Source organism: Schistocerca gregaria, chromosome 2 (assembly GCF_023897955.1).
Source record: "Schistocerca gregaria isolate iqSchGreg1 chromosome 2, iqSchGreg1.2, whole genome shotgun sequence".
Taxonomy (NCBI): Eukaryota; Metazoa; Arthropoda; class Insecta; order Orthoptera; family Acrididae; genus Schistocerca; species Schistocerca gregaria.
This window is the reverse complement of record NC_064921.1, coordinates 619126230-619414587: the sequence shown is the minus strand read 5'-3', so window position 1 is coordinate 619414587 and position 288358 is coordinate 619126230. Positions and strand designations below refer to the sequence as shown.

Sequence of the window (288358 nt, the reverse complement as noted above, 5' to 3'; positions counted from 1 at the left end):
GATATGCCTTTTCTAGGTACGACTAAATGCATTAGAAGTAAAATACTTTCTGTTGAATATGCAGGCTGCATGTTGTGCAGGAAATAATAATAACTGTAAGTTCTAATTACACACAAACGCATGTATTACGGTACTAACCAATTTTTTGACCTGCCTACACTTCTCTGGCACTTTACTGTATAGTAATTCTTGTAATGGCTTATTCAATTCCTTTTTTATTGTCTTTTTTCTCCGACATCACTCTTTCTGCGTGTTTACATTTTGTACATCTTTTCACTGTCTCAAGCAGATAGATTTTTGAACGTTGCTCTCTTATCGTTTGCAACTTTTGATTCCTGCTACACTTTACTGCACGAGCAGCTATTGATTAATAAAATTTTGTCGCAATTTCTTATTAATTTAGATGGATATCCATAAAATTTAGATAATTTTCTGAGTAGCATGACATAAGAAAAATGTAATTATTATTACTTTTTAAAGAGACAATAAACATAATATTTGGAGAGTGCACTACAGACTGCCTCAAGTACGTACTTACGTGTTATGTAACATTTGTGCATAAGGAAACCTTGACTCATTTAAAACGTCAGCAAGAACATCACAGTAACTTCCTTAACTGCTGCTACATTCATTAAAATACTTTATTGCTAATATTTTCCAATACTTCAGGAATTTTATCGGATTGAACTCATTAAAAAAAAACTACGAAAGCAAACAAAATGAACACACAGGGCTCACTAACTCAAAGAAAAAATAGCACAAAACGGTGTTAAACAAGAATAGTACACAAAATTATGAAATAACAGAATGTAAACAAATTTTGTGTAGCACAGTGTCGGCACACATAAATACAGTAGCAGAATTATCGACCGTCAATTTTGTACTGAAATGACTCTCAAAATTTGATAACTACAGATGTATACACAGTTTGGAATGTTGAGTATCAACACTCAGCGAGCTAGCGCCATGTAGAGGAAAATTTTAAAAGGTAAAAAAAAAAAAAAGACTAAACAGCATACCAACAAATAGGCGCAGTGGTAATACTAAGATCAACAAGGAGTCATGAAAGTTAGCCTGTCAATCAAAAGGTTCACCTATTACAGCTTTAAGGTAGCTGAAAACATGTAAATGATATTTTGAAGACTGAAAAGTAAATGCCTGCACAAGACGTTCATTGTTAAATGTTACAGCAAATTCAGTGTCAATACAGCAAAATACGGTGACGTTAAAAACTGAACTGAACAAGATATAAAAAGTGCAAAATAATATTAGTAAAGCGGTTCTTTTAGACTAATATATCAAACGTTTGATCAACATTTATTTCAAAATTAAAATACACATTTACGAGTGCCGTGGTAGTAAGTCTATCTTGTCTCGTAGCTTTTCTCAAATACGCCTTTAATCTCCTTAAAGTGCAGTAGTTCCTCCCCGTTGTAGCTGTTGTGACAGGTGTTACTTGCGATATTCTTAAAAGCTCATACATGTTCCGAAACATCTCTTTCTTATTTCTGTTTAATGTTTCCATGACAGATAATTCAATATTTGTAAATTCACTCATTCTTCTTTTCCTTAACAAACATTCACCATGTAATTGTTCAGTGCAAATGAAAGCACAGTTCTCAAGAAAGTCATCCTCACAAAACTTATCGAAACCATTGAGGTTTCCCGAGACATACGAAACAGGAAAAGGAAGACAGAATAGCTTCGTGGATTAAAAACCTACTAGTAATTTGCATTAAAAACCTGCTAGTAATTTCTTCAATAATACAACCCACAAAATTGGCAGCAGATACAAATTTGATAATATGCCTCAGGATCAGTAACATCCACACTGGAACGAACGACTTGTCCTTTATTTTCCCTGGGACTAATTACTGGAAGCTTACGTTTCTCACATATTATTTTTACTTTAGAAAAAGTTTCTTAAAATGACCGTTTGCATTTTTTCTTACTTCCAGCAGTTGCTCTTCGAGCATCTGAGAATGCTTTGCTGCAACTGACAAATCCAGATCGTCTGTTCGCAGGTATCTGCTTAACAATAAGGAGATAAAAATCCATAAATTTAGCAGTCCTAAAGGAATCAGTTAATCCATTGGCACCAGTCGACGCGTCATGGTGAGTCCAATGATTAATTTCCTGCAACACTCACAGGCAGTATAAAGAAACTCGATACAAGACGTTATGCAGCCACGCTTCTCTATCCTTCTTGTGAGGCATAATATCTTTAAATGTAATTTTTTTACTCTTGGCAAAATTCTTTGATAAGTCAGTGAACTTTCATTAGCGGATCAAGAAGAATAATTTTTCATATAACTGCGTTTTCTTTTTCAGTGTGGTGGCCAAGTAACTCTAGACAAGTTATTTAACATTCCACTGTCCATCCGCAAAAAGTTGATATAATCATCAAGTTCTGAGTGTAACAACTCCATTAACATATTTTCGTATGTGTATTTCTCTCTCATTTTAAACAGTACCCTGGCCAAGGGTCTTGTTTCGTTCTACTTTAAACGCAGTGCCAGAGTCAATGCTAGAAACGCTTTATCTGCATTTATAACCATTCCAACTAGTTCCAAAATACAACGTAATTAATAAAATATTCCGGGCTATTATGCCGTGGTCTAAGGAATTTCACTTCAAAACCCGACGTTTCGCCCTCATCTGCGGAGGACATTTTCAAGGGGGATCGTAGCTTTTTTGTTGACTGTCCGATTCACACACACTGGCTCGCTACTGACTACAGCAAAATTCCGCTTCCACGAAATGGTGTGACGTCACGTATTTTGAATACGCGAACGCAAATGGCCATTGTCGACTGCTGTCGTCCGCTTTTGCTCTTATTCCATGGTGGAAGACTGCTACACATCTTCTTCAGTACTGAAATCCAAATTTCATTCAGTTTCACGCCCTACTCCTACCTATTAAAATTCCCGGGGTGTTTCACAATCTCTATGGCCTCTCTGTATAGCCTTTCGTGGTATCCGCTTGTGGCTGCCTGTACTTGAGTCCGGTCAAAATGAATGTAGTGTCTTCCTGGCTGTAAAGCATGTTCCGCAACAGCTGATCTGTCAGATTCCCCTCTTCTGCAATTGCCCCTGTGCTCTTCGAGTCTTTTTTTTTCTTTTTGAAGTACCTACGTACACTTCCCCACAACTACACGGAATCCTATAAATTTCAGCTTTTTCCAGCGGTTGGCTAACGCACTTGGCAGATTTTAGTGTGGGTGTGTACATTACCGTGATGTTCCGCTTCCTCAAGATTTTTCTTATGCGGTCGGTCACGTCCTTCATGTATCGCAGGAAAACGTTCGATTTCACCGGCGCATGAGCATCGCTACGATGCTCATTTCTACGTGATGGTCTTAACGCTCTTCTCACTTTAGCGAACCAAGAACCATTCTTGAGTAATGCGTTGGTAAGATTTTTTAATTCTCTCCGGTTCACAAATTTTTCTTGCTCTATCCGCCAACGTTTTTATAACGGCTCGCTTTCGTTGTGGGTAGTGGTTCGAATCCCGGTGTAGGTACCGGTCTGTGTGCGCGAGTTTCCGGTAAACCGTGAGTGCCAAGCTAGCATTTTCTGTCTTGAAAACTAGCACATCAAAAGAAAATTTAATTTTCCGCCTGCCTCTTCCTCCGTGGTAAACTGAATCTTCGGATTGATTCCGTTCTGAGGTTTGTCAAAACGGTCCTGTTCCTCTCTGCCATGCCGCCACAAAACAAACTTATCATCCACGTAGCGGAAGCAAATATTCGGTTTCTTGTTCGCAGTATCCCATGCCTCCTGCTCGAATTTTTCCGTAAAGAAGCTCCCTATAATCGGGCTTAAGGGGCTCCCCATAGCGACACCATTCGACTGTTGATTAAACCCTTCGTTCGCTTTGAAATACGTATAAATGGTTTTGAGGTAATATTGAAACGTCCCCTTTGAAATATTATACATAACTGTGCTTAAACTGACACACATTATTTTTAGCGCAACGCAAACTGACTTTCAAAAATCCCTACAAAAGAATGGCCCTGACTAACATTAACCTATACCTTTCACAAATCACTTCCGTCACCAAAAATTTTCGTTACTCGAACTACTGTAATACACCGAGCGCCACTACTGCCAGCTAAATAAAAGATTCAAACTACTGAAGACACTAACTACTGATAGGCATAGTTAGCAAATGAAAGATTTTGATAGAGAACAAACAATATGTTTACCTTAATAGTGTTCAAAAGTCATAATATATATAGCAGTTCATGACATTCAGTCTTAAAAATTTCAAAACTCCGCCATTTCTCTCCCCACACCCACCACTGCTGGCAGCTCACCTCCAACTGCGCAATGCTACGCGCTGTTAACATCCAGCTGCCCAACGCTACAATGGCGAGTATTACAACAATGTCAACCAGCCACAGACTGCACACAGCACAGCCAGTGATCTTCATACAGAGCGCTATGTGGCGTTACCAATAAAAAAACCTAAACAGCCTACTTACAATATTTAAACAGTTCTGCAACACCAGGAGGAAAAATATGATTCAGGTGTTGCAACATTTCATTGAGTGAAACCATAGTGAATAGCGACACCACATCAAAACTGACTAATATGTCCTCCGGCTGTACCACTACGTCATTTAATTTACTGATAAAATGTGCCGAATACTTGATATTAAGAATCCGATCGGCCCACATACGGTCATAATAATGTCAAGAACTTAGCAGTCGAATAGGTGGACGAACCAATTGCATCCACTATCGCCTTAGAGGAACAAGTTCTTTGTGCACCTTCAGCAACCCATAAAGTCTTGGTGCGAGCGCAACTGAATTGAACAGACTTTTCTGAATGCTCTGTTCGACAGAGTATTCCTATATGAACCGCGTAACAGTTCTAAGAACTTTATCAGTGTGGTCTTTACTTAGTTTCCTATATGTTCGCGGATCTAATAAGTCTTTAATCTTACTATGGTAGTCGGCCACATTCGAAACAACCGTTGCATTTCCCTTTTCAGCGGGGAGAATGATAACACTATCGACGATAGTGACAAGGGAACCCCTTCGTTTTGCTGATGACATTGTTCACTTTGCCTCTTGTACAGAGAAACTTCGACAATTAATGTAATAACTTTATAATGTAAGTTTGAAAGTAGGGCTCATAAACAATAATACTATTAAAATAATGTGCATGTGAAAGATAAACAGAAAAGTGGTACAAATTAACAACGAATCGGAGACGCGGTGTAGCCGCGTGGTCTGAAGCGTCTTGTCACGATCCGCGCGGCTCCCCGCATCGGAGGTTCGAGTCCTACCTCGGGCATGGGTGTCTGTGTTGTCCTTAACGTAAGTTAGTTTAAGTTAGATTAAGTAGTGCGTAAGCGTAGGGACCGATGACCTCAGCAGTTTGGTCCCATTACCTTACCACAAATTTCAAAAAAAAAAAAAAAACCGATCTCAGAACCAGTTGATAAGTTTTTGTGTTTGGGACAACTGATGACAATGATTGAATGTGGGATATAAATAAAAAGAAGAGTAAAAATTATCTGGAGAGCTGTTCATAAACTAAATAAAATTTGCAATACGAAGCTTCAAATTTGTCTGAGGTATGGATTTTTAAACCAAAACACATACAAAAATAGCGATTAGCAGAGAGAGATGCGAGTTGAGAATTTCCAGAAAAGGCGGGAAAACAAACAAGTAAATCTGGGGACGGACTCCACTAAAAGACATAGCTAAAACTCTTAAGAAAATTAAATGGACGTGTACAGGACATGAGCAAGGCGAATAGATGGAACATGAAGCGCAGAAGTTTCTTGCTGGAGGCCAGAAACACAAGAAAAGACTGGGACAGTGACGTAACGGAAGCTTCAAAGATGGCGTTAGATTGATATACATCGCCCAAGACGTTGATAAATGGAGAAATCTGGAGGATGTCTTGATCCACCAGTGAGTGTCAAGTGGCTCATGATGACGATGATGATGACACTCCTGCTGCTTTTGATAATGACGATGATGATGACGATATCACCATCGTGTTTCAGCGTTTCTTCTGTGGAAATTCCTGCCACGAATCGCCACTATTGTGCTATATTATATTGCATTCGTAAGCTCGGAATAAGCCATGTACTCGTAGCTACAGTTTTTCATTGTGTAACTTCTCTTATCTCTAGTGTGATTTAGCACGCGACTCCATTTTTTACCAATAGTACCAACAGCAAGCAAACAGCCATAATTTGTTATAGCAGGCAGGAAGAAATTTCGACGTTACGCCTTACACCTGAGTGTCTGTCTCAGGGTACGTAGGAGAAACTGACGTCACTGAAAGGGCAGTTGGGGAATGCAGTAAATACGGAGCAGTCGGCATCAGTTATGTTGGCTGTGGCTGTCTAGACACGTAAGCACGAGTACACACACACACACACACACACACACACACATCATGTCCCGGCTGCTTCCTCTTTCTGTCCCGCTTTAAGACGGTGGACTATGTCACACTCGTTATCTGGGTTACTTACGCAATTGTCTCCTCATGCCAACTTCTTTACAAACAGAATGTTACCTGGATACTGTGAAGGTCTTATACTCTGTTCATCTGACTTGGAAAAGCGTAGATCTTATAGAAGTAAATGAGTAAATATATTTTATACAACGGCAACGAAGCGGTGGTGACAGTTTGCTGTGCAGCGTTGTTACTTCGGAGACATGCCACGTGATGGTCAGACATAATGTTTTAACTATCACCTCGAAAAAAAATTTCAAGCGGCGACCAGCAAAGTTAGTGGTGATGTTGGCCCTCCTCTACACTTTCACCATTCAATGTGACGCATTTTTCCCAACTATGGATGACGAGATGGAGATCTTGGTTTTAGAACTCTGTATCTTAGCTATTCAGCAAATGTTAAACCACGAAAATAAGCTCGTCGTCTTTATGTAAATGCCTGTCGCGCAATGGTTTCTTCATCCGAGGAAAGAGGAAGAATTCACTGGCTAATAACAATTTAGTGTTGCTCAAGGGGAAACTACGGCCGTAATTTTTCCCGAGGGCATGCAGCTTTACTGTATGGTTAAATGACGATGGCGTCCTCTTGGGTAAAATATTCCGGAGATAAAATAGTCCCCCATTCGGATCTCCGGGCGGGGACTACTCAAGAGGACGTCGTTATCAGAAGAAAGAAAACTGGCGTTCTACGGATCGGAGCGTGGAATGTCAGATCCCTTAATCGGGCAGGTAGGTTAGAAAATTTGAAAAGGGAAATGGATAGGTTAGATATAGTGGGAATTAGTGACGTTCGGTGGCAGGAGGAACAAGACCTTTGGTCAGGTGATGAATACACTAAGCATATTCAGAAGGATGTAGGTTGCAGTAAGTACTGGGAGATGAAGAAGTTTGCACAGGACAGAGTAGCATGGAGAGCTGCATCAAACCAGTCTCAGGACTGAAGACCACAACAACGACAACAATGACCTGATGCAAGGCTTTCAATTGGACACCACTGCGGCTACTTTTGGATCCTTAACATACCGCAGAAGTACTACTGGAGAACAGGGATCTAAAGTTTAACATTGCATCAAAACTATTTATCGTTTCTGGCGAATAACTGTGATCCAATGCTGGACAAGGAGTCTCACGTGTTCCGCGACGCGCTGTTGCCTAATACAGCAGTCGCTGTCCGCAGGATGTCTTCCCGACTTTTCGGACCTGCTATCGTTCAACTTTTCCATAGCACTGACACAGCAGCTACAGGAACTTGAGTCTGAGCTAAGTGCTAGCAGCTAGCTGCTAATCATGTGGGTACGAAACGAGGGTTGCCATACATTCAACTATCTAGTTCCCACTATAAAGTATCCACCGTAGGTGGCTGAAAAAAAGTACGGGCCCAAGTATACAACGTACACTAAATTCATTTGCAATAAGAGAATACAATCTCGCTTCTCGGAAACAAGTCAAGCAATTATTCGGCTTCCTTTGACTGATAGAGTTCTTGAATATCCCCCTGACAGGTATCGTGCCAAATTCCATTCCAATGGCGCATTAGATAGTCAAAATCCTGTGCTGGCGACCCTGCTGTCCAAGGTAGGGTTTGGCATGCACGAATGCAAGCTGTAGAAACTCTCGCCGTATTCGGGCAGGCGTTATCTTGCTGAAATATAAGCTCAGGATAGCTTGCCACGAAGGGCAACAAAACGGGGCATAGAATATCGTCAACGTACCGCTGAGTTGTAAGGGTTGCATGGACGAGAACCAAAGACGTCCTGCTATGAAAAGAAATTACACCTCAAACCATGTGTCTTGGTTGTCAGGCCTTACTGCAGGCTACAATGAGGTTGGTATCCCACCGCTGTCTGAGGCGACTCCAGACACGTCTTCGGCCTGTAATCCCACTGGCTGGAGCAGAATTGTCTACATTGACGAATCCTGCTTCGAACTGAGCCCCGTGACCAGTGAAGACTTGTCTGGAGACGCTCCTGACAGTGATGAGATACTAACCTGTGGCCCGCCATATGGCCTGACAACTACGAGTGATGTTCTGGCGTGCCATTTATTTACACGGCAGGACCCCTTTGGTTGTCATCCGCTGCACCTTTACAGCACAGCGTTCGTCGACGATGTTCTAGGCACCGTTTCGTTGCCCTTCATGGCAAGCCTTCCTGGGCTTGCATTTCAGAAAGGTAATGTCCGCCCGCATATGGCGAAATTCTCTACTGCTTGTCTTTGTGCTAGCGAAATCATACCTTGGCTTATACGGTCACCAGGCCGCTCCACAGTTGAGAACGTTTGAAGCATCGGCAGGGCCCTCCAACGAGCTGCTAGCACGCCAATTGGAGTGAATTTGGCACGACATCTGTCAGGTGGACATTGAACAGCTCTGTCAATTAATGCCAAGCCGAATAACTGCTTGCAGAAGGGCCAGAGGTGGACAAACACGTTTTTGACTTTCACAGTTTCTGAAACTCTTTCTTTTGAATAAATGTTCCAGTTTTTTTCTGAAATTGTAATCAAATTGTTTGTCTGTACATGTACATCACATATACCGATTGCAGTTCAATTCGGATAATTCCTACTCCATGTGTCGCTTTTCTTTTCTATAGTGTTCTTGTAAATAGACAAGGAGTTCATAGCTTCTTAAGTAATAGAACCCAGTACGTCGTCCTCGATGGTGAGTGTTCATCGGAGGTGAGGGTATCATCTGGAGTGCCCCAGGGAAGTGTGGTAGGCCAGCTGTTGTTTTCTATCTACATAAATGATCTTTTGGATAGAGTGGATAGCAATGTGCGGCTGTTTGCTGATGACGCTGTGGTGTTCGCGAAGGTGTCGTCGTTGAGTAACTGTAGGAGGATACAAGATGACTTGGACAGGATTTTTGATTGGTGTAAAGAATGGCAGCTAACTCAAAATATAGATAAATGTAAATTAATGCAGATGAATAGGAAAAAGAATCCCAGATTTGTTTGAATACTCCATTAGTAGTCTAGCGCTTGACGCAGTCACGTCGATTAAATATTTGGGCGTAACATTGCAGAGCGATATGAAGTGGGACAAGCATGTAATGGCAGTTGTGGGGAAGGCGGACAGTCGTCTTCGGTTCATTGGTAGAATTTTGGGAAGATCAGGTTCATCTGTAAAGGAGACCGCTTATAAAACACTAATACAACCTATTCTTTAGTACTGCTCGAGCGTTTGGGATCCCTATCAGGCCGGATTGAGGGATGACATAGAAGCAATTCGGAGGCGGGTTGCTAGATTTGTTGGTGGTAGGTTTGATCATCACGCGAATGTTACGGAAATGCTTCAGGAACTCGGATGGGAGACTCTGGAGGAAAGGAGCCGTTCTTTTCGTGAATCGCTACTGAAGAAATTTAGAGAACCAGCATTTGAGGCTGACTGCACTACAATTTTACTGCCGCCAACTTACATTTCGCGGAAAGACCACAAAGATAAGATAAGAGAGATTAGGGCTCGTACAGAGGCAAATAGGCAGTCATTTTTCCCTCTTTCTGTTTGGGAGTGGAACAGGGAGAGAAGATGCTGGATGTGGTACGAGGTACCCTCCGCCACGCACCGTATGGTGGATTGCGGAGTATGTATGTAGATGTAGATGTAAATGTAGTTCTGAACTGAAACTAATCACTAAATAGTTACGGCTGCCGAAGGACGATGATAAGGCAGAATTAAGATAAATACGATCGAATGCAGAATGCCTCTAGAATGAAATCAAACCCACTTAGAAAATGTTACTAACTAGTAATTATTCAAAGCACCATGCTGGAGGAATGCGTAAGTCCCTACCGGAGAGTCCCAAGCTAAGTTGCTGTTAATTTCGACCCATTTGAAGTCCCCAAGGACAGTCTGATATTAAGGTCCCAGTATGACTAAAAGACAGTCAAGTTCAATGTATCGCAAACGAAATCAAAGTCCAGAATTCATACTATTTGCACAAACACTAACACGAAGATTGGCATCGTCGTTGGGACGGCTTAAAGTGAGTTTTGGAATGAAGAAATGCACAAGCATTCGACACATAGCTCAGGAAGCTATGAACTGCTTGCTGAGGGCCCATGAGCCGGCCTAAGTACATCCATTGGCGCCAGAATAGAGTCAATCTTGATACTTGGTACGTGGTTCGCGTAGGAGAGAGGTTCCTGGGGCCAGCGATCTCTGCTGGCGCTTCGGTCGCCATCTGGTAGCCATATGTAACATGGCAGCCCTCAAGTGACGTCAGTAAGGAAGCGGGCTGTCTGCACAACTTGTAAGTTATGTGGGTGGGCGTAAACCCACGATACTGCAGACTACTCTTCAAGGGCACCCAGCTACTCACTTCCCATACATGTGGATCATCGTAAATACGTGTCCTTTTTATGATATTTGGTAGTGGGAGAGATTACGAAAAAAAAACTCTTGTACGAAACGTTTAGAAAATTCTAAATCTACACTTACACACAGAAAACAACTCTTTATTTCTGATTAATATGGTTTTAGTAACAACCAGCTTTATATTTAACTTGTGCGTGCATTATTACGTGGAAGCAGCAGTGTTGAATCACTATGTGTTATTTCACGAATCAGTCAGCCACTCTACTCGCATGCACATGGCAGGCTTCTCATGCTGCCTCGCGCTCCTAGCATCGGTTAAATGCCGCCAGGAGCCTATGTTAACTTCATCCCTCATATAATGGGAGTGAGTATCACAGCATTTGGAATCTAAATAAAGAGTATGCTTCGCTGTACTGCGTGCCAATCACTGCCATGTGGTTTCAGTTAACGAATACCTCAAGCAGCAGCTGCTGCGTGATGCTAACTCACCAGAGTGCCGCCATCTTGATTCTTCAGAGTGCAAAAAGAGGCTTGATAGCTGCAACCGATCAGTCTTGTGTGTTAGTGGAAAGAGTCAAGCGAGGTGGCGCAGTGGTTAGCACACTGGACTCGCAATCGGGAGGACGACGGTTCAATCCCGTCTCCGGCCATCCTGATTTAGGTTTTCCGTGATTTCCCTAAATCGCTTCAGACAAATGCCGGGATGGTTCCTTTGAAAGGGCACGGCCGATTTCCTTCCCCATCCTTCCTTCACCCGAGCTTGCGCTCCGTCTCTAACGACCTCGTTGTCGACGGGACGTTAAATACTAATCTCCTCCTCCTCCAGTCAACATAGATCCCTCCAAAATGCTAAACTTTCCTCAGATATTAGGGAGCAAGTGAGGAATGTTTTTGTGAGAGATTATTACAGGAGAACCTGGATAATCTTGTTACTGAAATTTAACCTACTACCCCTAGTGCATGGACATTCAAAACCTAAAATTACTGCCTTCTCCGTGTGAAACATATAGCAAAGAATAAATTTGTAATCAAGTAAATATGTGTCACAAGCATTAATGATCTACTCTCGCTATTTAAGCTCTAACTCTCCTTCCTAGAAATTATTGAACTAGTTCTGACATGACACAAAATTTGTACTTACCTTGTTCCTTTTATTGCCTGTTAATCAGAGAGCGAATAACCATGTAAAATGAAGGCTGTCTCTGGTATCAAATACACTCAGTTAACTAATGACGGAGTGTATCCATAACAACTTTTCTTTGTGAAAAAAGGTAAACTATTTTCCGCTTGAGTCGCCACAACATTATCGCTCAAGTCCCCTTCCCTCCCACTGTCACCCAACACAAGGGGGCGCCACACAGTGCCACAGTGCGTCTCCTATAAATGCATTTGCGAGACGAACGTTCTCAGTGACTCGTTTCTTTCGTTTCCAGTTTGTTTAATATCATTTTTGATACGTGTATACTTCTGACAACTATATTGAAGGAAAAAATCGCAACACCAAGATGGAGTTGTGCGACATAAATGAAAGTTGGTAAGTGTGTTTACACATCTGAAAGATGATGTCTATTCATATTTCGTGCCAGTCGCATAAGAGGTTACAAATCGGGTGAACCGTGACGAAATGTCACGTTGGTTCTGTGCGTTTCCTCCTCGTCTGTAGGGCGTTTCTTTTGAAATTCGCGCTTCGCGCTCTGTTGTTTCCAGTGGGCGTCGTGGCGTTGCTGCGGCCGGCTGCCCGCCGTGTTTGCGCAACACCGGCTCAAGGGAAGGCCTCACCGCTTGCTGGTGACGTCACGTCAGCTAGGCACGGCTAACGCCAGGTCTGTTTCAGGCATACTCATAATGGTGGTGTCTCCCTCCCTGACAGAGGAATATGTGAAACTATTGGCGGTAGTTGACCAACACACATTGTTCTGAGAGATTTCTGCAATCAATTAATTGTGCAATTCATTACACTTCTTAATAAAACTTGTTTTAAGGATTGACATACAAAAACAACTTCATGGTCCAGCAGCAACAGAACTCGTACTTCTTTACCTTACTTGTAAAGTTACGTTTGTACTGGGTTGCTTTTACAAGAAACAGTGAACATATTGGTGCTCTTCTTTAGGTATCTCGGTTGACTATGGGGTGAAGAGCACTGAATGTTAAGGAAATATCTTGCGATTGTACACGTTGGGGGGAGGGGGTGGGGGACAGAAGAAGAGGCAAAAGCGAGATACTTGTTTTATCAAATAAAATTTTTTTATCCTATAAAGTTTCTCCTTTCAGTTACAAGACGAGAATATTTATCTTTTCTAATGTGCATGTTTAAAAAAGTTTAAGCTCGGCAGTATTTTCGATATATGAAGCTATTTTGTTTCCTGTTTAGAATTCCTTTCGTTGAAAACGACTGTAATTTAATGACTGGCAACAGTGGGACATTACACATGTAAATTAGTTCACATTTCCAGTGACAATGTCAAACGAAAATAAATAAAAGACACGAGTTCATTGTAAGGGGGTTGGGGTAAGTTTCGATAGCAAAATGGATGACGTAAATATAGTTACTTGAATGTAAAATTTCCAAAGCTTGCAATGGGGCAAAGCGTCATCTCATATTTATCTACGTTTGTTTCGACAGGATCCAGTAACACAGAACTATGATCTTCATTTGTAGCTTTACGATAGTAAGAAAATCTTTCATCTAAATAATTCAAAACAATACCAAACATTTTGTCCAAAAATTAGAGATTTATAGTGATAAGCACGCCCAGGCGTTTCTGCCTGCAACAGACCTGGCGTTCGCCGTGCCTAGCTGACGTGACGTCACCATCAAGCGCCGAGGCCTTCCTTTGAGTCGGTGTTGGTTTGCGAGAGACCGTCGGTCTGGAGGAGGAACTCTGATTGCGGACGTCTGGGAGCGTACAGGAGGCCACGCCGTTTTGATGACGTTTGGCGTGGCTCGTGTCAGGTGTGATGCATCGTTAAGGCCGTGATAGCAGCCAGTGTTACTGTCTTGCTCACACATGGATCAAAGGGTATGAGGCCTGGTTGTCCATTGAAACTCCTATCCTACGGAGGTCGTCGGACTTAAAGTAAGACGTTTTGACCATTATTTTGCGTTATTTGCAAGCAACTGAGCATTGCGGAGTCTACAGTAATTCGGCGAAGATTATTTGTTTCGTCGGTGTGTAAGGGACTGCTCGTGTTCTGCGTGTGCTTTTTGCGAGCGTAAACTTGACTCTCCACCTTTGTCTGTTGCTTTTGAGCGCATCGTCAAGTACTGGATCCAAGTAGTGACTTTCAATTAATTAGCTGGATCCTTCCTTTTCCTCGTCACGACGCGTGTTAAATGGTAAAGAAGAATTGTAGGCCTTAACTTGCTACCTCATTTGAGTGGCTTCAGTAACAGAAACTAACCTGTTAACAAATATTATCTGAAATGTGCCAATGATTTATGTTGCGCTAGTTGATTCTGGGGTAAGAACGGATGTATTGGCACGTCTGCCGTGTAAGGGAGTCCTGCTAGTTTTGATTACCTACTGAACAGGGTCCTTCCTCGACGCTTGTCTTTAAATACGCCGCAACCTGGTTAGTGTATCTTGTGGCTATTTTAAATTAATCACTGCTCAATAGCCCAACGCCGTTTGTCTGCCGTCAGAAGCCGTGTATGTGGTTCAAAATGGTTCAAATGGCTCTGAGCACTATACGACTTAACTTCTGAGGTCATTAGTCGCCTAGAACTTAGAAAGGACATCACACTCATCCATGTTCGAGACAGGATTCGAACCTGCGACCGTAGCGGTCGCGCGGTTCCAGATTGTAGCGCCTAGAACCGCACGGCCACTCCGGCCGGCCGTGTATGTGTTATTTATTCCGTTATTCTAGTCAATCTACAGTATAAGCATGCTATTCTTAATCTGTTACTCTAGGTAGCTAAAATTGCTATTTGTGGGGTGCTACATGGAGTGCGGCTCCTTCGAATATAGATTTGTCAATTTCCAATTTATTGTTTTTCCACCACTTTTTAAGATGTTGTGGACTTTCCTGTTATTCATTTTAATGTTTCAGGCAACGTGTAAACTTGCTAATTATTTTCTCTTTACATGGAGTGTGCCTGCCTTGATGTTATAAGTGACTGTTTCATAACCAGTTATTTAACGCGCCTACGCGCACAGTTATATTTATGGGAGAACTTAAAGTGTATTCCCATGTTGAACAACAAATAAAGTGCAGAAAACTGAAACAGATGTTTATTATTGTTCTAGTGCTATTATCTGTCAAGTGTAACACGCGACATTTTCTTGGTCTGTTATCAGGTGTTACAATAAATGCAAATTGCAGTGAATTGATGCGCTATTTCAGTTGTTCCCGAGATTTCCTATCTCCGCATTGGTTAATCTAAACTCATAATATTTAATTGTTTAAATATTGCAGGCAGGTGCATGTTCCCCATCAGATATGCTTTAAATACACGCTGTAACGGTTGTGAGGGTTAGTTACCTTTGAGATTGGACAGGGTGGGTTGATGTTAGTCAAGAATGTCTTTAAGGCGACAGTGGCGCCATTATCAACATCCTACTGAGTCTGAACGAGGAGGTCGTGTGACAGGGCTACGAGAAGCTGGACGTTCCTTCTGCTGTAATGCAGAAAAACTAGGCAGGAATGTGGCCACCTGCACAAGCTTGCTGCAGCGGTGCTCACGAGAATGTATGGTCGCAGGAAGATCAGGCTTCAGACGGCCGTGCGGCACTACTGAGAAAGAAGACCACCGCGTTCTGCCTATGGCTCTGGCGCATTGTACGATGCGTGGCTCTGGCGCATTGTACTTCATCTGCAGCAGCAATCTGAGCAACAGTTGGCACCGTAGTGCACAACGAACTGTTACAAATGGGTTACTTCAAGGACGGCTGCGAGCCACAAGCCTCGTAATGTGCATTCCATTGACCCAAAACCACCGCGTTCTACGATTTCACTGGTGTGAAGCGAGAGCTCCTTGGAGGGCAGGGTGAAGGCCTGTTATGTTTTCTGATGAAGCTGATTCTGCCTCGGTGCCAGCGATGGCCGCGTGTTTGTAAGAAGGTCAGTTGTGGGCAACCTGTCACACACACACACACACACACACACACACACACACACACACAGTGCTGACAGTGCTGGGCACACTGGACCTACACCTGGAGTTATGGTCAGGGGTGCGATTTCGTATGACTGCACCCTTTGTACGTCAGTATGGTGATTCGACATGTTGTGCTGCCATTCATGAACAAATTTGCAGGTTTTTTTTTCCAACAGTATAACTCTCATCCACACATACCGCTGTTGTCACCCAGCATGCTCTACAGAATGTCCACATTTTGGCTCGGCCTGCTCAGTCAAAAGACCTGTCTCCAAACGAGCACATATAGGACATCATCGGATGTCCAGTGTCATCCGTAACCAGCATTAACCATCCCTGTATTGACGAACCTGGTGCAACAGGCATGGAACTCCATCCCAAAAACTAACATCCAGCTCTTACATACCGCAATACATGCACGCTCACATGTTGCATTCAGCATTCCGGCAGTTACACCAGTTGCTAATGTATCAGCATTTCATGTTTACAACGTCTTATCTCGCACTTGCATACTAGGCAACAAATGAACACCCGAAATTTCATTACTCTACATTAAATATTTATTGTTGTTGCTATTTATTGCGTCAGCGTATTTTCCACTAAACAGAACTCTTTTGATGTCGGCCGGCCGTTGTGGCCGAGCGGTTCTGGGCGCTTCAGTCCTACATTCCTACATTCTCCTACGCTGTTTTCAAATTCACCTCCCTCCTTACCGAGCGAGGTGGCACACTGGACTCGCATTCGGGAGGACGACAGTTCAAACCTGCGTCCGGCCATCCTGATTTAGGTTTTGCGTGATTTTCCTACATCGCTTCAGGCAAATTCCGCGATGGTTCCTTTGAAAGGGGACGGCCGACTTCCTTCCCCATCCTTCCCTAATTCGATGAGACCGATGACATCGCTGTTTGATCCCTTCCCCCGAATCAACCACCGCCACCTGTCCTTCCCCCCTCCTTTCCCAATCGTTGTCTTGACAGAGCACTGGTAATTACATTTTCCTTTCCTCTTATGCGTCTAATGGTGCAATCAAATTGTTGAAGTAATGCCTGCCAGTTACTTCATTGTCATATAGTTTACATTCTTGCAGATAAGTCTAATCATTGTGATGCGAATGAACTATAATTTTGTGACCCAAAAAATAATTTATCAGTTTCTTGAATGCCCTATGGACAGATAACACTTCCTTTCCTTTAACAATATGACGCGTTTGGTCTGTGTAACGTGCGACATCCGCGGGTTACGTGCTCACTGATCGCTCTGTGGATATCCTTCTGCTAGACAGATATTTAAGGCACCGTCAGACCGTCAGCAGGCAGCTTAGGCTCATGCTGCAGACTTACACTGATTGCTCAGCACCACATCCATCTACATCTACATCTACATCCGTACTCCGCAAGCCACCTGACGGTGTGTGGCGGAGGGTACCCTGAGTACCTCTATCGGTTCTCCCTTCTATTCCAGTCTCGTATTGTACGTGGAAAGAAGGATTGTCGGTATGCTTCTGTGTGGGCTCTAATCTCTCTGATTTTATCCTCATGGTCTCTTCGCGAGATATACGTAGGAGGTAGCAATATACTGCTTGACTCTTCGGTGAAGGTATGTTCTCGAAACGTTAACAAAAGCCCGTACCGAGCTACTGAGCGTCTCTCCTGCAGAGTCTTCCACTGGAGTTTATCTATCACCTCCGTAACGCTTTCGCAATTACTAAATGATCCTGTAACGAAGCGCGCTGCTCTCCGTTGGATCTTCTCTATCTCTTCTATCAACCCTACCTGGTGCGGATCCCACACTGCTGAGCAGTATTCAAGCATTGGGCGAACAAGCGTACTGTAACCTACTTCCTTTGTTGTCGGATTGCATTTCCTTAGGATTCTTCCAATGAATCTCAGTCTGGCATCTGCTTTACCGACGATCAACTTTATATGATCATTCCATTTTAAATCACTCCCAATGCGTACTCCCAGATAATTTATGGAATTAACTGCTTCCAGTTGCTGACCTGCTATTTTGTAGCTAAATGATAAGGGACCTATCTTTCTATGTAGTCGCATCACATTACACTTCGCTACATTGAGATTCAATTGCCATTCCGTTGGAGCCCTCGCCGAGCTCAGGCTACCCTCGCCCATATGCTCCGTCCCACTGAGTCCAGCCTGTGGATCTACACCAAGCCGTGACGCCACTCCAGCAGCGACGAGGGAAGATCACTCCACAGCAACCACACCGAGCAGCCAGCTGTCAGATTTGGCACCTTCGCCTCCTCCGACACTGGCTTTCCACGGACTCGCTGTCCTTGCACAGGTATTCTTCTGATGAACTTGATTGTCAACTTGTGCCAAGTGGTGGCCGTAACGTCGAACTTTGACTAAGTCATATTCAATTCAGATCAGGGCGATTTTTAGTTTGCGTCTATCAGAATTCATACATGTGTTCGGGATATCCTGTTACGAACTTCTAAGTCTTTTAGAGGGATGTGAGTACATCAATATTTTGAATAGGAAACCACACCTGGAACAGAGCGGTAAAGTTATAGGCTCCAATGCTTGTTAAGTACACTACTGGCCATTAAAATTGCTACACCACGAAGATGACGTGTTGCAGACGCGAAATTTAACCGACAGGAAGACGATGCTGTGATATGTAAATGATTAGCTTTTCAGAGCATTCACACAAGGTTGGCGCCGGTGGCGACACCTACAACGTGCTAACATGAGGAAAGTTTCCAACCGATTTCTCATACACAAACAGTAGTTGACCGGCGTTGCCTGGTGAAACTTCGTTTCCGACTTTGATAAAGGTCGGATTGTAGCCTATCGCGATTGCGGTTTATCGTATCGCGACATTGCTGCTCGCGCTGGTCGGGATCCAATTATTGTTAGCAGAATATGGAATCGGTGGGTTCAGGAGGGTAATACGGAACGCCGTGCTGGATCCCAGCGGCCTCGTATCGCTAACAGTCGAGATGACAGGCATCTTATCCGCATCGCTGTAACGGATCGTGTAGCCGCGTCTCGATCCCTGAGTCAACAGATGCGGGCGTTTGCAAGTCAACAACCATCTGCACGAACAGTTCGACGACGTTTGCAGCAGCATGGACTATCAGCTCGGAAACCATGCCTGCGATTACCCTTGACGCTGGATCACAGACAGGAGCGCCTGCGATGGTGTACTCAACGACGAACCTGGATGCACGAATGGCAATACGTCATTTTTTCGGATGAATCCAGGTTCTGTTTACAGCATCATGATGGTCGCATCCGTGTTTGGCGACATCGCGTTGAACGCACATTGGAAGCGTGTATTCGCCATCGCCACACTAGCGTATCACCCGGCGTGAAGGTATGCGGTGCCATTGCTTACACGTCTCGGTCACCTCTTGTTCGCATTGACGACTCTTTGAACAGTGGACGTTACATTTCAGATGTGTTACGACCCGTGGCTCTACCCTTCATTCGATCCCTGCGAAATCCTACATTTCAGCAGGATAATGCACGACCGCATGTTGCAGGACCTGTATGGACCTTTCTGGATACAGAAAAAGTTCGACTGCTGCCCTGGCCAGCACATACTCCAGATCTTTCACCAACTGAAAACGTCTGGTCAACGGTGGCTGAGCAACTGGCTCGTCACAATACGCCAGTCACTACTCTTGATGAACTGTGGTATCGTGTTAAAGCAGCATGGGCAGCTGTACCTGTACACGCCATTCAAGCTCTGTTTGACTCAATGCCCAGGCGTATCAAGGCCGTTATTACGGCCAGAGGTGGTTGTTGTGGGTACTGATTTCTCAGAATCTATGTAACCAAATTGTGTAAAAATGTAATCACATGTCAGATCTTGCATAATATATTTGTCCAATGAATACCCGTTTATCATCTCCATTTCTTCTTGGTCTAAAAGTTTTAATGGCCAGTAGTGTATATATATATATATATATATATACAGTGCGACTACAAGGATGATGGAGACGTATAAATGTATCAATTTGAAGTAAGGGTCCCTGGTTCGGAAACGAACGAGTCGAAAGTTACAAGAGAAAATCATTATGTTACCTCTGACAGTGGAATACATTTATCGGTACTGTTGTTGCTAAGAATAAGTTTTATACAACTTTCAGAGGTGGTGGTGTCTGGTAAACATGGGCTCTAAAATGCATACCTGATGAGCTATAAGCACTTGTTCGTATTCGTTAATGTGACACTCATCTAGTCTATTGAACTAGGGTTCGTAGCTCTTAAGGAATACATTTTAGAGCCCATGTTTACACGGCATTTTTTTCTTGTTTTGGTCCACACCACCACCTCTGAATGTGCTACCCTCCTAGCAACAACAGTATTGGTACTACATGTATCCCACTGCCAGAGATATCATAACGTTTTTCGCTCGTAGCTTTTGACTCGTTCGTTTTCAAACTAGGGACCCTTACCTCAAATTGATGCATTTATCCGAATCCATTATCCTTGAAAGTTTGTAACATCATCACAGACTCATCAGTTATTGCGTACGTGTTGTCATTACTGGTGCTGTTGAAGAACTTTATCTTCGGATCTTGATAATTGATAAATGTAACTTTGCTTGATTCCAGAGCAGGTAATCTTCTTCGGCATTTTGAAATATAGCTCCATAAGAATATGTTCAGTCGTTGTTGCAACGCCTAGAAACTTACTTGTGAGGAGCACATTGTTTCATAGCTTCCATCAGTTGGCATCTGAATGACGGGACGTTTGGCACCTCCTGGAATATTTAGTACAGACTTTCTATTCATTATAGAATTTTTGTTAGTTTCCAGAAACTATTGCCTGTGATTCTACTAAGTTGCAGATATAACATTGTTGAGTGCAACGGGAAACCATGTGGCATTACATTCGCTATTTAACATGACTTTGTGGGGCTTCAGACAGTTCCCGCGAAATCATACTGTTTCCCTGTCGCGGAGGTGATTTTGACCTTGTCCTTCATTCAAGGCGGATGCGAACCTTTGCAGAAAATGGTGGAAGTAGAGTCGCCGGTTTTTTTTTTTTTTAGTCTTTTTGTAAAGTTCATATGAGGCTTGTAATGATACTTGAATTACGTAACCATTAGGTCACCTCAACTTAACCTCTCGATACCAGCAATAATCTACCTTGTTTCTGTAAAGTAGTTGTCATATTTCTGAGACAACATTCAGATTTGATTTCATTAATGTAGAAGTACTTTGATACATCGATATGTTTATGTTGCAATGATGTTATTCTTATGTGTGTTCTTTCTTTTGTCACTATGATTTTTGACGCACTTGTAACTCTTGATTCTTGGGCGCGTAAGCGGTTATTAGTTAGAGAGTCGGACCTTGAAAAAGTCAAGTCTTGTACGTCATGTTGGAAAGACGCATATTATAGTTAGCTTATAAAATGTTTGGTATCATCACCACCTAGATTTTCGACGATTGAGCCATGATTTTACAACGAGACCAGCGTGGGAAACACGAAAAGATGACTGCGTAGTTTATTCATTATATCATGAAATGACTTTATTAACTGTGCTCTAATGACACCTGCAATATAATAACTTTGTTGTTGCCCGAAAATACAGTATTTAGCAGCCTGAGCAACACCATAATCATTATTAAATTTTGACCTTTGTTGTGGTAGGGTTGTTAGAAACTGTAGGACTGAATCGTTCCAACATCCTAACACATGGATTCAGGCGCCAATTCTCGGCATAAAATAAATAAGGCCACAATTAACTGCCGACATCAGTCCCTAATTTCCATGAAGACACAGCAGCATTTAGCATTTGTTTAGAAAACAGGGAATAAAAGTAGAAAAGTTTGTAATTTAAAGGTGGAAAATATGTCTGCTCCAAGAGATGAGACATTCTCGAACTGTATGGACTTGGACACAGGCCAACATGCAGTCATAGTGTTCCAAATTCTGCTGTCTATATCGCATGACTGCACAGTAACCTGTCAAACTGGGAAGACAATCACAATCCTCGGTTCAGTCCTAAGTTAGCCCCAAATAATTTCAGTTTTATTTCGGGAGGTTTGATTGCTGAACGTGGTCTCACTTTAACCAAATAATCCAGAAAAGTATTCTATCAAAACACATTTTGTCCAGCTTTTACTGGCCAACACAAAAAAAGTAGTTGGCATGAAAATAACGCCATAGATCCGTTTAACTTATCAGATGTGAAGTTTTATCACAGATAAATAATCGTTTTTCAGAGTTTATTTTCTCCATTATTCAATAGTATCTTTGATATCAATTTTTGTTAATATCCAACAGGGTTTTTACAATAAGTCAAATTTATTTTGTGTTTAAGATTTTTAGTAATATTTGTCAATTTTTCGTCATTAATATATGAATGAAAATATATTTAGTGAATAGTTTGTTGCATCATTTCCCAGCTCAGTGGACGTTGGATTTGGTCACATGAAGATGTCTTTTCTAATTGTTAAATCAAAAAAGTGGTATCCATATTAATTTGTAAAAAGATCTACATTGGATGTTGTAAATAAATATGCTACCCTTTTAAGAGTCAATCCTTTGAGATGCAATAAAAGATGAGTATACCCTGTCAAATTTTATTTTTACGACACGCGAAATTCTCACTCACCGAATGTATTGTATAAAAATGGCCATTTTAAAATCTTCTTCCCTGTTTCATAAGTTTCTAAAGTCACCCACGCTTCCACCTCTCCTCATAATCTATACTTTACAATAATACTGGACGTAACAGGACGACAATGGACTTTACGGTAACTGTAGTCCAAAGATTTCACAGCATAGCACACTTGTTTCCTTGAGACAAGATTTCACGTTCCAGCCCATTGATTATATCCATTGGGACACAGTTCTTGGGGAAAGTAAAAATCATTTGTGCATTCATCGTGCCATATTTAGCATCAATGGCGATTACTTCTTGGAAAAACTGACAAAGACGGACTATAGATCCAATACACTGATTAACACACACATGGTCCTGATTGTCTCTTGTCTGTTGTAACTTTTTTCACTTACCAATTTTCTTACCCTGCTGGTGGTGTTTACTTTTGACACGAATACACTATGTGATCAAAAGTGTCCGGACATCTGGCTGAAAATTACTTACTAGTTCGTGGCGCCCCCCATCAGTAATGCTGGAATTCAATATGGTGTTGGCCCTTCATGACAGCTTCCATTCTCGCAGGCATACGTTTAATCAGGTGCTGGAAGGTTTCTTGGGGAATGGCAGTCCATTCTTCATAGAGTGCTGCACTAAGGAGACTTATCGATGTCGGTCACTGAGGCCTGGCACGAAATCGGCGTACCAAAACATCCCAATGGTTTTCTATAGGATTCAGGTCAGGACTCTGTGCAGGCAAGTGCATTACAGGGATGTTATTGTCGTGCAACCAATCCGCCGTGCATTATGAACAGGTGCTCGATCGTGTTGAAAGATACAATCGCCATCACCGAATTCCTCTTCGACAATGGGAAGCAAGAAGGTGCTTAAAACATCAATGTAGGCCTGTGCTTTGATAGTGCCACGCAAAACAACAGAGGGTGCAAGCACTCTCCATGAAAAATACGACCACACCATAACACCACCGCCTCCGAATTTTTCTGTTGGCACTACACACGCTGGCAGATGACATTTACCGGTCATTCGCCATACCCACACCGTGCCATCGGATCGCCACTTTGTGTACCGTGATTCGTCACTCCACACAATGTTTTTCCACTGTTCAATCGTCCAATGTTTACGCTCCTTACACTAAGCGAGGCGTCGTTTGACATTTACCGGCGTGATGTGTGGCTTGTATGCAGCCGCTCGACCGTGAACTCCTAGTTTTCTCACCTCCCGCCTAACATCGTAGTACTTGCAGTGGATCCTGATGCAGTCTGGAATTCCTGCGTGATGGTCTGGATAGATGTCTGCCTATTACACATCCATCCTCTTCAATTACCGGCGGTCTCTGTCAGTCCGCCTGCAGGCTTTTGTGCTGTACGTGACCCTTCAAGTTTCTACTTCACTATCACATCGGAAACAGTCGACCTAGCCGACCGGTGTGGCCGAACGGCTCTAGGCGCTTCTGTCTGGAACCGCGCAACCCCTACGGTCGCAGGTTCGATCCTGCGTCGGGCATGGATGTGTGTGATGTCCTTAGGTTAGTTAGGTTTAAGTAGTTCTAAGTTCTAGGGGACTGATGGCCTCAGCTGTTAAGTCCCAGAGTGCTCAGAGCCATTTGAACGATTTGAACAGTCGACCTAGGGATGTTTAGAAGTATGTAAATTTCGCGTACAGACGTATGACACAAGTGACACTCAGTCACCTGAGCACGTTCGAAGTCCGTGCGTTCCGCGGGGCGCCCCATTCTGCTCTCTCACGATGTCTAATGATTACTGAGGCCGCTGGTATGGAGTACCTGGCAGTAGGTGGCAGCACAATGATCATAACATGAAAAACGTACGTTTTTGAGGGTGTCCGGATACTTTTGGTCACATACTGTAGCTCTTCGCCGCCCTCTCTTTGTCTCCGATCGTATCCCACAGGGCTAACAGCATACCTTTCGGCCTCCATCTGAAGTTAAGGGTAGCAGTACTATCACTTGTTCAGTCGAATAAATAATTTACCATCCCTGTCATTTATCTCTGTGAAACAACGAATCTGACGAGCGAATCTGAAGGCTCAGTTGAGGATATGACCGGCTACGCTCAGCCCTAAATAAATGAGGTTCAACATCATGTTGACACAAACGCTTACCATCAAATAAATATTCAACTTCTGGTCGAAAAACTGTTATTTTGCGGAGGAAAGGACCACTTTCACCCAGAGGACATACCTATGACTGTGAAAGACTACCGGAAAATACTATAAGAAATTTGTCGATCAGTTAAAAACGAAAGACAAGGAAGACATTTATGCAAAATTCCTTAACTACATACCGATATCTCACACACGGACAGTTAGATTCTGCAGAGGGGGAAGTTGTGTGAAATACAGCGTACATACTGGATTACACACAAAGTGACTCTAATTTTCTTCCCATATACTGTAGAAGAAACATGAGTAGATGTCTGCCGAAGAGTTTGACGTCAAGAGGTAGAAATAAAATGACTGCGTAAAAAGGCAGAATATTCTTCAATTTTGTAGGGAAAAAAGATTATATCCAGGTCAAAAACTGCGTGGAAACAGCCGATGGCCATATATGAAAGTAATTGGTTCTTAACATGCACGGGATGATTCAGTGATGCATAAATATTTTCTGTGCTGCTGTCTTCACAATCCCCAAATAATTTGTTTTCAGGCTTCTTTAAGATATAATCAGTTATCTCTAGTTCATGTGAAGGTTGCCGTAGTTGCTTACAAGCTCTTTAGTTCTATGTAGTAAGTGACAAGACAATGAATGCTGACTTTTCCTTAGAGGCGACGTGGAGCAGTTGTCGTGTTATCACCTGCCTAAAACAATGCCGGCTTGACTCGCAACATTTTACAGCTTATCGGGCGCATGAGACTTCTTGTAATTACCAGTGGAAACTACACTAAACTCGCCCGAACAGCTCTCCGAAGGACTAACGGTACGGACCGCGGTCCGCAGCTCGTGGTCGTGCAGTAGCATCCTCGCTTCCCACGCCCGGGTACCCGGGTTCGATTCCCGGTGGGGTCAGGGATTTTCTCTGCCTCGTGATGACTGGGTGTTGTGTGATGTCCTTAGGTTAGTTAGATTTAAGCAGTTCTAAGTTCTAGGGGACTGATGACCATAGGTGTTAAGTCACATAGTGCTCAGAGCCATTTTTTGGTACGGACCGGCCGCGGTGCCACTCTCAGCCGATAGACGTCACTCGATGCGGATGTGGTGGGGCATGTGGTCAGCACACCTCTCTCCCAGCCGTTGTCAACTTTTGTGATCGGAGCCACTACTCCTCAGTCAGGTAGTTCCTCTATTATAGTTCAATTCTTTTATCTTGACGGTTCCCGCATCCCCGCCCAGACGCGGGAGATTGCTGCGTTGCCAGTTCTACGCGACAAGAGAAGCAGCGCCATAGTACAGTTCGCAAACTTAACGTTTAGGGGGAGCGCGCATTAACCCTTTCCCTGCTACAGAGACTTGCTCCCCGCATTCCGCGATGTGCGCGATTTTGTCATTTTTGCACTACTCGCATGTACAGACACATGGTGTTTCGACTGCTTTGACACACTGTATCATTCGATTTCACAAGAACTATTTGGCCCAAAAATTTGATTTTTACACATCTTCTTGACTGAAACCTTCGCCCCCCCCCCCCCCCCCATAAATGACTTACGTTTGTTTCGATGTTCAACGCAGTTATCGTGCGGCATTAGATGTAGTAAGCCATTGCACGAACTTTTGGAGAGTTTGCAGTGGTAAAAGTCCATAGCGTATACTTTCCTTATGGTCGATTTTAGTTGCCACTAGAAATTTCAAAAAATTACATTCAAACGAATAAAATTCGTGAAGTAAGACATTTTGATATTGTTTTTAAATAATAAGCACTGATCAAGGTTTGAACTCACAACCTTTCAGTTAGCAGCCATACACTTTAACCATTACGCGAACACAGCTCGTCGTTCAATATATCTCCCAGAGGACTTGAAAACATCACTCAAAATACCGACAGACACTGTTGGTATGATTATGAATTACTTACGTTTCGTGGAAGTACAATAGGAAATAAACAATTACCGCTGATCTTTATTGCGAAAAAGTGGTTAGTGAGAATGATACAAGAATCTTTTCTTGCTATCGCCTGAATTAGGAGGCTTATTGCTTGTTTGGTTTAATTAATTAATAGAATATGAAGCAATTGGTATGAAGAATGCTTTTTCCAAAATTTCTGTAAAAGAAAGTGTGCTATCAAGACATTACTTTTGTTCAATTACTTTATTTGTGACTGAACGTTTCTAAAACTGAAGACACTCGTCCGTGCTCAGCTCTGCAGACGAGATCTGGCAACATCGTTCTCTGTTCATTGGCTGATTGTGTTTTGTGACGTCAGCTGCGCAGAACGAACCTAAACTCGGCTGCCGTCATAAATGACGCGCAATTTAGCCTCACAAGGGCTGAGAGCACCTTGCTTGCCAACAGCGCTCGATAGTCCGGATCAGTCACCCATCCGAGTGCTAGCCAAGTCAGACAGTGCTTAACTTAGGTGATCTGACGGGAACCGATGTTACCTCTGCGACAAGGTCTTTGGCAGTTACCACTGAACTCTCACATTTATGCACGTGGCTTCATCTGCTGGATAACTTGGGACAAAACATTGCAAAAGGATGATTAACTGGACCGATTCTCGATATAAATCGCCACATCATAATATCATCACCGATGTTTGAAGTGTTAAGGCGGCTAAATTTCTAACTGTCTTTTTTCAAAACGCTTCTCAACAAAGTTACATAACGTTCAACTTCCTATAAGTTGATAACCATCCGTTTTGACTGTGAAATAATATAGTCAAGATAAATCACTTATGATGAACTATAATGCTAAGATAAATTAATTATTTTAACATGCTCAAGAAAAGACACTACGTTCGATCACATCGCGAAGATGAGAAAGGTCAGATTTATAGACACACATTGAAACATAATTATTCTGAGACGAATCAGAAGTCTGTATGTATACTGAAAATGAGTACTCGCTTTGCTGTGAGTACTCGTGTTGAGTGACACAGTAGAAATCCTCGACCATTTTCGTCAACCAATCATCGCTGATCAATAATATTGCAACTCAGGCAAATCACCGGTTATACGGAGTCCCAGGTCATCTGCTTGCACTGTGAGAACCTCATCCGATTGTCACAGGTGAGTTTCGCACACTGATGACGAATCATTTCTGTTTAAGCCGTTGCTGCACACCTAATTGAACCCAGAGACATGGACTGCAGAAATGCAAATGATACAACACTGCTACGAAGTCATTGTGTTCTTTGGAAATACACTCACCTATTCTACAAAATCTTCGAAACAATTACATGAAACATGGTCTATGTACTGCTGTACTCTACTATACCATGACACTAGATGGAAGCAAATTAAAATTTGATCCGCATATCGAAAGACTGTTAAAAAAAATTAACGAAGCTATCTTTCCAGTTATAAGTATCTTCAATTGTGTTGATCTCAAAACAAAAATTGTAGCATATGACACATAATTCATCTACAACTACATTTACATCTACATGACTACTTTGGAGTTCACGCTTAAGTGCCACCTTCAGACTATTTTCCTACCGTTCCACTCTCTAACAAGGCATTGGAAAAAGGAACAATTAAATCTATCCGTACGACCTCTGGCTTCTCTAATTTATTACACGATCGTTTCTCCCTATCTAGGTTGACGACAGAAATATATTTCCACATTCAGAGGAGAAGTTGATGATTGAAGTTTCATGAAAAAATCTCAGTGCAACGTAAAACGCCTTTGTTTTAAACATAACCATCCCAACTCGCTCATCATATACGTGACACTCTCCGTTATTTCGCGGTAATATAAAACGTGCTGCCCTCCTTAGAATTTTTTTGATGTCCTCCGTCAATCTTCTCTGGAAAACATTCTATGCAGTGCAGCAACACTCAAGCAGAGGACGAACAAGCTTAGAGCTGGCAGTATCTCAGCAGACGTGTCTCAGCTTTAACTGTTCTGTCAATAAAACGCAGTGTTTGATTTGCCTTCCCTACAAAAATATCTATGTCATAGTTCAAATTTAAGTTTTTCATAGCTGTAATTCCCTGGTATTTAGTCGATTAGGCAGCCTTTACATTTGTGTGACTTAATGTGTAACCAGAATTTAATGAATTGCTTCGCATGTAGAAAGTAATATCCACGCCTATATTTTATTCAATCGATTAGGCAGCCTTTACATTTGTGTGACTTAGTGTGTAACCGGAATTTAATGAATTGCTTCGCATGTAGAAAGTAATATCCACGCCTATATTTTATTCAAAATAATATTCACGACAACATTGGATGTGGAATATGACTGAACTTTAATCCTATTCTCGTAATACTAATAAAAAGGACTTCATCGCTAGTAAAATAATAAATAATTATCGTCAAAAACATAATTTAATATTTTGTAAAAAATTTTATGTCAGACAATACCCATGTAAAAAGTTAATGAAAAGCTTAATCTTTTGTTATCTATGATTTTGTAGAAAAATCCTTCTATTTCTTGTTCCAACTATTGTACTCATAGGATGTGACTGATATCTCGTAACAAAGAGGTCTGTAAATAACTACTAAAATATTATGTTGCTTACTGATATTTGAAAATAGAGTTTAAGTGTTACTGAAATGAATATTCTTTGTTTGGAGTTTTATTTCATTGTAATTCTCGTCCTATATAAACGTTAAGTTTCCTGTTCAGCTACCAAAGACCGCAGGCAGTTCATTGGTAAATGGTTAATATTAATGTGTCTTGTAACATTGAGAAATATTTTCAAATGTTAATGCATATAGTGAAGGTGAGAAAAGCTTTAATATATGTTATTTATTACGATTAAAACACAGCCTGAAGCATAATCGATAAGTTATTGTTTTATGTTAGCCGCATCTTAGTGAAATATTGCAGCGGCAGTTTTAAATTGATTTTCTGTGTAGACTTAAATGTTGTTGACTATAATTGCAATAATAATTGTGTACTAGTAGCCGACGACCCACTCTGCGGTAATAAATTCCAGTTACACCGTAAATACATCGAACTTCTGTGAATGCAAACAGCATCTTATGTGATATAAATTCTTATCTGCTGATGTATTAAACTTGGTAATTTTGTAACAACTTTTATGAATTTTTTTGACAGGAAAATACACTAGTGTTGTGTACGTGTGGTATTGTGTGACAAAACTGTTAATTTTGCTTAAAGAAAAGTGTTGCCACCTCGAAATGATAGTAGCGTTAATTATGATAAGCGATCTGCAACTAGCGAAGAGTCTTTAAAATAACAGCACTGAAATTACTAAAAATCACTAATCTTGTTTAGTTCAGATTACTTATCATACATCTGGCTTGTTTGTTGGTTAGAAATGATTACTTTTGTAAATGAACTTAGTGACATTTACACTGCTTGACCGACAACATTGCTACACGTTCCCAGGTGGAGATTTCACTAACAAAATAACGTCCATTAGCCGGGAAAAAGTGATTAAATAAAACCTCATGTTACATTAATAATAAGTAAAGAATTTTATTGTAATCTTGCTGAACTTGTACGATACAACACACGCACAATTACACTATACGTCACACTGACGCTAAGCAACCCGGGTCCACAAAACACAACATTTATGTAATATTGCATTTGTTGTAATTGTTTACAGGTGTAGTGTAGCATAACAAAATATTAATACACATGGTATTCTCATGTGTTAACCCGACAAGAGAAGAGATTACTGCGTATAATGCAATTATTGGCATCTGGAGTGTTGCAAGCAGTAGCTAAGGATGACTTAGCTGTACTGTCTGCTGACAACCGGAATAAAGGTAAGAACAGAAGTTCAAATTCCTGGCTGATTCACACATGAAGTTAGCATTAGTTGCGTGTGTCCAGTTAAAAATAGCAACAGTTCAGTTAAAGTGACAGTAGCCTTAAATTCTCATTGCTTCAGTACTCCGGCTGCGGATGTAATATTTTCAAATACAATTTTTCTGGTAGATATTTTGCGTATATATTTCACCCATTTAGTTATTGTTGATTGTATATGTGTTAGTTGTAAGATATTTTGTGGGATTTGTTGTTACTGTTGGTGATATATTTTTGTCTAATATTTAGTGTTGAACACGGTTAGACCGAAGAAACATGTAAAGTCGAATGAGCATACTGATGGAGAAATGGCACCAGACCCTCAAATAGATCAACCTTTGCACGCTTCAGTGCAAGTCCATGCTAATGTAAATATAGATGATAACGATTCATTACCTGATATTCCGAGTGAAAATGAAACTGAGTTGTCTACACACACGGACATTCCTGCAGTTAAATCTTTAAAAGTAAATGATAATATTTCTGCCAGGCAAAGGGCAGAAATGAGCACTTCTCAAGCTATGCTACTAGCGGATGGTAAATTGCTAGCATTATAATTTGAAAAGTTCAGTATCATGGAACAGGAAAAGGAAAAGCATAGGCAAGAAAAACTATAAAATAACAACAACGCGACTTCAGGGAGCTGGAGCGTGATAGGAAATTCATGGAACAAATAAGCAATATATTTATCCAACGAGATAAGGAAACTGTCCAGAGAATTAATCGGGTGTTCGTCGACCGCGATACTGCAATTACAACCCATTTCAACATAAAAAATCACTGCAATAAAGACTAGTATTAAACCGTTGGCAAAGATACCAACTCAAGTCAATAATCTTCAAACCGAAGTAGATAAGTTAGAAACGCATTTCAAAGCTTTGACTATTATTGTGGAGTTAATACAGAATGATATACACAAAGAAGTACAGAAACAAGTCCGAAAGAAGTAGCCAAGGCACAGAACATTGAGAATCACGATCTTGAAACAATGTCAGCACACAGAAATGAGGAAGCTGGCACTGTCAGGCAAAAGAACATTGAAATTTTACCGACAAATTCTATTGCGGTACTCAATCTTGATTACCCCAGAAATTTATTTCACCAAGAAACCCGAATTATGAAGCAGACTATCCTTGCAATAAAGGCAGTACACCGCCTGCTAATGACAACAAATTAGCTTTGAGCACTATGAGACTTAACATCTGAGGTCATCAGTCCCCTAGAACTTAGAACTACTTAAACCTAACTAACCTAAGGACATCACACACATCCATGCCATGGGCAGGATTCGAACCTGCGACCGTAGCAGTCTCGCGGTGCCGGACTGAAGCGCCTAGAACCGCACGGCCACCGTGACCGGCTAATGACAACAACCCCATGCATTTAAGAACATTAATGCATGAAAAGAGCATGATTATACTCCGCCAATTCCAAGTATTCAACGAGGAGAGTGAAAAGAATATTCATCCCGTAGTTTTTATTAGAAACTTTAGAAGTGTTCTTCCAAAGTCTTGGACGGAAGAACAGAAAATCCAGTTTGTGGTGTCACACACACATTTCCGGTGACACATCGCTCTGGGCGTTGAACGCAGCGGAAACATGGAAAACATTTAACGACTCAATAACGACTTAGGTAGATTGTATATAATGCATCGATGTATAACCCGAAGACAGGGTCTTCGAGAAAATACTTTGAAAAATATATTAATATGACAAGGTACTGGGATGAACCAGTCACCACACGAGACCTGTTACGAGTACTGAAGGCTATATTGCCAATAAATATTAGAGAGAAACTGTTTAACGTCACAGATAATAATCTTAAGGAATTTTTATCTGTGGTAGACTCGTGAGATTTAGTCCAAGAAGCCAGAAAGAATTCTGAGCAACAAATAGTTTCAACTGTTCTAACGGTAAAGGTTCCTGGAATGCAAGCATTACATAGGGGTGAAGGCAGTCCCAAGAAAACAAAAACAAAACTCATGGCAATAGTAAAAATCATTACAACCAAAAATCTGATCACCTCAGTAATAATAAAAACCAGCATTTCAATGGTAATCAAAGGCTATATAGTAATGAAAACGCCAACAATCAGTGGCGGATTTACATATAGGTCCACTAGGCACGGGTCTGGGGGCGGCACCTTTAGAGGGGGAGGGGGGGGGGGAGGGCAGTATTTTTTGCTCGGTACTCATTTTAACCTTTTACGTTTTAAAATAACTGCGCTTACAAACGACAAATTTTTTTAATATTGTTAAACAACTTGCTAGTTTAAATAAGCCTTAAGAACGAAATTCCACAATACAAGCTTGGAAATATACATAGTTTACTTGATGACTGAATGGAAATTTAACATTGTGCTTCTGTCTGGTATCATCTTCATGACTGTTCAAAATATTTTGAAGTAAGCTGTCAGGACGGCAATCTCCAATACAGCGTTTGAAACGTTATTATTACGAAAATGTTGTCGCCCTCTACTTAACCCTACTATATTTTCCCGGTAAAAATACCGGGATTCCTGGAAATCTGTGATAAACTAATCAGCAGTTTCTTAAATACTGTAACATGTGTGGGCCTCAGTGTATAAACCGACTCTACTTGAATTTCTTGTAGAAACTACACGGAAGTATCAAGTCAACCCTCCATTACTGTAATTAATGTGAAAGCTCTGTGGTCTTCCATATGTGAGCTTTGAATTAATGACACCTGTTTAACAAAACATGTTGATACTGGAAATGTTTTACATTTTTAAACTCGTGTTTGTAGGAGAAGAATATAAGCAGAATATCTAATAATGTGGGAAATACACTTCACAACAGCTTAAATATTTTACTTACTTATTTAGTTAGTTACTTTTTTGGCGAAAAAGAAGAATAAACCAACTTTCATTTGTCTCATGTATTGTGCTGCAGCCTGTACGATATCGAAGTTACCACTCTGTACAATCGAATAGTACGTGGCATCGCAAACTTCATATTAAAATTCTTAACTAAGCTTTTTTTTCTTCGAGGACAGGTTAAATTTATTTTATGTTGGAACAAAATACAGATTTGCATATATTCATTACAGCAATGTTCACACAAATGACAACACACCACATGAACTGCCAACAAGACTACTTAAACTTTGTAGTCTGTCTTCTCTGCCCACAGAAACCGCTAAAATGTTATAAGAATCAGTGGGATAAGAGTCGATCCAGCACACCTCACTGCAAGAAATGGCAAATATTATTTGTTTTTTTAAATTAGAAAGACAGTGTCAAGAATATTCAGAACATATCTGCGTCCCAGCTAAAATGCCGACGACCCGGGAAATGGACGCCAAAAAAGGGACTGATCCGTTTTCTTTACGACACGTGTCCTCCTGCTGTTCTCTGACAACAGAGAAACAGGTGACAATGAAATTAAAGTATTGTGCATTGTTGTTCTTTCGTAGCACAGTTAGGTCGAATAATCCGAGTTGGTCAGTTCATCGCTCGGTGTTTATAGGAAAAATCTTTGTGCTCGTGTGCCGTGTTTAAAGTAAAAAGCTTTGTGCTCATGTGCGATGCAGTACGATTGGAACTGGATACAGTCTTCCTTTCTTCCTTTTCTTTTACAATTTTTTCTTTTGTTTTGACTGTTGGTTGACAATTTTGTAGGTGCCTTAACATGAATAACAGTGAAAAAAGCAAACGTGCAAAATTAAGCGTGGCGGCATTTCGGAAAATATTGAAGGAAAGGCGAGAACGAGAAGCCAATGTTCTAAAAATGCTTGGCAGAGTAGATAAAGTTTTCGCAAAAAAATGTTGCTGGTTCGACTTCAAGTAGTACCGATGATATTTCTGGCACTGCAGCTGTTGTAAAAGAAGTAAATACGGATGAAACAAAAGTTAAAAAGGAACAAAAGCAAATTGTTCCCGATTTCGGGATTCACGAAAAACTAAGTGTCGAGTCAGACATTACAAAAATAAATAACGTCGTTAGTGATGATCCTGCAGAATGGTGTGTCAATGAATCACAAATCAACATTCTCTTACAACGTGGCATTAATCAAAATTATAACGGTGATTTTTCTAATTGAAAAAGATCAATAGGTGATAAAACCAGATATTTGAACAAAAATGTATTTTACTGTAAACCATTAAATGTTAATCAACTTTGCGTGGTTTTCTGGTATACTCCTGTATCACCGGTGCTGTTTTTTGTGCACCATGTAAATTGTTCGGAGGTAAGGCTGCAATTGCTAGTAATGGTACTGCAAATTGAAAAATATTTATAATATTATATCTTATCATGAGAATTCACTTAAACACAAAAATTCTGAGTTATCACTCTTAACAAGAAAAAAAGTCTCTTGGAACAATAGATAACCAATTCGAGTCATATGTTGAGATAGAAAAAATGTACTGGCGCACTGTGTTGAAAAGGGTGTTTGCAGTTGTGAAGAAACTAATAAGTCGTAGCCTTCCCCTACGTGGACACGTTGAAATATTCCATTCATTACATAATGGTCAGTTTATGATGTCTTTTGAACTTATAGCCGAACTTGATCCTTTTCTCGCAGAGCACATTGAACGATATGGAAAGCCTGGGCAGGGAGATACAAGTTATCTTTCTTCAGCAATCTGTGGTGAAATAAGAGAGCTTCTTTCTGAACGAATAAAAGGAATTATAAGTGAAATAAAACAGGTCAATTTTTCCTCTATAGTAGTAGATTCTACTGCGGCCATTTCGCATATTGATCAATTATTGATTATATTAAGATATGTGAACGAGAATGTCGACCCTTTTGAACATTTCCTACCTTTTTTACCAAACCCGAGACGCACTAAAAGTCCGGTCTAAAAATTCCACTGATGTTACTGACTGTAGAGACCGGTGATATGACAACGCAAGCAATATGTCAGGCTCCTACGCAGGTTTGCAGGCACATATTTAAGAACGAAATCCGAAAGCGCATTATGTGCCGCCTTGTGCAGCACATTCTTTGAATTTTGTCGGCACTAGTGCTGCAAGCTGTTGTCGGGAAGCATGTTCATTTTTCAGCGTAGTGCAAAACCTTTATAATTTTTTCTCTGCTTCTACACTGCGCTGGGATAAACTTCTTTCTTTCATGAAACCAGAAAGCAAAACGGTAAAAAGTTTATCAAAAACATGTTGGTCAGCAACAGAGGAATCGTGTGTAAGTCTAAACTGGGAGAACGTTATTAATGCCCTCACACATATTGGCAATAATACGTTTGAAAAACAACTTGTGCTAAATGAGGCTTCACCTTTATTGAATCAACACAGCACACCTAGAAACAATATTTATGATGACAGTTTGGAAGGGCAGACTTCAGAGATTTAATAGTGTAAATATTGATACTAAAATAGTGCATAAATTATATGAACCACTTGTAGGATTTATTGCATCTATTTGTGGCATGATCGACTATTATGAAACTAAATCCATGGAGATTTTTACTGATATAGACTATGAATGGACCTATAAAAGATCACGAAAACGCAAAGTTCATGATGACGAAGAAACGGACTCTGAAGTCTTTGTGACTGGAATGGAAAATTTTAAAGTCGAAAGATTTCTCCCAGTACTCGACAACTTGCATGCCGAATTAGTCACGAGGAAGGGAAGCTATAGAACACTGTTGGACTCCTTCACAGTTTTCAGTAACCTTGAGAACAATTCATCTGACGATATTGCTGGACGTGCAGCAAAACGCCAAGCGTCATATGACACAGATTTAGAGCCTTCCTGCCCTAGTGAATGTGTACATTTTGCGGAACTTTTGAAATCTTCTGAGATTAGTGCTATACCAGTCGAAATGAGTATTTTTTGACGAAAATAGAGGTTATAGTCCGTGTTTCCGAATGTTGACATTTCTCTTAGAATATTTTTATGTATGACACTTACAAACTGTTCAGAGTAACGCTCGTTTTCGGCTCTTAAAAGACTGAAATCGTACCTACGTTCTGCGTTATCTGAGGAGACATTGAACGCCCTCCCCATTCTTCACACCGACGCCGACCTCCTAACTGATAACAGTCTGAACTATGAAGATAACAGTCTGAACTATGAAGATGTGGTCAACGAGTTTACTGCCCTCAAAGCCAGATGCAAACTTTGCTGACTGGTGAGTTTGTTTATTTATTGATATTAGTTTTAAAAATTTAAGATTGTAAAGTGACTTTTATTATAGCTTAGAGCACATTTATTGCATATACAGACGACGTATTACCTGTTAATTTTACAATTGTCGATGGCAGAACGCGGAAGTGAACCTCGTTTACGTCCAGACGTGACCGATGCACCCAACAATACTAAACAATAGAAATGTCTGCATGTCTACGAGAAAAACGTACAGAAGTGATATTAAATGTGTTCTATCCCGGAAACCATTCGGAATAGGGCATACGTCCATATGAAGTTTTTTGTTCAGAACCGGCCGGAGTGGCCGAACGGTTCTAGGTGCTACAGTCTGGAACCGCGAGACCGCTACGGTCGCAGGTTGGAATCCTGCCTCGGGCATGGATGTGTATGATGTCCTTAGGTTAGTTAGGTTTAAGTAGTTCTAAGTTCTAGGGGACTGATGACCTCAGCAGTTAAGTCCCATAGTGCTCAGAGCCATTTGAACCATTTTGTTCAGAATCACTAATACTATCACCCCACAAAGCATGTACCTTTCCTCCCCACTCACCCTGTATATATAACACACATCAAAGAAAGTTTTGCATCATCCCAGTTCCCAGAACTCATGAAGATAGATGCTGACTGTGAATTTTGAATCACAGACACAGTCCCTTTGACTGTTCAGAGATGTCATAAAACCCGCCCAAAGATGTAAACAACCAAGCATTAACAGCACCTAAACGAAGGGGTTCCGACAGCTAATCAGTTCCAGTCATTCTTGCAGGAAGGAGGTACACGGCCCGCGTTGTCTGTAGTTCAACCATGCCTAGAGGTCAACACAGCGGATCGATCGCTTCCGCATTGTTACTTTGTGCCAGGAAGGACTCTCGACAAGGGAGCGTTCAAGTGTCTTGGAGTGAACCAAAACGATGTTGTTCGGACATGGAGGAGATACAGAGAGAAAGGAACTGTCGATGACATGCCTCACTCAGGCCGCCCAAGGGCTAATGCTGTGGATGACCGCTACCTACGGATTATGGCTTGGAGGAACCCTGACTGCAACGCCACCTTGTTGAATAACGGTTATTGTACAGCCTCAGGACGTTGTGATACGACTCAAACTGTGCGAAATAGGCTGCATGATGATCAACTTCACTCCCGACGTCCATGGCGGGGTCCATCTTTGGAACTACGACACCATGCAGCGCGGTACAGATGGGCCCAACAACATGCCGAATTGACAGCTCACGATTGGCATCACGTTCTCTTCACCGATGAGTGTCGCATATGCCTTCAACCAGACAATCATCGGAGACGTGTTTAGAGGCAACCCGGTGAAGCTGAACGCCTTATGCACACTGTCCAGCGAGTGCAGCAAGGTAGAGGTTTCCTGCTGTTTTGGGGTGGTATTATGTGGGGCCGACGTACGCCGCTGGTAGTCATGGAAGGCGCCGTAACGGCTGTACGATACGTGAATGCCATCCTCCAACCGATAGTGCAACCATATCGGCAGCATATTGACGAGGCATTCGTCTTCATGGACGACAATTCGCGGCCCCACGTGCACATCTTGTGAATGACTTCCTTCAGGATAACGACATGGCTCGACTAGAGTGTCCAGCATGTTCTCCAGACATGAACCCTATCGAACATGCTTGGGATAGATTGAAAAGGGCTGTTTATGGACGACGTGACCCACCAACCACTCTGAGGGGTCTATGCCGAATCGCCGTTGAGGTGTGTGACAATCTGGACCAACAGTGCCTTGATGAACTTGTGGATAGTATGCCACTACGAATACAGGCATGTATCAATGCAGGAGGACTTGTTGCTGGGTATTAGAGGTATTGGTGTGTACGGCAATCTGGACCACCACGTCTGAAGGTCTGGCTGTATGGTGTCACAATATGCAATTTGTGGTTTTATGAGCAATGAAAAGGGCGGAAATGATGTATATGTTGATCTCGGTTCCAATTTTCTGTACAGCGTGCGAAACTCTCGGAACCGAGGTGAAGCAAAACTTCTTCAGATGTATGTTTACACACTCATGCTCATAAATTAAGGATAATGGTGATACATGGTGAAACAACGCTCTGGTGGACGCTTTGCGGGTTTAAATCACCTCGGCGTATGACCATGCGGTGCATTTGACTTGCGGTCGTCGCACGGTGGCGCTGGCAGCAGTCCACATACGCAGAGGTGTGTTGGTGCATGTCAGAGTATTATGGAAACGATACCAGCTGACAGGAAACGTGTCCAGGCGCTACAGTACGAGACGCCCACAGTGTACAACACCACAAGAAGACCGATACCTCACCATCAGTGCCTGCAGACAGCCACAGAGTACTGAGTGAGCCTTGCTCGGTGCCTTACTGCAGCTACTGTAACAGTTGCCTCCAGACACACAGTCTACACACGACTTAACATACATGGTTTATTCGCCTGCAAGGTGCATTCCACTGACTCCTGGTCACAGGAGAGCCTGCAAAGCCTGGTGTCAAGAACACAGTACATTGGAACAGTGTCCCATGTTATATTCATAGACGAATCCAGGCATAATCTGAACAGCCGTGGTTTGATGGTGTGGGGTAGAATTATGGTTGGTGCACGTACACCCCTGCATGTATTTGACAGAGGAACTCTAACAGGTCAGGTGTATCGGGACGTCATTTTGCACCTGAATGCGCCTTTTCACGGGTGCAGTGGGTCCCACCTTCCTCCTGATGGCCCCACCGAGTTGCCGTCGTGGAGGAGTAACTTGAAACTGAAGATAGCAGGCGAATGGAGTGGCCTGCCTGTTTTCCAAACCTAAACCCCACCGAGCACGTCTGGGATGCTCTCGGTCGACGTATCGCTGCACGTCTTCAACCCCTACGACACTTCAAGAGCACCGATAGGGAATGGTGCAATAATGGGAGGCTATACCCCAGCACCTGCTCGACCACCTGATCCAGAGGATGCCAACCCATTGTGCGGCCTGTTTACATGTGCATGGTGATCATATCCCATATTGATGTCGGGGTGCATGCGCAGGTGGCGTTTTGTAGCACATGTGTTTCGGGACGGTTTTCTCAACTTATCACCGATACCGTTGACTAACAGATCTGTGTCGTGTGTGTTCCCTGTGTGCCTATGCTATTAGCGCCAGTTTTATGTAGTGCCACGTTGTGTGGCACCACACTCAGCAATTATCCTTAATTTATGAGCATGAGTGTAGATACTGTGTTTATTCGTGTACGAGGGCAAATGAGTCATGAATGTTTCTATGAACGTCACCTATCTAAACGCACACATGTGACGGATGATAGTTGCGTATTAATTCTCGTGTTTGTCTGTATCCGCATTCACTCTGGAGCATTTTCTTTTTTGTGTGCCGTTTTGGGTGCGTTTTCCTTACGCGGTTATCTTTGCCGTTGCCCTCTTGACCTTTCCTCTTGTTAGGTGAATCAAACATAGATATCTGTCCCATAATTTGGTAATAATTCTAACAAGAATACAAATGAATGAGTATAAATGAACATAAAGGAAATGTATGCCATCAAATTTAGAAATGTACTGGTATCTACACAGTTCAATGGTGATTCTATGGTCAGAACAACGTAGAGGATTCCAACAGTCATCTTATGATATTTTTTGACAGTATATGATCTTTGTTATCGTGTTATTACAATATGAAACAATGTGAACATGAACAAAAATCATTACTTTGTAAAGCGTCATTTGTATAGAAGATTGTCTATTGTGTGCTTTATGAAATACTAGCAGCAATCAGAACAGTGAAGCGCGTTTCACAAGAACTGTGAAAGTCTAGTGGACGCGTGAAAAACTGTGTTTTCTTTTAAGGAAAATGGCCGGCCACAGTGGCCGAGCGGTTCTAGACACTTCAGTCCGGAACCGCGCGACTGCTACGGTCGCAGGTTAGAATCCTGCCTCGGGCATGGATGTGTGTAATGTCCTTAGGTTAGCTAGGTTTAAGTAGTTCTAAGTTCTAGGGGACTCATGCCTCAGATGTTAAGTCCCATAGTGCTCAGAGCCATTTGAACCATTAAAGGAAAGTGATAAACAGAGATTATAGCTGTGATCAGTGAATATATGAACGTTTGTAGAGTGTAAATGTTGGCAGCAACGACATGGAAGTTGAGAAACTGTTGACGGTATAAAAACTGATATAAAATTCCAGACCTCAAGTAAAGCTGTTACGAGTCATCTTCGCGTGCCAAATGTTATAAAACAATTGACTGTATTGCCAGCCGCGCGGCAACAGTGTAATGGAACGCTGGTTCCGCAGCGCCTCGCGGAAATGTTTGCATACCGCAGGAGATAAACAGAGCACAGAGTACCTGTGCATAGCTAATTAAAGTTGACAATGAATCACTAAAATCAAATGAACAATGTTAAGACGCAGAACATCGTCCGAAAATAAACAGTATGAATCCGTCTGAATGAAAGAGAATTTGAAACTTACATTTCTTCCACAGGATGAATTTCATAGTTACCTTGTAACTGACACCCCTTGTCGACATTTTATGTACCCATCTTGCACGAGATGGACGTGGAACGAAGAGAGCAAGGTCTGTTGCAGTAATACTTCCAGACAGCAACAGTGGACTACATGAACTATACTTGTGTTCAAAATGTTTTCTGTTATAGCCACGTCAAGCCTGACACATAAGAGTAGGCAACTATATTCTCTTAAGGCTCCTTGGACGGTTTTATTCCCCGGACCCAGTGAACCCAGATGGGGCGGGGGAACAAGTTAATCCGGAAAGTCTCCGCCGCATTTTCCAAGATTTTATAGTTACTGAACTCATTTACACAATCACATCAACATTAATTGTGTCATGAGTTACTCAATATTATATCTGAACATTTCATAATGATAACAGTGTGTTAATGAAGTGAAAGTGAACAATAAGCAACATGGATATGTTGGCCTGAAAAAAAATGTACAATACATAAACTAGTTCCTTTTTTTCTCAGCCCAAGGGGCAAAGTAATATCCACAATATACATATATTCACGATAGCATTGTATGCGGAATGTGACTGAACTTTAATCATATTCCCGTAACATTAATAAAAAGGATTTCATTGTAGTGAAAAAATAAAATTATTGCCAACGACATAATTTAATTTTTTTAAAACTTGTATGTCTGACAATGCCCCTGTAAAAAGATAATGAAAATCTTAATCTTTCGTTATCTATGATTTTGTAGAAAATTTCTTCTTCTTCTTGTTCGAACTATTGCACTCACAGGATGTGATTGATGTCTCATAACATGTGGCTCTGAGCATTGTGCGACTTAACTTCTGAGGTCATCAGTCGCCTAGAACTTAGAACTAATTAAACCTAACTAACCTGAGGACATCACACACATCCACGCCCGAGGCAGGATTCGAACCTGTAACTTAGCGATCGCCCGGTTCCAGACTGTAGCGCCTAGAACCGCACGGTGAATCCGGCCGGCGCTGTCTCGTAACAAAGAGGTCTGTAAAAAACTGTACTAAAATATTGTTATGTTGCTAATCGTCATTCGAAAATAGAGTTTATGTGTTATTGAAATGAATCTTCTTTGTTTGGAGTTGGGAGTGTTATGGGACCATTGCTTTTCACAGTATATATAAATGACCTAGTAGATAGTTTCGGAACTTCCATGCGGCTTTTCGCGGATGATGCTGTAGTATACAGAGAAGTTGCAGCATTAGAAAATTGTAGCGAAATGCAGGAAGATCTGCAGCGGATAGGCACTTGGTGCAGGGAGTGGCAACTGACCCGTAATATAGACAAATGTAATGTATTGCGAATACACAGGAAGAAGGATCCTTTATTGTATGATTATATGATAGTGGAACAAACACTGATAGCAGTTACTTCTGTAAAATATCTGGGAGTATGCGTGCGGAACGATTTGAAGTGGAATAATCATATAAAATTAATTGTTGGTAAGGCGGGTACCAGGTTGAGATTCATTGGGAGAGTCCTTAGAAAATGTAGTCCATCAACAAAGGAGGTGGCTTACAAAACACTCATTCGACCTATACTTGACTATTGCACATCAGTGTGGGATCCCTACCAGATCGGGTTGACGGAGGAGATAGAGAAGATCCAAAGAAGAGCGGCGCGTTTGGTCACAGGGAAATTTAGTAACCGTGATAGCGTTACGGAGATGTTTAACAAACTCAAGTGGCAGACTCTGCAAGAGAGGCGCTCTGCATCGCGGTGTAGCTTGCTCGCCAGGTTTCGAGAGGGTGCGTTTCTGGATGAGGTATCGAGTATATTGCTTCCCCCTACTTATACCTCTCGAGGAGATCACGAATCTAAAATTAGAGAGATAGAGCGCGCACGGAGGCTTTCAGACAGTCGTTCTTCCCGCGAATCATACGCGACTGCAACAGGAAAAGGAGGTAATGACAGTGGCACGTAAAGTGCCCTCCGCCACACACCGTTGGGTGGTTTGTGGAGTATAAAGGTAGATGTAGATGTAGATGTAGATGTAATTGTAATGGTTATAATTTCAATAATAATTGTGTACTAGTGGCCGAGGACCCAGTCTGAAGTAATGAATTCCACTTAGACCGTGAATATATCGAACTGCTGTGAATGCAAACAGCATCTTATGTGATATAAATTCTTATCTGTTGATGTATTAAGCTTGTTAATTTTGTAACAACTTTTACAAAAATTTTTGACAGAGTGTGTGACAAACCTGTCCAGTTTGCTTAAAGAAAAGTGTTGCCACTCGAGATAACAGTAGCGTCTTTTAAATAACAGCACTGAAATTAATAACAATCATTAACATTGTTTAGTTTAGTTTTGTTTGTTGGTTATAAATGATTTCTTTTGTGAATGAACTTATTACATTTACACTGTCTGACCAACAACGTTCACAGGCGGAGATTTCATTAACTAAATAACGTTCGTTAGCCGGAAAAAGCAATCATTAAATAAAACCTCATGTTACATTAATAATAAGTAATTAGTTTTATTGTAATCTTGCTGAACTTGTCCAACACAACACATGCACAATTACACCGCACATTACAATGACCTCAAACTTTTCCTTATTCAGAGACAATTGCTACTTTTCGCACCATACAGATATCGTGTTTAAGTCATTTAGCAATTGGTTTTGATCTTCTGATGACTTTACTAGACGCTAAATGACAGCATCATCTGTAAACAATCTACGAGGACCGCTCAGACTGTCTCATAAGGGGATTATAACGGAATTTTTTTTTTTACATTTTCAGATTTTTATCTCGTTATAAAATTTGCAATTTTCCGAATAAAATAAACTCACATGGGAAGTATTTTATTTTTTAAAATATAATCTACACCGGTTAAAATTATATAAATTTTTACATGCATTGCTTGAAGATCTAATAAAATCGTTAATTTTTTATATAGAAGGATGTAGATTGCTGCTTTATAAAGGTTAGATTACGTGTTTTTATTGATAGCACTGTCAAAAACATTATCGCATCGCTTCATAGCACAAACACGTTGTATGTCGAAGAGTTAACGTTTTTTCCGAGAAAGGCTGACAGACAAAATGGTTGATGAACTACAGCAGTATTATGGGAAGGCCATTAGAAATAATACTTAGTTGTTGAAAATGAAGCAGGCAGTATGGGCTACCTTCTTTCACAGACTGTCAACTGATGAAAAAAGAGTACACCACCTTTGCCCTCCTGGACCTGATTCATGGTGCAATTACCGCAATGCCCAGTACCAGTGCTATTTTTCTGGGGGAACGCTGGGGGATGCGTACCCCTAAACTTTTTCGTTGACAAAGTAATTTTTTATCATGTTGAGGACTTGGAAGGGAGCCAAAGATTTATTTCACGAAAGTAATTTTTTTTATTTCATTTTTTCGTGTTGGTAATTGCAATACGAACGATTCCAGTGCAGTTTTTGGTAGGAAAAGCGATGTCATTGACTGTTTCAGGCATTTCGAAGCTGCGGCAACTGTTCTCGACAACTGAATCATTGGCAGCCAGTTCAACAAGCATGTAGTGCCCTCGCCCGCTAATAACGCTGAGCAGACATCTTGCTCCTAATAGCAAGAGTAAAGTAAGAAGGCGTGAAGACTACAGCAGCCATGAATTATAGTCAGTTTGGAAACTGTCGTAATGCTATTAATGTAAGTTTTATAGTTAAATAAATTTTCAGCTTTATAAAAATTTGGGTCAGCACAGAATACCACCTATCATCTATGTCATTGTGGGAGCCAAACAAGGTTACAAAAGATTTTTGTAGTGTTATTTCTATTGTTGTTGATGATAGGTGTAGATGGTTTTTGCTGTATAGTCTTTTAGTGGTGTTTTATAGGTTAAAATATGTGTTCGGTAATATTTCCTTGTATTGTTTTGTATGTCGGAGCGTTTATTGGACTCACCTCGTCATGTTGATGACGTCATGGCTAAAAGCAGACGGGTGCTATCCCATGTTTCAGTTATAAATAAGTTTCGCTGCATTATATCCAATGTCGGAGTATCCTCAAACTTTTTTTTTAGAAAAAAAGCATTGCCCAGTACTCAAACAGTTCATACAGCCGTAAACATTCCATCGTAGCAGCTGTCATGGATATCATAAAACCTATTTACAGAGACCTGGCAAATCCTGAATTACTGAAGAAGTGTATGCATGGTCAGACTCAAAATCCCAATGAGTCGTTGTATAATCTTATATGGACTCGCTTACCAAAAAATGTATTTGTTGGAATGAAGACACTTGTGTGTGTGTGTGGCGGGGGGGGGGTCAGTGATGCTTTTAATTACGACAACATTCGTTTGGGTGAAAATTCTATAGCATAAGGGGATTAATCCTGGAGCAAAATGCATCAGGGAACTTGAACAGATGGACAAGGTTCCCATTGATAAAGCAGAGTATGCAGCACAGTTGGCTACTAAGGAGTCCAGAGAGAAGAAAACACTTGGAAAAAGATCAAGAGGATGATATGCACTATGGTGCAGGGCGCTTCTGAGTGACTAAAAATAAAGAAAATTGAGCATATATTAAGTGAGTTACGGTCTTCTGAAACTTTAGAAGCCGTTCCTGAAAATGTACATTTTCTGTTGCATTTTTCCTTAAATCTCAGAAACCACTTCGAGTAGAGTATTCAAATTATCAGGGAGTAATAACATACAGTCTACTGAACTAAAAGAAGAAAATAATGTTATGAATAATTAAAATTATTTAGGATAACGTACAAAGAAGTACACATAACTTTAACTTTATAATTTAAAAAATTTATTTCCGAAAGCAGTGGCTGAAATGCAAATATTCTAGTTCAGTAGACTCAGAACATACAGTTTAATGTCCTATCAAAGTTTCATATAAATGGCTACAGTGGTTTCTGAAATACAGGGAAGCCTAGTCACTATATTTAACATTGTCGAGATAGGGCGTTCCAACTTCCCTTAAATCGTTTATGTTGATGAGGAATAGTAGAAGTCTATAACACTTTCTTAGGGAACACCGGATATCACTTTTGTTTTACTCGATAGTTTTGCCGCGCAGGGTAGCCGAGCTGTCTGAGGCGTCTTGTCACGGCCCGCGCGGATTCTCCCGTCGGAGGTTCGAGTCCTCCCTGGGGCACAGGTTTGTGTGTCGTCCTTAGCGTAAGTTAGTTTAAATTAGATCAAGTAGTGTGTAAGCTTAGGGACCGATGACCTCGGCAGTTTGCTCACATAACACCTTAACAAAAATTTCCAATTTTTTTAGATATATTACTGTCGATTACTACGTACAGTGATCTTCCTGACAGTAAATCACGAATCAACTCGGGTCCATTCGCAAAACGGAGGGGCCAATAGGCGACACGTCTGCTTGACGTCAGGATAGCAGTTGGGTACCTGTGAAGCGTCTCTGACGCTAGTAAAACATTGTCGGAGTTTAATTATTTATTAACCATGTTTACAGCCGGCTTGTTCAATCACCAGCCTGGTAGCCGATGCATCAGTTAGCTGCGTGTTGGATTCCCACTTATGGCTGCCGAGTCAGCTTCTCGTCTGTACGCCCAGGCGGAGAGTGATTGACCTCGCGCCACGGCGCGACTATGGTCCAGTGTTGAACAGGAACGTGGACCTTACGAGACCCTGCTGCCGGTTTCCATGCTAAGTTCGGTGCTGTCCGCACTCCACGATTTTTTTTGTTATGGTTTTAGGGCGCAAAACTGCTACGGTCATTAAGTCGTTGTTGTAAGAGAGTCAGCTTTTCCGTCAGAAATGGCAGGCGGCGAACACTATGAAGTTCATTAGGCGAAGACCGTTATCTCAGGTGCATCCTCGGCTGGTTCATATACAGCTCTGGAGTACCTACGACATAGATTCGCTACGGTACAATATCTAATCATGGAATCGTGTGCTATTACTGTGAACGCCATCGATTCCCATGATCAACTCTTCGGGAGCTGGAGAGCTCAGTGCTTAAATGGAGCTAAATTCTAAAGGTGGCAGAGGTAGCATACAGGGAGCGAAAGGCTATTTGCAATTTGTACAGAAACCAGACGGCAGTTATAAGAGTTGAGGGGCATGAAAGGGAAGCAGTGGTTGAGAAGGGGATGGGACAGGGTTGTAGCCTCTCCCCGATGTTATTCAATCTGTATATTGAGCAAGCAGTAAAGGAAACAAATTCGGAGTGGGTATTAAAATCCATGGAGAAGAAATAAAAACTTTGAGGTTCGCCGATGACATTGTAATTCTGTCATAGACAACAAAGGACTTGGAAGAGCAGCTGAACGGAATGGACAGTGTCTTGAAAGGAGGATATAAGATGGACATCAACGAAAGTAAAACAAGGATAATGGAATGTAGTCGAATTAAGTCGGGTGATGCTGAGGAAATTAAATTAGGAAATAACACACTTAAATCAGTAAAGGAGCCACCAACTGAAGATCATAAAGTACAGTGAGGGACCATCCGTGCGGAACTGCTTCCGCATTACAGGGCTGATCGTGACAATTTTTTGTCAAACGTTGTCAGGGGTGACAAAACATGGGTTCAACACTTCAAACCGGAAACAAAACGGCAGTCCATGGGGTGGTGGTATACCACCTCCGCTGAAAAGAAAAACCTCGAAGCCTAACGCTCAGCTGGTAAAGTCATGGTGATGGTCTTCTTGGACTCTCAAGGTTTTACTCTGTTTGATCTACTCCCTCGTGGTGCAACTGTCAATTCTGAAATGTACTGCGCTACTCACAGGAAACTCAAGAAACGACTTCAGATTGTTGGTCTCCACAAAACTGCAAACGAATTTCTCTTGCTCCATGGCAATGCAAGGCCTCACAAAAATCTGCGCACCTGAGGAAAGCTGCAGAACTTCATCAGACTTTCTTCCTCACCACCTGTGCCCCGGCCTTGCACCTTCCGACTTCCATCTGTTAGGCCCAATGAAGGGTGCACTCCACGGGAAGCTGTACGTGAATCATGGGGAGGTTATTGAGGCAACAAGACGTTGGCTCTCCAACGTCGACTAGTGGAGGGGTAACATGTTGGCGTAGAGGCTCTCCTAGTAAGGTGGCGTAAAACGTTAAAAAAAACCATACTGAATGAAATGTTCTCGGGCTTCCAGCCACGTCAAGTGTCTGAAATGCCACGAGCTTTCGATCAGCTACAAGTGTAATGACTGCTGATGGAGTGCTGGTCCGCCCATATATCCTCCAGCTGCTGGCTGTGACGTTACTGGTGTTCACGGTATCGCCGTTTATGGGTATACATTGATACTGCATACTGTGAGAGAGGTCACAGTTCGTAGTAATCCATAAGAGTACGAATGGGTGGATATCTCTTCTGAACAGCACGTTGCAAGGCATCCCAAATATGCTCAATAATTTTCGTTTCTGGGGAGTTCCGTGACCAGCGGAAGTATTTAAACTCAGGAGAGTGTTCCTGGGTCCACTCTGTATCAATTCTGGACGTGTGGTGTGTCGCACGGCCCTGCTGGAATTTCCCAAAAGTTTCAACGGTTCAAATGGCTCTAAGCACTATGGGACTTAGCATCTGAGGTCATCAGTCCCCTAGACTTAGAACTAATTAAACCTAACTAACCAAAGGAAATCACACACATCCATGCCAGAGGCAGGATTCGAGACTGCAACCGGAGCAGTCATGCGGTTCCGGACTGAAGTGCCTAGAACTGCTGGCCTACAACGACCGGCTGGAATTTCCCAAGTCTGTTGGAATGCACAATGGACATGAATGGATGCAGGTGATCAGATAGGATGCTTACATACGTGTCACTTGTCATACATAACTGGGGTCCCATATCACTCCAAGTGCACACGCCTCGCACCATTACAAAGCCTCCACCAGTTTGAACCGTCTCCTGCTAACATGCAGGTTCCATGGATTCATGAGGTTGTCTTCATACCCGTACACATCCTACTTTTACACACTAATGTTCCAAGACATTCTTTAGCCACTTCTAGTACTGTGTCCCTGTACCTTGTCCATTCCTTTTCCAATGACTGTAATTGACTACATTCAACTAACTTGTACCTTTCTGAGATCGCTGTTATGTACTTGTGCCTGATTTCCTTATCCTGAAGTTTCTCCACTCTTATCCTCCTACATATAGACCTGACCTCCTGCACTTTCAGCCTCACAATCCTGTCTATGGCTGATAAGATGTACATGTACCCGTTTGTATCTGAGAGTGGCCCCACCATGCCCTTGTGGACATGTTGGAAATGGCCTTTCAGGATGGGAAATTTCCCAAAGGGCAGTTGGGTGCGACGTCCTGTCATTTGCATTAGATGCAGGCTCTAGTCCACACAGCACAGTTCCGTTTAATGTTAGTCCCGCTTGTGAGTCAAGGTGAAACAGTGAGGCAGTGAGTCATGAGAGGTAGTCGGCTACCATGTTTTCTGCTCCCTGTACATAGTGGACATCCGTAGTATATTGTGAAATCAAGTCCATGAGGCAGAATCGTCAAGGGGAGGTATTGGCTGGTGGGTTATTAATAGCATCAGCAAGAGAGCGATAGTCTGTGTAGATAGTAAGAGACCAGCCATCTGTGTCATCTCGGAAGTACCAAACCACTTCATATATCGTCAAAAGCTCATGGTTGAATGATGACCACATTTTATAGGAGTCGGTAAGTTTCCACAAAAAAAAACTTTAGAGGTGGGTTGCACCAGGTACTTCCTGTTGAAACACCGCCCCAGTAGCCCAGTTGCTGGCATCAGCCATTATAACCATATGGGCGTCTGGCGATGGGAGTGCTAGGGTAGTGGTCTGAACGAGCTCGATTTTGATGTTCTCGAAAGGAATCCAAGTGAGCTTACATTTTCCTGGCACGTTCTTGCCACAGAGTGACTCTGTGAGTAGCAGAAGTGTTTCTGTGGCATGAGGGACGTGTTCTCAGTAAAAATTAAATATTCCTAAAAATGGCACAACTCTTGATAGCCCACCAGGAGTGGTAGGTTATGGATTTGGTCTATCTTTTCTGGTGTGAGTTGGATGACCAAAGTGTCGACACGGTGGTCTACAAATGTAACACATTTTTGCCAGAGTAGGCATTTGTCCTCGTTGACCACAACACAATGCTTTGTTAGTTTGTCGAATACTGCTTGGAGGTGTTTCTCATGAACTTGAGCTGTTGGTGACAAGATAATTACATCATCCAAGTAACAATAGCAAAAGGGCATGGTAAAAAACAAGCCTTCAGTAAACTGTTCTTTAGCCCGAAGGGCATAAAAAGAAATTTAGATGGGCCAAATGGTGTGATTATTGCCGTCTTTGGGATGTCCTCTGTGTCCATTGGGATCTGCAAATAAGCTCTTTTGCAGTCGATCACGCAAAAGATGGTTGCACCAGCCATTTCCTGGGAGAAGTCCTGAATATTGGGCACGCGTAACTGTCAATGATGGTGCATATGTTCAAATGTCTGTAGCCCCACACAGGCGCCACATTTTATCTTTTTCAATTCTCACAGTAACCGTGAAGCCCATGCACTGTCTGATGGCCTGATAGTGCCCTCACGTAACAGTTCCTTGGTCGCCACCTTGGCCACCTACAGTTTGTGAGGGGCAAAGCGGTGGGGCCAGTGTTGAACCAGTGGACCAGGTGCAGTATTAATTCTGTGTACAGTACCATCGCATATGATGTTAATCTTTTTATGGGGCTGATGTGGAGTAGCACATAAGGCACACGATCCACTCATGCAGGTGATATCAGTGTTTACACTCGCTCGTGTGAACAATATAATTGGTTTTTTGTGGCCCGCTCGCGGGGGCGTTGTCACCAGACGTAAGATGCACTGGACTCACTTGTGGATCTGGAGGGCTGGTGGCGTCTCGGGTAGGCAGCTGTCATTGCTGCTGCAACAACAGGTGTAGCTACATGAGCTTGTGCCATGAGCTTGGAGCAGTGGTTGCTTGTGTGCGTTAGCTGCTCCTGAGCTGGCATTTGTGCGGTGGAGGTTTGTTATGCAGTAGTCGCAGTTTTAAGCTCCTCAAACAATGCCTGGCACTTTAGCGTGAGGTCCAATACTGTTTCAGAGGTGTGAGGAGGAGACCGCGGAGTCTCGAACGTTACTCCACTGATCAGCATGCACCTGTCGTGATGTAGTAGTAAGGCCCTATCCAGGTCCAGCAGAAGGTAGTAATGCCTCAAAAATCTGCAGCTAACACTGGCTCTATGGTGTCAGCCATGAAAAACGTCCACGGGTGAGGTATGTGGTTGTCCAGTTGAACTGCGATAGAGGCCGTGCCATCACAGTAATCACTGAATCATTAGTGGTGCGTAGTTCTATAGCGGATTGTATACATTTTCCAGGTGCCAGCTGAGTTGGCAGTGTGCTAAAGTCGGCAGTGTGGCTGAGTATGCACAGTGTCCTGCAGTGGTAGAGGCGGCAGCTGGTGATGCAATGCAGTAGTTGCATAGGTGTGTCAGTAATGTGAGTGTCATGATCGATTATCACAGGACATGACTAGAAGACATGACGTGGGTGTCACAGCTGGTGTGTAGGTGTCATGGAGGATGGTGTCGTAGTAGGGAACTGAGGAATCTGGCCCGGTGGACAGGTCCAGGTTGGTGGCAATCGAGGTGGAAGGTGAATCCATACAGGTCATCCAATGCAGCAGCTGTTGTAGGTACTCCTTGTGTTCCCACGGCATGGTGCGTGGGTCATAGTTGTGGTCAGGCTCACGATGTTGATATGCTGTGCTCATTAAGTGTGAAAATCCTGCACAGGTGCAGGTACACACAGTGTGCCTGCTTGTTGAGTGATGTCACATGGCAGGTGTGATTGGGAGCGTGGCATGGCTGATGTTGGTGTGACGTCATCATGATGACATGATGTGTAGTGATGCTGCTGTAACAAGTTTGAAGTCACCAGGGGGCGTACAGTATCACGCGGAATGTAAAGTTCAGGTGTAAGCCGTGGAAAGATAGGACAGATTTGTCCACAATAACCCATAAATATTCCCGTAAATATTGGTTCTCTGCAGTGGAAGGCGATCATGTACGATGGCGATTGTTTGTCAACAACTGCTGTACTCTGGAGGGTGTCCGTAATTTGGTAGGTACGTTGCACATGGAATGTCAATACACGCTGAGTCATTAGAATGAAAATGAATGTGGTGCAGTACATTAACACTGTCTCTGATTCGTATATTAGTAGCACTGGTTAGGTGGAAGATGGAGATGGTGGAAGGCAACCATTGTTCACCGTCTATAGTCACTGTTGATATCGCACAGTTAATTAAGGGAGGGGCAGGCTCCGTCTCAGATTCGCCACTGATAACATGGTACTTGATTTGTAATTTGGTATATACATCCGTTTGGCTAGAGGTACCGGTGCCCTGGTTTGGCAGTTGTTGAAACAATGGGAACATTATCGAACATACGAGAACCAAAGCTGCACTCGTTATGTCGTCTGGGGATCGGTGAGAACACCAGACAGATACACAAATAACTCGTATGTAGTGGTTGCATGCAATGAAGCACCGTCGTGGGACGTGTTCTTCTTGGTGTTAAGTTTGTATCCCACAGTGATCGTTGACCTGCCAGCACGAATGTAACTTGGTATTCCAAAGCGCAGTTGAAAAGAAAATAACGGGGTCACCACTGTAGGTAGTGGGGAGCAGGCATGGTAATTATGCACAATGATCAGTGGCCTGCCGGCACGACTATAGCTCAGTATTTCGCCACGCGGTTGAAAAGAAAATAACGGGGTCACCACTGTTGGTAGTGGGGAGCAAGAGCAGTGATTACGACGATAAATGATCACTTGCTCTCCAATCACTTCTTATGAATACTTTTATTCTTGCAGTGTATAAGCAATGCGTTTAGCATGGCCAGATCCTTCAGAGAACTGATCTAGCAAAGATACAGATGTTCTTGATATGATAGTGCAGTGATATTATTGGGGGGTAGAGCCAGTGGTTCTACATCCCCACAGTTCCATGTGGTTATAAATAAAGTATAGCTTATTAACAGAATCTTCCGTCGGTTCTTGGTAGAACAACATTATAATAATAAATGAAAAGCACCAGTTTGCTTATGTTCTGCAATATATTGTACAACAAAAGCAAACTGGTGCATTTCATTTATTATTTAAAGTATAGCTACTCATGTAATTATTATATGTTAGTGAAACTAGGTCCATATGCTAATGAGTTAATGGAGAATCGACTCACAAATTAGTTCCACTTGTTGCCACCAGCTTCCTATCTTGCATTGTACTGCGCATTGTTTGTATTACATCCATGTTGTCATTTGACAAGCAGTAACTTGACTGAACAGTATGGCTGTTGAAAGAGAGACCGTGAGACTGTGCATAGTTGGTGATATGTTTTATGTGAACAACAGCAATTACACTCCTGGAGATTGAAATACGAACACCGTGAATTCATTGTCCCAGGAAGGGGAAACTTTATTCACACATTCCTGGGGTCAGATACATCACATGATCACACTGACAGAACCACAGGCACATAGACACAGGCAACAGAGCATGCACAATTTCGGCACTAGTACAGTGTATATCCACCTTTCGCAGCAATGCAGGCTGCTATTCTCCCATGGAGACGATCGTAGAGATGTTGGATGTAGTCCTGTGGAACGGCTTGCACATGCCATTTCCACCTGGCGCCTCAGTTGGACCAGCGTTCGTGCTGGACGTGCAGACCGCGTGAGACGATGCTTCATCCAGTCCCAAACATGCTCAATGGGGGACAGATGCGGAGATCTTGCTGGCCAGGGTAGTTGACTTACACCTTCTAGAGCACGTTGGGTGGTACGGGATACATGCGGACGTGCATTGTCCTGTTGGAACAGCAAGTTCCCTCGCCGGTCTAGGAATGGTAGAACGATGGGTTCGATGACGGTTTGGATGTACCGTGCACTATTCAGTGTCCCATCGACGATCACCAGAGGTGTACGGCCAGTGTAGGAGATCGCTCCCCACACCATGATGACGGGTGTTGGCCCTGTGTGCCTCGGTCGTATGCAGTCCTGATTGTGGCGCTCACCTGCACGGCGCCAAACACGCATACGATCATCATCATTGGCACCAAGGCAGAAGCTACTCTCATCGCTGAAGACGACACGTCTCCATTCGTCCCTCCATTCACGCCTGTCGCGACACCACTGGAGACGGGCTGCACGATGTTGGGGCGTGAGCGGAAGACGGCCTAACGGTGTGCGGGACCGTAGCCCAGCTTCATGGAGACGGTTGCGAATGGTCCTCGCCGATACCCCAGGAGCAACAGTGTCCCTAATTTGCTGGGAAGTGGCGGTGCGGTCCCCTACGGCACTGCGTAGGATCCTACAGTCTTGGCGTGCATCCGTGCGTCGCTGCGGTCCGGTCCCAGGTCGACGGGCACGTGAACCTTTCGCCGACCACTGGCGACAACATCGATGTACTGTGGAGACCTCACGCCCCACGTGTTGAGCAATTCGGCGGTACGTCCACCCGGCCTCCCGCATGCCCACTATACGCCCTCGCACAAAGTCCGTCAACTGCACATACGGTTCACGTCCACGCTGTCGTGGCATGCTACCAGTGTTAAAGACTGCGATGGAGCTCCGTATGCCACGGCAAACTGGCTGACACTGACGGCGGCGGTGCACAAATGCTGCGCAGCTAGCGCCATTCGACGGCCAACACCGCGGTTCCTGGTGTGTCCGCTGTGCCGTGCGTGTGATCATTGCTTGTACAGCCCTCTCGCAGTGTCCGGGGCAAGTATGGTGGGTCTGACACCCCGGTGTCAATGTGTTCTTTTTTCCATTTCCATTAAGAATGTACTGCCAACTCGAAAATCAGAGGTGAGACTCGATGTCATTATATGGTTTAAATAAGATGATAATGAAATTCAAAAACGTACGTGAGCTATGTGTGGCACCTAGAAGAGGAAGGCATCCTACCCCAGTAAAAGTTATTGTCGAGGTTGCTGTTCCTGTATCAGACCGTGCAGAATGTGCTTCAGGTACTTCTAATGCTCATGCGATGTCATGAGAATTGTCCAGCCCATGGTCAACAGTATAGAACGGTTTGTGGTCTATTTTACGCTGGTACCCACACAAGATCTAGATGGTGCAGCAACTGAAACCTCATTATTCACACAATGTTCCTCTGAATTTGCTTTTAGGTTTCTGGCGCAGACTGAAGCTGATGGCATGTGGCAGGGGAATATTCTGTAGAATTTTGAGGCACATTTTACGTTACAGGGTGCAGTTAATACGCAGAAATCGGGTTCTGTTGTACCACATGTTGTGTATGAAGAGCCATTGCACTAGCCATATGTGAATGCGTGGTGAGAATTGCCAAGCACGGTTACTAGAGGACCATCCTTCTTTCAAGAGAATTCACCCAGAGGGCCTGTCCGGTGTACCATGACGTCTGCACATTATCAGTATCTCGTCGTGCAGCACGTGATTCCTGCATTGGAAGAACACAACTGTGTCGAAACCACCTGCTTTGGAACCACTTAATGCAAGATGGCTACACCTCATGCAGCTCGCCCCGTGAAAGATCTGTTAATGCAACCTCCCACAAACATGTTATCTCATAGCTTTTACAGATGCATATCCTGCAAGATCACCTGATATGAATCAGTGTGACTTTTGGCTCTGGTGACATCTAAAAGAACACGTCCACCAATTACACATTCGGTCTCTACCTCATTTGAGGCCCAGTGTACAAGTATACAGTGTTCACATTCCACAGGAACTGTTGCAAGCAACTGTTGCTCACATCATTTTATTGATGCAGCATCTTGTTGACTTTTCCAGTGCTCATACTCAACAAATTATGTAAGCACCAGTTAATAATGAAGTCAAATTTATGACTTTCTCTCTTCTTTGACCTTTTATATACACATATGGAAACATTTATAAACGCATTCATGACGCCAGATTAGGACCTGGTGGCCAAAACTGGAACTAATTTTTTCTAGCACGAATCAGTTCCCCTTTAACACATTAGAATATCCATCAAGTTATGTTCCCATACAATAATTACAGCCCACACTGGACCTCTGTGAGTAGCTGCACTTCAGTTATAACCATACAGCATGACAGACCACACTGTTCGTCCAGTTCAGCTGTAATGGTATTTCACAGTAAGTTTTTTTTTTACTTGTATTTTGGAACCAGAAGAGTGAGAAAGCAGCTGCCCCAATTCTCGGCCCAAATTACTCTCTAAAAATTGTACCATTTGAACATATTCGTGCTCTTACCACAGAGAACAATCTAAATTCTTTTATCCAGTCTCTCTCTGTAGTGAAGCCTTCATACTCAGCATATCTCTCCCACTGTGGCTGTCTATAAATGTTTCTCTCCCACAGTCTCCTCTTTCTCCCAGTGGCACTGTCACCTGACTGCCTCTCCCACCATCGCTGCCTTCATCCATTTCTTTTGCCCTTCCTTACCACTTCCTTGTCTGCCACTTTCACTGTCTCACCATACCACCGCTACTGTTTTTATCCCATTCGTTTTCTCCCTCATTGCCACTGTCTCTTTCTTTCTTGCTTGCTTACAGTCTGCTATATTTCTTAACAATCACCATTGTCTCCTCACCACATACATTTTTGGGGACGATTTGCCTCGGAGCTTCGATCCCATAAGCTGTGAAACTTTAACACATGGGTATATATGATGGCGTTGTGGACAACTTTTTCCATGTTAAAGTTGTCTGGTCTCGGAGGGCCCAACCACCTCCCACCCCCCCCCCCCCACCCCACGCCCCAAAGGCTATGTAAGGTCACCACTAATATCTCTTTTTCATTTTCACTGTCTCCTCTCTCTTTTGTCCCTACTGCTGCTACCTCCACCTACCTCTATTTCTTTTTTACTGCGACTGCTGTGATCGAACATCACTATCTCATCTCTCTTTGGCTTCCACTGCTATTGCCTTCATCTAACCCTCCTTCTCTTTCACTGCCCCTTCCTTTCCCCCATCATCACTTCTTCTCTCTCTTTCTCTCCCACTGGCTCTGTCCCCTCTCTCTTCCACCATCACTGTCTCTCTGCGCAAAAAGCGTGAATGTGTCCACATATAAAATTTTTTGAAGAGGATTGAAGCAGCTGGTCCACCCTTTTCTGTCAAAGTTTTTTTTTCAGAAGAGTATATTCGTCTTTTTTGTTCTCTGGCACGAGCATTTTTCATTTGGTCCCCTTCTTTTCCCTGTTACAGCTGCATGTTCTGCTTATATAAAACGCATTCTGTTGGTCAGTAAAGTTTTGACAGTTTATTTAGTATACTTCGACATGTTTACATACTTTGAAACATATAAACATCAAATAGGTTGCATAATATAAGGTTAAAACAAAATCGTCTGCCATGCAAGTAGGTCACTTTACACTAATTTACATAAAAATGAACCGTTGAGCCTATTTTCGGAAACTGTTTTCCTAAAATAATTTTTTAAACTCCTTACGCTGGAAAATGTTCTTTCTGGAGCAGCTGTTGAAACTGGTACTGTTACCAAAATCTGAAGCAGTACGTAAATGTTTGGATACAACTTTGAATCACACAGATCTAAGTACTCCAAAGCATATTTTTGACGAACTCTCTTTGAAGTCATCTGTGCATTCCAGATGTCAAATTCTGCTTTTATTACTGATGTGCTTTTCTCCGGAAGAAGTGACGAATACATTGATATCGCCTCATCAATGTCAGTGATTTTACCGAAATTTTCTGGCAATAGACCATAAAGAGCACATATTAATTTGCGATGCTTTGTGAATATTTCAGTTAACTGTTGAATTGCGTGCTTAAGGAATGGAATAAATAAATTCACTCTGTAATATGTAAATACATCCACCGCAGGCGTATTAGAGAGGTTCAACTACTTCCCAGTAAGACGTGGAGCCTGCAGCGAAGCACCATTTTCCTCTGACATTACCCTTGCTTCTACAAAAACTTTTGTAAATTCATCTTCAGCATTGACTCTCAACAACTGCAAGGTGTTAAGAACATTGTCAACATGATGAAATGTTGCAATAAGGTCTACATTGGTTCCCTGCAGCTGTTTTGATATCGATAGTGTGAAACTCATCACTTTTTGAAGGACCACTAAACACATCACAATATTTGAGGAACGTAGTGTGTTTTATCAGTTGGACTGCTGGTCTTGATGTGTCCTTGTTATGGCTAGACTGCAGTTTTTCGAGGGCGGTGACAACTGCTGGACAAATTTCCGTGAAACGGATGACTGCTTCGTGCTTGTGGACTCATCGTGTTTCACATAGTGCAAGCAAGTTTTTTTGGTGTCCAGTTGGCAACAGTTCGCGAATTTCGTCTGAGACGGTACCCAGGCGCCTTTTAAAATTTGTTCCTTTAGACAATCATCCAGTTGTGAACTTTGATTTGAACATAAACCTATGTCTAATGTAGCAAAACCATTCGAAACAGATGAGACATCACGTGTGCAAAAGTACCTCCGCGTTTGTAGCTCTTTCTGATAATGAGGCCTCAGCAATCATTACGTCTTCACTGTCTCCACTCGTCACATTATGACTGGAGGGCTCGATAGTTGAAGATGCGTCTTTAAATGTACCAGCTTGTGAACACCATTTTTTCCCATATTCCAAGCCCTTAGATTTATTTATATTCTCAGCTTTTCTTTTTTTTGCCTCCAATTTTACGATACAGATGACCCTATTAAATAACACTAAAATAAAAAAAATTAGCAAATATGCAACTGGTTATTATTAATTTTCTTCGGCTGGGGCCGCCGTTGTGGCCGAGCGGTTCTAGGCGCTTCAATCCGGAAGCGCGCTGCTACTACGGTCACAGGTTCAAATCCTGCCTCGGGCATGGATGTGTGTGATGTCCTGAGGTTAGTTAGGTTTCAGTGGTTCGAAGTCTAGGGGACTGATGACCTCAGATGTTAAGTCCCATAGTGTTTGAAGCCATTTTTTTATTCAGCTGGTGTGCTGATTTAACTTTAGTTAACCACACTCACTAAATGACGGGCAACAGCTACTAGGACAAGAAAATTAACGTTCTGCCATCAAAAGATCTGTGGATTTCTGAAAACTAAATCATTCAAATAGGCCTCGGATATGCATAATCCGAGCTTTGCCCGATTTCTGAGTAGAGCTTCACCCTTGATGAAAAGAAAACCACCGAAGTTTCAGAGATTTCTCTGGTTCTTCTGAAATTCTTTGGAACTTAAGCATTTAATCTAAAACGTTAAGGTTACCCAATCTGTCGTGTATAAAGTTCTGTGTCGATTGGGAAAGAATACTTTAAAATTTGATTGCATTTTGCAGTGCAGAAAAGCTTCATTAGAAAACACTCGTTTCGTCGCCACAATACGTGCAATATCTGAGATTGGCCAATTTGACGAAAAAATGTCGAGTAGAAAAGTTGGGGAGCATCTAAATATATTGCCAAAATGTCATAGAAAATGTCGAAAACGTAGTTCGTTTGTAAATATCGCAAGTTACCAATTTTATGTAAGTGACAGTTAATTACTGACTTTCCATTTAGGGCCTATTGACTTTTTGTAGTATTCATTCTTGTTGTTTCATTTATTTAGCAATACACTCATTCTCTGGATTTTTGCTCCGCTGTCGAAAACGTGTTCTTTTTACCGGGTCTTACTTTTTAAACTGCCTTGGGGGCTCAATTCACACAGTTCTATTCCACCGATGCCACAATGGCAGTAGAATGGAAACAGACACAATATGAACTCCGGCATGTAGTAACACGATACGCAACACTTGATTTTCACACAAGCCCTGCCAAAACAAGCAATTTTACCAAATGAATGCAGCGTTTGTGAACAGTGCAATGAACATTGTAAAAGATATTATGCAGAAAACAACAAGAAAAGATGAATGTTAATAATAAAACTAGGACTACAACAATGTGACTCAGTTTTGTATTGGCACACTGTATTTCCTGGCAGTGGAGGAGGCAACAGTTATCAGCTGAACATTGTTTACTTACAACAATACGAGAGAAGGACAGTTGTTACTCACCAAATAGCGGAGATGCTGAGCTGCGATAGGCACAATAAAAAGATTCACATAAACATAGCTTTCGGCCATTAAGGCCTTTGTCATCAGAGGGAGTCAGCACAACGTCTGAAAGTTTTATGTGTAGTGGAGGACTAAAATGAGAACGTATGGTAAACATGTTGGATTTGGAAACTATCGCTGTTGTTGTTGATAAATGCAGGAATCTTATTAAAAGGATCATTATGCAAAAACGGGTACAGACAATGGGAAATAAGTCCTACACTTATCGATCGTTCGAAAAACGTATCACAGGATTGCATGAAAAACGAAATGTAGATTCCGATTAAAAAGAAATCGGGTTCGTGACGTTACAAAGACATTTCAAAATCAATAATGGAATTGGTGACAAAACGGAATAATGACTGGAGAACTCAAGTAAAATTTGAGGTAAGTCACAGTGAAGATGATCTTTTTTGCGTAATAAAATTTTAACGCCAGAAATGAACAGCTGAACAAACAGTAAAATCACCGAATATGAACAAAAAAGTTCTGAGAACAAATAACGGAAGGATATCTGAGATTACAACGTATATATCTTCATAGGATCCTTATAACAGAGGATCCTTATAATAACAGTTAGGGAAGTTGGACCAGCTACTGAGGCATTAAAGCGGTGTTTTTTCGCTTAATGCCCATGAATGGAACGTACGGGGAGGAGGTGATAGGGTACTTTATATCAGTGTCTCACTTACCATGTCGTACCTTGCGTTAGCACAATTATGCAAATGTAAATGAAGAAAGAAAACGTTTAAAGAAAAACAGATTATGATATTGCACACACTAGTCGTTTCTCTTCTACGTACTTCTTACCTACTTCTTACCTAAAATAAACATTTAAAAAACATTCTCACCGCGTCAGTAACAATTTCTGCAGTTTGTGGGAAGCGGGATTTATTTAATTTACTTATTATTATTGGCCCTGTAGATCATATAATTTGTTTACAGCAAAACACATCATGATGTAGGGCAAGTCAATTTGAAAGTTATGTTGAGACGGTGTATGGTGTGAGATGACTAATGGTACATAACTCACATGGCAGAATACATAGAGGATATATAAACAAAGTATAAAAAAGGTGATGTGTGATGAGAGATGACAGTGGTGGTATGTACCCAGAGTACATATAAGAGATACAGACAGAAATGAATCACATACAATAATTAAATTATACTACGTTGTAGAAATACCTAAAAGTGAAGAAACTGCTCATTACAAGTAATTAAAATTTTGTGATACATACTTCACACAGCAAAATACGTATATGAGGTATAGACAGAATGTAAATAAGATACAATGATTAAATTATCTTACTAAGGAGAGATAACTATATGTGAATAAACAGATTATTCAGAGTAATTAAAATTTTGTTTCAAGAAATTCATGTACAGAATAGAAACAATGATTTAGTACTAATTCCTTTAATTTAGTTCTCATCATTTTTGGGTTTTTGCTTGTTTTTATGTCTGTTGGTAGGTGGTTGTACATTTTAATGCTCATACACTTAACCCATTCCTATATAATTTTATGTTGTGAGCTATAATTTGTAATTGGGTTTTGTTTCTGGTGTCATGTGTGGTGGTTTACATTTCTGTGTAGGGATTCCAGGTGCTATACTGTAAAACAAGCTCTTCCATTATATAGTGGCATGGCAGTGAGAGGATTTTTAACTGTTGAAACAGTGGTTTACAGTGTTCAGTTTTTTTTACGTTTCATTATTCTTACCACTTGTTTTTGTAACTTAAAAATTATGAGAGAATCAGAGCTATTTCCCCAGAAGATTAGACCATACCTCAAGACAGACTCCAACAGGGCATGGTACAGCTTCAAGGTATGTACACTGGTTGTGTCTTTTAATGACCTTAATAGATAACAGGTTTTATTAAGCTTTTGTGACAGTGCCTCAATATGTGGTTTCCAGTTTAGAGTGTTATTGTTGGTAAGTTCAAGAAAATTGGTGTCTTGCCTGCTTTTTATGTCATCTTTGCCAATAACTATAACTGCCTTTTAGTGGGTAAGATTTTGTCTAGTGTGGAAGTTCATAATTACAGTTTTTTGAGTATTTACGAGTAATCTGTTTGCTTCAAACCAAGATTGCAAATGACAAGTAGTTTCAATGACTCTTGCAATGTGTCACCTCTACTGGTTATCAGGATATTTGTGTCATTGGCATACAGAAAGGAGCTGGCATTTGGTATGTGACTGGGAGGTCATTTATGAACAATACGAAAAGAACAGGGCCAAGAACAGAGCTCTGAGGGATGCCATTTGTTGTATGTAGTGTATCCATTTGTTGTATGTAGTGTATCTGACCTGCAGTGCCTGGGAGTCTTTGACTATCTTATTTCTACATATTGCTTTCTTTCACTGAGGTAGCTACAGCACCAATTGTGGGCTACACCTCTATTCTCATACTTCTGGAGTTTCATAAGAAGCAGCTTGTGCCGACCATGTCAAATGCCTTGGACTGATCAAGAAATATACCAACAGTGGGTTGCTTAAGGTCAACAAAAAGCGAGCACTTTTCTAGAAACGCATACAAGGCATGTGTGGTGGACATATTTTTCCGAAATCCATATTGGGATGATGTCATTATATTGTTAGAATTTAAAAATATTTCTAATCTAATTGGCATACAGTATTCAAATATTTTTGAGATGGCAAATAGTATAGCAATTGGCCTATAGTTTTCTATGTCCGTTTTCTCTTCCTTCTTGTAGAGATGTATAATTTTAGCAAGTTTTAGCTAGTTTGGAAATGTTCACTCTAGAAATGAGGTATTTGTGATATTTGACAGGAGTCCACTGATGTAATTTGAACACTTGTGAAGTAAGAAGCAGGGTATCATATCATGCAGTGTAGAATAAATCTTTTTAATTCTTTTTTTAAAATAATATCTACAATTTCAGATGGTGTTGTAGGAGATAGGAGAAAAGAGTATAGTTTTTGAGAAGAGTGTGTACAGTGTTTGGAGAGTTAGGCAGGAGTTTTTTGGGAAGAGAGTGTTCAGTATTTGAAGAGTTGGTTAGGAGATTTCTGGAAATTTCTGAAAAATAACTGTTGAATTTATTGACAATTTTATATGCATTTGCAGTCTTTTGTCATTCTATATTTAGTGTGGTTTTATCTCCTATCCTTAACTTTCTACCAGTCTGTTCATTTACTATACCCCAGATGGTCTTACATTTGTTGGAAGAGCACCTAATTGTTTCATCATTATGAGCTTTTTTAGCCCATTTGATAACACACCTGTATGTGGTTTTGTAATTTTTGTAGTATATCGTGAACTCTTTGGATTTGCCACTGTCCAGGTAGGCAAGTCTGTGCAGCAGCCTCATCCTTTCTGACGAAGTTTTAATACATTTTGTTTTCTCTGGGAAATGGCAATTAAAGTAATATTCAAAACTCTGCAGAAATTGTCATATTTTACATTTGTAGTCAGGGAAGTAAATACAGTTTGCCACTCTTCATTCTTTAAGCTAAGTACAAAGTTATTTAGGTTATTGTCACTATAACTCCTATACTTAATAACTGTTTTTCCTGTTGGGAGTACATTGAGTGGTGGATTAAAATGTATTGTTAGTGCACTGTGGTCTGAAAAACCAACACCTATAATTTTTACAGTGCAATCAATGTTAGTAGCAACCTGATCAAGACAGCTGTTTAATCTCGTTGGACATATAACTTTACTATTTATGTTGAATGACACCATTAAATTTACAGATTGTGACTTTTGAGCAGATTCTTCAAGGAAATAAATGTTGAGATTACCACATATTATTATATTGTTTGAGTTATTGTGACATGGTTTTTCTAGCAGTAGTGAAAAGTTTCTGAGGGAAACAGGAAAGCTGCAACTAGGTGATTTATATACACACATCATACACACCTGTAGATTGGCAAGTACTACCCCAGCTATTTCAATGTCTTTGTCTAAGCAATACACTTCACTGGGATAGAAAGGTTCACAGCTAATGCTATTTCTTATGTAGAGACAAGTTCCACCACCTTTGTAATTTTTCTTAGAATAGTGGTGAACTAATCTAAAGTTTTGAACATACTGATAAGGTAATTCGGACTCTTTTATCCAGTGTTCACTAATATACAGTAAGTGCTTGTCTGACAAAACATTAGTATCACTTGTAAGAATTTCAAGTTCACATACTTTATTTCTCAATCCTTGTACATTGTGACAGTGTATGTTAAGGTTGTCACATTCTTCTATTTGAGGAAGATTTATGTCTGCTGTGTCCTCTTGCGAAAGAGGTGACTTGACCATAAAAAATCTTCATCATTAGCTGACACTTTTTTTTTATTTTTCTTGACAATCTTCTCGGAGAGGCCGATGGTAAGCTGCTATCGTGTGAATGAATGACTTCTCACTGTACCCAGCTTCGGAACTGTGACAACCAGGCTGGCCCTGATGCAGGGACTGCACTACCTGGAATTTCCAGGGATCCAGGCAAGCCACATTCCTTTGAGGCTCATTCCAGCCATCGGTGGCAATATTGTCAACAACACTGGCTCTTCCCTGCCGTATTCTCCTCGCACACTACGTCGCACTAGCTTAGCCCCAGTTTGAAATTGCAGCAGCTTTGAAATAAAGATTACATTACAATCGATTATAAGGTCAATTCTCCCGCTTTTTTAGCTCCGACAATTTTTTGAAGAGGGGAGGGGGGAGTCTGAACCTCCAACACCCCCCCCCCCCCTCCCCACTAGGCTACGTCCATGTATATGAGCAATTACCAGACCAGAACGAAGGACACTTTCAGGTTATATTAAAATATCATGCCAATATAGACACTGAATTAAAAATCAGCATTAGACAGTCATGGAAAAAGAAATTCTACACGATTCCTGCCACACACAATGGAATTATTGAATCATGTAATGCGATAATTCTTGAGAAATGTGTTGCTGTGCTCTTCAGTCTGAAGAGTGATTTGATGCAGCTCTCCATGCTACTCTATCCTGTGCACACATCTTAATCTCTGGATAACAACTGAAACATACGTCTTTCTGATTCTGCTTACAGCATTTATTTCTTGGTCTCCCTGTGTGATTTAACCCCCCTCCCGCTCTTTATTTTCCTCCAATACAAACTGGTGATCCCTTGGTGTCTCAAAAAGTGTACTTAATCAACCAGTTCCTTCTTTTAGTCAAGCTGTGCCACAAATTTCTTGTATCCACAGTTCTATTCAGTACCTACTCATTAGTGACGTGATCTTCTCATCTAGGCTTCAGCATTCTTCTGAGCCCCTCATTTCAAAAGCTTCTATTCTCTTCTTATTTAAATTGTTTATCATCAGTGTTTCACTTCCATACATGATGACACTATAGACAAATAACTCCAGAGGACATTTCCTAATACTTAAGTCCATATCTGTCTCTTCTTCAAAAATGCTGTGCTTGCCATTGCTGGATTACATTTTATATCCTCTTTACTTTGGCCATGATCCGTTATTTTCCTGCCTAAACAGCAAAACCTGTCTACCACTTTAGGTGTCTTGTTTCCTAAGCTATTTCCCTCAGCATCACCTGATTTTAATTCAGCTACAGTCCACTACCCTTGTTTTGCTTTTGTTGGTGTTCATCTGACATCCACCTTTCAAGATGCTGTCCAGTCTGTGTAACTGTTCTTCTAAGTCTTTTGCTGTATTTGACAGAATTGCAATGCTATTGGCAAATCTCAATTTTTTAATTTCTCCTCCCTGAGCTTAAATTCCTACTCCAAATTTCTCTTTGGTATCCTTTACTGCTTGCTCGATGAACAGATTGAATAACATCTGGGATACGTTATAACTATGTCTCACTCCCTTCTCAACCATTGCTGGTTTCTGTACAAGTTGTAGACAGCCTTCTGCTCCCTATATTTTACTCCTTCTACCTTCAGTATTCCAGTCAACAGTGTCAAACCTTTCTCAAGTCTACAAATGCTATGAACGTAGGTTTGCCTTTCCTTAACCTGTCCTCTAAGATAACTCACAGGGTCAGTATTGCCTTGCTTGTTCCTACATCTCTCCAGAATCCGAACTGATCCACCCCAAGATCTGATCCTGCCAGTTTCTCCATTCATCTGTACAGAATTCATGTTAATATTTTGCAACCATGACTTACTAAATTGTTAGTTCAGTAATTTTCATACCTCCCAGCAACTGTTTTCTTAGGAATTGTTATTATCACATTCTTATTGTAGTCTCATCTTGCACTCCAGATGGATGTTATGTCATGACTGGCTCTTCCAAAGCTATCAGTAATTCTGACAGGATGTTGTCTACTCCTGGGGCCATGTTTTGATTCAGGTCTTCCAGTGCTCAGTCAAGTTTTTCACATGGTATCATATTACCCAACTGATCTTCATCTACATTCTCCTCCGTTTCTATAATATTGCCTTCAAGTTCATTTCCCTTGTATAGAACCTCTATATACTCCTTCTACCTCTCAGTTTTCCCTTCTTCACTTAGGACTGGTTTTCCATCTGAGCTCTTGACATTCATAAAGCTGCTTCTCCTTTCTCCAAAGGCTTCTTTAATTTTCCTATAGGTGTACCTCTCTTTCCCCAAGTGAAATGTGCTTCTAAATCCTTCCATTTGTCATCTAACCATTCCCATTTAGTCAGTGTGCACTTCCTGCCAATCTCAATTTGTGAATGTTTGTATTCCATTTTGGCTTCTTTCTTATATTTTCTCCTTTTATCATTTAAACTCAGTATTTCCTGTGTTATGCATCAAATTCTACTAGGCCTTGTCTGTTTACCTATTTTTTTCTCTGCTGCCTTCACTATTCATCTCTCAATGCTACCCATTGATATTCTACTGTATTCCTTTCCCTTGTTGTAGTCAACTGTTGCTTAATACTCCATCTGAAACCTTCCTGTATCTCCAGGTCTCTTCCACATGTACAACCTTCTTTTATGATTCTTAAATCAAGTGTTAGTGATGATTTAACAATTCTCTATGCAGAATTCTACTGGGTGCCTTCCTCTTTCATTTATTTTTTCTAGTCCACATTCACCTACTATTTTTCTTTCTCTTCCTTTCCTACTATTGGATTCCAGTCCCATCATAATTAAATTCTCATCTTCTCTAATTACCTGAATTATTTCTTTTATCTTATCACACATGTCTTCAATGTCTTCTTTACCTGCAGTGCTAGTTGGTGTATAAACCTGTGCTACTGTGGAACATATGGGCTTCTTGTCTATCTTGACCATCTTAATGTGTCCAGTACGCTGTTCCTATTAGCTCACTTACATTCCTGTTTTCTTATTCATTATTAAATCTACTGCTGCATTATCCCTATTTGACTTTGTATTTATAACCCAGTAGTCATCTGACCAAAAGTCCACTTCCTCCTACTACCAAACTTCACTAATTCCACCTATATCTAACTTCAACCTATCAATGTGCCTTTTTAAAGTTTCTAACCTACATACACAATTAAAAGATCCAACTTTCCACACTCTAATTCAGAAGAATGCCAATACTGTTTTTCCTGGTGATGACATTCTCATGAGTAGTCCCTGCCTGGAGATGTGAATGAGTGACTATTTCACCTTTTGAATATTTTATCTAAGAGTAAGCTATCATCATTTAACCATACGGTAGAACTGCTTGCCGTTGGAAAAAATTACAGCTGTAGTTTCCCCTTGCTTTCAGTAGTTCACAGTTCTAGTGTAGCAAGGTCGCTTGGTAGATATTACAAGACCAGATCAGACAATCATCCAGACTGTTTCTCCTGAAGCTACTGAAAGGGCTGCTGCTCTTATTCAGGAACCACACATTTACCAGGCCTCACAACAGATACCCCTCCATTGTGGTTGCACCTAAGGTACGGATGCCTGTATTGCAGACGCACGCAAGCCACTCCACTGACAGTTGGGTCCATGTTTGATGGGCAAACATATAGAAAAAGTAAATAAATATGTTTGCTGTATTATTTAGGAGACTTCCAAAATCAGTAGGATAGAGGAGGCTGCTATGTGTTTGGTATGTTAACTTGGAATCACAGTTGCTGAGGGAAAATATCCTACAATTCATTCTCTTAGCAGATTTATCTGGAATAGATTTCTGTTTGAAAATCTGTAAGAAGTTGGTATAGATACTTGGTTTGTAAGAGGACAAGGTTATGATGGAGCTCCATCAATGTCAGGGAAACTGCAAGGAATACAAGCTGTAGTCAGAGCAGCCTGCACTCTACATCCACTATTCAGCTCACTTTCTTAATGCCGCAGTATCTGCACCTGCTGAAATTCATGCAATTAGAAACTTGTTATGGACTATTAGAACAGCTCATAACCTTCTTAGGTACTTGGAAAGGAAAGGTATCCTTTCAGATTGCATTAACAATTATGATGGATCACCAAGTGCAAAACTCTGACAAAGCTTTGCAACATGGTAGATTGAAAGATTTGATGCTGTCACTGATTTCTTGGAGCTTAGCACTGGCAGTTATATTGGGTTCACCTAAAGATTCCTCTCATACAGCCACAGAGGTAAACTCTTTAGGGTCTAAAGTGTCCAATTATTCTGCAATGTGAATTTGTCATCTACCCCTCAGTAATAGAGTAAGAGCTTAGGTGTTTTCATTTGGTTGTACTTTAAACAGAATTCTCCAGAAAGCAACTCTGTGTTTGAGAGGAGCAGTAAAAGTAGCTGAAGACACTGGAGAGCAATTGAAAGTTCTGAGGTCTGATGCTACAAAAACTTTTAGGACTGTTTCTGAGAGAATAACTGAAATTTGTCAACAGTTAGACATCTCAGTCTTAGTTCACCAGGTGGTTAAGATCCAAAGGGACAGACCAAAGTACTTCACATTTGATCCTGAATAGTACTGCTGAATGGTGATCTTTATACCATTTTAACTTTTTTTATACCAGAGTTAAAGTTTCTAGAATGTAAGAAGGTGCTGTTTGTATTTTCTTCATTGTTCCCAGTTTCAGCCAGTGAAGTACTCTTAAGTAGTGAACAATGAGAAGAATTCAAGGCCTTCACTGAATTTTACATTGAAGATATGAAATGTGGAGTTTAAGGTATTCAGTTCTTCCTGAATTACATTTACAGAGGAAAAAAACTGTGAAAGAAGATTCTAGACTTTCATCTGCCGTGGTAGCACTGCAATTATGCGACAAAGGCATGTATCCAAAGACCAAAAATCTTCTGAAGATATTAGCCACATTGTCTGTAACTATAGCCACTATAAAGAGGTCATTCTCCACTTCAAAGAGAGTCAAGACATATCTGCAAAATTCAACAGGACAGGCAAGTTTTGAAGTTTGATGCCTCACATTACATCATACAACAATTATTATATTGACAGTTATTAATATTTACAAGTTATACAAATAAATAATGTGTGTGGCTGTATTAGTCCAATTACAATGCAAACTGTATTTATCATTCCAGAGATGAGTGAATGGAGTAGTCCTCTTGTCCATTCATTGTTCAGTCTCTATTATACAATTGGTAGTGATAGACAACCATGCCAAGAGAAAGAAGAAACTGGGTACTGGTACCATTATGTCATTATAGGAAACGTGCTTATTATTTTCTGGTACTTTTATTTTACTTTTGATTATTTTTAGTCTTGATGTATTTATCTATTCATCTGTAGAGCTATACACTTGCTATGGATGTCATCAATGTTTCATATAGTGTTTCTTATATTTGGGCTTAAAAATTTATAGGATAAACACTTTTCAGAAACACTAATCCTCAGCTTAACTAATGATTAGCCCCTGGTAGCATGTTTTGTAAAGTGCTTCGTTTCCAAATCAATGCTGAGAAATAAAGCATTTGAAGTGGACTGTCACATAGCATGCAGTTTATAGGTGCTAAATACTAACATTTAACTTAGTGACTTCCATCTACTCAATATGTGTCACAATTTTTCTACTACACTCTTTCATTTCCATTAATTCACACAAGAACTTTCAGTAACTATAACTTGTGTTCCATTTGTAAACATTGAAACAGTTTATGACAGTTTAGCTGCTGATTTTTGGGATACTGGTCTAAAATGAACATCTTGTACTTGAAAAGTGCTGAACCCTCCCCCCCCCCCCCCCCCACCCCCCACCCAGAAGAAAACATTCTCTATTCCCCCGTCATTAAACCTAACTTAGCCACATATGTACATAAGCATAAAGAAAGAAAATCTTAGAGAAGTTTTTGTTCATTTCAGTTACCATTTCCAATCCACAATCATTTGTGTTTGTATTTGTATTTTTTATTTGTTCTAGTAAACCTTACATGTACAGTACAGTACATCAGGTATTGCACAGGCCAATGCAAATATATCTTCATGTTTACATGATGCTTTCTTTGTATTAATGAATAATTTTTTTCATCTCTGGCTTTTAATTAAACCATTTTAACTACAAATTACAGCTGAAGATATGACTAAACAAATATTAATGATTACAGTCTTTACATGTTACAAGTAGTTAGCCACATGTAGATAATATTTTTGTAAGTAATAAAGAATGTGTCATATGGATTAACATTCTTAGGCTCTCAAATATTTTGAAAGAACTCTTCCAGATTGTAGAAACAATAGATTAATAGATATTCTTTTAATACTGCCTAATTTTTGTAGATCTTTCATTACTTTAATCTCTTTTGGCAATGTAAATAATTTTACTGCAGTATATGTCATTTTTGGCACAAACTTGTTTTTATTTGAAGCATTGGAAAGACAGTTTTCTATTTTGTGTTGTGATTATGAAGATTTTCATTTTTAGGAGAATATTCGAATTTGTTACTGCATATTTCTTAATAATCTTTGCACTTTCATAGAGGTAAATACACGAGAAGAAGAATCCCCGTTCTTTTAAATAATGTTCTTAGGGTTTGTTAGTTTTTATTCTAGCCATGATTCTCACTATTTTATTTTGTATCATGTAGAGCTTTAGGCAGGATAGTGAGTCACTCCAGAAAGTGACCCCACACTTTAAAATTGAATGTTTATTAACATAGTAAACAATCATTAGACAGTCCTTATGACAACAGTTTTCAGGCACTCAGTCAATAACATATGGTACTTAGTCTCTTAAATATACTACAAAGCTGACTGTCCCATCTAAGGTTGTTTTGGAGCCAGAGTCCTAGGAATTTTGTATTACCTACACTTGCAAAATCTGAATCTGATTTCTGAATTTCTATATCCTTTTCTTTTCACTGTTTCTCTTGACATTGTGAAAATGTAATGCTGCTGTTTGGTTTTCATTAATTATTACTTTGGTTGGCTGTACCAGTTTACAACACTAGTTAATGTCTCAGGTAGTGTTGTCTGTAACATTTCTGCTTTCTTCCCACTGACTAAAATGTTTGTGTCATCTGCAAACTGGATAGTACTATGATATTGTTTCACTAATGTTATGTCATTTATATATTGGGTGAGTCAGGAGAAATGTCACAGAATTTGTGAGGTGATTCTTCATGTGAAAATAAACTGAAAAAGTCCTATGACCATGTGTCTGATTTTCAGTCATTGCAGAACTGAAGCGGATTGAAGATTGCACACATACAGGGATGGGTATGAAGACAATTGTAAATATTACTTATTGAATTGCCATGTAGGTGCTGTGGTGGACAAAATAATGGGGGATAGATGACTGATCCATCCTACAAGAGGTGTGGCAGTTCTGTGATAAATGGCAGCAATGTGACAACGCACTGAGGCAACAGCAGCAGGTGTACCCCCTGTGCAGTCATAGCCTGAATCAGTAAGCAGTCATGAGGCTGTGTGTGTTGTGCTTGAGAGTTGCTTAATTAAGCAAGTCCACTGTGTACATTAATACCAACATGCCACATACAATCACCCATGCAAATTATGGGGACATGTTATTTATTTATGGGTATTGTAATAGCAGTGCCCATGCAGCTGTGACAGAATAACAGAGACATTTCCCTGACTGACAAACGTCCCATGCCAAAATATTACCCAGGGTTTTCAAACATTATGTGAATCTGGAACATTACCCAGTATACATGTAACATCAGAACGCGGTGCCATCCAGTCAGATGAGGGAAGAGACGACATTATTGCAATAGTACAACAGTACCACAACCAGTAACTGGTGAACTAGCCATCAGCTTGATATTCCGCACACACAAGTGTAGCATGCATGACGTCCCATGGGCTTGTACCTATTCCATGTACAGATCGTGCATCATCTGCATCCAAGTGACACAGTACGAAAACAACTTTGTGGGTGAATCGCTGTGCACAGAGACATTGTGCAATACTGTAGTACACTTTATTTACTGATGAGGCTACATTTACACACCGGGGTATCATGAACACCCACGATTGTCACAGATGGGCAATGAAGAACTCAAGTGACACAAAACAAGATTCCAAGTTAGGTTACCAGTGTACATCTGCCTGTGTTCCTACCAAAGTGCATGACAGCCTCAGCATATGCACATTTCCTGATAGAAGACCTACCTGCACTTCTGGAAGATGTGACATTAGAGCAGTGATGGGAAATGTACCTGCAATATGATGAATCACCAGTTCACTGTGCAGGATTGGTATCCCAGTATCTGAATAACACATTTCCTCAATGGTGGGTTGACCATGGCTGACCCATTAACTGGCTTGTCAGATCCTCAACCTAATCCCACTATGGGGCTGGTTAAAGGAGGATGTATACACTATGAAGGGGGATACACATGAAGAACTTGTCGCCAGCATCACTAATGCTGTTGCTTGCATTGAAGCTTACCAAGCTTATTGTTCAAAGTGCAACACAACACACCCTCCAATATGTTGACAAGTGTATGAAGATGGATTGGAGGACTTTTTGAACACCTTTTGTAGGAACAATCAGTTATCTGTCCCAGCATTATTCTGTCCACCACAGCGCCTACACAGCATTTCTGTAAGTAACATTCACGCTTGTCCTCATATCCCTTCATAGCTGTGTGTAGTCTTCAACCCGCTGCACTTCCATAACAATCGAAAATTGGACACATGTTCGTAGGACTTCTTTGGTTTATTTTCACATGTAAAAACACCTCACAAATCATGCGACATTGCTCCTGAATCACTCTGTATATCAAAAATAGGATGGGACTCAGCAGGCAACTGAGCCCTGTGGTACATCACACTTAATCTTTATAATCTGAATAGTGTCTGGTTGATTTATTATCTTCCTGAAATTGTATTCCTATCACTTGCTTGCTGCCAATAAGATACCATCTAAGCCAGTTGTCAGGTGCACCATGATACCAATACCGTCAAGCTACTGCACCAAAAGGATACAGTCTATGATGCCAAAGGCCTTAGACAGATACAGGAATATGCCAGTTTCTTTTTCCCTACTATCACATTTTTTTAGCACAAATAACTTCAATATTGCTCTTTCTGTTGATCATCCTTTCCTGTAACTATGTTGGCTTGTGAATATTGTTGTTGTTGTGGTCTTCAGTCCTGAGACTGGTTTGATGAAGCTCTCCATGCTACTCTATCCTGTGCAAGCTTCTTCATCTCCCAGTATGTACTGCAACCTACATCCTTTTGAATCTGCTTAGTGTATTCATCTCTTGGCCTCCCTCTACAATTTTTACCTTCCACGCTGCCCTCCAGTTCTAAATTGGTGACCTCTTGATGCCTCAGAACATGTCCTACCAATCGATCCCTCCTTCTAGTCAAGTTGTGCCACAAATGCCTCTTCTCCCCAATCCTATTCAATACCTCCTCATTAGTTACGTGATCTACCCACCTAATCTTCAACATTATTCTGTAGCACCACATTTCGAAAGCTTCTATTCTCTTCTTGTCCAAACTATTTATCGTCCATGTTTCACTTCCATACATGGCTACACTCCATACAAATACTTTCAGAAACGACTTCCTGACACTTAAATCTATATTAGATGTTAACAAATTTCTCTTCTTCAGAAACGCTTTCCTTGCAATTGCCAGTCTACATTTTATATCCTCTCTACTTCGACCATCATCAGTTATTTTGCTCCCCAAATAGCAAAACTCGTTTACTACTTTAAGTGTCTCATTTCCTAATCTAATTCTCTCAGCATCACCTGACTTAATTCGACTACATTCCATTATCCTCGTTTTGCTTCTGTTGATGTTCATCTTATAGCCTCCTTTCAAAACACTATCCATTCCGTTCAACTGCTCTTCCAAGTCCTTTGCTGTCTCTGACAGAATTACAATGTCATCGGCAAACCTCAAAGTTTTTATTACTTCTCCATGGATTTTAATACCTACTCCAAATTTTTCTTTTGTTTCCTTTACTGCTTGCTCAATATAAAGATTGAATAACATGTGGGATAGGCTACAACCCTGTCTCACTCCCTTCCCAACCACTCTTATAACTGCCATCTGGTTTCTGTATAAATTGTAAATAGCCTTTTGCTCCCTGTATTTTACCCCTGCCACCTTCAGTATTTGAAAGAGGGCATTCCAGTCAACATTGTCAAACGCTTTCTCTAAGTCTACAAATGCTAGAAACGTAGGTTTGCCTTTCCTTAATCTAGCTTCTAAGGTAAGTCGTAGGGTCAGTATTGCTCCAATATTTCTACGGAATCCAAACTGATCTTCCCCAAGGTCAGCTTCAACTAGTTTTTCCATTTGTCTGTAAAGAATTCGTGTTAATATTTTGCAGCTGTGGCTTATTAAACTGATTGTTCGGTAATTTTCACATTTGTCAACACCTGCTTTCTTTGGGATTGGAATTATTATATTCTTCTTGAAGTCTGAGGGTATTTCGCCTGTCTCATACATCTTGCTCACCAGATGGTAGAGTTTCGTCAGGACTGGCTCTCCCAAGGCCGTCAGTAGTTCTAATGGAATGTTGTCTACTTCTGGGGCCTTGTTTCGACTCAGATCTTTCAGTGCTCTGTCAAACTCTTCATGCAGTATCATATCTCCCATTTCATCTTCACCTACATCCTCTTCCATTTCCATAATATTGTCCTCAAGTATATCGCCCTTGTATAGACCCTCTATATACTCCTTCCACCTTTCTGCTTTCCCTTCTTTGCTTAGAACTGGGTTTCCATCTGAGCTCTTGATATTCATACAAGTGGTTCTCTTTTATCCAAAGGTCTCTTTAATTATCCTGTAGGCAGTATCTATCTTACACCTAGTGAGATAAGCCTCTACAACCTTACATTTGTCCTCTAGCCATCCCTGCTTAGCCATTTTGCACTTCCTGTCAATCTCATTTTTGAGATGTTTCTATTCCTTTTTGCCTGTTTCATTTACTGCATTTTTATATTTTCTCCTTTCATCAATTAAATTCAATATTTCTTCTGTTACCCAAGGAGTTCTACTAGCCCTTGTCTTTTTACGTACTTGATCCTCTGCTGCCTTCACTACTTCATCCCTCAAAGCTACCCATTCTTCTTCTGCTGTATTTCTTTCCCCCATTCCTGTCAATTGTTCCGTTATGCTCTCCCTTAAACTCTGTATAAGCTCTGATTTAGTCAGTTTGACCAGGTCCCATCTCCTTAAATTCGCACCTTTATTATGTTACGCTTTTCTAGAAAATCTAGCAACTTCCAGAACATTTTTTTCTGGTATTTTCGAAAATACCGGCGGCAAAGCAACAGGTTTATAACTAGCTATGTATTCCTTGTTACCTTTTTTGAATAGTGGCTTGAGTTTCACTGCCTTTCAGCAGAATAGAAAGATTCTCGTTGTGAATGAACAGTTGAAGTGGTGGGCTAATGATACTGCAACGAAGAAACCTGTTGCTTACTCACAAAATCCACACCTACTGAAATTTAACTCTTAACTTACTAATTGCTAGTCCAATTTATTTAGGGTTGGTTGGGGGAAGTAATAGGGAGCTGGAATTTTTATTTAGCTTTTCTGATGATATGGTAAAATTTTTATTGGAAGATTTATAACACAAGAGTAATTGTTCACTAACATTTTAAAAGTATCTATTAAAAGCACTGGCTACTTCTTCAGAATTTGTAATTTGCTTGCCATTTTGGTCTTGCTGGAGGTTTACACCTTTTCAATGGGGAGGGGACTCATTTGCTGTTTGACTATCTTCCACATGGCTCAAATTTTGTCCCTGGTCATTATTATATGGTGATCATTTGCCATCTTGTAGCTTATTTTATGACTTTGGGAAGCACTTTCTTATAATTCTTCAAATATACCAGCAATTTTTCAGTAACATTTTGTGTTCTTGAACTTCTATTAAGTATACCTTCTCAGCAAAAGATATTTTAATGTCTGTTGTCAACCAAGAAACATTTCTTTTACTAGTTTTGAATTTTTTGTTTTTAAATGGAAAATAAATCTTGAAATAATGTGGGACTATTTCGATGTACATGTAAGATGTTTTACTTGTACCATGACAGTTGTCTGTGTCATTCCATGTTTCTTTTTTCAGTAAGTGTCTGAGATGTTCTAAGTTTAGTCTGCTAAAATTTCTACCTGTTCTTGTTATCTGTAGTTCAGTATTGCCAGTAGTTTCCATTGAGAATTCAGTAGATTCTGCATAATGATCTCTGAAACCCATTTTCATAGTTCCAGTTTTGTATAAGTATTTAGCTGTATTTATTGGAACTTGATCTTTAGTACTGCTAGATAATTGGTGATTCCAGTAGAGTGGGTGATTGAATAGTGTGTATGTTCTAAGTTTTAATAAGGCCTCAAGGTTTGATCTGTCTTTTGATTCTTGTTGAAATCTATGTTAAAGTCATCACATGTGGTAGTTGTTTTACTAAATACGTTTGCACTGTTAAGAGCTTTCTCAAGATTTTCAAGGAAGGGAGATATGTTTCCATCTGAGCTTCTGTACATACAAATAACAATTATATTTAAATTAGGCAGTTCTCTAGCATAAATTTTGCAGTCTTGCTAGTTCCCTAGCCAATCAATGAACTGCAAGCAACAATGTTTGATGTCTTCTCCAACATCTGTGCATGTTCTTCCATACATAGAGGTTTTTCTACAAGTGATAACATATTTTCTGTTAACCACTGTTCACCAACACATATTTCTTTTAATTCATTTAATAACAATATTTCCAACTCACTAGCTTTATTTGATATGGATAGCACATTTTGGAGAAGAGGCATAAATTTGGATAATGGCTTGTTTACTTGGTTGCTTAGGCCTACCTTGTTTTTAAAAGCTGTACATGACATATCATTTATTTTACTGTTGTGTTTTTCTTTCAAAGGCAATGTTTTACATGATGAATTTAACATTTCTCTATAATCAGTTGCTGTAAAAAACCTTGTGGTTCTTTTCTGTTGCATGTGGGGTGAATTGATGTGTAATGACATGGGGTTTCAGCTGTGAGTTTTGAAGCTGTAACTTGGGGTACTGCAACTACACTTGATGGAGATCCTCTTCTTGTTGCTTTAGATTTGTCTGGAATCATTGGAGTATTTGATTCTTCAATTGAAACCAATGATTCCATTGCTTCTGCTATTGCTGGATGCTGCATGAAGCCTGGATGATTTCGATTTAATGGTTTCAAATTATACTGCACAGTGCTGCTTTGCCCTTCATGCATCTATGTGTTCTATGGATAGTGAAGTCATCCGCTTTTTGGCTCACTGCATAAATATATGTTGTTGTAGTCTACAGTCCAAACACAGGTTTGAAACAGCTCTCCATGCTTCTGTATCCTGTGCAAACCTCTTCATCTCTGGATCTGCAACCTGCATCCTTCTGATTCTGCTAGCTGTATTCATTTCTTGGTCTCCCTCTGCTACTTACCCTTCGCCCCTCTCCCCCCTCTCATTCCCCTCCAACACTAAACTGGTGATCCCTTGGTGTCTCATAATGTGTCCTACGAACCAGTCCCTACTTTTAGTCAAGTTCTGCCATAAATTTCTTGTATCCACAATCCTTTCAAGTACCTTCTCCTTAATGGTGTGATCTACTCACCGAAGCTTCTGCATTCTTCTGTAGCACCAAGTTTCAAAGGCTTTTATTCTCTTCTTATTTAAATCGTTTATCATCCATGTTTCCCTTCTGTACATGGTGACTTTACAGACAAATAACTCCAGAAAAGACTTCCTAACACCTAAGCTCTATATCCGATGTTAACAAATGTCTCTTCTTCAGGAATATTTTGCTTTTTATTGTTAGTCTACATTTTATATCCTCTCTACTTTGGCCATAATCAATTATTTTCCTGCCTAAATAGCAAAATTTATCTACCATTCAGTTCCTAAGCTAATGCCTCAGCATCACCTGATATAATTCAACTATATTTCACTGATGTTGGTTTGCTTCTCTTGATGTTCATCTGACATCCACCTTTCAAGATATTGTCCATTCTGTTCAACTGCTCTTCCAAGTCCTTTGCTGTCTCTGACAGAATTGCAGTGTCACTGGTAAATCTAAAAATTTTTATTTCTTCTCCGTGAACATTAATTCCTAGACCAATTTTTCTTTGGTTTCCTTTACTACTTGCTCAATGTACAGATTAAATAACATCTGGGATAGGCTACAAATATGTCTCACACTCCCTTCTCAAACATTGCTTCCCTTTCATGCCCCTTGACTCGTGTAGCTAATGTCTGGTTTCTGTACAAGTTGTAAATAGCCTGTCGCTCCCTGCACTTTATCCCTGCTACCTTCAGAATTTCAAACAAAGTATTCCAGTCAACACTGTCAAAAGCTTTCTCTAAGTCTACAAATGCTATGAACATACACTCCTGGAAATTGAAATAAGAACACCGTGAATTCATTGTCCCAGGAAGGGGAAACTTTATTGACACATTCCTGGGGTCAGATACATCACATGATCACACTGACAGAACCACAGGCACATAGACACAGGCAACAGAGCATGCACAATGTCGGCACTAGTACAGTGTATATCCACCTTTCGCAGCAATGCAGGCTGCTATTCTCCCATGGAGACGATCGTAGAGATGCTGGATGTAGTCCTGTGCAACGGCTTGCCATGCCATTTCCACCTGGCGCCTCAGTTGGACCAGCGTTCGTGCTGGACGTGCAGACCGCGTGAGACGACGCTTCATCCAGTCCCAAACATGCTCAATGGGGGACAGATCCAGAGATCTTGCTGGCCAGGGTAGTTGACTTACACCTTCTAGAGCACGTTGGGTGGCACGGGATACATGCGGACGTGCATTGTCCTGTTGGAACAGCAAGTTCCCTTGCCGGTCTAGGAACGGTAGAACGATGGGTTCGATGACGGTTTGGATGTGCCGTGCACTATTCAGTGTCCCCTCGACGATCACCAGAGGTGTACGGCCAGTGTAGGAGATCGCTCCCCACACCATGATGCCGGGTGTTGGCGCTGTGTGCCTCGGTCATATGCAGTCCTGATTGTGGCGCTCACCTGCACGGCGCCAAACACGCATACGACCATCATTGGCACCAAGGCAGAAGCGACTCTCATCGCTGAAGACGACACGTCTCCATTCGTCCCTCCATTCACGCCTGTCGCGACACCACTGGAGGCGGGCTGCACGATGTTGGGGCGTGAGCGGAAGATGGCCTAACGGTGTGCGGGACCATAGCCCAGCTTCATGGAGACGGTTGTGAATGGTCCTCGCCGATACCCCAGGAGCAACAGTGTCCCTAATTTGCTGGGAAGTGGTGGTGCGGTCCTCTGCGGCACTGCGTAGGATCCTACAGTCTTGGCGTGCATCCGTGCGTCGCTGCAGTCCGGTCCCAGGTTGACGGGCACGTGCACCTTCCTCCGACCACTGGCGACAACATCGATGTACTGTGGAGACCTCACGCCCCACGTGTTGAGCAATTCGGCGGTACGTCCACCCGGCCTCCCACATGCCCACTATATGCCCTCGCTCAAAGTCCGTCTGCTGCACATACGGTTTACGTCCACGCTGTCGCGGCATGCTACCAGTGTTAAAGACTGCGATGGATCTCCGTATGCCATGGCAAACTGGCTGACACTGACGGCGGCGGTGCACAAATGCTGCGCAGCTAGCGCCATTCGACGGCCAACACCGGGGTCCCTATTGTGTCCGCTGTGCCGTGCGTGTGATCATTGCTTGTACAGCCCTCTCGCAGTGTCCGGAGCAAGTATGGTGGGTCTGACACAGCGGTGTCAATGTGTTCTTTTTTCCATTTCCAGGAGTGTAGTTCGCCTTACCTTAACCTATCCTCTAAGATAACTCATAGAGTCAGCACTGCCTTGCATCTTCCTACATTTCTCCAGAATCGAAACCGATCTACCCCAAGGTTTGCTTCAGCCAGTTTCTTCATTATTCTGTATAGATTTCATGTTAATATTTTGCGATCGTAACGTATTAAAATGCTAGTTCGCCAATTTTCATACTTGCAACCAACTGTTTTCTGTGGATTGGAATTATTATATTCTTGCTGAAGTCTGGGGATTTTTTACCTGTCTTATACACATTGCACACCAGATGGAACAGTTTTATCACTGTTGGTTCTCCCAAGGCTACCATTAGCTCTGACAGAATGTTGTCTACTCCTCGGGCCTTGTTTCAACTTAGGTCTTTCGGTGCTTTGTCAAATTCTTCTTGCAGTATTATATCTCTTATCTCACTTTCATCTACATCCTTCTCCAATTCTATAATGTTGCCTTCAAGTTCATCTCCCCCTTGTATAGATCCTCTATATACTCCTTCTGCCTTTCAGCTTTCCTTTCTTTGCTTATCTCTTTCTATCTGATTTCTTGATATTCATAAAGCTGCTTCTCTTTTCTCCAAAGACCTCTTTAATTTTCCTGTAGATGGGTTCTACCTTTCCACTGGCAACGTACCTTTCTGAGTCCTTACATCTGTCCTCTAGCCATTACTGTTTTGTCATTGTACACTACCTGCCAATCTCATTTTGCGGACATTTGTATTCCCTTTTGGCTTCTTTCTATGCTGCATTTTTATATTTTGTCCTGTCATCAATTAAATTCAGTATTCACTGTGTTATATAAGGATTTCTGTTAGGACTTGCCTTTTTACTATTTGATTCTCTGCTGCCTTCATTGTTTCATCTTCCAAAGCTACCCACTCATCTTCTATTGTATTCCTTCCCCCTGCTGTAGTCAATCATTGCCTAATGCACCCTCTGAAACTCTCAACAACCTCTGGTTCTTTCAGCTTATCCAGGCTCCAGCTCCTTAATTTAAAAGCTGATTCTGAAATCTCTTTCTTACCATTACAAAGAGGTGACAAAAGTCATTGGATAGTGTTATACACATATACAAATGGCAGTAGTATCGAGTACACAAGGTATAAAATGACAGTGCATTGGCTGAGCTCTCATTTGTACTTAGGTGATTCATATAATGGCTGCACAATGGAAATTAACAGACTTTGAATGTAGAACGATAGTTGGTGCTAGACGAAAGATACATTCCATTTCGGAAATCGTTGGGGAATTCAATATTCCAAGACCCACAGTGTCAAGATGCAACAAGAGTATCAGATTTCAGGCATTACCACTCACCACGAATATTGGAGTGGCTGACAACCTTCACTGAAAGAGCCGTCGAATTGTCAGTGCTAACAGACAAGCATCACTGCGTGAAATAACCACAGAAATCAAAGTGGGACATGAGTCAAACGTATCCATTAGGACAATGCGCCGAAATTTGTCTTTAATGGGCTATAGTAGCAGATGACCAATGCAAGTGCCTTTGCTGATGGTATGACATCACCTACATCACCTCCCCTAGGCTTGTGACCCTATCAGTTGGACCCTATGCGACTGAAAAACCATGGCCTGGTCAGAAGAGTACCAATTTCAGTTGGTAAGAGCTGATGGTAGGGTCTGAGTGTAGTGCAGACCCCATGAAGCCATCGACACAAGTTTTCAACAAGGCACTGTGCAAGCTGGTGGTGACCCCAAAATAGTTTGTGTTTTCTTGGAATGGACTGGATCCTCTGCACATGCTGAACCTATCACTGACTGGAGATCGTTATGTCTGGCTACTTGGAGAACATCTACATCCATTCATGGACTTCATGTTCCCAAACAACATTGGAATTTTTATGGATGACAATGCACCGTGTCATTGGGCTACAATTGTTTGTGATTGATTTGAAAAACAATCTGTACATCTGAGCGAGTGATTTAACACCCAGATGATCCCAACATGAATCTCACTGAACATTTATGGGACGTAATCGAGAGGTCAGTTTGAGCGCAAAATCCCACACTGGCAACACTTTCGCCATTATGGACGGCTATAGAGGCAGCATGCCCTAATATTTATGCAGGCGACTTACAACAACTTGTTGAGCCCATGCCATGTCGAGTTGCTCCACTACGCTAGGCAAAAGGAGGTCAGACACAAGATTAGGAGGTTTCTCATGGCTCTTGTAAGCCCAGTGTATACAAGCGATATTCAACATTTCGGTATTTCCAAATATTTTCCACGAGTACAATGATTCTTAAACCAAGTGCCAGCGATGATTAGATTATGCTCTATGCAAAATTCAGCTTCCTCTTTCATTTCTTTCTCCCAGTCGATATTCACCAATAATTGTTCATTCTCTTCCTTTTCCTAGTATAGTATGGCAGTAATTTACCCCATCATAATTAAACTTTCATCTCCCGTAACTATCTGCCTAATTTCGTTTATCTCAGCATTCTGTCTGTTTTCTCAAAAATATTAGAAAGGCTTTTCAATAAGAGGTTAACAGGCTTCTTAGAGGTAAATGGCATTCTGTCAGAATCTCAACATGGATTTAGAGCAAACTGCTCAACCGATTCTGCAGTTCACTCCTTTCTATTAGAGGCACTGATAGCATTAGACAACAAAAAACTTACCATGGGCATATTTTTAGATTTGTCATAGGCATTTGACGCCATAAATCATGACAAATATTACACAAGCTAGAAAATCTTGGCATTGGGAGGAACAGCTAACAACTGGCTCAGCTTAAGAACAGGGTACAATATGTAGAAATAGATCAAGAAAGGGACAATGTCATTAGGAAATATAATTCCAAGCTACTGACTGTTAAATATGGAGAGCCACAAGGATCAGTAATGCGTCCTGTTCTTTTCTTACTCTATGTAAATGACATAAACATAAGCAATGACAGCAGTAAAATATTTCAATTTGCTGATGATACAAGTGTTCTAATTTCAGGAAACTCAGAAGAAACTCTTGTAAAAAACATAAAAGAAGCCACTGACAGGCTAACATGTTACTTTGATGACAATGACTTAATAATAAACACTGAAAAAACTGTAGCTATGGATATACACACAGCACAAACAAAAAATCTGATATCACCCAATCTAGAGCTATATGGACAGACAATTGCCAAAACAGCCTGTACCAAATTTCTTGGACTTCAACTACAAGACAACTTGAAATGGAAAGCACATATTGAACAAATGAACAAAAAATTAAGTACTTCTCGTTTTGTGCTACGTACATTAAAACAATTTACCACCTACAACACCCTTCAGTGTGTATATTATGCAGTGGCACACACTCACCTGTGGTATGGGATTATGTTCTGAGGAAATTCTGGAGATGCCATCAAAACATTCAAAATAAAAAAATAAAAAATTATAAGACTAATGGAAGGGGTAGATAATCGCAAATCATGTAACCCATTGTTTCAAAAAAGGATTATCCTGCCGCTTCCTTGCATATATATATACTTGAAAATATAATGTATTTAAAGCAAAGCTTACATAAAAAAAGACCACTCATCACTCTACATCACACAATACACAGCTACGATACAAGACAAAAATTTGATGTACATGTTCAAAGTGCCAACACAAAGTTATTTCAAAACAGCCTTATCCCTCCTAGTATCAAACTATACAATGCCTTACCAGATACCATTAAACAAATACAAAACATTGGTCACTTCAAATCTAAACCGATGTCGTACTTGGTTGATCACTGCTTTTACACAGTAAATGAATACCTACAAAACTAAATTTGTGTGTGTTTACCCAATGTAGTCTCGTTAAAAAGAACATTTGTATTTTATCTCTCTGTATATAGTGTAACAACATTTATTTAAGTATTCATCATTAATTGATATATTAATGTGTGTTATTATGTACAAAGGTATATTATATATAAAACTGTTAATATTAACAAAAAATCCAAATATTTCTTGCACATTGTGCAGCTGTAGATGAAAATGGATCAATAAATCAAAATCAAATCAATCTCTTCATCAACTGCGGAGCTTCGGCATGTAAACTTGTACCACCTGCTTGGTGTCGTCTTTGTGTCTACCTTGGCTACGACAGTTCGTTCACTACTGTGTGCTCTTCATAGAACCTATTTTTTCAATAAATGTTACACTGCTGAAAAGCTTGCACATTTTCCTCAGCTTTCGGTCAGTTGCTTCTCGTTTACACGTGATGTTTTCATGAGGTGAAGTCTCATAGGTACGTTTATTACAAACACTTTCACGTCCATACCCTTTTCCAATGCTTCCCGCAGAGATCGTAAAGCAAACTTTGCCCCGTTTTTGTAGACATCGTTCACTCCAGCTAAAATAATCAAGAATTACAACTTCCTTGATTAATGCATGTGTTAATGTATTGATAACTTCTTGGAGTGGAGCACTTGGTTTCACAAATCCAACAACACTTTGATTTATTACTTTTAATTCATAATCTTTGCAAGTCCTTTTCCATGACTATAAGAAAGCAAGTAAATAATGCCATCACATCGTTTTACACGTTGACAATTATTGTTTGTTGTTTTCGGTTTTGAATCTCGCAGTTGCATATTTGCATCAATTAATTATTTCTGGTATCACACTGAATTTCTTCGTGCACACTATATTAGGTTCATTTAATAAGTTTCTTGGATAATATGATACTTTGCTTTTCACTTTGTTTGGAATCTCGAAATGACTGTGAGCCAAATTTGATTTGTTTGCATGGTTTTGGTCGTTATTTTAAACTTTTCGACTGCTAGAGCTATAATTGTTTTTGCGCTCGCGTTTTGGTTTACTTACAATTCTTTACGCCACATTTTGTCAGATGGCTTTATGCCATAATTTGCTGCTTTCAATTTTTGCACATAGTTCTGAATGTAGTTTCTTTCCACAGTTTTCCACTTGTCTGCGGAGGACGTCTTGCTTCATCAGCGACCCACCTTTTCCCAACTGAAGTTAATATTTTCACATGGAATGAATTCGTTCAGAAATCTTTACGTATATAGTTAAAGTACTCATATTACAAGTAGATAGACATCCACAAAGCTGAGAATTTTTTCCAATAACCCTCTCTGTGGTTTTCCAGTTGGTCAGTAAGCTATGCTGGGCAGCTTTAAACTTGGCACACAGATTTACTCTCTAAGACGCGTTCTAAGTACAGAATTATTTGAACATTATCAGCAGTGTCTATGTCGTCATTTCAGAAGGGACTGAGAGCTTTTCAACCAAGAATTCAGAATTACTGTGAGCGATTTGGTTTTTGTATATTATCACACGTAGTAAATAAAGCCGTCACCAGTCCAGAAATTGGTTTGAGCACCACAATGCTTTTCTAGTAGTGGTCTTGTTGAGATGGTACGCCGTTGCCTGCCTGACTTAACGAAGTCAGTTACAGGGAGAATTAGAAGAGTGGATTTCGAACCACGGCGTAGCTCGGTATTTTTAACACCAAAAAACATTGCCATAAATGAATAAGTGATACGTAACTGATTTAAAAAAAATCAGGAATCGAAACCGTGTACTTACAACTACAAGTGGACACCGTACCTCTGCGCCATAATGTAATAATGTATGTTAAGGCCGTATAACTTGAAGGTAAATAATTGTGATTATTTATTGAATCATATTACATACATTATCATTTTTCAATGCGATGGTAGACTACACTTTACTTAGTAATTCTTCACAATAATTTCCCAAAGGCAGTTTGACTTGTTCATATTTAGAACTGTCTGCGCAAATGGGGTGTGTTTACCACATCTCTGTCATATTTTATTTTCCCGAAAGTATTAAGTGGTACATTAGTATACATCGTTTGACTCCGAAATGTATACCTTACACTTCTCAGAAGTTGCCAGCAGTGTGGAGATGCATCGAATAAGATGGCAACTGCGTAGAAACACTTCCACAGACGCTACATGTGTGCCCTCTGACGGTTGGACGACAAACACTTCCAAGTAGTTTCAATTATCACCACTGTGTGGCGCTGCTATGCAGCACACGATCAAATTTTTAGATAAAAACGTTATTCTATGTAACCGGTGGCGAAAATGCTATATATCAATGAATAAACGAGTACAAAATTCTTTAATATGGTAGATAAATGCCATGTGGCCTATAACTAAAGGCAGTTACATGATGAAATACAGTATGAACTTGGTTATATGTATGTTATTGGTAGTCGATATAAACTGAAACGTCCATCCTTCTGCATGAATCGACGAATAGAAAATTCTTCTTCTTCTTCTTCTCAATTTTTGAATGTGCTCGAGTTCACTCGAGCCCATATGTCGAATACAAATGTGGTGTCTATTAAGCTTGTGATAGCTGAATGATTCTTAACTTTGAGAGCGTACAGTAGTATCCCGGTCAAATACTATGCTTGAGGTGCACGGGATTATAAATTGAGTCATGCCCATGTTATCCTAGGATCATCGAAGCGACTCTTACTATGTAAATTGCAATAGGAGACGGCATGTCTGTGCCTTTCAAAGTCATAAGGCCCTCTGCACACGGAGCAACTCAAAATCAACTCGGTGATGACGTGAATTGGTAACGGGTCGGCAGTGAATTACTTCCTGTGTAGTTAATTAAGCCTCAGCGGATGGCGCGACTGCAGTCATTCGCCTGCAACGCGTTGCCAACCAGTTTCCAGCGACTCTGCGCCCGTGCTGCCAAGAAATTTGCGTTGCGTCGTGTCTTCGAATACAGCTGTGTACTGGTTTGATTTAGGGATGGAAGAACAGGTTGTGAACAGCAGCTTTGAACATAATGGTCGAAAAACACCCTATTTTATAAACCACAAGCTCCCAGGCTTCTCCAGTGGTGATATGACAGAGAAAGTAGGTTGTGAAGTAGGAAAAATTGCGTGTGTAGTGTACTGTACATCTATTGTTTAAAATAAAACTGCAGTATGCCATTCGAAGAAAATGTTCAAAAAGTTCTAAATCATACCAACAGTATAACTGTGATCCTAGGTGAGTGCAATAGCCTCACATGTGCGCCGAAAAACTTGATGGCTCCTGTACATGGTATACGCGCATTGGCGTCCCAACTATTTCTTTAGGGGGGTGGGGGCAAATAAACCCATTTACTGATTTCGTCTTTCAGCTAAACCGTTAAGAATACAACCATACTGGTAGTATGGGAAGGTGTGTTAGGTGACCAGTGCTATGTTGTTCTACAGAGAGAAACAACTCATTAATACTAATATGGACCCAATTTTATAGGTCCTGGTCTTGAAAATAATTCTTTGCTTTAATTTTTAAATAGATATCATTTATTTGGGTAGACATCCATTCTACTTTGTTTTGACAACATTTACGAAAAGGAATTCATATTTACTGTAGACTGCAATACTAATAGGCCATACACAGAGCTTTTGTTATTATTACTGTTTTACAAACATCTTAATGGAAAAAGAAAAACAATTTGTTTGAAAAAGAAGGAATTTATTTTCATTTTATTTAGACTAGAAAAATTTACGTACAATTTCAAATGCTGTTTTACTTTCGACAGTTTGGGAAACAAGTTATTTCACGACATCCATAAGATTAATTTTTCCAATCCTGTCTTGATGAACATGCAAAATTGGATGGGGTAGTCTCGACTGTGTCATTGTTGATCTGCGATAAGTTTTAAGTCGTCTCAAGACGCTGAATGACCTCTCAGTGGATGCTGACGATGCTGGAACTGCCAGAATCAGAACGATGAGGCTAATAACTTACTGAAAGAGTTCTTTAAACCTACCAGGTTCAGCAATAAGTTTTTTTTTCCAATAGAGGATACATTACATGGTTGCATACCAGTCGTAATGGTTTATAGCATTTCGAGCTATGCATGAAGCCCGTCCAGGTTAAAGTCTTTTGTATGTACTACAAGCAATTCTTCCAAACATCGTGTAGATAGAGGCTGTGTTTGGTAGGATACAGTATCTCTTCAAGGTGGGATAGTTGCGTTATATCCTCTTGGTTGAACCTTCGATCAGTCTTATTCAGAATGAAATCAAACAAATCTTTGCTAAATTTTCAATCATGAGCCGATTCTTTGGGAACAGACAGTGTTTTTGTGTGTTGCAATTTTACTGGTAATTTTCTTGGCCTTTAGATATCTGGGTCTTTCATATTTCGTTTTTTAGAACAATCTTTGGATTTCTCTTACAGAATATCAAATGATTTCGTAGTTTTAAAATTTGAAATAGCTACTTTTAGAATCTCTACAGAATGTTTCACTCTGTCTGCATTACAATTTGGATTCTGTAGGGAACTAGCAAGTTCCTCACACAGTCTAAACACTTCAGTTGCTACTGTTATTTAAAAAATAGTCTCAAACTTCCCGAGCCGCTTCGCAGAGGCCTCACAGGAGTGACCTTCATCGTATTTAACTGAGCACGGTACATTCAATATTTCGGTCACCATTTTCTGGACCCGTTTTTGTAGATTCTATAATTATATTTGAGATGCCTTTTATAGATACCGGTACATTGCACAATGGATCACAGCTTCTTGAAACTTCCTACAGTACCAGAGCTAAACACCGATTGCTGCAGTGGATGTAACAACTCTTTTGCTGGTCTTGAAGAAGGATTTCCTTCACATCTTTGTTCCACCAGACATAGCTGCACCATCGAAACAGAGGACTCATAGAAATTCGATTTCTAGTGACTGTCTTGGAAGGATGTCTTTAGTAGTTACCACAATTTGCGCTTGGAGTCCGGCGGACTATATAAAACCCAGAAAAATTCTTTTATTTCGAGGGTCTCAGGGTCAACACAACGTACACAAAGAGTGAACTACTACTGGCCAGCCACATCTGTCGTTAAATCTGCCTCAATTCCGTAAAATGAGGAATTTTTTATTTGCTGCAAAATTTTTCGCTGGATCACGTGAGCCATAATTTCCAGTACTTGGTTTTGTATTGCTAATGCCAACTGTGTCACAGTGTTTCAGCCATAATCTTCAATTCTGGCACGTCATTCTTTCTCTCACCAAGGAGTGTCATGAGGTTCCCAGAGATCGTTTCATGATCTCTCACTGCGTTTCCTGCTCGATCCAGGAACTGAACGAACTGATAATTACTAGTAAAGCGGTTCTAGCTTTCTCCTGATCGGTCAGCAGATGTCGCGCGACTTGGGCAATCACAGGTGTGCTTCTTCCAAGTTACTGAATAACTGCGAGAGACTCTCTATGGAAAAGACTCTTCTCATGTATCTTGAACTTTGCTGTAGCTTTTTTTCCAGTAATAGAAACCTTCTTTAAGAAAACCTGTCTGTAGTCTTCTGTTGTTCACTAACTGGATAGACCAAATGCAGTCATAGCAGAAAACACTGCCACTCTTTTCTACGTAATGTAGCCACGGATAAGCCACAAACAATTCCTATTTACACGACCTTCCATTCCTTCGTGGAAACTTATGTTTCTCTGCTGGGTGAAATATTCTTTCAAAACCAGATATCTTGAAGTAGAGCCCCATTGTATTTTCATGTGAGAATGGTATGCCTGCATGCTTTGGCAGTTCTATGCCACAACTTTTATGTCCATCTCCTCTACCTGAAATCGTTAAGTATAAAAACGTGCAACACGACATATTTCGCACACATCAAATTAACATGAAAATAGCTTTCAACAAAGTACACACATCAAAAAAGTTTTGCATCACCTCGGTTCCGAGATTCTGGAACCTGTACAGAAAACTAGAACAGAAGTCAACAAAGATATCAAAAATGGTTCAAATGGCTCTGAGCATTATGGGACTTAACTTCTGAGGTCATCAGTCCCTTAAAACTTAGAATACTTAAACCTAACTAACCCAAGGACATCACACACTGCATGGGGGCTTAATTAAATATAATGCAAATAATGTTAATTTTTGTTGAGCAGGTGCACACAGCAACAATTAACATTATCTCAGTAGAAGCAGTTCCATTAGTGGCACCCAGCAATGTTGAGCAGGTGCAGACAGCAACAAGTGACATCATTTAGGTAGAAGCAGTTCCATCAGTGGCACCCAGCAATGTTGAACAGGTGCAGACAGCAACAAGTGACATCATTTCAGTAGAAGCAGTTCCATCAGTGGCACCCAGCAATGTTGAACAGGTGCAGACAGCAACAAGTGACATCATTTAGGTAGAAGCAGTTCCATCAGTGGCACCCAGCAATGTTGAACAGGTGCAGACAGTAACAAGTGACATCATTTCAGTAGAAGCAGTTCCATCAGTGGCACCCAGCAATGTTGAGCAGGTGCAGACACCAACTAGTGACATCATTCCAGTAGAAGCAGTCCATCAGTGGCACCCAGCAATGTTGAACAGGTGCAGACACCAAGTGACATCATTTCAGTAGAAGCAGTCCATCAGTGGCACCAAGCAATATTGAACAGGTGCAGACACCAACAAGTGACATCTTTTCAGAAGAAGCAGTTCCATCAGTGGCACCCAGTAATGTTGAGCAGGTGTAGGTAACATTCCATAATACTCACTATCACTAATTAGACAGTTCATTAGAGTTCATCAGCAGTAATTAAACATTTCCAAGTGGCACCCATCAATGTTGAACAAGTGCAGGTAACAGTCCATAACACTCACTATTACTAATTAGACAGTTCATCAAAGTTCATCAGCAGTAATTAAACATTTCCAAGTGGCACCCATCATGTTGAACAGGTGCAAGCACGAACAACAGTTTGAATGCACACACAATTGCTTTTACAAAATCATTATCAATGCTCTTACACTAAACATACAAACTATAGCAAACACACAAATGATATCAGTTAATTGTCATATTAACTATTACAAAAACACAAATGTCAGTAAACCTATCATATTTATGGGTGTCAGTGCAAGCCACAATAAACAAGTAAAATAATATTTAGGAGATAGGTCGGTACCAATTATTTGGGATTAGGAATGGAAAACACACAAAACACTCACTCATCTCTCATCCACGTATTAAGTACTACTGTGTAATTGAATAGTGTTAACTGTGTAAATGCAATTCTGTCAAAATTTGATGCTCAGTATGTGTATCAAGTAGTAGTGGTACAGTGTATAACAGTCAATAATAGTTAGTCAACGTCATAGTCATCATGTCAAGACCAATGTTTGCCAAGCCAACTTTTTCTGAACAACTGTCAGTGTGCCTTGATATGCAAATACTTCCTTTCTCAAAAAATACTGCTTATTGATGTAACAAAGTGTGTGTGTGTAGACAATCTTCTAGTGTTCTAGTCTGCCATCTTCATCCTCCTTGTTCCATATAAACTAACAAAAAAAAAAAAAAAAAGCTCCTCACTTACTTTACCTCTTTATCCACAAAAACTGCATTAATCATCAGCATCACATAATCTTAATACTTCAATAATACCTCTTCAATACGTCGATACATATAAATCTTATCACCAATATCATTTACCTTACTTCTTATCCACCAAAACTCTAATGATCATCAACATCACACAATCTCAATACCTCAATAATACCTCTTCAATACGTCAATACATATAAACTTTATCAACAATATTATTTCACTTCTGTAACAACTCTTTCCTCTAGTCAGTCTTCTCGAACAAGTACAGATAAAATCCTAATGCAAACTTAAATTCACCCCATACAATCCGAAGACCCAATGTCCACACACAACCTCTGTGTAATCCATCTGACCCAAATCTTCTACTCATTATAAATTACAAAATACATTTTGGTTACCTTATCCATCATTAAATAAAAGAAATGCATACATGACCTCTAACAGCCTTTAGTTTGAATAACTTTCAGTAAGTGAGGACGAGTACAGAGTGTGAGCGATCGTAATATTTCACAGTGTGTGCACCACTTCAAGGATCAGAGCAAAACTGAAGCAAACATGTGGAGTATTTATTGTGTCAAGTGTCACTTGCTATTTCAATTGCTCACGAAGAATGCAGTGTAATAACTGTCAATGGTCTAAACCTAGCGTTGGTACGTCATGTCGTTAGCTTCCTTCCTATTAGCATAAATTTATACAACTTCCATAAAACCTCCAGCTCATGTGACTTCAATGAAGTTTCTTGTACCAATGTTGTTCGTAGAATTATAGCAGTTCATTTTCTTATCTTAAAATATCAGGCACTGAGAGTAAGCAAAACATGCAATAGCGAGTAAATGTACCAGTAAAGAACAGAATGTTAACAAGTGGATGTAGCACAATACCTATAACGAGGCTTTGCCAAGCGAACAATTTATAATTAATACCATAGTGTGGCCTAAACTCCATGTTCGTACACTGTACATCAGCATTTCTATATACCAAATTAAAGAATAGTTAAGACAACAAAACAGAAATGTGTAAATATGCAATCCAGACGCAAAGCAGCAAATATATATCTTACATAATAAACAGGTCATTAGCATCATATCAGCATAAGCAAATAAATGTTCATATGTAATCTTAATAAGTAAACATGAAGGCGCAAGCAGATGAATCACAAAGCATAACTTACATACATAACCATATCAGCACAACTAATCAAGTGACAATTATAATTTAAATAAACAAGCACAGCAGGCACATAATAAAAAAAAATGAGATCAGTGGAAAAGCAGTGCAGCCAAGCGATGCATAATATACATAATTAACAGTCCTGTTCATTAATCAATCATGTCAAAATCAGTTAACACAAAGTATAAATCACGTAATCGCGAGCAGTAAATTACGTCTAAAGTACGTACCTAAGTGGAAATATGTTTCCTGAAAAATAATTTCAATTAATAGTTACCTTTTTAGTTTATTACTTTCTTCTTCTAAATGACATTCTTCCTGAAATTTTCTCGATCGCAAGTCCTCTTAACATCGGACACACACAAAATTTACCTGAAGTTCTTAAATATTTTATACATCCGTATCCTGAAAAATACTGAACGTTAATCACATAATTCATCAAGTCACTATAGCTTTATACGGAATTTATTCGGAGAAATTAGACTGTGTATTTGTTTACGGCTGTCAGTGCATTCACACTGAGCGCTCGACCAGCTGTATGTACGCGTGAAGGAGGAAGTAATTGTTTGCGGTCAACGACTGCCTTGTGCGGCGCGCAGACTTGACTTGCTTTGAGTATGTGCCGCCGCCGCAACACGGCGCGGTATCCTTGTGCTCTCCGTGTGTTTACGTATAACTGTTAGTTTCTCGAAAGTATGTCATTCCACAAAAAATTTAACGTTCGATATATGATGTATTCCGTTAGAGCGCCGTGATTTAAGAGTTTCTACTTAGACAGTGTTATCATGAATAATTTTGCGAACCCTATCTGGACCGTTATAAAGCAGAAAAAATTTGCGACACAGGCCTTTTCCTTTGTGAGACAAACGATGAGACTTAATTAACACCTTTTGACCAACTGACAAGGTTTTTAAACGACCAGGACGTTTAGCTGATTTCTCTTTTCTAGCAGCCGCAGATGCAATATTTTGTAGAGCCAGGTTGACAACTTCAGAATGCCGTAGTTTCCGTGTAGGCGGAAAAAGAAAGATTTCATCAAATGCGATTTGTCGGTGCTTTCTTTTGCCTTTTTCATCGATCGCGTAATCATTTACAAAACTCGTCACTATACGAAAATTACACACAATATGACACTTTATCACCAACAATACCATTCACACGAAATGCTTCCCGACAAACACGATTAACGAACAATTTAAATGTTCATAATTGCTCAAAATTGTCAAACCCGTATGTAAGACATCAAAAATTAAATTCTGCAAAGATACCATTAGAAGAAAGACAAGACAACTACAAATGTTCATTACCAAATCTACATATGCAATATAGACTACAGTTACTAAACTACAAATTACCACAACAGTACTACTGTTTGTTACTTTTACTATCAAAAGAATTCCAAGGGACGATCCGAAGCAGCGGTCGCCACGTGCATTGGGGCTTAATTAAATATAATGCAAATAATGTTAATTTTTTTGAGTCGCTGTTTGTCCGGTTACGCAGTCTCGTAACCGGTTGGCCCTGAATAATATTAGTACGCAATCTGACTGCCTAGACTAACAACAAAGAATGAAAGCAAATTTCCGTTAACACAATTTATTAATTAAGTCCCCAGCAACTATAAAAGCTACGAAACAACAAGTACAAATGTAACTGTTCTGTGTGTGGATGTGTGATTCAACGTACACATTTGGTACGGTTCATCCTCAATACGACAAGATGCTTTAAACGACATTTACAATGAAGTAATTAAAAAAAAAAACCAGAAATACTATGATTGCACATAGAAACCAGAATTACAGTCAAATACAAGAACACGAGCCAGATGCTTGTTGACTGAACCTGTGACCAAGAGGCATTGTTGTTTAGGACGTCTAAAATAAAAAATTTTCTTTACCTTCATATATATTGACGAAAAATACACTTTGATCATTAGAACATCCCCAATCGAATAACATATGGTGTCTTGCCCAACAGAACAACTAGTACTCTATCGACGTCTCAACAAGCACAGATCACGCCTACCTCAGAACTACCACTGCCATCCACACTTCTCAGCGGCAACTGCCAGGGGAGGCGGCTGAATAATACTCTTTGGCGCAATCTCTGGCGCTGTGACTCAGTGTAGCCACCTTTCAACACATCCATGCCCGAGGCAGGATTCGAACCTGCGACCGTAGTGGTCGCGCGGTTCCAGACTGTAGCGCTTAGAACTCTCGGCCAGGACGGCCGGCAACATAGATATCATTTCCGCCCTTTGTATTGCTCATGAAAACCACACATTGCATGTTGTACCACCATACAGCGAGACCTTTAGATGTGGTGGATCAGATTGCTGTATACACCGGTACCTCTAATACCCAGTAGCACGTCCTCTTGCATTGATGCATGCCTGGATTCGTCGTGCCATACTATCCACAAGTTCATGAAGGCACTGTTGGTCCAGATTGTCCCACTCCTCAATGGCGATTCGGCGTAGATCCCTCACAGTGGTTGGTGGGTCATATTGTCCATAAACAGCCCTTTTCAATCTATCCCAGGCGTTTTCGATAGGGTTCTCATGTCTGGAGAAAATGCTGGTCACTCTGGTCGAGCTATGTCGTTATCTTGATGGAAGTCATCCACAAGATGTGCACGATGGCGGGAGAATTGTCGTTCATGAAAACGAATGCCTCGCCAATATGCTGCCGATATGTTTGCACTATCGGTTGGAGGATGGCATTCACGTATCGAACAGCCGTTATGGCGCCTTCCATGACTACCAGCGCTGTACGTCGGCCCCACATAATGCCATCCCAAAACAGCAGGGAACCTCCACCTTGCTGCAATGACAGTGTGTCTAAGGCGTTCAGCCTGACCGACCGGTTGCCTCCAAACACGTCTCCGACGAATATCTGAATGAAGACATATGCAACATTCATCGGTGAAGAGAACGTGATTCCAGTCCTGAGCGGTACATTCGCAATGTTATTGGGCCCATCTGTACTGCACTGCATGGTGTCGTGGTTGCAAAGATGGACCTCGCCATGGACGTCGGGATTGAAGTTGCACATCATGCAGCATATTGTGCACAGTTTGAGTCGTAACACGACGTCGTGTGGCTGCAAGAAAAGCATTATACAACATGGTGGCGTTGCTGTCAGGGTTCCTCCAGGCCATATCTAGTAGGTAGCGGTCATCTACTGCAGTAGTGGCCCTTGGGCGGCCTGAGCGAGGCATGTCATCAACAGTTCCTGTCTCTCTATATCTCCTCCATGTCCGAACAACATCGCTTTGGTTAACTATGAGGCACCTGGACACTTCCCTTGTTGAGAGCTCTTTCTAGCACAAAGTAACAATGCGGGCGCGATCGAATCGCGGTATTGACCGTCTAGGCATGGTTGAACTACAGACAGCACGTGCCGTGTACCTCCTTCCGGGTGGAACGACTGGAACTGATCGGCTGTCGGACCCCCTCCGTCTAATAGGCGCTGCTCATGCATGTTGTTTACATCTCTGGGCGGGTTTTGTGACATCTCTGAACAGTCAAAGGGACTGTAACTGTGATACAATATCCACAGTCAACATCTATCTTCAGGAGTTCTGGGAACCGGAGTGACGCAAAACTTTTTTTGATACGTGTATGTTAATGGTGAGCACATAGTATAATAGCACAAGCATAGGATGAAACGCTCATAGTTGACCATAAAATATTTAGCTTTGCCAGTATCAATGTTTGTGCTTCCTCGTAAATATCTTCGACTAGTATTACTACTAGCAGACTGAGACTGGCCACTGTCCTGGGTAACACTAATACAGACAATCTGAGATTTTTTATTGCTACTATCACATCAAAAAATTTCCTTGATATATTTTTGTGACTTTTGCAGTACCACACCTAAAATAATAATAATCGTAAATAATTATCAGTCATGACCCATGGATCGATTTATACATAAAAAGGAAAGGAAAAGTTAGATACTGAAATTTAAAAATGACGCTGTAATTCACTAATTGTATATGATGCAAGTAAGAGGAATCGCTGTAAAAATTATTGAACATCTATAAAGTGAATTACAAAGTAGGGTGCATATCAGAGCATAAACCAATATTGCAGTTCTATGGAAGAACATTAACAGCAGACATAACAAACGAACTTGTACAATTCGTACCAAATCGATTGCGACTGATTATTTATTAGAAGGAAACTCACATGGTACATAAAATATTTTCAGCTGTATAGATAATATGTATTACCGTATTTGTTCAATGATGAATTGCTTGTAAAATGCTATGTTTTTGTGTTTATTTAACATTCAGCTTTCAGTTGTTAAATCAATTTAAGTAAACTGAACAATGTTTGTACCGTTACATGTAATCTTCGTGATGAAACTGGTATGAATTTAGAGAACTCAGATCTCGTTTTCTGTGTACAAATGCTTTTCCTAGTGGCTGAATAACGGGAAAGAATGAAGCTGCAGTCGCAGTATATTAAAACTTCTTGCCGTAAGCGACTGTATATTTTTACTTGCTGCTGTCTTTGCGACAAGTTTTAATGTAAACATTGACTTGCATTAGAGCGCCGTACTTTTTCCTTCATAAGCTAACGAATGGCATTAATATACTACCTCGTTAGGATAGATAAAAACATCTCAGTATTTGTTGTACATATCTCTTTGCGTACTAGTGACTTATCACGCTGCACTCTGCATGGCGTGCAGAAACTTACTATGTGCGGCGTATCACGAACATATAGAATCCACTTACTCGTCAGTGGAAAGATAGTTTTCCAACCACGATAAAAAATTACTTCGGTACGTCAGCTTCAATGGGGACGCTGCAAATAAAGTGCACAAAATGTGAAATAGCCAGTGAGATCAGTCTTTACTGCAAATTCTTCAAATTACGTTCAATGAATTATGGTACTTCATTTACAAACATCGTGAAAACTATGACTATATCAAAAAGGCAGCCACTTCACTGACAAGCACGAGTGTTCGGCTACAATATATCAAATTTTTACTGAAATCGCATGAGAAACGTTGCATAGCGGAAAGAAAAACTCCACGCGAATCCAAAAACAGTATTTTCTTTTGCGTGCAAATAGTAAAACGTTTTCCGAACAAACTAATTTCAGAAAAGGATGTCGCCTTGTCTCATTTATGTAAGACAATGATCCATTTGAGTGAAAATTCGGTTTCCACTTCGCTTCTTTTGTAATGCAGGGCGAGAAAGAGTTTTCTACAAACAGTCCGCAACAATAACACCGCGCCTATTCTGTATATCAGGGATAACAAATTGCGATAATGAGTCTGGATAATAAATCAGTACGTAGCCTACTTGACTTCAGAATAAAATTATCTATAATGATTTTGCAAACTAACGGCCTTTATCAAAAAAATGGTTCAAATGGCTCTGAGCACAATGGGACTTAATATCTGTGGTCATCAGTCCCCTAGAACTTAGACCTAACTAACCTAAGGACATCACACACATCCATGCCCGAGGCAGGATTCGAACCTGCGACCGTAGCAGTCATGCGGTTCCGGACTGAGCTCCTAGAACCGGACGGCTACCGCGGCAGGCGGCCTTTATTATGAAAGACATTATCTAAGCAATAACTGCCACGAATAATTGCGTGCATTGCTTAGGTACTATCGGAGGGTCGACTATGAGAAATGTGGCCCCTAAACAAAGCAGCGTGTGTCAAATCATGAATGTAGTACGTTGTCCTAGAGAGACAAATACGGGTTATTTATAACTAGTCAAACAAAATAAAATTTTCATACTGGCACATGAATGTAGCGCGCGTCATGAACTATGAACTTCATAATAACTTGCTGCATAGTAATGTTTCGGAATATACGACTCATTTTTCTGATCCTGCAACAGCAGTGGCTTTCTCTTGCTGTGGAATAAAAGAATGATCTGCGTACACTGTCATGATGCCTAATTTAAAGGACACGCTGCAATGAGTAATGGAGGCATTTCCTCACAATACTACACCTAGCTCAAACGCATGTTCCAAATACTAGTTTTCTTGAAAACTACAAGAATTATTTCGTCTTTGTTCTCGATACCATGTTATATGTACGTAGTTTGCGCCTTTGTGTTCGAGTTTTAACTTGTATTGTTACAGAGTGATTGTCAACATCTTTGTTGATTGAACCTCCACTTGCTTTGTTGTAGTGGCAGGAAAAGCTAATTCACCTACCGTTGTTAATTATTTCTTCGCTTTTTCCGGCTTGAATCCTTGGGCCTGACCTGTTTACCACTGATGTGGATACTTAAACAAGTTCTGAGTATTCCAGTGTAGATCAAGGCACTGTTTTGTCGCTTTTCTATTACGATTTGGTGCCTCCTTTAACTCAAAAGCATTCCAAATGTATATGAAATAATTGACATCTTTTAGAAAATAGTTTCGGATATGCCATCGCTCCTTCCCCTCCCCACTTCCCATAAAAGTCTCACTGAGAAGTGCGAGAGTATAATTACATTTACGGTCTACAATGAACTATCAAGAACAATCAATACTGGACTAGGAGATTCAGTACACGTAACTGACAAAAAATGGTTCAAATGGCTCTGAGCACTATGGGACTCAACTGCTGTGGTCATTAGTCCCCTAGAACTTAGAACTCCTTAAACCTAACTAACCTAAGGACATCACACACATCCACGCCCGAGGCAGGATTCGAACCTGCGACCGTAGAAGTCGCACGGTTCCGGACTGCGCACCTAGAACCGCGAGACCATCGCGGCCGGCCCTAACAAACATAAAATATTTAGATACCTTTCACCACAGCGGTTCTCTCGTATCACCTCGAAACTGCGTAACACTGGAAAAAAATTTCTGGCTACATTGTACAAGTTTCACGTTCGTTACCAGATCAACAATGCATATCGATGTAGCTATGGCGTGAGGGCATGGCGGTCGTGAAGGGAAGGAAAAGGGAGGAGTGTTAGAATACTGTCTATCCTCAAATTTAGGTTATCACTTTCTTTTTAGTTTCTTAAATCTTGGATTGTTCGTAGAGTGCAGACTACTGTTTGGGGATTGTTGGCCGGTGTTTGTCATTTTCGATAGGACCGCACGTGGCTTGTTTCTGAACAGTGTACTATTGCGAAGGTGCAGAGGATAAGTGTTAAATAACGTAAAACGACAGCAAAACCAATTTTTTAAAGTCGAGATTTCTGCCTTAAGTCTGACGCTCTTCCCCAAATCCGGCGCACTGGGCACTCTGTACTTCTATAAGATGTAGCCGGGCCTGAGGACCCGATCAATCTTAACTGCTGCTCGAAAGTGCTATGCAGAATTTGTTGCATATGCATACAGAGACTGGTAGACTGTTACCCATCAGGAGTCACAGGCTGAAAAGTGCGACGAAAAGAGAGGACAGAACGTAGTATGTGTTATAATTTGCTTCAGTCAAAAGCAAAAATAGCTCCCAACAAAAAATACTGGTCCCATATTTCTTGACGACAGCATAGTTTATGCACTAACTCTGCCTGTAGATCACATTTGCGCTGGGTGGAAGGGGGGGGGATGCGACTGCCCCTCCTGCCCCCCCCCCCTCCCTTTCGCCTGTTGATACGTACGCCGTTATGCGCAGCGGTCCTACGAACGAAAATACAGCCACTGAATCTAAAAATACGCCATGTACGAAATGTGCAGCTGATACTGAACATCTAAAGGAAGCTACCGCAAATATGCAATCAGCAATTCAGTCTCTAAAGAGTGCTGCAACGAAACTTCGCAAGGAAAATACCGAACTGCTAAGTTATCTCTTACCCGCACCTCAAGCAAAACAAAAACTACGAAAACTCTAAATAGAGGAAAAGAAGCAGAAGGACGGGTTCGGGTGCCAAAATAACACAGCGACGGACTCACGTGTGTATTATGAAGTGTCTTGATCGAAGCAACAACGTAAATATAGGTGAACATTATTTTTTATAAAAAATCGATGGACCATATCACAAGTACAGTACAAATGGAAACAGGAATTCAAGGAAAGATATTCATTCGGGCTGACAGTCATGAACGAAAAACAGCAGAAATGCAGCAGCTTTAGTTAAGTCAAGTGACCAAGTGAACACAGGACTACGAAACACTTTATATTTGATGGAGCAAATAATGTCTACCAAAGCGACTCCAAAGAAGCAATCAGATCTGTTAGAAGCGCACTAAATAATTTTTTAAAATGTAAATGTAGTGTTGTCAAGCATATCATTAAGGAAAGATATGTTCGAGAGAACAAGGAAATTGAAGTCATGAACAGAAATCTGAAAAAAATTGCCAAAGCCTTCCCAAATACATTGCTTTTGGAACTTGATGGTATAGAAAGAATGCATTATGTCACACATGGTAAGAATGTGAATAATGTGGGGAGACAATATGTTTGTAAACAAATAAAAACTTGCCTGTAAATTAACTGTGAATAAATATTACAAATGGAAGGAGAAGGCCGAACAAAGCACTCTGTGTACAGAAATGAAGGAAACATCCACATCAACTTGTCTAATTCAAGTCTTGAACGTTCAAGACAAATTATGTGCAGCACTCCAACAGAATCAAAAACCAGCAGAATAACAAATGCAGTACAGCCCATGACTGCCAGGACAAATACATACACGTCTGGAAGCAAGAACAATAAATCGAGAAAACACTCCACTAATCTAAGTTGTTGTAAGAATAACGAAGAAATAAAATCATTGCAACCTATAGTAGCAACCAACACACTGAAGAATGGAAAAAATGAGCTTAAGACCAAAATGATCGTTGAGAATGAACCAAGATTTTTTCTACCCTAGAGTAGGAAAAGTTGCAGTATAGTACTTTCAACACCTGCGCAGACAACAAACCCCTTTACGACCAACTCGACAAAATAAATTGTAATTGTAACTAAATCTAGGCTTCCGCCAAATTCTTTTCAAGTTATGAATATAAATACACAGTGTCTAAGGAATAAATACCTTGAACTAGAAGTTACCTTAGAAGAATTTAACACTGAGTGGTTGTATTTCTCAGAAAAAGGTGTGTGGGATATCAGTCTTTCAGAAGACTTTTACTAATGGTGAAATGCCAAAAATGGCGGTGCTTGGAGTATAATTCAAAAGGGAATTTCTATTGAAACGTTAAGTGTAGGAAAGAATTCTGAAACAGATGCTGTTGAGTTGTATGACAAGCAGAGAAAAATGATAGTAATGACTGTGTACAAGTCACCATGTTGGGTTTTGAGAAATTTATTTCCGAACTAGATACAATGTTAAACATTGGCTACAATAAAAAACTACTGCACTTCTTTGTGGGAATTGTAACATAAATCTTCTGTGCAATAACACAGTTAAAGATCATTTTTTGAATATTTTACACCCCCTCCCACAGGGGGCCAACAGCTCTTTTGCGTGTATGTGTGTGGCATGCTTGTAGCCCCTAGCTGCTGCAGCCTTTCTTCTCTCCTGGCTGCATTCCCTTCCCCATATTCATTCCTTCCCATCCTAGCTCCTCCCCCTCCTGCCCCCCCCTATTCTCCCTCCGCTATTCCTTTTCAGCCTTGTACTTTGCGTTTCCACTCTCCTTTTTTTCTCCTTTTGGTTTGACCTCTCTTTCTAAATTCTGTATCTGTAGTGTGAGCCATTTGGGGAAGAAGTCGTTCCCTAATATCACTGGTGTGGGTTCCTGCCCCCCCTCTCTTTCCCCCTATTTCTTCCCCACCATAGGCCCCCCTGTCCCCACTAGGTCACCAGCACATGTAGCCAGTCTGTGTGGTAGGGAAATTATCTATCCATTTGTCTCAGCTCCCTGACAACACAGGGATCACACTTCTGCTACCTGATCTTTCACTGCCTTGTGTATGCCTAGGAGTGGATGCTCGCTTTCTAGGGGACATTAGAACTCCAGGCAATGACCATCATGTCAGGCAGCCATTGCCACAGCTGGGTGGCACCCACAATGCGCCTCTGACAACTTAGGGATCACAGTTCTGGTGCCTGAGCTTTCACTACCGTGTGTATACCTGAGAGTGATTGTTCATTTTTGAGGGGCATTGGAACTTCTGGCAATGACCGTCGTGTCAGACAGACATTGCCATAGGTGTGTGGCACCCACAAATGAGCCCCTGATTGGAGTGGGTGGTACCAGGGTGGACAAACTGCACATGAAGTGTGCTAAGCTCCATATTTCTGACCACTCATCCAGAGCCATCTCTTCAGACAGGAATGAGTCTCTCGCACTGCTCCTATTTTTGCTTCCTCAGCTTTCCCCTCCCTGGCCACCCTGTGGGAGGTGGGCCAGGTCCACTGGCTTTGGGCAAAACTCTTTCCCTATTACTTGGTTTGTTCCAGGACAGACAGGGAGACTTTCGCCACTGCCAAAAGGCTCCTTTTTATAGAACATAATGAAGACTAGTTTGGCGAAGTCAGCTCAGTAAGACACAATCTGGTTCCCTACTGATCAAAACCTCTCCTGCCAGCCATTTGGCTTCTCTTTGTACATGCGACCACTTAGGAGACATACCGGTAACCATTACTCTTCACAAGTCCTTAAATATGTCCCAGGGCATCATTTTCCACAGGGACCACCTTCTTCAGTCTGATGAGGAACTCAAGACTAATCTGGCATGGTGCTGCAATCATTTCATCCAGCATGTCCATAGAGGCCCTAAGGACAATTTCTTTGATACTGGTGCTTTCATTCAGGCTTTATGGGGATACCCTTCTGGAAAAAGTCAAAGTTATGGTTTACTGTTGTGACGTGAAGCCATGTATCCCATCTCCCATGCGCTATTTTTAGTGTCTCTGTTTTGGTTACATGTCTTCGGGATATGAGGTGAATCCTACTTGGGGTGAGTGCAGCCGCCCTCTCCATGTGGGGAGTTCTTGCTCCCCACTACTCAAGTGCATGAACTGTTCTGATCCACATTCTCCCCACTCACCAGATTGCCCAATCTACAGAAAGGAAAGGAAGATTCAGGAATTCAAAACTCTCGACTGTCGGCCCTACTCTGAGGCCTAACAGAAATTCGACTATCTTCACCTTGTTTCTTTAACGTCTACCCTTGCTTTGGTTGCTTCCTTTCCTCCTTGATCTTTCTCCTCATCTCCATCCTGTTCCCCTTCCCTTTCTTCCTTCCTGGTGGTTCCAGCTCCCTCCCATTATGAGACCACTCCTTCTCCTCTGCAATAGAGAAAACCCTCTTCTCTGTCGCCCACCATGGATGGGGCTGCCTCTAGGAATCATCACCTCCACATCACTAGGACAAGAAGCCTGCTACTTCAAGACGGACATGGGACCCACGCTCTGTGGGCCTTAAGGCCAATCGTTCTCTTTTGGATCCTGATATTGCTGTGGCTTGCTCTCTTACTGACTGCATCTCCTCTCACCTGCCAAAGGAGAAGAAGATGCATAAGTTTCGGTATGAAGCTGCCCGACATCCCAGGGGATGATGTACCCTTCCTCTCGATCAGAATCTAATCTTTCAGCAGTCATGAATGTCACTCCTTCCTTACTGATGACAGACTGACTCAGTACAATGACCGATTCGGACCATTTGATGTCCATCTGACCTCTTCTACTACTTTGCTCCAATGGAGCTTTAATGGTTGCTATCACCACATTCCACAGTTACCATCTCTTCTTTCTCTCTAAGCTGTAATTTGTGTTGTAGTTCAGGAATCTCATACTGCAGAAACTCATTTGCTGACCCTCCATGGTTTCCGTCCTTCTACTGGACCTGGGTTGGCCCTTTCCAAACCTCTGGTGATGTCTGTATGCTTATCCCCATGGACATTGTGAGTTCCTGGGTTCCTCTTTATACCACACTGGAAGCGGTGGCCATTCAGGTACACCTTCTCCTTGGGGATTTTGATGCCCATAACACTCTGTGAGGTGGCACTGCGACCACTGACTGGGGCAGGACTGTTGAGGACCTGCTGGTAGGGCTTGATCACTGCCTCCTCAATACTGGAGGCCCCACACATTTTAGTGTGGCTCACAGCACTTTCTTAGCTATCGATCTTTCCATCTGTAGCCCTGGATTCCTCCCCTCCATCCTTTCAGTAGCTGCTTCAGCGATTCCTTCTTCCTCTGGTTCTACCTAATGGGAAACTGACCCATGGTGGACCCCCAAAATTGCTGTGGTTATTAAAGACTGCCATCATGCCCTCCAATACTACAGGAGGCATACATCTCCTGACAACCTCCTGATCTAAAAACAGCTTTGTGCCCGGGTTCAGTATATTCTTAAAAATCAGAAATGGAGGACCATATATACCCTCTTTGCAGGTATGGGCAAAGATCAAGTACGTTTTTGACCACCATCCTCCTACAGGTGTCCTCAGAATTTCCTTGAATGATGTAAGCCTCACCATCCCAGACTCTGTCGCTGAGCATTTTGCCCAGCATTTCATGTAGGCTTCAGCATCGGTCCAGTATCCAGTCCCATTCTGTCTATCTGGAACGACTCCCTTTATATTTCGTTCCCCTTCACCTGGAGCCTTATAATGCAGCATTTAGCAAGTGGAAATCCGCTGGTAAACTTACTCTCTGCCCTGACACAACTCTTGGAGCGGACTGGGTGCACAAACAAACGATTCAGCATTTACCAATGGCTAGCCAACGTTACTTACTTGCCCTTTGTAACCATCTCTGGAGCGAGGGGGAATCCCCTTCCCAGTGGCAAGAAAGAGTAGTTATTCCATGTATGGTGAGTCAAAGGCTGTATTGGATGCTTGAACTCCAAAATCTTTTGGCTTTGACCCAGGGTGGTTTTCGCCAAGGCCACACTACTGCAGACAATTTAGTCCACATGGAGTCTGCTGTTTGAATGGCTTTTGGCCAATGCCAACATCTTTTTGCAGTCTCCTTCGATCTGCATAAAGCTTATGATACCACATGGTGCCATCTTATGTGTGTATGAGCTCTGCAGCCTGTTGCAGATTTTTATCTGGAACTTTCTTTCGGGTTTTATTTTTGAGGCACATTTTGGTACCCCACATAGCACTTCCCATCTGCAGGAGAATGGGATATTGCAGGGTTCTGTTTTGAGTGCGCTCTCTTTTCGGTGGCTTTCAATGGTCTGGTGGTGGCTGGGGAGCCTACAGTGTCCTCCTCTTTGTATGTTTATGATTTTGCATTTATTTTTGTTCATCCATGTTGGCGTTGCTGAGCATAGACTGCAGTGAGCAATACTCATAACACAATCTTGGGCTCTTGCTCATGGCTTCCAGTTTTTGGCTGACAAGAAATGCATTGACGTCGCTCTAGAGTCCATCCTCATCCAGATCTGTACCTTAATGGCTAATCCCACAATGTGGTGGACTCTCATCGTTTTTTGGGACTGGTCTCTGATGCCCATTTGACATGGCTTACCCATCTTCATCAACTAAAGCGGACATTAAGGTCACACCTCAGTGGTCTTTGATGCCTCAGCAACACCAGGTGGGTTATAGAACACCCTACATTGGTATAGCTCTACACATAATTGGTGCAGTCACATATAGATTATGGGAGTCTTGAATACACCTCAGCATCACCTTCATGTTACACATGCTGGGCCTGATACACTATTTGTGGGGTAAAACTGGCAACTGGTGCCTTTCAAACTAGCCCTGTGATCTGCCTCCTGACGGAGGCATGGCTTTCACTCTTGTGGGTTCTGCACCAATAACAGTTGACTGTTTATGCGTTATGCATGTGCTGCTCCTTGGAGCAACCAAACTACCATCTCCTCTTTCCAGATATGGAGATCTACCTCTCACAACGGCAGCCAAGGTCTGGGGTTACAATCACCTTCAGCATCTGGTCCTTTTTTTCTGAACTCCCATTTTCCCCTCTACCTCATCTTCTCTGGGCCTCCTCACATATGTCTCAATGGTGCATCCCCTGTCCATAGCTCTGTTTTGACCTATCACAAGCTCTGAAAGACTCTGCTCATCCTGAGGCCCTCTGCCACCAATTCTTCTCCATTCTTGACATGTTTTGAGGTTCAGAAGTCGTCTGTACTGATGGCTCAATGGTTGCCGGTCGTGTCGGTTTTGTTTACATTCATGCAGGATGTAATGAACTCCACTCCTTGCCGGATGGCAGCAGTGTTTTCACTGCAGAGTTAGTAACCACCTCTCATGCTCTTTAGCGTATCCATTCCTGCACCAGTGAATCCTTCCTCATCTCCAACAACTCTGTGAGCAGTTTACAAGCTCTTGACCAGTGTTACTCTCGCCACCTCTTGGTCCGGTGACCCAGGATTCCCCTTTCGTTCTTGAACAATGTGGATGCTTGCTCTCCAGTCAAAATTATGAAAAGGATATATTGCTACGCGCCATATAGACTCTGTGAGCAGTTTACAAGCTCTTGACCAGTGTTACTCTCGCCACCTCTTGGTCCGGTGACCCAGGATTCCTCTTTCGTTCTTGAACAATGTGGATGCTTGCTCTCCAGTCAAAATTATGAATAGGATATATTGCTACCCGCCATATAGACAACATGTTGAGTTGCAGACAAGCACAACAATCTTTATGTTATGGCTGTCTGTAACTAAATACCCATATATCATCTACATGGTGAGTAGCAATCTATCCTTTTCATTATATATAAATTGAAACAGGCAATGGATGACAAATATACTGTATAAGATTTACACATTGTTCACAACACAGACATTACTCTCTTCTACTATTACACGATGAAGCCCTGTGGACTGCGTGCTGCTCAAGTGTCCTCCTCCATCTTCTGTGCAGCCCTGCCATATATCCACATCTATCACTGACTGATACAGCTCTTCATGGAAGCCATCCCTCTATCTTTTCCTTAGCCTTCCCAAGAGTCTCCTACCAGTGGTGATGAGCTTTCATAGTCATGTCATCTTCCATGTGAGCCACATGTCCAACCCACTTCAGTAGCTTGCATCTGAAGATTCCTACTTATATTGACATCATGGTGAAGTTCATCTAGCTCTTAGTTGAGTTTGATCCTCCATTCATTTGTGTTTTGAGTCCAATATCAGACAAACATCTCCTGCAGCACTATTTTCTCAAGTCTTGCTTTCAGATACTCTGTGTCTTATAGCCATATAATACCACAGTGTGGATTGTGGTTTAATTTTAGCCAAATCTTGAAGGACTTCTGGACCAAAGCAGTTGTTTAAGGTTTTAGGAGGATTGGTTTCCGTCCTGGATCCTGGTGTTGATCTCTACTTCATCTGATAAGTTCTCTGTGAAAGATGCTCCCAGGTATTTAAATTTGTGGACTTTCTCATACAACCAGTGGCTGTAGTTGTCCAGTATGTTAACCACGTTGACAAGTCATAATGAGATAATTCATCTTGGTTAGCACAAATTTGCTGGTGGCCATCTCCAGGGCCTTGGTCTTATGTTTCAGTTCCTCTTCAGAGCTGCTCATTAGGCAGATATCATTGGCATAGGCTAGACATACTAGATTCTTACTTTCAACGTGGGTTCCTTCAAAGTTATCTTTAAAAGCCTAACATGTGATCTTCTCAAGGCCAAAACTGAGCAGGGTAGGAGATAAACCATCTCCTTGCCTGAGACCCACCACAATTTAAAAGTCAGCTATTACTGAGTTTTCCATCTTCATCTTACTGTGTGTTTCTCTCTGGCCAACCATTACCAGGTTGAGGAGTTTCTGTGCCATCCCAAACTCTTAACAATTGAACAGGCTCTTGTGGTGTATGCAGCCATAGGCCTTCTGAAATTCATCAAACAAAATGTGTACTTCCTTACCATGTTCTCTCATTTTGCAGAGATATGGTAGAGAAGTAAATGTGATCTATTGTTGACCACCCTGGCCTAAACCTCCCTGGTATTAATGAATTACTAAGGGTTGAATTCTATGAATGAGGTAGCTGAACAGGATCTCATAGCAAACATTAAGCAGTACGATTCCTCAATAGGTGTCAAACTGAAATGTGACTCAGTAGTTGTCACATTTCAGTTTGACACCTTTCTTATGGATTGGACAAATCAAACTCTTTTTCCATTCTGTTGGTAGTATTCTTTGGTCCACATTGTTTGTATGAGCTGGATGATCTTTCTGGAAGTTTCTCACTTCCTCCTTGAATCATCTCAGCCTGTATTCTATCTTCATGTGCACTCTTATTCTTCTTAAGCCCTATTATGTCAACAAATTTGGCTGAGGGGCAACCTGGGTCAGCTGTGGTTACAGACTGAAAATCAAACCATATTTTGGGTTCATCACAGATGAGAAGTTGGTCAAAATACTCCTTCCATCTTTCAGTGGTTTCACTATTATTGGTCAGGATTTTACCATCAAAATCTTTGACAAAAGACTGTCTGACATGGTACCCTTTGGAGATTTACCCAGTCCTGTTTCCTCTAAAATCTACTTCCACATCAATGATAAAGTCCTCAACATACTTTCTCTTTGCTCTCCACAGCATTGCTTCAGTAGCTCTGTGAACTTCCTCAAATCATGCTTTACCTGCACCAGATCAGTCTCCTCCTAATTCATGGCTTCCTGTCTCTTTTAAAAGCATCTAGCCATTCCTTTCCAAACCATATCTTTTTGCCTACTGGCTCTCCTTGATCATTTCCTTTGGTGTGTTAGTGAGCTCCGGATGTCTCTCCATGTTTGTTCAGTGTCTTCACTCTCGTCCTGTTTACTGAGTGTCTCAAAATGGTTGTTGAAATGAAGCTGATATTTGATCTCTATTGCTTCCACTTTTAGCCTTTTCACATCATATCTGACAGCCTTCTGTAGCTTATCACAAGGCTCTGACCAGAAAGTGGTCACCTCAATACTATGCATCACCTTAATATCTTACATTCATCTTCAGGCTCTCATATTGATAACAATGTGTTTGACCTACCTAGTTTATTGACCTCTCAACTGATGACACCCAGATTCCCTTATTTATGTCCTTACACAAGAAGTTTGAGCTGGAGATAAAATAGATCCGTTGATTTCGTGAAGATAATGAGCCTCACACCATTACCTTACTTAGCCCATGTAGGCTCTCTCTTCCTATTTTACCTTGGAATAGTTGTTCTATTCCAATTTTAGCATTCGTTTTACTAATGATAATCCTCAAGTGTCCATTTGGGATAGTATCCATCACTACTATAGGCTGCACATAGAACTCATCTTTCACTTCAGGTGCACTTTCTTCTGTGGGAGCATGACAGCCCAGAAAAGTCATTAAGACAGAGATTCTTTGGATGACAGAGACTGACTTTGAAATAGTTGTGGCCAAGACCTTGCTCACACAAAAACCAGTTTCTAGGTGTCCTAATTCAGAGGTTCCATAAATGACTGTATAAGCTTCAACACTGAAGCTGCCAGAATCTTTCCCATCAGATTTCTTTGATAACACTGTTTGCAGCTTCTGCCTTGTATGAACTCCTCACATTCCATGTTCAAAATCATATACCATTTCTTTGTCACTGTAGTCATCAGCTTTTTCCGTTAGTGTTCTGAGATTTATTTGTGGTTTAGAAACCATTTTATCATTTATTTTTAATGAAGTAAAGGTGCTGGCCTCTAGTCCAACCTGTGTTACTCTCACAGCTTGCAGTGTTGTTGGCTTTTCTGTATAGCTTTCTCTTCGTTAGCTCAAAAGGCATAGTTGAGAATAATTTGCCAGCCCTCCATCACAATCTTCTCACTGATCCTGTTTCCCACTGGGTTGATTACTCAACCTTGCACTATGTTACTTGACTAAGCAGGGAACACCTTATGCAGGTTTGTATTTGGAGTTGGAGTGGTTTGTATTTGGAGTTGGAGTGGAGAGGCTATGAAGATCCCATTCAATTCATTGCATTACTAATGCTGTTATTCTGCATCAACCCATCAAACTCCCATTTTTCCAGGTCTCCCACTGGTCTGGAGACCACCCCTGGTTGATTCCAAGGGCCTCACAGACAGGTATTAGAGTAAAAAAATAAAACCTTGAGGAAAATCATTAAATAACTATGAAGCACTAACTCTCTTAGGTAATATTGAGTTTCTGGCAAAGTATGAAAATCATATGATCACTCTGGAGTTATAACCACTTGAACATTCAAGGTATACTTCCTCACAATTAAAATTGAAGTAATGATGCCCATCACCAGTAAAAATTGAGGGAACGTTTCACTTGTACTTACAAACTTCACTTCTTGTAATATATAAAAGAAGTTAAGCAGCTTATAGTAAATTACTTAAGTCATTCCTCTGAGCACAACTTTTGGACTGCTCTGCTCACTAATTTACCATTTTTGTGCTCACACAGCTGAAACTCTGCACAAGTAAGATGAAATTAGTAATAAAGTCACTACATGAGAAAAGTAACTGTGGCTTAATTTGATAAATCAAGTACTAAATAACTGTTGTTTATCTGCCAATGCAAGCTATGGCGAAACTATTGTTTATAAAGAATAACAATTACCTACATGCTTAGGAATAAGGGCCTGTTTTTATCAATATCCCAAATGAAGGCACTGCAATTCTGGACTGGCTGAAGTTAGTAGAAGTTGGTCGACTTTAGGTCATGAGTGTTCCATGTCTGGCTGCTACAAGCATTGTCTAACAACACAGTACCTGTTTGTACCATACGCATCTACAGTAATTTATTCAAGTTACGAGGGGAGGGGGCTGAGACCAAAATTGCCATTTTTTATATGAATGAGTTAGTCATTTTGGAGACATGTCGCTACAGTTGGCCACATAATGCTTCGAGGGTCACTCCAAAAGAAATGCACACTATTTTTTTTTTTTAATTCACCTTTTATTGTACATCTTTGAAAGTTTTACAGTGTGTAGATACATCCTTTGTGAACAATATTTTCATTTCTCCACATAATTTTCATCCCTCTCAACTGCCTTATGCCATCTTGGAATCAGCGCCTGTATACCTGCATGATAAAATTCTGAACAAACCTGCTGGAGCCACTGTTTGGCAGCATGCACAAGGGAGTATCATCTTCAAACCTTGTTCCACAAAGGAGTCTTTCAGTTTCCCAAAGAGATGAGCACATGGAGCCAGGTCAGGACGGTAAGGCGGGTGTTTCAGTGTTGTCCATCCAAGTTTTGTGATTGTTTCCATGGTTTTTTGACTGACACGTGGCCGCGCACTGTCGTGCAACAGCAAAACATCCTGCTAGTGGCGATGTAGTCGAATATTACTCAGTCGAGCTTGACGTTTCTTCATTGTCATCGCATATGCATAAGAATTTATGCTAGTTCCATTTGGCATGATGTCCACAAGCAAGAGTCCTTCGAAATCGAAAAACAGCGCTGCCATAACTTTTCCAGCAGAAGGTGTGGTTTTGAATTTTTTTTCTTGGGTGAATTTGCATGATGCCACTCTATGACTGCCTCTTCGTATCTGGTGAACAATGATGGTGCCGTGTTTCATCACCTGTCACAATTCTTCCAAGAACTTCATCTCCACCATTCTCGTACTGTTCCAAAAGTTCGCTGCATACCGTTTTTCTTGTTCTTTGTGAGCCACTGTCAACATCCTGGGAAGCCACTTGGCACAAATCTTTTTAATGCCAACACTTTCAGTATTCTGTAAACACTTCCTTCCCCTATCCCAACAAAGCGTGACAATTTGTTCACTGTGATACATCTGTCAGCAGTCACCAATTCGTTAACTCTCTGCACATTGCCTGGAGCGTGTGCAGTATGAGGCCTGCCGCTGCAAGGACAATCCTCAATATTGCCGTGCCCACTTTCATCACATAACCTGCTTGCCCACCACCTAATTGTACTGCAATCGATAGCAGCATCTCCATACACCTTTTTCAACCTCTTGTGGATGTTTCCTACTGTCTCATTTTCACAGCACAGGAATTCTATGACAGCATGTTGATTTTGACGAATGTCAGGTGTAGCAGCCATCTTGAAGACATGCTGTGACAGCACCATTCACGTGAACAGGTTGAACTAAGTTTGAAAACAAGCAAGAAGAATGCATCTACACACTGTAAAACTTTCACACATGCAGAATGAAAACTTTATTTTTACAAAAATAGTGTGCATTTCTTTTGGAGTGACCCCCGTAAAATCATTTAGAGAGGTGTTAGAGCAGTTCTAGAACTGTATGGGAATTCTGTAATTAATAAAAACTTTACTCTCCAGTTTCAAGGGAGTGGGCAAGTGGATCTCATTGTGTATGCCTGTGCAGTATACCATAATCATTATAAAGTGGTTGTTGTATTGCGCTGTGCCAAACAAATACACAAGTAGTGCCAGCAGACCACGACGAAGGTCCAGCTTGTTTCCCACTGCACCGCCACTCTCCCCTTGGCTCTCAATGTGTTGGGCTTCAGTAGGTGGAGCTCACTTCCTCTGTTCACTGCACCTTGCTGAAAATTCCACCTAGATATCGTAAACTAACTATATTTGCCATCTGGCCTGCAGAAATCTTACATCCCAGAACCTAAATAAAAAGGTAATTTAAATAGTGAGAGTTAAAAATAATTAGCACACTGGACTCACATTCACTAGGACAACAGTTCAAACCTGTACCCAGCCATCCTCATTTAGATTTTCCATGATTTTCCTAAATCGATTACGGCAAATGCCAGGATGGTTCCTTTGGAAGGACATGGACATCGTCCTTCTCCACCCTTCCTTTATCCGAGCTTGTGCCCCATGTCTAATGACCTCGTTGACAATGAGATGTTAAACACTGGTCTCCTCTCCTTCCTCTTGGACCCTATGAAGGAAGTAAAGTTTGTATGCAAACAACAATAAAACAATTTCCTTCAGTACAGATTGTGTAGACTTCTGACTAGCATTAGCTTAAAAAATGCAATTGCTGAAGAGATTATAAAAACCATCTGGTCACTCAAATGCTGTACTTACAGCTGGATGTTAAAATCTTTACTGACTTGATAGGACTATCCTCTATCCACATTTGTAAACAGTCAGTGACACAAGTCACATTTCTTAACAGACTTCAATATCTGTCTACAAAATTCGAGATATGAAAATCACTTCAAATTACAAACCCATTTTATTTTTTCAGTCTTTTCAAAGCATTTTAAGAAAGTGGCTTACAGTAGACCACTGAGTTATATTTCAAAAGGTTGCTTGCTCACTATCAGTTTCACATTTGTATAGTGTTCCCTATTCAGAAAGCAATTTATGATCTCACCTATAAAATCCTGGCAGGGTACACAATAAAAACTAATCACTTGCTATTGTCTGTCATCCTGCCCAAGACTTTTACTGTATCACAAAATTCTACAAGGTAATCTAAAATGTTGCAGAATTAATGGCATCCCCACTACATGGATGAGTTTTACAAGCATAACAGAAAACAAATGGTTATTCTGACAACCACATACACTAAACTCAAAACGGGGGAACATAAAATCTGGAGTTTCACAAGGTTCAATATTGTGTCTGCTCCTGCATTACACATATGGTCTTCCAGTGATTAAAGGACTGTTCAAAAACTCCAGTATATCGAAATGATACAGGCATTTTAATCTAGGGTCCAAACTCAACCACACAAGGTAAAAGCCACATGATAGCTCAAGAGACATGCAAATCGTTCACAGCAGACAGTTAGGTCTTTAGTTCAACACGACCTGTAATATGCAATGTTAAAGAATAAAATATTATGACTAGTATTGGAAATATATGCTATAATTGTTCATAAAGGTATACCTTTCTCATTCCATTGTATTACACTTAAAATGTACTTCTTCCTCCATCCCACATACCCCTTTTTGCACACAGTATACGGTATTACCCACATAATGCAATGAAGGTGTAAAAATTATAAGGGCGTAATGCATTGCCATATTTTGGTTGTACTTGTACTATGCACACCATGATGTATAGATATGAAAAAGGTGAAGTTATTTATTTGTGCAAGATAAAAGAACCTGAATTGAAGGTACAGATAATGGAGCTTTGTGTTATGAATAATGGCATATTTTGAGTATAGAAAGATCAAAATTTTAAGTTATTTCGAATATTTGCACACATTAATGTCTTACAACATATTATTCTGAAGCCAGTTATCACTAATAAAGTTAGTTAGTTACTTATTAGTTAGTTCCATGGATCATTTTCACAATAAATCATAATGATGTGGAAATCAAACAATGGAAAATCCAGGATGGAATGTAATAATATTATGAGAAGGAAACTTGATACTCACACAGAGACACGCACAAACAGAACTCACACACACTGCAGTCTCAGGCAACTGAAACCACTGTGGCTGAAAGTTATTGTGAGAGTCTTTTGTTGTGCCTATCTGCAACTCAGCATCTCCGCTATACTGTGATAAGCAACTTACCTTCTCATAATATTGTTACATAATGATGTGGAATAATTCATTTCAGTTAACAGAAAACCAGTGTTTCATATCTACTGCACTACATAAGATATCTTTTCAGAAGATTGGAACTAATCTTGTGTAATTTCTGTCACACTAAAGGGAATGAAATATTATCTGCTGAGATTTACCAGTAAAACAAAAAATTTGGAGCTTCAGTGTGAGTGAATAAATTGCAAAGGGTATCTTGGTAACAATAATACTTCAATGTATAAATATCAAGACAAATTTTCAAAATATGCTAGCAGTGAGCGCAATAATTGGAGTATGTTGCTGGTATGAAGTGCGCAGACACCAAGCCTGCAATTCAAATAATATCTTTCTCGTGAAACAATGTTTGCATAGGCTTAATGGCATTTTGAGACATACAGGAGTTTTTCTGTACAATAAATTACCTGGCAATCTAAAGGTAATTCAGAATTGATTTAGGGGCAAACTAAAATGGCTATTCCAGTAAAACTTTTTCAATACTGTTAAAGATTTACAGAAACCCAAATAGCCTAATTAACACAGTGCAGTCCGTAACTTATTGGAAAGGGTTACTAGTAACTAGATAATGTATATTTACATTTTTATATTTTGTGTGAATGCCCACCAGTGTATGAAACTGTGTAGTTATTAGCAAGTCATGCATATAGCTACCACTAGCTATTCCATGTATGTAATATAGTTTTTTACGATCTGCATCAGCATCTGGAAACACAAAATTGATTTAAGGGACAAGTAAATAAGTTTTCCTATAATACTGCAAAAGAAGAAACAAAGCCTCTTATTGCAAGTCAGTTTTCTGAACAGAGTGGAGTTAGTGGAAGGGGCATGGTAACATATTCATGGCCCTGGAGTCACTAGCCAGTGCCCTTAGGGTGTGCAGTGATAACGAGCAAAACTATGTTTTATTGTATAAGTAACCTGGATCAAATTGCATGTAGAGCAAAAGAACATTGTACAATAAGGCCCAACCAAATGAGCCAGTTATCAGGACAGTTCTTCATCATATGGCCACAGCCAGCCACCTGTTGTATCCTCATAAAATCATATATATATATATATATATATATATATATATATATTGTGTGTGTGTGTGTGTGTGTGTGTGTGAGAGAGAGAGAGAGAGAGAGAGAGTGATTTAGAAATGATCCCTGGGTAAATCAATAAGTCGGCAATCAATTCATACATTGAGTAGTGAAACTGCAGACACTTTCCCCATTCAGCTACCATAAGGCTAACGCCAATTAAACTGACTAGTTCATAAAAAAAGCTGATGAATTATGACATGAGCTTGGCTGCACAAATAAGTGACAATAAAAAAGTTTACGTTTTAAGGTGCTACTGCAGCATATGTGCAATGTAACACAACTTTTATGCAGGTATATGAGCACTGACATGTAGCCATGGGATTAGTGCAGCATTTGTGTCTTTCTAATGTGCATGTGGTAAATACAGAAATGTGAACTATGGCAAGATTATTACCAAATGCGTCCAAAAAGGACCAATGTGCTGTTATTCTTTTCTTGGCTGCCAAAGGACAGCCACCAGTAGACATCCATCAGAGAATGAACCATGTGTACGAGTCAGCATCTCTTTCAGAAACCACTAAGGTGCACCAAGTTCCATCCTGGTCACAATTTGACACACAGGGGGAGGGATTTACTGGTTATTGGGATCTTCAATCTTAGGCGCATTATGGAGCCCCTTAGGTAGATATCATTCATGGCGGGAAAGAAAGCCAATGTGCACTCGGTATGTCTGCTGGGGGGCCTCATCCAATATGAGGAGGCAGCCTTGCCTGTAGCTATTGAGTGTGCAGGACGTAGCCGTGTGCAAGTTGTGGCTCACATCAGCACCAACAAAGCCTGTCATATGGGTCCTGGGGTGATCCTCAGTTCGTGCAAGCAGCTGGCAGAGGAGGTGAAGACTTCTGGCCTTGTGCATGAGCATTATTCCCAGACCTGATCAGGGTCCTTCGGTTTGGAGCCAAGTGGAGGGACTCAACCAAGAGCTTCGTCAACTCTGTGATGGTCTTGTCTGCAGATTTCTAGACCTGTGGTATCATGTGGGGATTTGTAGGACTCCTGTTGATAGATGAGGGGTGAACTATACAAAGGAAGCAGCTGCTCAGGTAGCAGAGTATGTATGGAGTGCACATGAGGGTTTTTTAGGCTAGGCAGTAGTTTGAGATGCTATAATGAACAATCCCCAGTCAATTTTCACAGCAAGGGAAGTCAAACAGCTATCAGAATAAAGACACTTTGACTGTCACAATTTTATCAGTAAACTGTTGTATTCACATTAAAGTTCCCGAATATACTGCCCTCCAGGAATGTTCACTCCTCGAATTATTTTTGGGACTGAGAGCTGGCTGAAATCATATGTGGAAAGCTCTGAGGTATTTAGTGAGTCATGAAACATATATCAGAAAGACAGATTACAGCCCATAGGAGGAGGAGTGTTTATTGCAGTTGACAAAGATATTGTCTCTATTGAGGTCAAGTCTGACAGTGAAGTCATTTAGTTGTGTATAAGAAGTGTAGGTGAAACTAAGTTAATTGTTGGATGTTTTTATTATCCATCCGATTCCACTGTGACAGTTCTAGAGTCTTTCAAAGAAAGTCTACAGTCAACAGTGCATAAATACCCAGATTATGCAGTAGTGGTTGGAGGTGACTTTAACTTGCTGAGTATAGACTGGGATGTCCATGGGTTCATTGCAGGGGGTGCAGACAGACAGTCATGCGAAATATTTTTGAAAATTGTCTGGCATACAGGAATAAGTGAAAGATTTGAAAACAAATAAATCACCAGGTCAGGATGGAATCCCAGTTCGATTTTACAAAGAGTAGTCTATGGTATTTGCCCCTTACCTAGCTTGCATTTATCATGAATCTCTCGTCCAGCACAAAGTCCCAAGGGACTGGAAAGAAGTGCAGGCGACTCCAGTATATAAGAAAGGTAAAAGAACGGACCCACAAAATTCACACCAATATCCTTAATTTCTGTTTGCTGCTGAATCCATGAACACATTCACAGTTCAAATATATTAAACTTTCTTGAAATCAATAGCGTATGTCCAAGAATCGGTATGGTTTTAGGAAGCATCGCTCGGGCAAAACTCAGCTTGCCCTTTTCTCACACAATATACTGAGAACCATGGATGAAGGGCAACAAGGAAATTCCATATTTCTAGATTTCCAGAAAGCATTTGACATGGTGCCCCATTGCAGGCTGTTAATGAAGGTATGAGAATATGGAACAAGTTCACAGATATGTGAGTGGCTCAAAGACTTCTTACTTAATAGAACCCAGTATGTTGTCCTCAACGGCGAGTGTTCTTCGGAGATGAGGGTTTTGTCAACAGTGCCCCAGGGAAGTGTGATAGGACCGCTGTTGCTTTCTATATACATAAATGATTTGGTGGATAGGGAGGGCAGCAATCTGCACTTTTTGCTGATGATGCTGTGGTGTATGGTAAGTTGTTGAAGTTGAGTGACTGTAGGAAGATGCAAGACAACGTGGACAAAATTTCCAGTTGGTGTGATGAATGGCAGCTGGCCTTAAATGTGGAAAAATGTAAGTTAATACAGATAAGTAGGAAGAACAAAGCTGTAATGAATACAATATTACTAGTGTTCTGCTTGGCACAGTCAAGTCATTTAAATATTTGGGTGTAATGTTGCAAAGCAATATAAGGTGGTAAAAGCATGTGAAAACTGTAGTAGGGAAAGCAAATGGTCGACTTTGATTTATTGGGAGAATTTTAGGAAAGATTGGTTCACCTGTAAAGGAAACTGCATATAGGACGCTGTTGCAACCTATTCTTGAGTACTGCTTGAGCATTTGGGATCCATATCAGGTCAGGCTGAAGGAAGACATTGAAGCAATTCAGCAGCCGGCTGCTAGATTTGTTACTGGTTGATTTGAACAACACATAAGTGTTACAGAGATGGTTTGGAAACTCAAATGGGAATCCCTGGAGGGAAGGCAACATTCTTTACAAGAAACACTATAGAGAAAATTTGGAAAACTGGCATTTGATGCTGACTGCCAAATGATTCTACCTCTACCAACATATATCGTGCATAAGGGCCACGAAGATGAGATACAAGAAACTTGTCCTCATACAGACGCATGCACCCAGTTGTTTTTCCCTCACTCTATTTGCGAGTGGAACAGGAGGGGAAATGACAAGTAGTGGTACAGGGTACCCTCCACCACACACCATACTGTGGCCAGCAGAGTATCTCTGTTGATGTAGAAGATGCCGGTCAATCTGGGAGGCCAGTCTAGAACAACTCAAGTGGGAGAAACTCTAGCAGCCACCCTGTAGTCCTGATCCCTTCTCATATCACACTCTCAGTCCCTTAAAAAAGGATTTTAGTGTTGATGATTCCTGTTGGGTAAGGATGTGCAGCAGGCATTCATAGACCTCTTCATGCAAAAGGACATGGTGTTTTACCAAGTAAATTCATTGGTTACAAGCAAAAAGTTGTGCTGGAACAAGAGTTGAATCCAGATTTTCCATTTTGCTGGACCAGGACACAAACACCTTAACCACTTGCTTAAAGTGAGTACTGGTCTGGTACCAATTTTCACTTGTTGCCATGCAATTCATTTCAGTGACCAATTGCAGCTGATACTAGAATTTATTTCATTTTATCATGTCTACAAACAGCTGAGAGATCACGACAGCTGTCTGTTCTTCTGGACATGTTCACAATAGACATCTCACTTAGAACTTTTGAGAGTGGACTAAGAAGAATTGTCTTAACATTATAAATGCAGCATCCCTTAAATAGGTACACTTCAGTAGCTTTAGATGAATTAACCTTCCACATCTCCATAGCTGAGATCACTAACACACACTTGTTTGCTGGTGCTGCAGCAAATTCTGCCAATGTAAAATGTTTCATTGCCCAGTATTTGGCTAGTGAATGGAGGTGAGGTGATGGCATGAAATTCCTTGTTAATACAAATTTTCCAGTATCCCAGACTCTACAGTGTCTCACAGCATAAGGACGTGTGGTCCTGCCAGCAATGATCTGTTTGTTGGTTGGAGATGTTAAGCTCACCAATTTCATTAATGTCATTCAAGAGTAGTAGTCTAAGTGCTGAAAGCAGCTTTCAAATTCTTCCGTCTGCCATCACCATCACCATAACACTACACTACACTCACCAATACATCATAGTCACCTGCATAGGGAGGTTACATGTAACACATAAACTGCTCGCGATATGTCAACTAGAAAGGTTACTACGAGCCATAAGCTACACAAGTAAGAAAGTAAATAAGTTTTGTCCAGTAATTTCTATTTCACAGACATTTCTTTTACCAATTAGGATTTGGTGATACACATTGTTGTTGTTGTGGTCTTCAGTCCTGAGACTGGTTTGATGCAGCTCTCCATGCTACTCTATCCTGTGCAAACTTCTTCAACTCCCAGTACGTACTGCAGCCTACATCCTTCTGAATCTGCTTAGTGTATTCATCTCTTGGTCTCCCTCTACGATTTTTACCCTCCATGCTGCCCTCCAATACTAAATTGGTGATCCATCGATGTCTCAGAACATGTCCTACCAACCAATCCCTTCCTCTAGTCAAGTTGTGCCACAAGCTCCTCTTCTCCCCAATTCTGTTCAATATCTCCTCATTAGATATGTCATCTACCCATCTAATCTTCAGCATTCTTCTGTAGCACCACATTTCGAAAGCTTCTATTCTCTTCTTGTCTAAACAAATTTACTGTCCACATTTCACTTCCATACACAGCTACACTCCATAGAAATACTTTCAGAAACGACTTCCTGACATTTAAATCTATACTCGATTTTAATAAATTTTTCTTCTTCAGAAACGCTTTCCTTGCCATTGCCAGCCTACATTTTATATCCTCTCTACTTCAACCATCATCAGTTATTTTGCTCCCCAAATAGCAAAACTCCTTTACTACTTTAAGTGTCTCATTTCCTAATCTAATTCCCTCGGCATCACCCGACTTAATTCAACTGCAATCCATTATCCTCATTTTCCTTTTGTTGTTGTTCATCTTTTACCCTCCTATCAAGACACTGTCCATTCCGTTCAACTGCTCTTTCAAGCCCTTTGCTGTCTCTGACAGAATTACAATGTCATCGGTGAACCTCAAGGTTTTTATTCCTTCTCCATGGATTTTAATACCTACTCCGAACTTTTCTTTTGTTTCCTTTACTGCTTGCTAAATATACAAATTGAATAACATCGGGGATAGGCTACAACCCTGTCTCACTCCTTTCCCAACCACTGCTTCCCTTTCATGCCCCTCGACTCTTATAACTGCCATCTGGTTTCTGTACAAATTGTAAATAGCCCTTGCTCCCTGTATTTTACCCCTGCCACCTTTAGAATTTGAAAGAGAGTATTCCAATCAACATTGTCAAAAGCTTTCTCCAAGTCTACAAATGCTACAAATGTAGGTTTGCCTTTCCTTAATCTTTTTTCTAAGATAAGTCGTAGGGTTAGTATTGCCTCACGCGTTCCAACATTTCTACGGAATCCAAACTGATCTTCCCCAAGGTCGGCTTCTATCAGTTTTTCCATTCGTCTGTAAAGAATTCGCGTTAGCTAATAAGCAATAATATACAGGGTGTAACAAAAAACTGCTGAATTTTTCAAGGGACTACAAGGGAGTCTTGAGGAACAAATTAAAGGCAGGAAATCATGTCTGGAAATGGCACTACAAACCGTTACGGTTGCAGAGGCCAATGCCTCCCTGTAGACCATCACTTGCAACGAACACAAGTATTTAGCAGTCTCTACAATGCTGTGACAGAACTGGTCACGACACATTTAGTGCCACGTAATGTCTTAAACACTATATTGATCATTGTGAGAATATCTGATTATGGTCCATCAGTATACAAACTTGGGTGCACTGCTGATAGACTGGTCTAGTTGTGGGCACTGGCATCTTTGCTTCAGCAACAGGTAGTCCCATAAGACATTTCCCCACATAGGTTTCACCCTCAACTTGTTCCTCGTGATATCCACAACCCCTCTACGTTTTTACGGTACTTTTTGGTGGCACCCTGTATATTTCATAGTCTTCTTAGGCTCTTTGCTGATGGTCAGTTTGTATGAGATTCATAAAGTGGTCAGATACCTAAAAATTCTGTGTATACATAACTGGGACCAATTAGTTCAAAACAGAAAAAAAATATTGAACGTCATAAACTGAAAAAGACTGCAACACAAGAGTTTTTTTGACCATGTTCTATGAGGTTCAAATGGCTCTGAGCACTATGGGACTCAACTGCTGAGGTCATAAGCCCCCTAGAAGTTAGAACTACCTAAACCTAACTAACCTAAGGACAACACACACATCCATGCCCGAGGCAGGATTCGAACCTGTGACCGTAGCGGTCACGCGGTTCCAGACTGTAGCGCCAGAACCGCTCGGCCACCAGCGGCCGGCCCATGTTCTATGAGGATTGTGGTTGAGAATTCAATTTCACCAACCATTTGAAATGTGTAGGTTCTAACAGATCTTAATAGCAACACTGGTAACTCAAAGTTCTACATTCGTTTTTCTACTTGTTTCTGTGTAGCTATGAAATAACATCTTTAACTAAAATATTGGACAGAAATGAATATTGTACTTTGCTGTAATTAGAGTTTTATTTATAATAATGGATGCATACACACTATTAAGTTTTTTTACAGCATACGAACTGCACGACATCCCTTATAAGAGTGTTTCTGCCGTCTGATTTTAATACTTGTTTCTGTTGTTTAAGACATATATTTTGTTTTCGTCTATTTGAAGTGTTTGTTGTCATTGTATTAGGATGACAAACCCATTATCATTGTGAGATGACCCCGCATGAATAAATATATAGATCATTGAAACATTGTTTCTGAAAAGAATTATGTAGTGCTCAAAATCTGTCCCAGTTATAATGAATCTTATTGGCTAATGGTGACAGTATGAGAAAATTAACTGCTTCTATTTACCATCTGGGAACTAACTAGTTATTTGTTGCCAATAAATGCGAGAATATGACACCAGGGACCTTCAATAGTGGTTGAATATTCATTAGACTTCGCGACTTTGAGCTATGTGTAACAGTTCACAACCCAAAAGCTGGTTTGAAAACTGCAGTTTTTTTTTATCGGCGTGAGTATTCAGTTACTTCCCAACAGTGACGTATAGCAAATTACCGCAAGTTCGGATGAAGACATTTTTAATAATAATGGACTACAGAACAGACAAGACTACTCGTACAAACAAATTAAGTTTACAGTCTAGACAAATTGGTCCAAACATCATATGCCTCGGAGAGACAGCTACAGTTCTTGATTCGATTGCTGATAGTCGATCCAGTTCTGTTGGAGGTGGGATACAATTTCTCATTGCTTTCCTCCTAGCTCCACACTGTCTTACCTATTGAGTTAGAGAGTGACCTATAGCTTAATATCGGCTCCAAATCATTGTGTAACTTTAAAAGTTTCATACATGCAAGTTATTGCCAGAGGTGAAGAGCGTCATTGAAAATCCTAGACATTAGGATTTGAAGTGTGGCACAAACCAACTAAACTATAGACACATCTGCTGCTAACAATATGAAAAAAATATTGTACTCATCACGTGGAAATTTCCTAAGCTAAATAGATACTCTTTCTTGTAAAGTTTTCATCTTTTCAGTACACATTATTGAAGACTGAGCCTGAAATGTGTATAAGAAACTACAGAAAAAGAATTTAAATTGACAAACCAGATTTTTAACCCCAATGTCTCCCTAACACAAGTTCACTGTAAATATCTCATCTGTTAACTAACATTTTTTCAGCAAATTTTTCCTTCTGAGGTGTGTAGCAATAATGTTACGTATAGTTTTCCAAAATGAAAAAGTCTGGTGTGCAGCTCGGTTGCACGTAATAGGGTTTTGACGAAAAACCTTAACTAATATATTATGTGAATATGTAATTTAATTATCACTCTCTTTTATACAATGGGTACGGAGACTAATGTAATGGTTACAGACCACATAAATTACTAACTTTATCTCATGTAATAAGTGTACATCACACTGTATCAAATTCGTTTCCTTTTCGTCACTCCTGTAGCACTCATGCTGACGCAGTACTGCACTTTTTGGCTTTTACGAGTCTTTTTGAAACGAGTTTTCCTCTGACTTGAGTGTTTTATCATTATGAGCATATTTAAGAGTCATATGAGACGAAACCTTTCATTATTTGGTAAATTTACAGTTAATACCGATTTTCACTTATATTTTGACCAATATTTTCATTGTGTCCATTTGAGTATGCGTAGTGCTCCATAAACACTTTAAAATTACACCCAAATAAATATCCTACCTAAATGTGTTTCCAAGCTATACTAATTTTCATAACTTTACACAAAGCTTATTTATTCTTTTTTCACCCTTTCATCACTTTTGTAGTGATGGATGTCAGGGTATAAATAGATGTATTACAAAGTATTTTGTACTTACATAAAAAACTTAGATATACACAATTTTTCAAGTATTTCTGAAGTTGTAGAATTTACACCATATAAATAAAATTACCAGGGTGTATACGACCCAGGACAACCTGGAGATCTGGGAAAAACCTGAGAATTTTTTCATCCGGGAGAAAACAGGGAAAAGCCCGGGAATTTTTTAGAATTCTGGGAATTTTTCATAGTTTTAGTTTTCAGTTAATTTTTTGTAATTTTGACTGCTAAGAACCAATACTCTAACAAAGGATATTACTGTATCCCGCTACTGCAGAATAATGCTTCAACAATAAAACATAAACCAGAGAAAGACGAAAATAAATTGCAAAGGAAATGCGCCAGATACAACGACACACAGTGCTCGTCAAGCGTCTGCCAACAGCAAAATGTGTCCAAGGCGTTAGGAATACTATGCAATGCTTCATAACAACAAATTGCCTCCGATGAGAGTGAAGTCACAACTGTTTACATTAGATTCGTTGTAGCAGTTATGAGCGGGCTCATGCGCGTGTGCAGTTGAGTTTTGCTTGAGCAATAGATTCTCCCGCTTCTGGCTACAGGAATGTGCCTATTGGCCATGCAAGTAGTTGCAGCAAGCAGCTACATGCTGCCGGCAAAAGGGGGCGCCAAATTCATATTCTTGAGGGAAAAAAAACTTGTTTCAAAAAGCGCCTAACATCCAACACACATTTGTCTATCGATTATTCATATGATTTTGAAACGCATCCCTGTTGGTTTTTTGAGCATTTTTGAACACATTTTAAGTTGATTTCTGAATGAATCATAAGTTGATTTTTAAAAGCGTGCTTAGTGTACATGATGTCTCTGTCAGGAGAATCCTCATCGCATCTAGAAATAAACTTTCTGCAGACAAAAGGGGACAGGGCTATACGAGCTGAGCAGAGCTTTATGAGCTGAACAGATGAATGCCAATCGCTGTCTGATTATGTGGTTGATTGGTTTTGTGAATTATCAGCATTGTTATAATTACTATCGAAATCCATAGATTCAAACTACCAGAATGGAAATAAACGACTGACAGGAATAACAGGTGAGAAAGATTACGTACTGTCTTCTTAGTGCATCCAAGAAAATGAAATTTTGACAGAAAAATTTTGCCCAGGTCGCTACACTAGTAAGGACCAGTTGTACAGTCCCCAGCTAGCAGCTGGGAAGTAACACGCAAAGCGTGTTGTACGAACACGTAATAACGCATAACTGGAAAACAATAGCGGTATAACTAAACCTGTGATTCTGCCAGGGTTAGTGAAGTTAATCGGCGAACAAATTTTGAGAATTGCAGGAACAGCTGCAGAATTGGTGATGACACAATTGTTTGTTAGAATGAGGAAGGAGAAGAAATTGGGACATCACTCAAATTATGGAAGAATAAGATGATTCCAAATTTATATAAAGTTTATGATTCCAAATTTATATAAAGTTTCTTAAGACTACTTTTCGATCTCATGCCTGAGAAGCTGGTGCATATGAATGAAATGTGTAACTATTTCCTAACATAAAGCTGTTTGCTTGTAGCGGGCCTAATAGGCATTTGATATTGGCACTTCATGAATTATATTCTGTCGTGTTACAAAAATGGCCATTTGTGCCAAAAAAAGTCTCGTTTATTTGGTGTGTCTTACAAAATTACTCCAATATTTTGTTTTATCTACCAGACAGTGACAAAACAGACGTAATCAGATCGAGAAACCACACCAGTCTCGGTTATTATTTATGTTAACAGCTTTTTCACTATTAGATAATGACATTTCGATTTTTCATGTAGTGAAACGTTTGACGAACTTTGATGAGGTAATAGATTCTTTCGCAGAATGGAAAGCATGCCATGTAAAGCTGTAGCAAGATTAGAGGGAAAAAATTGTAAGAGCTAAGGATTGAAGAAATATGTACTGCCTTGCTTGTCTCTTGTCTTTACTGGTTTTATGTATCCTATATTTAATTTTATGTCACACAGAAGTTATTAGCTAATAAGCAATAAAGGGAGCAGATTTTCTGAAGAGTTCTTGTTCTTCGGTTACAAATAATCCCATCCAATATTAATTGCGAGATTCTTTTTTAAAGGGGCAGGCTGAAAGACCGGCCGACTGTGAGCAGGAGAGGCACCACAGGACATTTCAATTTCCACTGCCCTGAATATAATTTGATGCAATCCATTACAAAATATACACGTTTCGATTCCACAGAGCGAAATACAGTGACATATGATAGAAGAATGCTTTATGAAGAGGTGTGGCACTGCACTTTGCCACACTTAATACCAAATAACATGTCTTACGTTTCTTCGAACACTTTTCAGAAATATGTGCATTACAAGATGAACATATTTTTGAAAATTCGATTTCTTTTTAGTGTTGAGCAGGTTCTCAAATATCGTAGATACGAGACTGATGCGCAGAGTAGTCTGATGTGAAGTATAGTGGATAGTCTCCAAGGGCTCTGTGTTTACATTTAGCGCTTTTGCTGTTTCTCCTTCGTTTACTCCCACATCAAATGAAAACAAAACACATATCTGTGGCTGGGAGCTATAAAGTGAATTAAAATACATTCACATAATTACAGATGGCTAACATATGTCATTAGTTTCAGATTTTATTTCCACATTTTTGTTTGTCAAGCATTAAACGCCTTGCAGAATAATGAAGTCATTTTTGTCTGTTTGCTAAAGAAGTTTGACTTTTTTTAACCTTTTCCACAAAGGCAGTCAATGTATTTGAAATGAAATGTATTTGAAACGAAATGTTTATTTCCATAGTACTGGCTAGTTTCAACTGTTTGCTGCATTTCAAGTGCACGTTTTCATCTTCTAGCAGGTATGGCATTATAATAATAATAAAGAATCAAACATGATATAATACAGTACAGGTATTCCAAGAAAATTAACATCCCGAAAACCAATACGGACATACGAATGTGCACTTTAAGTATGAACTTTAAATGTGCACATTTTAGTATGATTCACGAAATTCCAATGGTCTTGGAGTATCCTCTGGTGTCTTGTTTCTTTTAAGACATAATGTATGATCTTTAAATGTTTTACACATACATACATATGGGCTTCCTGCATCATGGTAGCTGCACAAGTACGGTGTCGTCTGTTATCTGCACTCTCTGGCAACTGCTGAAACAAACCTATTTCTAACAGGTCTCAGGAAAATATTGCGAATGGTGGTTTGAAAAGCGTTATTTTCAAATTAAATATCCTTTTACATAAGTTGAACTATGTGCTAAATTGTACCACGAATTCCTTAACTCACACAGCATTTGACTCTCATTTTAAAATCAGCTCTTTGATGACAAGCCATTTAGAAGAACTTTGAATCCTGAAGATCAGACATTTGTCGTTATTAAAAATTTTCCTAGCACATTTGTGTGATATATCTTACAGTGTAACACGTACAAAATAGATCAACATTATATGCGAAATCTTAACGTCTCTTGCAGCTTATTACCTTTGAGACCAATATTATATGTGAAAGCTTTGCTTTTCTTGTAGCAACACTATGTGTATTAATTCAGACTATTAACTTTTCCTTTGTGTGTTCGTGCTACATAACAGTGATGTTGCTGTTGGCTGACTACATCACGTGTCCTACGCTCTGTGTATCCGCTGTCATCGGCTGGCGAGATCACATGACATGAGCTGTGACTGGCTTACAGAACCGCATCGCAATCTCGATTTCAATGATTCGGAAAGTAACATGCAGTGTTTGGTGGAATTCCATTGTGTACTTTCGTAATACGAAAATGCACAATGTATATGTTGCTGCACATAAAAGATATTTCCGAAACGTGTCTTTTTCTCTGAGTTTCGTTTTCTTAAGTGCCAGGAATTTCTACGCCCATGTGTAAAACATTAACCGTTCAAAGGATTGACAAGGGAAAATATACAGTCACTTAACATGGAAAAAGCGTGTTTTCACCCAGGAGAAAGTGTATTTTTAACCGGGAGAAACCCTGGAATTTTTTTTTCCTTGTCTGCATATCTACCCTGAATTACTCGTACACATACACAAAGTAGTAACAGAGACAATAAAGAAAATATATACAGCTGTGCAAGAACATAAATACAGTTGCGCATACATACACTGACTGGCACTACATCATTACATAATTTTATATGGAATTTTTATAATAAGCTCTTATTCAAGCATTGCATCTAAGAATTCCCTTACACAGTAGCAATAGGCTGAGATTAACCAACATCTTTGTTTTTGTTTAAAAATATACAGTACTTTCAAATTCCTAATATTACATGGCAGTTTCTTACAAAATATGCATCCAGAATTTGAGGATCTTTGTCACTTAAGCATATTTGTACACATGTGGTAGTTATCTTTACACATATTGCTGTAATCTCTATATTTTTGCTCAGCATAACTGTGTAGTTGCTTTTTAAAAATACAATTGTTCCAAAATCTTAAACATGCTGCAAAACAGCAACTGTATAAATCTGGATAGGTTGAAAAATCAGCTAACCAGCTGCAAAACAAAGGCCTACTAGCCCTTCACCATAGTTTTTCAGAAGTAGTGTCCTTATTACATTGTAAGGTGTCAGGCAAATCCAACACCTTACATGAAAACCCTGACACAATAAGCTAATCTACTAGTATGTCACATAGCTCCGAATAAATTGTGACATTAAATTTACCAAAGTAGTATGAGTGACGAGTGAGCAAATGGAATACCACAGACTAACACAAGAATGCCTAAATGCATGTCGTACCTTCCCACCGTGAGGCAGACACAGTTCCGAGGGGAGAAACGAGGACAGAAGCCGAGAGCAGACCCGTGTTAAGCTAGAAGGCCCTGTGATAAGGAAGGGGCTGGGCACCCACGCCGCGAGCCTACCTGTACGACTACACAACCCGCACGTTTTAGTGTGAGACTGTTTTGTGTCTCAGGTACGTCAAGGACAACCCCCAGCCCATGTTAAAAGCTAGAGCCCTCCAGAAAAGCAGTATAGATACGATAACACAAAAAGGGCCACTACCACCCACAAGTTTTAGCGTGAGACTTTTTCGTGTGTCTGTTACATTAGGACAATCCTTCAGCAAATGTTAAAAGATAGAGCCCTCGAGAAGAACAGTATAGATCTCACGATAACGCTAAAAGGACCACACCAGCTGCAGGTTTTAGCGTGAGACTTTTTAGCGTCTCTGTTACGTTGCAAACTTTAAAAAACATTGCCCCACGACGAAAAGTATAACGTTTCTCATTGGATGGACAGAATTTTTGTAGGCGGAGCTTAAGGTTAACATTGAGACCCTGATTGGTCAGATGAAAACATAGCCAGATAGTTTTTTTTTAACTAACTTCGGTAAATTGTAGCAAGGAGAAGTTAAGACGGTGTTGGTTCCGAGACGGCGAGCTGGATGGCTGCTGCGCTGGCCGCTGCCACCCTGACGCTGCTTAAACACCGACAAGGTAATGAACGCACGCGATGCCGCATTTTTGAGCGCATAAGGCTTCACTCAGAACTGCAGAAGACTCATCTGTTACACCCCTTCTTTGCGTAATACTAGTGTCGATCGTTAATGGTGTTCACATTTGCCACTTGAAGTAAAGATCTGAAACGCGATGATTTTTCTATTTTATAGTTATTGAGAAGCCACATCAGCCACTGTAATTTACGACAGGTTAAATAAGTAATTAAAGATAATTGAGGATCACTGGAGACCATTTTGATAGTTTGCTCTTTTGTGAAACTTAATTTAAACCTAGATTATAGATGTGATATGGCATAGGTCATCCTTCGATCGATTGTAGAACTTGGAAACCCATTTAGGGAATATTCGTTCACATTTTTGTTGAACGCAGTTGGTTTTTACCATCCTGTATTAAAACATTTCCTTTTATCAATAGTGCAATTTATAAAAGATGTTTTGTGAGTAGAATAAAATTTCCAATGGTAAACTTAACTGCTTTTTTCGACGTTATTTTACCAGCTAACTAATAATAGGAAAGCCTTGAACCCTTTCCACTAAATTTAGTTAGTATTAAGATTCTTTTACAGGGAGTGCAGTGGAGCTGACACTGAGATCATTTAGTATTTGGTTATATCATCGCTAGTCTCATTGAACTCTTCTGAATTCTACATGTCATGTGTGGTCTGGCGTCTCCTTACCAGCAACAGGTCCCAGGTTCAAACTAGTTAATTCCCTAAAACACACACTCAGAGCGTTGTTGCGCAAAAGTGGTAGGGAGATACGATATAGTACAAACAGACACCACCATGAATGTTTAGAACATCAGATGATAATACAATACATTAGATGAAGCAGAACAGCTCTTGTCATAAATAAATTGAATTCTGGCAAGCCATGGCTTTAGATAAGTATGTATCATACTTCAGAATTAATACTCATTAATAAATGTGCACAGGTAGAGGCGCATGTCAACATAAAATTGTAATAGGCGTCACAGGGTAAAATATTTGTATAAGTTACATGTACCTTCATGAATCCATGGAGCCTGCATGTCAGCAAGGGACTATTCAACCTGGTGGAGGCTCTGTAATGATGTAGGGCATGTGCAGTTGGTGTGATATGGGGCCCCTGATATGTATAGATAGACTCTGACAGGTGACATGCACAGATGCATCCTGTCTGATCACTGGCATCCATTCATGTCCATTGTGTATTCCAACGGACTTTGGCAATTGCAGCAGGACAATGCGACACCTCACACGTCCGGAATTGCTATAGAATGACTCCAGGAACACTATTCTGAGCTTAAACACGTCAACTGGCCACCAAACTCTCCAGACATGAACATTATTAAGCATATCTGGGATGCCTTGCAAAGTGCTGTTCAGAAGAGACCTCCACCCCCTCGTACTCTTCGGGATTTATGAACAGACCTACAGGATTCATGGTGTCAGTTCCCTCCAGCATTACTTCAGACATTAGTTGAGTCCGTGCCACATTGTATTTCAGCACCTCTGTGTGCTCATGGGAGCCCTTCACGACATTAGGCAGGTATACCAGTTTCTTCGGCTCCTCAGTGTATATGAACATAGCATGACATGAAACTAACCAGTATCAACCGAAGAAACTAGCTACAGTGAACTTTTGAAATCCTTTATTCCCCAAGTGTGATAACAAGATCATCTGCTTTGGCTATCATATTTTCTTGTATCCTCATGAAAGTTGTTTTACTTCCATTTATAAAGAGGTTACCCCTCCCAAAATATTTGTATGCCCTACTCATGTCTTCTCAAGATCCTTTACGTATTTACTGGTGACTACTACAGATTGGCATACATAATCACTGTGTCACTTACAAATTCTGCCATATTATTTACATATAGAATAAATAGTAATGGCCCCAATACCAAACCTTATGGAGTACCATGGTGTACTTCTTTGAATATTGAATACACTTCCAATCTGTTACGATTTTTGTATTTGATTTCTACACACTGTTGCCTATTTTCAATAAATCTCTTCATAACATTGTTTTGTCTGCCTTTCATGCTGTAGTGCTTTAAATTTTCTAACAGAAGTCTGTGACATACAATCAAAAGTTTTTGACAGACTAAGTAATGTACTGCAAACATGTTCATCTTGTTTCCAATGCCATGGCAAATTCGTAAGGATCATACCCATTCATCTACACTGGTACGATGTAACAGGCAAAACAAAAACTGGGTGGCAAACATGGAAGTCATGATGTGATTCTTGAGTTTCTCCCGACGTATTTGATAATCAAGATATCCACGGGTGTACTGCCGGTTTACAGTGTCCAACAGGCAAAATATTTTGGCGATCATACATGTCACCATCATCAGGTGAACTGACAGACTGAGCTACTGTAAACGTGTCGGCACGGAGATCCGTACGCTATGGCTGCTCAGACGGAACTGGGTTCGGTCGCGGAGGCGATTTAAATACCCTCCGCCTGCGGCGCGCTCCCTCCGCTGTCCGCGCCCCGCGCCACGGTCGCGCGGTGGAACAGATTGCGTCAACGTGCTCTCCGCCCAACCACTACAGCAAAACCTGTGGAGGTGGATGAAATCACGAGAGAGGAGGTAGGAACTGCGTTTATTCCATATACAGGCGCACTCTCTGGGAAAATCACCTGCTTTTTGAAGAAACACAGGGTCGGAACTGTGTTTTGTCCTCTGAATAAAACTCGTGCTCTGGTGGGGAGCGCCAAAGGTGACCTCAATTTAAGGAAGGCCGTGTCAATCTGGCAAGTCATATATTGGTCAGACGATGCATACCGTCGAGGATCGATGACGTGAACTCCAGAGGCACACTCGACTGATGTATCCGAGCAAGTCGGCGGTCGCTGAACTTTGTTTGTCGGAAAATCACGCTATGGAGTATGAACGCACGAGGATTCTGGTACAGACGTCGAGATACTAGGACAGCGTTGTTAGAGGCCATCGAAATTCGCACCAATGACGACCTCATAAACCGTGACTGTGGCTATAATCTTAGCAAGACTTGGGAACCAGCGATTGGGTTAATCGAGAGTAAATCGAGCAAACGTATAGTTGTGACGACCACGGCGGACAGAGCCATCACTCCGACGTCATCTCAGAAGCCGTCACAATCTGTTCCACTTCGAGACCGTGGCGCGGGGCGCGAACAGCGGAGGGAGCGTGCCGCGGGCGGAGGGTATTTAAATCGGCCGCCACCGCGACCGAATCCAGTTCCCTCTGAGTAGCCATAGAGTACGGATCTCCGTGTCGGCACATTCACAGGAGCTCAGTCCGTCAGTTCACCTGATGATGGCGACATGTATGATCGCCAAAATATTGTGCCCGTTGGACACTGTAGACTGGCAGTATACCTGTGGATAATTTGATTATAGAAGTCATGATCTATTTGTTGTGGACTCAACTATTATTTATACATTTATCTTATAATTATTAACGTACATCCACACAATGCCTTTTTTCTATTCAATTTTGTGAATACTCTTACATTTCCAATAGTGCAACTACAGAGTTTCCTCGAAATATAGACCACACATAAAGCCCCTATTTCCACCTACAAAACTGCTTGGACCCTCTAGCCTATCATTATCAGCTTCTTCTCCCTAGCATGCTAAAATAAAAGGAGATGCAATCATATCGAACATAAACTCTCGTTAATTAAGGCATTTCACATACAAATCGAAAATAACAGTGTAAATATTTATACATGTTATTTAGAAATAAACTACTGCCACTATACCATAAGTATGAACATCTGAAGTTAGGTGCGGGTTACAGGTGTCAAGAATTACAGAAAAGTGTATCTGAAAACTGTGGTTGGACACTCATGCTATGGCGCTTTAATGACGTAACTGAGTAGCCTGACATCAGTACAAAGGAAATGATGGGGTAACTTAGTTGTAGCCCTCAACAAACAATGGTTCTAGAGACTGAAATAAAATACACTGATGATGCAAAAAATATAAAAATTGAAAAGACAACCTCCATTCTTGTGGACTCAAACATGTATAGAATTCCTGAATTTGACAAGTCCAAGGATGTTAATCTAAATATCATCTGCTAATATTAAAGTTACATACATAACTTTTTTTTTATAAAGCGAAGTACAAATGATACATTGAACATTAATTAACCTTCACATACCGCCTAGGAACTTCTCTTAAGTATTTCTGTTTTAGGAATAATCACTGAAATGCTTTGTTTTGAAATGTGAAATACAAACGTTCAAACTGGTATATACAGTAAGTCTCCCTAACGAAATCTTATTGCCAGCCTTATTACTGCAGTTTTTTCAAGAAGAAAATCTAAAATACAGCAGTGGTCTCTTTCTGAAATTTGCGAACAAAACATTGACATCACTTTTTATTTCTCATTTCTCTGTTATTTAGATACTGTCTTACCCACAGTGACCATTTTGTTTTCTTTCTTTGTCTCCTTTTCAACACAATAACTGCAGCACAAACTCCTATGCAAAGACACAATGAGCCAGCATGTGAACAAGATAACACCCATGTTTACATGCATTCTTACCATTAATTTATGCGCATGTGCTTTAGCAATACAGGATTTGTTTGTAAAGTCGTGAGAGTGGCTGCTGAGCAGCGCTCCAGTCGTGAGCAGCATGCTCCCCAGTGGAGAGCTAAGGTTGTAAGCAAAGTACTGGGTGTCAGTCGCATCTAAGCTCAGATCGATGGTCTGAGAGCTGTTTTTGAATTTTTGTCTCTAGAGGAAACGTGAAAAAAAATACTTTCAGCTGGACAAAACAGCTTCCGACAGACTTGCCTTGGTCAAGGAGCCTTACAAAGGCAACGCCCTGCAAAGGCTTAGATTTTTTTGTGGTTCACTGAGTTTAAGAAAGGACAGGGTACTGTCGAAGACATGAAGCGATCTGGACGCCCATCAGGGAGACGTTTGTAAGAAAATATGGCCAAAGTGAAAAACCCCTTGGACTCTGGCCGTCGTTTGAGTGTAAAACTAATCGCTGCAGGCCTCAAGATGTTCAAAACAATGGTTCACATAATTATTTTTAATAAAATTTAAACATGTGGAAGGTTTGTGTGAAATTGGTGCCAAAAATGTTGAGTGATGAACAGAAACAACAACGATCTGATGTTTCCTGTGAGACGCTCGAGCAGTTGGAATGTGAACTGGATTTAGTAGACAACATAAAAACAGGCGACAAGTGACGGGTGTTGCTGTAAGACCCTGAAACGGAGCGCCATAGATCGGGGTGACACACCTCGTACGTACCACGCTCCAAGAAAGCGAAAATGTATAAAAACCAAGGTAAAGATAATGTTCGTTGTCTTCTTTTACAAGTATGTTATGGTCCACAATAAATTTAAACGTCCAGGATGAACAGGCAACGCCGTTTTCTAGAGAAAAGTCCTTGTATACTTACAGAGAGACGACCAACGTAAATGGCTGGAGACTGCTGATCACTGGAAGATCCACCACAACAACATTTCAGCTCGAGCCTTCATTGTGATTGCCTACGTGCCCTGGACAGGGGTTGCAACCTCGTTGCAGCCACCATACAGCCCTGATATGGACACAACAAACTTGTTTCTGTTCCCAAAGTTCAAGAGAAACCTGAAAAATTCCTGTTTCGACGACGTTCCCCTCACGCAACGGGATGTCACAGTGACTCTGAAATATCTTATGACAGGTGACTTCTAGGAAGCATTTGCAGCATGGGAATCATGCTGTCAGCAGCGCACCGGCGTCTATTGAGACTGTTTTGAGAAATTTTAGCAGTATCTACCAATCAGATCAATAAATTATTTTTCCCAGACCCAGTGTCACTCGTACACACAAATCCTGTATAAATCTAATGGTATTTTGTCACACAAGTTAATCCAGTGAGTGAAAAGACATTTTCACATGAAATATACTTACTTTAAGTGTACATACTATACAGTCTCGCTCGCTTTCATTCAATACTCACCACTGGAGACATAGCAATACTATATGTATTGCACACACTCAATTTTCACCAATAGTTAGCGCCTATAGGCGTAATATATTCAATTGGGATTCCGATGCAAATTCTAAAGTGTTACATACCACCAGTGATTGTCTCTTATCCAATACTTCAACACACTAGTATCGCTATTCGTTAAGCACTCGACACGAAATAACGATTAATTTTTAACTACACTGTTGCAGTAGGTTTGTTACCTGATTTTTCCACTGTTCCACGCTGTTGAGAAAGGATAGCATAACCAACATTGGACTTCACGTAACCAGAATAATCACAAGTGGGAATGCTGTGAAGATGGCCTACTATCGATGAAGTACTGTGCTCAAATAAACACAAATTGTGACCATTTAGTCTTCAGTTGTTGCAAGATGGGCAACATCAGGTGAAATATTAACCACAGATGTTCAAACGCCTGTTGAGAGTGTGAAGACACAGAATGAACTGCACAGATGTAACATGTTAGTGAAAAGTTGTGTGTTACTTATAGTAAAAGTGTATTACACTGAATTAATTAACATTTTTCACATGCCAAAGACTTTCTTGGACTCTGTGTAAACAATTTTCGAGACAGTGGCGATAGGAGATATACCACAGTATTCAAGTTCACTACATTTAGAGTCACTAACAGCAATTCCGAAGAAAAAGTACATACTTTGCAAGAGATCTATGGTTTTTGCAAAACATTTTAAAGGAGAGGATATTAATAAAAATACATCTCAAGATTTTCAAGTAATGAGCAACAATACCCAAGAACACAATCAAAATTATGTGAAGATGTGATTAGAAGAATTTTCCCCAGTTTACCGCATTATTTAATAAAATCAACAATAATATTCAGTCTGGCAATGACCCTAATGAAAGCATTAAGATATTAATTAAATCAACTGTGGGTTCTTGATGAAACATTTTAAATTAACTAAACAAACACTGTTTTCTGCCTTGTTTCACAGTTTTATTATTAATGTTACTACATCAGCTAGGTTTCGGGTCATAAGACCATTTTCAAGTGCTTTAGTGATTCCCAAAGATGATAATGCACAGATAAACATGATGATAAGGCAAAGATAGTCGTCTCAACTTCTCAAGATATCGATCCCCTAGGGTTTATTTGCAGAATGCTCTTACAGGCATATTCAGAGAAGAAGCTGGAGCACTCGTTTACTATGTGCTTAGCCTTATCATTCTCACTACCTGTTGGATCTGTCTGTAGTCTTTGTAGCTGCACAGACTGGAAAAGATCTTCTACTTCTTTGATGTAATCTGTTTTGTTTAACAGCACTTCAGCACCTCCTTTATCTGCCCTAGTCACAATCACATTACTGTTTTCAACTCTCTTTTTCATTTCCTTCGTGACTAAGAACTTGTTACTCTTCCAACATTATGCTTGTTGTTATTTCTATGCCTACTTGATTTCTTCTACACACTCCACTTTCGTTACTATATCTTTCTGTAGGGCAAGTTCCAAACAGGGAGATCAATCTGCACCAGGCTTGGAAAACATCATAGAAGCTGGAGATTGAAGAAGACTGATTCAGACTTTGTGAAACATTGTCTGAACTATAACCACAAATAAATAATAGATGCACAGGTCTTACACACAGAGGAACTGGGGCTAAACTCAACCAATTAGAATTTTTAGAAATGAAATGACAGATGTGTACATCCCCAAACCTAATATTAAAAGACCAAACCCAATTCAATTTTTCACCCCTTTTTGATGAGATCACAACTGTGGGATAGAAGCAAAACTTTGGGCCACAGCCCATCAGTAGATAAGAAGTTCTGAGCTAATGCAAAACTTTTCTCCTGTCATGTTAGTGTAATTGCTGAATCGTGTAATTCCATATGTAACGTGTTAAAAATGGTTATTGGAGTAATTTTACATAAAGCTATGGATCAATAGCTTAAGAAGTTGAGATGACTACCTTTGCCTTGCCATCATGTTTTTCTGTGCCTTAACATCTTTGGGAATCAGTAACGTACTTGAAAATGGGCTTATAACCTGAAACCTAGGTGATGCAGTAACATTAATAATAAAATTCTGAAACAAGCCAAAAAACACTGTTTGTTTAGATAAAGCATACAGATGAATGGGCCAGATCTTCATAAGATGGCAGTAGCTATTATGAAACGGATGGTTCAAATTGTGTCTCTCTCAAAGGAAGCAAAGGGTAAGGTATGCAATAGGAAAGAGTCCTGTATTATTCTATTGGGCGTCATTCAACAGTGAACTAATTACAAGTGGTGTCCCACAATGTTCCGTCTTAGGCACTTATTTTTTCTTGTGTATGTCAGTTACTTTACATTAGCAATATTACTAGATGCGAAGTTTGTTTCTTTCACACACGTTGTAGCCATTGCACCCTAATTAGGAAATCAGGTATTGTCTTAGAAAAACTGATCCATTAAATTTTGATGGTACTTAGCCAATTTTTTGTCACTAAACATAAAAATACACAGTTCAGACTCTCCTCTGTATATCGATAAAGTGTGATGACAAGCAGGAAGAATATGTTGACAGTGTTAATACGTTCATCAGGCAGAAGCATACTACAGAACTGCTCAAGCGCCTAAGCGAATCGTTATTTGCAATCTGAGTGTTCAGAAATATGTGATATAAAAATAAAAAGCTATCATAGATCACTTACTTTCACTCCATGAAGTCATATGGGATCATGTTTTGGGTTAACTCATCAAGCCAAACTCAAGTTCTCCGAGTCCAAAAATGTGCAATTCAAATTTTTTGTGGTGTATGAAATGAAGAAAGTCCTGAAGAGGCCTGTTCATGGAACTGGGTATACTATCTACTGCTCCCCAATGTATTTCTACTTCAATGAAAGTTGTGATAAATAATATATCTCTTTTTTGAAACCACCATATCAGTTCATGAAATCAATACAATAAATAAGAATAATCTTTAAAGTCACTCCCTCTGTGCAGAAAGGTTGTCAGTTACTCAGGAATACACAAAAATTGTTAAAATGTCTCTGAGCACTATGGGACTTACGTTCTGAGGCCATCAGTCCCTTAGAACTACTTAAACCTAACTAACCTAAGGACATCACACACATCCATGCCTGAGGCAGGACTCGAGCCTGCGACCGTAGCGGTCGCGAAGTTCCAGACTGTAGTGCCTAGAACCACTTGGCCACTGTGGCCAGCAGGAATACACATTGCCAATAACTTGCCAGCACCATAAAAAGTTTAACTACCAATATAGTTCAGTTTAAGAAGTGCCGGAAGAAATTATTGGTGGACATCTCCTACTCCACTGACAAATTTCTTACCAGAACTGGCTGATGAGCCTATATTATTAATAATAAGCATATGATTATGCCAGGGCTATGTTTGAACTTGCATGCCACATCCAATAACAGTAAGTAAGTGGTACAGTATCAAAGTATGGATGATGATACTGGTTTCACTAGTGAGACCTTTTAAGTTCTGAAAGTCTTTTAGATTTTCCTCTCATTGCAAACTGATAACAGTTGATATATGAATTCGACAGTACATGGGTTTTGATGACCATCAATACTTATATTGATGTGAAAACTGTTATTGAGTCACATAGTTTGTCAGTAGCAAAAAGCACAATGGCGTCATCTTTGTGGGCATAAACAGTAGCTGGAAGATGCCTATTGCAAATTTTTTAATTGCGCGATTGAATGGAGCCCAAAGCGCAAACATATAGAAGAAATGTTTTGCGTTCGCTGAGTTTGTAGGTGTCAAAGTTGCATCATTGATATTTAATGGTGCCGCTTCATATTTCATGGGAACTTCACTCTTCACTAGGTTCTTGTATTGTACCATCTACTTTATGCACCGCCTTCAGTGTTTCTGGTAAACCCAATTCTGAGTCACTTATGTTGGATCACATGTACTTCAGTTGGTACCAGAAAGTTTAGGCGCAAAAAATTAATTGATAGCAATGATACACAATATCAAATTGTTACAATTGTGCTGCACAGGCTTCAGGATAATGATGGTTTCCATGCAGCTAAAAAAGAGTGGGTAAGCGACGTTAACCGGTTTAAAAATAAAATGAAAGTGTCAATTGCCACAAGGCTTCTTAGTGATTCAGTACCTGATGCTCCAGAGGAAGCATCTTATCTAGGGATATCGACTTTTGTTAGTTGTGGAGCTACTGTCAAATTTATAAGATTGCTGTATCACCTTTTTGATTCAAGAACTTGAAGCATCGATAAATGTGTTTGGAAGAAGCCAGTCGGTAACTTGCAATGACACAAGTACGTCACACATTGTAGGAATTTGTAGTGTTTCGAGAATTTCCGCGTAAATTCTTGAAGCACTCTGCCTTCTACGGTCTCAAACACACGAGATTTTAAATATAAGTGTGAGAGAGCCTATTTATTGCGCATCACCTGTCTGTGTGCGCAGGTTTGAAGTTTATTGTGAGACGACCGTATAAGCGGAGTTCGAAAGACACCGACAAGTGTTTGACGGTCGCGCCATTGAAGCCATAGTGAAAGAACAAGGAGTGTATATGTATTCTGTGCTGTTTTATAACTTGACTATTGTAGTGGAATAAAACAGTTGAAATATTGTTAATTAATGCTTGTCTTGGAATTGGAGAGGACGACATGTATTCAGATTCATGATGAGAATAGACTAATTTTTTAAGCCAACTTTCTCTTATGTGTTAGTGAACTTTGTTTCTAACCTTTGGATACACGACGAGACTTACTTGGCAGTGTTTCTTCACGTGGAGAATGAGATTTGTAAAAGTGTTACGTTTAAATATGCATTGTTAAGTGAAGCAAAACAAACTGTGTACCTCGGCTTATTTTTATCAGTAGAAAGAGTCTTCAGAGATTCATGTTCCTAGCAAATATATTTCGGACAAGAAGAAAAAATGGATGTTGCAGCAGCAAGCTAACCCTCAAGGAAAGTCGGCTGACAGTATCAAGTAAGTCATTTCGTTAAGGAAGTGGGAGTTTACATACACTCCTGGAAATGGAAAAAAGAACACATTGACACCGGTGTGTCAGACCCACCATACTTGCTCCGGACACTGCGAGAGGGCTGTACAAGCAATGATCACACACACGGCACAGCGGACACACCAGGAACCGCGGTGTTGGCCGTCGAATGGCGCTAGCTGTGCAGCATTTGTGCACCGCCGCCGTCAGTGTCAGCCAGTTTGCCGTGGCATACGGAGCTCCATCGCAGTCTTTAACACTGGTAGCATGCCGCGACAGCGTGGACGTGAACCGTATGTGCAGTTGACGGACTTTGAGCGAGGGCGTATAGTGGGCATGCGGGAGGCTGGGTGGACGTACCGCCGAATTGCTCAACACGTGGGGCGTGAGGTCTCCACAGTACATCGATGTTGTCGCCAGTGGTCGGCGGAAGGTGCACGTGCCCGTCGACCTGGGACCGGACCGCAGCGACGCACGGATGCACGCCAAGACCGTAGGATCCTACGCAGTGCCGTAGGGGACCGCATCGCCACTTCCCAGCAAATTAGGGACACTGTTACTCCTGGAGTATCGGCGAGGACCATTCGCAACCGTCTCCATGAAGCTGGGCTACGGTCCCGCACACCGTTAGGCCGTCTTCCGCTCACGCCCCAACATCATGCAGCCCGCCTCCAGTGGTGTCGCGACAGGCGTGAATGGAGGGACGAATGGAGACGTGTCGTCTTCAGCGATGAGAGTCGCTTCTGCCTTGGTGCCAATGATGGTCGTATGCGTGTTTGGCGCCGTGCAGGACTGCATACGACCGAGGCACACAGGGCCAACACCTGGCATCATGGTGTGGGGAGCGATCTCCTACACTGGCCGTACACCTCTGGTGATCGTCGAGGGGACACTGAATAGTGCACGGTACATCCAAACCGTCATCGAACCCATCGTTCTACCATTCCTAGACCGGCAAGGGAACTTGCTGTTCCAACAAGACAATGCACGTCCGCATGTATCCCGTGCCACCCAACATGCTCTAGAAGGTGTAAGTCAACTACCCTGGCCAGCAAGATCTCCGGATCTGTCCCCCATTGAGCATGTTTGGGACTGGATGAAGCGTCGTCTCACGCAGTCTGCACGTCCAGCACGAACGCTGGTCCAACTGAGGCGCCAGGTGGAAATGGCATGGCAAGCCGTTCCACAGGACTACATCCAGCATCTCTACGATCGTCTCCATGGGAGAATAGCAGCCTGTATTGCTGCGAAAGGTGGATATACACTGTACTAGTGCCGACATTGTGCATGCTCTTTTGCCTGTGTCTATGTGCCTGTGGTTCTGTCAGTGTGATCATGTGATGTATCTGACCCCAGGAATGTGTCAATAAAGTTTCCCCTTCCTGGGACAATGAATTCACGGTGTTCTTATTTCAATTTCCAGGAGTGTACATACTTCACCACTTTAAGTCGTCCAAAATTGTCCCATTTCATCTTGTAGAAGTTATTTTGATATTCGCTTTCCTGACTTAAAAAATACTATGAGTAGCAGGACTGTTGAAAAAACCTGTATAAAGCAAGCAGTGAGATGATATAGCACTGAGGGTGTATACGCCATCTAACAGCTCACAGTAAAGTAAGGCAGATGGCTGTTAAGGTGCTGCCACCAGCCTGTGAAGCGCTTAACAACTGTGTTTTAAATGTATAGCTGTTAATAATGTTTTCTTGTATTAATCTCTACATATTTTTAAGTAGATTTTAGTTTTAAAAGTATTATGAACATTTGTAATTAAAGCTGTGACGAGTCATGACTTTAGGCTTAAGTTAAAATCTAAAGGGAGTTCTCTGCGGAAGAATAAGGTGGGAGAAGTGTTGTGACAAAACGTTCCTGAACAGTCTTGTTTATGAGATAGAATTGTTGTGAAGTAGTGTGTGGTGTGATGCCCACATACTGTATTGTGTGGTGATTAAATAGAGCACAGTCATTGTTAAATGGCCTCAGATGGGTGGGAAATTATTGCTACACATAATTCTACAGTGGTAAGGAGCTACTTACCACTATCAGAAGTGGGATGAGCGCCAGTGGGAAGTCATTGTTTACTGTGAAGGAGGTAGACATTATGTTGTAGCGTTTCCCAATGTACTGACCAAATATCAAAATGGAAATTACAAAGTGGAAGCCACTGTGTAAAAGCTACTAAACCATCCATCATTAGCAAAATCTTGTCAGAGGCTACAATACGTTACTCAACACCACAAAGAGATTGAAGTATTTATTTGGTATGGTGAAGTTTAGTATATGCTATCTTTCATAGTAATGGACATATTGTAAAAGTTATGCTTTGCCGTTTTCTTGTGCAAGTTAAGTAATACAAGTTTTTAAAAGTAACAAGCTTTATCACAGTGTTGTTATTTAAGCAGATATTTAGTGTGTCCTTTTCACATACTGTGATATTTAATCAGCGACATTTTCAGATCATAAGCTGAAGTGCTTAAAATCATCATTGTCATAGTAAGCAAAGCATCAGACACGGTTCAAAGCACCAGCTAATTTCTCACATTGACCATCATAATAAAAGCTACTGCAGAAGAAAACAACAAAAGGTACTGCACATATTTTTAATACTACAAAAAGATTATTACTGTGGTGTTCAGAACATACTATTTTGCTGATTCAGCTAACGCTTGGTTTAAGAATCATGAAACAAGGTTGTATACATGGAAGAACCTTGGAGATACTAAAAGGTATCAGATAGACATTTAGGAACAAGGTTTTAAATTGTAAGACATTTCCAGGGGGCAGATGTGGACTCTGACCACAATCTATTGGTTATGACCTGTAAATTAAAACTGAAGAAACTGCAAAAAGGTGGGAATTTAAGGAGATGGGACCTGGATAAACTGAAAGAACCAGAGGTTGTACAGAGTTTCAGGGAGAGCATAAGGGAACAATTGTCAGGAATGGGGGGAAAGAAATACAGAAGAAGAAGAATGGATAGCTTTGAGGGATGAAGTAGTGAAGGCAGCAGAGGATCAAGTAGGTAAGAAGACGAGGGCTAGTAGAAATTCTTGGGTAACAGAAGAAATATTGAATTTAATTGATGAAAGTATAAAATATAAAAATGCAGTAAATGAAGCAGGCAAAAAGGAATACAAACGTCTCAAAAATGAGATCGACAGGAAGTGCAAAATGGCTAAGAAAGGATGGCTAGAGGACAAATGTAAGGATATAGAGGCTTATCTCACTAGGGGTAAAATAGATACTGTGTACAGGAAAATTAAAGAGACCTTTGGAGAAAAGAGAACCACTTGTATGAATATCAATAGCTCAGATGGAAACCCAGTTCTAAGCAAAGAAGGGAAAGCAGAAAGGTGGAAGGAGTATATATAGGATCTATACAAAGGCGATGAACTTGAGGACAATATTATGGAAATGGAAGAGGATGTAGATGAAGATGAATTGGGAGATATGATACTGCATCATGAGTTTGACAGAGCACTGAAAGATTTGAGTCGAAACAAGGCCCTGGGAGTAGACAACATTCCATTAGAACTACTGACAGCCTTGGGAGAGCCAGTCCTGACGAAACTCTACCATCTGGTGAGCAAGATGTATGAGACAGGCGAAATGCCCTCGGACTTCAAGAAGAATATAATAATTCCAATCCCAAAGAAAGCAGGTGTTGACAAATGTGAAAATTACCGAACAATCAGTTTAATAAGCCACAGCTGCAAAATATTAACATGAATTCTTTACAGACGAATGGAAAAATTAGTAGAAGCTGACCTTGGGGAAGTTCAGTTTGGATTCCATAGAAATATTGGAGCACGTGAGGCAATACTGACCCTACGACTTATCTTAGAAGCTAGATTAAGGAAAGGCAAACCTACGTTTCTAGCATTTGTAGACTTAGATAAAGCGTTTGACAATGTTGACTGGAATACTCTCTTTCAAATTCTAAAGGTGGCAGAGGTAAAATACAGGGAGCGAAAGGCTATTTACAATTTGTACAGAAACCAGGTGGCAGTTATAAGAGTCGAGGGACATGAAAGGGAAGCAGTGGTTAGGAAGGGAGTAAGACAGGGTTGTAGCCTCTCCCCAATGTTATTCCATCTGTATATTGAGCAAGCAGTAAAGGAAACAAAAGAGAAATTCGGAGTAGGTATTAAAATCCATGGAGAAGAAATAAAACCTTTGAGGTTCGCCGATGACGTTGTAATTCTGTCAGAGACAGCAAAGGACTTGGAAGAGCAGTTGGATGGAATGGACAATGTCTTGAAACGAGGATATAAGATGAACATCAACAAAAGCAAAACGAGGATAATGGAATGTAGTTAAAGTAAGTCGGGTGATGCTGAGGGAATTAGATTAGGAAATGAGACACTTAAAGCAGTAAAGGAGTTTTGCTATTTGGGGAGCAAAATAACTGAATATGGTCGAAGTAGAGAGGATATAAAATGTAGACTGGCAATGGGAAGGAAAGCGTTTCTGAAGAAGAGAAATTTGTTAACATCGAGTATAGATTTAAGTGTCAGGAAGTCATTTCTGAAAGTATTTGTATGGAGTGTGGCCATGTATGGAAGTGAAACACAATAAATTGTTTAGACAAGGAGAGAATAGAAGTTTTCGAAATGTGGTGATACAGAAGAATTTTGAAGATTAAATGGGTAGATTATGTAACCAATGAGGAAGTATTGAATAGGATTGGTGAGAAGAGAAGTTTGTGGCACAACTAGACCAGAAGAATGGGTCGGTTGGTAGGACATGTTCTGAGGCATCAAGGAATCACCAATTTAGTATTGGTGGGCAGCGTGGAGGGTAAAAATCGTAGAGGGAGGCCAAGAGATGAATACACTAAGCAGATTCAGAAGGATGTAGGTTGCAGTAGGTACTGGGAGACGAAGAAGCTTGCACAGGATAGAGTAGCATGGAGAGCTGCATCAAACCAGTTTCAGGACTGTAGACCACAACAACAAAAAAATGGTATGTGTCAAACTAAATTGATGTTTCTACAAAAGTGCAGGAATGTGTTATTACGTTCCGTTGAAGTACTATCAGTTAAAAAATTCTTCACATAAAGAAGTAAAATATTAAAATGTCATTGTAGATACTGAAGTTTGATCACATGAGCAGCGAAAATGTAGTAAGTGATAAAATTTTTACATTCCATCATTTTGTGAGGGCTGCCAGCGAAAAGTTTCGTAAGAGTTTGAAGTTACGTATGAAGTTTGTTGGAAGTCGTTAACTGTTATCATTTTCGAGTAATGGAGGACCAAATGTGGAATATTTGAAGGCCATCAGCTTCAAGACAAATACTTTGTTTCTAATTGTAATACTTATGATTTTGAACTTAACTTACTCGTAATGAGCCAGCCATTGTTGCCAAGCGCTTGTAGGTGCTTCAGTTTGGAACCTCGCGACTGCTATGGTTGCTGGTTCGAAACCTTCTTCGGGCATGGATCTGTGTGATGTCCTTAGGTTAGTTAGGTTTAAATAGTTCTAAGTTCTAGGTGCTGATGGCCTCAGATGTTAAGTCCCATAGTGCTCAGAGCCATTTGAACCATTTTTTTACTCTTAATGAACAGGCTATGATAGCCTGTTAAATTTTTAAACTCCTCAATAATTATGCAAAATATTGAAAATTATTTTTTGTTGCCCCTGAAAGCCATTATACAGAGTGAATCACGAAGAGATGCAAATATTTTAATATGTTATTCTACAAGAAAAACTAAAGAAAAAATTAATATAAACGTAGGTCCGCAAATATTTAGTTATGGAGTTATGGCTAATAATAGATTTTGCCAGAAATTTAGCAATTTTGCTAATATGAAGTCATTGCAAAACTGTACGAGGTTAAAGTACGATTTCCATTTATTTTGTTGTTATTGATTTGGTGAATCTAATAAAACATGTCTCAGGCGTGTATCTGCAGTAATTTTCCAGAACATCAAGAGAAACAAAGACGTAATTTCGTAAAAATTTTAATTTATCAACTACTTGGCACAATTTTTTTTTTAGTTCCAGACAGCTGCTCAAAGGTTTTAATGGAAGTTGCAGAGAATTTATTGTTGGAAAAATGATGGTAATAAAATTAACTGAAACTGTATGAATCTTTTAGATAATCTGCTTTCATTAATACCATAGCACGAGAATTCATGTTAAAGCAGAGAAAAACAAAGCTCAGTGTTAAGGAAGTTGTACAGTGTACATAAAGCTTCACAATAAGTTCACATTAAATATTCAAAAATGTCTCCACCGAGTTCAATGCATTTAGCTGCATGTGTATGAACAGATTCCGTTGCTCCCTTCAGTTTCACGGGGTTGTTCTTAATTTCGTCTATTGCATTCATAATGCGAGCACAAGCATTGATTTTGTCTTTCATCCATCCCCACGAACAAAAATCCATTGGCGATAAAATGGGCGATCTGTGTGGCCACAGACGTGTAGCACCACGACCAATCCATTTCTGGGGAAATTTTCATTTAAATATCTAGTAACGGCGTTGGTGAAATGTGGATGCGCGCCGTCGTGTTCAAATACATTTGCAATCGCGTAGCAAGTGGTATATCTTCGGGCAAGCGGGGCATTTCTTCTTTAAGGAATTATATGTCTCGCTAGTTAGACGTCCTGGGAAAATCAATGATCCAATAAAGTGTGTATTGATAATAAACTTTGCTTCTCAGGATGTTGTGGAAAACTACTGCAAATACACTTCTGGGACATCTTTTATTACATTCACCAGACCATTAACAACAAAATAAATGGAAATCATGCTTTACTTTAACCTCGTACAGTTTTGCGATGACTTCATATGAGCGAAGTTGCTAAATTTCAAGCAAAATCTTTTATTAGCCGTTACTCCTTAACTAAGCATTTGCGGACCTCTGTTTCTATTTACTTTTTTCTTTAGTTTTACTTGTAGAATAACATATTAAAATATTTGCTTCTCTTTGTGAATCACCTTGTGTAGCTCACCTGCAACTAAATTCCGGGACACGCAACAAAAAACGGATTTTATAGTGTAGATTGTAGATATACGATCCCTTAGCGAAATAATTGATTATCCAATTATGCGATCCAGTAATGCCGGGGCGTTGGCAACGCTGATCGAGAGGACTCTCAACAATGAATGTAATTTATCTACAACAGTCAGTTCAGTGTTGTGAGTTTGTTGGCTGTGTGGAAAGAGATGAACACTGTATTTACCTTGTAGCTAATAAATATTCTTAAGAAATCCTGTGATGAGACCATGGGCGCCTTACATTCAAATATTCAGAAAATATCCTTGAACAACCTTTGAAATATTGTTGATGGTGTTCCGAGTTCACCCTGTAGCCCTGCACAACTAAATGGGGTGTTAGACACGCTTTTGGATTTTTCAATCGACTCGTACAGAAAAAAATAATAATTTTCGATGAAAATTTTTTAGAATGTGAAGGATAACAGTTAATTTAACAGTTCTAGCTGTAACTGTCACTCCTATGTCCACAATGAATTATAGACGATTGTGAAATGACTGGAAGACTATTCTGAATGGGAATGAAGAAGAAAAGGAAGAGGACGTCCTGAAGAAACGAATGGAGGTGAGAGTTACGAAAAAATAAGTAACTGAAAATAAAACATAACTGTAGTGATATGCACTGATAAGTCCGCTACGGTACCTTTTCAGCAAAAGTCATGGCCTGCTTTGTAGAAGGCCGTGCTAGAGTAAATACTTTTCTGGACTGAATATTTGCAAGAATGGAATATTTGATAAATATCAATGTATAAAATACATTTTAAGTTCAGATGGCAAGAGGGACGTAGCGCTTCGCTTACAGTCTAGTTTTTCAATAGCTGAATTCCGAAAACTTCGATGGGAATCATTAGGAGGTAGCACAAACTGTGGCATCTTTTGGAATCGATATGCTTTGCTTGTTTTGTTTGTTGTGAGAGGGAACATTCGATGGTGGAAGATGTTTATGTTGAGGTTTGAGTAAAGGCTTTCATGCACTCATGGAGACTGACAGAATTTTTTATAGCTGTTTATACCAGGGCCATACGTCAGCAGTAAGATGAAGCGTTCAAAAAGCGAAGCGATCAAATCTGCACTTAACACTTATTTGAAACGCCGGCACTATGCGGTATGTCATAACGGGTGACATTACAGACGTCACCACAAATCATTACTTTCTTTAGTTGTTATGTGCTGTTTTGAATAATTCAGGTGCAAAATTCTTGAGTGTGGACGTCTTTGCCGTGCGAAGATGATTTGTGAAGAAAGCGCCGTGTGAGATCTTCGTTGTGTTTTCCGCGCTTAGGAAGACTGGGCCGTCGGCAAACATGTTATTCATTCTGCAAAGAAAACTGTTTGCAATGCTCGTACTTATGCCATACGCGTTACGGGCATACTCATCACAGTTTTACTACGCAATCTGTTCTTTCAGACAGGGTTGCAAACTGAATGCACTGCTGTAGCTACATCTATTGGAAAATAATGTTACGTTATTTTTATTTTTGACCATAAATCCATTTTTGCCATAGCTTTAGACATATCATATTGCATGTTTTATACAGAATAAAGGATATTGTTTACAAATTATTACAATTCAAAGAGAAAATTTTTAAATAGTAGTAGTAGCAGTAGTAGTGGTAGTAGTAGTTGCTGTTGTATCTTTCAGTCCAAAGACTGGTTTGAAGCAGCTCTCCATGCTACTCTATCCTGTGCGAGCTTCTTCATTTCCAAGTAGATACTGCACCCTACATCCTTCTGAATTTGCTTTGTTTATTCATTTCTTGGTCTGCCTCTACAATTTTTACCCGCCACACTGCCCTCCAGTACTAAATTGGTGAGCCCTTGATGCCTAAGAACATGTCCTACCAACCGAGCCCGTCTTCTAGTCAAGTTGTGCCACGAACTCCTCTTCTCCCCAATTCGGTTCAATACCTCCTCATTAGTTATGTGATCTACCCATCTAATCTTCAGCATTATTCGGTAGCACCACGTTTTGAAAGCTTCAATTCTGTTCTTGTCTAAACAATTTATTGTCCATGTTTGACATCCATACATGGCTATATTCCACACAAATACTTTGAAAAAAGACCTACTGACATTTAAATCAATACTTGGTGTTAACAAATTTCTCTTCTTCAGAAACGGTTTTCTTGCCATTTTGTGTACTTTTTATATCCTTTCTACTTTGACCATCATCAGTTACTTTTCTCCCCTAATAGCAGAACTCATTTACTACTTTAAGTGTTTCATTTCCTAATCTAATCCCCTCAGCATCACCCAATTTAATTCGACTACATTCCATTATCCTCATTTTGCTTTTGTTGATGTTCATATTATATCCTCCTTTCAAGACACTGTCCATTCCATTCAGCTGTTCTTCCACGTCCTTTGCTGTCTCTGACAATTACAGTGTCATCGGCAAATCTCAAAGTTTTTATTTCTTCTCCATGGATTTTAATTCCTACTCCAAATTTTTCTTTTGTTGGCCTTCATTGCTTGCTCAATGTATGGATTGAATAACGTCAGGGATAGGCTACAACCCTGTCTCACTCCCTTCCCAACCACTGCTTCCCTTTCATGCCCCTCACCTCTTATAACTGCCATCTGTAAAAATTGTAAATAGCTTTTCGGTCCCTGTATTTGACCCCTGCCGCCTTCAGAATTTGAAAGAGAGTATTCCAGCCAACATTATCAAAAGCTTTCTCTAAGTTTACAAATGATACAAATGATAGAAATGTACATCTGTCTTTCCTTAATCCATCTTCTAAGATAAGTCGTAGGGTCAGTATTGCCTCACATGTTCCAACATTTCTACAGAATCCAAATTGATGTTCCCCAAGATTGGCTTTGGCCAGTTTTTCCATTCACCTGTAAAGAATTCGTGTCAGTATTTTGCAACAGTGGCTTATTAAACTGATAATTTAATAATTTTCACACCTGTCAAGACCTGCTTTCTTTGGGATTGGAACTATTATGTTCTTCTTGAAGTCTGAGGATATTTCACCTGTCTCATACGTCTTGCTCACCAGATGGTAGAGTTTTGTCTGGGCTGCCTCTCCCAAGCCTATCAGTAGTTGTAATGGAATGTTGTCTATCCCCGGGGCCTTGTTTTGATGTAGGTCTTCCAATGCTCTGTGAAATCCTTCATGCAGTATCATATCTCCCATTTCATCTTCACCTATGTCCTCCTCCATTTCCATAATATTGCCTGAAGTACATTGCCCTTGTATAGACCCTCTGTATACTCCTTCCATTTTTCTGCTTTCCTTTATTTCCTTAGAACTAGTTTTCCATCTGAGCTTTGGATATTCATACAGGTGCTTCTCTTGTCTCCAAAGGCCTCTTTAATTTACCTGTTTGCAGTATCTATCTTACCACTAGTGATATTCGCCTCTACATCATTACATTTGGTCTCTAGTCATCCCTGCTAAGTCATTTTGCACTTTCTATTGATCTCAGTTTTGAGATGTTTGTATTCCTTTTTGGGTGCTTCATTTACTGCATGTTTATATTTTTCCTTTCATCAATTAAATTCAATATATCTTCTGTTATCCAAGGATTTCTATTAGCCCTTGTCTTTTTACCTACTTGGTCCTCTGTTGCCTTCACTATTTCATCTCTCAAAGCTACCCATTCTCCTCCTACTATATTTCTTTCTCCTATTGTTGTTGATCGTTCCCTAAATCTCCCCCTGAAACTCTATGCAACCTTTGGTTCTGTCAGTTTATCCAGGTCCCATCTCCTTAAATTCCCACCTTTTTGCATTTTCTTCAGTTTTAATCCACAGTACATAACCAATAGATTGTGTTCAGACTCCACATGTGCCCCTGGAAATGTCTTACAATTTAAAACCTGGTTCTTAAATCACTGTGTTACCAACCTATATAATCTGTCTGAAACATTCCTGTGTCTCCAGGCTTCTTCCACATATACAACCTTCTTTCGTGATTCTTAAACCAAGTGTTAGCCATGATTAAGTTGTGCTCTGTGCAAAATTCTGCCAGACGGCTTTTTCTTTCATGCCTTAGCCCTTTTCTATATTCACTTACCTCTTTTCCTGCTCTTCCTTTTCCTACTGTCAAATTCCAGTTCCCCATGACTATTAAATTTTCATCTCCCTTTACTATCTGAATAATTTCTTTTACCTCATCATACATTTATTCAGTCTCTTCGTCGTCCGTGGAGATAGTTGGCATATAAACTTGTACTGCTGTGGTAGGCCTGGGATACGTGTCTATCTTGGCTACAATAATGTGTTCACTATGCTGTTTGTGTTAGCTTACCTGTGCTCTTATTTTTTTATTCATTACTAAACTTACTCCTGCATTACCCCTATTTGATTTTGTACTTATAACCCTGTTAGGTGCCACAGAACTTCACTAAATCCCAGCATATCTAACTTTAACCTATCCATTTTCCTTTTTAAATTTTGTAACCTACCTGCCCGATTAAGGGACTTGACATTCCACACTCCAGTCCGTAGAACACCAGTTTTCTTTCTCCTGGTAACAACCTACTCCAGTACATAACCAATAGATTGTGTTCAGACTCCACATGTGCCCCTGGAAATGTCTTACAATTTAAAACCTGGTTCTTAAATCACTGTGTTACCAACCTATATAATCTGTCTGAAACATTCCTGTGTCTCCAGGCTTCTTCCACATATACAACCTTCTTTCGTGATTCTTAAACCAAGTGTTAGCCATGATTAAGTTGTGCTCTGTGCAAAATTCTGCCAGACGGCTTTTTCTTTCATGCCTTAGCCCTTTTCTATATTCACTTACCTCTTTTCCTGCTCTTCCTTTTCCTACTGTCAAATTCCAGTTCCCCATGACTATTAAATTTTCATCTCCCTTTACTATCTGAATAATTTCTTTTACCTCATCATACATTTATTCAGTCTCTTCGTCGTCCGTGGAGATAGTTGGCATATAAACTTGTACTGCTGTGGTAGGCCTGGGATACGTGTCTATCTTGGCTACAATAATGTGTTCACTATGCTGTTTGTGTTAGCTTACCTGTGCTCTTATTTTTTTATTCATTACTAAACTTACTCCTGCATTACCCCTATTTGATTTTGTACTTATAACCCTGTTAGGTGCCACAGAACTTCACTAAATCCCAGCATATCTAACTTTAACCTATCCATTTTCCTTTTTAAATTTTGTAACCTACCTGCCCGATTAAGGGACTTGACATTCCACACTCCAGTCCGTAGAACACCAGTTTTCTTTCTCCTGGTAACAACCTACTCCTGAGTAGTCCCCGCATGGATATCCAAATGGGGGACTATTTTACCTCCGGAATGTTTTACCCAAGAGGACGCTGTCATCATTTAACCATACAGTAAAGCTGCATGCCCTCAGGAAAAATTACGGCTGTAGTTTTCCCTTGCTTTCAGCCATTTGCTGTACCGGTATAGCAAAACCATTTTGGTTAATGTTAAAAGTCCATGTCAGTCAATCACCCAGGTTGTTGCCCCTGCACCAGAAAAACAGTTTTCCATTCAGTCTGTATGTTCTCTTTTGTATTTTCAACACTACACTCACTTTTTTTACTCATCCAAAAGTTGTTTTCCACGTGAAGAAAATTTTTTTTATGCCAATCCCAGTTTTAAATTTATCTTTGTCCTATGAATTTGCCTGTGAGTATTGCTTTACCTTAAATCAACCTCCAGAGACGAAAATTTCCTTCAGTTTTCTTTACATTTTTGAAGAGAAAACGTTTAGTTATCATTAGGGAATGACTTTTTAATTTTTGTCATTGTATCAAAGAGTAACAATTTTTATTCATCTTTTATTTCTCTGACCTCGTGCAATACTGAACTTTGATGTCACTGTTTACAATGTGTTAGAAAAGAAATGTGATTGAAGTGTGATCAGCTTTGTTCTTCTCTTGCACCGAGCCAATTAGTGCAGTGGTTAACACACTGGACTTGCATTTGGGAGGATGATGGTTCAAACCTGTATCTGGCCATCCTGATGTAGGTTTTCCGTGATTTCCCTAAAATGCTGGGGTGGTTCCGCTGAAAGGGTCCAACTGCTTTCCTTCTCCAGCCTTCTGTAATCCAAGCTTGCACCGCCTCTAATGACCTGGTTGCCAAAGGGATGTTAAACACTTGTCTTCTCCCTTCAAGCATGAAACAGTAATTTCTTCAGTTGTGTAATTTGTTTAGAACTAAGATTTTTTTAAGAATACGTAGTTACATTACATTAATACTTGTTCTGTAGATCATGAACACGAAATTTCATGGAATGTGTCAGTATTTGTTGACATGTCACTATTATTGCAGTGTGTAAATATGCACTTGTTATCCTATAATGTGACACGTTACATAGGAAGTTGTACCAGTAGATATGCTTTAGCTGCGCTGTAACTGGATTTTGTTAATTGTGTCATAATAATTATTTTGAGGAGACTGATGACCTCAGATGTTAAGTCTCATAGTGCTTAGAGCCATTTGAATTATTTTGAACCATCCCTGTATATATGATACCTTTTATTGGCAAATCTGAAACCTTCATCGCTCATAATTGGGCAAGTTGCATATATCTTACTGTCAAGGAATACATGTAGGCCTACTAACATCCACAATGCCCATGGCCTTACCACTGTTGAACACTACCTATACCAATGGCGATGGATTTCAGACTACAGCCACCTTCCTGATCACCATGACTAACTGTATCCTCAACCACAATTACTTCTTCTTTAAAAGCATCACCTACAATCAAATCCATTGTAGGGCATTGGACACCAGCATGGCACCATCCTCCACAAGCTATTCATGGGCCATATAGAGGAGTCTTTCCTAACCTCCCAGAATCCTAAACCCTTCACTTGGTTCAGATTTATTAATGACATTTTCGTAAACTGGAATGAGGGTGAGCACCCTATTCATTTTCATCCAAAACTTCCACACCTTCTCCCACATTCTCTTCACCTGGTCCTCCTCAACCAAACAAGCTGCCTTCTTTGATGTTGCTGTTCACTTTAAAGATGGCTACATATGTACCTCTGTCTATAAAACTTACCAACCACCAGCAGTACATCCATTTTGACAGCTGCTACCCATTCCATGCCAAAAGTCCCCTGCATACAGCCTAGCTACCAGTGGCTGTCGCGTATGTAGTGATGACCAGTTCTTCTCCAAATATATTAAGAATATCAATGATGCCTTCACAGGCCAAAATTACCTTCCCAACCGTGCTCGAAAACAAATGTCCCATGCCATATCTCCGCAGTCCTCACCACCTTCCAAAGTCCCAACAGATGACTCAATACCATGCTGAACTGGAGCAGCTGAGTCATATTCTCTGCCAGCATTTCGACTACCTCTCTTCTTGCCCTGAAATGAAGAATGTCTTACCACTATCCTTCCCATCCCTACGGCAGTAGTATATGTTTCGGCTGAAAGCTTACGTGTTTAGCAGTCTTTGTTGTGCCTTTGTGCAACTCAGAATCTTCACTACATGCCGAATAGCAGTCTATCCTTTTCATAATATTGTTATTATTCCATCCTTGATTTTCCATTGTTCAGTTAGAAATAAACATACAATAAAATAAGAATAAATGAATAAAATGCATGTGCCTAGTATGTAGCTTAATAACTAAAAAATAGTTATTTAATCAGTTTCTTGATTAAAAATGGTAGCCACTTAAGTTAAATATTTGGATTAACTGAAGCCTTCAATACCGCTCCTTTCAACCGAACCTAGATCTTGGAGAATACTACAGATCAGTATCTCACCACAAATGAGATTTTGTATTCACATTTGTTGGCTTTGCCAACTCTCAACCAGCTTCTCACTCTTCAGTTCAATTCATGTCTCAGTTTACACTGTAGATCAGTCTGTATCCACAACCTACATTCCAATAAATAATATAAATGAAAAAAAGAAGACATTGTGCTGTCTGCACATGCCTCAAGATCATTAAGTCATGGAATGGAGCTGATATCTGGTATTCGTAAGTTTAGTTGACCTAATGGTTTGGTTGTGAATTGGCAGAGCAGTATCAAAGACTTTGAGTCACCCATAGTGCACATTTGTGTGAGCAAGCTCTTTTATGTGGTGGTGGTGGTGGTGGTGGTTAGTGTTTAACGTCCCGTCAACAACGAGGTCATTAGAGACGGAGCAGAAGCTCGGGTTAGGGAAGGATTGGGAAGGAAATCGGCCGTGCCCTTTCAAAGGAACCATCCCGGCATTTGCCTGAAACGATTTAGGGAAATCACGGAAAACCTAAATCAGGATGGCCGGAGACAGGATTGAACCGTCGTCCTCCCGAATGCGAGTCCAGTGTGCTAACCACTGCGCCACCTCGCTTGGTCTCTTTTATGTAATTATATATAATCATACAGATATCAAGTATGGCCACCTTTCCTCCATTCAGGAATTTTAATAAATTGCAGTTCTTCAGTCACTTAAATTAATACTGAGACATTGATGAAGTGTGACAGTCAAATGAAGAACTGTAATACAATGTTTCTGGGCAGAAAAGTCTTGGAAGATGGAATTCTGTGTTTTGACCTTCAGTGTGGCATCTTCTGGGTCAGTGCCATTATGACCACTGAGAAACTGTGTGGATTACTGAAATCCATTTGTGACAGTACATAAGACAAAATTAGACTTGCCTTCAGATTGGTAGATGGAACATGAATTTCAGTTTCGTTGATAACTTTTCACATTGCTCTCTGTACAAAGGAATTTAACTTCTGAATCCAGCGTCATATTGTAGCTCTTATGGTCAGTAGTCAATTTATTATTGTAGAACTTTAGTCTATGGTAAGATATTTCACATTCCACTTACACTGATAAAATTCACATAGCCGTAATTTATACTAAGTTGCTTTCATATTGCTCCGTTTGAAGATTACGGTGATTAGAAGTCTTGCACTGTTGTCAGTTAGGAACAACTGAGTCACTAGCTATTACGCGCTTCTCAGTGCCTGTTGCATGTAAAAAAAGTAGTCTGGGCTGGAAAGCTTCCCATGCAGCTGGATTAAGAATGACAACAACCTGGGCTTTCCATTGTTCGAACTAGGAGGTGAAGCTGTGTGGTGTCCTGTAACATATGCAGATATTCTGAGATGTCCTAAAATCCAAACAAGTTATACAAAAAAACTCTCAGACCATACCAAAAAAGTGACTTGTTGACTAGTATGTAGACAGACATTTGAACTCTGTAGTATAGCTTTGTCAGTAAGGGGCTTTGAGTTATATACTGTGTACTTCATACCAGTACCTCTCAAGGTTGATTAAGTTCTCCTATACCTTATAATAAGGAGATCAAGACTTTTTTACATTCCCGTCCATGAAGGGATAGGCGGGTTGTTTCTACATCTACATGACTACTCTGCAATTCACATTTAAGTGCTTGGCAGAGGGTTCATCGAACCACAATCATACTATCTCTCTACTATTCCACTCCCGAACAGCGAGCGGGAAAAACGAACACCTAAACCTTTCTGTTCGAGCTCTGATTTCTCTTATTTTATTTTGATGATCATTCCTACCTATGTAGGTTGGGCTCAACAAAATATTTTCGCATTCGGAAGAGAAAGTTGGTGACTGAAATTTCGTAAAAAGGTCTCGCCGCGACGAAAAACGTCTATGCTGTAATGACTTCCATCCCAACTCGTGTATCATATCTGCCACACTCTCTCCCCTATAACGCGATAATACAAAACAAGCTGCCCTTCTTTGCACCCTCTCGATGTCCTCCGTCAATCCCACCTGGTAAGGATCCCACACCGCGCAGCAATATTCTAACAGAGGACGAACGAGTGTAGTGTAAGCTGTCTCTTTAGTGGACTTGTTGCATCTTCTAAGTGTCCTGCCAATGAAACGAAACCTTTGGCTCGCCTTCCCAACAATATTATCTATGTGGTCCTTCCAACTGAAGTTGTTCGTAATTTTAACACCCAGGTACTTAGTTGAATTGACAGCCTTGAGAATTGTACTATTTATCGAGTAATCGAATTGCAACGGATTTCTTTTGGAACTCATGTGGATCATCTCACACTTTTCGTTATTTAGCGTCAACTGCCACCTGACACCCCATACAGCATTACCTTTTTCAGCCTTTTGCTGTACAGATACATTTGTTGTTTGTTACACTGTTTGGTTGTTGCAGTGACTTTACATAGCTATGGTTATAGCTTAAGCTGTATGCTTTGAGGCAGCTGTTGTGCATTTTTTTGGTTCTTGTGGCGTTGCTTCATTTGGTGTGCGCGTGCTGGTGGTGTTGTTTTGTGCTACTTCTTAGACAGAGAGAAGAGAGAGACAGAGACAATTTTCTTTATATGATCCGCTGTTGGTGGGAGGCAAGGATAATTTGAAGATATACATTTGAATTTAGAGAGCAGTTGTCAATGGGTGTTTGTTTAAGGTACTGTTCTGTTTACATCAGGTCCTCCTGTCACCTTAGGGAAATGACTTTTATGGTAGTGATGAACAGTTACATATTGTAATTAATTTTTAGTCTATCATACGTTTTATGTTTAACTTAATTCTATAGTGTGTGTGTGTGTGTGTGTGTGTGTGTGTGTGTGTGTGTGTGTGTGTGTGTGTGTGTGTGTTTACGGGGTTAGTTTCTCTGTCTTTGTCCAGATGTGGGGGAAGTGAGATGTCTTGGGTTAGGAGTTCCATGGTGGGGGCAAGGTCTGTGTATTCTTGACTGGTGTTGTGTGCTACTGTATGCGCTAGTTGGATGTATTTGAATTTTGGTCGCCTGTTTGTTCATGGTCTTGTCAGGAAGTCTTCCATGTCTGGACGTTTGGTTAATATGTCTCTCCTGTAGTTTGCACTGAGTTTAGTCAGTCTGGTTTGTAACGGTTCCATGCCAGTGATGTCATGGTTGTGAGCCTTGGCAGTCTAGAAATGCTGTGTAAGAGTTCTGTCTTGCTTGAGTAAAGTGATTCTGCTACCAGTTTATGCAGGATCCCTAAGGAGCTTGCAGCATATTCTATCACAGGTCTGGTTAAGTCTTGTACGTGTGTATCACAGTTTGATTGTCACATCTGTGGAATCGTCCTTGTGCTCGTCCTAGTACTCGTCTGATTAGACTTTGTATTTTTCTTGTCATATTTAGCAGGTGTGTGAGGTTTGTTTTACAGTTTAGATGTTTGTCTAGGTACACACCTGGGTACCTGGCAGTGTCATTAAGTCTCAGTGATGTGTTCCAGAGCATCAGTTGTATGTCATCTGTGTTTCGCTATTGTTTTTTTGTCAGGTGTCTGTGTCTCAATAAGACCATTTGGGTTTTGGATGGGTTTGGACAGATTCTCCATTTTGCCTTCCAGGTTTCTAGTTGTTGTAGGTAGATCTGTGTCTTTCATTGTATGGTTGTCATCTTCAGTCCCCTACACTAGTAGGCGGTGTCGTCAGCAAAAAGTCCTACCGTTTTTGTAGGGATTGTTGTCGTTGGTACGTCAGCCGTGTAAAGTGCATACAGTAGTGGGGACAATATGCCTCATTGTGATACTCCTGCTTGGGTTGTAAATTCTAGAGAGGAAGCACTGCCGACATGTACCTTGCATTTCCTGTTTGTGATATATGCCTGTATTAATTGTACAACCTCAGTCAGAAGGCCCAACTGGTTCAATTTGTAAAGCAGTCCTGTGTGCCAGAGCACGCTTTATGTCTAATAAGACTGTGAGCGTGCAGTGCCCTTTCTTAAAACCTTGCGTTATTCTGTTGGTCAATTTGATTAGCGGGTCGTTGGAATGATTTTGTCGGAAGCCTGATTGTGTCAAGGGGAGGATTTCTTTGCATTCTATATACATTTTTATGCAGTCAGTTAGTATCCTTTCATATGTTTTTCCTATGACGTCGAGTAGAGATATCTGTCTATAGGATCAAGTGTCAGTCTTTGCTTTGTCTGGGTTTGGTAACATTATTGATTTGCTAGTTTCCCCAGCTGATTGGTAATGTTTTGTTGGTGAGACAGTAGATATAGATGAGGGAAAGGAGGGGTACCAAGAGGTGGGCTGGGGCTTTCTGGAGGTGTATGCATCTTATGTCATTCTATCCAGGAGCTGTGTTGCGTCGTGAGTGGATTGCGTTTATGATTTCTGTGTTGGTGATTGCTGCCATCAGTGTGTTCTCATCTTCTGTCTTGTTGGTATATTTAAGTATAGGGTAGTTGGTGCTCTATGTGTTGTCAGAAGTTGTCATTGAATTTAGCATCTTGTGGGAAAGGATATACTTGCTGTAGTACTTGTCTAAATGCCTCAGCTTGTTCTACTTTTTCTGTTGTTGGCTCGTTGTCCACTATTAATGTGGTGTTTGTTGTTGTCCTGTTAGTGTTTTAAAGTGTTGCCAGAATTTCCCTCCTTCCCTGTAGTTTAGTCTCCTGCATGTGCTGTCCCACTGTCTTTGTTGGTATTCAAATATGATTCTTTTAATTCTGACATTCAGTCTGTTCCATTGTCTTTTCAGGTCTGGGTTATTGTCGTGTCTGATTTGTCTGTAAAGTTGTTTCTTCTGTCGTATTAGGTTGACAGATTCCTGAGGGATGAAATAGACTTCTACCATTTCGACTACTATAGTGGGAATGGCTTCATCTGTTGCTTGATGTATGGCAGTCTCTATTCTGTTTGTGGAGTGTTGGAGGTCGTCGTCTTGTTTTCGTAAGTGGTATTGATAGATGTTCTGTGAGCATCTTTGTATTTGTCCCAGTCGGCATTTGTATATTTGTGCACCATTCGTCTTGTGGGGATATGGTGTGGGGGCAGGGTGGCACTGGTCGAAAAAAGGATTGGTTAGTGGTCGCTCGTTATAGCCTATGACAGGCTCTGACATTGTGTCGCTAATGTTGTGTCCATATAGCACATGGTCTGGTGTCGAGTGGCTTCAGTGACCTATGAAGGTCGCTAATGTTGTGTCCATATAGCACATGGTCTGGTGTCGAGTGGATTCAGTGACCTATGAAGGTCGGTTGGTTGACTGGTAGTTGGTCCATCGGCTCTCTTGTCAGGAAGTCAAATAGACTTCTACCATTTCCGTTATCGGATGTGTCTCCTAGTATATGGCGCCTTGCATTAAAGCCTCACAGTATTATGTATTTATTGTACTTCATCATATGTCGTAGAAAGTGCAATGGTATTGGCATTGCGGATGGGTTTTACAGGCAGGTTATCATGAGAGTGTGTCAGTTCCTGTTTCTTATCTGTACTATAACTGCTCCCATAGTATTAAGTGGTGCTGGCAGAAGGACTTCCTTTGTTGCTATTGTGTCCAAGCAGTGCTACTCCACCTCTTGTGTCTGGTCTGTCCTGTAATTTGGGGAGGCTAAAAGCGTCTGTATTCCTTAGCCATGTCTCGGTGATGCCTGCAACATGGACGCCTTCCTGTTGTATTGTATGCATTAATAATGTGTGTTTCGGTGTGACGCATTGAGACAGATAAGCGATGTAGGTTGTCGACATGTAGTGTGTTGGCCATCGTGGAGGTGCCTGGAAAGGGTGGGGGTGGGGAGTTGGGGGAGAGGGATGCCTGTTTAGTTTGTTTTCTGTGGTGTGTGATGTGGTGTATGCTGAGGTGTGTGCCTAAAGTGTGTTTTGGGGTGCCAATAGTCAATGTATCTTGTTTCCTGCCTGTGTCACCTTAGTCTTTTTCCCTACTGTCTTGGAACAAGTTCAGCAGAGTTACAGCAAGAACTTTCACCAGGTCTTCCTTTAATACAATCTCCTGTTTCAGGTCACTGGACTCGCATTCGGGAGGACGACGGTTCAACCCGTCTCCGGCCATCCTGATTTAGGTTTTCCGTGATTTCCCTAAATCGTTTCAGGCAAATGCCGGGATGGTTCCTTTGAAAGGGCACGGCCGATTTCCTTCCCAATCCTTCCCTAACCCGAGCTTGCACTCCGTCTCTAATGACCTCGTTGTCGACGGGACATTAAACACTACCCACCACCACCACCTGTTTCAGGTCATTGTCATTATTTGTGAGCGGTGCTTGCTCATTGATGACTTTGATGGGCACACGTTTCTTCGCTCATGGCCTCCTTGGGATGCTTGCGGCACTTGTAGGAGAGGGCTGTGTGGTTGCCCTGCAGTTTGCACACTGTTCTTTCTCCTTAGGTTGCAGTGAGAGATTTAGTGCAATTCGCTGCATTTTGGGTTTGTTTGTTTTCTGCAGTTTGCTGTGGTGTGCTCAAAGTTCAAGCACCTGCCACATTGTGTGGGCCGGGGAAGGGTTGGGGGGGGGGGGGGGGGGTGTCCCGGGTGCCCCGCGGGGGCTCTGCTCATTGTATGGTAAAATCTATTTTCGCTCCTTCAGTCAGGAGTGTGTCCATAGTTTGTTGGCAATGCGTTATCACCCAGAACTTCCGTGTGAGTGCATTATTGCTTCCTGTCCTTAATGTGCCATGCCTTTGCTATGCCAAAGCCTTGTTGACGAAGTTGATGAGTCACTGATTCGGTTGTGCTATGAGGAATTTGTTTTAGGATGACACTCATTGATGGATTCTTCTTGTGTCTCTCTTTGGAGCCTCGTGGTTCTCTTGTGTGTCTGGGCTTACAATAGCCTCAGGATACCCACATCTCCTAAGTTTGCTCATGATTTCCCTCTTAGTGTCTCCCACCTGATCCCAGATATAGGCTGCTGTCCCGTCATGGTTAGTTTTGAGGTCCGTGATGATCCTGAGGGAGTCTTGTTTAAGGTACTTCCTCATGTCTGATGCCAGTGTGGGTTGCTTAGTGCTTTTAGGGAGGTTTTTCAGTTCCTATTTCATGGGCTAAGGGTCTCTAATTTCCTGTCCCTTTGCCTGGGAGGACGATTCACTTGGGGGTTCTACTTCTGTTCAGTGAGGGAGAGGGGCTGGGACTGGCTGGGGGGCTTACCGTTATATTAGGGTAGGTAGGTGGTGGTGGTGGTGGTGGTGGGGGGGGGGGGGGGGGGATCACTGTTACTACTCATGATGTTTAGTCAGCCTGAGTGTCCTACTGTGAGTGTGGTTGTGCTCGGGATGCCGGCTTCACACTTATTTGGCACCTTGTGTTGCCCGCTGCCTCGGCCTGAAAGTTTACATGTGTCAACTCCTCTACTCGACACGTGTGAAGGTAACGGGGCAGTGCTGTCGGCCCTGACGTGGAATGTTCCCTAATCTTTGGGAGAAGGCAGAAGAGTTCTGCCGCACAGCACTATCCGACATGACAATTCTGCCGCAACCAATGTGTAGTAGCTAAACAGCAACTCTTTTGCTTTCTTTGGCACAGTGTCACAATGAAGCGGCACTGTGTGCAAGACACCTTTGTTCTTCAGTTCAGCACAGTTGTGACCTTTTTGACAGGAAATCACTAATCCAGTTGCCCAACTGAAATGATACTTCTTAGACTTGCAATTTGAGTAGAAGGCTGATGTGAGGAGCAATATCAAAAGCCTTCTTGAAATCTAGAAATATGGATCAATTTGGGATTCCCTGTTGATAGCAGTCATTACCTTGTGTGAATAAGGAGCTAGCTTTGTGTTTCACAAGAACGATATATTTCTAAATCTGTGCTAACTATTTGTCAATAGATTGTGTTCTTTGAGGTAATTCATGATGTTTGAAAACAGTATATGTTCCAGAATCCTACTGCTGGTTGACAACAGCAATATGTGTATGTAAATCAGTGGATTACTCCCATTTCCTTTTTTGATCATTTGTGTGACCTATGCAGTTTTCTAGTCTTTAGGTATGGATCTTCTGTCAAGCAAGTGGTTTTATATGTTACTTAGTATGGAGCTTTAGTATCAGCGCACTGTGATAGGAACTTAATTGATATACAGCCTGGAGAGGAGGATTTGCTTTTATTAAGTGATTTTAGCTGCTTCGCTACCCCTGAGGATGTCTGTTTCCAAGTTACTGATCTTGGCAGCTTTTTTGATTCAAATTCTGTAATATTTGCGTCATCTTTTTTTGTGAAGGAATTTCAGAAAACTGTATTTAGTAACTCCGTGTTAGTGGCACTGTCATCGGTAACATTACCATTGAGAAACAAAGCAGTAACTGTAGCATTAAACATTGATAACACCTGCTTACTCAATTATTTGCTGATTTATGGATTCATATAATTTTTTCATATTATTCTGACAGGATATTGAAGATTGTTGCAAGATTAATACACTGCCATGCAGCCAAGAGGAAATGGCTGTTGGTTGTGCAGTGGAAAGAGTTGTTGGTCGCTCAAATTCTTTTTACGTTCAGCACTATCAATAATGATGTTAACCTAGCTGAACAACATTTCTTAAGGTAAGATTCTGCACGAATATTTATTGAAGTGAATTTGGCTGGCTTCTGTATTTATAATGCTTTGCAATTATTATTATGTATGGGAATTATATGTATGTCTTAGAATCTCTCTCTCTCATCTCTCTCTCTCTCTCTCTCTCTCTCTCTCTCACTCACTCACTCACTCACACACACACACACACACACACACACACACACACACACACACACACACACACACACACTCTGTCTATCACCTCTGCCCTCCCCCCCCCCCCCCCCCCCCCCCCTCCCCTCCTCCTCTAAATCTCTCTGACCATCTCCTTCTACTTCTTTTCTTTGTTTATTTTCTCCCCCTTCATTTCTCTGTCAATATTTCTTCTCCTCTCTCTCTGACCCTGAGCATTGTTTGCTGTTATCGCAAATGCAAATGAAGCCTTGATTGGGAAATGTCACTTTAAATGAATGGGTAAATCCACTGAGTTCATTATTATGAGGGGTATGAGAGAGACCTCTCAAGCTGCTGGATTGTAAGGATTCTAGCAACAGTGACAGTATTTCTCATACTTTGAATCTGTGAATGGATGAGACTGCAAATTTTCGGATGGTGCAGATTCCATAGTACAGTAGTATTCTAATCATAAGTTGATAAGCCATGAATGAAGCATCCCTCTTTACTCTTAAAAGTGACTAAATGAAGGAAACAAATCAACACACTGTTGTGTGTACAGCTTTTGTTTAAAATCATGCATAATGAGGAAGAGTATGTATGGAAGAAACAATTTGTGCAATGGTTTAAATGATCTGAGTACTAAGTTAAAGTGGACTGTGAGGAAGAAAACGAAATTACACATACTCACAGCACAGCACTTATGTTAGTAGATTTTAATAGAAAATATATACAATGTTGTTTACAGAAATGTATATCTTATGTCCATCTGAACATTTATTAGAGTATCGTGTAAAAATCTGAAGTAAATTGGTCAAGAACGTTTAGAGATTTTTGGTAACAACGTTAAATTACAACTTTCTTTATGTAATAGTATAGATTATAATCTAAAAGTGGTTAGTCTTGTATTAATATAATTAAAAATAAAAGAGAGAGAGAGAGAGAGACAGAGTGTTTGTGCTAAAGTTGGAAAAGAAGTAAAATCTCACATTTTAATTTGGCCTCATAAGAAACCATTTTGCCTCCATTGCAACAAGCATGGACATGCCCAAAGTGTTTGTAAATTGCAAAAGGCTTGCAATATACACACAAAAAATAAATGGCTCAGTGTATTCAATAAAAATACTATGGAACCCTGAGACAGGAAATCCTCAAAAGTATCTGACTTACAACTTCTGGGAAAAAATATCATTGCAAATAGATATAGGCGCATTAGATTCTCTGATTAATTGGGACATACAGTACTTGGTTTCCAGCACTGCCAAACCATTTGAAGTTGTTGAATTATGTAACGAGTTTTCAACATTGTTTTCTCCAGACTTGGGTGGCAATAAATATAAAATCACAAACTTGCATGCAACCGTTCCTGGCTCCACATTCTGAAAAGCTCAGGCAAGACTTTAAGTATTAACTAGAGTGTTAAATGGGTACTGCAGTAACTGCATTAAGAAAATTTAATTGTGCCTACTTCCTCTAATGTGAGGGCATTACCTATGATTGCTGTGTGCTCAATAAATAGCTCTCTATGATTGTGTGGAGACTTTGTCTCAAGGTGGAACCTTTGTTGTGGTTGCAGACTGATCCGAAACATAGCTCAAAGTCTACGGTAGGTTGACAGGTGTCAGTTTGACTGTGAGCTGGTGAGACTGACAAATACAGAAGTTTTGTAACAGACTGAACTGCAGCATAGTCAGAGGTCTACGTTAGCTTAGAAGCAGATTGTTTCATATTACATTATTTCCTGTATACATGTGTCCACAGTACTACAGTATGGGCTATGAGTAACACTAATAAAATTGCAAAGATATGACAAAAGCAAAAATTTAAAGCTCAGTAATAACTTGTTGTTTGTTACCTTGTTACTGTACCACTCTGGATGAGTGATGTGTAACCCTGCTTGTACCTTTCTGACGAATGATGCTCACAAACAGTAAAGAGATAACAATTTAATGTATACGAGAGCACAGCTATTGTATGATTTTTTTAATGCATTCTGCATGTGGTGAGTAATCGGGGGTTTTGCGCATACTCCAAGTATCATCAATACAGTTTGGAGTAACATATTGACAGAGGACCAAGGGCTACAGTGAAAAACAATGTTGAAATTGATTGGAGACTGAATAATGTGTTCATTCTGTAGTCATATCCCAAACTTGTCATCTTTATGTTTACTTCAAGGTTCTGAGGTTTTAGAGTTCTGCTAATGTTCCCATAGAAAAACTTGTTATTATAAAGTGAAGTGGTAATGGTATTGTACATCGAGAATGTACGGCACATAGATCTGAGAAGCGTTGTATTTATTTACGCAATTGCATGTTGACTTCCAGCATCTACTGCAGAATCAGAAAACTACGTCTACATCTACATCCATACTATGCAAACCACCATATGGCGTGCTGCAGAGGGTACCATGTACCACTACTAGTCATTTTCTTTTCTGTTCCACTTGAAAATAGTGAGGAAAAACAATTGTCTAATGACTCCAAACAAAAATTAATTTGTGATGCCTTGTCTTGATGGCCCTTACATGAAATGTACGATGGCACCGGATAAATCATTCTGCAGTCAGTTTCAAATGCCACTTCTCTAATTTTTCTCAACAGCGTTCCTTAAAAAGAATGTCGCCTTCTCTCCATGGATTCTCATTTGAGTGCCTAAAGCCACTCCGTAATACTTGTGTCTTGTTCAAACCTACCAGTAATAAATCTAGTAAACCACCCCTGAATTACTTGAATCTCTTTGTTTAATCCAGTCTGCTATGGGTACCAAACACTAGAGCAGTACTCAAGAATGGGTTTGCACTAATGTCCTGTGTGCAGTCTGCTTTACAAATGAGCCATGCTTTCCAAAAAGTCTTCCAATAAACCAAAGTCAGCCATTTGGTTTCCCTACTCCAATCCTTACTTGCTCATTCCATTTCATATCACTTTGTTTGCACTTTATGCTTAGATATTCAGTCTACATGGCTATGTCAAGCAGCACAATACTAATGCTGTATTAGAATATCACAGGACTGTTTTTCCTACTCATTTGCATTAACTTACATTTTTCTACATTTAGTGCTAGCTACCAGTTCATCACATGAGATATATTGTCCAAGTCATCTTGTACCCTTCTACAGTCACTCGATGGTGAAACATTCCCGTACACCACAGCATCATCAGAAAAAGCTGCAGATTGGTGCTCACCCTGCCTGCCACATCACCTACGTATATAGAAAATAACAGTGGTCCTATCACACTTCTGGGGGCAGTCCTGATAATACCATTGTCTTTGATCGAGGATGTTGTACTGGGTTTATTAATTAAGAAGTCTTTGAGCTACTAAAATGTGTGGGAACCTATTCTACATGCTCATACCTTTGTTAACAGTGTGCAGTTGGGAACCGTGTCAGGTGCTGTCCAGAAATCTAGGAATATGGAATCTGCCTGTTGTGCTTCACCTGTAGTTCGCAGGATATTGTGTGAGAAAAGGACAAGCTGAATTTCACACGCGTGATTCTTTCTGAAATTGTGCTGATTCATGGATAGAAGGTTTTCCATCTCAAGGAAATTTATTATATTTGAACTGAGAATGTGATGAAGAAGTCTGCAGCAAACGGTATTAAGGATATTGGTGTGTAATTTTGCAGGTCCATTCTTTTACCATCCTTACGTGCAGGTGTTGTCTGTGCGTTTTTCCTGTTGTATGGGACTTTGCACTGGGCATGTGATTCGTGATAAATACAAGCTAAGTAAGAGGCCAGTGCTGCAGAGTACTCTGTAAAACCGAAAGAGATTCCATTGGAATCCATTTGTTTTCAACTCTTTCAGTTGTTTGTCTACAGCAGGGCTACCTATTACTATGTTCTCCTCATGCTAATCTGTGCGTCTGTGGTCAAATGACAGTATGTTTGTATGACTTTACGTAGGACCAAAAATTTTTCAGGTTTTCAGCAAGATCTTTTGTTAAGGTATGATGGTGGTAGTTGCTGTTTGATTTGTGCATCAATCTATTTTTACAGACGCGCGAATCTGTATCCCTCAGGGACTCAGTATTTGTTTGCTGGTTATGGGCTTGATGACCCCAGGGTTCATAAGCTGGGGACTGGTATGTGGCGCCAGTCCTCTGTCACCGTAAGCTCTGGGTATGCTTCACCGACTGCTGTAGTGCATGATGGTGGAACATTGTGTGTCACAGGGATTGGGGATTTTGGCTTGACCATCCAGATCATGAGGATGATAAAAACCTCTATAAAAAAGCCCACAGTCTCTATGTGTGCTATGCATGATGAGATGCATGGATTTTGAGGTGGAACAATTGTTAGCTACAACCTCTGTGGAACCTGCCACATCTCGACTGTATATAGCGTGCCTAGGCACATGGTGCACTGTCTAGGTGGATTTTTGTTTCCTTAACGGCTCATGGGACGAGATGGACCTTTCGAAATTTTTCTTTTCCACTTCCCAGCAAAATGGGTGGGCCACTGGTAGGCACCAACATCCAACCAAATAAGAGGACTCATGTAGCCATTCCTCCGGACTCAAGGATGTTTCAGAATTCTAGTGTCTATAGTAACAGAATACATGCTGCTAGTCAGAGTGTTTTTATTAGTTAGAAGAACAGAGCGAAGGTTGGAAAAAGTCTCACCTTTTTACATTCAAAAGGGTTTAGAAGGGTTTATAGGGATTTGGAGGTACATTGAAATCTGTCAAGCGGTTGTGGAATGGGATGTCGTTGGTTGAAACCTCAATTTCCCAACAAGCGACAGACCTGCAGAAGGCCAAAAGCCTTGAGAAATATGCCATTGAGACTGAGCTCCATATGACCTTAAAGGTATTGTGACATGCAGGGACCTAGTGGATGTCCTCAAAGTAGACCTGAAAGTTGAGTGGGTGCAAGAAGGCATTTGTAGATGTCCATATTATCAGGAAATTGGTGGAAAACAATCTGACAAAATCTGACCATTCATCCACACTTTTAATAGCACAAAACTTATGGAGCATATTAATGCAGGTTTTGTTCATTTAACCGTGCAGTCATGTGTTCCCAAACCAATGCACAGTTTTAAATGCCAGTCATTTGGGCACATCACTGTTGGATGTGAGGGAGGGGCCAATTGTGGCAAATATGTTAATACTGCCTGTGAATGAGTCGGATGTTCATCTCCTCCAAAGTGCGTGAATTGCTCTGGGTCTCACCCTGTCTGGAGTAGGGGCTGCTGTGTCTTCCTTGAAGCACAAAAAATACTGGAGATCAAAATGTCAAAATGGATCACCTGTGGTGAGGCCAGAAAGATTTATACGGCCATGCAACATCCCCAAATTCACTACTTCGTTTGGTTCGGTTGTTAAACATCCGGTTCAGAAGCCACTGCTGCTACACAAATGGAAGTTGCTAGTGTCAGCACCAGCACCAGTACCTGTGTTTGTCAGTACACTAGTGCTGCTGCAGTTACTTTGAAGCCTGTTCTACCTGCCAGAATGTCAGATAAGGCCATGGTAGCCACTGTTGTGGATCTCCCTGCTCCAAAGATTCTGTCTGATCCATCATCCAGTGCTGCCACTACCACTGCCGTTAGTTGTGGCTCTCAAGGCTATCCAGGGTAAAAAAACCAAAGACAAAAGCAAAGGCAAAGACTCAGCCACTGATGGAAATTAGCAGTCGTATAATTTCTTTCTCATGAATCGTCTTCAGAGCTGATGGAGCTTGATGTTGGCCTAGGGCACACATATTGCCCCAAGAGCGAGCCTCCACCCACCGTGGGCTTCCCTTCCCAGTGGAAAGACAGGGTGAAAGTGCTACCTCCTTGATTAATGGCCCCCATACTACTGTGGAATGTTAATGGATTCAGGACACATGTGGAGGAATTGAAACTCGTGGCACAGGCATACCCCATGTGTCTGTGTTTACAAGAAACACATTTTAAAGCCACTGATGACCCTGCACTATAGGGCTATACCCTTCACCAAAAGGATGATCCTGACTGGGGACAGAACCAAGGGAGGGGTTGGTGTGTTGGTCAATAACATGTACCATTCCTCAGCACTCCTTTGTTATTGACCTATGAGCAGTAGCTGTTGCTGTTCATGTGGTTCACAAGATCACTGTGTGCTACCTATATTTACTTCCACAGGAAGCAATAGACTCTGAGGCTTTTGAAGGCCTTGTTGCACAACTCCCCCATCCATTTCTCCTATTGGGTGATTTCAATGCCCATAATTGGGGGATACTTGCCCCAGGGATCGAGTCTTAGAGAACCTCAGATGTCTCTAGGTGTGCATGCTTGACACAGGCAATCCCACTCATTTCTCGGCTGCTACTGGGTTAGCGAGGCCTTCTTGCTCAAAGATTATTGATGCTATCCACTATGGAGGGTATTAGGCTGGCCACAGGTGCTTACAGGACCAGCCCTGTACCCTGTCACTGTGCTAAGGTGGGGGAACTCTGACTGCACCTGCATACCATACTGTTGCTCATCCACTTCTGGGGTGCCTTTTCTCCTATCATGCACAAGCAACAGTGCCGTATGGGATCTGCCTACAGCGCGTGTTGGAGTCATGTGATGTGGAGCACGTACAACCCTAAATCCAGGGTTTTAACTGCCTGCCACCACAGTTACTGCAAAGGCCCAGAGTAATTTTAGATTTGATGCAGTACAAGTTAGATTGCACTCCTGCATATGTTTTAATGCACTATTTTATGACATTTTAACTAAGCACAACAACATTGCAGCTGTCTTCACAGATGGGTCGAAAAAGGGGTCTCCATTGGTTGCTTTGTCTTGGACATGGAATTGTATGTGGTCTTGTGGACACTGGATCAGATGTGCTTCAAGTGCTAAATTCCTTATCTGTTCTGATGCTCTGAGTGCCCTTCACTCTAGAAAACCTTTGTATCTGGCAGATATTTGTCTTCTGGGTACTAGGTCAGATGTGCAAGGAGACATGCCGTGATTCTGAGTTATCTCAGTGTATCATCCCCCTACATGTTATCGCCTCGCTGTTGGAGGTACAGAGCTGTGCCGTAACTGTCCACTATACTTCCGGCTAATTGGGACTTATATGGACCATGTACCTAAAGTATCCTGTTGTGCGGGAAAGGCATTGTTGTGTACATAGTTCCGCATAGTCAGTGCGTACACAACTTTCCCACTAGAGCGCACCCCGCTAAGCACAACAGCGCAGGTGCAGCGCTCGTCTGTCTCTGCACTACGAGATGGTGCTGCCATAGAGACGGACCAAATTCTGCTTCCGCCGATCCGCGTATTAATATGTCACACAGCCAATGAGATTGCTGCTGATGTAGAACCTTTTCTCCTCGCGGATCACACTCGCGCAGTGATACCTGAACACTCGAAGTATTATAACGAGTGTACAGACCACCGATTAGTCAGTCTGCATTAGTCTATAGTCAAGTTTCAGTCTATGCGTAATGAGATTATCATATTCCTGTACATAGCCATGAAGATAAATGAATAGACACTTTGTCAAGTATCAGAGATATGTGAGAATAAGATTAACGTACCAAGACCAAAGGAACTTCAGATTGTCAATTGTAGACAGCATCCAGAATCAAGTTAAGTAATTTCTATGATTTTTATTATTTTAATAAATGTGTGTGAAAATTAATCTGGTTCTGTTTAAAGTTGGTCACCGTCAATCTGCTACTCTAAGCGTGCAAGTGGCATTTCTATCGTCTGACCTAACGGCAGAAGATAAACACGCCACGATAAGACCACGAGACATATTGCTGACACTTGCCTACTTCGTTAGAGTGACAAGTCAAATAACCTGATGGTGTGTGTACCAAAGGTCTTACAGTACGCACACCACAGGCATCTACTCTGAAGAATAAATGAAATCCTTGAAATTTAGGTGCAGTTATAACCAAATTGCCAATGTTCTATGCTAGCAACAGGGATGACAAGAAGTAGAAACTCTAAGGTAATTGAATATAAAATTGTGCTGGGTTGAATACTTGTACGGCCACAGGATGCAACGGCCCATAGTGGATCGCCTTCATTTATTCTATCTTAAATATTTTGTGACTAAATCCGTTTTGGTGTGTTAATTGCTTTATATGTGACATGTAAGTACTGCTTATGTCTTTTACTGTTAATCAGTACTTACACTCCTTATATAAAAATGTCTTACCCTATAACTCGGTGACTATGTTATAGGCCACTTTAATCGTTTTCAACTCTGATGAAGGCACTACTAATAGTGTTGAAACCAGGTTAATTAAGTCTAAAAATAGTGACCGAGGGCTTATTTCTTGCAATTGTACTCTCCTATGTTCTGCTCTGCACTATACTCAGCTGCTGGCACGCTTGCATACTCAGCGATAATGCAACTGCTGTTTCACAATACTGTCTGACAATATTGCATTGCTCTGACTAGACCAGCTTGTCTACTTAGAAATGGCTTAAGGGGAGTTAGAACAGAAAAAGATTTTTTTCACATTTTTGGATTTTTATCTCATAAAATTTGCAATTTTCCAAATAAAATGATATATATCACTTATAAACTCAATGGGAAGTATTTTGTTTTTTTAGATATAATCTACACCAGTTGAAAATGTTAAAATTTTTATGTGCAGTACTACAAGATCTAATAAAATTGGTATTTTTTTAATGTAGAAGGCTGTGGATTGTTGTGTTATAAAGGTTAATAGTGTTGTTCATGAAGAGGATGGACACCAGGTTGAGGAAGCTGACACAAAGTTTGAGAGGCAAGAAACTTACTCATGGGAAAACCATAAGAAGCAGGCTGACAGACAAAATGATTGATGAACTACAGCAATATTATGGGATGGCCATTAGAAGTAATACTGAGGATTTGTTGAAAATGAAGCAGTATGGGCTACCTTCTTCCACACTTTGTCAACTCATGAAAAACCGGTAGACCACCTTTGCCTTCTAGACCTGATTCATGGTGCAATTACCGCAAAGCCTAGTACTCAAACAGTTCATACAGCCATAAACATTCGATTGCAGCTGCAGTCATGGATATCATAAAACCTATTTACAGAGACCTGGCAAATCCTGAATTACTGAAGAAGTGTCTGCATGGTCAGACTCAGAATCCCAATGAGTCATTCAATAATCTTATATTGACTCGTTACCAAAATATGTTTTTGTTGGACTGAAGACACTAAAGTGGGTGACAGTGATGTTGTTATTGCTTTTAATGATTGCAATATTGATAGGATGAAAGTGCTGCAGCATATGGAAATTAATCCTGGAGCAAACAGAATCTGGTAACTGGAATGGATGGACAAGGTTCACACTGGTAAAGCAGAGTATGCAGCACAGTTGGCCACTAAGGAGTCCAGAAAGAAGAAAAAACTTGGAAAAAGATCAAGAGGATGATATACAGTACGGTGCAGGGTGCTTCTGAGTGACTAAAAATGAAAAAGTAAGCATACATTAAGTGAGTTACAGTCTTTTGAAACTTTAGAAGCCGTTCCTGAAAATTTACATTTTCTGTTGCATTTTTCCCTAAATCTCAGAAACCACTTCGAGTAGAGTATTCAGATTTTCAGGGAGTAATAACATACACATCCAGAGTCTACTGAACTAAAGGAAAAACATAATGTTACATATAACTAAAATTATTTAGGATAATGTACTGGAAAGTACACAAAATTTTAACCGTGAAATTAAAAAATTGTATTTCCGAAAGCAATGACTGAAACGCAAGTATTGTAGTTCAGTAAACTCAGAATATATAGTTCAATGTCCTGTAAAAGATTCATGTCAATAGCTACAGTGGCGCCTGAAACACAGGGAAGCCAAGTCACCAAATTTAACATTGTAGGGATAGGGCATTAAAACTCCCATTAAAACTTAAAATTTATTTAACTTAACAATGAGGAAACATTCAGTATTAGTACACTTGTTTACAACCTTTGATTCATAGAAAAACTGCTTCGAAAAGTAAACTTGCAAGGAAAAAAATGTGGTAGCCCAGAGTTGTTGTGTTACAATTCATCGATGGGAAGACAAGTACTTTGCTACCCAAGTAGTTGCTACCTTTGTATAGAGTACCCTGACCCTTCAAGGGAAGTCTTCTAATTCCCCACCCAATAAATCAGGTCCAGAAATCTGCAGCCAAGACCATCACAGAGTCAATGAAGCTTTCAGTTGAGAGCCTCCAGTCGGCTCCAAACCAAAGGACCCTGATCAACTCTGCGAACAATGATGCAAATTGCGAGCTCCACTTGCACACCATGTTTGGTGTCAGCAGCCTTTACCATTTCCGCCAGTTTTCCATTGTTGAATTTTGCCTGATGGCTTTTCTTCCATCCCTAAACTAGTACTATTGTCTAATGAATTGCAATACTCAGTGTCCGTCCGTTTCTTGTCACCTTACGAACCATATTGCATGCTCTACTTATGAGCCACACTGTATCAACCGTCCCGGCTGCGAATTGACGGCTACAAGACCGCGCTGATTGCCGGTGCAGCATCTCATGTCCCACATTACTCTTGCTGACATCGTTAATCCAATACCTTCAAATTGATTATTCTGCCTGCTTCACTCATGTATAATTTCATGTGTTGTTTCACGTAACTTCCTGTTCCACACGAACCCTTCTTTTTACTCCAATTCACACATAAAATACCTCCCCTACGTCTGCCATCCCCCTTCTTTAAACTTATCCATCAGCAACTCTCATCACAATCATTTTATTTATTTTGTCTTTAATGTCATTGTGTCTTCGTGCCAATTTCAGTTGATTTTAAAAAAATTGGCAATGTTGGCTCAGCAGCCAGAGACTGTGGTCGTATATGTGAGTTGTACTTTGTGTGTGTGTGTGTGTTTTCTATCTCTGCGAAGACCTTGTTGTCCGAAAGCTCATTATCTGACAGTCTTTTTGTTGTGCCTATGTGCGACTCAGCATCTCCTCTATATGATTATTATTCAGCAATTAGAGCCTAAGAAAAAATCCAGCTTCAAGAAATAAGAATCTACATGGGGAATACTTCTTTCTGCCAACCTGGTAACAGAACACGGAACAGTTGGCTGTGGGAAGTGAATTGAAAGACAATAATAATAATAATAATAATAATAATAATAATAATAGAATTATTCAAGATGATGTATGAATTTTAACTGAAGTGTTATTGGAAAATTTTACTGCTGCCCTTGACACTAAGTAAACAATGGAAACATCGAGTAGTAGTCCATAGCTAAATACACGTACTGGAAGGACATGTTTTTGCCGATAAATAGTAGTTAAAGTTACTGTAAAAGATACCTCATAGAAGAATGCAGCGTCCATGAGATGGAAGATCAGTGTCCAACAACAAGTGTGTTCAAAGGGTTCCCAGAAATTAGCAGTATCAGTGGCAGTTGCTCGACAACCTACAACCGTACAATCTCATCTGGTACAACGCCATCACTTGTACATCATCATCATCATCATCATGAGGCATGCTGCTCAGTTAACTTTGGTGCATTGAGTGAAATTAGTATTTTCTTTTTGTGTTTGGTGGCGATATGTGTTCAGTGTAATCGAAGTTGGTTGTGCCAGTAGAAATTTTCTAATGAAATTATCTTTACTAATTAAAAGAAGTGGTGTTGTAATCTGTTAATTGTTTTGAGTGTATGGCTTTAGTAACTACAGGCATGGATGAGCATCTTAAAGGATTTTTGACGAGCTTTAAGGCCGCATTTAATGCAAAAATAGAATGCACAGACTATCACTGAACGAGTCGACAAAATAGATTTCACTGGTGGTGATTTAAAGTTTGAATGATGATCAGCTAATGAGAAAATAGATCAGCAAGTTCAGAAATTAAATGAGCGTAGCACTGAGTCATAACAAAAACTTAGAAATTCACTAGAAATAGAAGTCAGCATCTTAAAACATAAAATGGAAGTTAAACTCTCAGATACTTGAATTGTCTGATCTAGTAATAAAGGAAGCGAATGACTATTTTACTGAAATAGAGATCTCTAACAGATTTCAGGCCCAGATCTAAGCTTTTAGAACAAGGTCAGATTCAGATGAATTAGAAACTTCATATTATTCTTTGAGAACATTGGAGGAATGTGTGGATATTTTAATTGAACAAAAGCTTCAACAAAATAATAACTCACCTGGTGACACAGCTCTTTTATCAGCTGTTGCCTGTAAATAATCTATTCAGGAGATATTATTTAAATTCAGTACACCAACTGAACTGGTGGAACACACACATAAAGAAATTTTGTCAATAATTGAGAACAAACAACAATGAATTTGGTTGTGTATTAGTATTTGATGTTGTTTTATCTGAAATGTGTGATTTTCATATAGACAGAGTGTATACGCTCCAGGATATCTGGGAAAAACCTGGGAATTTTTTCATCCGGTTGGAAACCAGGAAAAGCCCAGGAATTTTTTAGAATTCCAGGAATTTTTTACTTTTTGAGACTTCAGTAAAATTTTTGTAATTTTTACTGGTGAGGTCTGATAAACTGCAAAATGTGTCAAAGGCTGTAGGACGAAGACCATTGAAGAATTCATAACAATAAACTGCTGCCGACGAGTGTGACGTCATAACTGTTTACATTAAGTTTGCTTGTGCAGTTGCCCGTGGGGTCACGTGCATGCGCACTTGAGTTACATGTTGGCAGTACCTTATCCCGCTTCCAGCTACCTAAAGTGTGGCTATTTTTCTGGCGCGTCCAAGCTGCCAGATAGCCGCATGCGCACAGCAGTCTGGGTTATAGTGGGGAGGGGTTAGCCTCCATGTACATTTAGTGATTTTGCTGATTCCTCTTTGTTTACACTTCTCACATCAAATGTAAACAAAATGTATTTCTGTAGTTGGGAGCTATCAAGAGAATTAAAATACATTCACATAATTACAGAAAGCTAAGATATGTTATTAGTTTCAGTTTTCTGATTATATTTCATTTCCATGTTTTTGCCAGTCAGTTACCTTGCAGAACAATGAAGTTATTTTTGTTGGTTTGCTAAATGAAAGTGGCTTTTATTAATATTTTCCCCAGAGGCAGTCAATGTATTAGAAATGAAGTGTTTCGTTCCATGCTATTGGCTAGTTTCAACTGTTCACTGAATTTCAAGCGCACATTTTCATCTTCTGGTACATATGGCATTATGCCATAATAAAGAACGAAACATGAGATAATAGAGTACTGGCACTCTAAGAAAATTTGCATCTCGAAAACCACACTGAAATCTTAATATCAGATTGGAGCCTACTTCATTGTGAATCTGGACATATGAATGTGCACTTTAAGCCGAATTACGCATTTTAGTATGGTGTACGAAATTCCACTGCTCTTGGAATATCCTATTTCTTTTATAACATCATGTAAGATCTTTTAATATTACATATGTATGAAAATGTGGGTTTCCTATGTTATCGTAACTGCTAACGCGCAGTAAAGCATGTTTTCTGGAACCTCTGACAACTGCTGAAATGAAGCTATTTCTAACAGGTCGCGGGAACGTATTGCAAATAGTGCTTCGAAAAGCGTTACTTTAAAAGTAAATTTCCTTTTACAGGTGTGAATGTGCAATAAATTTCTTAAATAACAGAGTCTTTGACTTTCACTTAAAACTTATTACATAGAAGACTAGCCACTTAGAAGAATTCATGTCCAGGAGACCAGACATTAATGTCATTATTTAAAATTTTACTGGCTTATTTTTGTGATGTATCTTACAGCGTAACACACACAAAAAAGACCAATATTATGTGTGAAAGCTTAATGTTTCTTGTAGCTGCACTATGTACATTAATTTAAACCATTAGTTTTTCCTGTTTGTGTGTTCACACTACTTAACAGTGATGTTGCTATTGACTGACTACACCTCCTACTCTCTGAATATCTGTCACTGGCTGGCGAGACATGAGCTATGACTGGCATATTAAATTGCATTTCAGTCTTGATTTCAATGCTTGGGAAACTAATGTGCTGTTTCGAATCTATACTTTCGTAATATTGAAGAAAAAAAAAAAAAAAAAAAAAAAAAAATGCAATGTATCTTAATATGAAAATATGCAGCATAAATTTTGCTGCACATCACAGATTTTCTCAAAGCTCTTTTGCAGAGTTTTCTTGTTCTATGAAATTCCACAATTCCACACTGGTGTATAAAGTTCCATGATTTACCTTTCAAAGGATTGATATTTTTACTGTCAAAGGTAAAATATACTGTCACTTATCGTGGAAAAAGTGTATTTTTCACCTTAGAAGAAGTGTATTTTCACATGGGAAGAATAGGTTTTTAACCGGGAAAACTACGGGATTTTTTTTTTCCTTCTTGTGTATACATCCTGCATAGAATTTTGTAATCATAACTTAGCATTAATACTGAGGAGATTATTGAGAAAAAGGAAAGATTGGGATTCAGATGTGTATTTAAGTTTGAACTGTACTTTATAAATAATGATGAGTTAAGATATTTGTGAAGTAAGAAGAAGAAACAGAAAGGAAGATCTTAGGAGGAAGGTAGGCAGCCTCATGCCTCTGTTAAGTGAAGGGATGTACGTGCGTTCACAGGTGTATCCAGGAATACATTTTTTTGACACTACTTTTTCATAAATTTGATTGGAGAAGATAATATTTGTAGGCTGATAGATATAAAGCCTACCTCTTTATGTGATATACCGTTTCGTTCAGCAATGAAGATTTGGGCTCAACTAATGCTATTTGTTAATGAGAGATGCATTTCACAGCAGAAGCACGAGAGGAACTTGCGCAGAGTGCCTCATTCTCTTTCTGTGGGCGTTAGAGAGAATAATGTTATCAGCAATAGTATAGACAGGCACATAATGAAGGGGGAAACATTATGGAAATTAAGAAAAAAATACAAAAATGTTAGCACTAGATAACACTGCAAGTGGCAGAAAATGCAAAATAAAAGACATGGGATATGCTGCTGTTCCTCTGTTTGCACCTTAGACAGTTGGCATGACTTTCTCAATGCAGGATTGCATGCTGCTGGTAGAGCTCTTTTACGAGAACGGTGGCTGTGCCAGTAGCTCTTCAGAAGTTCCAGACACTCAGAGTTATGAAAAAAAGAAATATGTCTGATGTCTCCCAAGAGTCTGTAGAAAATGATTACCAAATTCAAAAAGAGAAGTTATTTTGAAGTGCATTGTGGCAGAGGGGTGAAAACAACTGATCCAACATCAGTAGATGATGTGGCCACAGCGTTGCAGGAGGAGTTGAGTGGTGATGTGCAAACGTGTAGTGCGCAAGACAAACGATTGCTCTACAGTTTCTTGCTCACATGGAAGTGGGCAATGAATGGCTGTGGAACGTACTGTGGAGGGGTGAAGCCCATTTTCATCTCCAAGGACCTGTCAATACACAGAATTGCAGAATATGGGTAACGGAAAGTATGCTCACACATCAACCAATACTGCTTCGTTTTGTAAAGGTAGCTGTGTGGTGCGGGGTTGACAGCATCTTTAATCATAAGGCCATGTTTCTTCAAGGGCTTACTTGTAAACACAATAAGAACCTTTTGCGCATCAATGTCATTCCAACACTTCAACAGTGCAGATGTGTAGGTAGGATAATTTTTATACGAGATGGTGCTCCTCTGCACATTTCACAACCTGTGAAGCAGCTACTGCAGAGGCATTTAAGAAGTGCTAGAATTATCAACTTTCATTTTCCTAGAGTCTGCCCATCCAGATAAATTGATCTTAATCAGCGTGACTTCTGGCTGTCAGGTTATCTGATAGATGCTGTGTTGAGTGATACGATTACAAACATAGCTGAAATGAAGGCATGCACTTCACATTGCATCCCGAATGTGACCCCTGAGGCACTCCAATCTGTTGTACAACATGCTGTTTGTTGACTTCAACTAGCGACAGAAAACTATGGACAGCAATTGACCATTTCTTGTGCTAGTCTCATGACAATTTGAAACAAATTTTATTGCTTTTTGTGTGGTTTTTGGCCTCAGGATAATTAAAAACCATTTTTTCCCATCTAATGTTGTGTGTCTACTGGTATGAATGTGCAACTAGCACCTTAGCTGTCATACTGTGATTCATCTGTCATTTATAGCTGAACCCATTTTCTTTATGATGATAGTGGTAAAATGTATGTTAATTAATTAATTTTTTTGTTTGCACAAAATAATGGACAGAATGTAAGGTGAAGGATGTAAGATGAACATCAACAAAATCAAAACAAGGATAATGGAAAAGAGGCAATTTAAATCTGGAGATGTTAAGGGATTAGGTTAGGAAATGAGACACTAAAAGTAGATCAGTTTTGCTGTTTGGGCAGCAAAATAACTGATGATGGCCAAAGTAGAGAGCATGTAAAATGCGGACTGGCTATGGCAAGAAAATGGTTTCTGAGAAATAGAAATTTGTTTAACATCACATATAGATTTAAGTTTTAAGAGGCCTTTTATGAAGGTACGTGTCTGGAGTATAGCCATGTGCGCAAGTGAAACATGGACAATAAACAGTTTAGACGAGAAGACATTAGAAGCTTTTGAAATGTGGTCCTACAGAATAATGCTGAAGATTAGATGGGTAGATCACGTAACTATTAAAGAGGCACTGAATAGAATCACAGAGGGAAGAAATTTGTAACACAACGTGACTAAAAGAAGGGATCAGTTGATAAGACACACATGGAGACGTCAAGTGACCACCAATTTAGTGCTGGAGGGGAGTGTGTGGATAAAAATCGTAAAGAAAGATCAAGAGATTAATACAGTAAGCGTATTCAGAAGGGTGTAACTTGAAGACCGGTCTTCACACTTGGACCACAACATCAAACATCATTTCCCACTTCTTCGATAATATTACGTTCCAATTTGACGTTATTCTGAGCAGTTTTAGGCATTTTGAAATTGGAACTTGAATTATAATCACTGTGCTTATAAAATATTTACAAAGATTCACTGTGCACATATTTAAAGAGTGCAGTCAAGTGGAGAACTTGTAGAAATGATCACAATTGCGATTTTTGGATCTTGTCATCAATAGAAAAAGACATTCATCTAATGGTTGTGTTGTCTTTGTGTGGAATGAAATTGGACAAAAGAAGCATTGACAGGTATTAAAAGTAAAATATAAATCTATGATGTAGAAGCACTTAGATTTGGCAGTCACTAGTAAACAGAAGCTCATTTGTTGACTCACCATGTAAATTTAAACAAAATAGTTAAAATTTTAATTGTTTGCAGACCCCTCTTAGGAAAGCTTGAATTTTCTTCGTACACCTTAATTCTTTATTGTTTTTTTGTCATTTAGCAAAAGAGACTTAGTATACCTTAATGCTTGCATTGTAGATTTGATGGAGGAGTCTAACAGGAAAAATTATCAGAAATTTTCTTTGAATTATCATATTTGATGTAGCACTAAACTTTCGAATTGTTTATAAAGCGGGATAGTAACATGCTGATTGATGATAATGTTATCATTGACAAAACACGGTGTCGGCCATACACTGCAGGTCTGTTCATAATAGATGCTGAGTTAACGTAAAACTTATACTAGGCTGCATAAAAAAAATAAAAATAAAAAAAAAAACAGGCAAAATAATTGAGTGAAGACCAATACTTTAAAATGACTTGCAAGAGGCAGACTTCTGAAACTCAAAAGGAACCAGATATCAAAAATAAATTTAATGTGTTGTGATATCAATTTGAGTCACTAATCTTTTTTAGCATTCCTATTAAGCTAATTAAAATTAGCATTAAAAGTTGATGTAGAAAATATGATTTGAAATATCTTGTGGATGGAGAAGGGTAGTTTGTATAACATCTGAACAAACAGAATGTCCTATTGCTGTTGCAGACTTTTAAGATTACTTCAGCTCAGTAAGACACATTATTGACACAGCTGAGAATGTATACTTCATATAAAAAGTACAGTTCAGACTATATCGCATACAAATCATGATACAATTACTATTTAGCAGAATGAGAAATAAGGTAATGATTGGTACTACACAATTAGCAGTGTTTACCAATGCATGTGTTTGATTCTTGTCCAAAATGGGCTGTGGGCTGTAACGAGTTGCAGCAACTTTTCAGCACCACTTTTAACCATAGAACCACCAAGCACCCACAGAAATTGCATGCATATTTTTCTTTTACTAAAAAATGTAACAAATATCCTATGTTTGTGGGACTTTTTCTAGTTTTCATTCACCTTATAAAGTACTGTATTGGGAAAGTACTATATTGGAAATGAAATATACAGCTGTTATACTCAAGGGCATATTTTGCCCTGGGTTCGTACTACCTGTGACCATAATTCAAACTGTGCCTAAATTTCATTTGACAACCTTGGAATGCAGTAACTGCAGTAATTCATTCAGAAAACTGCTGTTTATTCAAGTAAATTTATGGCTACTATATTTTTACTTTTCTGTACTATCTTCTTTTTTTTTCATTTACACGAATTCTTTTGAATGTGGAGATTGTCACCACCTGTGTAAGAGCAATTCAGAATAATCTATTTTGTGTGCAGGGGGTAAAAGTCATCTGTAGATGACAGTATTCTCCCAAACTGAGGAGTGTTTCTCGAAAGTTTTTCGATATATCATAACCCCTATTTGTGCAAGTGTTTATATTTCTGTTTTTGAAGCTTTTCGGAAGTATGGACTTTACATTTCTAGTTTGTACAAACTTTCCTTGTGTGAGTTGTGACCACGTTTACTTGTTATACCTTTTACCAGAGAAGAATGGTATATTGAATTATACATTTTTGGACACCTTATGTGTTCCAAACATTACAGTTTTAATTATAATGTCACTGAGCACTTTTAAACTAATCTCACATTGGAAACACAATCACTTGAAGTAAATACATATTAAAAGGTATATAGAGCGTTGTAACACAGGCAAATTTTGCTCATGGTTGGTGCTCCATATAACCTAAAATAACTTGGTGCTCCTGCGTTAAGACCCAAACATGCACAAAAACTATAGGACTTTCTGTACGAGCCCTACAGCTAAATACAGAAGCAATGTCAAGGATAAATGTGATTAGTTGAGCAAAATAGCAAAAGAAAACAAAAGTTAATATTGTTTCTTTAATAACTGATTATAAAATATTAAGCATTGTACCCTTCGATATCTACAGATCAATCGTGTATGTTCAACAAGACATACAGAATTTAAGATCTTTGCAAGCTGTCAGGTAGAAAACACTAAAACTGTAATAAGCAATATGGCAGGAATTACAGTCACAGCAATATACAACTGCCAAATGACTCATAGCAAATGACTCGTAGCAAATGACTCGTAGCAAATGACTCGTAGCAAATGACTCGTAGCAAATGACTCGTAGCAAATGACTCGTAGCAAATGACTCGTAGCAAATGACTCGTAGCGGAATGCCCGACTACTTGCCGTGCCCTACCCTATAGGGGATTTTAACAGCCAATGCTGTGGGATACAGGTCAAATGGTTTGAACAGAGAAGCTCTTACAACTTGGATTGAATATTGCCGTCACCATGTGCCAAACAAGACTTGAAAATCTTTCACTCTGCACGATGGGAGACCGATACAAATCCAGTTCTTTGTATTTTAACAGCTGTAAGCAGTAGTCCCCAGTATCCCACACAAAGAAGGTATTATCAGGTTTTCTTCATATTCATCTTCAGCCATTGCTTGTAAGCATGGGAATTTAGACTCCTCTAATGAAATCTGTTCAAAAACGAAGATGGAATTTCAATAAAGCTAGCTGGACAGTTTATGCAAAGGAAGATGATGTACATCTCTGCTGGATTCCAGCGATGTTAGTAAACTATCTGCACTTTGTTGGTGGTGTTAGAGCAGCAGCAAAATGCAGTATTCCATGTGGTTTCCGGAAGGAATGTGTGCCCTACCGGAAACAGGAGGAGAAAGACCTCTGCAAGTAATAAGAGGCCAGTGGTGATTTGGGCATGGGGAACAAGCTATTCCAGTCTCTTAAAAGTCAAAGGCGATTAAGGTGATTAACAGCTATCCAAGAAATGGACTTCACCTATTCAGGCCACAAAGTATGGTTCATTCTCAGACATATAGGAGCAGCAACACCAAAAGTCAACCACAAACCAGAGACCATCCCATTGCAAATCATAGAATATCTGAACTCACAAGCAGACAATGTTCCTGTGGACAGCACCAATCCAAAAATTTTCAAGAAGAGCTGAAAACATATATGGCTCTCCCAACGAAAGATCTTCCTTGACACCTCTTATTACTGACAGTGTGGTCGAGAATGCCATAAGGTGCGTAAAGCTAAGGAAAGCAGTACAGCTAGATGGAGTGTTCCCAAAATTTATCATCCATCTTGGCAAAAATGGAAGAAAATAACTAAAGAGATTTTAAACCTCAAATCAGGCAAACAGAAAGATGATTCCTCAAGCTATCATCCAATTGCCCTTCTTGGTGTCTGTTGTAAACTGCTAGAACATTTTATGTACAATAGGATTTGTCTTATCTACAAGTGGATTTACCAAACAGTTGACTTTAAAGTGAGTACCTAGACTCTAAAGTGATTTCTTACAAAGCAGGCTTCAGGCAAAATCACAGCTCCTGTGAGCAAGTACTGGCACTCACTTCTATACTGAAGGTCTGGCACTCACTTCTTACATTGAAGTTCGTTTCCAGAAAGGATTAAAACCTTCAGTAGTGTTTGTGAATCTAACTGCTGCTTATGACACAGTGCGGCTGGTGGACTAATGCTAAAGCTAAAGCAAATTCTACCTTGCCTAAGGTTAATAACAGTATTGTCCAACATGTTGAAAAACCGGTATTTCCGTGTCTGCCTTCATGACAAAACGAGCAAGTCATATACTCAAGGACTATAGACTGCGAGGATCAGTGCTGGCCACACTGTAATTCAACCTGTATATAAATGACGTGCCATTAACTTAATCAGAGAAGTTCTGATATTGAGATGATGCTGTCATTGCATTTCAAAGCAGGTACCTACAGGATGGAGAAAATGTGCCACTTAAGACCCGAGAGACCTTGGCAATTGTTGAAAAAATTGGCAATTGTGCCCTACCCTATAAAAACAGAAGTGACGGCTTTCCACCTCAACAACTGTTAACAAACCAGTCACTAAAAGTCACCTATTGTAACATGACAGTTAAGAACAACCCTCACCACAAGTATTTTGGAATCGCACTGGATCGTTTGCTGTCATTAAAAACTCATTTTAATTGCAGAAAAATTAAAAACCAGGAACAACATTATGTGGAAACTAGCGGGAACTTCTTTGGAGGAGAGGGGACTTAAGCTGACACTATGTGTACAGCAGCTCTCTTTCTTGTGTTTCCTATGGTTGAATATTGTGCACCAGTGTGCTACAAGAGTGTACGTGTCAGTAAGGTGGATGTTCATATGAACGATACCACCAGAATCAAAATTGGCACTTTTGAGATTGGCTGCTCCACCTTGGTTGTCTGTTCTCAGTAACATTGCTCCAACACATGTGAGGCAAGAAGCAGTGACCTGTGAATGAGAAAATATTAATAACTTAGTTTTTCCTGAAGGCTACCTGTCTAGAAATTGTGCACAGTCCATCCAACATGCATCTCAAGTCGAGGATATCATTCTGTACAGCTCATGAGATCCAGCCACTGTAAATCAAAGGTACGTGGAAGGAGATGTGGAAAAACAACACAAGCACATCTTGTCGTGGCCTCGAAGACCCCAAACATGTATCAGGCATGCAGCTGCCTAGAAGAACCTGGTGTCACTGAATGGAATCGGATGTTGACGCAGAAGAAGTAAGTCATTCATGTACAAACGGGGACTCTTGGACACCCCATTGTGTGACTGTTCAGAACAGACCATTGACCACATTGTATAGGACTAGTCCCAAGAGATATTCCAGTGGAGACTGGAAGGGTATCACAATACCTCTCCAACAACATTGAAATGAATAGACTCTCTTGACATCACTCTGTAAGGTCAGTTGAGACCAGTGCTCATGCATATTCCTTTTGTACTTCATTATGTAAATATTGCTGTGAATTGTAAATGTATATCCATGCAGTCAATAATAATTATAAATGATCTGAAATGGGTTTATTACCAGTGATATTGTTGAGGAGCTAATAAAAAAGAAATCTTCAAATTTTTTTGCTATGGTTATAGATGAGAATTTGTTGTAAGTCCCAGTGACAATGAAATGGTAATGTTACATGTTTTACACAGTTTCATTCATTAGTTTTATTACGGCTTTATGTTCTAAGCTAATTCAGTGGTTAGGTTGAAACCTTTCAAGGCTCAAAGTTTGCTGCAAAAATAAGTTGCAGTGCTTCATAACATGTACACTCTCTAGTGAAATATATTGTAGGCAGAAATAACAAATTTTTTCAGTCTGCCAATCACTGTCCTTTATTTCAAAACTACCGGTTTCACGCATACACTATGTGATCAAAAGTATCCGGACACCTCTAAAAACATACATTTTTCATATTAGGTGCATTGTGCTGCCACCTACTGCCAAGTACTTCATATCAGCAACCTCAGTAGTTATTAGACATTGCGAGAGAGCAGAATGGGGTGCTCCACGGAACTCATGGACTTCAAACATGGTCAGATAATTGGGTATCACTTGTGTCATTTGTCTGTATGTGAGTTTTTCACACTCCTAAACATCCCTAGGTCCATTGTTTTCGATGTGACAGTAAAGTGGAAACGCAAAGGGACACATACTGCACAAAATCGTACAGGCAGACCTCATCAGTTGACTGGCAGAGACTGCTGACAGTTGATGATGCTCATAATGTGTAACAGGTAGACATCTATCCAGACCATCACACAGGAATTCCAAACTGCCTCAGGATCCACTGGAAGTACTATGACAGTTAGACGGGAGGTGAGAAAACTTGGATTTCATGGTTGAGCGGCTGCTTGTAAGCCACACATCACGCTGGTAAATGCCAAACGACACGTTGCTTGGTGTAAGCAGCGTAAACATTGGACAACTGAACAGTGAAAAAAAAAGTTGTATGGAGTGACGAATCACGATACACAATGTGGCGATCTGATGGCAGGGTGTGGGTATGGCAAATGCCCGGTGAACATTGTGTTTTTCGTGGAGGGAGCTTGCACCCCTTGTTGTTTTGCGTGGCACTATCACAGCACAGGTCTACATTGATGTTCTAAGCATCTTCTTGCTTCCCACTGTTGAAGAGCAATTCAGGGATGGCGAGTGCATCTTTCAACATGATCGAGCACCTGTTCATAATGCATGATTTGTTGTGGAGTGGTTACACAACAATAACATTCCTGTAATGGACTGGCCTGCACAGAGTCCTGATCTGAATCCTATAGAACACCTTTGGGATGTTTTGAAACGCTGACTTTGTCGATATCTCTCCTCAGTGCAGCACTTCGTGAAGATTGGGCTACCATTCCCCAAGAAACCTTCCAGCACCTGATTGAACGTATGCCTGAAATAGTGGAAGCTGTCATCGAGGCTAAGGGTGGGCCAACACCATATTGAATTCAAACATTACCGTTGGAGGGTGCCATGAACTTATAAGTCATTTTCAGCCAGGTGTCCACATACTTTTGATCACATAGTGTAGTTGCCCATCTTCACCCCTGTTAAAAAGAATATGAAAAGGAATGACAGTGTGGGACGTAATTCCGTTGGGGACATAATTCCGTGTTTTAACTATTACAAAGCTATACTAACAGAAACCAGAGTTTACTGTTTGGTTGATTTGGAGGGAGTGGACCAAACAGTGAGGCCATCGGTCCAATCGGTTTAGGGAAGGATGGGGAAGGAAGTGGGCCGTGCCCTTTCAAAGGAAACATTTCGGTATTTGCCTGAAGCAATTTAGAGAAATCACGGACAGTTTAGAGAAATTACGGAAAACCTAAATCAGAATGGCTGAATGTGGGTTTGAACCGATGTTGTCCTGAATGCAAGTCCAGTGTACTAACCACTGCACCACCTCGCTTGGTGATGAAACCAAAGTTTGTATAACATACCATATTCATATAATGTAACTGAATAGATAAAAAAATCTACTTGCCAAGAGGTGGCAAAAGAACACACAAATGAAAGGTATTTATTTATTTATTTATTTATTTATTTATTTATTTATTTATTTATTTAACCTGGCAAGATTAGGGCCATCAGGCCCTCTCTTACATCTAACCAGGCATTCTACTTATTTTACAGTCATATGTTTCAGTAGGCATGTTAAACTACATCTAATACAAAAAGTGAGATAAACAATTAGAAAGGTACACCTCGAAAAATGCATTATTGAAGAGAAAGATTTAAGATAGGAGTGCTGGCAGCAGGGAGTATGAGGGAGACTCATGGTGAAGGGAGGAGAAGAATAGAGAGACATGATGAAACATAATTAAGGAAAATATAAAGGAAAAGGAGACTGCGTGGCTAATAGAGATAGATGAAGAGGAAGGCATCTCAGCAGCAAGATACGAGACGCTAGCTTTGCTATTTGACAGATGAGAGGATTGGCCTTGCACATTAATTTTGTGGAGAATTTTATGCGGATGATAGTAGGAAATGCTTCAACTTCTTCTTAAAAGCCACAGGAGATTGAATTTTCCTCAAGGTAAGGGGCAGTTTGTTCCAGAGGCGGACAGCGGCAACTGAGAAGGAGTTTGCAAAAGTTTTTGTTTTGTGAGTGGGCACAGTTAGGATACCAGATAAGAGTGACCTCGTGTTTCGATTATGATGGCATGACAGGTTTTTAATCTCTGAAGCTAGGTACTGATTAGTTTGCATACTATCCAAGCCAATGGCTCCTCCTTCCGGCAGAAAGGTTGAAGTGGGAGGAAGAGGGGTGAAGGAAAAGGAGTGGTGGGGTTTAGGAAAAGGTGTAGAGTTTGGTAAAGGTGTCCTGAACCCGGGGTAAGGGATGAGAAGGAAAGACTGATTGCACCCAAAGTGATTTGTAAACCTGACAGCTTAAACATGGAAGATAGGGTTATATGCACGACAGATTACTGCTAAAACAGTGTGCGCAAGTTGGTAAGAGCAAAAAGCGAATGCCTGTATGTGATAGGGCTCGGAGGGATATGGTGAAAAAAAGACAAGCCAGAAATGAGAGATGTAGAAAACTAAAAGAGTGTGAAGAAAGGAATAGCTCCTGTGAAGAAATGCTGAAACTGGAGAAATTAATGTAAAGTAAGGACAGATTGGTGATGGGTACCAAGGACATGTTGTAGTGGCAGTCCCCAGAGTTCTGAGAAACTGGGGGCTGGGAGAAGAGGTTGGGTTGTTTTGAGGTAGGAGACCAGACAGCGAGGTCATTGGTCTCATTGGATTAGGGAAGGACGGGGAAGGAAGTCTGCCGTACCCTTCCAAAGGAACCATTCCGGCATTCGTGTGGAGTGATTTAGGGAAATCACGGAAAACCTATATCTGGATGGCCAGACACGGGATTGAACCATCGTCCTCCCGAATGAGAGTCCAATGTGTTAACCACTGCACCACCTCGCTCGGTGGGAGAAGATTCCAAATGGCACACTTATTGAGACAGGCACCGAGATCACAACTGTAATGTTGTAGAGTGTGCCCTGCAACAGGATACTGTGCATCGCTAGTCTCTGCTTATGCCCGTTTATCCTAACTAATAACTTCATGGTAGTCATGCCGATGTAAAAGGCTGAACAGTGTTTACATAATAGCTGTTATATGAGGACCATTTCACTGGTGACTCTCCCTTTGATAGTATATGTTTTGCCTTAATGGCGCTGCTATAGCTTATGGCAGGAGGGTGCACAGGGCAAGCTTTCCTTGTAGCTGGAGGGGGGAGGGGGGGGGGGGGAGGTCACAGGGGTAGGAGCCATATGGCACAGAAATGGGTACAGAAGGAGCCCAGGGTCTGGCAAGGATATTTTGGAGATTGGTAGGACGATGAAAAGCTGTCCCAGTTGTGGTGGACAAAATCTTGCTCAGAATGGACTTCATTACTGGGCCTATCACATACAGGCATTTTAGGAAGTTGGAGCCTTGTCAAAGTAGCTGATTATTACATTCAAGACCAGGATAATACCGAGTGAGAGGGAAAGGATGGCAACTGTCAAAATGTAAGTACTGTTGTTCGTTAGTAGATGCAATGTGAACAGAAGTGTGTTTCTGACCTTTGATGAAGATGACATCAATGTCAAGGAAACTAGCATGGGATTTGGAATAGCGCCATGCTAAATTTGAAGAATGTATTTGGAGATTCCCGGAAGTTTAATAGGTCAGGTTCACCTTGAGTCCATATGGCAAAGGTGTTATCAATGTATCTAAATCAGACAAGGGGCTGAAGGCTTATGGATCCCAGGAAAGCCCCCTCCTGGCGAATCATAAAAAGGTTGGCATAGGAAGGAGCCATCCTGGTTCCCATGGCTGTATCCATGACGTGTTTGTATGTCTGACCTTCAAAGGTGAAGTTGTTGTTGGTAAGTATACAGTTGATTAAGGTGAGCAGAGAGGATGTCATAGGTTTGGAATCATGTGGACACTGACTGAAGAAATGTTCAGCAGTAGACAGACCACATACGTAGGAGATGTTGGTGTAGAGGGAAGTGATTTCAATGATAACAAGCAAGTTGTGTGGTGGGAATGCGACTGGCACTAATTTCAGATTATCTAAGAAATGGCTGGTGTCTTCAATATAGGAAGTCTTTGTACTATGGGTTGCAGCTATTGATCAACAAAGGCACCTGTGCGTTCAGTTGTGAGAGGCCTGAGGTTTTGAGGAGGGACTACAGGTCAGTTTGAATCATAGGGATGGGATTTTGTTGGGAGATGCTGTATGTAGAGGTGTCAGACAACTGACATACTCCCATCGGTCAAGTGCCACAGTGTTAGATACCTTGTCCACTGGGAGGATAATGTTGTAGTCCTAAGCTTCTAGGGAACGAAGAGCACGAAATTCTGTGGAGGATAGATTAGGGTCATTTTGTAGGGACTTGGGGAAGGGCTGTGAAGCAGTTCGTGATATGAAGAATTCATGGAAGGTTTGTAAGAGATGATTTTGAGGTACTGGTGGTGGATGAAGGTGGGATCATGATCGGAACTGTTCAAGGCAGGGTTCAGTGTTACATTTGCTGTTGGAAAGGTTCTGGGATTGGGCTGCAAAGTGATATTTCGTTATTATGTGTGAAGGAAAGTAAGTCCTTCACCAAAGCAGCACGATGAAATGTAAGTTTAGGGATGAACGAGAGACCCTTGGATAATAATACAGGAGAGCAGAGTGCTTTAGACGAGAATTTCTGTCTGTGACTTTGCCCAACTCACTTCGAATAGCTTTTTATTGCCCTCTCAAGATTCACTATATCCTTGTCAGACCCTATGCACCTTTTGCACCCATTTCCCCACCATATGGCTCCTACCCCTGTAACCATGCCTGCTGCAAGACTTGCCCTATGCATCCTTCCTTATCATCATGTATACTAGACCTGTAACTTGCAAACCACATACTATCAAAGGGAGAGCCACCTGTGAAATATCTCATATACAAACTGTTATGTAAACACTGTTCAGCCTTTCACATGGACATGGCTGCAACCAGTTAGGGTGATTGGGCATAAGGAGAGGATGTATATTAGCAACACACAATGTCCTGTTTTAGAGCATGCTCTGCAACATGACAGTCATGACCTTGGACCTGTTTCACCCCTCCTTCCATCTAGATTCTTCCCCAAGACACCAGTTTCTCAGAACTGTGCAGGTGGGAACTGTCACTACATGTCCTTGATTCTTGTCACCCACTTGGCCTTGATTTATGTTAATTTTGTCATATCAACATTTCTTCACAGTAGCTATTCCTTTTTTCACTCTTTTAGGTTTCTGCATATTTCATATTGTGGCCTGTTAAGTTTTCGCTGTCCCCCTCCTACCTCTATCAGATACAATTCACTCACCTTTTGCTCTTATTAACTCATGCACACTGTTTTAGTGGTAATCTCTGTCTTGCATATTATCCTACCTTCTACCTTTAAACTTTCAAGTTTGGAAATCTCATCCAGTGCAGTCCCCAACAATCAGTCATCCTTTCTCATCCTGCCAGATAAGTATCTGCTGACCTGGTGTTCTGGGCAGCTTTTCTGAACTCTGCCCCTTTCCCTAAACCTCACCAGTCCTTTCCTTTGCCTCTTTTCCTACAGCCATTCTGCCAGAAGGAGAAGCCACTGGCTCTGAAAGCTTGAAAACTGCAATATCTGTTATTTGTGTTTTCTCCTGCTGCCTCTTGGTGAGCAGATTTTTTATCAATTCAGTTAAATTATATTTTAAAAAAATCGATTTTTTGTTGTTGATATATTTGCCTCTGTGGCAATCATTCCTTCCTATATAACTCTCTTGTCAATCTGTGTTGTCATCTGTCTTTTTTAAAACTCTCATCTGTCTTCTACCTTAAGTGCTAGTCCACACGTTTATTTTTCTGTACCACCTTCATTAACCAACATTATTACATTACATTAACCAACATTATTACATAATTTCTAATACTGATTTCTGTGCATGTAGATAGGTCCACTGTTATTTACGAATTGCATATAACAATGTATTTACAGTTCACTGCACTGCAAGATTATCTCCCAATCAGCTTTATCTGATTTATTTGTAAATTTGACAGTTATTTTCATTCCCTCCTCCACTTACCTTGCTTGTATGTAATACTTTCTTGTTTTTTCACATTTGCTTTTCACCAAACTGTTGACATTGCCTTATACTGCTGTCTCCTGCATTACTTTATTTGCCAAACACAGTAGATTACATTTTCACCAATGGCTTTCTCTTTTGTTTGCCCAGTTTTTAAAATTTTGTCTGTTTTCAAAATTTTTCCAATTGATTTTTTTTTCTTTTCCAATCTTTTTTGGTTTCAAATAGACCGCCTTTCTGTTGAGAAATTCTAGGCCCTCATTACCTCTTGTTAACCCTTCTCTGTTCTCACAATTTTCATACGAATTTTTCTTATTTTTTGTCATTGCCTTTCTTCTTCTTCTTCTTCTTCTTCTTCTTCTTCTTTTTAAAGAAGTATCTTATTCCATGCTCTGCTTCTCTTTTTTGCCACTCCCACCACTTCTAACACTGAAATCCTCCACCCTTGCCATGATAAATCACATCACATATTACAACTGTTCCTTTAAAAAAACATGTATTTGCACTATCAAAACTAAGATATCATATTCTGTTTCTTGAAAACCTGCTTTGCCCTTAGGGTTACTCCTGGAAGCCTAACATTCTAAGTCCCTGTTTCTGTGTGTAAACCTACTTTACAACAGCCTCTTTAACAGTTGAAAATACAGCAATCTTTTGCAGTAACCTAGCTAATATGTGACCTGTATGACTCATCTGTCAATTTCCACTCCACCAGACCAGGCTTCTCTCCTTCTACAAAATCCTGAAAGTATCTGCCCTCCATGATTGCTTGGATGCTATCATCCACCAAGTCAACTTCAAACTGTAACAAACGGCCAGACTTCATCTCAAGAAACTAACCCACCTTCTCCTAATATATCTCAACAGTGGTACTTCCCTTCCTGTCCCTCTGCAACTCCCTAAATAACGACACCATCAGCCACTATTGCTCTCGTGCAAACTCAGCTTGGCCAACCTCCTTAACATCACTGCCTTTACCACTGCCTTCCAGACCAATAGCGATCATGATTACAACCACCAGTCACTACAGTACGGTGTTCTCAACCTCTCATCTAAGTTATTTTAGCAGTAATTTGTGTCTTGCATATTATCCTATATTCCATCTTTAAATTCGTTAGGTTTTAAAACCGCAGTCGGTACAGTTGCCAACAATCAGTCTTTCCTTCTCATCCCGTCTGGTAATTCTCAACTTAGCCGGGATTCTGGACAACTTTTACGACCTCTACCCCTTTTTCTAAAACTCACAAGTTCTTTTCCTTCACCCCTTTTTCCATCCCTTCATCCCTTCTTCCAGGAAGAGGAGCCTCCGTCTTCGAAATCTTTCAAACTGTAACAGCTTTGACATGTGTGTCCTTCTGATGCCAGTTGGCGAGTAGATGTTTTATTTATCCAATTCACTATCAGTTTCCCTGATATATCTACTAAAAACAGATTTGTATTTTGTATCTTTCATTTTCAGAATAAAAAAGTGTCTGTGGTATTAATCTGTGTGAACAGATTTTTAAACTTAGAAATAAGTCTGGAGTACTGTAAAATTTTAGAATTTCTTTCATTAAGTTGTACTTTTTTTTCCACCTTCTTCTAGATGCCTTAACTGTTTGGACATTTTCTACCCTCATTATTTCGATTGGAGCATTTAGTTTGTGTGTCCATGTTTATAGGGTTATTAAGAACATATCAGAAAACTTTAATGGCATAGAAGTACAAGGAAGTACCCAAAAGAAACCAAACTAAATTTTTGATTGGCAGAGCCTTTGCAGTACCGCACTAGGAGTACTTGGAGTGAACATTCCAAAGTCAGTAAGCAGAGTGACATCACTGAATAAGGTCAGGACTAGTTTTGTTAGTTTTTCTAGTGTCAACTGTTTTGTGCGATTGTCATTTTTGTGATGGCTGATTTTTCGTGAACAGCGTGCTGTGGTGAAATTCTGCTTTTTGCTTGGAAGAATGAACAGAAACTCTTGAAATGTATATTGATGACAGATCTCATTCTGATTGCCTTCCAAGCCGGAAAACATGGAAATGCAATCAACAACAAAGGTCAATGACAGACCAGTGAAGAAATTGTTGAGCTGTCAGGAGTGATGTAGAGTTCAGTGCAGCGAATTGTGACAGAAGATTTGGGAGTGGAAAGGGGGGATGCCAAATTCGTGCCTTGACTGCTGACTGTTGAACAAAAACAAGGCCCTGCGGAAGCATGCTGTGCTTTGAAAGAAGAGTCCTAAAATTATCCAAACTTTTTTCAAACATTATCACAGGGGACGCAACTTGTGCTATGCTTATGACCTGAATCAAAGCAACAATCAAACCAGTGAAAGACTCCACTGTTCTCCTCACTCCAAGAGAGCTCATCAGGCGAAATCAAACATTAAAACAAAGCTGATTCCCCCACCACAGAGTTTGTTCCACAGGGACAGACAGTTACTTGTACGTTTTGAAAAGATTGCACAACAGAGTGCGGCAGAAGTGGCCTGATTTGTGGCAGTCGGGTGATTGGTTTTTCCATTTTGACAATACCCCTGCTCACACAGTCCTCTCTGTATGACAATTCTTTTCTTTACCAAAAATGGTATGTCCCCTGTTCCTCACCCACATTCACCCGACCTTGCCCTCTGTGACTTTTTTGTTTCCTAGAGTGAAAAGAAACATGAAAGGAAAGCATTTTGCTAATGTGATGAGAAATAAAGGAGGCATTGTCAGGCATCACAAAATATAAATTTAAACAATGTTTTGAAAAAAGAAATAAAATATTACACAGGTGTATTAGTGCAGATGGAGAGTACTTTAAGGGAATTGAAAGTTTGTGCTTAAAATATGAATAAATAAGCTAAAAAAGTTAACTTCCTTTCGGTACCCTCTCGTATGTAACTAAATATGTCAAGGAATGTGCTATAATACTTAGTGACTGCTCATTATTATTTTGAATAAACATTGTAATATGTTCATAATCTTTGTTGCAGGTTCAAAAACTGGATTGCAGAGCTTAAGCAAGAGTCCTTTCAGTGTGAATTAGCCAGTCTGCTGTGTCCAATGTTTTGTCATCTTTATTTGGAAATGCTGTGTGGAGGCCACCGCCAGGTAGCAAACAAATTTTTCAAGAGGCATCAGGTTCTCTTCACAAGAGAACACAATCGACCATTGCTGGAAGAACTAGCTAGCGTAACTAGTAGCCAGGATATTGAAAACAATGCCCTTGTTAAAGATTTTAGGTAAAGTATGTGCAGCATTAGTGCTAAACCGAATGAAACTATTAAGATTTATAAGGCCAGACTGTTGAAATATGATACTAATAGCAAAATTTAACTGTGAACAAATCAATAATTTTCTCATCACTGAGAGGGCATGTGAAATGTATTACTTGCTACTGACATGTCTCAGGAAACGTTACAACAGTAGAAAAAAAAGTGTTATTAGGTAACAGTACAATGTAATTTCAAACAGTTGACTGGCAGCTACATGTAGGAAATATAAGAATCGCTTATTTTCTATACTTCCAGGCCCCACGATCCCTGTCATCAATGAGCTAGCCCTCATGCTGCAAGGCTGTATAAAAAAAATCTATATATTTTGAAAATTGTTCATAAAACAAATTTAAGCCCATCAAAATACTCTCCTTTACAACTAATACATTCATTTCCCCCGTGCTTCCACTGTTTTGTCACCATCTTTAGAAACAGCTGACAGCTCCTTGTTTTTTTTTTTTTTTTTGTTGACTTCTTCAATGTTGTCAAATCGGTGTCCTTTCGTGCCCCTTTTCGTGTGTGAAAATAAGAAAAAGTTGCTCACAGCCAGGTTAGACGAGTAAGGTGCTTGGGGCAGCAGAACTATGCTATTATTTGCCAAAAACTGTCTTAACAGAGATGATTCACAATTCATAAAAATTCCTATTAGCAACCATCTCTTCTCACAGGAAGGAAAAAATTCAGAATGTAGAGTTGGCCATATTGTCAAACATCCCAAACAGTCTTGCCAGTTGGATTTTCATAGTACATTGAAATGCTGCTACATTTGAAGGCGAACTATACGGAATTTGTATTTACTTCATTGGATAATGTATGAAAATGCAGTGGTCGAAACTCGGGACGGAGAAAAAAGCTTGTCTTCCACCTTTTTTTTCCTGACGCAGAGGTTTTGGCGCCAGTATTTATCTTTGTGCCTGCAAAGCATGCCTGTGTAGCGCTACATATATTTGATGGCAGAAGTTAGTTGTGCAACACCTTCCAACATTTTTCAGAACTTCCGCTTACTTTGCACTCGATTCTAAGCCACAGGTGGTGTTTTGGATTACAAAAAAACGGAAAAAAGTGCGGCTTAGATTCGAGTAAATACGGTATATGCAAGACAGAGATTACTGATTAATCATTGTGCACAAGTTAATAAAAGTGAAAAGCTAAGTGCATTGTATGTTATGGAGGTGGGAGGGGGACGACGAAAAATAGACAGGTTAGTAACTGCAATATGTGCAAAACTAAAACAGAGTGAACAAAGGCGTATTATTGTGAAGAAATGAAGAGATGGAAGAAATTAATGTAAATTAAGGCCAGGTGAGTGGCGAGAACCAAGGACATGTTGTAATGCTAATTCCCAACTGCGGACTTTACAAGAAACTGCTATCTGGGAGAAGAATTCAGATGAAGCATGTGATGAAAAAGACATCAGGTCACGATTGTCATGTTGTAGAGGAAGGTTCCCAGTATGCACCCTCTGCATATGCCCATTCATGCTAACTGATAACTTGATGATAGTCACGCCAATGTAAAAGGCTGAACAGTGTTTACAGAATGCCTAGTATCTAACATATGTTGTCCATATCTGGCTCTCCCTTTGATTATATATCTTTTGCCAGTTACAGGGCTGGTATAGGTGGTGGTAGGAGGTTGCATAGGGCAAGTCTTGAAGTGGCGGTGTTCACTGGAGTAGGAGGCATAGGGTAGGGAGGTTGGTGCAGATGGAGTGTAGGGTCTGACAAGAATATTGCAGAGATTGGGAGGGCGACAAAAAGCTACTCTAGGTGTGGTGGGGAAAATCTGACAGAATGGATCTCATTTCAGGGCAAGATTTTAGGAAGTCATGGCCTTTTTGAAGTAGCTGATTAATACATTCCAGACCAGGATAATGTTGACTCACCAGCAATGTGCTCCGAAGTTGTTTTTCGGAGGGATCAGTTGTACCAGGATTGGATATGATGGCCAGAGAAACCTACTTTTGAACTAGACTGGTCTGGTAATTACATCCACTATGGATGAGATGAGAATGGTGCTGTATTTCAGTGAAGAGTCTGCACCTGGACAAATACATTTGCCTTGAATGCTAAGACTATATGGGACGGAACGTTTGACATTGAAAGGATTGAAACTGTCAAAATGTAAGTTCTGTTGCTTGTTAGTAGGTTTAATGTGGCCAGAAGTGTAGCTGGCTTTTGGTAAGCACAAGATCAACATCAAGGAAAGTGGCACAGGATTCAGAATAGGAACATGTGAAATTTATTTGGTTGAAGGTACTCAGAGATTGCAGGAATTTTTAACAGGCCAGCCTCACCATGAGTGCCTATGGTAAAGATGTCATCAGTGTATCTAAGGCAGACTACTGGCTGAAGACTTATGGATCCCAGGAAAGCCTCCTCCAAAAGCCCCTGAAAAGATTGGCATAGGAATGAGCCATCCTGGTTCCCATGATCGTACTCCTGATCTGTTTGTATGTCTGCCCCTAAAAGGTGTAGTAGTTGTTGGTAGGTATAAAGTTGATTAAAGTGAGTAGGAAGGATGTCATAGGTTTGGAATCAGGTGGATGTTGACTGTGGAAATGTTCAGCAGCAGAAAGACTATGTATGTGGGAGATGTTGGTATAGAGGGAGGTGGCATCTGTGGTGACAAGCAAGGTGTGTGGTGGGAGTGGGACAGGCACAGACTTCATAAGATCTAAGAAATTGTTGGTATGTTAGTGAAGAACCATGCCAGTAGTCTGACACATTTACATACAGCTCCTGCCATCAAGATCCCATCCCTGTTATTCCAGATGACCTGCAGTCCCTCCTTAAAATCTCCAGCCCCTCACAAGGACTAACATCTCAATCTATAGAACTTCTAACCCCACCCAAACCCCACACCTCCACAGTTTACCTTTTTCCGGCCGTCCTATAATTGCTGGCTTTAAAGCAACCACTGAATATAGATCTGCCTTCGTTGATCAGCACCTGCAACTCGTGGTACAAAGACTCCTCTCCTACATCAAATATACCAACCATTTTGGCTTTAAAGCAACCACTGAATATAGATCTGCCTTCGTTGATCAGCACCTGCAACTCATGGTACAAAGACTCCTCTCCTACATCAAATATACCAACCATTTTGTAGATCAAATGAAATCCGTGCCCACCCTTTTTCCACCACATACCTTATTTGCCACCATCAGTGCCATCTCTCTCTATAACAACATCCCCGACGTACATGGTCTGTCCACTGCTGAACATTTCCTCAGTCAGCATCCACCTCCTTCCAAGTGTATGACATCCCAATACTCTCTTTAATCAATTTCATACTTACCAACAAAGCCAACCTCGGGGAAGATCAGTTTGGATTCCGTAGAACCGTTGGAACACGTGAGGCAATACTGACCCTATGACTTATCTTAGAAGAAAGATTAAGGAAAGGCAAACCTACGTTTCTAGCATTTGTAGACTTAGAGAAAGCTTTTGACAATGTTGACTGGAATACTCTCTTTCAAATTCTGAAGGTGGCAAGGGTAAAATACAGGGAGTGAAGGCTATTTACAATTTGTACAGAAAGCAGATGGCAGTTATAAGAGTCGAGGGACATGAAAGGGAAGCAGTGGTTGAGAAGGGAGACAGACAGGGTTGTAGCCTCTGCGCCATGCTGTTCAATCTGTATAGTGAGCAAGCAGTAAAGGAAACAAAAGAAAAATTCGGAGTAGGTATTAAAATCCATGGAGAAGCAATAAAAACTTTGAGGTTCGCCGATGACATTGTAATTCTGTCAGACAGCAAAGGACTTGGAAGAGCAGTTGAACGGAATGGACAGTGTCTTGAAAGGAGGGTATAAGATGAACATCAACAAAAGCAAAACGAGGATAATGGAATGTAGTTGAATTAAGTCGGGTAATGAAGGTAGTTGAATAAAGTCGGGTAATGCTGAGGGAATTAGATTAGGAAATGGGACACTTAAAGTAGTAAAGGAGTTTTGCTATCTGGGGAGCAAAATAACTGATGATGGTCGAAGTAGAGAGGATATAAAATGTAGACTGGCAATGGCAAGGAAAGCGTTTCTGAAGAAGAGAAATTTGTTTACATTGAGTATAGATTTAAGTGTCAGGAAGTCATTTCTGAAAGTATTTATATGGAGTGTAGCCATGTATGGAAATGAAACATGGATGATAAATAGTTTAGACAAGAAGAGAATAGAAGCTTTCGAAATGTGGTGCTACAGAATAATGCTGAAGATTAGATGGGTAGATCACATAACTAATGAGGAAGTATTGAATAGAATTGGGAGGAAGAGGAGTTTGTGGCACAACTTGACTAGAAGAAGTAATCGGTTGGTAGGACATGTTTTGAGGCATCAAGAGATCACCAATTTAGTACTGGAGGGCAGTGTGGAGGATAAAAATCGTAGAGGGAGACCAAGAGATGAATATGTTAAGCAGATTCAGAAGGATGCAGGCTGCAGTAAGTACTGGGAGATTTACGCAGAATAGAGTAACACGGAGAGCTGCATCAAACCAGTCTCAGGACTGAAGACCACAACAACAACAACAACAACAACTACTACTACTACTACTACTACTACTACTACTACTACTACTACTACTACTTCACCATTGCAGGGCAGACATACAAACAGATCAGGGCTACAGCCATGGGAACCAGAATAACTCCTTCCTAGGACAACTTTCTCATGGATCGCTTGGAAGAGGCTTTCCTGAGATACATAATTCTTCAGTCCCTCACTGGGCTTAGGTACATTGATGACATCTTTACCATATGGACTGATGGTGAGGCTGGCCTGTTAAAATTTATGGAATCTCTGACTCCTTCACCCAACTAAATTTCACATTGCCCTGTTCCAAATCTTGTACCATTTTCCTTGATGTTGATTTTGTCCACACGAAGACCACTGCACAGTTCTGCCTACATTAAACCTACAAATGAACGACAGTACTTACATTTTGACAATTGCCACCCTTTTCATGTTGAATGTTCCCTCCCATACAACTTAGGCATTCTGGGGCAAACGTATTTGCACGGATGCAGGCTCTTTACAGGAATACACCACCATTCTCACCCCCAGCCTTCACTGAATGTAAATACCCCACCAGCCTAGTTCAAAATGAGATTTCTCAGGCCATCACATCCAATCCTGGTACTGCTGATCCCTCAAGAAACACCTTCGAAGCACCCCGTTTGTCACTCAATACTATCCTGGACTGATATGCTTCTTCACCCTCCCATTCTCCGCAATATTCTTGTCAGACCCTATGCACTTTCTGCACCCATCTCCTTGCACTACGGCTTCTACCATTGCGACCGTCCTCGCTGCAAGACTTTCCCTATGCCACCTCCTACCACAGCCTATACCAGACCTGTAACGGGCAAAACATATTCTATGAAACAGAGAGTCACCTGTGAAACGTCACGTCATGTACCAAGTGCCATGCAAACACTTTTTACCCTTTTACATTGGCATGACTATCACCAAGTTATCAGTTAATATGAATAGGCATAAGCAGAGGGTGTATACTGCAACATGCAATATCCTGTTGTGGAGTGTGCTCTACAACAACAGTCGTGACCTCGGTGCCTGTTTCACCACACACACCATCTAGATTCTTCTACCAGACACCAGTTCCTCAGAACTCTGCTGTCCTTGGTTGTCACCCCCAACAGGCCTTGATTTACATTAATTTCTTCCGTTTCAGCATTTCTTCACAGTAACTACTCCTTTCTTCACTCTGTTTTAGTTTTCTATATTGATCATTTTCTTACCTGTCTATTTTTTGCTGCCCCCTCCCAGCTCTGTTACATACAATGCAGTTAGCTTTCTCTTATTAACTCGCGCACGGTGTTCAAGCAGTAATCTCTGTCTTGCATATTACCCTGACTTCCACTTTTAAGTTCTCAGGTTTTCAAATCTCATCCCCTACAATCGGTCTTTCCTTATCATCCTTGTTTTGTGAAACATTTAATAGTTTTCATTATCTATTCTCATTTGTGAGATAGACATCTACAATTTTGACAGTTATGTTTTTGGGATAAAAGTTTTGAGTGTACCATTAGTAGTAAGTATCACTACATTGTTAATGCACACTTAAATATATTTGGATTATTTCAGGTCCTGCAAATACCATGTGAAATTGTCAGAAGCAGCTATGGCATGCTTACAGATATATCTGTCAGAGTATAGCCACACTGTTCTGATTCAGGTTAGTTCTATTCTTTAGCGATTAATCCTTTGAGACTGCAGTCATGTGTGTGAGTTGCATTTGTACACATGCGTGTGTGTGTGTGTGTGTGTGTGTGTGTGTGTGTGTGTGTGTATTGTTGATGAAGGCCTTACTGGCCAAAAGCTTTATTTGTGACAGTGTTTTTATTGTGCCTATCTGCGACTCAGCATCTCCCACATATGATGAGTAGCAACTTTCTTTTTCATAATATTGTTACACAACATCCTGGATTTTCCATTGTTTGATTAGTGATTAATCTTGTTTTTATCACAAACAAAGTAATGTTATGGTTAGTTAAATAGATACACGTTTGCACCATAGCCATGCATTTCCTAATCAAAGGTAGACGTATTCCATGTTGAGCTATATTTATTTAGGCATTTTCTTCATGGAAAAAGTCATACAACATAAGTGGAAAAATGCCACCTTCATTTTATATGACTTCACTGACGTAGCACTAATATTATGTTAATGGAAATTCCAGATTGGTAACAGTAAACAGAAATGAGAAAAAGAAACCACTCATTTGGAGCAGATCCATGTTTAGCACATGGACACACACAACAGTTTATGAAACTTACAGCTTGTTCTAAGGGAGTGGCTAGCATTTGAGCTACTAATTGAGAGGACCTTCATCAAGATTCTGAAAGCTGGCACATATACACTGCACCATTGTAAGTGAAGTCAGGAGAACATAATTCATGCCTTTTAAAACAACAGAAAGTTTCACTCTAAAGCATATGGGTATAGTTAGAGTTCTTAAGGTTAGCCTGGCAAAAATATTCAGTTTTAGTTTTGTTTATGGTGGTCTAAGGCATTTTTGAGTTACAGTATTAATTCTACTGTATTGATTATTTCCAGTTCTACACAATTTTTACAGAGGTTTTTACACAGTTTTCTGACAAATGTTTCTTTTCGTCTTTCTTTAGTAACCTTTGCCATCCTCCCAATGAGGATGTGTCATGTATACTACCATGTCATCTTTCTGATCAGTTTGTGTTAAATTCATGGATTCTGTGAATCCACCATTACTTTGACTCAGATTTCACGCAAACAACTCCCACACCCGTACGTCACAAGAGACTTCATGTGTATCGTCATGGCACAACAACAACAACAACCTGCTCTTTTTCCTGCAACCCTTAGATCACCTAACTGTGCTACTACTTGTTTCCATGGTAAGTCTAGTTGTGTACTGGATACATTTAACCCCACCCCTCACTTCCCGTCTATTTCACTTCCTTACAACAATCAGTTTCCATATTTTTGCTGGGAACAGTGTTAGTAAGCACATCCCACTGAGGCCAATGTCTTGTGATGGATGTTCGTCACATAAAACTGTTACGGCTTGTTCTAAGGGAGTGGCTTACACCCATTTGTTACTATTTAAGTGCATCCATAATTTTCTCTCTTGTGCTATTGGTTTCCTGATGCACTCTTTTATAATGATTCTACTTTGTAACAGTTTTCACTTCACATTCTTAATGTTCATTCATTGATAATGTTACAAAAGCCTGCTCCCATATTTTCTTTCTTTTGCTGATATTATTACAATCTTGCATACAACTTACTCTTCTCTGTTTGAAAGTATTCATAATTTCCTTTTCCACCTCTGATCTACGCCAATAAAGGGATAATCTTTTTTGTATCAAATTACTTATCTTCTATCAATGGAATACTGATTACATAACCTAGTACATTATCTGATACAGATACATCTAGATCCATTATTTTCAAGTACAGAGAAAAGTACAGGAATCCAGTGTTCCTTAAACCATTCTCAATTAACCATAAATATTTAATTTTTTGATTTAGAGTTATAATGTGGATGCTAATATTCTACTTGATCATACTCAGTACCTAATTCATTATTTAACTGCATCATCTGTTCATTGATTTTAATTAATCATTTTGATCATACTCTGTACCTAATTCATTATTTGACTGCATCATCTGTTTTTAATTAATGCAGCTATTCTTTGTAGCCCTCGATTTATCATCTTCAAAGAATATGTTGTGAACTGTTCTAACTTGTTCATACCTGTTCTTAGGAGCTGCTCATTAGTGGCAGTTGAGACAGTGTTACTTGAACCATGGCAAAGTGCTCTTCCGACAGCCTGAGTAGTAGTTCTGACTTTGCTTCCTTTGTCTCAGTCTGGGTTTTATAGTATGAAATGAAATGTCTGCCTCATTGAGAGTTTTGAATAAAACCTTGCAGATTCCTCCCACAAAATTAAAAATTCCCGTTTGTGTCTAAACCATGTCTAGTTAACTATTGTACAAAATCTTTTGTTCTAATTTCCCCCCGTTTCTATCAGTTTCTCTGCTTAAAAAATTGCATCCAATCTTACTGATATTTAGCTTATTTAACCTCTCTCAGCATTGATGGACTGCCTTGTTTCCTTCTCTGGCTATGTTACAAAATTTCTGTTCCAGTGTTTTCAAAATTACATAAGTGACAATTTTCCATGGGGTGCTAGTAATCTCGACTTTTAATTGATGATGGTAATATAGACCTGGTGACACCTCTGTTATCTTGACCTTGACTGTGTGGCCCATGTCCCCTTTTCATTCCAAATATAAGCTTTCAGGTTGATTTTGATCAGCATCCAGTGGATCATTTTCTCTTGTCCCAAGGCAGGTTTTACCTACAAATTAAAATTACTCTCTCTGCTCACTTGATTTATGTCGACTCTTACATAAATAACGTTTTAATAATAGAACAATATACTGGATTTTCCATTTATTTCTAATATTACAGCTTTAATTGGTTCTCATTTTCTTTCATTCTCTTATTTCTGTTCACTTTGATAGATATATTCAGAAGTCACTGCTACCACTCATATGGTCCTCTAAATTGGGAATACAATTTCTTTGAATTACCTCTTCTGTTTCATCATATATCAGGACCCTGTCTCCTTTTTCAAATGATCATGAATTCTTCGACCTGTCATTATGAGGCTTTCTTTGCCACGTTTAATTTTTGTGTACACTACTCTGTGAACTTCTTGCTTCTGCTGTAACAAACTGTCATAGTTTCTCTCTGTGAAACTCCTGATACATTTACTGTTCTATCAAACAGTAGTTCAACTGGAGTGTACCTGGTGCTACTACGTGGTGTCCTGTTGGACATGAACATATTGCATCATCTTCTTCTGTAGTGCAACAGCCCATGGCGAGTCTTGGCTTCTTCATCTATTTTCTACTATGCTTACCGTGTTGTTTCTTCTTCTCTTTTTTCCACCCAGTCTCCCATACTGATGAGATCTTGTACTATATCATCAATCAACTTTATTCTAGGCCACCCTTTTCATCTAGTAGCAGCGTTCACACCTTTCATCATTTTCTTTTGTGTTCTATCCTCTGCCATTCTCTCCACAAGTCCTATCCACTGTATTAATTGAGATTCAATACATGTTACTATTTTTATCGTATGAATGTTACTGTGAAACACTGATGTCTGTATTTTCCTCCAACCTGGAGGACCAGGATTTTTATCAAATTTACTCAGGTAGACATCACTGTCAAATTTCTTAGCACCCATAAATCCCAATGACTGTGGTCTTCATTTATAAAATGCCTCAGATATTTGACCAATGTCCTGTGAGTTGTTTCTAGTCCTCCATTCGTCTGTGGGTCAAACACTGTTTCCTGTATTCGTAATAGTTTACATAGTTTCTTAAATATGTCTTTAGCACCTGTTTACATAGAGAGAGTAATGAATTCCTTCAAATGTCTTTTGGTCTGGTAATCTGCATGATGGTTAGCTTTCCTGGTACAAGTGATTTGCCTCCAAAGTGTTGCCATCTGCCAAACTGTATATGTAATGCATAGTTGTGATCCCTTGGTTAGTGTACTGCTAACCCTGGCCACAGGCAATTACAAACCACCACATAAACCCTTTTGCTAATGCCTATGGACGCATTTAATGTTCCTAGTACTTACGTTTAGAATAGACTGCACACCATAATTACTAACCACGGGTATGTAAGCAGCTATGTATTTACCTGGCAATCACTGTACTTCGTCTGCGAATGCTGAAGAATATCGAGATTCATATCACATTGATTCACTGTTTGCTTACTTTAATAACATTTGTAACAAGCATCGTACAGTTGCCTCCAGCAAACACCACTTGGGAGCATGCACTGCATAGCAGTAAAATACTCAAATAACTATAAACTACTCATTTCTGGTCTCATGTTGGCGAGACCTTTTTCTATTCTTGTTATATGGGGAATCCATTTCTGAAGTTCTGTGATCAAATTTTGAAACACCCTGTATACATTACTGGGAGAGGTGTCACACAAGGGCTTTACTGTTATGGCTTGCTGCCCTAACTCATTTTAGAGACAGTTACAGTATAGCAAATTGCTCTTATTATTCTAACAATATTGGTTCCTAGCCACCAGAGATGAACCTTGTTCCATGAATTGTTCTGCCTACTTACAGAGAAATATATATTTCACACTGTACCTTTAATTACTCTGCTTTGTCATAGATGAGTACTGTGCCACACAGGGGCAAACTTTGTTAGTTCTTCTAACTGTTATCTGACACAAAGACACCCAGTATTTTTGTCTCTGTGCGTATCTACGTTAGTGCTCTCCGATATGGAACATGGTCTTTCTCACAGATTGCTTACTGCTGTAGAGGAATCAGCTCTGCAGCTCTGAGGATTTGCTAGTAAACTCAGAGGTATCTAGGTATGCATTCCAGCGGAAACTTCCTGTTCTGTGACAGCTCATAATTGTGATAGCCCCTTATTTATAGTGTGCCATCAGATAATTAGTTTTGTGTTCACAGAGTGTCTTTGCATTGTTAACCACAGCAATGATATTGTAATGTGGTGATGTTCTTGCTATGGTTGTGGGTGAACCACTTTTATCTTTGCATGTTGAAACCATTAAGTTTGCTCGCTTGAACTACTTTGTGCTAGTGCTGTGTAGTCTTTATCAAGGAGGGACTTCCCTCATATCAGTAACATATGTTCACTTAAATTTAACATTAATGAAATTTGACAAAGCTTTGCCATCTGCGTCAAAGTGCTGCAAAAATCATCACATCATCACTGCAACTGTCTTTCAGTTCTAAAGTCAGACACTATAGGACCCATCTTGCAAGCAAATTTGGGACCTGCAAGCAGTTGCAGTTGAAATTCACATGTGTTTGAGGATCACAGTTTGCTCACTGTATTTACCTCTGTCTGGTGCAGTAGACTCTGAGGCCGTCTCAGATCTTATGACATAACTACCTCGTCCATTTCTCCTCTTGGGAGACTTCAATGCCCACAATGTCTTGTGAGGCTCAATCTCCACTTGCCCTATTGTTTGGGTTTCGGAGGGCCTCATGACATCCCAAGAGCTGTGCACCGTAAACACTGGCACTCCCATTCATTTCTGTGCTGGTACTGGGTCATTCTCAGCCATTGACCTCTCTCTCTGCTCTCCAGCCCTTGCTTGCAGACTCTGTTCAGTGGGAAGCCATTGGTGACCTTCATTCCAGTGACCATTTCCCACTCCGGATTAATTTACTGGACGGAGGATTGCTTCAACAGAACCTAACAAAGTGAATGGTCAGCAAGGCTAACTGGATGCTGTTCAGCCAAATGGCTGTGTTTGAACACCATAACAGCATCCAGGAATGGGTGGGCCACATCACACGAGTGATCCATCATGCAGCTGACTTATCTATCCCCAAATCCTCAGGTTATCTTATGAGGCAGCCTGTTCCTTTGTGGACAGACGAGTGCCGTTCAGCAATCCAGGACAGGTATATGCCTCTTTGACGATTTAAGTACCAGTTTACAGCCTCATAGTCTTTAGAGTCATGAGGTTTAAGGAGAGCAAGAAAAGGTCATGGCAAGCATTGGTGGACTAACTGTTCCACTTTTTCTACAAAAGTATGGGAAGCCATCAGCGGGATTTCTAGTAAACACAATTGTTCACCAACAGCAGCATTATTGAAACATGAATGTCTCCAAATGCCACCTGGAGATATTGCTCAGACGCTGGCTGAGGATTTTGCAAAAACTGCTGCCACTGCCAGCAAGGATCTGGCATTTCATTGCAGCTGTAGAAAAGGGAAAATTGGACTTCAGAAACCAACAATTCTGAGACTTAGAACAACCCTTCTCTATTTGGGAGCTGGAATCTGCTGTGTCTGAGACTCCTTGTACTGCACCTGGTCACAACCAGATCCGATGCTGCATGCTTCGACATTTGCCAGCTGCGTCAAAGGAAGTCTTCCTTGCATGTTTTAATCTCATATGGCAGACAGGGAACTTCCCCAACTCATGGAGAGAGGCAATTTTGATATCTCACCCCAAACCAGGAAAGGACCACCATGTGTAAGTAGTTATTTGAGCATCTTCTTAATGAGATGTGTATGAAAGACCCTGGAGCGTACAGTTAACCATCTTCTGGTCTGGTTGTTAAGAGACCAGGCAACTCCTTAGCCCCTCTCAGTGTGGATTCCGGAGGTTTTGGCCCCTGCTGTGCTAGAGGGGGCTATTCAACAGGCTTTCCTACATAAACATCACTGTATTGGTATATTAATGATACTACTTGGAGACATTGTATTCTTGAACAACTGTATCAGTGGGGCTTCTAAGACCACCTGCCGATCTTCAGTCTGTCTTTCCTCTCTCAACAGTTTTTTAGGACCAGAGTTGATGACTCGCTGTAAGATCATTTTGAGCAGGAGAATGGTGTCCCTCAGGGCAGTACTTTAAGTGTTACCCTCTTTGCCATAGCCATATACAGTATCATGTCTATGGTAAGGAGTTCTGTACAGTGCTCCTTATTTGTGGGTGATTTTGCTGTTTTCTCTTTTCTCGTCCAGTGTTGCAACAGTGAGCCGTCAGTTGCAACTTAGAGTGCGGAGGTTAGAGGAGTGGACTGCAAAGACAGGTTTTCAGTTTTCTGCAGATAAGTGTATGTGTGTTCATTTTAATCCTTCTTGTAGTGTTTTTAATTTACCTGACTTGCATATGGGGGACACCATCCTACATTTCAGAGACTCAGTGAGATTTCTGAGCCTCATATTTGACTCCTCAATTGTCATGGTTGCCACACCTGAAAGCCAGAACCTTGAAAGCACTGAATATAAGTGCCTTAGCCACAGTTCTTGGTTAGTAGACAGGACACATCTGCTCCAATTTTATAGGGCTTGCATGCGTTTGCAGCTGGACTATGAGTCACAGTTTATGGATTGGCTGGGCCTTCTTTTTTGAAGATCTTGATGCTGTCCACCGTGAGGGTATCCACCTTGCCACTGGTCGTTATAGGACCAGTTCCCTACCCAGTCTCTAGGCTGAGGGCGGTTAACCACCACTCATCATCCAGTGGCAGCTCCTGATGGTGCAGCAGGCATGTAAGTTTCTTGCAGCTCCAACTTCAGCCACATACTGTACTGTTGCTCGTCTGCCTCTGGAACGTCTTTTCTCCAACTATCCACAAGCCACTGTACTGTTTGGTATCTGTGTGCAGTGTATGCTGGAGGCACTTAGTGTGGAGCACGTACAACCCCAAATTCAGGGTTTTAACCATCTGCTGTCCTGGTTACTCCAGAGGCCCTGCGTAATTTAGATTTAGTACAGTACAGGAGAGATTGCACTCGTGCTTCAGTTTTTAATGCATTATTTTTTATGTTTTATATGAGCACTACAACTGTGTAACTGTCTTTACGGATGGGTCTGAGCAGGGTGACTCCGTTGGGTGCTCTGTTGTTTTCCCGGATCATGTCCTCAAGGTCTGACTATCTCAAGAATTTACTGTATATGACGCAAAATTATGTGTGATCTTACGGGCACTGGAGTGGGGAGACATTCTTCCAGTGCGAAATTTCTTCTCTGTTCTGATTCTCTGAGTGCCCTTCACTCTCTCCAACGTTTTTACGCAGCAGGTAAAGTAATCCAGGATCATTGAGGGGATGAGGTCCTACTTACTTGTCTTCGTATAGGTCACAGTGCTACGACGCTTGGCTTCCTATACTCTGGCGAGAGGGCTCTCCAATGTGTGTTGCTTGTGGGATGCAGATCACTGTGCGCCATATTTTTTTTGGACTGTGTTTTATTTTACAACCAGTGGGCCTCCATGGATTCGCTGACGAATCTGCCCTCTATTTTAAGTAATGTTCAAACAAAAGTGGTTCAAGTTGTAGAGTTTTGTGAATCGTCCAAAATTTTTCCAAGGTTATAGGGAGATGGGTGACCGGCTCACCCAAGTTTTTTGTAAGTAATCAACAAGGCACATTTCCCTGTGCTTTACTTTGTTTCCTCTGTGTTTTAATTTCCCTCTTTCTAAGTTGTTGTAGCGCATGTGAGATAGAATGACTATGTGATCATTTCGAGTGCCTGAGAGTGCAACCATTTTAGAGTTTATCTCCACATTCATTTGTTTTAAAGCTAGTCTTGCTTAGTGCCTCTAAGGTCCAAAACACACTCACACACTCACAATTGGGAAATCTAAGCATGTCATGAATGATGTGATGTGGTAAGCCATGACTAATATTCAGATTTGTGGTTGTTTTATCTGCTGTCATACTATGGTTGTCCTTGTAACTGACTTCAGCTACTGCGGTAGACTCTGGTGTCACAATGTGATGTGCCTCAACTGTGCGGGGAGCTTTTCCACATAATTTATGAAATTCGTACAAGACTCGTACACTTACTACAGTGATAAACATGCCTTTCTATACTGAACTTTCATTCCCTGATGGATCGCAGAATATACAGGGTGTTACAAAAAGGTACGGCCAAACTTTCAGGAAACATTCCTCACACACAAAGAAAGAAAATATGTTATGTGGACATGTGTCCGGAAACGCTTATTTTCCATGTTAGAACTTATTTTATTACTTCTCTTCAAATCACATTAATCATGGAATGGAAACACACAGCAACAGAACGTAGCAGCGTGACTTCAAACACTTTGTTACAGGAAATGTTCAAAATGTCCTCCATTAGCGAGGATATATGCATCCACCCTCCGTCGCATGGAATCCCTGAAGTGCTGATACAGCCCTGGAGAATGGCGTATTGTATCACAGCCGTCCACAATACGAGCACGAAGAGTCTCTACATTTGGTACCGGGGTTGTGTAGACAAGAGCTTTCAAATGCCCCCATAAATGAAAGTCAAGAGGGTTGAAGTCAGGAGAGCATGGAGACCGTGGAATTGGTCTGCCTCTACCAATCCATCGGTCACTGAATCTGTTGTTGAGAAGCGTACGAGCACTTCGACTGAAATGTGCAGGAGCTCCATCGTGCATGAACCACATGTTGTGTGGTACTTGTGAAGGCACATGTTCTAGCAGCGCAGGTAGAGTATCCTGTATGAAATCATGATAACGTGCTCCATTGAGCTTAGGTGGAAGAACATGGGGCCCAATCAAGACATCACCAACAATGCCTGCCCAAACGTTCACAGAAAATCTGTGTTGATGACGTGATTGCACAACTGCATGCGGATTCTCGTCAGCCAACACATGTTGATTGTGAAAATTTACAATTTGATCACGTTGGAATGAAGCCTCATCCGTAAAGAGAACATTTGCACTGGAATGAGGATTGACACATTGTTGGATGAACCATTCACAGAAGTGTACCCGTGGAGGCCAATCAGCTGCTGATAGTGCCTGCACACTCTGTACATGGTACAGAAACAACTGGTTCTCCTGTAGCACTCTCCATACAGTGACGTGGTCAACGTTACCTTGTACAGCAGCAACTTCTCTGACGCTGACATTAAGGTTATCGTCAACTGCACGAAGACTTGCCTCGTCCATTGCAGGTGTCCTCGTCGTTCTAGGTCTTCCCCAGTCGCGAGTCATAGTTCCGTCCTCCCTAAGATGCCGATCAATTGCTTCAAACGTCTTCCTGTCGGGACACCTTCGTTCTGGAAATCTGTCTCGATACAAACGTACCGCGCCACGGGTATTGCCCCTTGCTAATCCATACATCAAATGGGCATCTGCCAACTCCGCATTTGTAAATATTGTACTAACTGCAAAACCAAGCTCGTGATGAACACTAACCTGTTGATGCTACATACTGATGTGCTTGATGCTAGTACTGTAGAGCAATGAGTCACATGTCAACACAAGCACCGAAGTCAACATTACCTTCTTTCAATTGGGCCAACTGGTGGTGAATGGAGGAAGCACTGTATATACTGACGAAACTAAAATGAGCTCTAACATAGAAATTAAGCATTTCCGGACACATGTCCACATAACATATTTTCTTTATTTGTGTGTGAGGTATGTTTCCTGAAAGTTTGGCCGGACCTTTTTGTAACACCTTGTATAAGGTAGAATGCTGTCCTTAATTGTTGCATACAGAAACGTAGTATTCTGTGACTGCAACATTAATTAGACACAGTTAGAATAAGGCAACTCATGCAAATTGCTGGGAGTAGCAGTTTGTCATGGTGTGAAGTGGCTCAACGGGGAAATACAATCAGTCCACAAATTGCTTACAAGATGCTCTTGCCACCAGTCCTAGAATATTATTAAGTGTTTGAAACCAATACCAAACTGAACTGAAAGAAGATACTGAAAAATATGCAAGGGAGACCAATGTGAATGGTGATGGTTTTTTTAACCCAAAGTACAGGTACATGAAATGCTAAAAGATTTGAACTTGCAGGTGCTTGAAGATAGGTGCCAACTTCACTATGAAAACTTAGTCCTGTAGGGACTTGTGAAGACAAGATTAGATTAAATAAAGGGTGCACAGAGGCACTTTCATATGTGAATGGAATGGGAAGAAAGCCTTAATACATAGTACAGTTTGTAATATCTGCTGTCACCCACCCTTCATACTGGTTTTCAGAGTGTAGATGTAGGTATAGACACTAATATTGTGTTCAGTAAGATATTTGTTTCGAATTCCAGTTGTATGTTGTTGCCTGGTCACCAAATTCAGCATAAGTTCATCATTAGTTAATAGGTATCAGGTCCACAAATCCAAAGGTTTTGAGTTCAGTACTCAAATCTATTCTGAATTTTTCTTATGACTTATCATTTCTTTCACCTCTGGCTATTATTTCTGTATGTGAAAAATGACAAGCTGCACCATGGTTTGGAGTCAGTGTTAAATTGTAACCCCAAATCTTCACCCGCACCACCCCCACCACCACCCCCACCACCTGTTATACTACAGATTCTAGAGCCCTGCAAGTGATTGACCAATGAGGAAGGTCTTCACATGCCTCCAATGTGCAAGAGAGAGCATCTGTACACTTCGCAAAAATGTCAGTAGGTGTTGCCAAGGTGACTTGATGCTGCCTTGCCTAATAGCACAGTCGAGTTAGTGCTTGTCAACAGCCAGAGGGATGTCACTTACTTGTCTCCAGCCAGACACATTTCTCATGCTCGCATTCTCTTGCACATAGGCTGTAAATTTGTCGTGATCACGCGCAATGTGCCTTCCTTTTCTCCAGAGTTAGGCAGAATTTATTTGCAGATAAAAATTATTAGTCATTATTTGAGAATCATAAATAAAAATATTTACTTGAAACATTTTTCATTTACACAAATAAGAACATATATTTGTCATCTGTGGGTAAAATAATTAATAACAGATAAATTTGAAATCCAGTGACATTTATTGTTCCAGTTCTTTGTCACTTATTAAACAAATGTACATTTTGTTGCCTTTAAATTTGTTTTCAGAATGACACTTTTCAAACGTCTTGTCAGAAAGTTTATCGAAAATTTGCTGTTGTGACACTAAACAAACAAAATACATTCTACATCTTCAAAGAGGATATTGATGTGTTATTAAACAAATGTACATTTTGTTGCCTTTAAATTTGTTTTCAAAATGACACTTTTCAAACGTCTTGTCAGAAAGTTTATCGAAAATTTGCTGTTGTGACACTAAACAAACAAAATACATTCTACATCTTCAAAAAGGATATTGATGTGTTATATTTCATGAAGTTGTCTTTATTTCAAGATAACAATACAAGACTTTCAAATCACAATCTTCTTCAGCAAAAATTAAGAAATCATCAGTTCTGTTGTAGTTTTTGGCAAATAACTTCATTGTGATTTCAAGTTAGTTTCACCTCCCAAATCATGTTCAAAACATTTCTTTGGCTATCACATGTCTGTAGTTTGTTGTGAGCGTTGTTTGTTCATGGACAGCAATACAGATGAACTATTTGTTTTTAATTCCTGGGTAAGACATTGGTGCAATAATTTGCAATTCATGTAGAAATGTGAAAAAAGTCTCCCAGTCATATCTTGACACTTTCTTGCTTAAAAAATTGCCAATGAGCTGAAATATTATGAAGTCTTTCTTGTACTCAAACCCAGTAGCTCTTTTGAAACTTTTCAATCTCACCACTCTACATAATTGCACAGATGCATGTCAGATTGGAAAACTATTCAATCTTCTAACAGACAGCTTACTCAATGTTAGCCCTAAACACTTTTGGATGACTTAAGATCTCCAGCATCATTCAACAAATGTTTGAGGAAACTTTACATTTGAAGTGTGTGAATGTTAGTCATTAACAATCATGAGTTCTTGCATTGTTCACTCATTTTTTAGCACTGCGAACAAATTTCATAATTATATCAACCAGACATTTTAGCAGGCTTGTTACAATGGAGGAAGATGTTGCATATTAAGAATTTCTGTTGGCTGCATTTTATCTTTGGCTACTTTCGTACAAAGTTACAAATAATTTGTTCGTGAAGAAATTTGTTTGAATGATTTACTTCAATTATAATAAGTTGTCTTGCTCCTTAGCATAGATTTTTCTTTTATTCTGCCCAAAATATGTCTCAATGCCTGTGTGATTTTAGCTGCAGACTGAATGCAAGCATTATTTCATCAGCTGTTCATTCAGACAAATTTCCAGTTCCACAGCTAAATCAGCAACCTTCATTAATATTTAGAATTCGATTATCCCTTTAGTTTTCATTTGTGCATATAATATTCAGTCTCTGTGGCAATATTTGATGACACACAGATATACAGCATATAATTTCTGTGTAGAAAACATTGAAAATCGACAGTTTCAAAAAAATTCTAATTTTTAATTCATTCCAATGTTTGTGGAGTCCATTGGTGCCACTACATTGTGACATAGCTGTATAGAGTCCATGTTTCCTTAGCTGTATGGCAGGGCCATTCAGGGTGTAATTCCACTACTAGCGCAAAGCGAGTGACGAGAATGAGCGTCTATCATGCAATTTGCCCTGTGGATGCAGGCTATGATCAGCTCTCATTTCTTCTCCTTGCCAGCCAAAGGCTGCCAGTAATTTATTTTCATCATTGGGATTTAAAGTGGTTAACCCTAGTTGAGCACCACTACTTTAGTGTGCGTTAGTAACAGGTATAGGTGTGCATGTAAGTAATAGAAATACTCTGGTCTAAAATAGAACTATGTATTTCAAACAATGGAAAATCCAGGAATGTAACAATACCATAGAAGGAAAGTTGCTACTCGCCATACAACGGAGATGCTGAGTCGCGATAGGCACAACAAAAAGATTCACACAATTACAGCTTTTGGCCATTAAGATCTTTGTCAGCAGTAGACACACATACACACATGGGCGCGCGCGCGTGCGCACACACACACACACACACACACACACACACACACACACACACACACACACACACACACACACAACATTTATTAATTGTGTTAAGGAATGTGAATGTTACTTACTGCCGCACATTTTGTTATCTTTGCATTTGGAACACAGAGCTCATTAACTCAGGAATAAAAGAGGGAATCTGTGAAATGAAAATGTAAGGCAAGAAATACAATTTCACTTGCACTACATTAATAAGATAATGAAGGTGAAAAGGGGAGAAAGTCCAGTTGATCTTCTAAAGCAGTTGTTAATATTTTTTTCTAGTCTTCATTAGAATACAATTTGGAGTTGAAAATGAACTTCTCTCCCAATTATATTTTTCATACTACCAATCCAAAGCCACCTTGATAGTCATAAATGTCTGCTAATTAGAATTGAAATTCATAACCAGCCACTTTCATTGTGGGTTTCACGTAGCATTTAACCTCTGAGCTTGTTTGTTATTTCCTTCTTTATAATTTGTGTTTTTCATTTATTAGAAAGGAGCTCCCTTTCCCAAAGATCTTTTTTAATAATATTCTTCACACAGTTCTAATTTTGCATTAACACCTCTGATTGCAGCTACTGCAGGACAGGTTCAGTCTGGAGGTAGATGGCACCATCCTTTCTATCACCCAGGAGAAAGTTGCAAATGATCAGGCAACCACAATGGAGGATTCTGAGGTAATGACCTGCTGCAGACTCTTGAAACTATACTCCCACAGTTTATTTATTGATTCCGACTAGTGTTTGTGAAGAAATACTGTAATTCCTAATTTTTCATATCGTTTTTTTCCTTAAAAATAAGTTTCATTAAGACAATCGAAATCACAGAAGGTAGAGCTGTCATGAACGTGAAGATTAGTTAGAACATTGCAGTGCATTTCTGGACATGGTTTTATTTTTATTTTTTTTTTAACAGAGATGCAAACACACATATAGTCTAACATCAGTACACACTACAATTAATAAAATGTGCATAAAGTTAGGAAGCCTCAGTACTGTGTAAATGAAAAGTTTTTCCTGTAAGTTAATTGCAGAGTTATTAATGTAATACTTACAAATTTTATGCATTAATACACCTAACAGTTAATGTGAATCTTTGTTTACATCCAAATTGTTACTCTGGATACTGAAATAATAATTTATGGTGTAATTATCAAACATGGGCAGCATAGCCTGTTTCAGTATGAATACGGCATAGGCATAAACTAATACTTTTGAGTGCTACAGATCATGAATGAAGTGCAAAACAGACAGAATCAAACATCATTCTAGTCCGTGCCCATTCACTGAGCCCATAAAGTAAAATCTGACCTGAATCATGTCATAAAGCATCATTCAGATCACTTCTGCATGGCCGGTGGTATCCAGTTTCGTATCTCACATCCAGCTAGCTCCTCTGCTGGGAACTTTATATAATTGGCCTCAGATTTGCAGGTATGTCAATCACTCACTGCACTATACATGGTGGAAGCTGACAAACTCTAATGCAGGATTTACTGACTGATGTGGGGGTAATACAGCATCTCATCACCCTAGGTTGAGAACGTATGGATGAATTCGGCCAAGTTTATATTAGCTCCATTTTGGGGTGTAGGGTGACCAATACTGGGGCTGATGGGGTTTCTCTGGGATAGGGACAGGCACAGATATCCTATGGCACCAGTTATGTATATGGCAAAGCTGTGCACTACATGATGATTTGAGACCCTGCACAGAAGTTCTGTGGTGTGCCATGAAACTGGGAGTGACTATTGCTGTTGGTCCAATACTAGCAAGCTGCAATTGAAGTTCCCTCACCATTCGTGGTCAAAGCTGGTTTTGGTGGCAGAGTGAGCAAGATTATGGGTCACTCAAAGACACAACTGTCACGCGTGTGCAGCAGAAAGCATGACCAGAAACCAACTTGTCTGCCAATCAAAAGTCTCTGTTCAAAAACAGGTGCCAGTTGTGAGATGGTAGGATTGGGGTGGTGTGAAGAAGCTGAACAGTATCCTTGGTTGGTGTGCTCACAAACTTTTGGTTGGGCTGCATTTGGCAAAGGACATTGACTGGGGCATGTTTGTAAACATAGTAAATGCAGCATAAAGATAAGTTGGTGCAATTATCATCTTCATCTGGAACACTTTTGACTAAATCTGATTGCACTCTGTTTACTTTCAGCCAGTGATGCAATAATTAAGAAATCTAAAATTCCATAATACCTGTATTTATCCACTTTAACATATTTAATTTCTGTCAGAAACGGGATTGAAGTCTGCTGGAAGAGTTGTTGTTCAGTCCCAAAAAATTTCGTCATAGGTGAGGACAACATGTGTTTTGTAATTATGCAGCAAATTGACTTCAGTGAGATAAGTCTGTAGTTCATTGCATATGTCCTGTGATCGTTGTTTTCAGTTTAAGGCTCACATATTTCATATTATGATTTTTTGCTTGCATGTGATGTTCTTAAGTAGGAACTGTGTTGCAATCTTCCATGGTGACTTAATTTTGGAAGACATTTAATACTTCAGTCATATTATCATCTTTCATTCTGGTACCGTACGTTATGTTGGATCAAAACTTTCTAAAGTTTGTTGACAATGTGGCAAGTAAGATCTGTCTTATCAATTCATTAAATGCTTCCCATGTAAGATGCTAACACTTTTTTTTTATTTTGTTAAATTTTTGCATCTCCTCAAGGATTTGGTTCTGTTTGAGCTAGTTATGCTAGTCTCTCCACCTTTGTACCAAATTTCTAATATTGAAAGTTACTGCTGAATCGTGGTTTTCTCGTCTTTCACTGTTTTCCATGCTCCAAACTTGTCACCTGGCCTACAATATTTATATAGATCATCTACATTCTCCTCTTCAGACCTCTTTATTTGCTGTTGACAGCCTAAGTAGCTTGTAATCATTTTATTGTTACCTTTGTTATGCAGAAAATTCTTTCCACTTTTATTAGCTTCACATTGAACACTAGTGATTAGGGATAGTATAATATCCTTGTGTTTACTGATTCCTGTATCTGCAGTCACTGAATTCAAAAGTTAAAGAACATTTCTCTCTTGAGTGATTTATCTAACCAGTTCTTCAGAATCATTTTTGGAAAATATGTTCAGTAGAATGTCACAAGATATTTTACTCTCACCTCTTGTTCCAAGTAACCGGTGCATTTCAAAGTTCCTAATTGGCTTATTGTAATCTCCTCCAATGTCATAGTGCGTTAGGGAGGATTCTGCATGCTCTCCCTTCTTTGACATTTGTCGACATTATTTTGCATTTTGCTTAAGATATCTGATTATTATTTTTGATCACCTTGTACTATTATTCCACTTAGATTATCTCATTTTTTGGTTGTTTTTATCTCATCTGACATAACTGAGTTTCCAAATAAATAAAGACACCCCTGCCATTGTTCAGCTTCTCTTCCCACCATATATTCTGTTTGGAATTTAAGTAATATTTTTCGCCTTTGTTGCATGGAATGTGGGGCGTGATAACTTAAAGATGGAAAGATTAGCACAAGATAGAAGAAGATAGGGGACAGTGTCAAATGAGTTGAAAGATGGATGAATTGAAAAAAATATTTATGGCTTCAACCAGCTTTGTGTTTATTCTGTTATGTGTGTATTACTACTATGAATAAGCAAAATTGATTATGGGGCCTTGCACTGAACACTTTGAAGTTGACTAATATCAGGTTTATATTTTATGTGTGCAAGGACCTATTGTCTCCATTAAAATAAATACAAATTATTTGTTGTTGGTTTTGTAGTGTACTACATAAAACAACTTACACCTACTTTGTCATCAGTAGACAATAGACTACAAATAGTTATCAAAGAAACATCCTAATTCCTTCGGCGTCTGAGACAGTCTGTCCTTTCTCTCCCTCTCTCCTTCCTTTTTCCTCTTCTTCCTTCCTCCCTGTGCGTGCCTGAAGGTCGACCCACACGTTCGCACGCATAGCCGGTGACGGGGTAACGTGTAATTCCCCGCCCTGGGTAGACAAGTAAGGCACGCACGTACCCCCTAGTAAAGGCCAGGCCCAGGGAGGGGTGATTGCCTGAGCTGACACCTTCCAACCATGTCGATTGGTCCCTCCGTCCGTTTCTCGGGAGGTGTGACCTGAGGTGTGAACAATCACCTAAGGCGGGAGTGCCATCTGAGGGGGTCCCCACAAGGAAGGAGCGCGCCATCGGAGACGCTGGCAATCATGGGGGATTCCTCCGCAATGGATTTTTTTTCTTCTTCTCTCTCGACTTCTGCCCACAAACGGAAACTTGACCAGCCACCAGTGACAAAAGTACTACCGCCTGCCCCACAGTTCCTCGTAGTTTCTCAATCTGAGGACGGAAAGGATTTTTCCTCTGTCACCCCTTTCGTTATCTAGAAGGGCGTAGATGCCATAGCCAGATCTGTCAAGTCTTGTACCAGGTTGCGTAATGGTACCTTGTTACTAGAAACTGAGAGCGCCTTTCAGGCACAAAAACTGCTTCGGGCCACACTCCTGTACACGTTCCCTGTCTGGGTGGAGGCTCACCGCACTTTGAATTTGTCCCGTGGTGTGGTATATACTAGATCACTCGACGGATTGACTGACGAGGAGATTCAGTCTTTCCTCGCTGAGCAGGGCGTGACGGCTGTCCATAGGGTCATGAAAACGGTCAACAATGACCTTGTACCGACCCAGACAATTTTCTTGACTTTTGATAGTGTTCAGCTGCCGTCGCGCATCAAAGCGGGCTACGAGGTTATTTCTGTTCGCCCCTATGTTCCGACACCTACGCGCTGCTACCAGTGTCAGCGTTTTAATCACACTCGCCAGTCTTGTTCCAATGCGGCTACATGTGTGACTTGTGGCAGGGATGCCCATGAGGGTGATTGTCCACCTCCGTCTCCTCCGTTGTGTGAACTGTCACGGTGACCATGCAGCGTCGTCCTGCGACTGTCCCATCTACAAGGAAGAACGTTGTATCCAAGAAATTCGGGTCAAAGAGAAAGTCTCCACCTCGGCTGCTCGCAAGCTATTCGCTAGTAGGAAGCCCACGTTGCTCCCAGCGGGGAAGTACAGTACTGTCCTCGCCTCTCCTGGGACTACCAGGGAGGTGGCGACGCAGACATGCGATCTGACCTTCAGCACTACGGTCGTCCGTTCGGCCAGTGCTAAGATCGCCCGGTCGACGTCTCCTCTTCCTCCCGTCGCCCCTCCCACACAAGCACCTTTATCAGCTTCTGCCAGGACAAAGACCCAAAAGTCAGAAGCACGGGCCTTCAAGAAGGAACCGTCTCGTGCAGACCTTCAACGTACCTTGAACCCTCAGCCATCGACCAATCCTTCCACAAAACGACCTTCCAAGAAGGCTCATAGGAAGCACAGTTCTCCTTCCCCGCCACGGCGCATTTCTCATCCTGCGCCAACCAGCGGTTGCGCCCCAGGCTGTCATTCGTTTCGCCTGGCCGCACTGCTGGTAGCCGAACATCTGGCCGTTCACCAGCGGAGGAAGCTCCCCCTCCCGGCCATCTTCACAAGATGGCCGATGAACCTATAGAACAAATGGACAATGACTGTCCGCCTCCTGCTAGCGGCGGCAGTGCTCGCTCAAAGCCGGGCCCTCAGCGGCCTTCGAGAAAACCCCTTCTTGCATCTTCTTCTTCTCACGATGGCACTTATTCACTGGAATATTCGCAGCATTTGCTCCAACCGAGAGGACTTGAAATTGCTGCTCTACTTGCACCATCCGCTCGTCGTAGCCCTCCAGGAAATGAAGCTACGCCCATGCAATCAAATTGCCTTGGCACACTACACCTCTGTGCGTTTTGACTTACCCCCTGTGGCAGGTATTCCGGCTCATGGAGGGGTTATGTTGCTGGTCCGGGATGATATCTACTATGATCCCATCACATTGCACACCGGCCTGCAGGCAGTTGCCATCCGCATTACTCTCCCCACTTTTACATTTTCCATCTGTACCGTTTACACTCCATCGTCGTCTGCCGTTACCAGGGCAGACATGCTGCAAATTTTTGCTCAGCTCCCTGCACCATTTTTGTTAACTGGAGACTTCAATGCTCACCATCCTGTTTGGGGATCTCCAGCATCCTGTCCGAGGGGCTCCCTGTTAGCAGACGTTTTCAACCAGCTCAATCTTGTCTGCCTCAATACTTTCCTTTCAGACACCTCTCACACCTATTCCCATTTAGACCTCTCTGTATGTACTACCCAACTTTCACGCCGGTTTGAGTGGTATGCGCTTTCTGATACATATTCGAGTGACCACTTCCCGTGTGTTATCCATCTCCTGCATCATACCCCCTCTCCGTGCTCAACTAGGCTGGGGGCTCTTCTCTTCCAGGGCGACCTTTCAGGATCAAACCTTCACAAGCTGCGATAGTCAGGCCGCACACCTCACGGAAGTCATTCTCACTGCTGCTGAATATTCCATCCCTCACACTACTTCTTCTCCACACTGCGTACCAGTCCCCTGGTGGACCGGAGCATGTAGAGACGCCTTACGTGCTCGTCGATGTGCTTTACGCACCTTTAAACGCCACCCTACAGTGGTGAATTGTATCAATTATAAACGATTACGTGCACAGTGTCGTCGTATTTTTAAAGAAAGCAAGAAAGCCAGCTGGGCTGCTTTCACAAGCACCTTCAACAGTTTTACTCCTTCTTCTGTTGTCTGGGGTAGCCTGCACCGGCTATCTGTCACTAAGGTCCACTCACCAGTTTCTGGCTTGACGGTCGTGAATGACGTCCTTGTGGCCCCTGAGGATGTCTCCAATGCCTTCGGCCGCTTTTTTGCAGAGGTTTCGAGCTCCACTCATTACCCCCCTGCCTTCCTCCCCCAAAAACAGGCGGAGGAGGCTCGGCCACCTAATTTCCACTCCTCGAATTGTGAAAACTACAATGCCCCATTCACCATGCGGGAACTCGAAAATGCACTTGCCCGGTCATGGTCCTCCGCTCCGGGGTCTGATTCTATTCATATTCAGATGCTGAAGAATCTTTCTCCTGCGGGTAAAGGTTTCCTTCTTCATACTTACAATCGCAACTGGATTGAGGGACATGTTCCCGCATGCTGGCGCGAGTCTATTGTTGTACTGATTCCTAAGCCGGGGAAGGAAAAGCACTTGCCTTCCAGTTATAGACCTATCTCGCTTACCAGCTGTGTCTGTAAGGTGATGGAGCGAATGGTTAACTCTCGTTTGGTTTGGCTGCTCGAATCTCGACGCCTACTTACCAATGTACAATGTGGATTTCGTAGGCGCCGCTCTGCTGTTGACCATCTGGTTACCTTGTCGACCTTCATTATGAATAACTTCTTGCAGAAGCGCCCGAGCGCGGCTGTGTTCTTTGATTTGGAGAAGGCTTACGACACCTGTTGGAGGGCGGGCATTCTCCGCACCATGCATACATGGAGCTTTCGCGGTCGCCTCCCTCTTTTTATTCGTTCCTTTTTAATGGCACGACAGTTCAGGGTACGTGTGGGTTCTGTCCTGTCAGACACCTTTCGCCAGGAGAATGGGGTGCCACAGGGCTCCGTTTTGAGCGTCGCTCTCTTCGCCATAGCGATCAATCCAATAATGGATTGCCTCCCAGATGATGTATCAGGCTCCCTTTTCGTGGACGATTTTACCATCTATTGCAGCACGCAGCGTACATGTTTCCTGGAGCGCTGTCTTCAGTGTTCTCTTGACCATCTTTACTCCTGGAGTGTCACCAATGGCTTCCGTTTTTCTGCCGAGAAAACGATCTGTATTAACTTCTGGCGCTACAAAGAGTTTCTCCCACAGTCCTTATGACTCAGCCCCGTTGCTCTCCCATTCGTGGAGACAACAAAATTTTTAGGTCTTACGTTTGACAGGAAACTTAGTTGGTCTCCACATGTGTCATATTTGGCTGCCCGTTGTACCCGTTCTCTAAATGTCCTCCATGTTCTCAGTGGCATGTCGTGGGGAGCGGATCGAACCGTCCTACTTTGCCTATATCGGTCGATCGTCCGCTCCAAGCTGGATTACGGATGCTTTGTATACTCCTCTGCATGGCCGTCCATCTTACGCCGCCTCAACTCCATACAACATCGGGGTTTACAGCTTGCGATCGGAGCGTTTTATACTAGTTTCGTCGAGAGTCTTCATGCTGAAGCCGGTGAATTGCCACTCACATACCGGCGCGATATACTGCTTTGTCGTTACGCCTGTTGGCTACTGTCAATGCCCGACCACCCATCGTATCGTTCCTTTTTTGACGACTCTCTCGACCGTCAATACGGGTTGTATATCTCTGCCCTGCTACCTCCTGGAGTTCGCTTTTGTCGCCTCCTTCAACACCTCGATTTTTCACTCCCTGCAACCTTTAGAGTGGGTGAGAGCCACACGCCACCTTGGCTCCAGGCTCAGGTTTGCATTCACCTTGACCTCCGCTCGCTCCCAAAGGAGGTTACCCCTGGTTCAGTATACCACTCCCATTTTGTCGAACTTCGTTTGAAGTTCATTAATATGACCTTCATTTATACAGATGGCTCTAAGACCAATGACGGGGTCGGGTGTTCTTTTATTGTCGGGGCACAAAGTTTCAAATACCGGCTACATACCATTGTTTAGTCTTCACAGCTGAGCTCTTTGCCCTCTACCAGGCTGTTCTTTACGTCTGCCGCCACCAACATTCTGCTTATGTCATCTGCTCCGGTTCTCTGAGTGCCATCCAGAGCCTCAGTGATCCGTATCCAGTTCACCCTTTCGTGCACCGGATCCAACGCTCTCTTCAGCAGCTGGTGGACGACGGGTCTCCAGTTAGCTTTATGTGGGTTCCTGGCCATGTCGGTATCCCTGGGAACGAAGCTGCAGATGCCGCGGCCAAGGCTGCGGTCCTCCAGCCTCAGACGGCTTCTTGTTGTGTCCCTTCATCAGATTGTAGCACGGTCATTTGTCGGCGCATTTTATCGCTGTGGCATGCCGATTGGGCTGCACTTAGGGACAACAAGCTTCGGGCCTTGAAACCTCTTCCCTCAGCTTGGACGTCCTCCTCACGTCCTTCTTGGCGGGAGGAGGTCGTTTTGGCCCGGCTACGAATTGGACACTGCCAGTTCAGCCATCGCCATATGCTGACGGCAGCGCCAGCGCCGTTCTGTCCATGTGGGCAATTGCTGACGGTCCGCCACATTTTAACGTCCTGTCCGGATTTTACTACGCTGCGTCTTGATCTTGGCCTGCCATGTACTCTGGATGCCATTTTAGCAGATGACCCAGGAGCTGCTGCTCGCGTTCTTCGTTTTATCAACTTGACACACTTGTCTAAGGACGTTTGATTATGCTGTAGTTTTTTAATCCTATGCCTGTTAATACGTCTTTTATAGTGTTGTCCCTTTTAGTTGCTGTTATAATCTTGTGCCTCGCGGTACATTCCTAAATTAGTCAGGGCTCTAATGACCATTGTAGTTGTGCGCCTTTTTTTTTTTTTTTTTTTTTTTTTTTTTTTTTTTTTTTTTTTTTTTTTTTTTTGCCCCCCCCCCCTATCTTGACATTTCCCAACCACATTCTTCCTCCACTAATTCCAACTCCCCAATCATCAAACACGAAACTTCTGTTGTGTGACTGTATAGCATTAGCAGGGAAAAATTAGTTACACATTAAAAACATCATCACTGTACTACAGTAGTGACCAAGATGTTAAATTTATTACCTCAGAACCCAGTGTCCTGATTTTCCATCATTTTCAAATGTATTTTTGTTGCTCTGTCTCAGTTGTAATTATATTTTGTAACTATATCCTTGGACATGTTTTCCTGCATAGCTGCAAAATCAAGTGTAATTTGAGAGTTTAAATGAAATTTCAGAGTGCATCAGATAAAGAAACTGAGTCCAGAGATGTGGATGAAGACTTCAAGATTGTAAGAGAAGCAATAGAAGAGGTATTTGATGAACCGAAGACACCAACTACTGTCCTGTACACTATAAAAAATTGTGAGGAAATGTGAGTGTTACTTTCAGTTTGTACAAAAACTGGGGTATAGATTACTTGAATATTTAGAAAAATGCTGCAACTGAGATATGTTAAGCCAATTGACAAGTATGGTCGAAATACTCCCTGAAGGTGTCTATATGGACTAGAAACTAAACTAGCTTCATACCAGTAATAATCAGTGCATTGTTTACTTACTGTTTATACAGTTGTGTTATGAAGTGTGAAATGTCTCAGACTTTTAATTTGAATGAAATATAGAATTATAAAAGTAGCTTGGCAATATCCACATATCAAAAATTATGTCAGAAATTTTGTACTAAAAAATCTTCAGTCGTGTGCACAGTTGCCCCCAGTTCTTTTTCCTGTTAATATGCCTTTTGGAGAACTTGAGTCATGAATTAATAATACAGAACAATAATGGAAATTCCTGGATGGAGCCATACATAAAATAAGGGAAAGGCCTCCAGTCTCCTATAGCAGACCACTGCTTGGAACACAAAGCCACATACCAGGAAACAGCACTCACACTAGCTTTCAAGCTCTTGCACTTTTTCTAACAAAAGTACGCGAACTAAAGAACTACCGCACAGACGCTGGAACGCAAATTCCCTTATCCACTGGAGTGCATCTTTCTACATATACATCTCTATGGATACTCTGCAAGTAACATTTAAGTGCCTGGCAGAAGGTTCATTGAACCACCTTCACAATTCTCTATTACTTCAATCTCGTGTAGCGCACAGATAGAGCAAACAGCTATATCTTTCTGTACGAGCTCTGATTTCCCTTATTTTATCATGGTGATCGTTTCTCCCTATGTAGGTCGATGTCAACAACACTGTCAAAAGCCTTCTGGAAACCCAGAAATACGGAATTGATCTGAAACCCCCTGTCAATAGCACTCAACACTTCATGTGAGTAAAGAACTAGTTGTGTTTCACAAGAACGATGTTTTCTAAACCCATGTTGACTGTGTGTCAATAGACTGTTTTCTTCAAGGTAATTCATAATGTTCGAACACAATATACGTTCCAGAATCCTGCTGCATATTGACGTTAATGATATGGGCCTGTAATCAAGTGGATCACTCCTACTACCTTTCTTGAATATTGGTGTGAGCTAATGCATCAGCATACTCTGAAAGGAACCTAATTGGTGTGCAGTCTGGACCAGAAGTCTTGCTTTCACTAAGCTATTTAAGTTGCTTCACTTTGAGTGTGTGTGTGGTTTTGTATGTGACTAATTTTTGCTAGAAAAAGAGCAAGAACTCAAAAGCTCACGTGAATGCTGTTTATGGCTAAGTCAGGGTGTATATGACCCGGAACAGCCGAGAGATCTGGGAAAAACCCGGGAATTTTTTCATCCAGTAGAAAACCGGGAAAATCCCAGGAATTTTTTAGAATTCTGGGAATTTTTTGTTGTTTTATTATTCAGCTAAATTTTTGTAATTTTGAGTGGTAAGAACTGATACTCGAACAAAGGATATTACTGTATCCCGCTACTGCAGAATAATACTTCAGCATTAAAACATGAACAAGAGAAAAAAAGAAAATAAAACTTAAATTGCAAAGGAAATGTGCCATATAAAATAACACAGTGCACATACAAGCATCTGCCAACAGCAAAATGTGTCAAAGGCCTTAGGAAGACTGTGCAATGTTTCATTACAACAAATTACTTCTGATAAGCGTGACGTCACAACTATTTACATTAGATTCATTTAAGCAGTTACAAGCGTCTCATGCACACGTGCAGTTGAGTCACATATGAGTAATACCTTCTCCCGCTTCTGGCTCCAGAAATGTGGCTGTTGGCTGTGTAAGCAGCAGCAGTAGCAACAAGCCACATGGGGTACCCGGAAAATTTTACTGGCGTGCCCAGGCTGCCAATTCACACTTGTGCAGCAGGCCCGTATCTAGTGGGTGAGAGGGGGGGAGGGGCTGCAAACCGAGGTATCTGAACCTGGCTGCAGTTTCGGGGGAAGGGGACAAATCTATATTCTTGAGGAAAAAAAAAAAACCTTGTTTCACAAAGCACCTAGCATTCAGCGCACGTCGGTCTATAGATTATTCGTTTTATTTTAAAACACACTCCTGCTGGTTTTTTGGACATTTTTGATCACATTCTAAGTTGATTTATGAATGCTTGCAAAGTGTACATGATGTGTCTACCAGGGGAATCCTCGTCGCATCTAGAAACGAACTTGCCTGCAGACAGAACAGGACAGGGCTATACAATCTGAGCGGAATAAAGCCGAACTGATGAATGCCAACTGCTGCTTGTTTATGTGGTTGATTCGGTTTCCAAATGTTTAGACTTGTTTTAATTAGTAGCAAAATCAATAGATTCATACTACTAGAGTGGAAATAAATGACTAAAAGGAATAATGGTGTATCCAAGAAAGCGAAATTCTGACAAGAAATTTGTGGCCAGATCGCTACACTAGACCAGGCCAGTCGTAGTCCCCAGCTAGCAGCCCTTTAAGTTCCATTCTGTGAGTAGCGCGGAAAACGCATTGTACGAACTCGTAATAACACCTAATCCGAGAATAATTGCTGGATAACTACACCAGTGATTGTGGCAGGGTAGTAAAGTTAACCGGAGAATGAGTTTTGACAGTGGTAGGAATAGTTACAGAATTAGTGATGACAAGATTGTTTGTTAGAACGAGGAAGGAGAAAAAACTGGGACATCACACAAATTATGGAAAAATATGATGATTCCAAATTTATACAAAAATTTCGTTCTACTACTTTTCAGTCTCGTGCATGAAAAACTGGAGCGTATGAGTGAAATGTGAAACTATTTCCTAACATAAAGCTTTTTGGTTGTAGTAGGCCAAATAGGTATTTCGTATTGGTACTTCGTGAATTATATTTACGTACTATAAAAATGATCATTATTGCCATAACAGCCTTGCTTATTTGGTGTGTGTTACAATTACTGCAATATTGGAAAGGCCTATTTTGTTTTATCAAGCAGACCGGTAATCAGATCAAGAAACCACACCAGTCTTTGATACTATTTGTGTTAACAGCTTTTTCAGTATTTGAAGATGACATTTTGATTTTTCATGTAGCAAAACGTTTGATGAACTTTGATGAGGTAATAATCCTTTCACAGAAAGGAGAGCACGCCATGCAAAGCTGCAGCAATATTAGAGAGAAAAATAGCTAGGACCTAAGGATTGAAGAAATGTGTACTGTCTTGCCTGTCTCTTGTCTTCACTGGTTTTAGGTATCCCATATTTAAATTTATGTCGCACAGAAGAGCAAGTTATTACTGGCCGACTGGGAGCAGGAGAGGCACTACAGGACATTTTAATTTCTGCTGTCCTGAAATAGTTTGATGTCATCCATTGCAAAATATACACGTTTGACTTCCACAGAGCGAAATATAGTGACGTGCGGTATAACAATGTTGTTTGTGGAGGCGTGGCACTGCGCTTTGGCACACTAAAGACCAAATAACATGTCTTACATTTCCTCGAAGATATCTGTTTTCTATATCAGACTCTTGAGAAAGATGTGCGCTATAAAATGAACTTATTTTTGAAAAGTGTTTTTCTTTTCCATTCTGGTGCACTGAGCAGTGTGAGTTATAGTGGGAGGGTGGGGGGGATAGTCTCTATGTGACCTGTGTTTACATTTAGTGATTTTTCTGTTTCCTCTTCGTTTACTGCTCGCATGGCAAATGAAAACAAGATGAATTTCTGTGCCTGGGAGCTATCAAGTGAATTAGAATACATTCACATAATTAAAGAATGCTAAAATATGTTACTAGTTTCAGATTTTATTTTATTTCCACCTTTCTGACAGTCGAGCATTAATCACCTTGCAGAACAATTAAGTTATTTTTGTCAGTTTGCTAAAGAAATTTGCCTTTAATAAGCTTTCCTGCTCAGGCAGTAAATTTATTTGAAACAAAGTATTTAATTCCACACTATTGGCTAGTTTCAACTGTTCGCTGCATTTCAAGTGCACGTTTTCGTCTTCTAGCACATATGACATTTTGCCATAATAAAGAACCAAACAGGAGGTAATACAGTACTGGTACTCCAAGAAAATTTACGTCCTGAAAACCATACCGGAAAGCTTAACATCAGCATCAGGTTGAGGCCTACGTCATTGGGAATCTGGACATACGAATGTGCGCTTAAAGGCAAACTATGCAATTTAGTATGGTTCACGAAGTTCTGACACTCTTGAAGTATCCTCTGATGTGTTGTTTCTTCTATGACATAATGTAAGAAGGATCTTTTAATGTCTCACACGTACGAACTTCCTACGTCACCGTAGCTGCGCAAGCGCAGTGACGCGTCTTATCCGGTGCTACTGCTGAAATTAATCTGTCTCTAACAGATCCTGGGAAAATATTGCGAATTGTGGTTTGAAAAGTGTTATTTTCAAAGCAAATTTCCTTTTACGCAAGATGAACTATGTGCGAGAATGTACGATGAATTTCTTAAATTGCAGATCATTTACTCTCATTTGAAAATCAACTCTTTGATGACGAGCCATTTAGAAGAATTTTGAGCCCAGAAGACTAGAGATTTATGTCAGTATTAAAATTTTATAGGCGTATTTGTATGATGTATCTTAAAGTGTAACATGCGCTAAACAGACCAACATTATATGTGGAAGCTTAGCTTCTCTTGTAGCTTATTAATCATCAAGACAAATATTATATGCGAAAGCTTTGCTTTTTTTGTAGCAACACTATGTATAGTAACTTAAACCATTAACTTTTCCTGTCGGTGGAATTCGAATTTATACTTCCGTTATACGAAAATATGCAGCGTACATCTTGCTGCATATCAAATACCTTTCCAAAAAGTGCCCCCCTCCCGCCCCCCAGGTTTTGAAAACGAAAGTGCTGAGAAATTCTACACTGCTGTATAAAACCATATCCATTCAAAGGACTGATAAGTTTTACAGTTCCAATGGAAAGTATACTATCACTTAACACGGAAAAAGTGTATTTCCACCCGGGAGAAAATGTATTTTTAACCGGGAGATCCAGGAATTTTTTTTCCTTGTCTGTGTATTCACCCTGTAAGTGTGTGTGTGCTCCACGCCAGTCTGCTACAGGTGAGTGGCTGCCTTTCCCTTATTGAATCATCATGTAGTATAGATAAGCTTATTTAACCCTTTCACTGCGCATTTACTCTCAGCGGCTCCCACCCTGTGTGCGTTATTTTCACCCGGTGCGTATATATACGGCTGTAGCAGTATACTGTTATTATTGAGATAAAAATGAGATGCAAAATTCTGTATTGTCGGTGTAAACCGTTTCCTTTTTTTAAATCTTTGTTCAGAAAGTCTTATTTTGTTCAAAAAGGTACTTTATTAGGAGAAAAAAATTCAAAACATATTACTTTAGTAATACTTCAAAGTGTGATATCTCGAAACAAAAATTCGAACATAAAGGCACATTACATTTTACACAAATGTATCTTGTGTCACTTTGTTTATCATGTTTTGCACATACATTACACTTTCTGAACATTACTGAACTTAGCATCATGTCGTTTCTGTCGACGGCCCCCATCTTTTCAGTGTAGCTTACAATGCAAGCTGGTTTTGTTTTTGATTCATTTGTGGTTCTGTCAATTTTTGTCAATTGCTGTCCTTTTGCTTGTATGAAGAGTTGAAAGCATCCTCACTTCCAACTTGTCCTGCCACTTCGGAGAAAGAAGTTTATCTATTGACATAAACTCGATCTCGCCTATGATAAAGCAGGCATGCCTTTGCGGTTTGTTCTCACTGTTCCACAGGCATTAGTCACTCTGTCATGCAAATAAGAAGGTAATGTTCAAGTAAAATGAGAACAAAGCTTCCAGGTATTCCAATATTTACACCAAAGTCAGTTTTTTACATCTGTTGCTGCACCCACATAAATAATAAAGTCAAGAATATAACCAGTTTCACAATCACATAACACAAAAAATTTTACACCAAATCTGTGGCATTTGGAAGGAATGTACTGCTTGAAGAAGACACGACCTTCGAAGAGAACTAAACTTTCGTCAATACACAAATTTTTAAAGGGATAGAAAGCACCTTGAAATACTTTTCTTAAGTGATCCTTAAGTGATCTACAATTCGACGTAATTTCCAGATTTTGCAATCTCCAGGATCCTTACTGTTATCGGCAAAATGTAACAATCTAAGTAACAGAAGATATCTATCTCTCGGCATGATTTGCGCAAACATTGGAGTAGACAGTAACTGATCATTGGTCCAATAACTGTTTATTTCATTTTGTCTCACTTGAGCCATCAGAAAATTTACAGCAAGGAAACAGTAAACTTTGTCATTGTTTATGTTTTTCCAATGCTGCAGTCTTGATTTTTCACTGGCATCATTGCAAAGGTGTTCATAATATAAATTACATTGCTCAGCTCTGTAGCTCACAATTTCCTGGCTAAAAAAAAAAAAAAAAAATTTGAAGCAGTCATATCTAGTTCATAAATCATTTAAATTGACGATTTTGCAACCGGAACCACAGTTATCGAAATTCTACACTTTAGGGTCCAAATCAGAGTCTTTCCATCTAAAATCAACTATTATGTCTCTCTTGGGAGATTTTTCAGGCATACACTCAGGCTTTTCTTCGGAATCGGAGAAAGAATCGACGATAACATCAAAATCGGGATCTGCATTTACTGGTTCAACGTTTGTTGGTTCCCAAATATTTTTTATATTTGTGGTGACAGATTTATCTGCCAGCTCATCGTCGTCATTATCTGTCCACCCATAATCAGCTGGATTGGGCATGATGATGTCCTCGTCGTCACTTTGGTTTAGAATACTCAGCAGTTCGCGTCATTTTATTCGGTAACGCGGAAACGGCCGCACACAAACTAGGTAATACAGCAATATGAATGAACTCAGCAGAAAGAGACTTTAGCATTCAGTAGTCGTTCAGGTATTTCCTAGTATTCCAACTATTAAACTGCGTACTTGCGCAACAGTTACCTCCAACTCGCTGGCCTGATTGTCGGCATTATATGTAACTATATGAATGTAGCAGGGAACTGCTGTAAGTATTTTTTATAGCAAATAGTATATATACGTCTGGAGCACTGAAACATTTAGCGTATATTTACGTCTGGAGCAGTGAAAGGGTTAATAAATTCTGGGATGGATCCACGTTACACACACACACACACACACACACACACACACAAACTTTATCTCCCTGCCTTCGGAACTGTGCAGCCTCCAGCCTCTTCCACGTTAGTTGTGCCTGGATATCTCAGTTGGTGTAAGCAAATCGTGTGAAAGCAAGGTTTTAGCTTCAAATCTTGCCTACCACCTAGTCTCACAATAGCATATTCTATGCAGCAGATGCACCTTAAGCTGCCCTCACACAGAATGTTTATCAAGGTGAAGCATGGCAAACATTTTTTCCAATGCAGTCGGTGAGCTCAGAAACGAGCTAGTAAATCCTTGCTCTTCGGTGGGATTAGCAACAGTTTTAGTCTCTGGCAACAGATGTTAGCTATATCTTTCAGTATAAAACGTGTTATGCATACTTACAAATTTGCTTTGACAGTCCTTTTGAGTCATTAACTCCAACGTAACACATTTTACTTCCACAAATATTTGGGAAGGTGCATCAACATAGCAATATTTATCATGGTAGTTGTTATAAAAACACTAAACCTTTTTCACACTTGTTTGCTCTGATGCCTGTATGCTGACCATGTTGTTTTGTCTATAGTGTATATTGTGCAGAATTGCCTGGGAATTGGCCAGTGATGTAAACAGCCATGGTTGAGGGTCAGTGTTTCCTGACATGTTCACAACGTTGAACAAACTTACACTTGAACAGAGAGTCTTGTTTGTACATAACATTGAATGTAATAAATTTATAAGAAAGATTCAGAATCTTTTGGAAAACATAAAGATAAATAAATAAATAAATAAATAAATATTTGCAGAAAACAAGATGTGAACTGGCAATCTTTGAGTTCACTGTCCATGTTTCTACCCACTGTACTACAGTTTGCAGATGTGATTTTAGTCTGTATCTGTGATATTACAATGTGTTAAAAGATTCACTCACCATTATGTCATTGTCTGACATTCAATTGGAACATGTCGTTCCAGAAAGACGTGTTTTTTGATAAATCTTCAGTGTGGGGGAGACTTGAAACAGCATATTTTCAAAGCACGTAATCTATATTATGAAATGGTTTTAACCACTGACATGTTATGCTCCACTATTTTATTATAAAAACTGCACCAAAACCATGCGTTTTTGAGAGCTCTTCAAAGAACTCTTGCTTTGAAACAGTGTATATTCATAGCACATAAGATGTTGTATAAAAACCACCAAATAGGGGCTTCACTTGCAAATCATGATATTTAGTGTGTGTCTTCTAAGTTCCCTCGTTCTGTAGAAAATGAACTTGGATATCATCACTAACATCCCTCTACATTGTGCAAAGAACTGAATTGTCTGATTCTGTCTTTCATGCTTGGGAGTACTCTGCGATGTGAAATTTCATGTTGTGACGTTGCAAAACTTGTCCAGCTACATGTCAATTTCATGGCCCGTGTGAGGAAAGATTTAGAAACACTCCCAAGCTACAGTTCACTATCTTTTCTCCCAGGTATGTTAGTCTAGCAGGAGATCAAAGAGTTCCTGAAAAATTTGAAGGTAAGAGGAAAATACTGGCAAATGCCTAAGAGGTGGCTGTGAGTCATGCCTGAAGAACTACTTTGTAAGAACAAATTCGACAAAAGTCCAGTACCTGGTTTTGAATTCTCAGTCTACACAGTTTAAATCTATCAAATTTTCACTACAGAGTGAAAGATCCATTGTTGTCTAAAAACTTTCTTTGGCTACCTATTTATGTTGACAGCTAATCATCTTTCTAGAGTTTATAGAGGTCCACAAGCCCTCTAATCAGTTCATCAAAAATGAGCATTTTGGTAAGATTTCAGTGAACTTAGGATGTCCCAAAATACTTCCTGTGCATTTTAAATGTGTAATATTGAAATGTAATCTGTCAGTCCAGGCAAACATTCAACCAACATATCAAATACTCTGTAAAACAAGAATTTTTTTATGATGACATTGTCATTTAGTTTTCACGCAAAGGAATTGATGAAAGTGCCTAAAGAAAAACTACAGGGAATGCGGGTAGAACACACACTTTATTTGAATGGGGGAATGGTGTCATAGTACTCATGTTTCCATGAGAAGTCAACTAGGGGAATTCTAGTTGTTCTGCTCTGCTCTTGAAAGCTGAGCCTAATAGTCAGTATGCAAATGGTCCATGTTGTTAGTTGCTGCCTGTATTTCCCATATTATTCAGTGACTGGGAGCAGATGAGAAGCAAATGGTTAGATTAGGGTGTAAAACTTTCTTGCATTGCGGGCAGCAAACCCTTCAATGTGGCTATGTTAAGGGCTGCAAAAAAAGGAGAGGGGATAAAAGATTTGTTGACATCATTTGCGTCACAGTTATTTATTTTATTTAATAAAAATTACAATTAAAGCATATTTTTACAAAAACATTCTTTGCACAAATTAATTTAAAACACGACACACAAATTGCTTTGATGTTAGTTTCAATCTTTTATCATAGACAAGTGCAAAATTGACTCTAAATTGTCATTCATCAGATGGTTATTATTTTTACAGGCTAGCATGTTTTAATGCAGTATCTACCATAACTCCTAATTGTTTCTGTCAACACAAGGATAGAAAATCAACAGGATTGCCTCATCAAATTTACCTGAGCATAAGACGAGCCTGAATATAAGATGACAGCCCTTTTTTTAAGAGGCTCCATGGGAAAATGTTATTTTTAACACAATGTGATTGATTGTCTGCATTTTAATAATAGAAAGAGAAGTAAAATAAACATAGGGACATTGATCAGCAAAATTTTTGATCAGTGTCACCATCATTGTTGTCACCGCCACCCCATTCACTAGGATGAATATCTTCATTTGTAAACTTACTGGCATTTCTTCCTTTCTGACACTCCTCCTAAAGTATTTAATCTTCTGGACCATCCATAGCATTGGATACACAGCATTTTTTTGAATCCTTTCATAACAGATTCATTTGAGATTCTGCCTCAGGCTGGGCATGGATACTGATTGTTTTATCTACTTTCCGCCTGGAGTGAGTGTGTGGTCTTCTTGAAGAAGCCACTTGTAAAGCTTTCACAGGTGAACCGTAAAAAGATCCATTCACAGCAACATCTATTACCCGAAGTTGTGAGGTCATACCACCAGGAATTATTACAACCACTGTATTGTACTTCAATAGGAGATCTTTAACTGCATGTGTGAGGTGGCCCCTCAATGAAACCAGCACCAACAATTTCCTTCTCTTAAGCAAAGAGCCTGGTATTCTATTCCAAACAACCTTCAACCAACCTTGCATCAAGTCACTTGTCATCCATCCCTTTTCTTGGCATCTAAAGATAAGCCTTGCAGGGAGTTTCTCTTTTGGTATTGTTTTCTTGCAGAGAATTGTGTATGGGGACAGTTTCCTTCCATCTTCTAGTGCACCCAGCATTACTGTTATTCTAGCCTTTTCATTGTCAGATGTCTTTACAGGAATACTTTAACATTCAATGGCATATCAAAATAAACGGGCATTTGATCAGTATTGCCCATGTGACTCAGAAAATAGTAGTACAATTTCCTATGGTTGATTACATAATGCTGATATGCAACTCATTTTCTGTTGTACACTGTGGGAAGTTGCTGAGCTTGTATAGTCCTGTGTCTTAGTGTAAGCCCCACCCTCTTCATTATCCTCACACACCAGTCAGTATTTGGAAAATTTGTCTTCATCTCCAACTTTCATTTGGGTATTTTTTCAGCAACTGAGAAGAATTCATTACATTTCTCTTGTATGTATTGAACAACCTGCTGCTCCAAATTGAAAAATCTTCTCTGTTTTGGTCTCCTGAAAGTTTGGCATGTAGAACTGATGTTCTTTAGTTTATTCTTTATCTGACATCACCTACATACATCTGCTTCTGTGACACCAAACTTTCTACCTGATGCACAGTTGCTTGTGGCCTCTGCTTTATGGATCACCATTAACTTAAAAGTGATGTCGTATTGTCTATGCGAACCAGATGGGAACTATGAACTAGTAGATCACATTTCTCCACTGAGTCATGGCTGTAATTTGCATCCATTTTTGATTGCTACAATTTGCAGTCTTTACATCACTGACAACAGAAGCGTACTGAGTGACAACAGTATGGTGTCCTCGGAGCTCACTATAGGGGAATCGGCAGAAATCGTATAACTTTGGATTTACACTGTAGCCAACCTGGAAAATGAAGTGCTGTAGAGCAATGGCAGTTTAAGGGTCCACAAAGGAGTGATTATTTTGTTTTTATTTCATTTCGTGTTTCGTAGATCCTGGTAGCGAGTGAATCGCAAGGATATGGAACGTGTCAGATTCTACATAGTTCAAATATAACTTGTCTAAATGCAATAAAAAGATACAATGTAAATAAAAATCAGTTAAACAACAGCACAATCAATTAACAGAAAATTGTGTTTCACATGTTAAGGATGAGTGATATATTTATGATATGGAATGTGTCAGATTGTACACAGTTGAAATATATCTTACATAAATAAAAGATGCAACATAAATAAGATTTCAGCTAAACAGCAGCACGTTCAGTTAACAGAACATTTTTGTTTCACGTGTTAAGGATGTGTAATATATACAGGAGTCAAGCTAAACTAAATATTCCAAAGGAAATACAGGAATACCAATAAATAATTGTCATATGCCTATGATAGTACTCAAAATAAAATTAATTATACTAAATTTACAACACTTACAAGTTTAGTGTTTACATACATTTTCTTTTGCATATTCATCAGTTGTATAAAAAGATTTCTCTATCAGGTACTCCTTGAGAGTTTGTTTGAATGCTGGCAATCTTTTGTGAAGGCATTTGGTGTGTGGTGGGAGAGCAGTAAACAGCTTAATGCTGGAGTAATAAGCTCCTTTTTGAACCATAGTGAGGCTTTTCAGTTCAATGTGCAGACTGTTATTGGTTCTTGTGTTATAGTAATTAAATCGGCTGTTATCTTTGTAGAAGAAGGGTTTTTACAGACCGGACAAAGGTCAACAAGGAAAACATATATTGTGAGGAGGTGGTAAGGATCCCCATCTTTCGAAACAAGTGCCTGCAAGAGTGCCTATCATGGCCACTGCTCATTATTCTAATGGCTTTTTTTTGTGCAGTGAAAATTTTCTTTGCTAGAGGTTGGTTCCCCCAAAATATAATAGCATATGACATTAATGAATGAAAATAGCTGACGTACGAAGCCTTAATGGTGTCTACTTCAGCCACTGAAGCAATAACCCGAAGTCCAAATATTGCTGAGCTAAGTGTTTTATAGAGATGAAGAATGTGTGCTGACCAGTTACATTTGCCGTCTATAAAAGCACCCAGGAATTTTGTTACGTTAGCTTTTTGTATTTCTTGATCTCTGCACTTAGTGTTAATTTCCTCCAGATTTCTGTGTGGAGTACAGAATCTCATATAAAGGGTTTTATCTGTATTGAGTTAGAGACCATTTGAAGAAAACCAGATTATAATATCATTGAAAACTTTATTCGTAGTTTGTTCAAGATTGTCGTCTGTAAAATTGTCAATTAGAATTGTAGTGTCATCTGCAAAAAGAGTAAATTTACTGTTTGTATCAGAACAAAGTGGGAGATCATTAATAAAGATGAGAAATAGCAGTGGACCCAAAACAGAGCCTTGTGGCCCACAACAACTTACTGAGTCCCACTCAGATGAGGTAGTTTCTCTGGACGAGCCATTCAGCATTACAGTCTGCTTTCAGTCCTTTAGGTATGGTTGGAGCCACGAACCAACAGTACAACCCGAGTCATAATATTCTGCCTTTTTCAAAAGAATTACAGGGTTTACACAATCAAAGGCTTTTGAGAGGTCACAAAAAATACCTACTGGAGACATTTTTTTATTCATGGCTACCAGAACTTGATTGGTGAAACAGAATACTGCTTGTTCTGTAGAAAGAAACTGGCTCTTGTTATAAGATGATTGACAATCAACCTGTGCATGAGTTTTTCAAGAATGTCCACACCAACAGACTTTTTATTTTTTAATGAGTTACTAATTCTTTCAGTCTCCTTTACTGTAACATGATGGCTTTTAACTTTTCTGACTCTTCTTGTAATTAGGAAATTTGTTGTAAATGTCTGACTTTATTTGAGTTTGAAACAAATTTAATTTACACTAATAGGATGTAATATGGCCATAAAGCTGAGTAATTAATTGATTTTTGCCTGGAAGTCATCTGTATCTAAATGATTAGAGTTCAGTCAAATATGCTAAGTCACATAACCAATACATATTTGTAATCTAGAGATGTATCTGTTCTTTTCAGCCATGAAAATGGAGTATTTGTTATCAGTGACTGCAAGAAAACTTTTAAACTGTTGTGATTGAAAGCTTGAGATTTTATGAAATTATTATTGAAACTACAACTTTTATGTCGTGTTCAAAACCTATTTTCTTTGGGCACAAAGTCTCCTGGTGGGTTGTACAATGTAATTGTATCAAATCATCAACATGTACCCCAAAATGCTGTTTTAATAATGACACCAATCCAGAATTAATGCCAACCATGGGAGATGCTCAGTCCTCCTTAACATCTGCTAATTTAGTTGGATCTAAATCAATATACAAACATATTCCGGGAGTCCAGTGAATGTTTCGTTATGCGTAATTTGTCATTCCAATCAACTCTTCACATACTTCAAACTTGTGCTTTATCCCATAGGCAAATCCTAACAATTGGGGTTGTGGAGGTGATCTCAATTGAAAAGCAAGCAAATTTCTTCGAGCAGGTTTTTTACTGGTGCTTTATATTTGACAGCATTGCAGGAATTCTCCTTTGCAGTCATCTGATTTAACTGAATTTTCGCAAATTGTTTAACTGATCTCAGGCAAATCTTTTTAGCAAATAGCTCAAAACAATTTTTGATGAAGTCTCTATCCATAAATGGCTGTCAGCTTTTTCTATAAGGCAAGGTACAGTGAAACTCCACTTTTACACTTTTCAAGAAACTTCAAAAGAAATGGTGTATAATTCAGAAAAATGTAAAATATGGGAAATAACATTTTAAGCTGCAAAAGTTATGTATAGGCTACCCCCTTGCATTTTTGCACTTCATGTTAATATACATAATAGGCATCAAAATATTCTTGTCAGGGACTTGTTTTTAATCTAATAAAGATTTATTATCTAATAAAAACTGCTGATACAATGGGAACTGATAATTGGGAAGCAGAAACGTTTTGCTCAATTTCATGTGTCATTATTGATATTTTTGGAATGCCTGCTGTTGTCATTCATTATTTAAATAATGAAGCACTGCATCAGTTACATATTTTTTCATGCTTGGCACAGTGTGTTTGAAAGTTTTTTGTATTGAGTGCAAATATTTACAAAAGTATTTTGTGTGATGTTTGCATATGTGTTGTTCTGCGTCTCTCTAAGTGTAGTCATCTTTTTAAGGTTATCGGGTTCTGTGCTTTCTCAGTTATGTAGGAAACCAGACACACACAAACTATCACTCACATTGTTTTTTTGTGTAACATCACAAAAAATACGTGTGTGAATACTGCACTTAACAATGAGAATAAATCCTCGAAACATGTCTTGCTCAGCATGAGAATATACGTACTTTGTGCTGTGTTTAAACCAAAAATATTTGAGCAACTTAATCTGAATGAAGGTGTCAACTACAAGTGGTCAAAAGATGAAACACTAAATATGGTTCAACAAAAGTGAATGCACTGTAGAGACAGTTTGGAAATTGTAGTGATTGGTCATGATATCTTTATTTGTATGAGCCTAGTTACTCCTATCAGCCACCAGGCAGAGTAGAGTTTGGCAGTGGCAGGAGATACAGCACGAATTGTTCCAACTTTTACACGTTTACCGGTTCAAGTCCGCTAAATTATGTTTGTAAACACTACTTAATGGCCAACATCATAGTTCTTCTCCCTCGGACATATTTTCATAAGGCATAAATTGCGGGAAAATCATAAATATGTTGATGCAAAATCAGATGTGTATTAACATTGTGGACATAGGAAATTTGATGGCATTGATAAAAAATGTTGTAAATGGCAGAAAACATTAATTCCAGGAATGTAAAAGAAAGGTTTACTGTATTTCAAAACTTATTTCTGATGCACTTTCTGAGCCTTTAACAGGTTTTCTGAACATTGCTTGCTGACACGTCAATTACAAGAAGAAGAAATTTTGTGTATATATAGTTCTTCTGGCAATTCAGAAAATGCAGAAAGCAGTCTCTTATAGTGTCTCCTAAAGCTGTATTCCTTTAGACCAGCTACAACAGTTTTGCAAATAGGCAAGTGATATTATTTAGTGTGTGAACAAAAAAAAATATTTTATGATCTAGGTACCTTGAAATTGCCACTTTTTATCCTATAGGGCTTCTCCAAGTGGGGACAGTGAATTTTCGCAGTTGCATTTAGCAAGAGAAAAATAAAAATGTTCATATGGGTAAAAAAACCTACTGCATGAAATTCAGAGGAATGTGTAAATTGTTGCTTACCTTTGCTGCAAAAAGTTCAGTGTGCAAATGAGTAGGCAGATGAAGCTTGTGATGCAAGATATGTATTGTAGAAATCAAGAACCACCGATGACTAAATAATAACGTTCCCTGCAGGCCACCACGCAGCTCTTGTTGCTCTGACTGCGTTGTTGCACAATTCAAAAATATGTGCCATGAGACAAGTTGTTGTTTCAAATTGGGACTCCTGTGACACAATGTCATCTAGACTGGCATGCCCAAATGAACCTAGGTCTATAAGGGCCGACCATTTCCTTACCAGGAGAGGATGAAAGATGAGTAAAAAATTACAAGAACAAATGGTGAGGTGTGGGTTGCCATTAGATCAAGGTTTTCTACATTTGCTCTGCAATCTGTGCATCCCTGATCCAGAGGAAACCTTCCCAGCAAACCAAAATCCCAAGATCTTGTTCATTAATGATATCTTAATTATCTGTACCCATGGCCAAGACGCTCTGCCCTCATTCCTCCCCAGCCTCTACACCCTCTCTTCCATTCACTTTTTCTGGTCTTTCTCAGCACAGCATGCCCTCTTACTGGCTTTTGACCTCCACTTTTCTAATGACTCTGTAAAATACCTGTGTCCATATCAAGCCCACCAACTATCAACAGTAATGGCATTTTGATAGCTGCTACACCTCCACACTAAGGCTGTGTGTTTCATGAGCGACAGAAGTGACCGAACAGCGAGTGACTTCCGGATATGCGACACTCCACTGACACTCCACCAATTATCAAAAGTAATGGCATTTTGATAGCTGCTACACCTCCACACTAAGGCCTTCTGTTACATGTGAATAAGCAGAGGAGCATTCGACCATCTCATCAATATATCAAAGACAAATCTTTGTTACATGATCAAGAAAGAACTTTTAACAGTCAATAATGATGCATAAGAATGGCTGACTACATGACTAACTACCCTAAATACGTACATAATACACATTTTGATAAGTTGAACTAATAGCCAGCTGTGGCGTAGCAATAGCATAAGAGTTTGTGATTACGAGCTTCGAAAAAGTCCTGGTTCGAAGAGTAAGAAGCCAGTGGAATCTAAATACAGTATATCATTTTTATCACAAGAAGACTTAGAAGATGCCCTAACCAGAGCTTGGGAAATGTGTCTCCATTCACTAAACAACTTTCCAAGTGTGATAGAATGGTGGACCCAACAAGCGAAACTGAAGCTAAAGAAAGTTGTAATATCTTTTAGCATAGATACGGCCAGAAAAAGGAAACAAGACTGTAGAATTCAACTATAGTGTGCTAAGGGACCTTTACAACCAGACAGATCAAACAAAAGCAAACTTAATAAGTCTGGAACATAAAGAACTGGGGGGACTTGAGATAAAATCCAAAGCAAAGTCAGTCACTGAAGATGAGACCGCTGCATTGTACCACCTTGTCAGACATGCCAGGAATAGAAGAAGAAGAAGAAGAAGAATAATAATAAGTTTCATGGATGAACTTCAAATCGATGATGGTGCCATAATCACCTCCCAGAAGGGAATAATTAGAGCGATCTCTGTGTACTATAAACGTATTTATGCGTCAGGGTAAACAAGCGAAGAAGAATATGATGAGCTCTTTGGTACATGTCTTCCATGAATATCATGAGATGATGATGATGAAAACATTTCTTTGGACATCACCAAGGAAGATGTATTGGAAATCATAAGTAGCTTCCCAGCTAGGAAATCTCCAGGACTGATGGACTGTCCATTGAACTCTATAAACGATTTGGGACCCTGATAGGAGAAAAGCTCACTGAAATTGTCAATGAAGTGTTACAGGGAAAGCCAGTGCCTGCAGAGTTCAAACAGGGAAAAATCGTGTTGACCCTGAAGAACAGAGGCTGCAAAAAAATAAACAACCTATGGCCGATTTCGCTTTTAAATTCGGATTATAAAATTATAGCTCGAGTAATTAATAAGCGCTTAAGCCATGCACCGCTGACATCATAGGCCAACAGCAGACTTGTGCTTTAAGAAGGACAATTTTACAAACTGCAGCTTTGTATCGTGATGTCATTGCGCTAACACAGGCATGTAACATAAAATGTGGACTGAGACTTCCATAAGGCATTTGATCAAATTAATCATGAATACCTGATAGAGACAGAGTGCCAAATGGACTTCTAGCCAAAACCCATTGACATCATCAAGAACATGGCAATGGGTGTTACTGCACAAATCTCTGTTAACTGTCAAGTGACAAAACAAATTGAAATAAAAAGTTGTGTTACCCAAGGAATCCCCTTATCCATGTTCCTGTTCATCATATCGCTGGAACCTTTTCTGAGACACAGTGAACTGACTAACATTTTCTTCAGACCAGAAGAAAGTTACTACCCTCATGCAAAAAATAACGCAACGATTTGGTTTATGGTCAAATATACAAGTTACGTTTTTAACAATATTGGGAACAATGAACATATTGAATACAAGATGTATATGAAAAATGAATTTGAGAAAACACTCAAGTATTTCATAGCTGCCGTCACATCCGCTCCACTGCTTTGCCGAGAAGACACATGGCCATCACTCTCTGTCACGCATGCTGCAGCGACAAGATTCAAACATGCTTGAATTCAAACGTCACCAGTTGCAGTGGGAGACAGGCAGTGACACAGATGTCACTCATGTAGGACACTTCTATAACTGTACCTGCAGTTGTGTTTTGTTTCCTGAAGCTGTCACGCACTGTCAGCCGCTTCTGTGACTTACGTAGGATGCAGCCTAAAGTCTCTGCCATATAGTGTGACCAGTCATGGATAATGCAATCTGTGGTAATGAGCAATCCCCAATGTGCTGCAGGTCTTACTAATGTTTCCACAGACAGGCATTAATTCACAAAACAGTTTTCACAAGCCACATCTAAAAATGTCCCTAATCCTCTGAACATCCCCACAGACCAGCTGCAAAGGAGCATCCACCTCCTGATCCAATATAAACACAGACTGGAAAAGCTTGACCATATCCTTCGTCAAGGTTTTGACTATATGTGAGTTGCTAAAAGAATATCTGTGCCATTTACAAATCCTAGAGCTTAGATTGGTGCTAGCATATCCGCTCCACACAGTGTGCTCTGTGTGCATTAAGTGTCCGTGAAATTCTTCCAGTGGCCTAATTATACATGTCATCAAGCCTGGAAATGAGGAACATCTTACCCACAATCCTACCAACCTTCCCGTTGTGGTATTCTGCTACCCATCCAATCTAAAAAAAAAAAACTTTATTCCACCCTTACATCAAACCTGTTCCAAACTCCACCTGTCACATGGATCATACCTATATATCAGCTCTGATGTAGCCTCTACTCAGGACTTTATGTGGGCATGACCACCAACCATCTGTTCACCCGAATGAATGGTCACCACCAAACTCTGGTAAAGAACAGAGTTGACCATCCAGTCGTGGATCATGCTGCTGAGCACGTCAAACTTGACTTATTAAAGCTCAGCAGCAGTCTCAATTTTGTTTTTATACCGGTCCACAACTCTGAAGTCTTAAGTATATGGTAAGTTCGTACCTGTACTCTGTTTCTTATATAAAACAATACTTTTGACACCTTGGTGTCAGTCTACAAGTTAACTGCAATTCAAGCAGTTCTGCCTCAGATGATGTAAATTGAAGGTTGACTTCCTTTCATCACCTTACGTAATACACTGCTGCAATGTTACTTGCAGAAAGATCTTTCAGCATCTCTGCATTCACTGTTAAATAAAGAATACAACATTAATTGCCCTTCAGCAGGTTGAGATTGATTGCATTGAGCCAAGATGGGTCTTTATTAACACACACACATATTTATACGTATTGCAATGAGGAATTAATTTTACTGTTGACAAAAACTGTTTTGTACAGTATGTGAGCTAATCTGTTTACTTATTATTTTTCAATTATTGTAATTTAACAGATCACTTTATCAAACCTTGATACCCTGCTATTATTGTCAATAATTTTTCTGGCCTTAGTTGTAGTGATCAGAACTCTAATAACAGCATGCATGATAATGCCCATTTGTCAGGTAAGATGGTGATGATCATGACGATCACACGGCCATCAATTTTTGGAGTTAGAAGATTGAATGCCGCCATCTTTTGTTTGGAGCTGGACAAAGATTGAATGCTGCCAACTTTTGTTTGCAGCTGGACAAGTTGTTCCCTACAGTTACCACATAATGCATTCAGTATTATTTCATAGTTGGTTGCCTGTTCCAACTGGAATATACTCATAACAATTCCTACTGATATGTGGCTAAGTAAAGCCACCTTATTACTTATCAGTCGTTACTTTCGAATCACTAAGCTAAAACTGTCTTTGAATGAAATTGAGATGTTGTCACTTATTCTAGCGGACAGTAACAATAAAATGATTATTTGATTTATTGTAATTTCCAACATGAATTTAAGTTGTCTTAGCTTATACTACAGAAGTGGGTGTAAGCAAAATCATGCCATGTACTCAACTAGGGAAAGAAAATTGGATTTCATATTTAAATAGTGAACTTATTGCAGCTTGAAATGTCACACATTGTACCAATATAATTTCTACATTATGTAGTCAACTGTTAGTTAAAAATAGTGTATCTCATGAAAGAGTCCAGTATTCGAAAAGAGTTGCAGCAGGCCATGTCTGTGTCTACAGATATATCAGGATCTATCCACTCCAGGACATCTGGGAAATCCTGGAAAAACCTGGAGATTTTTTTGTCTGGGAGAAATCTGGGAATTTTTCATTGTTATACTTTCCAGTTAAATTTTTGTATTTTTGACTGGTAAGAACTGATAGTTTAACAAAAAAATTTACTTTAGCCTGCCACTGCAGAATAATATTGCAGCAGTAAAACATAAATGACAGAATAACACCAAAATAAAACTTAGTTGCAAAGAGAATGCACCACTTACAATAACAAAACACAATGCACACCCAAGCATATGCCAACAACAAAATGTGTCAACGGCTATGCAGTACACCGTAACAATGTACTGCTTCATGTGTGTTTTAATTTTTTCATAATTTCACATTACGCAATAATGAAAGTGCAGAGTGCGTTCTTGAACAATTTCACACACAACTGGCTTTTCTGCGGAGAATTCGAAATGCTTGATGGGACATATATATTCAGTCAGGTAATCCATGAAACATTTGGTACACAACAGTAAAATTCATAATGGTAGTTGTCAGAAATATTCAGTTGCAGCAGTTTAAGCTGTGCTCTAATTCAACTTTTCCTATTTGTATGTTTGTGTTACATAACAATGATGATGCTATTAGCTGACTACATCACGCATCTTATGCTCTGAATATCCACTGTCATTGACTGGCAAGATCATGTGGTATGAGTTGTGACTGGCTGACACAAGTGCTCTCGACTTCAGTGCTTCAGCAACTCCTGTGATGTATTTGGTGAAATACGAGTTTATACTTTCGTAATACAAAAATATGCAGTGTACATGTTGTCACGCATTAAAACTCTTTCCAAAATATTGTTTTTGCTGGGTTTCATTTCCTAAAGTGCCAGGAAGTTCTGTGCCGGTGTATAAAACATTCATCGTTCAAAGGATTGATAAGTTTTAGAGCTCCGAAGGGAAGTATATTGTCACTTAACATGGACAAAATGTTCTTTCATCCGGATAAATTTGTATTTTCACCTGGAAAAAGCTATTTTTTTTCTTTCTTGTGTGTGTGTGTGTGTGTGTGTGTGTGTGTGTGTGTGTGTGTGTGTGTGTGTGTGTGTGTGTCTAAGCTCTGTATATTTTAGACTTCCAAACACATCCTCTTGAAACTTATGGCACTCCCCAAGCAATGGCGTTTGATTTGCCATTTTCTTCCATGGCAAAGTGCCATTTATTTTTAAAAACATCATTTTTAAATAATAGTTAAAGCCATTTTGGGGAATGAGTGTAGAGGAATAATTGGATAATTTATTTGTGTGTTGTTCATCCAACTCTTCTGTCCATAGAACAGCATGTGGAAGATTCACAAATAAACTTGACAAATTAGCAGTTGGCATGGGATCTGTTGTAAAGCTGTGGAGCTTGACAAATAAGAAGCTACCTGTTCCAAAGAAACATGTACTGTTACCGTTTCCTGAAGCTGAGACTGACATAGAGGGAAGTGATGAAGATGCAGATGATCGGTATGTTTCTGGTAATTGAAATTTCATGAATGATAATCTTTTCTTTTTTTGGGGGGGGGGGGGGGGGGGGCTGTGGGTGTGACAATGGTGGCCATATTTTTAATCTTTGCATTTGTTACAGACATGAGAGTGACATGGTATCCCTCTTTGGCCACTGTAAGCAAGTTCAAGATCTCAGATTTGTAAATGAAGAAAAATCTGAACAGATGCTTCTGTCTGTTTCACATGATGCTACAATGAGATGTTGGACATTAGGGAACAACACCTGTGCAGCAATATACAGGTAATTATTACATCAAATTGTCTTTAACTTTACATCTGTAAAGTGTTTAAGCAGATAGCAGTCACTCTTCTGTGTAGTGTAACATGCATTCCTTGAACATCTGTTTTTAGTCTGGGACTGAGTAATTCTCTGGTGTATTGTTTCTCTCAGAGGTGGCAGTCCACAAAGATATGCATGGGTCCTCTATGAAGCTTGCAGAGGAGTCGTGGCAGAATGAAACTGTGACACTATTATTTTTTCACAGACAATTTACTGAAAACCAGGAAAAATATTAAAGGTCCAAATATAATGGTTAATTGAAATTACTGTGATATTGTCACATAACAGAAGAAGCCAGTAACAAGATGCTGTAATTATGACTAGTTGTGAATTATCACTCAGTTTAAGGTGCACTGTATCAATAACTAACAATGGTTTCCTTTTTTGTATGATGATGCAATTGTTGGATATTCACTGATTTTATTTATAGCAGTCTATCAGAGAACACTAAATATCAGTGTGCTTGCCAACTGATCTGAATTTCTGAGCGGTTTTCCAATTATTCTAAGCAGATTCTGACTACTCAAAACCATTATTTGCTGTAATGAAATACACTCACAATATAATTTACATACCAGCAAAGTAGAAATGAATTGCTTTCTTTCATAGACATTGCTGTTGCAGTGCTGTCCCGTGGGACACGGGCACTTGTGAACACTTGTCAGATCACCGTCAGGCAGATGCAGGTACCGTGGGCTACCAATGAAATAGCCCTATTGCGTGCTTCCTGCATGTGTGCCAAGCCGCTTGGCCACATCTGCCCTAGGGCAATACAGTTATGTAGCCTTGGCCAGGCTACCTGAGTGCCTGCACATCAGCTGTTTTGACCACCTGTGTCCATGGGCACCTGATGGTCTGCGGGCATGCACACAAGCTAGAACAGCCTATCATAAACATTAAATATATTCTTAGGTGAAAGCAACTTAATTCGACTCAAAAGAATTTTAAGCAAACATCTGTTTGTAATTGGGCATCAACAGTCCAGAAAAATTTCCGATATTTAGAAAACCAAAAGAAGTAGACAGACTACTACAGCTCGATTGCTGCTCAGACCTCTGTCCCAACATATGAGCAGCATCTTGCTACCAGTCCACCATAGTAATAGATTCTTAGTTTTACAGAATGCTCTGGTTAAATTTTGGCCATAATTCTGTGGGCAACTTAACTGTATGTGCGGAAGTTCAATAACTGCTTCCAATCCAAAAGGAGGGTATTAACATCAACAATTTTTGTAAGAACTGAGTCGTCTCACATACTTTTCCTACTTAAAATGTTGTGTGTCTGCTCTCCTTTCTGAACTGTAGTTGTTTGAATTTATCCAGAGTACATCAGTACTAAATGAGAGAGAGAGAGAGAGAGAGAGAGAGAGAGAGAGAGAGAGAGAGAGAGAGAGAGAGAGAGAAGGGGGGGGGGGAGGGGTGGTTGAAAGTGGGTAGAAAAGCTGATGCTGTTTATCTAAGGATAACAGAGACAAGAGAGGAATAACTGCATAATACCTGAAGCGTCACTGATCCATTAGTAACATATACACAGATAAAATGACTGTAATAGCATATAAAGTTGCATACCTCTCTCCCCTTTACGCTACCTCCAATCCTGAAATTACCTCACACCATCTTCACCCTATCTTCACTTCTCCACCTCCCTCTTTCTTTTCTGTCTGCCATTTTCTTTTATTCCTATTGAGTACACAGGTTAGTGGATAAAAAATTGCATGCGTATTGTAGTGAAGTAGGGCTCACATTTTCATTCTTATTTAGATATTCTGTGACTTACCTAGATCCCTTCAGGTGAATTTCTTTATCTTGGATGGGGTCAATGCCATTTCTCATCCTCATCCAGATCAACTAGTGCTTTGACTCAAATGACCTCAGTGTTAGCGCACAAGCAAGATAGGCAGTAGTTGCAACACTGGATGTACTGTCTGGAGGAAATATTTCAAATCAGCTAATCAGTTTTGCATGGCTTCCCTAAACTACGAGGGTGGTTCTTTTTATAAAGACATGACCAATTTTCTATCGCCTCATTGTCCAATCCAAGTTTGTGGTCCCTCTGTAACGATCATATTGTCTTCACGATATTAATGGAAATCCTATCTACCTACCTACCCATCTACTCAGATAATATGTATTGCTGAATGTACACTCTTCATGAGGTGATCTGTCACCCTGATGCTGTTCATAATATTGGTTACCTTGAATATGTTATTATGGTCACCTTTCTGTTGAGTCTTCATGCAGCGGTCCTGCTATGCGATGTCATTAATTGCACCACGAAACTTCATCTCCATCTGCAGAGGGTCAAGAGCTTTAAGAGAACTTGTGTTCTGTAGCAACTGGCTACAAAACCACATAACCACCCTTTAAAGAATTCTCTGTGTTGTGTTCTAACATTTCTTGCTGTGTTTTGCAAGTTGTCTTTTACCAAAGTTAATTTATTATTTGCGTGCATCAGCAAAGTGTACTGTCACATAAAGGCAAGCAAAGCTCACACTAGAGTTTAGAAAGATAGAGTTTTCCAACATTCTTTGCCACCTATGTCCTGATCTATTTTTAAGTTCATCAAACAAGAATTTTAGCAGACTAGCTCATTCACACATAACAAATATGACAGAATTAACTAAACAGTAAAAATAATATGTAATTTATAGAAATACTGAATATCAGTTACTTGTGTTACGCAATATTGTTGTTGGTAAAAAACATTGAACACCTACAGCAATTTATCTGTGGTGAAATTGTGCAAGCTGTTATAGTTACCTGTCTGCCTTTCATGGCAATTTGTTTTAGGAGATAATCATAATGCAATGTGTAGTTTTAGCGATGGCCCTTTACATGAATCTAATGTGTTTAATTTGTATGTTGTTAATCATCATTTAATACGGTTCACCATTTTCTCTGCAGAACATTTCTCAAATTTTTTTGTTTGTAGATGATTTGGAAATGCTTCATCATCATTTCTTTTCTGGATCATTTTGACAATGTTTTTGTCATGTGTTGTGAAACCTCTTCAAATTTTTTACACCACACTATCTGTTAGATAATCCAGCTCACACCAACATCCAACCCTTGCTTGAATGTAAACTTTATAATGACCTAGAATGGCTAAGTAGGGTTCCATTTAATTGGTTTTATCATATTTTTGACAGCTGAAGGATCCAGGGTATGTGAAAACTTGATTGAACAGCTAACTTACTTCTTCATTGTTTTTAGAAATTAATCTCACTGTTATACTCCAGAATTACTGTTGAGTTATTATTTCTTGTCAAATCAGTTTAGATTGGCTTTCAATATTAGTACAGTTTTGTACGAGGTAATGATGAGTGCCATAAAACATGTGTGTAAAAGAAATAAGAATGATACTGCATACTTAAATCAAGAGCTCTGTTGTCTTGAAGTATTGCAGTGAGTCTGTGCAGTTTTGTACTTACTTGATGTGAACCATTTAAGTGGTATTTTTTTCTGACTGCAGTTCTCAAGTTCACATCATGTCACAGTATGTTAATATTGTGATATGAGTATGCTTTTGTGGATATTGAGATATTAATGAAGTTCTGGTATACTTAGTATTTGTTTGTTGAGTGCCTCTGATAATGGACCTTCAGATTATTATCTATATATTTACAGGGGACACAACAGACCTATCTGGTCTCTTGATGTAGACTCTCTGGGGATGTTTGCTGTCACAGGATCCAGTGATTATACTGCCAGACTCTGGTCACTTGATAGGACGTATGCTTTGCGTGTGTTTATCGGACATACACAAGATGTTGAGGTAAGTCCACTGCACTTATTTGTGTGTATTATGTCTTCCTTACCTAGCAAACATTTTGTGAGAGAAGTAATAATAACATAACGACATTGTATATAGTTGAGCTGAATAACTCAAAAAATGGAAAATCGAGGGTGGAATGTAACAATGTTATGAGAAGGGAAGTTGCGACTCAGCATCTCTGCTATATGATGATCTGAATAACTGTTACACATGTTCTTGCACTTGCCTTTGTGTACAAAATCATAGTTTATATTGTAGTGATTGAAATAGTTGAAAAATGCTGGCTAAACTTAAGTTAGTGAATTATTACCAAAAATAAAATTTTAAGCATAACAAGACACATTGTTGCTATGTATAAAGTAGTGTTTACTGAAATAAGCAATGTCTTTTTTTAGTGTAGTGACCCCCAAGTGTAACTTATACTCTTTGGAAAGGTCTGTGAGAGTTATCCCCCACCTATGTTTTGATTGGTATCATTTTACCAACTTAATAACTACTTCTGCTGCTCCGGGTCACTCAGATTCACAAATTCTTCAAGTATATGCATCATAAGGTTGATTAAAATGATTGTTTTTATGTAAATAAATATTTCACTTTTCAAAACAGAGGCAAGTTACTTTTTCCTGGTGTTGCTATGTTTCTCATTTTTAGTTGGACAGATTTACTTGTGCTTTTACCTATGTATAATGGCAAACATTTTAGTAGTAAGCACTTGAATACAATACAACAAAGTTGCCAAGATTCTTTCAAATCTTGTAACACATTATGATTCACTTAAACATACCATTAGTCAGCCTTTGTCCAGTTCCTATGTCATCTCCTCTGAGAGGAACACATGCTGGAGATGTTTAGACTAATTACGTCGGCTATGTGCTGCTTTTTGATTAGATTTATCCTCACTGATAAGTTGTGGCATTCAAAATAATTATTTTACCTACTACTAAACAATTTTCTCTCTGAACTTGTACCATGGGATTATTACATGATTCTCTTCTGACATTAATATATTGTTGACTAAGTCTATGCAGTTTCTTGTATGGTATTGTGGTCATTAGAAAAGAAGAAGAAAAACCTATAATGGCATGTTTAATAGAAAACATACTCACAAAACATCTTCATTACATACTTGATACAACTGTAGCTACTACAAACAGCATAGTGAACACATTATTGTGGCCAAGATAGATACGAAGCCGACACCTACAACAGTAGAAAAAGTTTATATGCCAACTAGCTCTGCAGATGACGAAGAAATTGAAGAAATGTATGATGAAATAAAAGAAATTATTCAGATAGTGAAGGGAGACGAAAATTTAATAGTCATGGGTGACTGGAATTCGTCAGTAGGAAAAGGGAGAGAAGGAAACATAGTAGGTGAATATGGATTGGGGCTAAGAAATGAAAGAGGAAGCTGCCTGGTAGAATTTTGCACAGAGCACAACTTAAGCATAGCTAACACTTGGTTCAAGAACCATAAAAGACGGTTGTATACATGGAAGAAGCCTGGAGATACTGACAGGTTTCAAATAGATTATGTAATGGTAAGACAGAGATTTAGGAACCAGGTTTTCAATTGTCAGACAATTCCAGGGGCAGATGTGGACTCTGACCACAATCTATTGGTTATGACCTGTAGATTAAAACTGAAGAAACTGCAAAAAAGGTGGTAATTTAAGGAGGTGGGGCATGGATAAACTGACTAAACCAGAGGTTGTACAGAGTTTCAGAGAGAGCATAAGGGGACAATTGACAAGAATGGGGGGAAGAAATACAGTAGAAGAAGAATGGGTATCTTTGAGGGATGAAGTAGTGAAGGCAGCAGAGGGTCAAGTAGGTAAAAAGACGAGGGCTAGTAGAAATCCTTGGGTAACAGAAGAAATACTGAATTTAATTGATGATAGGAGAAAATATAAGAATGCAGTAAATGAATCAAGCAGAAAGGAATACAAACGTCTCAAAAACGAGATTGACAGGCAGTACAAAATGGCTAAGCAGAGATGGCTAGAGGACAAATGTAAGGATGTAGAGGCTTATCTCACTAGGGGTAAGATAGATACTGCCTACAGGAAAATTAAAAAGACCTTTGGAGAAAAGAGAACCACTTGTATGAATATCAAGAGCTCAGATGGAAACCCAGTTCTAAGCAAAGAAGGGAAAGCAGAAAGATGGAAGGAGTATATAGAGGGTCTATACAAGGGGCATGTACTTGAGAACAATATTATGGAAATGGAAGAAGATGTAGATGGAGATGAAATGGGAGATACGGTACTGCGTGAAGAGTTTGACAGAGCACTGAAAGATGTGAGTCGAAACAAGGCCCCGGGAGTAGACAACATTCCATTAGAACTACTGATGGCCTTGGGAGAGCCAGTTCTGACAAAACTCTACCATCTGGTGAGCAAGAAGTATAAGACAGGCGAAATACCCTCAGATTTCAAGAAAAATATAATAATTCCAATCCCAAAGAAAGCAGGTGTTGACAGATGTGAAAATTACCGAACTATTAGTTTAATAAGTCACGGCTGCAAAATGCTAACTCGAATTCTTTACAGACGAATGGAAAAACTAGTAGAAGCTGACCTCGGGGAAGATCAGTTTGGATTCCGCAGAAATATCGGAACACGTGAGGCAATACTGACCCTACGACTTATCTCAGAAGCTAGATTAAGGAAAGGCAAACCTACGTTTGTAGCATTTGTAGACTTAGAGAAAGCTTTGGACAATGTTGACTGGAATACTCTCTTTCAAATTCTGAAGGTGGCAGGCGTAAAATACAGGGAGCGAAAAGCTATTTACAATTTGTACAGAAGCCAGATGGCAGTTATAAGAGTCGAGGGACATCAAAGGGAAGCAGTGGTTGGAAAGGCAGTGAGACAGGGTTGTAGCGTCTCCCCGATGTTATTCAATCTGTATATTGAGCAAGCAGTAAAAAAATCAAAAGAAAAAATGGAGAAGAATTAATAACTTTGACATTGTAAATTTGTCAGAGACAGCAAAGGACTTGGAAGAGCAGTTGAACGGAATGGATAGTGTCTTGAAAGGAGGATATAAGATGAACATCAACAAAAGCAAAATGAGGATAATGGAATGTAGTCGAATTAAGTCATGTAATGCTGAGGGAATTAGATTAGGAAATGAGACACTGAAAGTAGTAAAGGAGTTTTGCTATTTGGGGAGCAAAATAACTGATGATGGTCGAAGTAGAGAGTATATAAAATGTAGACTGGCAATGGCAAGGAAAGCATTTTTGAAGAAGAGAAATTTGTTAACGTCGAGTATAGATTTAAGTGTAAGGAAGTCGTTTCTGAAAGTATTTGTATGGAGTGTGGCCATGTATGGAAGTGAAACATGGTTGATAAATAGTTTGGACAAGAAGAGCATAGAAGCTTTTGAAATGTGGCGCAACAGAAGAATGCTTAAGATTAGATGGGTAGATCGCATAACTAATGAGGAAGTATTGAATAGGATTGGGGAGAAGACAAGTTTGTGGCACAACTTGACTAGAAGACGGGCTCAGTTGGTAGGACATGTTCTGAGGCATGAAGGGATCACCAATTTAGCATTGGAGGGCAGCGTGGAGGGTAAAAATCGTTAAGGGAGACCAAGAGATGAATACACTAAGCAGATACAGAAGGATGTAGGTTGCAGTAGGTACTGGGAGATGAAGCAGCTTGCACTGGATAGAGTAGCATGGAGAGCTGCATCAAACCAGTCTCAGGACTGAAGACAACAACAACAACAGCAGCAGCAACTGTAGCTTGTAGATATACAGTTACTGGAGATAGGTGTCCCGCAGGTGGATACTGAATTGATTTAATGATGATTACTAACTATACCTCCCGAAACTTAGTTGTGAATGAACTTCTACATTCTCAGCTTGGTTCCATTGTTAACTGAAGTTGTTGTCTACTTCAGTGACATACTGGATGTTTAAAAAAAAAGTGTGACATATTTATCAAAACTAGAAGTCAAGTTCCTGTAATTCTGTGTTGAGAGACCAGTTCCTGGTGAGATATGGATTTTACTTATTGTGACTAATGTGCAGTATTTGGTGATGCAGGCTGCCTTACTATAGCAGTGAATTGCACATGCATGAATGGTCATAGCTTGCAGTACACTGATTACAGTGCTGATGCCAGTCATAGCAGTGCAACAACCTATTGCATCAGTCAGTTGAGGCTTTTATGTCTCTGCACTACATTAGTAGAACAAGACTAGTAATTTTGTGCACAGTCCGTGAACTGTACTGTAAACGGTGGAAAGGAGGCCTCCTATTCTAGGAACGAAATGGCAGTCAAGTATTCTTTTATGGGTTAGTCAACAGCAGCAATCTGCAGACCTGTGAGGTGTATACTGAATGAACCCCATAATGTGCCATTTCATCTATAAGAATATCCAGCTGGCTATTCAGGAGAAATTGCAGGCATTGGATCATTCACAATAAGGATAAAGAGCCCCTGTAGCCTTTCACAGTTTGCATGCCAGAGATAAAGGAGCAGGTATTGCAACATGCACATTGTGATCCTGAAACAAGTGTACAAAGAATTATCAACTTTTCTCTTGTGTGTGATCAGTTCTGCACAAGCTGTTGCTTTATCCCTATTGTATGCAACATTTGCAAGCCATTTGGCCAGTAGACCACCGTTCCTGATTACAGTTCTGCCACTGGCTTCTATAACAGATTGCTGAAAATCTGCTATTCACAACTTGCCTTTTATTTTCAAGTGAGGCAGGATTTGTGAAAGATGGCATAATAAATTACCACAGTACACACACAAGGGGAGTGCAGATCTTCTAGCAGTCAGGGAACTGAGGCATCAGAATCGCTTTGGTATTAGTATATGAGCAGAGATTGTCAATGATAGACTCGTAGGGTCACAAACTGTGCCAAACAGTTCTATGGTATCAGTATACCACCGATTTCTACATGATGAATTACTAGCACTGTTGAGGAACATTACGCTTGCTGAAAGACAATGAGTGTGGTTTATGCATGAGTAGTCACCACACCATTTTGTACAGATCGTACAAACAGTACTTTATCGCAACATTTCCTGGGTGATGGATTGGTCTAGGAGGTCCAGTAGCATGGACAGCCCATTAACCAGAACAGAATTTGTTGGATTTCTAGCTATGGGTACATTTAAAGGCATCGCTCAATGCATGTGACACCATCTGAAAGGAGCCAGTATATTTAAAAGAGTGCATGCTTCAATGCGAAGGAGGGTTAAAAGATGTTTCCAGATGGGTGGTAAGCATGTGCAGCATTGCCTATACTGTATCTTTCTATGTAACAGGCAGATGGGAATGAGAAAACAGATTTATCCATGTCCCTACAGGTATTGGTTACTGGACATATCATTAAAGAAACTTTTCATCTAGTTTTGACGAGAACTACATCCTTAAAAAAAGAATCCTGTATATAGAGAAATAATTTGATCCAACTGTTAAAAGCCTCACAGTGCCAAATGACCAGTAACTTGACTTGTGATATAGTTGAAGGTATCCAACAGATTTATGAAAGAGTTTTAGAATGAAGCAGATATTAAAAGGATGTCTTATTTACCTAAGGCTAAAATGTAAAATGTAGAAAAAATAATTGAAATGAATGTCTTGGTGCTAGAGGGATGTCAGTTACATGATCCATGGACCGCTTTGCAATAGATCATAGAGACACTGAACAAGTCAGCTCACAGAATATTAACTTAATTGATACTTAAATATCACTGCACGCAATCCGTGCACTGATGAGTTCATGTAAAGGTACACAATATTTAGTTATCAACACAAATATATTTCACAAACTTTTGCACAAAGTAAGCCACAAGTTTCTATGTTAAAACTCTTCTTTGGAATGGGAGAAATTGCCCAGAAGGAACTTCAGCTTAGCTTCAGATTTAATCTATATGTACTGTCTCCACATGTTCAATATCACAATTAACTGATTAAAAATTTTTGTGGAAAGGGTGACTTACAGAATGAGAGAGAGAGAGAGAGAGAGAGAGAGAGAGAGAGATTACACTGCAACAACATGTGAGTGAGTGGCAAATTACGTAACAGTTTCTCACTCTGATGTCTCAAAATATGTTGTTACTTACATATTGTATATGAACACTTTGGATTTGAGAGGTTTAGCTCTGGAACCAAATAGAATGTGCTTTAGAAACTTTAAAAGTGGGTAAAAATAAAAGGAAGAAGATGAATTGATTGGTGATTTAAATTTCAGTATTTAAAACAGGTATCATCATTATTTTTAATTTTTGTTCCAGTCTGTATCATACCATCCTAGTTGTAAATATATAGCTACTGGATCAACTGACAAAACTGTCAGGTTATGGACTGTGTCAGAAGGAAAGTTGATACGAATATATGCAGGTCATCGAGCTGCAGTCCAAGTTGTGAGATGCAGTCCAAATGGGAAATACATTGCTTCAGCTGGTAAGTCCCTAGTTGACTATGATTATTATATAGTAAAATGCAAGGATCATTAAGCAAAAATCAAGTTTGGTTTACATTTGTGTAGAACCATACTATCACTCTTCCTGTATCTTGAGATTAGATTTTGCTGTTCATAGCTGACAATTACTCCACTATCTGCACTTGTACCCACACACACCCCATTAAAGAGAAAGTGTTATTCCTTCATTTCTTGATTTATGGTACATCAGGTTAATCATTTGATTGATTATTAACATGGTAAGTCGGAGGCAAGTTACATGTCGCTTACAATATTTACATCGTAAAATATGTGTGACTAATAATGGATAGTCTGCGACGGCTCACCTGAAGATGACTGGCAGGTGCCCAGTTGAAATATCGTGCGAAGTATTGAAAGACGACCGGCTGCAATCCCGAAATTTGTTTGAACAGTCAATACTATTTGTTTTCTGATGTTTTCCTAACATGATGGACAGAAGATATATTTCCAGCTAATCAGCTTGGTTAATGCACAATATTTCAGTGCTTGCAATAGTGAATAAAAAAATAAGTAAAAATAAGAGAAACAAGATGAAACAATGGAATCCAGATGGAATGTAACAATATTATGAGAAGGAAAGTTGCTACTCAACATGTAGCAGAGATGCTGAGTCGCAGATAGGCAAAACAAGAGACTGTCACTGATGACATCTCCTGAATTGCGTACCCCGCTAGACCCTCACAAATGTATCTTCTGCCTAGACTATTGTTAAAACAGATCAAACAGTACATATAGACATGAATATAACAGAGGGAAACATTCCATGTGGGAAAAATATATCTAAACACAATGATGTGACGTACAAAACGAAATCGCTGGCATGTCGATAGACACACAAACATACACACAAAATTCAAGCTTTCGCAACCAACGGTTGCTTCGTCAGGAAAGAGGGAAGGAGAGGGAAAGACGAAAGGATATGGGTTTTAAGGGAGAGGGTAAGGAGTCATTCCAATCCCGGGAGCGGAAAGACTTACCTTAGGGGGGAAAAAAGGACAGGTATACACTCGCGTGCGCGCACACACATATATCCATCTGCACATACACAGAGACAAGCAGACATTTGTATAGGCAAAGAGTTTGGGCAGAGATGTCAGTCGAGGCAAAGATGTTGTTGAATGACAGGTGCGGTATGAGTGGCGGCAACTGGAAATTAGCAGAGGTTGAGGCCTGGTGGGTAACGAGAAGAGAGGATATACTGAAGGGCAAGAACCCATCTCCGCAGTTCTGACAGGCTGGTGTTATAGTTGAATTCTTTTATCTTGGCGGCTCACGCATGCCCGCCCAGACGCGGGAGATTGCTGCGTTGCCAGCTGCACACGACGCACACGCCAAGAGAAGTAGCGCCATAGTATAGCATAGTTCGCAAGCATACGTTTAGCGGGGAGTGCGCAGTTCATGAAGTAAAGCCAGCACGGCCGCACTAACCATTTCGCTGCTACAGAGACGTGCTCCCCGCATTCTGCGCTGTGCGCGATTTTGTCACTGCACTGCTCGCCTGTGCTGATGCACGGTGTTCATACTGCTTTGACACTCTTATCATTTGATTCCACAAAAACTACTTGGTGCAAAAACTAGATTTTTACACATCTCCTTGACTGATACCTTCCCCCCATAAATGACTTAATTTTGTATCGGTGTTCAACGCAGTTATTATGCAGCATTAAATATAGTAAACCATTGCACGAAATTTTTAAGAGTTTGCAGAGGTAAAAGTCCATAGAGTATACTTTCTGTATGGTCGATTTTAGTTGCCACAATGTTGAGAATGTAATGTGGACAGATACCTAAATTTTATATAAAATTTACTGTATAACAATATCTCATTTAATTTAAGTACCACATAGGTGTCATATGTAATATTGAGAAATATTACGACATTCGCGACTGTAACAAAAGTTTTATTTACAACGGGCACGTTTGGCTTTGTTTTAAAGCACTTCAATCAATCAAAAGGAAGTAGACAAAATACATTAAACAAAACTGTGGACTTAAAAAACATTAGGACTTGAATATACCGTCTATCAGTGAAGTGGTCTGAGCTATGTCAAATATAATTTTTGTGGGTGGCACACACAAACAACATTTATTTGCTAAAACACTGATCAGCCGACACAAACGTTGAATATTGTGTTACCGCAGCACTAAACTACGAAAGGTGACTTGGCAATGGAGGAGACAAAATATTGTCCACTGAAGATGCTTCAAAAGAGAGACACGCATCTGGTCTAAATAAGTCGCTTTATTACAGTTGCAGAAGTGGAATAAATTTCAATACCATTGGTAAAACTGTGACTGTGGAACAAAAACAAGAAAGAGAACATGAGTACCATTGTGTATGTGCCATACCTTTCATTGATTGAAGTGCTATAAAATAAAGCCAAACGCGCCCGGTGTATATAAAACTTTTATTACAGTCGCAAAAGACGGAATATTTCTCAATATTACATACAACACCTATGTGGTACTTAAATTAAATGAGATATTGTTATACAGTAAATTTTATATGAAATTTAGGTATCTTGGCCACATTTCATTCTCAACATTGTGGCAACTAAAATCGACCAAACGGAAAGTATACGCTATAGGCATTTACCTCTGCAAACTCTTCAAAATTTCGTGCAAAGGTTTACTACATTTAATGCTGCAAAATAACTGCTTTGACCATCGAAACAAAATTAAGTCATTTATGGGGGGAAGGTATCAGTCAAGATGATGTGTAAAAATCAGATTTTTGTGAAATCGAATGATAAAGTGTGTCAAAGTAGTCGAAACACGATGTGTGTGCACAGGCGAGCAGTGCAGTGATGACAAAATCGCGCACAGCGCGGAATGCGGGGAGCACGTGTCTGCAGCAGCGAAAGGTTTAATGAACAGACAAAGCACTAGAAATTTCAAAATATTGCATTTAAACGAATAAAATTCGTGAAGTAAGATGCTTAGATATTGTTTTTAAATAAAGAAAATATTAAGCACTGCATTAACTTTTTGCTTACTACCCCAACGCCTAAACCGTTACACTAACACGGCTTGTACCACCATATAACTCCATGAGGACTCCAACAAGTCAAGCAAAATACTGACCAACACCGTTGGTATGACTATGAATTACTCACACTTCGTCGAAGTACAACAGGAAATAAACAAGTACCGCTGTCCTTTATTGCGAAAAAGCGGTTCGTGAGATTGATACAAACACCTTTTCTTGCTATCGCCTGAATTAGGCGTCTTATTGCTTGTTTTGTTTAATTAATTAATAGAATAAGAAGTAATTGGAATAAAGAATGCTTTTTTCAAAGTTTCTGTGAAAGGAAGTCTGCTATCAAGACATTGCTTTTGTTCTATTACTTTATTTATGACTGAATGTTTCTAAAACTGAAGACACTCGTCTGTTCTCTGCTCTGCAGTCGAGATCTGGCAACGTCGTTCTCTGTTCATTGATTGACTGTGTTTTGTGACATCAGATGCGCAGAACGAACCTAAACTCGGCCGCCAACATACATGACGCACAGTTTAGTGGGAAGTATCCAGATAACCTGGACGGTGTAACACTGTGCCAAGATGTGCTGGCCGTGCACCAAGGCATGTTTAGCCACAGGGTGATCCTCATTACCAACAAACACTGTCTGCCTGTGTCCCATTCATGCGAATGGACAGTTTGTTGCTGGTCATTCCCACATACAAAGCTTTACAGTGTAGACAGGTCATTTGGAAAATCACGTGGATGCTTTCACACGTGGCTCTGCCTTTGATCGTGTACACCTTCCGGGTTACAGGACTGGAGTAGGTGGTGGTGGGAGGGTGCATGGGACAGGTTTTACACCGGGGGCCGTTACAAGGGTAGGAGCCAGAGGGTAGGGAAGGTGGTTTGGGCATTTCATAGGGATGAACCAAGAGGTTACAAAGGTTAGGTGGATGGCGGAAAGACACTCTTGTGGAGTGGGGAGGATTTCATGAAGGATGGATCTCATTTTAGGGCAGGCCCTCCTTCATCAAAGACACCAACCACTTTCTCAAACGCCTGGAATCCTTACCCAGTCTGTTACCCTCAGAAACCATCCTTGTAACCACTGAAGCCACTTCCTTATACACAAATCTTCCGCACGCCCAGGACCGCACTGCGATGGAGCACTTCCTTTCCTTTCACGCTGATCACCTGCCACCCTACCTAAAACCTCTTTCCTCATTACCTTAGCCAGCTTCATCCTGACTCACAACTTCTTCACTTTAGGAGGCCAGACATACCAACAATTAAAGGGAACAGCAATGGGTACCAGGATGGCCCCCTCGTACGCCAACCTATTTATGGGTCGCCTAGAGGAAGCCTTCTTGGTTACCCAGGCCTGCTAACCCAAAGTTTGGTACAGATTTATTGATGACATTTTCATGATCTGGACTCACAGTGAAGAAGATCTACAGAATTTACTCTCCAACCTTAACTCCTTTGGTTCCATCAGATTCATCTGGTCCTACTCCAAATCCCATGCCACTTTCCTTGACGTCAACCTCCATCTGTCCAATGGCCAGCTTCAAACGTCCGTCCACATCAAACCCACCAACAAGCAACAGTACCTCCATTATGACAGCTGTCACCCATGCCACATCAAACGGTCCCTTCCCTACAGCCTAGGTTTTCATGGCAAACGAATCTGCTCCAGTCCGGAATTCCTGAACCATTACACCAACAACCTGAAAACAACTTTCGCATCCCGCAACTACCCTCTCGACCCGGTACAGAAGCAAATTACCAGAGCCACTTCCTCATCCCCTCAAACCCAGAACCTCCCACAGAAGAACCCCAAAAGTGCGCCACTTGTGACAGGATACTTTCCGGGACTGGATCAGACTCTGAATGTTTCTCTCCAGCAGGGATACAACTTCTTCAAATCCTGCCCTGAAATGAGATCCATCCTTCATGAAATCCTCCCCACTCCACAAGAGTGTCTTTCCGCCGTCCACCTAACCTTTGTAACCTCTTGGTTCATCCATATGAAATGCCCAAACCACCTTCCCTACCCTCTGGCTCTTACCCTTGTAACGGCCCCCGGTGTAAAACCTGTCCTATGCACCCTCCCACCACCACCTACTCCAGTCCTGTAACCCGGAAGGTGTACACGATCAAAGGGAGAGCCACGTGTGAAAGCACCCACGTGATTTACCAACTGACCTGCCTGCACTGTGACGCTTTGTATGTGGGAATGACCAGCAACAAACTGTCCATTCGCATGAATGGACACAGGCAGACAGTGTTTGTTGGTAATGAGGATCACCCTGTGACTAAACATGCCTTGGTGCACAGCCAGCACATCTTGGCACAGTGTTGCACCATCTGGGTTATCTGGATACTTCCCACTAACACCAACCTCTCAGAACTCCGGAGATGGGAACTTGCCCTTCAGTATATCCTCTCTTCTCGTTACCCACCAGGCCTCAACCTCTGCTAATTTCAAGTTGCCGCCACCCATACCTCACCTGTCTGACATCTCTGCCCAAACTCTTTGCCTTTACAAATGTCTGCTTGTGTCTTTGTATGTGCAGATGGATATATGTGTGTGTGCGCGCGCGAGTGTATACCTGTCCTTTTTTCCCCCCTAAGGTGAGTCTTTCCGCTCCCGGGATTGGAATCACTCCTTACCCTCTCCATTAAAACCCATATCCTTTCGTCTTTCCCTCTCCTTCCCTCTTTCCTGACGAAGCAACCGTTGGTTGTGAAAGCTTGAATTTTGTGTGTGTGTTTGTGTTTGTTTGTGTGTCTATCGACATTCCGGCAATTTCGTTTGGTAAGTTACATCATCTTTGTTTTTAGATATAGTACATATAGACAAAAATATTGTGGATAAAATCAACCAAAATTATGCTATAGTTAGAAATTGGAGCAGTTGTGACCTACATAACAACACACATACTGCAACACACTCCTTTTTTATTATAAAACCATTATGTAGTTGTCTTGGCAGCCATGGTTCTTACATGCAGTGTTGGTCTTGTGTATGGTATGAGATTTTTAAAACCAATTTTAGACATCTAGGATTACTTGTGACAAGCAAAAATACATGGGGAATGTATATCAGTTTAAAGGACGCAGACAATGTTGCCATTCTTTCTGAAGCCACAGATAACTTGAACTATGAATTGGAGTGGCAGGCTGTGTAGCACTAAATTTGAACTAAGTTTAACATTAAAACCAAAGAGATTAAGAACAATCATCCTACACTTTCTTCTTCTAAGTTGGACCCACAAATCATGGAGTGATGTTTTGCAGTGGTTAGCAAACTAGACTCACTGTTGGGAGGACGATGGTTGCAATCCTTGTCCAACAGTTAGGTAGGAGCAGATAAGGATTAGAGTACTTGTAAAAGATAATTGAGGAGATTGACTGTAGTAGGTACTTAGATATAAAAAGGATTACTGCAGAATAGGGAAGAAACAAAGCAAACTAAGTAAAGAGGAGGATTATCATGATACTACAATTAAAAAACCTCTGTCCAATTGCTGTTACTAGTTATGCATTATAAGTATAACATTACGTTAACTTTGATACTGAACATGAGTTACTGGCTGTGTTGAATGAGGGTTCCCCGCAGCTGTACCAAGATCTAAGTAAACTTATCTATAAAAGTACAGTTGCAAACCAGGATAATTGTCAACATTACATCTTGTACCAGTGTCATACAATTAGTAAAATTATAAAAGTCTTTCTGCTTACATGAAGTAGCAATTTCTACAAAACAGTGAAGTTGACACCTGAAATTGAAACGTGTTACTGTAAAACTTAGTATAGACTAATTTTTATGTGGTAGGCATAGAAATCCTAAGACAGTTATGTAATGTATTTATTTGTAACTGTAACGTTAATGACACTTCTATTGTACATGCGTAAACACACACACACACACACACACACACACACACACAAGAAACTGTTATTTGAAAACAATTAACATCATGATACTATATTATTGAAAACAATTAACTTCATGAGAATATTACCACACACTAATAAAATACAAAATTTAAAGTCCTATTGTTTCGTCAGGATTCAATTTTTGGCAGTAAAGTTCTTCAGCGAACTCTACAGTGAAATGCATATAAAGAGCACCATAGTCCCATCTATGTGACACAAACCTGCATCCAGTGTTGAGCTAATCCATCCAGCTGAAAGGAAGTTCTGAAGCACTAATCTTTTAAAGAATGAATAGATAAAATTCTGTCATTGTTAATCATCAGGGTATCACAGGGTATCACAGTGAGGAACTGTCACGGCCACACACAGAAAAGAATTTTATGTTAAAAAAATTGTACATTCATATACTTCAAAGGCCTCAAAGACTGTGGGGATAATATCGTTGCACATAATTCTCTCATTTAAGCAACTACTCAATTGAGTAGACAGATTGTGGAGATTTGTACAGTATTCATTGTTGTAGTCTTCTAGTCTACATTTACATCTCCTACTAATGATTAGAAGTTACAAATTGATATGTACATGTATACTATACAAACCACTATGAGGTGTACAGCACAGGGTACGTTACGTTGTACTAGTGATTATGGTTTCTTCATGTTCAATTCATGTTTGGAGTGTGGGAAGAAGGATCGTTGAATCGCTCTGTACATGCGATAATTAGTCTGACCTTATCCTCTCGATAGTTACATATGTAGGGGGTTGTAGTATATCCCCAGAGTAATCATTTAAATCCGGTTTTTTAAACTTGGTTAATAGACTTTCTCAGGATAATTTGTCAGTTCAGTTCCTTCAGTATCTCTGTGACACTCACTCATGGATTAAAGAAACCTGCGACTATTCGTGCTGCCCTTTTCTGTATACATTCATATCTCCTGTCAGTCATATCTGGTACCGGTCTCACACACTTGAGCAATATTCTAGGAGGGATTACACTTGGGTGATTGCACTTCCCCAGTATTCTACCAAAAAATCGAAGTCTACCACCTGCTTTACCCATGACTGAACCTACGTGATCATTCCATTTCATATTCCTACAAAGTGTTACACTCAGGTATTTATATGAGTTGGCCAGTTCCAACAATTACTCATTGATATTATAGTCATAGGATACTACCTTTTTTGTAAAACTTTATATTTCTGAACATTTAGAGCTAGTTTTCAGTCTCTGCACCACATTGAAATCTTATCAAGATATCAAGATCTGACTGAGTATTTATGCAGCTTCATTAAAGATAACCGCATCTTCTGCAAAAGTCTGATTCTTACTGTTAATATTGTCAGCAAGATCATTAATATAAAATATGTACAGCAGTGGTCCCAACATACTTCCCAGGGGCACACCGGAAGCTATTTCTACATCTGACGATGACTCTCCATCCAGGATAACATGACCTCCCTACCAAAAAGACCTCAGTCCAGTCCCAAATTTCATTTGATTCCCCATGTGATTGTACTTTCGACAATATGCACGAGTGAAGTACTGAGTGAAATGCTATTCAGAAATCAAGAAACACTGCATCTACCTGATTGCCTTGATACGAAGCTTCCAGTATTTCATGTGAGAAAAGTGCGAGTTGTGTTCTGTGGATCACTTCTACTACTCTTCTTGTAGATGGGTATGACCTGTGCCTTTTTCCAAGAACTTAAGATAGATTATAGTTAGAAGAAGGACTAACTCAGCCACAAATGTATGGAATCTAACATGGATTCCATCAGGGCCTGGAGCTTTGTTCAGTTTTAACGATCTCATCTGTTTCTCAACACCACTGACACTAATATTTATTTCATTCATCTTTTCAGTGGTACGAGGATTAAATTGGGGCAAAGCTCCTGGGTTTTATTTTGTAAAGAAACATTTGAAAACGGAGTTATGCATTTCAGCTTTTGATTTGCTACCCTCAGTTTCAGTTGCTGTCTCATTCACAAGGGACTGGACACTGATGTTGGTGCCATTAACAGCCTTTACTTACAATCAGAATTTCTTTGGCCCTATGCTTTGTTGTACACCTATTATGCCAGTAATCTCAATTTCTTTAGAAGTTTCTTCGCAGTGATTGTATACCATGGAGGTTCTCTTCCATTATTAACTGTTCTACTTGGGACATACCTGTCCAATGTGTAGTCAACTATTCTTTTAAACTCGAGCCAGAGTTCCTTTACAGGCATCTGACTAGTGCTCAAAATTTCAAGCTCCTCAGTGAGATATGACACACTATTGATTTTTCTCTGGTTTACTGATCATGTATATCAACGGTAGCTTGAACACTCAGCGAATTATTTGCCTTGTTTTGTATATCTTGATTCTTCTTGTGTGGATAGATCTTACATTCTGTTGCCCTCATTAATTAGAATGTACTCAATTGTAACAACTGATCATATCATAACTCTGTTGTCTTTATCGAATACAACTATAACAACATAGTAATTTACAAGTTCCCTGCAAGCAACGACTTCTACGGTGGCCATTTTCTGTTTGCTGCTCGAACATTACAGTTCTGAGATCGTAAAACATTTTGAAAGTCTTACGGACTTTGCTTCTCTTAATGTAGTCACTGTTACAATCCTCTTTACGATTACATCTGATCAGTATCAAAATTACTCCATGAATTCTATTAGGTGCCTGTAACAATTAATTACAACAAAGCCCTGCCCATTGCACTTACTTATCTAAACAAAGTAGAAATTAAATGTAAATATGTCAAATGGTTATTGAACAAACAATTGGAATATCATTATTCATAGAACTTTGTGGCAAATTACAACCATGTGCCAGAACCCTGAATTTTTCAGTTTTACTGTTGATTTCAGGTGAAGACAAACGAATCAAGATATGGGATATTCCGTCTGCATCCACTGTGGCTGAGTTTAAAGGACACTCTAATGCTGTTGTGAGTTTATCGTGGACACCTGACAGTGAGTACCTTGCTTCCTGTGCATTAGATGGGACCATAAGACAGTGGAATGTGGCTCGTTGTGTGAACAGGGAAATGGGAACTGGAGAAGACGGTGAGGGAGGTGAAACAGATGCTGCTAAGAATGCAGAAACTCGGACAGAGACTGCTAGTACATCTGTAGAAAGCCATGGTCCCACTTCTCCAAGTGCATCACATACTGTAGTGAGTGTCAGTGCTGAAGCTACTCCATCTAACATATCATTATCTGCAACGCCTTCAACAAGCTCTGCATCACCTGGTCCTGCCCCAGTGGTTGCTGGACAACCTATTGCAGGGCCATCTTCTGCAACAACGTATGACACAGTTTCTGATGACCCCATGGAAGGACCATCAACTGGTGTCCCAACAGCAGAAGTGTCTGAGAATACAGCAGAAACTGCCAGTGCTCCAGTGACTAGGTTCGTACCTTTCAAATATTTCTGGTTGTCCCATATTTCATTGTAGCATGTGTGCATTATTGTGGTGATATGAACACAGTATAAATTAGGATACCGTATTGCTTTGTGTTTTTACAATGGTTCACACTTATCAGTGTTTAATGATGATAATGTTTCAGTCTGCTAGTCAGTGTGACATAACTGCTTAATGTGATAGAAATATAATCACTTGTTGTGTGATCTTGTGCCTCTTCCATTTCCCTCTCTGTGTACCACTTATTATCAGCAGTAATAGTGCTGTATCAACAACAGCAGAGGCTGAAAGTGTTGAGAAAGGGATGAAACAGAGGGAAGAGGGGAAAGTGGCAGTTACGGCCCCACCGTGGGTGTTATATGCTGTCCACTATGGCTGATTCCAGAAGTGTAACATTTCTCATTTGAGAAGCCAAAGTTATTATTCTTGTCTGTCTGGAAAGAATTGTATGGAATTAAAAGTTGAACATATCAGTTTAAATGATTAAAATTCTTCAGAAGTAGAGCCCTTGGGCATTAACCCATCTTTGTTAGAAATTTCCATACTTACTAGGCATCCTTGAAAGAGTTTTTCTGGAACAGCACGTAGGATCATTGCTGAAGTCTTTCATATTGTCCACTATTTTCAAATGACATTGTTTTAATACAGTGACACAAGAGAAACCGGACTGTACAGAGGTTCAGCAATGTAGCCAAGAGAAGATGATACTCTCAGACCAAAAGGCTTATTTGGCTGGGATCATTGTTGTGGTGCAGTAGCTAGTTAGCTGCAGTGTCTTTTTCTGATGTGTGTGATCTATGTTTGACTGTTAAGCACTTCCATATGAGCAAAATATTGACAGTTGCCTATCAGGTACAAACAGTGCACAACACCCTTGCTCTGAAGCATACAGTGAACATTGCTTTTGCTCTCAACAGCCTTAGATGTGTGTTTTTTGGATGAGGAGAGATATATAGGTAACATTTTGTGCCACTGCATTTTGTCTCCGTGTTGAACTAAAAATTTGATTGTTGTTAGTATCATCCACAGAGTTGCTTTGAACACAGTTCAAAAGATCTTGCCGGACAAGTAGACATTTCTCATGGCTATCAGTTAACACTTTAGGACCAACTTGACACGCTCAGTCTTCATTTGTAAATCCTTGGTGACAGTTTCATGCACATGGGTTTTGTCTATTCTTATAGTGTCCCACCCCCACCCCCTGCGGGTTCGGGGGTAAGAATAGGTGCACTGTATTCCTGCCTGTCGTACGAGGCGACTAAAAGGAGTCTCAAATGTTTCGGCCTTATGTGATGGTCCCCTGTTGGGTTTGACCTCCATATCTCAAAATTCTTCCGAACAGCGAGCCGATTGGGGAAGGGCGCTTTACTTGATGCATTGTGTCCATCTTGCGATCAGAACTTTCGCCAGCTTATTTGTCGTTGCATTGCAGTGCTGCCCGCTCTCCATCTTTTGGGCATGGATACGTTCCTGCGTGCACTTTCCACCTTGCGCTGTGCAGTGCCACCTTCTGCACAGACGACGACCACATGTCACCTAATATCCAGCACGGTAGCCAGTCCATTGTGGTGGGGCTGCCATGTACCCTGTTGGTTGTAGCGCCCTGACAACACAGGGATCGCTCTACTGATGCCTGCGCCATTAACTCCCCACATATGCCAAGGAGTAGATGCCCATCTCCCTGGGGCATCAGGACTCCCGGCAATGGCCATCCTGCCAGATGGCTATTGCTGCGGCTGGGTGGCGCCCGTGTGGAGGGCCCTTGGTCGGAGTAGGTGGCATCAGGGCGGATGACGCGCAATGAAGCGTGGTACATCATCTCTCGCTGGCGGCCAGCCGCCAGCAGTCTCTAAGCATTCCAAAGCTCACATTAAGGCTAATGTGTATGACCCCAAATCGTTCCCATCTCTGGCCACACAATGGGAGGAACGAAAGGCTATGAATGACAGCGAAAGGTATTCGCCCCGGTATCTCGTCTGTACCAGAGCTGACGGGGAATCGTTTGTGACTGTGAAGCCTCAGTTCTTTGTAGAACATTTAGAGGACAAGTTCGGGGAGGTGGAGGGCTTGTCCAAAATGTGGTCAGGGTCAGTCTTAATAAAAACAGCATCCTCTGTCCAGTAACAAGCCTTGCTCGCTTGTACAAAACTGGGGTTTGTTTCTGTTACTATCACCCCGCATAAAAGCTTAAATATGGTCCAGGGCATTATTTTTCACAGAGATCTTCTTTTACAGTCCGATGACGAGCTGCACGCCAACTTAGAGCGACGAGGTGTCCATTTCGTCAGGCGCGTCCACTGTGGTCCGAGGGATCATCAAGTTGCCACCGGTGCCTTCATCTTGGCCTTCGAGGGTGACACATTACCTGAGAAGGCCAAGGTGATGGTCTACTGTTGTGATGTCAAACCCTGTATCCCTTCTCCGATGCGGTGCTTCAAGTATCGGAAGTTCAGCCATATGTCTTCTCGCTGTGCTTCCACCCTCATCTGTCGCGATTGTGGCTGACCATCCCTGATACTCCATGTTCCCCGCCTCCCATCTGTGTCAACTGCGGGGAGCACCATCCCCCTTGTTCACCGGACTGTAAGATTCTCCAGAAGGAGCGGAAAATAATGGAATACGAGACCCTGGATAGGCTGACCTACTCTGAGGCTAAGTGTAAGTTTGAACGACTGCATCCAGTACGCATGACGTCCACTTATGCTGCCACTGTCGCTCCTGTTACAGTTCCCATAGCTGCACCACACACCGTTAGCTCTCAGAGCCAGAGAACCACACCTGCCCCCTTGATGGTGGGGGGCACTTCACTCCCTGTTGCTCCTGCTCCATCTACTTCAGGAACAACGCCGCCCCCCCCCCCCCCCCCCAAAACCATCGGGAACATCAGTTCCCCCTTCCCAGCCGGAGAAGTGTAAGACTTCTTTGGCTCCTCTCGCCAGGAAGTGGTCACTTGGGGACCCCCCTTCGCAAGTTCCGACAGGTACAACCGCAGACACTCGCAAGTGGCTGAAACAACCACCAGTCCCTGGTCATAGGGCCTCACGGTTGTCGTCCGTCCCTGAGACTGACCCAGTGAAGCCCACGAATCCTGAACCACTGAAGGCACAGCGAGAGAAGCAGAAAAAGAAGAAAGTCTCCAAGTATGACGACATTGAGGTGGCACCCATCCCACCGCTTCCTACAAGCTCTGTGTCTGAGGAGGAGGTGGAGATTCTGGCGTCCACTGAGGACCTCGATCTAGCCGATCCCTTGGACACCATGGCACCATGGATAGCACTAACACAGGTGCTCAATCGGAGGCAGTAGGTGACCCAGCGGCGTAATCTGCCTTCCCAGTCCCGTCCCGCCTTTCTCAGACATGGACAATATCATCCTCCAGTGGAACTGCAGCAGTTTCTTCCACCATCTACCTGAGCTCCTACAACTTATCAGCCTTCATCCTTTCTTCTGCATTGCTCTTCAGGTAACTTGGTTTCCAGCAATATGAAGCCCCGCCCTCCGTGGCTATCGGGATTATTATAAGAACCGGGCACTTATGAAAGGGTGTCTGGTGGCGTCTGCATCTATGTCCTTCACTCTCTTCCCTACAAACACTTTTATAGGCTGTCACTGTTCGGGTGTGGACGCCACAGGCTGTTACCGTCTGAAGTCTTTACCTTCCACCGGATGGTGATGTCGCGCAGCATGTCCTGGCTGCGCTGATAGCCCAATTGCCGCCACCTTTCTTGTTACTGGGCGACTTCAACGCCCACAACCCTCTGTGGGGTGGGTCAGTTGCAACAGGTCGAGGCACCACCATCGAGCATTTATTGGCACAGTTCGATCTTACCATTTTAAATGATGGTGCCGTCACACACTTCAGCGTGGCGCATGGCACGTACTCCACCATCAACCTTTCGATCTGCAGCCTTAGCCTCTTACCTTCTGTCCAGTGGAGTGTGCATGACGACCTGTGTGGTAGTGAGCACTTTCCAATCTTTCTGTCACTGCCACAGCATTACTCTTCTGGGCGTCCTAGCGGATGGGCTATGAATAAGGCTGACTGGGACTTATTCTCCTCCGTTGCCGCTATTGAGCGTCTCTTTAATGACGCCATTGATGCGGTGGTTCACTCGGTCACCACCAGCATCGTTACTGTCGCAGAATCTTCCATTCCCCGTTCTTCTGGGTCCCCTCAGCGGAGGACTGTGCCTTGGTGGTCGCCTGAGATCGCTGAGGCGATTAAAGATCGCCAGCGAGCGCTACAGCGTCACAAGCGTCATCCCTCCATAGAACACCTCATCACCTTCAAACGGCTGCATGCGCAGGCCCGCCGCCTTATCTGCCAACGCAAGCAGGAGTGCTGGGACCGGTATGTGTTCACTATTGGCCTCCCTGTCACTCCATCGCAGGTCTGGGCCAAGATTAGACGCCTCTATGGCTATCGGACCCCTGTCTGCGTCCCTGTGCTCTCACTGAATGGAGCAGTTAGTACTGACTCCTACGTAATTGTCAACCGCTTGGCATAGCATTTTGCTCTGAATTCCACTTCTGCGAATTACCCACTGGCCTTCCGCTCCATTAAAGAGCGGATGGAACGTCGGACCCTTTCCTTTCAAATGCACCATCATGAAACCTACAATGTTCCATTCAGTGAGTGGGAATTTCACAGTGCGCTAGCCGCTTGCCCTGATACCGCTTCTGGGCCAGATCACATCTACTGTCAGATGCTGAAATCACCTTTCAGTCGACTGCAAGCGACACCTCCTCGACTTTTGCAACCGTCTCTGGGTCGAGGGTAAGTCCATCGCAATGGCGGGAAAGCATTGTCATCCCCGTTTTGAAACCTGGCAAGAACCCTATGGAGGTGGGCAGCTACCGCCCCATTAGCCTTACCAACTTTCTTTGCTAGTTGCTAGAACGGATGGTGAGCCGACGGTTGAGTTGGGTACTCGAGTCGCGGGGCCTTCTGGCTCCAGCTCAGGGTGGGTTCTGTGAGGGCCGTTCTGCCGCCGACAATCTGGTGAGCCTGGAGTCAGCCATCCGTACAGCCTCTGCGCGCCGCCAGCACTTTGTCGCTGTCTTTTTCAACATGCGGAAGGCATATGATACGACATGGCGTCATCACATCCTATCTACGCTTTGTGGTTGGGTTCTTCAGGGTCCACTGCCGATCTTCATCCAAAATTTTCTGTCGCATCGTGCCTTCCGCGTGCAAGTCGCAGCCTCCTGTAGTTCTTCTCAAGTCCAGGAGAACAGGATACCACAGGGATCTGTCCTCAGTGTCTGCCTGTTTTTAATTGCTATAAACGGGCTCGCTGCAGCGGTGGGCAATTCTGTCTCCGCTTCCCTGTATGCCGACGACTTCTGCCTCTACTATAGCTCCAGTGCCATTGCAGCTACTGAACGACAGCTGCAGGGTGCTATCCGCAAGGCGCAGTCTTGGGCTGTAGCGCATGGTTTCCAGTTTTCGGCTGCCAAGACCTGAGTTACGCAGGGTGCAGTCTTGGGTTGTAGCGCCTGGTTTCCAATTTTCGTTTGCCAAGACCTGTGTTATGCATTTCTGCCGGTGCCGAACAGTCCACCCTGAGCTGAGGCTTTATCTTGCCGGCTTCTTGCTGTAGTGGAGACACATAGGTTTTTGGGAGTTGTTTTTGATGCCTCATATTCGGCAGCTTAAACAGACGTGTTGGCGGCATCTAAATGCTCTGCGATGCTTGAGCCACACCAGCTGGGGCGCCGACTGATCTACCCTCTTACGGCTCTACCAGGCATTAATCCAGTCCCGTCTGGATTATGGGAGTCTGGCTTATGGTTCACCATCCCCATCTGCGTTGCGGGTGCTGGACCCAATATTACACACTGAGATACGACCTGCCACTGGTGCCTTCCGGACCAGCCCACAGATACGACCTGCCACTGGTGCCTTCCGGACCAGCCCTGTGGACAGCATACTTGTGGAGGCCCCTCTGCATAAACCCCCATGGTGTGTTCCTCGCCCTTGCCTTCGACTTGGCACAAGGCCCGAAGGACTCAGTCCCTCCGGAGGCCTTCCGCCGCTGCTTTTATTCCATGCTACCAACGTATCAGTGCTCTGGCATTGTATACACTGATGGTTCGATGGTTGCTGGTCGGGTCGGTTATGCTCTAACTCTAGGGGACCACTACGAACAATGATTCTTGCCGGCTGGCTGCAGCATTTTTACTGCTGAGCTGGTCGCCATCTTTCGTGCCCTAGAGTATATCCGATCCTGCTCAGGTGAGTCCTTCGTTATCTGTAGCGATTCCCTGAGCGGTTTACGAGCTATCGACCAGTGTTTCCCTTGTTCTGGTGATGGCTATGCATGCGTCCCTGCATACTCTTGCCCGTTGCGGCTGCTCTGTGGTCTTTGTGTGGACCCCCGGTCATGTTGGTATCCCAAGCAATGAACATGTTGACCACCTGGCGAAAGAGGCCACCAGTAAACCATCTCTGGATGTTGGCCTCCCATAGAATGATTTGAGAGCAGCCTTACGCCGCAAAGTTTTTGCGCTATGGGACGATGAATGGCGCGAACTGACCACACGTAATAAGCTCCGTGCTGTCAAGGAGACGACAGCTGTGTGGTGGTCATCCCTGCGAACCACTCGCAGGGCCTCAGTTGTCCTTTGCCGGCTCCGCATTGGCCAATCCCGGCTGACACACAGTTATTTACTGCGCCGGGAGGACCCTCCTGTATGTCACTGCGGGGTGGCTTTGACAGTGACCCACATTTTGTTGGCCTGCCCTGTTTTAGCTGTGGTCAGGCAGACATTTGCGCTGCCTGATATGCTCCTTGCCCTTTTAACTGACGACCCTGCTATGGCTGGCTTAGTTTTACGTTTTATTCAGGCAGGGGATTTTTATTGTTTAATCTGAGTGCTTGTTATGTTCTTTTGTGTTGATTCTGGCCTTTGGCCTACGATTTGAGACTGAGTTTTTAATGTGTGTCTCGGTGGTTGGCTTTTCTTTTTTATTTTTTCTCTATGGTTGGCCAACCACCGCCACACTCCGTGTGATTTTAATTTGTTATGTCTTTTCTTTGTCTGAGTTTTTCTTGTCCTATGTTGTCTGTTGTCTCTATTATCCGTTTTTTACTCTGTGTGGGTGTTTTTAAGTTTTGGAACAAGGGACTGATGACCGTTGCAGTCTGGTCCCTTTAATTCCACAAACCAACCTATTCTTACAGTCCCTGGTAGTGTTTGATCAATGTTCAGAGGTTCATGCACAAGAGTGTCAGTGCCCTGGGATTTTCTAATTCATGAATTTCCGGGTATTTTTCCAATGTAAACCTAAAGATATCACTTAAAACAGGTCCTGAGTTTTTTCCTTCGCAGTACAGGCTGCTTCTTAAATACTTCTTCATCCATTTGGTCTACAAAATATGGATAGTACTTGGCAGTCACTTTTAACCCTTTGCTAGGTAACCAATAAGAATAATTATTTTTTTAATATCACATCATTTTTAATATTTCTGATAGCTGACTGAGTTCTATCCACTGCTTTGAATGCTGTTTCACATCTGGTGCAAAGTGGGTGACTCATGCCTAGTGAAGTCCTGTTTTTACAGAACATGTTGCACAAACGTTTTACTTACATACAAGGCCCATTAATTTTAAATTGGTAACATATCCAGTAAGCTATGTAAGAAGAGCAGGTGTACTGACCTGTATATTATTGTAAGGCCTCAATATAATATCTTGTGGGGTTAACACACCTACATCGTTACACATACAATTTACTTCTCTTCTTTGTTCATTTCGTTATTGGGCCATGACTCGAGAGACTGGCACCACAAATGTTTAGTTGAAAGCTTTGAAGATTTTATTTCTTAAGTGGTTTATGCAGTTTTCAGATTTTACAAATTAATCCAAGATTTAATAAACACATTTTCATAATTTTCTGTACAGATCTACTTTTTTATGTTTATCAAACAGTCATGATTCACTTTTAAACGTATATGAATTAATTCATTTTGAAACACTCACTTCCAGCTTAGGACAATGAGCAGCTTATGTGGCTCAGAGTCTTCCAAGGTGTTGTTGCAATCTGATATAAATGGCTCAAGTCTAACTTAGCAAGAGAGCATGCTTGTCTTAACGCAGTAGAAAGTTATTTGCATCCTGCTGTTGACATATGTGAAGATGTGCTATACTGTAGTTGGTATTTGCAGATGTCAGTTGCAGTGTACCGAGGACAAGGACATATAGACGCATTTTTGACATGGATGACAAATTGAATTTTGGTGGGAGCACAGGAAGTAATCAAGTTGTCAGAGCAATCCAAACAGTTGGGTAGAGATTGAGGACAGTGATACAGTATACTACAGTCTGCAAGAAGTAAAGTATGAATGTGGGGCGACGTAGTGGGGTGAGAGTGAGACAGTTTTGTTGAACACTAGTTATGATTGACAAGACCACTGAGAGGAAGTGGAGATTGAATGTCTAACCATGGCACAATTTTGAAATGATGCATATGGAGCAATTAAGTTTCGCTGTTTTGGCTTCTGGACATCTTATTGTGGCGCTGTTTCTGTAACCTCAAAAGCTTCATCATTGTAATTCTACTTCCACATGGACGACTTTTCAAGTCAATGAAGACTGTCCAATATTAGCAATTCAGTATATAAATACCTGTAGAAAGGGTGGGAACAAGTGAACTTGCAACAGGACCTGAGTGCTTCGATAGAGATTACCCATGTGCCTTAAGATTTCTGTTTCAGTTTTTGGGACTGGAAACATTCTATCAGCATGCCAACAACACACAAATTCGTTTTTACTAAAACACTCTTGACAGTGTTTTATAGCAGGCTGTTCCAACATTGTCCAATGGGGTATGGGTGCTCACAAGCTTACAGCTCTCTTGCTGGGTAAGTGCACTAGCCCCATTTCACTGTGTCTCCACCCTCTTCTGTTGTGTGCACACAGCCTTTCTCACTGTTAAAGTGACATTTTAATACCCTAAATACAAGGTTTCAAGGGCCTGATCTACTGAATATTTGCATGTATTATAAAATTAATCAACTTTCAAAAACTCCATTCATTTGAAAGGAAGCTTGGTATAGGAAGCTTATTTTGAACAACTTTCCTCATTACTATTACCTCCAAAGACATATCATTGTTTAACACCCAATAATTTTACTACTTGGCCAGCATTTTCACATGAGATTTCAGAATCTTCTGTCTAGAAAATAAATTATTATTATTTAGCACTCTGTTTTAAGTTACTCAAATTCCTGTATGTTTGGAAATGCAGTGAGAAGTGTGTGATTCACAAAATTACATTCAATTCAAGAAATTTGCATTGTGGTGTGTGCTCGAGTGTTTTCCAAGATACACAGAAAAGCAGCAGACATGTTAGTATTTCAGTTAACATTTGGTTGTGAACCACTTTTTTTGCCCTGAAAAGGATTTAAAAAAGGCACAAAATTCCCAACACTGAAGAACTTTTTGCAACGGAGTTTGAAACCTAATGTTTTGTTAATAAAGAAAAATGTCCCACAAAAGTAATAAAGCCTTAACATTTTTTTATTTGGATAGAATTCTTCTGCTACATATGTTCATATTTGTTCAGCTGTAGTTCTGTCACTATCTGGTATTGTTGTGTACACAGTGGTGAAAATGTAGTGCACATTCACTAATAATGAATGCATTATAACACCTAAACCAACTTGCCCTGCTGTTCTGGAGAGCAGTAAGTCATTTCCTTCATTACTTTTTTTAACTTGGTGTTTTGTGCCATATACATTCTTAAGACAAATGATTACACTGTCAGGAAAATTGGATGATGTTCCATTTTGTTTATTTGCAACATGTCTCATTACAAAATTTTTAATACTACATGTTAATTGTTAATTGGGTGATTTATTCTAGAGTTCAGTTGGGGGGAGCACACCAGATTAGATTAGATTAATACTTGTTCCATAGATCATGAATTCGACACTTCGTAATGATGTGGAACGTGTCAGGTTAATGAAAGATGTCTGTACAAGATATTACATTACACAAAATATTGCATGACACTAGTGTTTAAGTTAGTTTTTTTCCCCTCCCTTAATTTATATCTAAAAATTCAGCCAGTGAGTAGGAGTAGTTGTCATCTAGAAATTATTATCTGTCAGGCTTTTGATCCTGTTTAGTAGGTGACCAATGACTTTTGTGGCAGCATAATTTACCCCTTTCTGTGCCAAAGTCAGATTTAACCCTGCATAGTGAAGATCATCCTTTCTCCTGGTGTTATAGCTATGCACACTGCTATTACTTTTGAACTGGGTTGGATTATTAACAACAAATTTCATAAGTGAATATATATACTCTGAGGTTACTGTGAGGATCCCTAGATCCACAGAACTGCAGAAACGCCTTAACAAATCTGTATTTGCAATTCGAGTGTTAGCAGACATAGACGACGTAAAAGTGAAAAAGCTTGCATGCTTTGCCTACTTTCATTCCATGATGTCATATGGTATAATATTTTGGGGTAACTCTTCAAGTCAAACAAAAGTTTTCAGAGTCCAAAAGCGTGTAATACGTATTATTTGTGGAGTAAACTCACGGACGTCTTGTAGAAACCTCTTCAAAGAACTGGGTATACTAACTACTGCCTCTCAGTATATTTACTCCTTAATGAAATTTGTCCTAAATAATATATCTCTTTTTCCAACAAACAGCTCAGTTCATACATACATTACCAGGAACAAAAATGATCTGCACAAGGACTTAAAAAGCACTTACTTTAGTTCAAAAAGGCATCCACTACTCAGGAACACTCATGTTCAATAATTTGCCAGCAAACGTAAAAAAGTTTTGTTACAAATAAAGATCAGTTTAAAAGGAGCCTGAAAGACTTACTAGTGGCTAACTCCTTCTACTCCATTGATGAATTTTTTAATAGAAACAAATGATGTGTTGTATATATTTATACTATTAGTATTGTTATTTCAGCTTTTTTTAAAAAAAGAAAAAAAAAAAGGTGACATGTTCCACATCCACGAGGATCTTCTCAACACGGATCTATGGAACGAAAAACTAATCTAATCTAGTAAGAGCTTCAAAAATTGAGCAAATCAGTAACGATTTGGTCCGCCTCTGGCACTTACAAAAGCCGTTATTCGGCTTGGCATTGATTGCTAGAGTTGTTGAATGTTGTTGTGAGCGAAATCATGCCAGATTCTGCCCATTCATGCATTATGAAGCTGGTTGGAAGACCCAGCCCCTAATGCTGCAAACATCCTTAGATGGGGAGTGATCTGGGGACATTGCTGGCCAAGGTAATGTTTGGCAAGCATGAAGGAATTTTCGCTGTGTGTGGGCGGGTATTATCTTGCTGAAATGTAAGCCAGGATGGCTTAGATCAAGGACAAAAAAAAGGGGGGGGGGAGGCATAGAATATCATCGATGTATTGCTGTACTGTAAGGGTGCTGCGGATGACAACCAAAGTCATCATGCTATGAAAAGAAGTGGTACCCCAGACCATCACTCCCAGATGTCTGATGATATGATAGGCATCAGGCAGGTTGGTATCCCAACACTATCCGGCTTGTCTCCAGACATGTCATCACTGAACACAATTCTAGTCCAGTCAGTGAGACTCCAAGCCGAAGAGATACCTGGAGACAAAACAGACAGTGGTGGGATACCAACCTGACTGTCACCATATGGCCCGACAGCCAGGAGATATGGCCTGGGGTGCCATTCTTTTTCATAGCAGGACTCTGTTGGTTGTCATCCGCAGCACCCTTACAGTACAATAGTACGTTGATGATATTCTAGGCTCCGTTTTGTTGTCCTACGTAGCAAGCCGTGCTGGACTTAAATTTCAACAAGCTATTGCCTACACTGATACGTCGAGAGTTTCTATTGCTTGTCTTCATGCTTGCCAAACCCTGCTGTGGCCAGCAAGGTCATTGGATCCCTCCGCAAATGAGAACGTTCGGAGCATAATGGGCAGGGCCCTACAACCACGTTGGGATTCTGACAATCTGACACATCAATTGCACACAGTTTGTCACAACATCCCTGTGCAGGACAACCAACAACTCTTAGCTGACTGTGTGCCTTGGGCCAGAGGTGGACAAACACATTATTGACTTGTTCAAATAATGAAGCTCTTTCACCTGAATAGTTCATCCAATTTTTCTGAAATTGTGATCAATATTTTGTCTCTTTATTTCACATTTTGAAATCAAAATTGATGCTGATAATAGGCTTTCAAAAATAGTGTCCAAATTATTGTGTGATACATCTTATTTTGTTTTGTTCATTCTTCCATCTGTTTCAGTTCTCCGAGCCCATACCAGTCAGCATGTTTTTCTGTAGGAGATCATATTCTGTGTGTTCATCATGTATCAAAAGATACTTTGGCTGCTGTGAATATCACTTACATTGATGAATGAAATGCGATAAATAATTTATTTATCCATAGATTGCAGGAAACTATGTGGTTAATGACAGATGTAATCAAAACTGTGCTTTACCAAATTTCTTCAAGCTTATGGAGTGTTCGGACTGAACCTTGTAACAGACACTGTTTCTGGCTGCAGACAGTCTCTGAAGTAGAAATTTGGTGAACTGTACTCAAATAAAAGTTTTTGTACATTTTTTTTAACTTGCAACCCCCACCCTTTAAGCTTACTCAGTGTTACCTGTGTAAACAAAATGAATATCATCTTTCATTATGTTTTATTAAATAGATTACAGTTTGTAAGTGAAAGAATTTTTAAATGCTTATAAATTCATGAAAATATGTGCATTGATAAGAAGAGTAAACTTCTTTCTATCAACCAGAAATCATAGTTTTCTGACAGGTGTGATTCTGATAGATATGCTATGCCATATTTCTTTTTCATCTGATTTGATAAGGCTTACACAATCCTCGTGTGGCCTTGATATGCTTATAGTGTCTGCCATAATGTCATGGAGTTGCCATTGACACCAGTTCATGACGTGATCGTTCATACTGTTGAGTGTTGCAACAGGTGCATCGTGGGTGCCAAACAGTTCCATGTCCAGCTGTCAGGGACACTGTGTTTATTCTCCGTACAATCTGTGTTACTCTCTGTTTAAAACATTCCTTCATTTTATACATACCATCCATTAAATACTTTCTCCTAGCTACTCTTTTACCATGGCCACTGTCTAAAGTTGTTCACATTTTTCCTGTTCTGAATTATTTGCTGTAATGAGAAAACAGAGCTGTATCATTAAACAGTATCAAGGCGACAATAACTCTGAGCCTAATAAATTTGTTCTCTCTATTGTGACATATGATTACTAAACTTAAGGACATGTCTCTGCAAAAGTATGCCAGTCAAAAGTTCTTCTGTAACAAACATGCTCACCAATTGCTGTTCATAATTGAAAATCGTATATTTCACATACAAGTGTGCAGTGATTATGACTTTGTTTTTAATCTTAGAAATGATATTTATATTAAAAAATGAGTGATTGTCTGAGCAGTTAATTATACACATTCATAGCAATAGTGAAAAAGAGCTAATTCTTGTACAGAATTTGGAAATAATTGCGAGTACTACTGGTTGGTTATAATTAAACTGAAGGAGTTTAGAATGTGCAGTGCAGGCTTCATACATCACAGGATACTGAAGCATTAAGTGTTCACCAATCAGTGGGCTCGTGGAGTATGCTGAAAAAAATTATAGTTCCACTTGATGCTAGCAGGTGAAAATATGGTGCTGTAACAGTCAGAATGTGAACTGTTGCTGTTTGTTGATTGGCAATGCGTGTTGCTTTCTTTAGTGAAGTTATTGTACTCTATAGGAATCAGCATGGGTTTCTAAAAAGATGATCGTGTGAAACCCGGCTCGTGCTATTCGTCCACGAGAGTCAGAGGGCTATAGACACAGGTTCCCAGGTAGATGCCATGTTTCTTGACTTCCACAAGGTGTTTGATACAGTTCCCCACAGTCGTTTAATGAACAAAGTAAGAGCATATGGACTATTAGACTAATTGTGTGATTGGATTGAACAGTTTCTAGATAACAGAACACAGCATGCCATTCTCAATGGAGAGACGTCTTCTGAAGTAAAGAGTGATTTCAGGTGTTCCACAAGGGGAGTGTCGTAGGACCATTGCTATTCACAATATACGTAAATGACCTTGTGGATAACATCAGAAGTTCACTGAGGCTTTTGCGGATGATGCTGTAGTATATTGAGAGGTTGTAACAATGGAAAATTGTACTGCAATGCAGGAGGATCTGCAACGAATTGACACATGGTGCGGGGAATGGCAATTGAATCTCAATGTAGACAAGTGTAATGTGCTAGGAATACATAGAAAGAAAGATCCTTTATCATTTAGCTACAATATAGCAGTTCAGCAACTGGAAGCAGTTAATTCCATAAATTATTTGGGAGTAGGCATTAGGAGTGATTTATAATGGAATGATCATATACAGTTGATCGTTGGTAAAGCAGATGCCAGACTGAGATTCATTCGAAGAATCATAAGGAACAGCAATCTGAAAACAAAAGAAGTAGGTTACAGTACACTTGTTGACCCACTGCTTGAATATTGCTCACCAGTGTGGGATCCGTACCAGATAGGGTTGATAGAAGAGATAGAGAAGATCCAATGGAGAGCAGCGTGCTTCGTCACAGGATCATTTAGTAATTGCGAAAGCATTACGGAGATGATAGATAAACTCCAGTGGGCGACTCTGCAGGAGAGACTCGCAGTAGCTCAGTACGGGCTTTTGTTGAAGTTTCGAGAACATACCTTCACCGAGTAGTCAAGCAGTATATTGCTCGCTCTTATGTATATCTCGCGAAGAGACCATGAGGATAAAATCAGAGAGATTAGAGCCCACACAGAGGCATACCGACAATCTTTCTTTCCACGAACAATACGAGACTGGAATAGAAAGGAGAACCAATAGAGGTACTCGAAGTACCCTCCGCCACACACCGTCAGGTGGCTTGCGTAGTATGGATGTAGATGTAGATGTAAAGAGTTAAGAAGGTTGAAGTTTTCCATGTGAAAGACTATGACTATTGAGAAAGAAGGTCTTGCATTACCAGCATTATCGGAATGGCAGCAACAGCAGCACTGCTTTGCACGAGTATCCCAGACAGAAACTGCTATAAAGAAGCCCCAAGTCAATACATGGGTGAAGGAATATGATCAAGAAATTTGAAGAAAAGATGAATTAAGTTGTGCAACAGAGGGAGGGAGGTGTCCCATTCCCATCGCAGTTTTTGATGAAGTTGATGTACCTATAGCCGACTTCGCAGCAAGTGCCCTCATATTCTGCTGCCAGTGCTCAAGCTGTGTGACCGGAATTCTCTCTCCACTGGTCAACAATTCAAAAGATTTTGAGCATAGTTTACACTGGTACCACTACGAGATTCAGAATCCAGTTTTGCAAGAACACATTTGTGTCCACACCATTATTTTGATGCAAGATGGGGCAAACACAACACATTACTTTCCAAATGAAAGATTTACTTCGAGAAACCTTTGGTAATGACTGCATCACCTCTAGGTCATTTCAGGATGCATGGCATTCTGTATCCCCCCCAACTTAAATCCACATGACTTCTGGTTGTGGGGATGTGATTCTATCATGGATTTATATGGACGCTTCCTAATCTGAAGGACAGTGCATAACATGTCACTCTGATTACACTGAATATGCTGTGGGTGACTGTTGACCATGTAGTGTTACAGTTGCAGCATGTTACTGAGTCGGGAGACCATACTGAACACCTTGTAACTTGTGACCATATCCTAATAAGTTGTGCTTGAACCTGTTATCATGTGTTTGATCATTCCTCCCCTTTTCCTGCACTCACACCACATTCTGACTGTTTACAGCATCATACACTCCTGGAAATGGAAAAAAGAACACATTGACACCGGTGTCTCAGACCCACCATACTTGCTCCGGACACTGCGAGAGGGCTGTACAAGCAATGATCACACGCACGGCACAGCGGACACACCAGGAACCGTGGTGTTGGCCGTCGAATGGCGCTAGCTGCGCAGCATTTGTGCACCGCCGCCGTCAGTGTCAGCCAGTTTGCTGTGGCATACGGAGCTCCATCGCAGTCTTTAACACTGGTAGCATGCCGCGACAGCGTGGACGTGAACCGTATGTGCAGTTGACGGACTTTGAGCGAGGGCGTATATTGGGCATGCGGGAGGCCGGGTGGACGTACCGCCGAATTGCTCAACACGTGGGGCGTGAGGTCTCCACAGTACATCGATGTTGTCGCCAGTGGTCGGCGGAAGGTGCACGTGCCCGTCGACCTGGGACCGGACCGCAGTGACGCACGGATGCACGCCAAGACCGTAGGATCCTACGCAGTGCCGTAGGGGACCGCACCGCCACTTCCCAGCAAATTAGGGACACTGTAGCTCCTGGGGTATCGGCGAGGACCATTCGCAACCGTCTCCATGAAGCTGGGGTACGGTCCCACACACCGTTAGGCCGTCTTCCGCTCACGCCCCAACATCGTGCAGCCCGCCTCCAGTGGTGTTGCGACAGGCGTGAATGGAGGGACGAATGGAGACGTGTCGTCTTCAGCGATGAGAGTCGCTTCTGCCTTGGTGCCAATGATGGTCGTATGCGTGTTTAGCACCGTGCAGGTGAGCGCCACAATCAGGACTGCATACGACAGAGGCACACAGGGCCAACACCTGGCATCATGGTGTGGGGCGCTATCTCCTACACTGGCCGTACACCTCTGGTGATCATTGAGGGGACACTGAATAGTGCACGGTACATCCAAACCGTCATCGAACCCCTCGTTCTACCATTCCTAGACCGGCAAGGGAACTTGCTGTTCCAACAGGACAATGCACATCCGCATGTATCCCGTGCCACCCAACGTGCTCTAGAAGGTGTAAGTCAACTACCCTGGCCAGCAAGATCTCCGGATCTGTTCCCCATTGAGAATGTTTGGGACTGGATGAAGCGTCGTCTCACCCGGTCTGCATGTCCAGCACGAACGCTGGTCCAACTGAGGCGCCAGGTGGAAATGGCATGGCAAGCCGTTCCACAGGACTACATCCAGCATCTCTACGATCGTCTCCATGGGAGAATAGCAGCCTGCATTGCTGCGAAAGGTGGAGATACACTGTACTAGTGCCGACATTGTGCATGCTCTGTTGCCTGTGTCTATGTGCCTGTGGTTCTGTCAGTGTGATCATGTGATGTATCTGACCCCAGGAATGTGTCAATAAAGTTTCCCCTTCCTGGGACAATGAATTCACGGTGTTCTTATTTCAATTTCCAGGAGTGTATTTTCACCTTTTGGTGGAAAGTTGAACTTCAGCATAATCTTTGAGCCTAGCAATTAATGAACGTACCTACAATGTTGAGATGTCCTGCAGTGTATACATACCATACTGCAACACGTGGATCACTATCAGTTTAATTATAACCACGCAGTACATGTTCTTTCTTTTATACGAAGAAATTATGAAACCATATTCACAATAATTCTGAGGAAGGTGGAATGAATTTTGGTTATTTATGTCATACAGTAAGGTAAATTGTATTCTGGTTTATCGTATTTCTTGGCACTTTCTGTAATTTTTCTACATTGTTTAAAGTGAACGGTGGAATTCCTTCTAGAAGACCACAATTGTTTCAATTTCCTGCATCATTCTGCACTTCATATTTAATTATCTTGTCATTGACAGAACGTAAAGAAGGAAAAGATACTGGTTGAAGGACTCAAATGCTCAAAAGCCCTGTGATGGGTGCCTCAGTTGAAGACTGTTATTTCTAAATGCTTACTACATCCAAGGGATGAAAGTGCATACTCTATATTAATTGAAACACATGTGTGAAGTCTTCATTGAGAAGTAAATATGTTAGTCACTGAAAAAAGTGAAGTGAAAAATTGTGGTCAAGTGAAGTGCTGATCTGCAAGGAAAAATAAGAAAAATATAGGTAATATCACTGAAGTCAATGTCATACTAATGTATGATCTAAGAGTAGTGTCTTTAATTAATAGTCAAAACGTCCAGGGTCCTGGGTTCAAACCTCAACACTGCTCAAATTTTGTATAAAAATCAGCAGCAATGGCATACGAAGACTTCTGTCATAAGAAGTCAGCCCCATTCTGCCAATAGCCTTATCAAAGAGGCTAGAGGAGTGAACAGAGGTTTAGGACACATTCTTGCCCTTGGGGGGGGGGGGGGGGGGGAGGAAACTGCTTCGAAAAGTGGAGAAATCAACAATGATTAATGGCATGAGGATACAGAAGGCAATGGAAATCACTGTATTAAAGGGACACAGTGTGTATCCACAAGAATTCTGTCATGTAATTGAAAAGTGTAGTGATGATCCCACCATTGGCAAAAGATTGCAGGCAAATCCCGCATTCAGATCTCTGGGAGGGGACTGCCATGGGGGAGATGACCATGAGAAAAAGATTGAACAACCAACAAAAGAGTAACATTTTACAAATCAGGGCATGGAAAGTCAAAAGTCTGAAGGTGGTATGGAAGCTATAAAAATTGAAAAGGGAAATTTTAGGCTCAATCTAGATATTGTGGGGGTCAGTGAAGTGAAATGGAAAGACGACATGGATTTCTGATTAGATGGGCATAGGGTAATATCAACAGCAGTGAAAATGGTATAACAGAAGTAGGATTCATTCTGAAAAGGTGGTAGGGCAGAACAGTTCAGTGGTAGGGTTGTTGTCATCAGAATCAAATGTAAACCATCAGCCACAACAATAGTTTATGTATATATGCCAACATCACTAGCAGAAGATGGCGAAAAAGTATATGAGGATACTGAATGGATAATTCAGCGTGTAAAGGGAGATGGCAATCTAACAGAGGATTGGAATGTGATTGTAGGGGAGTAAGTAGAAAAAGGGTTATGGTAAAATATGGTCTTGACAACAGGAATGAGAGAGGAGAAAGATCAACTGAATTCTGTGATAAACTTCAGCTGGTAATAGGAAATACTGTACTCAAGAACCACAAGAGGAGATAAACTTGGAAAAGGCTGGGAAATACATGAATATTACAAGATCATGGTCGGGCAGAGAACCTGGAAATGGGTATTGGATTTTAAGGCACACCCAAGAGCAGATATGGACTAAGTTCATAATTTAGTAGTGATGAAGAGGGCTGAAGTTTAAGAGGCTAGTCAGGAAGAATAAATGCACAAAGAACTGGAATATGGAAGTACTAAGGAATGAAGAGATACACTTGAAGTTCTCTGAGGCTACAGATACTGCCATAATGAGTTGCTCAGAAGGCAGTTCAGTTGAAGATAAATGGTCATCTTGCAATCACAGAAGATATGAAGGAAGACATAGTTACAGGGAATATAATTGCGAAGAAACCATGAATAACAGAATAAACTCTTCAGTTGATCAATGAAAGAAGAAAGTACAGAAATGTTCAAGGAAATTCAGATATACGGAAATGTAAGTCACTCAGGAACGAAATAAATAGGAAGTGCAGGAAAGCTAAGGTGAAGTGGCTGCATGGAAAAAGTGAAGAAATCAAAAAAGAACTGATTGTTGGAAGTACTGAATCAAAATACAGAAAATTCAAATAACCTTAAGTGAAATTAAAAGCACGAGCAGTAACATTAAGAGTGCAATGGGAATTCCACTGTTAAATGCAGAGATGAGAGTGGATAGGTGGAAAAGGGTACATTGAAGGCCTGTCTGAGGGAGGCAGATGTATCTGATGATTTGTTGGGAGAATAAGCAAGAGGTGATAGGGAAGAGAGAGGGGACCCAGTATTAAAATCAGAATTTAAGAGCTCTGGTAGACTTAAGGTCAAATAAGGCAGTAGGGATAGATAACATTCTATCGGAACGTCCAAAATCATTAGGGTAAGTGGCAACAAAATGACTATTCATATTGCTGCACAAAATGTATGGGATTTTTTGATATACTACCAGACTTCCAGAAAACATCATCCACACAATT

The 288358-nt window shown here is 40.5% G+C and overlaps 1 protein-coding gene across 1 annotated transcript; it reads left to right on the top strand.

Moving 5' to 3' along the window:
• The first annotated feature begins 148617 nt into the window (after nt 1-148617).
• On the top strand, nt 148618-282309 carry LOC126334597 (TAF5-like RNA polymerase II p300/CBP-associated factor-associated factor 65 kDa subunit 5L). The gene is made up of 12 exons (XM_049996989.1): nt 148618-148876; nt 163829-163984; nt 195673-195921; nt 202057-202147; nt 216355-216456; nt 225600-225736; nt 247345-247521; nt 247643-247804; nt 251470-251617; nt 257887-258055; nt 267871-268414; nt 280706-282309. Exons 1-12 carry the CDS (start codon nt 148872-148874, stop codon nt 280818-280820), a joined length of 2055 nt encoding a protein of 684 aa, XP_049852946.1. The 5' UTR covers nt 148618-148871; the 3' UTR covers nt 280821-282309.
• The last annotated feature ends 6049 nt before the right edge of the window (nt 282310-288358 follow it).

Excerpts from the sequence above, each read along its gene's own strand:
- LOC126334597 (XM_049996989.1), top strand. Across the intron at positions 247,805-251,469 it reads ACCTGTGCAGCAATATACAG|GGGACACAACAGACCTATCT; the intron begins GTAATTATTACA and ends ATATATTTACAG. Across the intron at positions 251,618-257,886 it reads GACATACACAAGATGTTGAG|TCTGTATCATACCATCCTAG; the intron begins GTAAGTCCACTG and ends TTTTTGTTCCAG.